The sequence below is a fragment of the Clinocottus analis genome, unplaced genomic scaffold (genome assembly GCF_023055335.1).
Source record: "Clinocottus analis isolate CAN_PGR_092001 unplaced genomic scaffold, fCliAna1.0.p SCAF_10, whole genome shotgun sequence".
Lineage (NCBI taxonomy): Eukaryota > Metazoa > Chordata > Actinopteri > Perciformes > Cottidae > Clinocottus > Clinocottus analis.
Genome location: NW_027175821.1, coordinates 16,564,039 through 16,820,249, shown reverse-complemented (window position 1 = coordinate 16,820,249; position 256,211 = coordinate 16,564,039). Strand labels below are relative to the sequence as shown.

Below are 256,211 nucleotides of genomic sequence, written 5' to 3'. Positions count from 1 at the left end.
TACATGGTATATTTAAATTTCTTAAGATGCCCTTGATATGTCTCCTTTACTCCGACCATTATACCATTACCTCAGGTTGTTTTTAACAGCCAGATGTGAGCCTTATGGCCGAGTCGTACAACCCCCCATTCCTCCACCAGGGTGTCCCATCTGGCTGAAAAGAAAATGCAGAGGAATTGTAATTTGCATTATTGTCAAAAGATTTTCTGCATGGCTTGCTTCCGTAATTGCAACAACTTGTTTGCTCTGCAGTTTCACCATCCAGAAGCCCTTCTGTGGGCCCAGATAAAAATAGATAGACTCCATGTTCTCCAGCCAAGTGTACAGCCATCCCCTCCTTTAAAAATAAGGCAGCACTCAGCAATAACGTGTATTAACATCTGAAGCCTGCTCTCCAACATTGGCTCCAAGGGATGTGGCATACTTGAAGTTGGGTCTCACCCAAGGAATTGTAATGTGATTCAATACAACTGCAATGGATTGTGCCCTCTTGCAGTCGTCAGGACCAAAGCATCCCAGAATAAAAGCAAAAAGGTGTCCCTTCACATCTACACTGTTCCCGCGACAGAAAGAGACACGTTGAAGTTTAAAGGGAAACTACCATGCCATGTCGACTGATTTGAAAATGACCACAATGACCTACAATGTGAGCAGCATCTCTATTAATACTATACTATACTATAGCCCATGTTCATGTCACTTTTCATTGTGTTAGCAGTCTGCAAAGTTCTCCACAGTGCTGGCATCCAAGGGCAGAGGGATATATGGTCAAAAGATGCAGCTGGGCTAAATGTTTATGTTTCATGACAACGCTGAGAAATAATGAATCATAAACAAACACATTACTTAAATAGCTGGAGAAAATTCTTGTGCACTACTCTTTCAATATTGGTCCTGAGCTGGTTTCTTTGTAATAAAGTTGTATGAGCAGCTAAGGCCGGACTGATGATCATGTGCTACATTGCCTCTGATGTGTTTAATCTACTTTATTGGTATCTATTGAGTTTACTGGATTTTACCTATAAAAAGGTGTTTTTCCACTTGCTTTCCAAGCCTATAAATGTGATAAACTGCACTTTAATATTTGCACCCTTCCGTATGTCCTTCACTCTCCCACTGGACGGAGAGTGGTGTTCTCTGCTTTGCTTTGTGCACCAGTTTGCTCCAACACCAACCCTCAGAAGAAAACCTCTTGTTCATTTTATTGTCGCTGACAAGACAGTGTGCATCTGCTTCGCGCCGCCATAAGAAACTGCATACTGTGGGCTCTTAAACATCTTTAAAAGGGATTTTTGCTCAGTGAAACCTCTGGGACTAAACTCGACAACAGACCCAGCGGAGCGAGCGACACAAGGCCTTGCAGTTTGTCAGCTAAAATACAAAAAAAAAAGAGAAAAAAGTGCAGCTACAGAAGTACAGTATGCCGCAAACTAGATGATCACCCAGGCGTGGCCAGCAGACTGATGAGCACTGGGGGGAAAAGTGTCAAGGTGTGTCAAGATGAATGCACCGTGCTCTCAGGTGTGACACACGGGAGGAAGCCAGAGTGGATCCTCAGAATGTGGAATTGGACAACTCCACCTGGTGCGTGTACAAACAGAGGTGTGCGTGCGAGTGCGTGTGCATTTTTCTGGGTTTCATGTACGTGTACACGTGGAAATTCTTCTGCAACAACTCATTCAACTTATTTGGACACAGCTGTGAGTCATAATGACGATATGATGATCATTCTACTTTCAATGACTATTGAAAACAGAATTAGCAGCTATTGATGGTTCATTTCAAGACTTTAAATTTCCATTGACAACAATCAGTTTTAGTTCAATTGTTCTGGTTACAGTTGGACAAAGTAAATAATGGTTTCATTGGAAAAAAAAAAGCCCTGGTTGAGTCCACAGAGTTTCAAATTTGCATGCTAATAATTGACCTTTTATACATGTGAGTACCAATTTCTCTTTAATCAGTGTTCCATCTGACTGTGTTTATACTCAGACAAATCCCATCTGGCAATCATTCAGTGTGCTCAGTGCAACAACACGTTTGAAAATGATCTGCCAAAAGGAAAAGATGTTTTCGTCCAGAAAATATAAAGTTGATATACCTGATGGGAGCTCAGTACCTCGCTTAAAAAGTTAATAAAGAACGACTCTGTCTCGGCTGAACATACTGACAATGCTAATATTTTTGATACAGCTGTCCATCAATAGTTCAAAATAGCTCAATAATAAGTCAAAGGTCACATTCTGACCTCTACTCTGTGGCACATGAGTACACACATATGTAATCTGAAGTATTGTGCAATCTTGCACAGCAACTCTAATCCACAAATTAGATAAATTATGAGACTCCTAATGGATGAAGCAACCTGTCTCAAGACTGTCAGAGATCTTCTGACGTTCTCCTCATTATTAAATTGTGGGGATTACAGTAGATCTGCTACCTCGTCGCCGTTACTCTCTTTTTGGTGTAAATTCATTGATAAGTAATTGTCTTTTTGTGCACATATTTGTGCACATATCTCAAATACATCTACGTGCGTGGCAACATACATGACGCATATGTGTATTTGTACTGAGGATATTAAAACAACTCAATAGGCAAAGTTTAGTGTGGCTGTTTAATGAATACGTCAGAAAGTCTGAAATATGATTTAATTCATTAAACAAGAGTCAAAAGCTCATTTAATTGCTGGGAAGGTGATCGTAAGACATTAACTTGTAGTGCATAATTCATTAGTTTGACACAATAAGAAATGTTGAGTCCACGATGTGATTTTACACATTTCTTCTCCTCCTCGTTCGAGGTTACTGCGAGGTATTTTCTGTAAAAAATAATCCCTTTTCATTTGGGATTCTTCTTGGAGGGTTTTGGCGAATTAAAAGTCCTTCATTTAGAGCAAGTATATTTTATATCAATAGCCAAAAATATTTGCCATGGAGCGTATGAAATCTGTGGTCACTAATTCCTCATAATATTTATATAATAATATACGTCGAGACGAAAGCAGTGTGGAAATGGCACAAATCATTTTAAGAGTGTCGGAAAATAGGCCTCTTTATACAGAATAGTGTTTATGTTTTTCTCTGGAAAAGTTTACTATAGAAACTGCCAGTGAAGCAAAAGTGACAGTTGTTTCTTTGGCGGAGGAAAAGCTTAACTGCAGATGGAGATGCGTTGCTATGCAACTGGGATTTCAAAAGTACTTGCTGCACCGGGGTCACATTTCAACGTCTGTCTCCAGCAGCTTGACAGGAACTGATGACTTCTAATAATGCTATTTTTAAAGCGTCTCATTTGCAAACCTCTACATGTGAATATGCTATGGAATGTGCTGTATAATGTGGAACGATTGTATATCATTCAGGAAAAATATGGGAGAACTTTTCACTCTGGTTCATATCACTTCTAAATCATAAGACGTTATTATTCCAGAGACAAAATGTGGTGGCACTGGACATATTTATACGGCAAATATTAAATGCTTCCAATAATGTTGGCAACCCACGTATTTGAGGTTAATCAAATGTTAAATGAGGTGCATAGAAAAGCCTAAAAAGAATCCTGTAACACCTCCCTGTTTTTTTTATCCTGTTATCTTTACAAATATATCAGTTTCCAAAGTGCGGTCCATTTCTTTCCACAAACTTCTTCACCCCAGCGCCTATATTCCCAAATCTAAAGGGTCTTTTCAATGCACATCATGCACAGTAAGTTCATTGTGTCACCTGGAGGATTTTGTATCATTGCTCCATCAGTATTTCCACTGGTGGAGGGTTTTGACTAGCACACATCGGGTAAAACTTTGCTCCATCCTGAACACACGCACAGTCCCTTAATACCTTCACAAGAAAGTCCCTCTTGTTTGACCCTCTCAGCTGGAAACATCCGAAGAGTGCTATTTTAAAGATGTAAATGACAGGTCACGTTACGACGCTACTCCAAAAACTTTTAAAAAAAACCAAAAAAACCTGACTTGTGAGGATGGAGCAGCGAGCCGCTTCCTCAGCCCAGCTCACCACATCAAACCACATCCCGGCTCCCGGCTTCACACACACGGCCCTTTTCAGAAGCGGAGGCCTGCTGGGAGACGGGCTGAGCGGGGCGGGGCGGGGCGGGTGCAGCCTTCTGAAGTCGTGCACCGAGTCCACCATGGAACCACCTGGAAAACAGGAAACACCTCACACTGTTTCTTTTAACGCGAAGTCAGCCACCGCAACGCAACAACATCACAGGGAGAAGCCAAACGCACGGCCCAGAGGCCGCCGAAGGGCCAAAATAAAGCAGATAAAGGCCAAAATGGCAGCTACAGAAGAGACACCCTGCTGCGGTGTCGATAGCACGGCACAAAAGCCAAGTTAAGGGCTTTTTGCACCATGGTGATGAATTCATTCAGAACAAAATGGCTGCAAGGGGAAGTGACACAGTAAGATATTTATCCTCTAGGTGGCAGTGTTCCCTTCTCCATCAGGAGTGCTCTCTTCCGGAAGGAGAAACACATTCATTTCTTGCTCACGCCAGGCTCCACTTGTCACTGGGAGAACTGGTGCAACATGAGGCATCATCATAAGTGCGTTAGTTTAAATCCAGACGCCCGACTCTTTGAGCTCATGCAACCGCTGCTGACAGGTGGAAAAGGTAACTGTCAGTTTACATCATCAAGAATCTCTATTACCCCCATACAGAGCGTAGCCTACTGTTAGACTAATTAGATGGTGGCACATTTAATCAGATGTAAATGATGGCACTAGTGGTAATCCGCACGAGGCTAGCTCAGTGAGGAAACCTGAAGTGTCCTTGAAGGGGACATGTCATTGCTCATTTTCAACGTCATGCTTACATTGCGGGCTTCTGCTAGAACATGTTTATTTGCTTTAATGTGGCAAAATGTGTTTATGTTTCCTGAGAAAGTCTGAATATGCCTGTATTCACCATACTGTCTGAAATGCTCTGTTTTAGCACCCGCCCCTTAAGTCCCCCCCCCCCAGGTAATTCTCAAGTGGTGGGCGGAGATTCAATCCACCCGTAACCACACCCAACAGGGATTGGGTCACCAGGTCTCGGAGTCCACTTGCACATGACTGCAAAAAGGTGCAACATTTTTTTATAGTCAGTAAACACAACATGTTCAGGGAGTGTTAAGCTGCTCTTTATGCATAAAGCAAAGCCCGATGTCCTGATCTGTGGTTGACATTGACCTCTGATCTGTGAAGGAGCAAGAAGAAAAGAGTGTTTTCGCGTGATATCACCTTTCATTTTCATCAACCTCGCTTGTATATTTGAAATATTGATGATGTAACTGCAAACATTAGTTAGTAACAATTTATGTGTTAACAAATAACTGCAAGGGGAGAGTCACTTTGATGACCTATATGACCTTTCTCTGTGAAATATTAATATGGCTGCTCACAAATAATTGCTACAGTAATTAAGTTAGTGAGAGCCTTCTTTCATCACAAAGTGATTCACAATACATAAAATGCTGCGACGGATGTTGCATATAGAATTAATACGGTGCTTTTTTATACATCTCCAACGTCCAAAAAGGAGAGCAACGTTTGGGAGACACAAGCTCAAAAGAGTTCTGCAGGACACAAGGAACAAGCGACTAACCCTGATCAGAGGACTGTGGCGACTCACTGCAGCCTGCAGCACATCTCTAAGGTAGAGATGCAGAGCGCTGTACAGGATCCCAACGGCCTTGAACTGAAGTCTGAACGTGATGAAGAGGCAGTAGTCTTCTTCTCAGTGTCCCCTCACTCATTGGCCCGGGGTCTTTGGCATTTCACTGGTGTAATGGCCGATTACAACACTGCATCCTTGAGTTTATTTTGTTCCCAAAGGTCAAGAGTGCACTTCCATGCTCCAATATTAGTCTTTGTTTTCATGTTTTTCCCTTAAAAGTGGTCCCATTTGCATTTCATTCTACTTTCCTCCTTGCCTTTTGTGAAACTGAGTCAAGTTAAGGTTATCTATTTATATTTTTACACGCTGTGTCTTCAAGATAAATCCGGTATAGCTATTACACTTGCCCAATAATATTACTGTAATTATGGAGACTTTCAATATAATACGCAGCCGACAATTCTGATAGCCCCTGAATTATCTGAACATTTTCAGCAGAAAAGTCTGCAAAAGAAACCCACTGAAAACGTGCGAAAGGAAAATAGGGAGATGCATGACGTACTTTTTTTTTCTTCCTGCGAGCGACAATTCTGAACATGCCTCCCTCTTGATTTGGGGGAAAATGCCATTGGTAATTACACAGTGCCTCACAGATAATGTTGCAGCGCTCGCTGTTTACTAATTCCAAACAATTCAACCTCTGCCAAATGACACTGAATGGTGAACGCAACATTTCCCGTGAGGCTGCAGATAATTTGGGGATTTGAATACTACAGTCGTGACAGCTCGATGCCATTTCTGATTTAGAGGGCTAATAAATAAAAAAGACTAATAAATAAAAAGACTGTCGGGCTCATCAACAGGTCGCATGTGATAAAACCAGCGCAACCATCGCACACATTTCACAGCAAAAACCCAAACAAAGCAGTGTAGTTTCTGTTGTTAAAAACGCAAGATCACTCAGGCTGCTCTCTGTGTATGGCTCATGTAACAGCTACTTATACTCCATTATGATGGGACTAAATATATCTTAATTGCACTGCAACACAGTATCATTACAGTCAGTCTAACAGCTATCTTCAGTATATTTTTGTAAGGGCAAAATCCAGAACCAACAATTTGAAAAAAAAAAGAAGCTTTTAAACAGACTCAACTTTCTTGTTTGTGGATTTTAAAATCTCTGTGACAAACTCTGTTTACTGTACTCATCAGAATGGAAAGGAATTCCTTTGCAGAGCTCAGCCATGCGTGTACATCTGTCCTGGGATCAACTTCATGTCTTTACTACATACAGAAACAGAACAGAAGCTTTGGTGTAAATCACCTCGCTGACGGATTTCAGCTGTTTCATGATTTTGATGAAACAACACTTTTTTTTTCTTTCTTCTGTGCCGTTGCAGGAGCTCAGGTCAGTGGTTTGGAGCGATTTGTCGACCGCTACGCACTCCGTTTGAAGACATGAACCCTCCCACTCGACGTTCCAGTTCTCAAAAGAGGGAGTGATGTTGCACTTGATATCAATATGTGCATATTTGATGTTTTCCACAGTTATCAGCGTGCACGGTGCTCTGGATCATGACTCTGTGGAGTTTGTGGGACCCACACACTCTTTGAAACAGCTCTTTTGAAGCAGCGACTACAAAAGGAATACAGTTACAGTGCATATTTCCAGGCTCTTTCCCTCAACTCCAACTCCAACTCATTTTGGCTGACATTTTGAATAAGCCGATGTTTCAATTCTCAGCCCTTCATATTTCATTATTAATTTACAAGAAAGTATACGATCGGGGCAAAGTCCATAAGTGCCTTTCTACAGATAAATGTTGTTGTTTACTCTCTATTGCCGGACTCAACGTAATGATCAGTGTTTGGCTTCAGGTCCATCTGAGTTTCGACATCATACAGAAGACTTCAGCTGTCGTTCAAGACCACACGAGTCAGCTGGAAACCTCCCACCCGATGATATTCTTGTACATTTCACGTCATCCTGCCTCACGGTTTAGCACAACGATGACTCCTTGCAGCCTGGAACCTTTGCAAGACCTCCTGAGGCCCAAAACTGCAGAAAACTGCCAATTAAGTTGAAAACTAAAGTCCAGAAACTGCATTATCCTGCCAAAGTGTTGGTGGTCAGCAGGAGAGTTGGGCATTGCAGGTAACCTGTCAGCCCTGCTGTTTCTGTCTTCTTCCAGTGGGTTTCTCTTGTCATGTAAGGTGATAACACACCCTTAGCCTTTGACTTTAGAAAAAGGATGGAGAACTGGTCTGTGTCTATGCAGCTCAAAGTGATGAGGCATATCTGCCGGCTAATTTGAAGTGATGCAACGGCATCCTCACGTGGACCACCACTTTTCCAGCCTTCCCGCAGTCCAAGACTAAAAAAGAGGTGAGGCGGTTTTTGGGGCTGACGGGTTACTACAGACGTTTCCTCCCAAATGTTGCCAAACTCATCACTCCCTTGACCGACCTGACCCAAAAGGTGCCTCAAATCCGGTCCAGTGAATCATGGTCCCACAGAAACAAATACATTGTTGGAGTGGGACCAGGACAAACCTCCTAATAACAAACAAACATGAAGATTAAATCATCAAAAGAGCATTAAAATAAAACACACACTGACGAGAAACACAGTACACGATGTTCACAGCGCTGCGGTCAAACAGCCCTGTTGCTCGGAGCTTATTTAGATAGACTCAGAACTCAGATTTCTCTCCTTCAAAGGTTCATAAGTCTGGAGTTTGGATCTTTTTCATAAGTAGAATAAGATCCAAACTGCTTGACATTTGATTGGAACATTGCCTTGGATTCCTTGAATGAGATCCTATAGGTACATATTATTATTATTATTATTATTATTATTAAGTCTGCAGACTATTTAGAAAGCTATCTTCCGTTAGCAGCATGCTAGTCAGTTAAAACTGCTGATGCTTGATGCTGATGCTCTGGAGCCAACCCTCGGCCAGTGCTGTGCACAAGTCTCACTGCACCTTCTAAACTAACTAACTAACTAACTTCTAAACCAGCCCACCAGCCAAACCCGCGTACCCACACACCAAGTCCACCCAGCCCAGAGTCTCGTGTCCCTGGTTCTCTAAAATAAGAAATAATTCATAATAAAAAAGTCTAAGTTCTCAGCCTGATTTTTGAATATTATTTCAGTTTTTCCTTTTAAGTTTATTCTGGCAGTAATACAACAAGGAAGGATTTAGTTATTTAGTTTTAGATGCCATCTCGATTTAACAGCAAGTAGCCTAAATGTAAATTATCACAATATTATCACAATAGGATCTCGTTATCTAATTTGTTATCTAACGTGCTCAAATGATCCTTAATCCTGTTCCAAAAATCATCGTCTTCATTCTCATGAATTACTCTCTGTAGCAAACTTTAAAAGTGCTTCCACCAAAAAAACGCTGCTGGTTCTAGGGATGACAAACATAATTAGTTTGCATAATCAGAAGTTGCAGCTTTTTTTGACGTCAGTAAAGAAAGTAAGTAGTTGATGTGATGTGGCCTTTCACAGAAAGAAAGCCCAATGTTCCATTCCACGATTGTATGAGGAAGGAAAACCAATTTTGTTAAACAGGCTATCTTTTCAGGAACACAAATCACAGACACATGCATAATTGTATATAAAATGACTATTATCAATATCTTATGGAAGTGTCTACCACAAAAAAGGTAAAAGTCTCCAGGGTTAGGGTTAAGGATCCCTTGACAGACTTTTCCACCAGTATCACCACAGGCACACACAGATTCCTCCTTCCTCGCACGTGGATGACAGTCAAGTCACGCAAGAATATTATCATCCTGCATCGTTTAAATGAAATATGATTACAGGTCACACTCCAAAAAACACAATGAAATCAGACTTAATTAGTGCGACAGGTACACCCAGTATTTGCCATTTTAATTCTGACACACACACACACACACTCACCCGCAGGCACGCACGCACACACACACACACACAGTTCTGGGACAATCGCACGCCCACACGTACACACAGCCGAAGCACACGGTCATTACTTCGCCCGGTGCACACATTTCCACAGCTAATCCTTTGATCTGAGGCCTTGATTTTTCTTTTGGGGAGCGGCTGTGTTCTCCGCTGCCTCAGGCTGCATTTGAGCTCTATTATTCATCACGAGTGTCACAGAGCCCAGAAGGGAAGACGAGGGAAAACAAGTCTTATCTTCTATTATTCTTTGATACACCTCCTCACACTGTGCTTAGTGTCAGCGTGACTTTTAATTGGTCGGTTTCAGAGAGCAGCAATGCTTAGGCAGTAGCGTCTCGCTCCGTCCAGTCTTCTAGCAACAATAATACGTGTTAAGTTTTAAGAGTTCTCGGAGGTTAAACATCTACAAGCATTCTTGGTTAAAGTGTATTTCATGGTGCATTGTGTTACTTTGAAGTGGCTGTAATCAATATTTTGCATTAAACTACAAAGCCAGCTATCTTTGTCTGTATGGTTGTTTGTGTATTGTTCATCTAATCTCCTTCACACTTGGCGGGTGTATTGCTGGACCCGAGGGAGTTCAGATTTGATGCCATTTGGACATGCGACTTGTTTCATGTGAATCAACTTTGAATAGCGAGCGGCGCTCTGTGGTCGCAGTGGGGGCGGGGCTTCAGGGCTCTGCAGACTGAGTCAAGCACGCTGTCCAAAACTCTTCTTCCCTTCGCTGGAGACCATAATAGCATGGCCGGTTCTCGACAACGTTGCTCCAAGCAGCGCCTCGTTGGGGACGAACAATTGGCCCGCTGCACACGGGCCCGCTACTCCTTACGGCCGTGCTCCAAATGGACACTGCACTAGTACTAATACTGTATCACATGTCAATGTGAAAATAATGTGACAGTGTGAGAAAGGCATCCCTCGCAGTGATCAGCCCACGCAGAATAACCCCACGGAGCTCAGTGCTAACTGACCCAAACGATAGCAGGCGGATGCTTTCAGAGAAAAGAAAAACCTCTCCGCTACACCTGCGCAGCACCAAACAGCAGGTAGGAACTATTAGATAGAGAAGCATTTAGCAGCTAAAAAGCAAGATGTTTCCCTCAGGAGTTGGTGGAAATCGGAAACGGAACAAAAACAAAGTGAATTTGACTTTCATGCTCAAGGTGGCCTGAGACACAATTATACATGTAATGCTGCTGCGTAAGAGCAGGATGTGTAGATGAGCAACTGTTTGCAATTGAGTTTATCAACTTAAAAGGTGATGATGTGTTCATGTTGTGTTCACATCTTGTTCCCACTGCCCCTTGGTGCCAAAATATGTTACTGTATGTTTAAATATAATTGTTCTGGCTAATTTTTTCCTTGGATTGGCATTTTTATTTGAGAAAGATGGATCACTGCATGACAAATAATTGATTGAAGACTAACTTGATCCAGCTTTTGATGTTCGGATTGTTGGCTAATAAATAGTTCTGAACAGGTGCACAATTCAAATAAAAACTGTGTAATTAAGATTACTTTTGAAGTTTTCTTTTAACTTTTAGTTGATTTTAGCTTCCAGATTGTGGAGACACCTCTGTCTCATTAAAAGTTGTAGGTTGATGTGTTTTAATTTCAGACAGATAATAATACCCATATTTGACATCTTTCATATTTTAGAAACTAACACTTTAAGGAATAGTTCAACATTTTGGCAAATGCGCCTATTTCCTTTCTGGCTGAGCGTCAGATGACCCCCAATATTTACCCTTCACCTCCCAGCACCCGTACATCTCGCTAATTAAGAGGTTTTATCTTAATTTTTCATCCATGCAACAGTTGAAAAAACAACACTTTGTCTTACCTTAAAGGTAATCAACGTTGACTTCTCGTTCTAGAGAAATATGACAAGATGTTCAAATGTCTCAAGCCGTCCAAACCACTCTGACCACCACACCCAGCTCATTTCCTCCTTTGGCCCTCCATCGAAAACATACTGTAAACATACTGTAACATACATTTAAAGAAGTAGTAGCCTTCTTCTAAACAACAACTCAAATAAAGTAAATAACAGGGAGCTTGTGCTTGAAATTAAAAGTGTAATTTAGTTCCACAAATGTCCAATTTTGAGCGCATGCTGCCACCCCGATGCATCCAGACATAATTATCCTCCGCGGTCTGCAGTGGTAATGACTTGGGTCCAGAGAGTAAACAAGTCCTGTGGCGTGCTGACAAAGACAAATGGCTTACTCCTTCTCTTTTACCCTTAACCTTCGCTTTTTTCCCTGGGCGTCCAGCTGGGCCTACAGCGGAGACAGTTAAGGATTTCATGTTCCAGCTTAAGAATTCCTGTTCGGAGCGAGAGAAAGAGGAGAGGCAGCCGGGAAGACATAGAGGAAAAAGGATGCTCTAATTATCTAATTGGCCACTTGTGGTCTTCCCTCCGTGGAAACGGTCTCGTAACGGCTCTATAATGGGCTCTGGATCACACAGGTGCTTTCCCAGCGCGACTCCAGTCACTAACACAGATGGAGGAACTTCATCTTTCTGCCACAGTCGTTCGCCATTTTTTATTTTGGTGTCTATAATATATTATATCATTTATAATGCTTTCCCTCACTATGTTGCTAGTCTTGGAACTGCATAAGTTACATTTTTCTTGCCTCTTATACAGTAATTTGAATTATATATTGAAATACCTTGTATCTTAAAGTTTTAATTTTTCTATATAGGACCCCAATTATAACCATTAGATAGTATACATTTTATTTGTAAGTAAACACTAAGATGACCACACCCCAAATGTAGCAAATGTAGTGAAAACAGTGGGTCTACATTATTAGGAGATTAGGAATGTTAGAATTGTATAATTGCATTCATTAATTTAGAAATACATGAGCAACAATGTGCAAAGACGTGCTTGACACTGTCTTTTGTCACTCTATCAAATGCCATGAAAATGCAATCTACAACTTTAATTGTGTCATTAGAAATACAAAATGCAAGCGTAGTGTGAGCGTGAGGGATAGAATAAAGACAGATCGCTAATTGAGAGAGCAGAAACAGAAGATACTGTTACTTACGTCACAATCATGAAAAACTCTCACCACCTTTATATTGAAACCTTTGAGACTGATTGCAAAGAGAGAGAAATGAAAAGAAAAGGAAAGTGTGGGTGGAATTTTATCTTCTGACCAGACAGCAGATCATTAACGACGCCTAAAATATCTCATCGGGGCATTTTAATGGGCAGATTTTCCAGGTCTCAGCACTCACCCACAGGCACAATGTAATGTCAGAGCCAGGCAGGAGGGAAAAGCAACAGCGACCACGTATTGTAAACTGAATTTGAAGCACGATGTCATTATCTCCTCGCAATTGCCTCGTATCAAACAGAAAAGTATGGGGTCGTCACAGTAAAAACTTTGAAATAAGACTGTTTTGAGCAAAAAAAAAACAGATCCTCTGTAATAATTCAGACACGTTCCCGGTAGATTTTGGCCTCCGCCAGGACTGCCCTTTATCACCGGTCCTGTTTGTGATTTTCACGGACAGGATATCTAGGCGCAGCCAGAGGGCGGAGGAAATCCAGTTTGGGGGCCTCGGGATCGCCTCTCTGGTGTTTGCAGATGATTTGGTCCTGTTTGACCCGTCGGATCATGACGCCCAGCATTCACTGGGGCATTTTGCAGACGAGTGTAAAGTGGCGGGGATGAGAGATGCCTACCCCAAGCGAAGGAGTTCAAGTATCTCGGGGTGTTGTTCACAAGTGAGAGTAAAGCGGAGCGGGAGACAGACAGGCGGATCGGTGTGGCTGAAGCAGTAAAACGGGGGCTGACCTCAGCTCAACATTAAGCATGAATTGAGAGTACGAATTAAATCTGCAACCCCATTTTAAAAAGATTTGTCGAGGAAAACAGCTCACTGAGCCACTACTTTTGCATTGCTCACATGACTGTAACTCCCTTTGTATCAGGTTGATTACCCACAGAACACAAAGTCATTTTCATTTGACGAACAGGGAATTGCTTCTCGGGGCTTTTAAGGATGCCAGGTGACGTGGATGTGTGAGCACAAATCTCATTTTGTTGTTTTCCTCCAGTTTAATCTTTTGTTTCTCTGTACATTTATTAAGTGGAGTCATTCAGTCTAAGCTTAAGTGCTCTTAAGGGCGAATTAGTTTCTCCTCTTTTCATTGACCTTCTATACCGTTGCGGTACCTAAACACATCTATAAATGTGTGCTGTCATAGACACATTACTCTGATTTACTACTACTGGTGATAATGACATTGTATAATATAAAACAATGCACTGCAAGAGCCTCACATAATCGGCTAAATGTGTGCATCTGTGTGTGTCAATTCTCTAATTGCCGTTTAAAAATCCAGACTGACACCGTCTAAGTTGTTTAAATGAAATGCTTGACTTGTGTTTGGACGGCTTACTGATGAAACCCACCGTGCACGAAGGTTTAACTCGAGAGACTTCACTTCCAGGAGCTGGCAGTGGGGTTGCCTGGCAACCGGTTGTGTGTGGACCGGCGCTGCCGTCTCCAAAATAAAACCCACTCCTTTTAAATGATCAAGAGAGTTTCCTTTCTGCCAATCTGGCATGTAAGTCTCCCGGTTGCTATATTTCCTTTGGCTTGCTTCCATGATTGTCCTTCCTTCTGCTCTTTACGGCTTTTCTCTTAATGACTTAACCGCTCTTTTAATCCCATCACTCGTCCATACAGACACCGGCTGTAAATAAGAATTGGACGTAGCCACTATGATGTCATCCATTGGCTTGTGGACTGACCCGTTTGAATTGAAAATGAAACGCCGACTTCTGAATTCATGTTCATTTTTGCCACGTTAGTCGGACAACCTGTCAGTCGTCGGTCACGTGACTTCTTACCGCGATTTGCCCGTCGCAGGCGTTGTCGCTCGGTGGTCTTGTGAGGCAAGATTGTACCGAAGGTTGAACTGTGCATGGTTTTGCACCTATTTGCGAGTGTCCACTGAATACACAGACGCTGTCATTTGTTTGCATGCATGTATTTCAACCACAGTGGCCCCAACATGTTTTTTACAGGCTCATTTCTGTGTGGCCCGAGGGAGATGTTTGCATGAAGGAACTCTGCTTTTAGAGGAAGTCTCTCCTGTGTGCCAGCCAGGATGCCTATTTCCATAGCAACACTATCTGCAAGAAAGACAGAGGGGCTTTTTTTTACTAGACTACCAAGCTGCTGCACTCTCTTGCTCGTCGTTTGTAACTATGCATATCTCATCAAAGACAAAACGTTATTTTCTGAATTAGCAATTTACTTAAACAAGGGCATGCCATATAGAACGTCTCACTATATTGTATTAAGTGTTGAAATGCCTCGGACAAAAAGAAGTTGCTGTCTTGTCTAGACCCCTTTTTTTCTATTATAGTTACAGGTGTCAGGGCTTGTCAAGTGAATAAAGAAGGGGTTAATAATCTAATCTTTTTCTGAATATAATGGAAATGAAATCTGCCAGAAGAATGAACTGCCAATGTTTTGTGTGCAGATTCGGCGGTTTAAAAATCTGGTTTATATTTTGATATAAACCAGCTTAGCTCATCTCTGAAGTATGTAAAAAATGGCAGTTGATATGCATGAGAGACAAATGTTAGCAACGCTCACTGGAAGAAATTACCTCTCTCATCCTGCCAAATATGCCAATGAGCCGCAGTATTTTATCTAGTGCATTTGAGAAGGGTTGAGAAGTAAAAGGACACTCGAGAATCAAAATATTTGTGCTCATTTTCTCACGATTAGGGAGGCTTCGGATTTTCCCCTCTCAATCCAGCACAGATGTGGACACAGAGTGGTCAGAGCACCAGTGGTCAGGGGTGGGGCCGGCAGCATGGAGGAGTTTGTTTTAATATGTCCACTTTGAAAAATCCTCAGGGGAACTATCATGGATTGCACTGCAGATGTTTCACTGTGTTTGCATGCTCGGAATTGGGGTTGGGCCCTTTGATCTAAATGAAAAAAGCACCGCAGAGGTTTGATGCACGGGCGAGTCGAAGCTCCGCTCCGAGAGCAAATCAGAAACCGTTCCCACCTCCGGATTTTCCCAGGTTCCCCTGCAGAGTCTACCTTCTGTGATCTGAGACATGGGGATACCACGGCCCGTCGCCTTGATCCATCTCTCTCTTGGCACAGCTTGCGTTTGGCATCTCCAGTGGAAACACTCTGACTCGGTGCCAGCAGTGGCAGACCACCAATGCCTGCATGCTTCCTCCCACAGAATTCATTTTTATATCATCTCTGCTCTATCATCAGCCTGTGGTTTCCCTTTTCAATGCAAAGTAGTTAAACGATCGACCAAACAACAGTAGGAAAAAGTGCAACACCACGCCAATGGTGTCGGATGTAACTAAATAAACCTGATAATCTGTAACCATTGTGGGCGTCACCGTATACAATCAAACTGCAATAAAAACGTCAAGGTTTTTAATCAGATTTACACATATGGCTCACAGACTCTCACTCAGATTTATTTAGGATTAGATAAATGCTGACAGTGTAGTGTTGCCAGATACAAAACAAGTGAGAGTAAGCATGTGTATGTGGTTTTGGGTTCATTTAGATTCGTAGAAATATAAAAGAAATGGTTTATGATGCACTATAACATGTGTGCGCAGCGTTAAGGGACATGTTTAAGTGCTTATTAATGTATTTTTTGTAACTTCTCCTATAAAGACATTTCTTATATTTTACAGTTTTTTTTTTACTTTAGTGTCATTCAGAATATGTAAAAAAAAAAACACTTGCATCAGCTTCCAACTACATTATACATTATCTATTAAAGGTTGCTTATATAGATACTAAATAGAAGTGTTAAAGTGCTTGTTTGGCTCCAAAGACTGACCTGAGTGATGCATCAAAAAGACTTGACCTCCAGTAAGTGACTGTTCTGTCTCTGCTCTTTCTGACTCTTCAAACACAGACGTCTCCACCTGGAGGGTCGCAATCTCTTTTATAAGCTTATTGTAGGAAACCATTACTTGCAACAAACTTATTGTCCCCCAGAAGGCAAAGAATGGTCCCGTAATCCCATAGAGGATCGTGATCTTAGGATTTATGTCACCTTCTTTCTCCCTGTTGGAAACTGAAAGTAGCCCTCTTGAAGAAGACGGTGTTGATGGTCTGTCTGCACGAGATATTGATTGGTTTATTCTTTTCTTGCTGGTGGTTGTTGTTTTTTATTCCTGCTTCGAGTTGTAATAGTTGTTTTATTTATCCAAGATGTCTCAATAAATCACAAAATGGGTAAATAGACACATTGTAGGACACATTGTAAGACACACGTTTGATACTAAATAATAACATACAGCTTCGGTCATAAGAAAGTAACTAAAAGTGGTAGCATCTTGGTGTATCTACGAGTAATTCACTCTTCAAGTAGATTTTTGTTTTCTCAATGTTGGTGATGACCATCAGATATTGTCATGCATATTTTCATACCTGACAATTGTGCGTGCAATAGCTTTCCTGATGCTGATCCAGTTCTCTAAAGGCAGTGGCAGCAACATGAGCATACATTGCAGGATATCTCTGTAAACAAAATAATAACACCAGCTCTGCTCTCTTGCAAGAATACAATTTCTAGTTTCCTTTGTGTAACATGATCACAAGATCAAGTAATATATAGAGTACCTGGCAGGGGACCCAACATAGATCCTTGTGCTTTTCAGAGGCTTCATTTGAAATCCTCCACATGTTGACTACCCATGAAGGGAAAACGGGTTAAATCAGCTTTAAGTAGAATGGTTAAAACCTACAAGAGCAACCCGTCTTACTAAAGGGTGGAATTGAGCGTTCCATATTTATTGGACCCGTATCCAAACAGTGGAGCACAATGTTGTATTTGAACTAAATCTGAAGTCTGTTATTGAATAAGGATGTGGTAGTCTTGATTCTTTTCAATTGCTTTGTATAGATTTCCCTAAAGCCCTTTTCTGAGCGTGTGCAGTGTCTGGAGGTTGTTCTACCATAATTTTATGATTATATTACATATTAAGTGTATTTTTCCTTCCCCCACCGATCATATTTTGTGCTGTTTTTAGACATTGGACAATACCGTACCACTCAGACAGTTAATTCCCAAGATTTTCATGAAGAAAACGTTTGGATAACCGTTCCCTCAGGGTGAACTTTTCTGAAAGCAATTCAACATTCCTGTTATTGAGGCTGGATTTTGTTATATTTCAAGGCAGACACTGTTGAAATCATTTAGAAAATATATGGCTTGGCTGGGGTGTGTCCTCGACTTTTGTATGCCAGGCATTTACATTTGAGTCTTAACACAGTTACTATAAATGAATTACTTTATCGATGCACCAATATCACATTAGACCAAAACGTATAACAATAATAGCCTGTGAGCTCATGTAATATTGAAAATTGTTTAAGGGGTATTTAACAACTTTGTTAAAATCCCAAACTGCTCCTGAAGTTGCTTCCCTGGTGGCAGATGAATACATGTGGCGAACGGCAGGTCTGAAACAATTGTCACACAGTAAGCAATATAAATGGACGAAATAGAATATAATCTATTGAAATAGAATAGCTGTCTTTCACACGGCCCTTTCTTCTTCAATACAATTATAATCTACATTAGTAAATATAATATTATTTATTCTTGTATTTCATATTTTTTTTAATGTATTGTATGTCTTCTCCATGTCTATCTTAGTTAAAATAAACCAATTGATTTCACATGGCAAGATGACTGAACTGAATCTATAATAATGATTTTTTTTTTTAAGGCTAAAACAAATGAAGATCAGTAAACAAGTCATGTAGTTTTACGTTGCAAACCTAACTTTGCCAAAAAGCATACTGTGAAATGCTATGAGCACAAATATTATATCTCAGACATGTGCAAAGTCGACAGAGACCTCATCAGCCTGCACCCAGATACTCAGATAGACAGACCCAGGTGTCATGCAGGACGGAGGTGAACATAATCCACGTTCTTTGCCTTTGTGCAACGTCACATTAGAAATGTCGACATTGGGCTTTTCAAAGGGGCTGGTGGGATGCTGCATGGTAAATGCACCGCTCACGTCTTTTACACATAAACAGCATCTGACTCACACTCCCCCAAAGTTATTTTCCCATTAAATACAGGCTCCAACCACAGATGCATTTAGTTGTAAATGAGGTAGCTGAGCCAGGGTCTTGAGTCCCATCCCATTTGCCACAGTAATATTCAGTAAACTATTACGAGGGCTGAGTGGTATGAGCTGGTAGCACCTCGTGCATCATTAAGTGTTGTAAAATCCCCCAAACACATGTGGAGGTGAAGCTTTTATCAATTAGATGGAATGTAAATAATTGTTTCGCGGTTCAAATAATTACAAAGTGACTCGCTCACTCTGGTGAAGTTGAAAGCAAAGTCAGGACCTCACAAGCTATTTAAGACACTGCTGGCTATGCCTGTTCTAAACTCTCCATGAGCCAAGCACCAAGGAGCCAATAAAAACAGCCTCGTTTAAGCTGCAGTTACTTGGCACACTGTACTTTCGGATGAAAACAGCCTTTACGCCCCGTCAACTTCATGTAGTGCTGTGCATGTACATTATGCAAGCTGTGGGGGAAAAAAATCATAGTTAGATGTAAAGTGAAGTCAGTATTTATTCTTTGAACAGTCTATATAAATTACAGAAGGCCAAGACTCAGTTTAAATGTTTTGCCAATGCCAAAGGAGCACTTTTAGGAATCTATTCAACATATCTGCCACTGGAAAAAAAAAGAGGAAAATACAGATTCTGTTGCTAGATAATCCACCTTTTTTTAATTCTGTTGTGCTAATATCTAGAGCTTGATGACAATGTTGATCCTTTGTTGAATGTCTCTGTGGATTGGATGGGTGGCTCAGCACACAGCAGATGTTGTGTTGCTACAGGAATAAAAGCAGAACAATGTGTTTTCTTTTTTCTTCTACATGAACAGATTGCTAGTTTGTTTCGAGTGGCATTCTTTCACCTGAAGTTCTTTTTATTTGTAGAATACATTCACCGCTATTACAGAGAAACTATTTATGTTTGTAAGAAGTTTTCTTGTTGAAGATGCGTGACCTTTGTCAGAAACAAATAGGACATCACTGACACACAAGTCCCATCATGCTACTTTAACCGAACCAAGCCAATACCTGGGGGAGTCAGAGGACTTTGATCCCTTTACAGACAAAGAGAGAACACATTCTTTTAAAATACATTCTGTATTTAATAATCCTGTTACAGTTTTATATAAGAATGTTTGATCTTATCTGACTCTGACTTCAAAGACAATTTTATTAGGAAAACCGCAGCGGTTGAAAAACCAATGCAACCCACTAAATGCCAGATAGTCTCAAGAGAAAAAAAGCAAACTTTTATACTGAGGGCTGCATTTCTGTCATTCTGACATCAAAGGTTCTTTACAACGCATTAAAACCTTGATTGTAAATCTCACAACAGGTTGTGGCAAATGTCTTTGTTGGAAAATGGAAGATCACTGGCAACCAACGATCTCATCAATAAACAGCAATTATCTACTGGATTATTGCCACAGCTGCGCCACACCACCGACAAAAAACTGATGCAATTGTTTAAGTAGTTGCAATATGAATTGCAGTAACTCAGTTTTGGATTTCATTTTATTTCAGCATTGATAAAAGTTTCCAGAGAAACTTGAGGAAGCAAGAGATTCTTACTCAATATTAAATTCAAAATGTCTACTGAAAGCAGCTTGACACGTACTAAAGGACTGCCATATATTTCCCCTGCTAAACTAAGTTACAGCATATTTAGATGTTCACATTACAGTCGACATCAATTTAATTTGATGAAGTATTTTGCTTCTGGACATAGTCTGAACATTAGTTCAGACTATCTGGGGAGTCATTTTGAACCTACTGGGTTTTCTACACCCAGTTTTAGGGAGTGTTTGCAGACATTTCTGAGAACAATCGCAAACATGGAAAGAGTGTTCACTTGTCTCAGACAATAGCTGTGTCCCAGTTCAGGGACAGGATCTTCCAAAGTCTGCATTTCTGGACCGATATCATAATAGCTTGATCATCAATCATAACAGCTTCCACAGCCTGTTTTGGCCTTAGGAGCATACACTCCTAACATAATGGATGTACTCATTTTAGTCCGTCACCGACCTTTCTCTGTATCTTCACCACTGTAAAAAATCTACTGGCGGGCCAAAGTAAATTATATACATTTACGTTTCACCGGCTCCATGTGGATCCGTGGATGCAACTGATTGCAGAAACACAGAACGTTTTAATGATTCATATGTAATGTGGATCAGTTACATCATAGCCAATTACCAGTATGTCAAATAAAGTCAGTGTTGGCAGTCCTCCAGAGATAGCTATGACAAACCATCCACAAACAATTAGAGATCAGCCAAAGAACAACTAAAACGAATCATGTGGCTTTATATAAGAAGACGAATGAAGAGAGCGAGGTGAAGCAGTTCACCCTACAGACTAATCACGACCTTCAAATGATCACAGCTGAAGATACGCAACACGTTCTCTCCCCTGACTCCTGCTTAGAGGAGCACAGCTGGGGATCAAAGTCAAGAGCACCCCTTGGGACCAAATTGGGCATTTGTGGATAGCAATGCACCACGAGAACACGATCTGAATGAGGGAAAAGGGAGCGAGCAAGAAGAAATAAGAGGTGGTAGTGACTGAGTTTAAACATGTACAAACCAGAGTGAGGCTGACTTAGTTTAAGAGATTGGCAGGAGAGCAAAACATTTGGCATCTAATGTTGTCTTTGGTCTCCTTTCAAAGTGCATGTTGCCCATCATTATGTTTCAGAAATGGTGGTATGTTCAAACATTGTTCTTTCTTCCCTAAAAGGAGACTGGCTGCTCTATGTTTATAAGGTTATGTGATGGGAGAGTTTATTTTAGCTTCACTCAGGACTTAATTTGAAATAGATGTCCACATTTTGAACAGAGGGAGGAAACCCAGAGAGACTAGCTTATTCAGAGCTCTCCTTTGGTGTGCGTCTCATTAAATATAACGCGATTTTTAAGGGCTGCCTTTTTAATTTCTAGATCGCACAGTGTGCTCGACTGATTCAACTAAAGACAAACATTTGCTTTAGATTAGCGCTGCGCTGATGCTATCGGCACTGATGTTGGGTGTTCACCGGTACCTCGTATAATCATGAGCGATGTCCTGTTGAGATTTTCCAGAAGCTGAATGACTGGAAAGTCTGCAGGAAAGAAGACGCCCCGTGTCATCAGCCAAACGCTGGTTTCCTAAATGTGTACACCTTCTCGACCGGACGGAGCGTAAACTGACCCCGTCCGTTGTGTTGTTTTTTTTTCTTTCTCGTGACCACATCAGTCGGGTAGATTTTTAGGAACTGGCTCGGCAGTGCCGGGCCATGAATGGGACATTTAGATGACTGCTGACTGGGACCTCTGTTGTGCCTCACATGTGGTCTGTGACCCTCATTTCCAACAGTGTCGAAAAAAGAAAACAGGATGCGTAAACCATTTGACTCGGCCCATTTACGTGTGTGACTAAAAGTAAGGCAATGGGGCAAGTCCAGGCGTGTAGAAAAGAAAACAATTCAGTGACGTTCAGGGTCTTTGGGGCCTTCAGCGCTTGATCCGTGGTCCAACGCTCAGCTCCTGGAATGCAAACTTTAAACTCAAACCTTTTATAAAATCCTAAATGTTTCTTTTGCAACAGAATGTCCATGCCAGTTCCTCTAAGCGCACGGTTATGTCTTAACACTTCTTGTTTGGTTAGAAAAGCCAAAGATATTCAGTTTACTTGGATGAAGGTAATCTCACATTCAGAAGACTTTACACAGCGGTCTCTGCTATTTTTGCATGAGCAATTGGTCAATATGTTAAGATGGTTGCATATGAATTAGGCAACTAATCATTTATGCAACTAACTTTATACTTCTCTTTTGCATAGCGAATGTGCGGCTTAAAAAAAACCAGAAAAATGGTTAATCCCTCCCTTTTAAACGGAAAAGAAAAAGCCCACAACAGGGACAAAGGGACATTTAACTTTTCTTATGAGATATGCAATTAGAAACAGTTCCTCTTCATTTAACTTTGTGCGTCATCTTCATTATTTAATATTTTTTATGCCAAACTTCAGGGCATTTCCTCACTTTCAAAAACGTTGTAGATAACCGTGAAGATTTGTTCTACTCAAGCTTCATTATGTTCGTTTAAAAAATATATATATTGTGCATATTTTTCTTGATTATGTGCTTTTTCGCTCGTATCTGTTTACATGATCAAAATTAAGAGGTCATCCATGCAACGCAGCTGAACATACTCTCACACATCTCTAAAACAACACGCCCTGGTAAAGTCTTGTTTACATACAGTACCATGTCACCCTTTCACCCTCAGAAGGAAACATTAAGTGGCATTAGAGACCATCAATCTCTGTCCAGCGTGTGACAGAGAGCCCTTGTGTTGAGCTGACACTCAGATGTAAAAGCCAACACGTAGAAACTGTCAGCCCTCATGTCCCGACCGGCTGAGGATGCGGTCGCTTGTGCTACCTTTAGAAAGACGTGACACTGTTGGAGCCCAATGACTAGACATGAAACTAATGGTTTTATTTTTTTGGGACTGACTCCATGAAGGAAACTTGTTGGATTAACTTACACATCATACATTGTTTTTGATACTGCGATGGAAAAGACGAATATCTAAATATGCAACCATATAATTAGTAAAGCCTGAACAAACACTTAATTTATCATTTATAAAGCATTGTTCCAACATGAACACTCATTAGTAACTCATTAGTATGTAATTCATAAACACAGTTATACATGTTTCATTCTTGATTAATAAGCTTGACTATTATGTGTTTCATTATTGGGCTTTCATACTTACCCATTTGTAAATGAAGTATTAAGAAATTATAGATGATTATAGAGTGCTACCTTGAAGGTGACTGACAGCAACACCAGTAAAGACATGTATTCAGTACCAGAAACTAAATCCAATTTTACACAATATGAACTGCCTTTATCAATATGAAAAGTTAATTTTAATAACTAATCTAAATCTGCATTTGCGTAATCACAGTATTTCAGATGAGGGAAAACCTCCTCTCTTCATTTCCACTTCCTTTTTGAGGTTGTATCTATGAAACATTATTACTTGAAAATATTGAAAAGCACATTTTAGCCATTTTGGAGAGGTTATGAATAGCTTTATGTCTAAAGAGTTAAACATTTAAAATGTAAGGATACTGACTCTAAACCTACTCAAATGACTGTGTACTTTAATGCAGATTACTAAACTCCGGGTCCGATGCTTATACTTGGTACAAGTCTCCTTTGCCAGTGTCAGGGAGAATTCCCTGTGATATCCGTCAGCGTCACAGGGTTGTTGGGATCCAGGTCTCCTGGCATTCACAGGGAGCTTCAAGTGAGTGATTACCCACAAGCCCCTGGAGATCCCCCGCTCACATCATGTGACCTCCACCACCTCAGGCCATGTTGTATGTGTCTCCTATGTGTCAACAACATATCAGTCAACTGCCATGACACGCTCCACTTCCAAAAAAAGTAATCAGGGAAGGACTCTTATCTGGGCCCGATTCTTTGTACCTGGTTCAACAAAGTCGATCAAATGTCCTATAATCCAGCTTAACCTCCCGAGATGATTGACATCAGGCTGTGGCGGTTTCTCAAACGGTGATGTTCATTCCAACCAGACGTCAGTCCTCTGGATAATTGCGCGTGCCCGTTCCTCTTCAGAAGGGGGAAAAGTGGAGCCCTGAAACCATGATGTTCTGACGCCACAACATGACAAATGAACTCAGAGGAACAGCCTCTTTCTTCTCCGCTGAGGAGCACGAGAGGATGTTCTTTGCTGTGAATGCAGCATAACACCGCCCCGCTGCGAGACATTAGCGTCGCAAAATATCAGACAAGTTAAATGCGTCAGTGTTGGGAAAATGTATTGGATCATTTGAAGTGCCTCATCTTCCAAATCAATTAGATTATATTTATTTAAATGTGCCTGCTGGCAGTACACACATTAATATATACTGTACTGTATGCATGTATCATGTACTATGTGTGTATATTCATGTATGTGTGTAGATCACTAAATTAACACTACGAACAGCGCGGCATGCAGTGCCTTTCACCATGTTCTCCGCATTGCCGACACAAACATTTGCAAAAAAGCGCAAGGCTCGGATCCGGTCTGTGATCCAGTCTGTGATCCAGTCTGATGTCTAGTCTGTGATCCAGTCTGTGATCCAGTCTGATGTCTAGTCTGTGATCCTGTCTGTGATCCAGTATGATATGTAGTCTGTGATCTTGTCTGTGATCCAGTATGATATGTAGTCTGTGATCCGGTCTGTGATCCAGTCTGATGTCTAGTCTGTGATCCAGTCTGTGATCCAGTATGATGTCTAGTATGTGATCCAGTCTGTGATCCAGTATGATATGTAGTCTGTGATCCAGTCTGATGGCTAGTCTGTGATCCAGTATGATATCTAGTCTGTGATCTAGTCTGTGACCCAGTCTGATGTCTTGTCTGTGATCCAGTATGATATCTGGTCTGTGATCCAGTATGATATCTCGTCTGTGGTCTAGTCTGTGACCCAGTCTGTGATCCAGTCTGCACACAGTATGTGAGACGGCCAACGCTCGGCTGCGCCGTGTGGTGTTCAAAGTTAAGTAAATAAATGAGTCTTCTGTCGGCAGAATCGATAGCGCTCGTAGGAAGTCATCATGATGTGAGAACGATCTGGAAGAACTGTATCCCTCTAAAACTAATAAAACTAATATCGCTCTTTCATCAACAAGGAAGGGAGCTGCTTTTTTGTCGGATGGTAGTGGCCAATTTATCCAGTGAACTTTCACTAACTCTGCTCTGGACCAGGTTAAGGCGCAATCACAAGCGGTTTTGAAGCAGTGTTTTTTCTAAACTTGCTTCGAGGAACAGACAAGCCTGATCTAAGTCATCTTATCCTGGAAATTACCCAGCTATATCAGTAAGCCAGGTATGAGGAACGGGGCCCTGATGATTTTTTTTGCAGGCCCCATACATTCAGGCTAGATGAAAACTGTATTTTAACAATAAATAGAATGAGTAGAACTGTATTGCTCAATCTTCAAATATGAGAGTATCTGTATACACTTTTTCCACAGAAGGTTTGACTTAATAGGAAAATGTTGAGTAGTCAATACCCGTAACAATGCTTGTATCCCCAGTAATCCAGCGTGCATATAACTTGAGCCTGTGAACTGGCAGCCATAATAAAGTTATTATTTACACGTGTGCTTTATAAGATAGGACATTTAAAAATGTGTGCTGTGGTTGTGCATAGTTAGTACTGACAATATCACCTTGATTACCATGTGTGAAGCTTTCCACTTCAATGTCAGTGATGCATACTTAACCATGAGCACACCATCGCTGCAAAGCCTGCTGAGGACACCACGATTTCTGAATAGGATAATCTGTGTTTATCCTAATGCGTTCTGCTTGGATGCTCGGGTTTGGAGCTGAAGCATCTTTAGTTTTACTCTGAAAAAAAAACACATACACAATTTATTTAATTTCCTGGAATTTCATTGAATGATTTTTTCCTCCCTGGCTTCAGAATATTAAAATAGCATGCCGAAGACCAAAAACTGTATTGCCCTTAGTTTAATGAATCATCAGAGACCCACAAAGTGTTCCCCCAGGGTTAACAAAACACACTGCCAATTAACTGGATGAAACCAGAGTCTGTGACTTTTGACCTTGCTTTCTATTAAAGATGAATTTCCCTTTTGGCCCTCGGCAGGGTCTGACGTCTGTGAGTAATGGCGTCAGCTGTGAGAGGCTTGTCAGAGCTCGCCGAGCCCGTACCCTCGGCGATCCACAACACTCCCACCATGTCGTGTGCGTGTATTGTTGTAGGAGATACGCGATGACGTAGAAGCAGCTCACACACTATCACTGGCCCACATGTGTTCAGGGATGAAGACTCACTCTGATGGCATTTGCTGAGCGACTTAAGTCAAGAGAGGTGACGCCTTGCTAGAGGCAATCGAATGTACAACTTGTGACTTTGCCTTTCTAAGTTGTTGATTGTTGCAATTTAATCGAAATGTTGAACTTTCTAGTAGCTTCAATACACACAGGCATAGTGCTCTACTTTGCCTGTGGTTTCAATTTTGGTAAAATTGTCGTATACTGTACAGTTACGTCTGTGATTTATTGCAGGATGTTGAGTGCATAGTGCATTATAGAGTTCAGAGTAAAAAGCCTTTCATCTCGGTGTGGTAACATTGGGTGGTTAAACGTTAGACGTAATGAGGAGACGAAAGCTGCAATGAGAGACATCTGTCAAATGATTTAACCTACAGTATATTTACCATGGAGCTCCTCTGCTGGGCTGCGTAAATGATTTCCTGACCCATGATTTATACTCCACTAAAGTCAAAGACCTTACATTCCCAGCAACAACAGCCGGTTCCCCCAAAACCGCTACTGCAGCTCTCTATAATTATCAAAACATAACATGCACTCGTCAATTTGGCCTTTCCCTCCATGTTCGGTGAACCAATTAGGGATGCTGGAGTCGTCATCTGGATGGGGCTGTAATGTTTTCCCCATCTGTCTGCGCTCCAAGACCCGGCACTGTTATAAACAACCTCACATTGCAATCGATTCCCAGACTGCATGTCGAAATTTATAGTCAGTTGCCAGTTACGGGAGATTGATGGTTGCGAATGCGAAGGCTCTGTAAAGGCTGAAGTGAATCTTCCAAGATTTACCTCTTGTAGATACAACAATGTGACTTGAAGGGAAATAGGATGGGACTGTGGCAAATCCTTTTCAGGATCTCAGCTTTTTTTTTAAGGCATAGATGCAGCCCAATTGCCAGGAACAATTTGGGCATTGTACATTTCTGCAAACCATGTATGTCCGAGCAAATGACGTGGTACAGCCAACTATTGTTGAAAACTAGGTGACATTAAAGTTACGAGTACAACACGTAAGAAAGTTCACGCAGGGTGCTGGATGTGTCAAATAAACACAGGACTTTCACCCAGGAGAATGTTCCTTGTGAAACCAAAAGTAAATACTGACTTTACGATTTTTAAACGCAACGTTGTGCTGCGTAATGCTGTGGTACACAACGTACCAAGAAAGTGCACTATGGGAGGTTGTTGTTCATACATGGTACTTAGGTTTTTATGGTAAGTGTTACATTGCATTGTTATGTTATGTCCATGTTGCCCATGATGTTTTTTCTTCCCTTAATCAAACACTTTTGTTGTGTTAAGGGAGATATATACTTCTGCAACTACAACTGCGGCTGGCCACGCAGTTGCATTGACGGACTCGTTTTGGTTTATGGTTTCCGTCTTTTCCATACGCCAAAATAGGAGGTGGCGCAATCGTTCAGAGTCGACCTTCACATCGACGTTCACCGATATCTCCCTCCAGGAATTCACCGCCATCTACGTGTCTTTATACTCCGTCAGACGGGTTTTATAAATGCTCATATTTGCGGACCTCTATAGCCAAACCTTCTTCAACGGGATCCATTGTTCGTGTTTCTGCTATGGCTTTTAAAAACAGCGGTATTATGCTGTGAAACCGGACATGCGAGACTCAGAAAGCATGTTGTTAGCGGACCAATCACAGTCTCGCGGGCTGCGAACGGCTCACGTAACTTTGACGGATAGTCAGAAATTTTGGGGCGACGCACGTAAGCACGCAAGATGGCTGATCGGACTACGCAAAGGGGCCCTTGCGTGTCCTGCATGCTTGCGTCTCTGCGTTAAACCTGAGTATAAATGACCCTTTGTTGTGCGTTTGTTCCAGTGTGATATTCAGCTTGGTTTGCAGAAGTGGAGAATGTTTTGGCAACGGGGGAAAGAAAAGCTTTTTTTTTTTTAATCTTGTTCTTAAAATGTCTTGTTGGCACAGCAAACTATACACTTGCACCAAGGTGTGACCCATGGTTGTATTGGGGACATGCTAACAGCACTTCCACGTCACTTCAGGGACAACGCTTGAAGAATAGAGACAAAGACATTTAAATGTCACAATATCCTTTGAGTGCGAATTGAACATTTGAATTACTATATTTGGAGATATCTATTTAGCAACAGAGTCTAGGAACAGTTTGCAGTGATTGGACATGACAGAGATAAGTGGAAACTGCAAGACCATAACGTTCTGGTGGTTGAGATTGAAGACAGGGCCAGAAGAGTTATAAACTCTTGGGAATAGACAAATATGACAGATGCAGTTTATTCTCGATGTTCTGCAAAACAAGCAGAAAAAAAAGCAAGCGAGCAAACTTGAATCTGAAGGGGATGGTCCCCTTACATCCATTTTAAAGTTCCCTCTATCAGAAATCACAGACTTCTTTTATGACAACAATATTATGTGATGCAATTCCATCACAGCTTCCGTTCTAACTTGAATTTAGCTTCAAATAATACAACTGCAGGATGGTGCAAAAATTGTTGTGACAGAAATCAACTTCATGTATCAACACACTAATTGTAGGTGCAACACTTTTCTATACATATCATTGATTTTGCTTGCAATATGGTCAAACCAATACATGAATATTCTTTGGTTTCCAAATTGAGATCTGTTGGATAGAAGCAGAGCAATATACACTTCTTTTGTGTAAAACCCATCCCTCTCTAGGGGGGAGACTGAGGGATTGTGATATAAAACTTTAAATCATAGCTTGTTTTAGGAAAAAAAGCCCCAAACTGATGTACTTGGATGTATTGAACACCATAAGTAATACACAAGTAAAATATATGGTCTGGTATGAAAAAATGTGCGCAAATGTGCTTCAATGCAAATGTTGGAGACCTCGCCTGAATGTTCTTCTCTGTAACTTTGTTCTTGTTCGCATATTGTGCTGTGATCTGGGTTAGAGGTAAACCTTACAGCTGCATCATTTCAAACAAATAATCATCCTGAAAGCGCTTTCTTTTCTGTGTTTACTCTTAACCAGGAACATATAGACTGATATCTACACATGCGAACAAAATCTCACGCGTCCCTTTAATTGAAAACCAAAACTATTATATTATTATAATAGTGGTTTGCTGAGATACACACTTTTTAGTTTGGGTATGACATTTTGGAGGAAAGCCTAAGCATGGTTGGATGGTTTTTAAAGTGATAAGTTTGTAAAACTCCCAAATGCAGTCTATACATGTTCCTTAAACACACACACATGAATATTGTGTTTAGTTTAAATGATATTTTTATGTCTGTAAGGAACTGTGAATGAGCATAAAAGAAGCATTTAAAAAACGGTGCCATCCTGAACACCTTCCATTGAAAAATAAATGTCATGGACAACTCCTACGCCTATGAAGCCCTGTGTTGAGTGAGCATCTATTATGTTCTGGAGGTGCACAAGGCTCCATCTTTTTAGTTCATTGGATATGCAGAGGAAAGGTCAAACCTGTAATTTATTAAAGGTGAGCCTTGTGATTTGAGTCTTAGTAGGAGGAGACGTTGGAGTTGAGTGTGTTGCGCCCGTTGTCGAGATGATTCATGCGTAGGGGGAGGCAGAAAGAGACTGTCATTGTGCCTCCGGCTATGGTCAGAGCAAGTGTCAAATTGGAAACATCTGCTGTGCTGAACAACCACCAGTGTTGTGTCCAGGCTGTGAGATGGAGAGCAGTGACACTGCAGGTTGCATTTCTAGTGAGAAACCTTCTACTCATACTGCTTTTTCTTTGTCTTTTCAGCCCACACGTTAACCACTTCTATGTTGGGCGCACGTTAAGAGTTTATTTTCCCTCAGAGACAAAAGTAATTAAAATGTAGTTTCTTGTGTTAAGTTAAGGCACTTAAATTACACCATGATGATGCGGTTTAGTCTGAATGAGACTACCTTGGTTTCACAGAGAAGGAGGCAATGAGCAGAGGGCGGGAGGTGGTGGATTGGAATTGCCCACACACACACACACACACGCACACACACACACGCACACACACACACACACACAAGCGCACTATGAACCAGACAAACTGCCGATGCTGTGTCACATCTAGTGCCAAAGCAGTGAGGTTTCCTCTGAAAAGAAACACTGCACCAACTGAGGAAGTCAGTCTGTTTAATATTACAAAAACCACACTGGGAACTGGGAACCGGCGGTTTTATGCAGTAGCATCTGGCGTCACCGCACATGCCTGCCAGGGCGCACATTAGATCAGAATAATTGGCTCGGACAGCAGCGTGAGATGGACAAACGAGGACCTCCTCCTGGGTGACCTGATGGCCGATGGGGAGAATGAACAACGCTGGTCAGTTACTGATAAGGAGCGACAGACCTTTGAATGAAGGAGTGCTGCCTTCAGGTTTTTAAGTTGATGCTTTTAATATTCGGCAGTAATAGCAAGTGGAGTCACTCTCTCAGAATACTGTACCTCTATCTTTCCACACACACAAACACACACACACCACACACACACACTGAAACTTACAGGTTTACTCGGTCATGCACAAAGCCAATAGATGACTTTGTGTGCCAACTACTTCTATAACACTTTGGCAATCTAAAGGTTTCCTGATTCGCTGATGAACACATCCTGGTGGTTACTTTGTATTACTCAGCTCATTGTGACACATGAGCTGAAAGCTTGTGTTTATCTGTGTACCGATATGCAACCTCAGAGTCAAGTGGTTCGACATTGGCATTGGTTATAGAGTTACGGGTTACTTTTACATACATGGTTACACACGGTGGCCACTTGGATTCACTCACTTGACCTTTTGTTGAGGTCACAGTATAAAACTGAAGCTTTGAAGAGGCAGAACAAACCAATCAGAACAAACCTGGAGGGTTAGTCAAGTGGGGTACACTACTTGGAAACATCAACACGTTCTATACAATTCTATGCAGATGATACCCTTTTAAATAATTACCTGGTGGCACACGGCCGATCAATATCCACCTTCAAGCAGTCGTTTTGCATGTTGTGCTTATGCACATACACAAAATAGAAGGTGCGCATGGAGATGCCCCGTACACCTACTACCTAACACTTAGTTATTACTATACAAATATCAACTTGCAAAATGTGAAACCCTTGGGGGAAATGCAATCGTATGTTGTCTTTTTCTTTCCCTGCGTTCTTATATATTAGAATTATTGTTTTGGAAATTGCAAACTCATACACTGTGTGTTACTGGGTAAAGTATTAATATTACAATAAAACAAAACTGCTGATAACACTGTCTCAACCCACAATGTAGTTGAGGAAGCATACCTACCCCTCTCCAGTCATTTTGAACCTTTTAGACATTTTAGTGGATTGTTTTTTCTATGAAGTATCTGTAAACTACATTAAGAAATGCTCTAAAGATGAATACATGTTACTGTTACAATATTCACTGAAAATCTGATTCATGATTCAATGCATACATGCATATAACTGTTTTATGCTCTCCCACCACAACTATATTGTTTTGCTGAGATACACTTTTCAACCTCTCAACCTTCTTAATTTACCAACGGCTAGAACATTTTTTTTCTCTTTAATACAACCATTATTTCTGTCCCTGACGTCTTCAAATACACATCCAGCATTAGGTGTTTTCGCTTTAGGACTCAAAATTTGACCATTTGCAAATTGTTTGCTTTAGTTTTGGATCACCGATATCTTCTTTGCTGAGTTTAAGTACCGTACCTCCAGCTAAAAACGGAAGCATTTATTTTTGATGTTCAGTACAATGATACACACAAACAGTTATTGCAAAGGTAGAGATAAATAACTTTGGCATACAGAAAATTGTAAAACATCCATGACACAATTTCAATGTAAAATAGCTAAAAATGAAAACTGGAGGCTACTACTACTGTACAGTGACACAAACAAACAACACATGTTGGACCTAAACTTCCCTTTCATTAAACAAATAAATATTGACAATGAACAATCTCAAACGTTGCAAGATTTTCTTGGCGCTCGGCAAGCAAATTTGAGACAGAATTAAGAATTGTAATGAACACCACCCAACTGATTCTACATGTGCAACTTTGATCTTCTCTTTGAGAATCTTTGGTAGAAAAGGCATGATAGTACAGAAAGAAAATGTAGATGAAATATTTACACATAATACGGTCTCATTAGCAAGACATTTCAGCATTACCGGGGCTGCAGATTAAATCTGTAATGAAACAAGAGCGGCGCAAAAGGAAAACTGCTGATGAAAAAGCACCTTTCTTGGCCTCGGTGGTAATAATAGAGGAGCAAAATCAGCTGGAGCCAGCTCTCGACATGAAAAAAAAGTACTTGAATAAAGAGGCTCCCATTCTCCATGACACTATCAGCCCTCAAGAGAAAATACCTGTATGTTCAGATCTGTGAGCTGAAGAAAATAGTCTTCAGAGCACATAGGTAATAGTCCAGATGTGCTCCAGTGCATTTATATTGTCTCTCTAAAATGCACTCAGGGCACACTATTGCTATTCCACAGCAGTCAGATCCATTCAGAAGATGTATTAGATTCCAGTCTGTTCTGCTTCATCCAATTAGCGTAAAGACAACAGGATAAAGGGACAATCTAGTTTGCTCCGAAGTGGATGAGATGGAGAACGCTGCAACAGCGGCAGGCGTTCATTTCTAACATCCTGTGTGAATCCAGTGGCAGGTGTTACGCTGGTCTCAGGTCAGTCGACGTCATCTTTACACACACAGGCACACTCCTCATGGTGCTCCAAGGCCACATCAGTCATGGACTTCTGCAGGCCTCTGACGCCGCTTCGGTGTTTCAGCAGCAGAACCTGTCAACGAGAAGGAAGCTTTACTTAACATCTGTACTTCCTTCAAACAGTTCATGTAGAGAAGTGGTCACGTCCCAACAAACTGGTAACTAGATGGTCCAACTTTTCGTGATTCCTTCATCCGTTCTTTTTCAAATAATAGAATTAAGCAAATTGCAATCCCGTTCAAGTAAACCAGATCGCTCCATCAGACAGAACTAATAACATGTGCAATCACTTTGTTAGGACAATAGTATTATCATCAATATTTCCATGAAAGTACAGGCATCTTGCCATGTATTTATTAGTTTATAAGTGAAGTTATCATGTTTATGAGGAGAGTGTTTGCAGCCGGGTACGGGTTACGGGTCTCCCCATAGTTTCATGTTGAAGTGTCCTTGAGCAAAGACTTCATTGACCTGTTGCACAAAAATGTCATTTTTGATAATATCATTGATCTTTTCAAGATTCAATCTCAATGTATAAACTGTACAGTTGACTGTAATTAAATCACCAAATTGAAGTAAAAATGTGCTCAACAAATGTCATGTTTAATATATTATGCTGTAACTAAGAAAATTCAATGTTTTGTCATAATCTCCCCTTTATATAGTATATCATTTGTGTCAGGAGGATTTTCAAGTATAGGATCTTTGCGGCTGGTTCATTTCATGATTTGAACTGCGATGTGACATGCTCCTCGTACTTCACAATCACATCGTTATATTTACCTCGTGGTATTTCTTCGTCGCCCTGGCGGGAACACACTGGCAGTCGTAGCAGCGGTGAGAGCAGCATGCACAGTTTCCACCACAGCGCTTCACCAGGAGGCAGCTTGGCCAGAAAATGGCGTCTGTCCTCTTCAGCTCCTCACGCAAGGACACAGAGAAGTTACGGGGAGTGCAGCTGTACAGTCGAACCTCCTCCCTCAACAGATTGAGATCAACTCCTCCTCAAAAACACACAGAGAAATCACGATCAGAATCACTTCCTATTAAAAAACACACTTTGGCATTTTCTTCATGGCACAAATAATATAGTTTGAGTTCATATTCAATGGCTTATTTCATATTGTACACATTTAGAAGTGTCCTACCTCTGGCCTTCTTGTTAAGGATAAAGGATTTCCCCAGCACATGCCATGTAGGTTTGTACAACTCCTCCATGTCCAGCTGCCATCGCTCCGGCTCCAGGTACTTCATGACCTCCTCCACGGTGCCCAGACCCGCCACCGCCTCCGACAAGTCCTCAATACCCTGCTGGGAAGGGGTCAGCACTGCAGGGACTTCGGTTTCCGAAACACTCTGCGGGAAAACCCGGCGGATGAGATGGAGAGAGACACAAAGGAAAAGGTCAATTATAGGAAATACAGTATTTATTTTATACAGTTACAACAAGGAAATGTATCACATGTATATGCTTCTTTTTTATGTTGACCTGTAGACTGTGAGACAATCTGTTCTGAAATCTGCAAGAGCAACATAATGCATGTGTCACAGACAAATATTGTAGCTTACACACCAAAAACCGCCTCCTTGCATCGACTGCCTTAAACAGGAAAATAACACAGAAGGAAGATGTGCTATATTTCTACTGTGGGAAAAAATAAATGTTGAGGTATGAAAAGAAGGGGAGTTTGACTCTGCAACGGTTCATCGTATGTTATGGTTAAAAGTGGGTTCTAATTGGATCCGGGGTTTTTAAATGTTATCGCGGTTTGAACTCAAGTTAAGTGAAACAGAAACCATGAGCGTGCTGAAAAGCTGAGACACTTTGATTCTGTGAACTGATGGGGAAGTAGAAAACATACACAGACATATATAAACATGCATTTGATGTATATTTATTCTCTAAAAATCGGGTTTATTATTGATATAAGAAGGTCAAATGCAACAAAACACTGTGGGAATGTTGGCTGTGTGCCACCTTTAGCTAAAGTATTGTCTTGCATGAAAGACTGGGACTCCCTTCCTAATCTCTAGTTGACAACATTAGCATCTGAACTCCAACAAGACACCCATGAAAACTGTACACAAACTGTTTAATGCACTTAAGTCGAGACGCAAATGTCAACCGATGGCATCATTTTTTACATTGTCAAATGTGATCACATCTCTGTCACCTCCTCTGCCCACTTTGCATAACAACATTTGTCCTTTTAGCTCCCGTAGGCGGCAGTGTTATTCATTTCGAGTTCGCGGCCCTCCGGGCTCCGGCGTGCAGTCACAGAGAAGATTGATACCCGGGGTGTTGGTCTTCCCACGAGAGAAGAGGCTAATCTGTGGAACCTTTCAGGCCTGTGACGCTACGTTTGTCCAACATGTCAGCTCGTTGGTCTCTCTAATCTTTTGTGACTGACAGGTAGAAGGCAACGTTGTGACACTTCCAAAAAAAAAAAAGGAAAAAAGAAGCCTGTGGAGCATTGAAAACATCGGCTGCTGGCAGCTGCGTCTTTAAGCTTCGAGAGAGGCAGAGATGTTTGAAAAGAAAAAATGATTCCAGGAATCTGTAGCTTCCCTTTGATGATGTGGAGCTGAATAAGGAAGCAACTCAGTGAGAAATGATGGCTCGTGGAGGAAAGGTTTTCTTCTTGTCAGAGACCTTGACACCAACATCGCGAAGATTTTTGGTTTAATTCTTATTTTCTACTTATGTTATATATATATATATATATATATATATATATATATATATATATATATATATATATATATATATATAGAGAGAGAGAGAGAGAGAGAGAGAGAGAGAGAGAGAGAGAGAGAGAGAGAGTAGTCTAGAACGACCTAGACAAAAAAGTAATCCATCCAGAGGCTTATATAATTTTATTCCAAAGGGTGTATATTTATTTCAACCACCAGTAGAACCAACATGGATATTTAAGAGGGATATGTGGTCTTTGTTTTTTGACAATCATACTTAATATGCTTCAAACAATACATTTGCTAAACAGAGCAGCAAGTGTATTGACAGTTTTACACTGAATGAAATGTGTAACACAGTAAAACCCCAGAAGATTTATTAAAAGGGGAAGTCTGTGCAATACACTCAGACTTCCAGTCTGTTTGGCGTAGTTTTGATAATAAGATGCCAGTGGTTTGACATGGCTGCACCACAGGCTTCAAACACACATTGATGATGCCACAGATTAGACTTATTCCAATAAGGCGGTCTTCAATTTATATTTGGTTAATTTGGCATCATACTGAGATGAGCAGACACAATGTGAAAGGAATGCTGGTGGAGAAAGGGCCGGTCGTGTACGGTTAGAATAAGTCAAGCAGGTTTGCTGAGTAGAATTGTATTTCCAGACAATGGTGGGAAGCTGTGATTCTTATTAGTTGAGCCTGAGCAGTGGCGTTCAGCGCGGACTGGAAACCATTAACAGCTTGTGAATGTCGATGGCCAATTAGCGGCGCTCTGCAAACTGGGCTTCAGACAGAGAAGCCAGGCAATCCTTCAGCGACACATCAAGACGGTGTGAATTAAGCTATAAGCAGTAGATGAGAGCTCCCGTTTAAGACGTTCACAAACAAAGCAAAACGGACCACCAAGCACAGTCGCTGGCATTACTTGCATTCACAGTGCCAATGCGTCACGTTTCAAATATTACAACTCATTGCCAGTATTGGAGTAGTAATGGAAAAACTCTAATTAATTAATGAATCAACATAATGGAAACTGAGCGTCATAGTTTGAGTGTTTACGTTTAAGTGTTGTAGATTAAAATCCTGAATTCTACAGGAAAATACAAGATTCTGGTGAAGATTTTTTAACTATTTAGGACAAAATGTAAACCTTTTATTGTATATTTCTGAACAACACAGACTCAAAATTAGCTACAATTGCAATTTTTGTATGTGAGTCGTGGCGCAGTAAGCAGCAAAAGCAGATAGGACCCGAATGCAGATTCAGATGGGCTGCAAAGAAGAACAAATACTTAGTAAAACACAGGCATAAACAGATGAATATAACTCCATACAGAAATGAAGACAAAGAAGACAAGCTGATCAAAGAGAAGTAGAGAACCGAGACTAAACACAGAAGAAAAGGAGGAAGATAACGAGCGACAGGTGACAGCATGGACGACGAGCAACAATTGATATCCAAAAAGGCGGGAAACAAACAAAGGCAGGAAGTAAAACAAAAGGAGAGAACTTTCAAACTAAAACAGGAATCACTTTAACAAACACGAGTGTGTTACCCTCAAAGAAAATGATTGTCCTGTTTGTTGCAGTTCATGTCAATCTTGAAAAGAAATTTGCCGAACCAGCAGACCGAGGCGGGATAAAATTACAGACTCAGGAGCTAACATCCAAAAATGTACAATTGTGAACCTGATAACATAGATAGTCATAGACGCACATGCAGCAGAAGGATATTTAACAAGATTACAATGTACAACCCTATTTACATAATCAGGTGTTCTGAAAAGAGACAAAGAGTCAAAGCTTGAAATGTTCCTCTCATCACCGACACCTTCTCACCTTCTCTAACCTCCGGCCTCTCGAGAAAAAAACCTTGTTTTCAAGCTGTGATTACTTCGTCTCCAGCTCCCGTTGTTCGTGCACTGCACAACCACACGCTCTTATTTCTGGTGACTAAAATGACAGGTTCCCCTAACTATGTTGAGATGAAACCCCTGAAATAGCATCTTGGGAGAGCTCTGGAAAACAATATCTTCTCTTTCGCATGTCGCGACAAACCACTTCCTTGCACAAGAGGGCTTCGAGTAAGCGACGAGGTCCGTCCTCTCACTCGGAGCCACACACTGCAATTGAGGTTGGTGTAAAAACAGACCTCACTTTGTCATGCCAACAGTAAGCCTATACTGCATTGCATGTCATTGCCATTTGCTTTAACAAGCCTTTTATTCCTTACTTATTCTGTCCTATCGCCCTTTATTCATGTCTGTGTGTGTGTGAGGAACTCTCTTCGATCTTAAGATGAATAAAGCTGCCAGAGCGATCTTCAGTGGGGTGATATTCTGGTGTGGGACCTCACAGAGACAATGATGTATGTTTTGCTTGCTCCTTTAACCCACCACTCAACACCCCTCGTGTTCCCTTCAACAGACTCCTTCTCTTCTATGTTTTAACAACCTCTTTGCCTCGGCCTTTTTCGCTTTTCCTAAAAATCTCTTCCTGTGAATTACAGACCGGGTCTTATTTTTCTCCCCCCCCCCCCCCCCCGCCCTACCCCTCCTTTCCATTCCATGGAAGTGGTGGAGAGGAATTATTGCTTGTTTAAATATATACTAAAGTGCCGGCCCCTGCGTGGCACGAGGTTTCAGAAGCTGCTCGTGGACCACAGAGGAAACAGAGTGCTGCTGTTCCAGCGTGCTCCTCGTATGTCGGAGGAAAGTTCAAAGGGAAGCCGGTCTGAACGCGCAGAGGCCAAAGCTTCCTTTTCCCCCTCATGGTTTCCACACCTTCTCCAGTTGGGATGTGAAAGACAAACCAGGTCTCTTATTCCATCATATACTTAGCGACAGACATTTGAGAGTAGTTTAATTCCGATGCCAAATAATCAAGTTTGACTTTTAAATTCCATTGCATAGTTGAGTTGTGCGTGTGTTTCAGAAAGTGTCGTATTTTTTTAAGCTAATGCAGGATAACCGCCGCTCCACTTTATCTTCGCTAAGTTGCTGGAAGTATCAAAACGTCCAAACTGGTATCCGCACACTTAGATCACTGCAGTGCACACTTCATTTGATCTTCCAGCTCTTTTATCAGATTTCTTCAGCTAAAACAAACACAGGGGGGTGTCACACAAAATTGTGAGCCCGATACATACGCAGTCAATTACATGATATGATTATAGTGCATTACACTTTGCTTTTATAACACTTGGTTTTTGAAGATCAAATCTGGTTTTCATAAAGAAAATAATTAAACTTTTATGATACTTTGTACTTCTTCTCAGTGTTTTATTGGATTAATCTCTCTGTATTAGATTGAGCAAGGCCTTTGTGGCATCTCTGACAATCTACTGCAGTCTATTGGTGGTGAATATACTTTTTTGATACAATTTAATGTCAACATTAATCATTACTTGAGATTAACCTGGTTTTCAGTGATTTAGCGATCTGCATTAACTCAACACACTGTATTGGCTCTACCACAGCGAGCTAGAACAAATCATGACTGGCTTTTCCCTCTTAACATCTGTTTATTTCTGAGAAATACAGCTCTAATACTCAGCTTGACACTCAGTGTGTTTTCAGCACGTCAGTTGTTTGGGGTTTCAAAGATGAAGAAAGAATGCAATAAAGACGCGTATGAAGAAAAAGAGAAGAAAACAAAACGCTTTTGAAGCAGATAAAAAAAAAGTTCGACAGAATACAAAGTGCTGTCAGTGACCTCAGCTGCCTATTTGTGCTTGTCAGATTTCCCAGGGTGCTGCAGGCCATTAGGGATTAATGAGGAGTAGAAGTGTTTACTTAAAGAAAGTGAACAGAACTAAAACATGACAGCTTAAATCACGGCAGTCGTCTCTTCAGTTTATCCCCGGGCTTTTGTCGGTGAAGGCTGAAGGGTTGATTCTGTGTGTGTGTGGTCTCAAGACCGGGACTGAGAGAAGTGAGACAGTGGAAGAGAATGAGGCCTGGAGAGAGGATGGATCCAGACGAAGATGGCTAAAAGTGCACTGGCACAGAAGTCTAAACATTTATTTTGTGAAGCAAAGCTGTTCTCATCTCACTGATTAAGTTCAAATTCAAAGATCTTTTTCTGTGTCCGTGACCTCTGAATAACTGCCCGCATGTTCAGTTTGTTGGGCAATTTTACTTGATGTTGCTCACAGACGTTTTCCTTGAAAGAAAAGACAAGATAATAGCAGGGCTTTGTCGACACGAATAAGCCTGATGATGTCTTCTTCCCACAGAGCGATAAACACATTGTTGATTGGTCATGTTTTGTATACTCACAGAAATAACTTCTGAGATGACTTCTGTCTCTGATCATTTGGAGAAACTGGGTGTCGCGATTCCAAGTTGACTGAAAATGAGATCAGCTCGACGGATACATAACTCATGATTGACTAGGTCGGGCAAAACCGAACAAAGCAACGCCCTCCATCCCAAAAAGAAACGAGATAACACAAACACAAAGTTCATCTGAGTCAGACTGGAGCTGAAATGGATCTTGTGACTTTGCGATGTTCAAACGAGGGCCCGGAGGATGCTTTTTGGCGAACATTTCAACGAGTACCGTTTTTGTGGAATAAAGAGAAGCGGCTGACCATCTTCAAGACACTCTAGGAGGTCTTGCTGGCCTCCTCAGTTTGTCGGCCTATAAGTCACCACTGCACTCGAAGAAAAACGAGAATTTGTCCAAACTGCGAGGAGGGAACTGTATCCTCTGTCGATAATGAAAGGATTATATTTGCCCAGTCTGACAAACGGCTTTCCGCTCTGTGCTGAATGCAGCGGCGAGGCCCAGGCGGGCCCATGTCTTGTCTGGGGATCATTCAGGAAGTAGTAACATCATCAATACAAAAAGTAAAAACTCAGCCAGAGTGAATCGGCCGTTCGGGGAGTCTACCCATCTTCTCGATGACCTGTCCTGGCCTGAATGCATGAAGTGAAACAAACTGGCAATTCACTTTCATGATTGAGCAGATGTCTGACTGAAGTGGACGGGAGGTCAGGAGATGTGGGAAGGAAGAAGCTAAGAGTGTCCCCTGTTTGTCTTTCACTTTGTGTTCTCACAGAACGTTTAATGCAAGTTGTTGCTTGAGTCTTGAGCTCTTGGCTCCTCTTTCGCAAAGCTTGTGATGTACTGAATGAGTTCAAACGGTATGTTTATGAAGTGGGGCACTGAACATACACATAAAAGGGGGAGTATTTTTTGATGAAAAACACACAAAGAGAAACCGAGACAGGCAGGCAGACAGCATGACAATTTTCCACACAAAAAGCACTTCTATCTCTTAATTCCTGCTTTCATTTCAGAGGCTTGACTGGACCCCTCCACCAGGGTCAGAGGACCTCTTTGTGCAGCCACTTATTTCCTCCCTCTCAGTAATAAGAAACGTGACATCGAGACACCTCGTCGGTCTGAAGACACAGTGCAGGTTAACAGGGTGTATGGTTTTATATCTGAGGGTGATATGGAACATAACGCTTTGTTGATTTAAAAGTGGAAACAATACTCGCCCCGGAAAAAGAAAAAAAATATAGAGTTTGAAACCATTTGAAGTTCATTTCTTTCCATTTGTTGTGCGATTTCGAACGTTTTAGGACTATACGGGGTCCATCACAGGTAGGTTAGGCTTCATGTTGTTGCTGTACTCTCTCATTGCAGGTACTGTGGACATTTTGTTGGACATCCTAACATAATAAAAACAAAAGATAGCACAGGTGCCAGATGTTCTGAAGTGCTTGAACATAACTCTTCCCCCCACAAGCCTTTTAAACCTTGGCTACACATAAGCAGAAATGGATGATTGCAAATTAAGACACCGTGTTATTTAACAAGCAAATTATCTTAATTGCAAGGAGAGGCGTCGCTTACTGCCATGTGAGTGCAAGTTGGAGCTGGAGGCGGAGAAATGCTGCGGCAGCTCAGCGCACAACAACTCCCGATGCACAACTCCTGACCGTTGACACTGTACGTACCACTGGGAGGACGGAGTAGTGGATGCAGAAGCCCGGCTCGGAGGGGAAGTACTCATCAGAGATGAAGCGGATCCTGATCTGACTGCCTTTAGACGTGTGACTCGCCGGTGCCGACTGTGACCCGCACCAGCGACCCAGGATGGTGTTCTCAGTCGGATCCTCTATCTCCACAAAGTCGTACCTGGTGGAGTGAACGAGAACATAGTGCAGAAACTGTTAATTTGAGTCCAAGTTATGACACAGCTTTCAGGTATTGGCTCTGTGTGAGCGTTCACAGGGGACATTTAGAGCTCCTCACATGCATGTGCTCGTCAGCACCTTTGATGTTGGCCATGGTGCTTTCTCCTCGGCTCTGCCCTGCCCTTCTGAATGTGAGAGTTTTAATATCAATAAAGCTGCCAAGGGAAATAAAGGTTTAACCTCATTTAACAAAATAAAACTATCAGGTCACAATAGCCCAGATGTGAGGGATGAGATTTGTTTCTTATTTATTGCCTGAATTTAAAAAAAAATGTAATGAACAACGCCAGCGAGGACACATCTCAGGTTGGTTGACAGTGCAGCATTAGCAGCTGTTCTCACCATTTAGCTGCTACGGCTGCTGCTGCAGCCTTTTTACAGGCCTATTACAGCGAGGCTACGTGTTGTCAATGAAATATGGTTTTAATTAAACCTCCAGCCTATTATACGGTACTGTGTGTTGATTGTGGAAGACTGCAGGTGTCTTTACTTGGACTTTGAAACTCACTTGTAAATCATCACATTTCCATGATTGCTGGTGTGTGCTGGAATATTCTTTGGGCGAAATTAATATGAAAAAGTACAGGATGCTTAAATATATCTTTCAAAAATAATTCTGCAATAATGTGTATCTACTAACCTTCTATATCTACTATATTGAGTTTTCAGAATCATCGTTAGAAACTCTCACATACCTGGTATATTATTTTATCTGAGGAAACCACATCCATTTTAAATATAGACGTAACATGATGGGTTTTATTGGGTTTAAATTTCAATTTCACAGAAGAAAATTAGGACATCAACTACAATTTAGTGAAACATAAAGAAAAGCAGCTTTTTGCTTGTTGTGGTGATAAACTTTGTGACCTTGTGATTACGTGACAGTCTCTCTCTGCCACCCTGCCAACCCATAATACCAGTAAACATGAAGCGCCGCAGCATATGGCCCTGCTCCAGACTCCTCTCGTGTGCCAAGGCTAACATCGACCAACCTCACCACTTAAGACACGCGGTTCAGCAGTTCAGCCTTTATTATTTATACCTGTGTGTAACCAGTGGCTGCGCTGCATTCAATACAGCCTTGTTTCACCGACTCTTCGCCGTCTGGGATTCATCACTTTGCAATTTGCGTCAACAAGCACGCTAGCCTCTCATTCACTGCTGCCAATTCGGATATTTGGATTCCAAGGACATTGTTTACATTTTGCCCCGGCTTGACAGATTCAGTTCAAGCTGGTTTCAATAAAACAACATAGAGGGACATGAGCAAAACTAAAAAAAAAAAGGATTTTCTGTGATGTTGAATGAACTGAAGGTGAGCAAAGAGGGTTGGTGAATTCACTGACTGCGCTGCCTCTGATTTGGAAAGTCAGACAACAAGTTTGTAATCTGCACAAACAAACATATTGGCTGAGGTGAAACTAAAAGTCTGCGTTTTCAAAACCAGTTATTCAGTTGACGTGGACACGTGTTAGACAACCGCGTGGACTGTGAAACATTCATTTCTATAAGTGCTAATCAAACTGGCGTGAGATGTTTTTTTTGGAAAGGGATAAAATACAAGTTTAGCTCCTCTCTGCCTTCTCGATGGAGGTCAGTGAAGAGAGAAGCCTTCCTCTCTGAAAAAAGCTTTGACAGATGGCTCATCAATAATGCAGAACGCCCTGATCATTACACATCGCCATGTGTTCAGAATCACCATGTCGAACAGCGGTTTCTCCGATTTACAAATGCACTGACATACGTACCAAACTGTACGTACAGTCGCGGTGAACCGGATCACAACGGCAAAGGGGTCTTACACCGGCAGGTAGCGTGGCCTCGCTGCACAGTGCGGGGAAAGCTGTGTTTAATATTCACAAAGCCTTCTCTGACAAAGTGTTTTTCCTTGTGCATTATTAATAGATGCAATATTCGCCACGGCCGTGACGCAGATTAGCAACACAAACACAGTTTTTTAGTCCTCTCCTTTGTAGACTAAAAGGCAGGGAGCAGAAATGCCTTTCTGAGAGCAGTCCTGTCTGTGAGCCGCCGAGCACGACTCTGCTGCCATGCCAACCGGCAGCGAGACCGATCCCTCTCCAACGTGCCTCTCCTCCAGTGGATTTGGTAAGAATGCTTTTCATCGCACCGCAGACAAACAGAATTGCAGACGAGCATCTCGGCTGCACAGCTTCCCTCTCATCTTAGCGAAGGCTCCCCCGCTCCAGGCTCGCGACCAAAGCTGCACACAGCTCCTGCCGTTGTGTGTCGTGTCCCCTGCCATTGCTGTGAATCGCTGGCCAGGAGATTACTCATCCGGTTTATTTGCATCACATTGTGCAGTGACACAAGGGTAAGAGCAGCGTATCAATAACATTAAAACATTTTGATGAAGTGTATATTAGGCCAGAGGCTTGTACATGTCAGTGTGTGGTTGTGTTGTACATGAGTGGGAGAGAGGGGGAGATAAAAGACAAGCACACTTGTCTGGTTCTGCTTGTGATCGCACGCTGCATTCATCTGTCTGCCGGCCCTGCCAAGACTGTGTATCTTGGGATCCGACCAAAACCTGTCGGGCCTCATTCCAGGGGGGTTCGGAGTGAAACATGTGAAAGTGGGAGCGGTAGACGTGGCGATGACTCGCCTGACCCCTTGAAAAGGATGTTGTCATTGTCTCTCCCCCCGAGGACGCAGACTAGTCCAGTCTTGTTCGGGCCGGATGGCACACACGTTGTCAGTCCACACCCTGCCCCGCTCTCGAACTTTCCCTCCCAGGGGGTTTCAACAGAAACACTGACCTCATATGTCTACATGCACAGTAGTGTGCCGAGGGGCTCAGATTACCTGCACTTCGCAGACTGTTTTCTTTTCGTTCTTCTTTTTTTTTTTACAAAAGCAGGATACAGGAAATATATTTCAAATAGAGACATGGACCCTGAATGGCAGTTAGATCCTGAAGCAGTATCACAAACACCTCATTGATCAATGAAAGTCAATTAATTCTGATTCAAATCCTCTTTTAATTTCCTGACATGTCTGGCTGATTCCTCAGAAGATGCACGTTAATCTCCTGCTGTGGTGTCCAACGGAAAACTTTGCACTGTCATTCACCCTGTCATCCATTAGGGGGCTCTCCAGGAATGACTAGCGAGGTCACCCTCCCCCAGCAATTCTCCACATTCGAGTGATTGGACTCCTCCATGCTAACCAGTCAGGCAGAGCACTGCGCATGATGTAGTGGGGGTGAATCGATCGTTTGAGGCTCAGGATCCCTGTTTCAATTGAATGGCAACAGAGGCGACCCCAGACAGTAATTGAAAGTGAACTCCTCCTAAAAGCAGAGGATGTATTGTGTGTGTGTGTGTCTCCGTGTTGCGAGTCAGAAAGAGTGTCGCGTGTTCTTTCGACCGATCACACAAGAAGCCAAAAGTATCGACTACATCAGGTAACGCGTGCCGGTCTGAACCATGTCATCCTGACCATGTCTCGGTCGAAACAAATCACTCCGCTGCTGACTTTTCAATATTCAATATCTGCCACGGCTGACCAAAGGCAATTTCCCAAATGGACACACTCCAAATCTTGAAAGAGGATCGGCAGCGCAGGGAGGAGACGTCTTAACCCCGGCCCAACACATAGCCCGCACGCCACACGGTCAAACCTACATTTGACGAGAGCTGGCCAAGCAGAGGAAATCTTCAAAAGGGGATCTTCCTCCTTATCAAGTGAAATGAAGAACATTTTTATTTAGGACATCTATAAACCGTATAAACAATACATTGAGCGTTTCAAATCAGTGAGAAGGACCCTGGCAGGAAAATGAGCCATGTATTCGGACATATTTAGTCCATGGTGACCCTTTAGCACACAATAGGCCCAAAAAACGAGAAAGAAAGGACAGGAACTTCACTGACAAATAATCAGGATGTTAGCATAGAGATAGTGAGACATAGTCTTACTTGCATATGCCATCTTCTGGGTCCTCCAGACCAAACCTCTCATCAAAGGTGAGCTGGAGCCTCATGTTGTTGGTGGCCACTAGTCTCCAGACCAGCGCAGTATTCCTGGGATACGTGTGTGGGAAGTCTGGGCTGTGGACCATTCCCTCTCCAGACACTGTAATGATCTTCTCCTGATGGGAATCTTGTACTCCTACAACAGAAATCACGTTGTGTTTGTAGCAGTTTTATTGGTTCAGGTTGAATAAGTTAGACACCAGGTGCATTATTTTACTGTGGAGGGCTTGGTTTGGCATTTATCTTGAGATTTGAAAGGTAGACATGTCAAGCACCTAGCCAAAAGATATGATGCAATATGAAATATTGAGCAAGTGTCCAATATGAAAGGTGGGACTTTAAAGAAGAAACACAAGATTGATGCTCCCTTAATGCTTTATTCATCCTTCAACAAGTCTTGTCTGGGAACCCCTCTCAAACATGGTATTATTATTTATACAGACACATTGTTAAATGATGAGCCAATATCATTGTTCCACTGGGGTTTGTCTTTAACCTTAACGTGCGTAAACAATTGCAAGAAAATTTTGAAAACAAAAAAACACTCAGAGGATCTACGATGAAGCTTTAACAGACATCTAAAGGACTGATTTAAGAAACATGAAGGATATGTTTCATTATTGATATTTCAATTTGTATTGATTCTATAGAAATTGCTGGAGCCTGGATTTGAAGCTGGGTCATACTCATGGCTTTGCTCTGATAAACACAAGGGTTCAAGACTAGATATGTGGTGTCTACGCTTGAAGAAAGGTGGAAATGGACAGTCTGACAGCAAGAAATCAAACAGATTGAGGTGAATAGCGAAAATTTGAACTCCAAAAATGTACATCAAAAACTAAGCTAAACTGAATAAGTCCACAATTTATGAAGGGACAGTGTGTGACATGAAGGTGGATTTATTGGCACCAATGGAGTAAAACAGTCACACTGACTCTGGGGATTGCTGTTCACGTCTTACGTTATCTGAAGGTGGAGATGCTTTCGAAACATTAAAAGGACCCCTGTGCTAAATTACCGAAGTACTGATAAGCCCCGACGTTACTGTCTTCCAACTGCACACACACACACACACACACACACACAAACATACACAGGACGAGCAAGCACAGAGGCCGATCGGTGAAGAAAACCAGGTGAAGTGAAGGAAACTGAAATGTTCTGATTTTTTTGTTTTTAAAATCTTAAGTTCTCCAACACACCTGTAGAGGGAGGGGTAAGCAGAGGGGTATTTGGTTGGTTGTAATCTGCCACACACCACTAGATGCCACTAAATCTTACAAATGGGCTTTAAAGTGTATATTACCTTATTATTTGTATGTACAGCGGATTGCGTGTGTTTAATGGGGTGTTGTTAACGCTGCTATACAGATCTAAAACAGTAGCTCAATGCAGGGTACTTCAATTGGAACACTGCCTGATGGGTTTCACCAAGCTCCCGCTCATAAAGCCAGTTAGGCCTACTGGGACCAGTGGCCGCAGGATTAAATCACTGCGACCAATCTTGTCACTGAGCCCCCTGAAGGGTCGCATCAGGATTCCCCACCTGAGTCTCAAAATACCCTAAAGCCTCGCGTGACTGTTTTCAATTCATCGGGTCAAAAAAGATATATCAAATAGAAGTAATATTTCCGTTTTAAAGTTTTAAGCAATCAAAATCAATAGAAATTAGCATCAATGATTTCCATAATAAACAACCTTTTAGCATCATGAACAATCACCTTCATCAGCACTTCAACACAGCCAAGACAATTGCACAAATGCGCTTTTCAATGCAATGCTAAGCCTAGCTTAGCATACGCACTGGGCGCATAGGTGGACGGCTACCGTAAAAGTCAGGTTACAAGTCGTTATTAGCTTCTGTATGCTGTACCTGCTAACTCTCTGTGATAGCCAGGTAGTGCTGCTACTAGTTCTCCGCTAGCTTCCCGCTAACTCTCCACTAGCTCTCCGCTAGCTTCCGGCTAGCTCTTGGTAGTTCCCAACAACCAGCGAAGGTAGCGAGACCAGCCCCGGCTCGACGCGGGCAGTAGCAGCGGGACATCGCAGCAGCGCTAGCTTGATACAGCGGGGACACCCATTGAAGGTAGTAGCGGATTGTAACTTTTAATGTAGTCTTTCGACATATGTGAAACATTATGCCTTTTGTTAACTTTTTAGCCAGCGCTTTGTACATAACTAAGTGTCAGTTGGGTTTTGTCCAGAGTTATGAAAGTCTGCGAATATTTGTTGGACTTAAACAGTTTCCTCATTTCTGTTAAACTATATCATGATTTCTTTGCATACACAGCACTTGAGGCAATGTTCCAGTTGGAAGGTGGAGGCTAAGCTAGTTGTGTTTCTGTTTCATTGTCAGATATTACACTGATAAAGGCATCCGTCCCCAGGGAACTCTAATTTGTGTAAGCAGTATTTATCTTTGTCTCACTGATGATCATTCAGTATGCATAAACCGATCCAATACGTCTCGCTGTCGAAGGAACCAGCATGGGTTTAATGCACTCAGGAGACGGAGCGTGCTGCTGCAAGTTTGTTAGCGCATTAAACGGATGAGTAACCGTTTTCCCAGTGCAAAGTGTTAGACACATTTATATTTGGAACATAGTTTGAGCTTGATTACTCTTTATTTTGTCATACATTTAATTTAAGGTGATTCATACCCTGAGGCTTTTTACTGCATGCAACAGAAACAAAAACAGAGACAGGTTAAGTTTGTGCCATGTTCTCATCCTGTATAACGTCAAGTAACTGTTCCACAGCAACTCTGAGTCTCTCATACGACTCCAAAGACAACACATCTGTCTGAAGGAGTGGTCACTAAAAATAAGTGAGCAAACCACTTTCTCAGGTTTATATAATTTAAAGTCAGTGACAATTTGACAAATGTGGCAGATTTAACACTCAATATATATATATATATATATATATATATATATATATATATATATATATATATATATATATATATATATATAAATGGTGTGCAAAAAGCTTAAAATGCGTAACATGCAAATCCATTAAAGAAATAAGAAAATATTCCTGCTAAAAAGTAAATATCCATATGATGTACTATACGCCTTCACATGTTACTGTTGGTGTGTTACATCACATAAATCTCGCTTCGCCAAAATATGTATGGCATCCACGTACTTTCTGTTTGGATTACCATTTTATTTTGTGCTCTTTTTTTCCTCGTTGACAAAGAGGCGTCCAACCCCTCCCTGATCCGATGAGAAAAAACACATTTTAATCAAGATGTAACTTGATGACATGCGCGCTCACTCTCCTGGCATCCCCACTGATTCTATCCATCACATAGTCCAAATACATAAAACAACAAAGACATTTAACAGAATAATTACTTCAGATTACAGAAATCCCTTTGATGTCTTTATTTTGGTTTGCTGGTGAGCCAGGTGGGAACAGATTGAATGACAGTGTGCCAGCTACAAAGCCAAACAAATCCCAGTGAACAGACTCTTTCACATTTTTAAGAGTTTGGCCTCAAGTGCAAACCAAGTAAGAGCCATCATCTTCGGGCAAATCAAACTCTTTGAAAAATAATATATGCACATGCAAAAATGTTACATGCACTCCTCGAGGGTAGAAAATAGACTGCACTGACGAAACAGATCGCACTGGAAGCTATATTTTTTAATTCAGGGCTAAACCTTCTTAATGGGGGTTAATAACAACATAATCATATCATTCTAATTAATCAACCTAATCTTTTGCTCCTGCAGTCAATATTTATTTGATTTATTTAAAGAAAGTGCAGGATTAAATAGCTGATTGATCTTTTAATCTGTGGTGGAAGGAGCGGCCACACACTAGGTTTGATTGATTGTTTTTATGTCCATTTGCTGGCTCAGGAGGAAACAAACAAATATCTTTCAGGCGATTAAAGACCTCCATCACAATGACATATGTTTTAATTACACCCCCATTACTGTGGGCTCCAACATCCTGAGTGAATAATGTGAAGTCCAGACATACTGCATATACCAGGTACATATGGTAGTAACAGAAGAGGCCAAATAAAAATACAAAAATGATACTTGCACAATTATAAATATGCCTGCTATTAAGGAATCGCCGTCCATAATTCAGTGGGAAAATGTGATGACTGGAATGTGAAAGGAAAATTTGAGGTTGCTGTTGCAGAGCAAAGGGGGGCAGACAAAAATGCCTGGACTTGAAAGCAATCGTTCCTGATGAAAAGGTTTTCCAGAGATCTGCATGGATCAAATCATGCTTAATCCAAAGAGTCTGCAAATATCCTGCTTAATCCTCAACGCACTCATCACAAGTAATTGCAGTAGGTGGAGGGAACAACGTGTTTGCATTCCTCTCCGGTTCAGGTCTTTGTGCATGAAGCTCAAGAATGAACTATCCGTGTGATTCTTCGCAGTGGATCTTTTGTTCACTTGCATCAAAGCAGAAACTCCATCAGAGTGTGCTCCTCCAGAGTACATTGGCTGCCAACTAATCTTTGATCAAGATCCGCAAGGCCACGGACGAGCCTGCTTCCTATTTGTTTTACCCTTAAGCTTTTCTTTATCATAATCATGAACAATAGTCTTTTCATGCCTCTTTCTTTTCAAACTTCCTACGGACATCCTCCCTCTCAGATTTACCCACCGTCTACTGTAAAATGCAAAGACACGCTACCAGTCGGATGCGGGGCGTAACTTTGACTTGAATATGACCTCACTCTGGGGTTAACCAATGTCATCTAAAGATCAGAGCAGCGGTCCCCTGGAGTGAATTACCTCAAACATGACTTTTCCTTGACCTACTTTTTCCCTCTGTGAGGAAAGTAGAGCCGACTATTAAGGGAGGAAGTGACTCTGAATAAATAGGAGCCTATACAGTGCAGCCATTGTGCTTTGTTCACACGTTAGTGGGTGAACCATTCATGCTGTTAAACATTAACCTTTCCCCTGCCAAAACCAAACTAGTGCGCACATGCAGAAAACCATGTTCACTCAGTTTAAATGAGTGCACTCAAGCATTGATCATTATTTAATGAATAAGAATTCTGAATACTACTACTACTAGTGGTGATCAGAGCAAAATTATAGTATAGTATTCAAAGATGAATGCACATATTTTCCACAGAAGACTGCACACACACGCCGCAAATGTACACTCAATCATAACCCCACCCCCTCGCACATACACTCACAAAGCCCATGCACACACAGACACACGTGCATATATACCCAAATGCATTAATAAATGTTAGATGGCCTGAAGCTAGGATTAACTAATGAGAGCCCCTTGTCCAGAATGCTGCATGTTCCTCATAAAAAAAAGTGCGGGAGTAATGCGAACCATTCATTCTGGCTTCTGTTAGGCTCACTAAATTCATCTTTCCACACAGGATATCATTACAGTGTAACCACTACTTAGCTTTGGAGTTTATCTTTTGGTCATACCACATGATATAGTAGACGTAACTATGCCTTTCTTCTGGAAACGTAGGAACATTTCGGCCTGAGAAAGCAATAAATATCTCTGCCTGCCTCAAATATGAGGTCATATGAGACACTTTTAAAGGTGAACAGCTATTATTTACAACTCCAACTGGTACTGATTAAAATGAAAAAAAAACAAGACTACACAAGCCAAATCAAATTGGTATAGCTGACACTGTCATGGGGGTTGGATTTGCCTGGTAAATGAACCAAACTGTTATTCTGCCACATTAAGGGCTAAGGTTTGGTCCAGTACTACATTGTGCTCTCCCGGCAGCCTCATGCATCATGGATAACCATTCACAACAGCCATTTCCTGTCCGGTAATCGACAGCAGAGACACTGCGACACTAAATCCAGTTTGTTTGTAATGTCAGCCCCGTTATCTGCTGATCAAAATTAATGTGAGGCCCTGAGCTACGGAGTTGAAGCAGATTTAGTCAGGTGATCAATCTGTACCGAACAAAGAATTTCATTTTTTTTTTTTTTTTGCATGCCTTTCAAGCTCAATGCAATTACTCCAGCATCTGTTGCTTATTAAGACGGTGCAAAGGTAACTACAGGTGCAGTAAATTCCCCACCCTGCTTTTGATATTTATTGCTTTTGGGTTTACAGTCAGTCGAGCAAAAAAGGGGGCTGAAACACAGCATGGGAATCTTTCATACCATTAAGAAATAATTTGGTGGGACCCTTTTTATTTGCCAGGCACATGCTCCTGTGTGTTGCACTGATGCGGACGCAGGTGTGACAGGTTTGACGGCCAAATTCCCTGCAGAGGTTGCTGAAATAATGGCAGAAACAAAGCAGGATCTCAAAAAAACAGGCACTTGAATGCATGTATGTTGGAGTGCATTAAGTTCAATTCGATACACAAATAAGTCTTCAAGATAAATAATTGGTGTGACGACTGATACGTTGAACGTCGACATTTTTGTATTTGGTCGGATCAAGTGACCAAATATATTGAGCAGCCGGAAGTTATGTTGTATGAAAGTTAAATGGTGTAATAACCAGTATATCAAGCGGGGTGTTGACTAAAGGGGAGTGGGACGTGTGGCGCAGAGGTCAAACCAACACAAAACTTCGGGTCGATACTTTACGTTATTTTTTGGGGAATTTTTAACCAAACCAATCGATCCACAGCAATACAACTTTGCATTTTGTGTTTCTGTAAGCGTTACACAACGCTGATATGAAACGTATTCATAAAACCTTTTTTTAGTTCAGAAACATTGATGTTCAACGTATCCTGTTGTTTGCAGAAACCCACAATGCCGACATTGTTTCTGCCATCTGGGTTGCAACACAGCAAATAGACTTTTTGGTTGGTTGACTTTGTCTTTATCATATGCATGTAGTGTGTACATAATGTATACCATGTACGCACGATGTATCCATTACCATAATAAGTATGAATACAATTCTTTCTCTATAGTATACTTATTTTAATCAATACAGTGTGATTGACAGCAAGGTCAAAGCTTCATAATCTTGCTTATCTCCACACATAAACCATCCAAGGATTAGAGACCATCTCATGGCAGCATGTCACAGATAATATGGATCACAATGTCCACCAAAATCTGCAAATATAAAGTGCCGTTGAGCTAAACAAGCACACCTCACTAATGTAACAAACTTTTAACACACTTTTTGTTCTATCCAGTTCCATACATGATGGCTAATAGTTGTGATACATGATCAACAGTCCTGATTGGCTTAATTGCACAGAAGCATTTCACTGTTTCACGAGTGAATCCGTTATTGTAAAGTAAATATCCATAACCTCTTCTCAGTTTAATTTCAATAATTGAATGATATTATCATGCCACACGTGTCATGAACGCTCCAGTAACACGGCTATAGGTGTGTGCAGATGCAGTTGGGCGCAAAACCTCTAGGGGGCTCACCAATACTAACGGTCCTATCATCTGCAACTCCTCCACGATAAAGAATGTAGTGAAATATCTCCTCAATAAAACTACTTTCAAATGACTTAATGTTTTTGCCAGGATTTACAGCATTCAACGGACAGCAACACAAAAGAACCTTTTAATCTGCCGAGCTTCAAAAGACAGAAACCAAGGTTTGTATCAAGGACGAGAACAGTCTGTGTCTGTGTGTGATGAGACCCATGACAAATATATTACATCACTGGTCACGATGGAAGATAAGAGCATGTCAGAAAGCGTACGAGACCTGTGAAGAGCAATTAAGACAAACAGTAGCCGGGCAAGACGAGCTGCTTCCTCCCCTTTTTACACCAACAGAAAGTATTTAAAATAAATGCAAACTTCAAATTCTGGCGTACAGCTTCCTCTCATGTCGACTTTACTTTTTAAACCTCTTAAAAACGCCAAGTCCTGTCATCAACAGGTGGACGAATATGACCCGTGAAAGCCCTGTAAGTGAGCATGTCAAAGGTCACGAGGAGTGAAATCAGTCCCACCACTGAGCCTCTTGGTTTTGCTGTGCCGTAATGCAATAACGTGACTTTATTGATCCCTGCTTTGAAATGCTCAATTTTTATGCCCCTCCATCAACAGGGAGGTCAGACCAGTGACCCTGAAAGGGGTCAGGATGTTAATGACCCGCTCAGGAGGACTTTTGCAGGGCAGATCATTTCGAGCAGGGGCGTGGCCCCAGAGGTCGCCCGACCGAAGGACGGGCTCTTTTTAACCAAGAAGTCAACCGGGCCAAGTGGGCCGGATGGACATCTGCCGGCACCTGCTGCAGAGGCAGAGCAAAACATCTGCAGATCATATCAGATGGCCTCACCCGATACCACTTGTGTGTGTGTGTGTGTGTGTGTGTGTGTGTGTGTGTGTGTGTGTGTGTGTGTGTGTGTGTGTGTGTGTAAAGACAAGTTATTGGGGATGAACAGCTGAATTTTGGGTCATGTTATAAAGGTTTGAGTTATTTTCAGGTTAGGGCAAGTCTCTAGGAAGGTAATCTAAGTGTGTGTATGTCACATACTGGAGACTGTTAAGACTGTTTTTGTGACACGATAGGAACAACTGGACATCCCCATGATGTAAAGCAAAACAATGTATGAATAACTGTGTTTGAGGTTAGGTTTATGATTACAACACATTGTAAACTGTGTTGTAATATGTGTGGACGGAAGACATATCGTAAAACCCACACCAACATCCATTTAATCATCCCGGTAAAAATAGCCTGAGTTTAATAAAATCAGAAGTCCTGGAGCCCATGAAGGATTTAACTTCCATGACTGTTATGAAATGTACCCTTAATGCAATGCACAATGTGTTATCTGACACTTGATTACAAATTGTGATAAGATTTTGTAAAGTCACAGCTGCAGGCTGTAAATGATAGTGGATGCAAGCACATGGGGCGTTGTGTGAAAAGCAGACACACCGGAGCTAAACTGAAGTCTTTCAACTCCTCAGGCGCGCTCAGCACAGCGACAACAGCTTCTCCTCAGGTTACGATGCGGTCCTGCCCCCGAATCATTTCCCGGAGCCTCCAATTAGTGCCAACACTTGTCTTTGGCATCAAGAGAAAGGAAGATTGGGTGTCAGTCTTTTCACTAGAGCCGTCTATTTGAGTTGACCCTGTGCTATTCTGCGTCTTAGCCCCTGAGCCTGGATTTAGATAACATCAGCACCAAAATCACATTGAGAAATAAACCTATTAAACCTCAGCGTTTACACCTTTTCATTTCGAAAGTACAAGATGAAGTTTAAGATAAAGTACACAAGCAAATGAAGTGTGTCTTATTTGAAGTTAATACCTGCAAATTATCATTTGTTTTTTTTATTAAATACCTCCCTATTTCCCTATTTATGAGGCCGGATTTCAGCTAGCATCAAAATCAATTTGTTTCAAATCAATAATAAAAAATAAAAAATAAAAAATAAAAATATATATATATATATATATATATATATATATATATATATATATATATATATATATATATATATATATATGTAAAAGATGTATCTCACAAACACTGAGACAGGCCCAACTTAACTTCCCCTTCTGGCTGGGAACCAGGCGTTGACAGATGAACCACATCTTTTTTAAACTTCTCTCCACAGCTGTGCACGGAAGCTCCAGGCTGCTTTGTAGTCACATCTGTGAGCTGGACAGCTGGATGTTTGGAGAAAATTACAGTTTGATCTGCGGCGGGCCATATTGGAGGACAGCTTTTGCCGTAGCAGATCCAGACACTGTGATTAAGACTGATCAAAGACACTGGTTGTGCAGTGAACGTAGCAGAGACGATTGATAGCTGATCACCATCCACTTGGTAGCTCGCTGGCTATCAGGCAGACACAATCAAATCTGCAGTGAAGTTTGGAAGAGGTCAATCGGGTTCCCAGCTAATGGTTTCTAACGTAATCTGGGGCTGCACATATCTGAGCTGGAATCTCAATAAAACCTAGGTTGTAACTTGGAGAACTGCCAAATTCACACACTGAGTTAATCTGTTTTCACACATCGTGCTCCATTTATTCCATTACTTTAATCGTATCTTAAATCCTGAAAATCCAAGTAACAGAGAAAAAGCAATGTGCTAAATGTGTTGACTCTTAAGAAATTAGAGCATTGTAGCACCACAGTAATATCCATCCAATCACAACAGCTGTCTGTAATCCCCCCCTCCCCAAAAAATGACACAGCAAACATAACCTCCGAACAACCCTTTAAGAAGCTTGGAGCATTGCAAGCAAATCTTATAAAGCCTTCAAAGGTCTGGGTAGATTTTCAGCTGTAGCAAATTGAATGATTAATCCAAATAACAGTGAAGGAGACAAGGAAAAGAACATTTTAATTGTGGCAGTTTAGGAGTATAAAAGTCTCTGGTCCCTCCAGATACAGATCGATTTCTTTAAGCGGGTTGCCCTGGATCTCTAATTACTGCCACCCCACCAAGCCTTCGTAACCTTTTGGCCCAGCTGTCTAGAGAAGAGTTGCAGTGCAGAACTCTGGGTAATGAACGTATATTCCTTTCAACCTCTATTTACCAAGGGAGGATTTGCTGAGCACCACTGCTCTTTCCCCCCGTAATGTCCCGCTCTCGCTCACACAGACACAGGCCTGTTTGCTCCCCACTACAGTCTTTGGTGTCATACTCTGGTCAAATGCAATGTGACGGCGGTGGTGAGGAGTGTGTCTAATTCATTGCCCCGAAAATTCTCACGGGATTCAAACTGACGAGGCCCCCGGTCAAAAAAGCTTCCTTTGCTAATAATTCAGTCACCGCTGTGCACCCAACCCTCTCCACCGCTTTCCAGCGTCAATGCCAAAACCGAAACCAAAGGCATACCCTCCAAACTCCCGCGAACAATGTCTGCGCACACATCCCAGCGTAACAACTCGCCAAAGGGCTGCTACACCGAGCAAGTTTGTACCTGGATGTTCAGAGTTGACGCGAGTAGCAATTTAAGGATTAGAAAATGAGAAACTTGATGTTTCTGAGGGGAAACGTCTGCAGGCGAGGGCAGTGACTTAGTGTCTGCAGGTTAATTCCCATAGAAGAGGGGGAATACAATTATTGTATAATTGCAATGTCGCTCACAGAGCAGCTCTCTATGGGTCTATTCATCCGAGAGCCTTGAAAGGATTCTTGTTTCAAACACTATAGAAACTGTTTGAATAAAATACGTTGAAGTGTATGCAAGTTTTAGAAAGCAAAGTTACGAACTCTGACATTTTTTTTGTATCTTTCACTGAATTGCCTCATCTCTCCCTCCGTCTCTTTACTCTTACTGATCTTACCAATAGTTGGGCTTTGACGCCAACAGTCCTTAAGTGCCTTTTACAAGGTTTGCACTGCATCGCGATCGTAAAATAAAGGGTTTCAGAGTGCAGTTGTGTGAAAGACCCTTTACAGTTGGTAGCTTTGAGTTTTTTTCAAACGCGAAGTCATTGATCTCTTGGTAAAAGGCAGAGAATGTGTTGAAGCTTACAATGAGAAACCAGAGGAAAACACCACAAATAATGATGGAGTACAAAGCAAACAGGGCTTCTGAAATGTTTTTTTGTCAAATATGATCTAGTTTAAAAGTTGTTTATGAAGTTAGCAGTCATTTAAACCTACTTCATGGCTCGAGAACTCTAAAGTGACATCCAAATGTCCGATTTCTTTTCAAATCTGGAGTTTGAATAGGTTTGGTGTTGATGGCCATTACCCCCGACAAAACTGAAGGAAATAATGGACCAATCAGAGATAAAGTGGGATTAAGAGTGGTGACATCATCTTTTGACATAGCTAGCTTTCATATATAAGCGAAAAAATCAAGTTGTTGTTTCCTTATGAACATGTTTTTTTTTCATCTTGACATGTTTGTGAACAACACAAACAACTTGAACTGCAGTTTAATCCACCCTCTGCTCATTGAATGGTATTAAAGTCTGTCCTCTATTACCCTTGGTATAAAAACAGTTCACCTCACCTCAACAGGATATCTTTTTTCATACTAATTCACTACAAATAATTAAGAAAAATATGACCAATGGAATTAAACAGTAAGTGATTATGATTTACTCACACCGTATAAACACAATGGGATGTGAACAGTTGCTCTAGATGTTATTGCAACTCATCAAACCATTAGTATCTTATTAACCGAGAGAATTGAATCAAGTCACCTGAACTGAAAGTGACCTCCTCGTTTTACCTCCGATCACCTTTACATCTTCCCCCCACACACACACACACACACACACACACACACTCTCGACACCATGACTAATATCTGCTCAGGACTGAGATGATGTCACCAAACTCAGTGGGCCTTATTTGTATGCGTCAGTTTCCGGAGGTGTTTTGAGAAATGACGAATTAATGGAGAGCACTCAGCTCCCAGTTTTCCTTTTTTTAATCGTCTACACACGTCATTAAGCCTCCGACTGTCCACTGTTTCCACAAAGGCCTCCAAGCCATCATAAAGAAAGCCTTTCAGTCATGTGCGTCCATTTGCCTCTCAGCATTACCCCGCTGAATATAGTTATCATGAAAAACTAAGACAAGAAATGTGAGAGCACAGCCAGCCACTGAAAGCATTATAATATCTTTGGAAACAATGAATATTCATGGGGCTGCACTTAAGGAACAATAGTTGTGTAATTATGTCTTTCTCTCCAGTGCTTGTAGAAAGTGGATTTGTACGTCTGATAATATTTGAAGCTGAGGCCAGCAGCAACCAGTAATTAGCATGGATATGAGGAACAGATGAGTTTGTTTCTAATAAATCACAAACGCATTACGGACTTGTGAATTGTTGGTTGCCTGATCAGGAAAGGCTGCTCCATATTAGACCACCAAGACTGAATATTTATTGACTCATTATACAAATAAATAAGTATTATACCCGGGAGGTGCTCCAATCAATATGTTGTCATCAACAATAGATCAAAGTACTGTGTGTGAACGTTGTGAGGATTCAGCGCTTCACTAAACACAGACCGTTAGCAACAGAGCAGCATTTAGCAGCAAAAGAGCCAGATAGTTATCCCAGGAGTGAGTGGAGACCAAAACAGAGATTAAAAGGGTGACTAAGTAGACAGAAACAATGAAAACTATATGAAAATGTTTCTCCATGTTTTACAAATGGCCAACAATGATTATTGCACTTTGTAGTTTTTGTATAATACTTAATATAATATGCCGAACGAGTAGTCAGTAGTGGGCGGCAAGACATCTGTAATGTCATCTGGAGGGTTGTAACCTCAGTTGTGTACATAATATTGTGTTTTTGTTTTTACTGCTAGCTAACCACCCATTATATTACAATGAAGTAATAATTAGTTTTTGGTTCAGTTAGTTTTGACTCGTGGCAGCAGGGACAGCACAGGTGAAACTAATTAAATTAACGATGCCAGTCGGTTTCAAAGTAATCAATTACACCTGTGCTGTTCCAAAAACTATATGTCTGAGTAAAAAAAGCTCAATGGTAAAAATGAATGTTTCTTTTTTCACAACAAGTATTTGTCATAACTGTAATTATGACTATAAGTACAATATTTGCAATGAGAGGCCTGAAAAGAACGGATCAATTATCATCTGGTAGCGACAAAATAGTCGTGTGTCAATTATAAGCACTTTAAGTCGACACATTTTTGTTGTGAATACATAAGATATACATTTTAATCCTCCTAGTGACAACACTGGACGGAGTAAAGGATGTTTTTTAAAGCCACAACCCTGACATAATAACAATAACCGTATTTGGCACTGAATGAGTCATGTCCCCCAAACATTTTCTCTTTCAAATTATATTCATCAAATGGTGGTTTAAATGTATCATCATTTGTTTGAGTGTCTAAACTATCAACAATTTTTCAGAACAGTAGTTATTTCCGTTTTTAATGACCACGTTTTGACGACGTAAGATCACATTATTGTGGATTCAAGTTGTGTTCTCATTGCTCCACATGCTTAGTGTGAGGGAATACCCTGGTACGCTTTGAGGCTTTCTCTGAAAGGTAATGGCATGTGAAACAGTGAATGAGATGTAACCACGGAGCTAATGAGGGTTTCTGTTCTCATCTATATCTGTAAGCGAAACAAGCTTTGTAGGATCAGAGTGATGAAGCGACTCTGCTTGGCGTAACAGGAATACTGGCAGCAAGAGAGTGGTGAAAAACGCACCGTGTCCACAGCACGCAAACATGTCAATGATCTATCCGCCTGATAAAATCCATCACCACGAGCATCCGATGTTGCAAACTGCGCCAGGAACAAAACAACCCGGTGACCCGCTTTCAATCTCGGCTAAGGCCTGTCAACAGGTGCGAAGGCAAAGTGTTGCGCAACCTTTTGTCTGTCAAGGCAGAAAATGAAAGATAGATTTTGACAAACGGAGTGGTGGATGAAAGATCCGCCTTGTCAATGGCGTCTCATTAGTTGGCGAGGTTCTGAGGGCCAGTTTAATGCCATCGTCTGTAAAAGCCCTAATTAGAGGCAGCTGGACAGATGTAAGATATGGTGGGAAAAGAAGAAAGAGAGGGGGGCAGAGAGGGACTTAACACCTTCTCTACAAACTGGCTGGTAACCTCTCGTACCCTTCTGATAGTCTGTCTTTCTCTCAGCGTTACTTATTCAAAAGGTGTCCTTTCAAACTCTTATCATCCAATCTTCCCCCGTGAAAAAGAAAATGGAGTGAAAAAGGTCTCGGAAAGATACGAAGAGAGTCAGTGTTTTAAATTCTGCTCCGGCCCTTTGCAGAGAGCGTTGAGGTGGTCTTCTGAAGAAGAACGTGCATGTCTTTCGATGTGTATTTAATATGAGCAGATACTTGTTTGTATACTTGTACTCAGACAAACTGTTAAGCAGATGGTAGTAACGGGTCTTTTTCTTTTCTTTGTTTCAGGTTTTGGGGTGTGAACATGGCGTTCAAAAAGGTTTGCTGTGTACACTGATGGGTCGCAGCCCTGAATGTTTAGCGTGTGATTTAGGCCCGACAAAGAGGCATATCCATCTGAAACCCAGTGCTGACAGAACAGAAGACAGCAACCGTGTGTGTGCACATTAGCATTCAGCAAATGTGCCATGGCGGGAAACACAATGACAACACTAATGTTTTCCTTTCCCTAAGGCCAACTGCACACTTGAGTGGCGACCTGCCCGGTTTATGTCACGTTAATCATCAGCTGGGCGGGAACATAGACTCACTCATTCCAGACCAAGAACACTGTCTTTGACATTCAAGATTAAAGGCCTTGAATTAACAATTTTTTTTTAGTTTTACATTTTTATGACCTTCTTTTTCGTATTTCACTCCCTGGTTTCTACTTAAGGGTCCAGCTGTAACACTGTTTTATGTCACCCGACAACATTAAATAAACCTTTCTCAGAGTGAAAAGTTCCACTTGTCAATCACATGACCAACTACAAACATTAACGGCTGCGCCACATTTAGTTCTGCCAGTCCTGGGACCCCTGTGTTGTGCCTGCACACCCATTAGCACGGCTCACTGGCACACCGAAATGGAGTTGAGCCAAAGTTATGATAATTAGTTACACCTGTGCTTTTTCCTGTCATGACCAGTCAAAAATGTCTGCTGTGAGAAATTCCTATAGCTAGCCAAACGCCTCTAGGATTAATATTCTCCATCTAATAATATTTGTTTCTGAACAGTGTAGCCAAACTACACCTCAGCGTGCCCAGTATGTCCGAGACTGGCTGAGGTGATGATTTGTGGAGGGCTCTCACGTCAAAAAAAAACAACAACTGGCATTATATATCACATTACTTTCAGCTCGAAGCGCATTTCACGTCCTCTGACTTCACCATCTCGTGTAATTCCGGATCCTCTTTAAACTTGCCAGTGTTTTCACCACTTGACTGGATTTGTCATATGTTGTATTCCTCAACTAGTGTCCTCCCACCACGCAACAACCGGGCACTGAGCCGTTTCCTTCCCACATCTCTGCACCAAGTGGAACCACAACCAGGATCAGTTTCCCTGTTAATCATCAAGTAGGATGCGTTTCAAAAGCGTTTTGCATCGTGTTGCCGGGACACACCAGCTACCCCCTGTACACGCTGGCCCACGAGAAAGAGTGCTGTACTTTAGCGGTCAATTAGATGTCCCAAGAACCAAAATTGAAAAATAACTGGGCATTTCCCATCGACTTACTGGAAGAGTCAACATGGTTCGGCGTAAATCTGTTGAATGAATCAAGTGCATTCTTCCAGTAAATCTGTCAGGGCTGCCAAGTTATTTTTTGACGTCATAAGAGGACAGCAGCTCCTCGCGGTGCAACAAAGTTACAGATTGCACGTTGTATCGCATTCACGCTACAGTTTCCTCAATGAACAATTGGGAGTTGAACAGAAAAGGCAAAGCCAAGTCTCAGGATATTATGTACACCCCTGCCATTAAAAAAGTAATTTTGAAAAATCATTGACTGGTATTAAAGTGTGTCCTGCATTACCCTTGGTATCAATTGCCCCTTTTTTTTTACTAAGTGTTATGATAAAGTTCCAGATCACCAGCAATAGTAGCTATACCAAGATAGTGGCTCCAAGACACAGCCTTTTCCAGCACCAGGGACAATCCTGTATTATTGAGGAGCTGGCTTGAGTAAGAGGCAATTTCCCCCCGTATTTTATTAAATGGAGATTGCTGGAGATCCTGTGCAGACGGCTACACACACATACACACACACACACACACACACACACACACAGAGTTGGTAAAGACCATTCCAGTCACTCAAAAGATGTAATAGCTAGCGTGCATTTTCATTCCATTTGGGCCATGGAAATGGATACCGTCCCATGGGGCTCCGAGTGTTAGCATGTCGCGGCAGAGCGTATCCAGTCTGCACCGAAAACCCACTTGTGCATTGGGGAAAGCCGTACATTCTCAAAATAGGATGTGCGATTGGGTTACCGTCTCTGTATGCCACTGGCATCGTGTCGTATATCACATCTCGCCATGTGCTAGGTGACATAATCCAGCCCGCATGGGAAGGAGCTATGCCGATGATTACTGGGACAGGTGTGCCCCCCACAACCCCTCGTACATGCATTGGAGCTGGGATATTTCACATCTCTATTTAATAGCTTCTGGTACTTTTCTCACTCTCCTCCGATGGCACATAAAGACACAGTGGCGGTTTGATTTCCATGGGCATGCATGTGTTAGTATTGTGAGTATTTAGGCTAACGGAAAGTAAAAGCAAGAAGCACATTTCTCCACAAACGCTGTTTGAGTGATGATGCGCTGCTGAGATGCACCACACTCTACATGAGAAATGCACGGAGAACATTAGGAGATTCGGTTATGTTTTACATTTATTATGAATCCATGGGCGCCAGCAAGCAAACAAGACCGTACTCCCGGTAGTATCTCAAACATACACATAAAAAATACACATTGATTTGCTTTATTAAATCTACAGTTTACTTACAAAAGAGGTTAAAACAATCAAACTGAGTGTCGATCGAAAGGTTATTCATTATTAAAGTAGTCCTCTCTAAATGAGCCTTTGACCTTTTCTGACCCAGTGCGCAATTTTTCTTAAACATATAAGCAAATAACAAACCAGTACTGACTTTAAAAAAAAGGGAGAAAAAAGCTATTGGTTGAGGGTTTATGTACAGTAACGGAAACGACATCCACTGGAAAGATGAGCACACTGGTCGGTTTACAAGTTACTGATTTGCTAGAAATAAATAGCAACCAATCATTTATCAGTACCATGTACCAAATCACACATACGGTGTGCAATTTTAATAAGTGTGCAGATCCTGTACTTAAGGAGAAGAACTATTACAGACTCCAACACAAAGTCCTGCAGTCAAAAACTTTAGTAAAAATAGGTAATTAGAATCACCACAATGCAATCATGTCCTTGTGCTAATTTTAACTAATTGATATACTTTGGGTAGTTTAATCTACAGTCATGCATTATATTATATATATATATTTCTTTTTTTTTCAGACTCGTAAGTCCATATAACAACAAACAGAACAACAACAATGCTACAATTCTATGAGATCATATGTTTGTAGTGTTGCTGTCCTGCAAGAACCACGTCTCTAAAAAAAAGTACTTAAGTACAGTACTTAGTTACATCAAACCACTGAGTGCAGTGAAAACAAGGCCAACATTTGACCAGCAAGTCACCATCTGTACTTCCTTGTGTACCCGTTCTGTGTTAAGATCTGACTGAACACAAACCTGAGCAGTAAATGTGTAAAATACATTGTGGCATTCATTGTGTTATTGATGGAGCGTATTATCTTAGCAGCTTAACTTAGCACATTCCAAGGAGCATTAAATGCAACCTAATGCCGTCTGTAAACACAGCACACGCCTTTTTATTTGGGTAATAATGTTTCGAAGTTCGTAAAAAGCTGTGAAACTAACTACAGTCACATTTTAATTGTATTTTCCTCCCGACTAGACATGCGTATCATATCTGCACTGAGGAGTGGGCTCTCGACTGCGGGAGGCTTCTCAAGCATCAGTAACTCTCATTGCCGCTTTCTAAAATTAGCATCATTAATGATGGTGCTTGATAACCGTGAAATGTCTCCGCTGCATCGGATGGATCTTGTAGCTCGGTTACAGGCGCGGGGAAACGTTTGTGTCATCATGAAGAGGACGGGAGACACAGGGAAGAGAAGTGTTGAGTTTGTTAATGCCATGTTGATGGGTTTGCACACGCTGAGCTCTCAGCCTTCCGCTATCCAGACATGTGGCTGCGTCCTGGAGAACAACTTACTTGAAAGTGTGGGTCTCCATAGGTGGTCACATAATCTGCATGTTAAAGTAATGTTTTATTTGCTAAATGTGTTTCAGAATGAATGAATGTCTTAATAATTATAAGTGATTTTATTCATATAATGATTAAGATGTTTAATTAATGGAGTCATTATGGATTGGACGGTGTAGTGCAGGCCCAAGCGTAGCTATTTGTCACAAATGGGAACAGAATGGACCACAACTAGTGGCTAATATGCACATAATAAGGACGGTGGCTGGTCACGTTTAATTTACCACCTCATTCAGAGCTTATCAGCGACGATGCATTAAGAAAGTGGCCGGTGTGTCGTTGGACGCTGGTCCATTAACAATGTGTCCAGCAGTCGCTTCTCAATTAACTTTTATAGCACTTCATTTGGGAACTCTACCTCGTTATAAAGTGGTCCCAAGAAACTCTCCCTCCATTCGAAAAGACACAGCTGTTGGCTTCTTCAGCACTTGATCTGGGTCAAGCTCCCTGTCAGTCAGTTGCGAGCTGATGCCCACGAAGCCCAGTGAATTGAAGAGTCGAGTCATTACGGGACACTTTGAAATACCTCTGTGATAGGAGGCGATGACGTCTGCCAAGCTACGCAGACGTGCCCTCCAGAGACGATAACCAAGGTCGGCTCATCTCGCTGCCAACATTTGGAGTCCAGAGGAATCCCAGTTGCCAAAAGAGAAGCAGTTCTCACAGGACGACTGAGGTTTGTGTGAACACAGAGCCGTGTGCTGGCAAAGTGTCAAACCCTGCAGCCTCAAGTTCATTCAAATGCTTTATCAAAGGACGCCTCTGTTATAGAGTTTTGTAACAGCAAGAACGATGCTCATTGTTGCCAGTATTTACAGTCGATCAAATGACCTTTCAGATCTGTCTCTTATTTTTCACACTATCATACTTTGTATAGTTGTTGGCTTCAATATAAACAGTTTGCCTGCTTTGACGTGCAGTGTTATCAATGCAAAACGCACCTAATGATAATGATAGTTTGATTTTATATAGCGCTTTTCTGAATACTCAAAGACTTCACATAAGAATCATTCACACAGTGATGAGAGGAGCAACCATGCAAGGTGCCACATCAGGACTAGCTAACTTTCAGACACTGTAGTCACAGCTAATATTTTTTTAGCATTAAGCGTCTTGCTCAAGGACACATTGACGCTGGCTAGCGAGGCCGGAGATCGAACCGCCAATCCTCTGATTGAAGGACGACCCCTGCTCACCACTGCGCCTCGGTCGCCCCAAACCTCCCCATTGTGTTGCTCGTTGTGTTACGCAATTTCTGATGCACCTCTCTTAATGAAGATTATTGATGATTAGCCAAACATGGAAATGTGATACGTTATGCTGAATATATTTTTTAGAGATACGATGGTTGGGTTACAGTGACTCTGTCATTTTTTCATTATTTAATGGAAATGACATCTGTTTTGAGGAAAACGTTCTTGAGCCTAAAGTCCTGAAGAGCTGCTAAAAAAAGTAAACGACGTGTTATTGACCCACAACAGCTCCGAGGCCGGTAAAACACTGGGTCAGGACGACAATCAGCCCAGTAGAAAAAAAGCAAAGGAGCTGAGGAAACAATGTTAACTCGCGGGGATTAACAGGTATTTGTTCTGACAAGTAAGTAATCTTGACTTTAGGCAGACGTACTCCACCCTCGGTGTTTAGACTGCACCAGGCAGACACTTCTCTCTGCCCGCCAGAATCAATGTTAGCATTGGGACTGTTTACAGGGCTTTGTTTATGTGTCTAAATTTATACACTGTACATGTTCTGCTCCGCGAGCTCTAATGGGCATGCACTTGACTCGCAATTGCTCATTTTCTTTTTCGCATTGTTCCGTTCAGTGTGCTTTGCTCGGTGCCAGCTGGTCAGACTGAAGCTACTTGAAGCATTGTGCAGGAGCGCCAGATAACATTCACCAAGTCCTTTCCGCTAAGGAAGCTAAATTGCTTTTCAATTCAAGTAATTTCATTCTGTAGATAAGGGAGAGAAGAAAAAAGACATGATAGAAATGTTATCTGTATTTATGTTGCCGGATAGAGAACGTGGTGATATCAAATCTGTACAAACTGCCAAAGAAATGGTGGCTCTCAGAAGAAGCATTTTGCAGCGAAACATTGACAAAGCCACACATTTGAAATAGCATTGCCGAGCCGATGGTGCAACCCGCCGCTGACAATCCTTATCTGACGACTGGTAATATTTCAGTGTGTGTTTCTTATTGGAGCGCCACTCGATGGCGGCGTGGACAATGAGACCACTACAGGACGGGACCGATAAGGAGCTGAAGGAGGAGAACTCTGAACCGCATCAAAGATTTCATTTTAAGGACATTATTCATCCAGGCAATGTTTGCTGAGCTTGATTGTGTTTTCCCACCAACACCCTGATTTCTATTCAGACTGTTTCAGACACACCTGGGAGCTACAAGTACACCCACTGATACTGGCCACTCAGTAGCTTTCAATTTAAAGAAAGAAAAGAGGAAAAAGAATCTCCAAATGACACACTAAGAGCCAGGATATATTCAGATATTACAGCCACTTCAAGTCTACAGGGAATTAATCTTCCATCCTTGAAAATGGTTGATATGGTTCCAGTACCACTTTAAAGCCGGCCTATATTTTAATATAAACAATGGCTTGAATGTTAAAGTGCTTGCTTGGTGTGACCCACAGACAAGTATCACCCAAATTCCACTCTGCCCCTCAGGTTTATTAATTTTCACCTGCCTCCTCTTTTTTTTTTTTTTGTGCAGCAACAAGCAGCTGTTTTCAGTGAAAACGCTCTCGTGAATCCACTTCAAACTGCCTGCTCTTCACCAGACAGGACCAGACAAAGTTAGTGACGAGCCGGTGAACAGAGTGGAGCGTTAAGCAACTGAAGAGCCAGATATTTCCCTCAGAGACCAAAAACAGATCGAAAGGAAAGCAAATATTGTACCTAAGATTATCAGGTGGTCAGAAATTGAAACATTGGTGCTGGATGTGTAAACCTTTTGCCAACACTTTCCTCAAATCAACTTTATACAGTCATATGATATCACTTGTGTTTATAGCTTGTCCCCAAATGGTCAAAGAAATATGTCATTGCAGATTCAAAGTATCACGCTCATCCACTTTTTTTTAATGGTATTTCTGCTTTTTGGACTCCAGTTGACCGCCAATGACTAAAACATTGACTAAAACATCGACTGTAAGCGAAGACAACCAACACTACCATGCATTCAGTTGGGCACAGACATTCTTTGGGTCCGTGGGGAACTTTTTCTTCTCAAGAAGAGCCTCAACCTGTGACCCAGACCTCCTGAAAAGTCCCTTGGCTGCTTGAGGAGGTGTGTGTGGGGGGTGGGAGGACGTAGACATAGACCTGTCTGTATTCAGTGGTGGAGGGTTTCTACTGCCGCTATCGTAGAAACATCACATAACTGCAGATTTGGGGAATTTCTTTTTCTTCCTTAAGCTTACAACTCTCAGGATGGATGGGCCCAGACCGATAAAAGCCGTTGTTCAAATAAAAAAATGGAGAAAAACATTGGATTTGTTGATAATTCAATTGAACTGTCTTGGCAAACTTCTTTTTATATGATGGTTATATTTCAAAACAGTGACATTCTCAGTGTAGTTTCGAGCTTTGCGTCCTACTGAGCTCATTGTACATTCGACCCGTCTCTTTTCTCTGATGGTTTTAATTCAGCCAAGACTACTGGCTGCTATTGACGTGCGCACTACAATGAGGAAATGCAAAGTGCTGCATTCATTCATTCATTCATTCGGTCATTTATTCAAAGTACAGCCTTTTCAAACTGGAAACCAGCTTTCCCACAAAAGACGGCTCAGAAAAAGCATCTGACCTGTATTAAAGAACGCGTGGAGATTGCAAGACCGGCGAGTTTTCTTTCACTGCTTTAAGAGGCCTATCGTAATTTCAAATTAAAAGTTAGCGTTAAGCATGATGGAAACCACTTAAAATAACAGTGGAAAAAAATGTAATGCCAGCTGGCCAGTACACAGAAGGCTTGCACCACGGTGTTTGGTCTAGTCTGGATAGATTTGGTAACTGAGAAAGAGAGAAACATTTGAATTTCTCTTCACTCTTGCATATATAATTTGAGGCAACACAATGGTGCCTGAAAAAGTGTCAATCAAGTAAAGTGGGACGACCCACTTCATTTTGATCACTGTACATTTCTCCAGACACAAGACAGTCTCCTGAGCAGTTCACTTGTATAATAGGTTCATGGTATGGCGACCAGAATGTTTCATTCTTTCTATTTTGTTTGGCGGAAGACGCCTCTAACAGAGCAATGCTCATGAGCTTCAGCTGCCGTCTCTAAGGGGACGAATTCAGAACGTGTCTTGTTTCTTATGTCTTGCTGCATCTTAAATTGACCCCAAAATCCCCCAAAATAAATGATTTCAAACAGCTGAATGCTTTATCAGGTTTCTACACAGTGGAGCTTGAAGTCAGTGGCACATCCAACTAAACCTTACGCTCTGTGATTAGATGCTTCTCCTCTGCATCTTTGGAAGGAACTTCTGTGTCGTATCTCCTTTCTGACATTTATTAAATATGTATTCCACTTGCTGATCCTCAAGAGAGAGACACAAAAGCCATATAGAAGTGCTTCAACTGTCAATCACGTGAAAAACTGAACGGCACGTTTACTTTACTTCATTACTTAAGTTTGCTATTAACTAACTGTTGTCCGCCATTTGTGAGTGAATGAGTGATGTAGGCTACACTTCACAGCCCACCTGAAAGGCCACCCAGAGTCTTTCCTGCTTTTAAGCCCCGACTTTAGACTTGTTTGTCTGCATCATAATCTAATGAATGCACAATGCACCTCTGTATCTTTAAACCTGCACGAATGTATACGTGGAAAGCTGCACACGTTCCCCACGGGCCTGTGACCTCTGTGACCCCACTGCTCCCCCTAATCTCGTAATCTTTAGCAGAACAGCAGCCTCTGTGATCATTGGCAGGTCTGGCGCGTTGCATACCTTCCCTTCAGTGGCGCTCTGGGGGGATAGGCGGGAATATTTGCAGGTAATCCGCATCTCCTACTAATATTTGCAGCCGGATTTTTCTAATAAGATCCGGGCCTGTGCTTATGGGTGGGCTAGGTGGGGGTGAAAACACGGCCTTCTACAGGGAAGTGAAGCCAGACCACTTAAAGAAGAGATGATATGAAGAGGAGCCTCCTGAGATGACCTGCATCTTCAGCTGGATGTGCAGTGTTATACAACCGTCACCTCTGCCAGAGAATCACACCCTAAGAGCCTAACATTGTGGACTTTGTAGCATGAACAAAGGCCACGTCAGTGCAATGAAACAAGCTTATATACTTTAGTTAATACGCCTGCAGACAAGGTGCAGCTACAGCTTTATTGTGATATGCCTGAGCCTATTTGCATAGACGGGACAACAACATACATTGAATTTATTCTAAGGAATGCAGCTCTGTGAGATACACAGACGATAAATCCTGTAACAAATCAGAAGTATTTCCCCTCCAACATACATTTATATACTAAGATGCTTTGAGAAAAGACTTTTGGAGGAAACACAATGTCGTCTGAGGTTCATGTGCGTCACATGTTCGGCCACTTTCTTTTTTTGGTTGAATTATGAAAAAAGTCAATGCATTTTTGTTGTAATTGACCTTTTCAATATTTAACCCAGACTAAAACTTAAACTAAGCAGAATTATGTTTCTTACAAGACATATTTGTCAGTGTTTTTTAATGAATGTCATTTTTACTGAAGGCTCCATTCACCTTTTACCAGTCAATCATACTCATAATATCCTTGAAATGCAACTAAAACATCCTCTGTAAAATAATTATGAGAGAAAAACACAGACTGCGGTGGTGCATTTGCTTTCAACTCATTTCTGAAACCATACAGAGCATTTTTTTGCATAAAGGGCATTCTTTTAAACTGCGGAAGCCATGTCTGCCAATGTTTTCTCTTAATAACTGTGAAACCTTATAGCCATGTGGCAAACACATAAAAATAACATGTGCCATACATGTTATTGTAACATAATAACCCTCAGTGGTGGAGGAAGGAAGTGTTCACATTATTTATGACCACAACACACGAAAAGTACACTTCAGAGTTCATGCCCATCCCATAAGCCTTTTTGAGACTTTTGTCGGAACCACTTCCAGTGACAGATGATGACGTTACACAGCGCTAGACCTCACCGGGAGGCAGCCCTCTGATATCTTATGGAGTAATCAGCAGCCGCTTGCCAAGTTTAATACGACAGGGGACCATAACTCTCTCTCTGCAACTACCACTAAACATGCCAGACAGGTCTGGCTCCCTCTCTCTCCTCCCTCAGATCGATATCAAATTGTCTCGCAGAGCATCAGCAATCAAGTGCTCCAGAACGGCGAGCGCCTCAGTCAAAGGTTACGGGCGGCCTCGCGGCTTCGCCCCTCGGCCAATGTGTGACCGCTGTTTCAAAGAGTTCTTTGACAGGTTCAACAACTCCTCACCCCGCCTCCCCTCTCCACCTTCACCCCCCCCTCTTTCTCCCTCCTCCTCATCCTCCTCCTCTCCCCCTCACTGTTGTTTTCCTTTCTCGGGCCGTCCTGATTAAACCTGGCGGTCCCGGCGGGAGGCTCTGATTTCCCAGCCCTGACTGTTACTGTAGTGAAGTCAGCGCGGCATGTCCTCTCACACACAAGGCCGCTCGAATCCCACCGGCTCTTGGAAGGCTGAGTAATGAATGAAGTCTGAGCAGTGCAACATCTGCAGGGTGCAGCCGTTACTTTGAACCGGAGCCTGTGAGGTCCGCTCGTCTTTTCATGTTGTCGTGTAAATCTCCGTCGATACGTCAGTCCAATACAAATGTTTGACTATTTACTGCACTTTTCTGGGAGTGAATATATGCCGTACTATTGCTTTATAGATAACCTATAATACATTTATAAGAACAGCGTGTTCGCTTCCAGGATTAGGAGTGTCCTGCTGCATAGCTCATGCTTTTTTATTTTGTGTCTATAAACTGCTACTCCGATAACAGATTTCCCCTCTGGGATTAATTAAGTTGAACTTAATGCACTGACATTCATTCATTCTTTGTCTTTTAGCTGTAGCTCCTAACTCAACCAGGAAGACCTGATGGGTTGAGCTTTGAGAAAACAGTTATAACAACGTAATGATACTTATAATACGACTTATATAACTACTTATAATATTACTTACTACTATATAAAATATACCTCAATATACATGAATGTATAGTGGTTGAATAGTCCACTGGATAGGTCTTACTGATTAATAAAATAGTTTATGAGACAAAGGAAGTGTCTGGAAAAGGATAGCAAATCACTTTTAATCCAGCATATTGACGTAATATTAGTCTGCATTAATATTTCAGTAAAACAATGTATCTGAGTGTGGGTTGTGGGTTGGAATAAATAACTAATCAGCACGAGTCAGTGCATCAAGTGCATCATTGGGATTTGCAACTGCTTTTTTTTAAAGTTTTGAAAGATGGCCCCAAAGCTTTACGCGCACGCGCCCACCCACTAAACGACCACAAAGAACGCGATAGCCAAATTGCAAAGCATGGCAAGACATCATCTGGAGGGGAAACTAGTCCCTGAATGCAACTCAACGTGGACGTCACATGCAGCACAGATAGTGGGATGTGTGCAGCTCTGTGCGGCTCTGAGGTTGGAAGCAAATGGCATCGCCCGGGGCTGCTGCCGCATGAATGGAGCCTTTTTTTTCTGATCACAGGGAAAACTTCCCCCCAGGGGACGTGGAATGTCAGATGGGTTTCCCCCCCTTTAAACATACACGGGTCCACTTTAAAGGTAAAAAGGTAATTTTGCACTTCCTATCCTGGATAATGCAGTTCAAACTGCATGAAACGCCCCCATTCATTGCAGTTTGAACTCAAGCAAGATGTGCAGGGACAAATAATGCTGCCGAGCATTTGGCAAGGTGTGAGAGAAAAGTAAAACAAAAACAATGACAACTCACCGTTTTGCTCCTTTACACTTGGGGGCTGAAACTTGCTGACATGACTTGATTCAGCTTCCGAGCCATATTGAGGGAGAAGCGATGCAAGAAGGAATATGAATGGAAGGATCATTTGGATGAGTGGTGGTGGGCGATCACAAAGCGCTGTTGACGGGACGGTTTGTATCACCACGCACGTGCGTCGTTTACGGGACACCAGTGCTGTTTCGGACACATTTGGAGAGGGTAAAGGCAGAGTAGAATCCACATAATCTTTATCACCAGTCCTTCTGGAAAAAAGTGAGAGTTACATCTCCCTAAATCAAGACAAATCCTCATCCAAAGCTCGCCGCGTCTGCGTAACGCAAGAGCGCACCTGTTGGCTCTGAGAAAAGTTGGTCACCGAGTTGGACAAAGCTCGGCTCTATGTAATTATAATCCTGGAATTAGCACGGAGGCATATCATCTACGGCACGAGATCCTTGGGAAAGCGCAGACGCATCGTGGATAAAGCGCGCGCCCTCGGTGCGTTCTTGAGTCCCTTTGAATAGAAATCCCCGCTGATCTTTACGCATTACAGCCAAAGCTCGCGCGGAGACAGCGAGAGAGCGCAGCAACCCGATACAGTCTGTACCCAAAACGCATCCAACACCGAGGCGGGTTCTGTTGTCCTGCGAGGTCTCCAGTCGGGCTGAGATAAAGTGTCGCTGCTCGGCCGGGGTTGAGTGAGTGGAGACTGCCAACAGTCGGCACAACAGGTGCTGTACATAAAGTACAACTTCCCCAGCCGAGGAAACTCCCCGCGTGTTAACTATTCCGCTGCTGCCGCCTCGTCCAATGAGCTGGTTCTCTCCCACTTTCACTTGAGACTTGTCAAACAGTTCCACGTGTTGCCAACCGATTTACATGTTTTCAGTCCAGGAAAAGTGTCTGCAGATAGATGAGCAGCACAGCGAGGTCTGATGTCAAGTTATGTTCATGATTCCTTTGTATCCACGTCCTTCACAAGTAACTGTAACACTTGCATACCAATAGGAGAGGAGGGGACCTTTTGGAGCAACATTTTAAGAGTCTAATACGTTATTAGTAATTATTGGCTACATGTTACACTAATTCTAATAAAAACATTGTTACATATATGGTTATACTCTCACACAATACAATATATTACGTGATATACATGGTTTTCTGGAGTTTTGTCTAAAGTGAAAAAGAAAGTTTAGTTTTGAAAGTGAGGCCTATTTAATTCAGGAAGGATGGACATGCACACCGTGTGTGTCATGTGTCCCCTTTTGTGTTAGTGCTCATAAATATAGGTTTTTGCTATCTTTCTATTGGGCAATTGCTCTTTAATGTTTGACCCTGTGCATCAGGGTCCGCCAAATGCTTATCATGTACATGTTCAAACAATGAAGTCCGCAGGGCGCACTCCCGTCAGGGAGCTGAGCCAATCAAAAGGAAACTTTCCATGAGAAAATATGCACCAGTGAGCCTGTTGTAACCATCGGAGGGATTGTTTTAAAGCCGCGATTTATTTTCCCCCCCGTATAGAGAGATGAAAGGAAGATGTGTGCCCACACTCTTCAACACTCTGCTGTGCATTCTGCCTAAACGTTGCATGCGGAAGGAAACGTTTAAGAGCTTCTCAATTTGTCATATCAAAGCAGAGACACCGCTTGGAACAATACTCCCTTCTGTTCCCAATTTCCTTTCTCCCCGGCACACTGCTGTACCTCCTCAACTCCGTCTCATGTGGGTCCTCCCGTTCTATTGTATGCCAAAAAAAAAACACAAAAAAAAACAGTATTCCCCCTGCACCCCCTCCAGTGTATAGTGAGTCTGGTGCAGCACAGACACAACAATCAAAGGGGAGGTTGAGACACATTGAACCCATTGAGCCAGACACATGATGCAATGCCGCAGCAATTTATCCCCCCCCCCCCCCTACCGGTCTCACATAGCTCACGAACCTCCACCTCAAAAGAGAGTTGCAGAGCGGCCATCTTGCCAGCATCAAGGTGTATATGCAGGAAAGTTTTGTGGTTTGAATCAGAGTGAATGTCTGGGGGAAAAGATGGCGCGGGGAATCCCTGCAGTCATTCTCAGAGGTGTGTTGCCCCCGTGGAGCGGGGCATTCTGCGGTCTACTTGTGCCTTGCTGCAAGGGCCTAGGCCCTTTTGTGTAAAGGAGAGTATCACATTCCAGCCCTGCAAGGGCCTGCAGCAGATGTCAGCACTTCACAATGTGGAATCCCTCTCCCTCTTTCTCTCTCTCTGTCTCTCTCTCTCTCTCTCGCACACTCATAACACACTCATTCACCCCATGAGGTTTTGTCTGTAAAAAGCACGGGTATTTTGTCTCGTCGTCCACATTCTGATTGCCGCCTCCACGGTGGTCTCGGTGAACGTGGAGGCTTTGGTACAAAAGAAATATAATAAACAGAGGAAATTAGAAACAAGGCCGACCTTTTGGGTCACGGCTAACACACAGAGACGTGCCAGCCAGGAGGGCTCTGCGTCCACCGGGCAGGCCGGGGATGGAAATGTATACAAGAGAGAACTCACAGTCGTCGGCTCCCCCGGCTAAATCCCATTAGACTTGCTCGCCTTTTCGGGACACGTAACTGTCAAACACGCAAATGGCGCTCTCCCCGATCAGGCCGTGTTACGCAACGCATCTGTCACTTTGTCTGTAAAGCACCAGTTTTGTTCCAGGTGATGGGAAGTGGGTGGACACGTTTGCCACGGCCAGATCGCGGCTCATTATTCCATCTCGCAGAAGAAGGAGAAGAAAGAAATGAAAAAAAAAAGAGGGGCTTTGAGATGACTTCATTTATATGGTACAGACCTCCTGTAGCAGCAGCAGGAGGGTTTGCTGTGTGGTCCTGCGCTGGAGGAGTTGAGGGAAACCTGCCAGCAGAGGAATTTACAAAGAAATGACTCACATTTTCTCTGGAACTTTGAACAAATTGAAGTCTTTAACGGTTAACGGTAGTTGTTATGCCCGATGAGTTGTTATCATTGAATCACAGACACAAGGTTGTGCTAATGCTTTAAGGGTGCGCTGTCCTTCAGCGTGCGTGGACACGCTTCTGTATCAGTAGGCCGTTCTGTGAATATTAAAGTGGTCTGCTTAAGTTTGAGATCATGGTGATGGCTGTAATTGCCCCTCAAAGCACTTGGCTTTGAAACCAGAGCCCCCTGGTGGTGCCCCGGAGAGCTACAGGCAGGCAGCCAGTTGCCCCATGAAGCCACTGAGGAAAGTGGAGCAGTTCTGACCAAGAAAACAATTGATTTCACTCTGGTCTCATTTTAAGGAAAGCGCCTCATCATGTGATTGAGCACATTTGACGGTAAAGCGTTAACATGCCGTCTGCTCATTTAAATCATCCGTCCATGCATTCTCTAATCTGCTTATCCTCTTCGGCTTTGGACCTTACCTTATGAGCATTTGGACCTCTAAAAACACCCATCATTATTAGTATATGTACATGTATATGTGTGTATGTATATGTATATGTACAGAGTCTGTGTTATACTGTTGTTTTTCAGTTCCTGGTTTGTAGTTGCCGATGACTCAGACACCCTGGGCCATGTTTGTGATGACCTGCTGCTCCTGAAAGCGCTGGACACCAAGACCTTCATCGCTCATCCTGTTTTCATGGTCTGCTGATAATCTGCACATCGAGATTCATTGCAGTGAACAGTGAGTTGATTTAATTATTCCTGGGTGACGGTCAGTTATGTACATTTAACTGGTCTCAGTTACATAATTACCTGTAGGATGTGTTAACATATTTCATGTTTAAGTATCAGTAGTCAGAGGCTACTGGTGTGGCACCTAGCAAGCGGCCTATAGAGCATTGAATCTCATTTTCTCCATGTAAGGACACCCATTAGTACCCTGCATCTCATTTTATCCACTGGAAGCGCTCCCCTGAGGGCCCTTCATTATGTTTTTAATACCATAAAGGCATCCAAGATGGCACCTTTGCCGCATTTCCTTCTAAATACACCAAAAGGACGATCGCACATTGAGTAAAATCACTCCAAACACAACTACACACAGAGGTGTTATCAGCAAATATACTCAAATATATTTGTATATGTGTATGTATATTATTACCTTTATGTTATTGGAGTATTCGTGCTGATGCATTTAGTTGGAGCCATTTGTAAGTATGTTAAATACCACTGGGGGGTTTAATCAGGCATTGCATCATATCTTACCACCTGATCAAGTGTTTTGCATGTACACTGTGAAACATAGCTGTCAAATTATTATCATAGGGTAAAACAATATTTAGTCAAGCATAAAGTGTGATAAAATAGTGAAAATGAGACGGGAGGAAGTCTGCAGTGTGACAGTAGACACGACATCATGTTTTATTGTGATGATGGAATAATATAACTAGTGAAGAAAGGAACAGTAATCAAGAGGTGTTATAATATTAGTTTCCTGATAACAAGAGAGGAGACATTATGTTGCAAGCAAATTCCTGTCATCTGAATTCCATATTTCAAGATCCTCTTTCTCCTGGAGGATTCCTCTCCTCTACAGTCCAAACATACTCCCACTGAAAAGCTTTCTGGCTCATCATCTTGGCCTCCATCGTCATCTTGGTTAGCGTTGCACTTTCAGAACATCTTCTTCTGATGACTCAGTGTCCATTAAGCCAACCTACTTATTTATGGATCTAAAGGTCAAATCGATAGATCCAAACATCATTAATACAGCATTGTACTGGAGCCCAGCACTGTGTGTTGATGAACTGTCTGAGGTTGATCCACGGGCCTGAAACTACGTGCATGTGTCTGCTTTTACGCTTCATTTACAAAGTATGCATCCTGAGTTTGTGCAGTTTGGATAGAACGCACAAGATAATATTGTATATCTGTCTTATGTTAAAGTGCTTCATTTGCATGTATAATATGGCTTCATGCATTTTGGTTTCCAGGTCAGACAGGAGAGCCTGCACAGGGTCTGATCAATAACTGCAGGCAGAGGGTTAATACGTGATCAATAACTGCGGGAGGATGTCAATACCTGAACACGTCAATGATCTGTGAAACCTCCTGTTCACTGCTGCTGTAATGAGGGAGTTTATCTTCTCAAACCAGCAGATTTTTTTGTCGTTTTACAAATGATCTTTGAATAGAAAACAAATCTCATAAAATTCTAAACCCACCAAATGAACAGTGAGCCTGCCTTGACGAACTATACTTACACTAATATTCACAGCTCAGTGAACTGAACGTGGAGCTGCAGGGTGAAAACTATTCAGTTTGTGACTTCATGACAGCTGTGCGCCGAACAACGCCTCACTTTCCCATCGGTGTAAATCATTATGAGACCCTTGTATCACTGTAACAGCTGCTGTTTGTGTAACATGAGTAAAAAGAAAGCTAAGCAGTGCACCTAAATAAAGCTTCTTTTATATCAAAAGTTCAAGAACATCAACTATTTTATTCTGGGGCATGGAGATGGAGTGCTTGTAGAAAGAAAAATAAACTCATCTATAATTAATTTGATGGATGTGCTGGCAAGGAAAAGCGGCGTATTGTGTAACTTTCCACGAGGATCACATCCCATGATCAACATTTGTACAATTCCTTTTAACAAACATCTCCACCTGCTCTTGAGTGTTTTCTTATTTACTCCTTCACACCGAAACAATGTTCAAATTCATCAAAATCCAAAGTTATCCAAGATATTCGCACCCCATCAGTCCTGCGTCCTCTTGTTCCATCCTCATCCCTCGTGATTTCCATCAACATCTCTTTGACGGCACGTATGACATCTGCTTCTGGGATTTATCTCGTCAGTGATCTGCAATTGTGTTCATAAACCTTCTGACAAAAAAAAAAAGAAGTACCCATCACTTAACAGCACAGAGTGAAGAAGACGTGCAAGTCTCCATCTGTAGAAAGCTTTTTTTTTTCATTTCAATAAGAATGTGACAACACGTATAACTCCCCTGAGCTGCAGCAGTGCTGTAGAAATGTGCTGTGCATGCCAGGTATAATACCACAATAGACTGGTTCAATCCAGCCCGACATATTTCTGGAACGGCACATGGTTGTCCATCAGACGCGTGGCTCGCAGCCAGCCGGCGAACATTTTTTTTTTTTTTGCGAGACAACACAAAAGGATCCTTGTGCTGCATTGCGAGCGTCTTGATTGTAACACCAGAACCATGGCCTGTGACATAAATCATTAATCTCCACGCATGTGGCGCTGATTAATTTGTGTACGCAAATGGAGTGCCTTGTCAGGCAGAATTAGACCACGGGGATCAACGTGGAAACGGCCGCCCAAGTTGTTTGACGTTAAGTGATGGATGAATGAGATACGGGGGGGGGGGGAAAGATTGTTGGGAAACATTCTGCAATGGATTTCATTTTCACTCGGAGAACAAAAGGTCCGGCTTCCTGTTTCAAATCAACTCGCAAATATGAATGAAAAATGATACAAACGTTGGGGGGAAAAAGTGCTTCATGTGGAAAAAGTAAGAACCACAAGCAAATCCAGGTGCATGCTGTGGTTTATATTCACGAATGCCAACATAGTTTGAGGGAATTCTGTTTGGAACATAGAAAATATGACTGTAATTTGTAGCGTCACCAATATAATCAACTCTATTTGTGAACCAATTTATGGAGACTCAGATTTCATTACAACAGTCTACATTTTTATACGAGACATATGGGCAGCCGACGGTAACACTGGACCACTCCGGTCCTATGATGAATAGTAAGCATGCCGATAGCTGTTACTAATAACCATCCATTTCTGTTATTAAATTCCTTAAGGTGCGATAGCAGGCAGAGTAATCCACCTTAATCGACAGTATGCGGCTGCTCAAGGAGAGGGAACTCCATCAAATTAGCAGTTGTCAACATTACTTTAAGCTTATCTAAGCTGTGCACACACACACACACACACACACACACACACACACACACACACACACACACACACACACACAGTTTTGACAAGAATGAGCAGTATTTTACTTTCTTTTGTTCGTGGAGCCTTGAGATTTTACTCACACCAGCAGAAAGCTCAACTCCCTCCAGAATGCTTTACACTTCAGAGGAACATCAATCATGTGTCCCATAAAAAAAAGTCCTTAACATGCTTCATGAACTCCAAGGCTTTATATAAAATCGATGATGGGGCCATATTAAGTGATAATATTTGGTGAGCTTGTAGCCGTTTGGTCCTTTGCCAAATATATTTAAGCCTCTTATGAAAGCCACTCCGTCCTTTATCCCTCACTCTGTTGGTTATCTGCTCTTTTGTTCATTCACAAGCACAAGCCAGATTTTAACAAAAGGGTCTCGCACCACCAAGATCGACAACACATCACACGTCCACCTGCTGTAACTCCTAATACAAAACAACACAGCCGACAGCCGACATTGAGTTATTTTCCTCGGTAGCAGCAGCTCAGCCTCTGCAGCACACTAGCTCCATTTAGTAGCTGTGATGCGGTTCAATCACAGCACATTATCTTTATCAGCAGATGAAGTTTGTCACCTGAAGGACTTTGTTCTCCATCTGCTGATGAAGATCATGTGATTGAAATCTCTGGCAGCAGTGATGGGAGGTTGTGGAGAGATAGTTTTTACGTGAAACATTGTTCGACAAGCTTTGCTTAGAGGGCTTTCTGCATTACAGCAAGAGAAACGTGGAATGGTATCCTATAAGAGAGCGGACATCTTTAGTCAGGTTCAAACTAATATTAATAAATGGTTGAATGACAAACTTGAATGTTGTCATTAAAGTCGATCTGTGTATTGACATTTTGATAGTGTTACATTATTATTCATCAATGATCTATGACTTACAGGTGTATTGATTTATTATAATAATAACTACCTCAATACAAAATGGTCCTTAAATTATTGATTTATTTCACAATTAGATAATCTAATCATCATAAAGTGGTGCAGGGATGACAGTTTCATAAGATGTGACAAACACAAGTTCATAATAGTTACATGATTGAATCAGCAAGATAATATTCACAAATGAAACCCACGTTATGTTTGAGTCTATGTAAAGTCTGCTCTTTAAATACAACGGAAACACGGATTATAGATTTATATTCGTAATTAACCCCAGATCACAATTTAACGCCATAACCAGATACATAATGTGTTATCACAAGGAGCTCCTTTCATCTATGACGTAACAGGTTTGGGTCAAATCCGCTGACGGTAAAAATCATCTTTTGCACGTAAACTCGTGAACATCTTATTTTGAAAACCGGACGTAATCACACGTGTTTCCCTCCGCTAACTTCACCAAGTCAATCACTGTCGACTCGATCAGAGACGAATAAATCTTATAATATTCTGTTTTATGGGTTAAACGGTGACGATGTGAGCCGCACATTGTAAACAACCTTTTGTTCCATCGTGATAATTAAGTGTCTCGCTGAAAAGCTCTTTTTCTCGCGATAACGACATCATTAAGTCGGAATCTTGCAATAACGACATAAAAAAAAAAGAAAAAAAAAGTGTGCGTCGTGTCAGTTTATGGCTTCCCATTTGATTAATTACGACACTGGGCCTGAGCTATATTGCGTCGCTTAATGTGTCGTCAGTTTCTGCTCGATGGTTAAATCAGCCCCTCTGTTCAAGTCCATCTGGCGCTAAATACCACACGGCCATAAATAGTGAGGCGTTTGCACCCATCACGTAAACGAGAGCATTTATCTTCCCCTTTGCCATCACGTCACGTCCCGCAGCGTTTAGCGGCGGCTGTGCATGATGGGGAGGCGGGGAGCTGCTGTCCGTGGTGCTGATGGGGGAGAACTGACGCTCTTCGTGCTCCGCGCAGCCCGCTACTGCGCATGTTGCATGACAGGTACCACGCAAAAAAAAAAAAAAAAAAAAGCCTCCATCTTGGGCTTCCCGAGCTGAGGCGAAAGGGCAGCAGCCATACACACACTGATTCCAAAAACAACAACAAACCGGGCGCGGTGATCAATCAAGACAACAACAAAATTGGCAATTTGCCGAGATGTAACTTTTCCAAGAAATATCAAATCCCGCGAATTGCGTCAGCGGAGAAGAAGCGGAGGACAGGATGGCAGAGAAAGACAGCGACTGGTCTGGAAAGCTCTGTTAACGGCTGTTTGCGCTGTCAGCTTCTCTCGGGGTAGTTTTCTCAGGATCTGACAGGTGACAGATCTAAAACGGTAAGTGTGTGGCATGATTTGTGACGACGGACTTTCGTGTGTTATTTATGCTCCTGACGTGCGCTCATGTGACGCGTAATCGCATGCTCGCCTTCATGTGTATTGGCATCTTCTTCCTGCCTCCCCTCCTCCTCCTCCTCCTCCTCTTCCTCCCCCTCCTCGTTATGGTGGTCGCTGTTGTTCTCTCCTCTTGACGCTCAGGCTGCGAACAAAGTGTGAGCCTCTGCCACTTACTTTCCTCATCTTGTAAAGAGACCCAAACGCGACGAGCATGCCACAGGTTGCGCGTGCCCCGGCAGCCCGCGCGCACACGTTGCATTGTTGTGCGTTATGCATTTTGAAAATGCACAACGCACAGGCCTCCCCTCGCGGGGCTTAAGGCATTTTGCAGTCAAAGAACACCAGGTAGCTCATTGAATAGCATCATATTCTTTCAAGAAATGATGAATCATGAAGATGATGGACACCAAATCCATATAGCTCTATTCTATTGCTGTAGCTTACATAATAATCACTCCTTTACCTACATGTTATCATCTTTTTGCATGGATTAATTTCTATACAACGACATGATTCTAACTTATAATGTACAGCCTGTGTAAATAATGTGGGCGGAGAGGAATGGCCCATTGACCTTGGACCCATGGGACAGGCTATTCAAGCCCGCTTGAGTCACTGTCAGTCACTTTATGACAACGCTTAGCAGTGGGAGCGTCACCAGCAGTAAATCAGAGTAATGGTCGTGCTCTCCAGCGGTGGCACAGTTGACCCGGGCAGTTACGAGTTCAATTCATAGACCGCGTCTTCGTTGGACCCACATTTATCTTGACAGATGTGGAGCACGGTGGCCTGCTTACCTCTCAACATGTATACAATCGCACGCACCCAGCAAAGCGCACAAGATCAACCATTTAAAAACACATCTCTCACATCTGCTCCAATACCATAACATGGATTAGTGTAAAATGAGAACGTGTGATTACTTCTGGAACGCGCATGTGCTTTTTGCTCCGACCGCCTCCACCATACTTTGACGGTATAGCGCCGGCCGAGAGATTCTTTCCATTGGAACGAGCTGACGAAGCATAATTGTGAGACTTCATGCTACCTGCATACGTTGTAAGTACTTGTGTTACTGTATTTCAATGAAGTACACATGAATTCATGCTGCTCACAATGCATGTTTGCTGCTTGGACCGACACTGAACATAAACATGCTGCCAGACTATTTACACTGTGTGTGTGTGTGTGTGATTAATGTTGGCTTGCTAATGAGACTGGCTTTATGGGCTGTCCTGTATGCTATAAAATATATTTTTTTCCTCGCACAAAGCGAGTGGGGCTGCATATGGTTGATAAGAGCGTCACAACATTGTTTGAGTGTGGCGCTGTGTACAATATAGGTTACACTTTAGTTGTGTTATGTCAAATTACAACCACAGAAATTACAGTTGTGTTCACAAATCATGTCAAAGACATTCACACTTCCCTGATGATAATATTTATTTTTAATATTGTTTACAGGTGTCCACTGTATGGCAGATCTTCTGAAGAAGGCAGATGGATGGCTTTGATAAAAACATTTAAATAAGATACAATATTTTATGTCATTGTATTAAAAGAACATTGTTCTTGTGATATTTTAATTGTTGCTCAATAAATACAAATCCATTGTGTCATGTGTTACGCCTGGTGTTCTTTGTCCTTCAAGTGGAAACTGTTGACTATGTCAAATACTTTAACAATCAGCATTTTTAAAAGTAGTTTCATCAAACAGTTAAGGTGAATAGATGTTTAAAGTTTAAAGTTGTTACATGTCATGAAACTTAAAATGAGACGTTTGGATTTTTTCTTTGTCAGGCTTCAAAATGATGATTTGTTAATATTTGGACGATGTCGTGGACGACACATTTCACGATGGCGTCAGTGCACTGGTCAACATGTGAATGCTCATTTAACATCTTCAATGACCAGGCCGACATTTTTTTAAAACAATCAAACCGAAAACTGCCCACCGGCCAGAGCAAACGCACACTATGGCTTGTGAAAGTCAAACTGTCAAACTATGCAGTGCTGATCAAATATGAATCAGCATTATGTCACTGCAACACATAGTTCCCGCACATGAATATATTGTTGAAAAACCTTTCTTATAAAAAATAAATGTCTCTAAACTCTGGTAGTTAGATAGTTTTCAATTTGTTGAATGTATTTCTTCTCAGTAATTACAGAAGAGTGTTGCCTTTTTAGGACTAGAAACGATTATGATGAGAAAATACTAAAAAAGAAGAATAGAAGAAAGTAATGCTGCAGTCTTTTGGTTGATCTGCTCACATGTTAAAGACACATGTAAGTGATTGGAATGAGACATTGCTTTACTTCACGAGGTTCAATGCAAACACAGTGCCACAATGTGTGGTTTGTTCATGCCAGTGGTCATAATATGTTGATGAGAAGAATGGATTTCAAAAATATGGGCCACAGGCACAACAGCATTGTGGGTCACCCAAGAAGTGGCTTACAGGAAATGGGCTCGGTTGCCAAGTTAAACATTCCCCGTCACCCCAGCTGCTGCCATCTGATATGTGGGGGTTTCTCCTCCACGGTGGGACGAACCCCCCACAGTCTGCAGAACTCTTTCAAATGGATTTTAAAAATAAAAGAAAAGGGGAGTTAACTTACAGGCGAAGAAAGGTGTTTGCATGGATACATAGAGCGCTGAATTTCCGCTCGAGAAGATGATCAATGTGCAGACGAGCAGCAGTCAGGGAGTTACTGGGCCATGGCAGCGAGGAAGTGAGGGAGAGCGTCTCTGTCCAGACAATAAACTGCTTGGGTTGATACACAGTCCTGCTGGCAGGACGGGGGAGGAGCCCGTTGGCTTTGCTTGTGGTCTCAGTGGCCGCAATGAAGGTGCTGCGGTCTCCCAGACGGGGGATGAATCACACAGGTACTACGGCTGCTCGCTGATTAATGGCCCCTTATCAAAAAAGGCAAACGTGAACTGCCTGTGCATATAGAAGTGTCCATACACTGTTGTGTTTAGACCTTTTACTCACAAAGAGATTCATGGCAGCACACACGGCCCTGCATTATCCCCTGCAGTTTTAGCATTTGTTGTGTGAGAATGGATTGAACTATAACACCGCTGCGTTCATACATCGAACCAAACGATATAGTTCATAAATATCGTGATAAACGACTGTGGAGACTGAAAAAGAGAATCTACAGCCGCACGAAGAAACAGCATCATTAAGCCTTTCAGACTGAAGCAGAGGGTATTTCAGGGTCACATTCACCTGACGAGTCCTGAATGACCATTGTTATTCAGCTGCATTACTCCCGCTGATTGGATTTATGCTGGAACTGGCACTACTTGAATAAACCATGTTCGACTGATTGATTTACATTTCAGACATTTACTGTAATGTGACATGCATTCTGTGTAAACGGGAATGCATCATGTCAGGAGAGCAAAATAAAAGTCAGTGTTCAGAAAATAGATAAAGCACTTTGAAGTATTATACTCCCGCCGAGGCCAAAGCTTTAGGAGACACTTTCTTCCTTTAAATGTGCAAATAAAGGCTGACGTGATGAATGTTCTGAGAATACACTGCCCCCTTATCTTATCTTTGTTTTGTTCCCCCCCACAGGCTCATCTCACACCAGAATGGGCATTAAGAAGGTCGCCATCTTTCTCCTGGTCCTCGCTCTTTGTCTAGAGGGAGGGTCGGCCAAGGAAAAAGGAACAAAGAAGGGAAAGAAAAAAGGAAAGCAGGTTTACTGTCCATCGTAAGTGTGGGATGAACAACACCATGGGTTGTCAATACTGTTCAGTGGTATTGACAACACGATATGCTTTATGTGGTCATAATAGACAACAACGATCACTGTCTCGGTAGCACCCCCAGCCACTAATAATCTGACCTTCATGTGTGGAATTGGTGGAGTTCACCTTTTATGACCTTTTGAGGTGCCCATAGTGGTCGTTAAGTGACACTGAGACACGGTAGATCATCTGAAATCCTGGCCAACATAACCGTCTTTACATTATCATCATATATCGTATGAACCTCAACAGCCTCGGGCATTAATTGGTTCCCACCATGGCATGCAAGCTTGACAAGAAAGATTTTGGAAAAAAAAGTTTGGCAGAATTTTGGGAAGGAAAGATATGGCATGGACATTTTCAAAGGAGATATTGACTTCAAGATATATTAATGGAAAGTGGTTCTGTGGGTACCAACACCTCTCCTGTTTACAGATAAACTATTTTATCATAATCCCATGTAGTTTGGGGCAGTGTATTTGGCATGCAGCACAAACGTTATTTTCACTTATTGTATCAATTGGCCCTTAAACACTCTAAAGTCTCTAAACTGTCAAAATTTGAACATGTATATTACCAAAACACAGATTTTTGATGAGAAAAACTTGACACAGACCTGCATCTCAAAGTAATCATCAAATTCCCAGCTTTCAGATGATGTGTGACTTCCACTGTGTGGCATACAGTTGACCTCGTATAATAAAGATCCCTCCCCCTCTCTAAAAAAGACAAAACATGGCTCTATATGAACGTCTGGAAGGATTAAAGGATAACTTTGTGTATTCTACACCTGAAGTATCCAATATACTTTCCATCCTTTATCCACCAGACCTCATCTTCTGCTTCACTGCAGAGCTATCCAAGTACGATATGAACCTACACCTGTGCAACACTGATTCGGCCTTGCACTGCTCTAGCATTTTCTTATTTAGTGTTTACCGAGCGTCTGCCATCATCTGTAACACCCTTTGTGTTCTGTGTGTCTCTTTCCAGTGTTTCCTGATTGTTAATTCCCTTCACCTGTTCTGGTTCCAGACTCCTCCCCCCTCTCTGATTGCAAAGCCCCGCCCTCATTGTTTCCACCTGTGCCTCCTTGCCTGTCTTCCCCTGTGTATTCCATCTGTGTCTTTCCTTGGTCAGTCATGAGATTGTCTTCTTTGTCTTCCTGTGTGTTTGTGGTGCCTTTGAGCTGGAGTTGAGTGTTTGTTTCCAGGACTTGTCTTTTCCCTCGTGTTGTAACTTTGTTTAGTAAAAGACTTTTTGATTTCGTCTCACCGTGACTCCTCTGCACCTGAGTCTCGGCCCCACCACACCCGGTCGTGATACTCCCTCGTATCGTATGCCACTGTTTAGGACGGTATCAAATACATAGGGGAGTCGTCAGATAACCTCTCTGTCTAATAACAGAATCAACATGAATATGTCCTAACATGCCTTTTGGACTGTGGTGAGCTGCACTCCCTTAAATGGTAACAAATGGCTCAACAATGAAAAGTTCTTGAAATGAGGGAGAGACCGTTTGATGTAGTCCCAGTATTGGCAAGTGTAAGCTGTATGACATATTTCGAGTTTAGTGCTGCGGATGCCTTTGTGGATCAAGGGAACCACTTGGTTCCAGTTTAGCTGTTGTGCTTGAGGTTGTCAGAGAGGTCTGTTAAAAGAGAGGGAAAAAAGAGGTTTAGTGGATGGGAATTATGTGTTTCACTTTGATCAGAGGAACCGCAGAACATACACACACTGCGCAGCATTCCTGTGGAGCACTTTAACTCATCCTCAGTGCATGATAAGGTTTACATAATGATATGTAAAGTGCTTTGAGAAGGGGGAATTCTTTGGCAGGAAAATCATTGCCACCCACAAGGAGGCTTTCTTTTTCTCCTTTCTCTCCTGCCAGATCCTGTTCTCTCCTTTCGTTCTCTCTGTACCGTAGTTTTTTCATCAGTCAACCACAGACAACAAATGATGTTTAGTTGAATGTCTCTGAAAGTCATCACTGCACGTTATGGCAGTAATTTACAGTTGTTGTGTTGCTACTTTGCATGGTTCTATGGGAAACTTTCACTTTGGTTTCAATGAAAGGGTTAGGGTTAAAACATAAATAAATGCGGTTTGCCTTGAAAAGGCATGTTTACTCTCTGCCACACACGTTGCTGATTCATCGACTGAATTATTTAAAGGATTTCCACAAGGCAACTAAAATGAAGTTGAGCAAAATGGGATGAACGTTTTCTTCACTTGTTGAATTTGCACAGGAAGTTGTTCGAATAAAATTGCCATTTTGTCACTTTTTATTAAATAGATGACAGGGTAGAGGCAAACTGGAAATGTGGAGACAGCGATAGGGTATAACATGCAACACAGGTCCAAAGACCAGCATTAACAAACCAAAAACAATTCCCTTCCACAACCTAACTTCAAGGGTTCTATTCGGTGCTAATTAGCAACGGTTAGCATAGTACACATACATATATACGCATGTGTAAGCACTGTAAATGATAGCGTGCCTATGTTAGCATTTAGCTCAAAGCACCTGGCGGTCGACACATAGCTTTGCCAGAAATATGATGCTAAATGGCTTCATGCAATTGCACACATTCTTCTTGAACGGCGTAATTGTCCTAGACTGTTGAAAAATGTGCTCCATCTGCCTTAAGGATCGCGCCAAGTCGCCCAGTCAACATTGCCTGCAAGGACCAAATAATAAAAGCTAAATTAATCCCATTAACTGGTAGCTCTCTGAAGGTTATAGTTCAATCAGTCTGTGTGTGTGTGTGTGTGTGTGTGTGTGTGCCAGGAATTTGACCCGCTAATGTGATCGTGCCTGCAGTTCCCTCTCTGTCTTATTTGTTTGCAGACAGCTGTCATCTGAGGATCTGGCCCGAGTCCCGGAGAATTCAACCAGTAACATCTTGAACAGGTTACTGATCACCTATGATCCCAGAATAAGGCCCAACTTCAAAGGCAAGTCTCATTTCCTCTTCATCTGTCTCTGTCTATTCTGAATTTACATTTTTTTGCAGCAGTGCTGTCATGCTAATTAAAGAAACGAGAATGCCGTATAAAAGTACACTCCAGTTGTCTTCTATAAACCTGGAGCAGGGACATGCTATCTGCATAAATGGTGTGTGAGGCATTAATGACGTTGTTTTTCTTCCTTTTAATGCATACACTTGCATATTTAACATGTACTTCAACAGCCGGTGTTCTCAGGTTGGCTGTTATTAGTCAAAAACTGTTCAACGTGGTGTTGATTGACACAAGCCAGCTGTTACGGAAAATGGAGATCTGCTGCCTTAAACCTCTAAAAAAAAAAAAGAATATACATTGTGAATTTAGTTTATTTTATTTCACGACTGTTATCTCAAATCTCAAGCCCCTAGAATCCGCCACTGTTTTGTAAGAGTCTGTTGGTTTTTGCGAGGATATAAAATGTGTAGATGCCACACTGTCGCGGCCTTCCGTCTCACAGGGAGACAGCCATAAAAATAACATCAGAGGTGATTGACGACCTCTGCGTCTGACTGATGGTCTTCACCAGTCTTTAGGTAGTTTCCATCCTCTGGCACTTGGCAGCAGAAGCTGTATTTGGGACTCTGTTTGATGCATTGTGAGCAGAATCAGCTCCCGACTGCCTGCGACCGCTGCAGCAGCCAAACATCTGCTCTTGATTTCAGGTTGGGCTGAAAGCTCCCTGTCCATTAACATCCATGTCATAATCTTCCAACCTACATCCTAAACTGCGCCTTGCCTTGCTGCATTGCTTTGCCCAGGCCTATAAAAAAAAAATGGAGAGCCGCTTTTATAGGCCCTGTTGAGAATTAAAAGCTCACAGCAGAAGTGTTTGTGGAATATTTGTTGGTTCGCTGGGTTGCATTAATGCATGGAAGTTGCGAGCTATAAGCCTCCTCCATATTATGCACATTAATTTTGTGAATTGCATGATCAAATTTAGGCTGTGAAACCCCAGAGGCTCCAGTAAACACCTCAAAGGACATCATTTATTCAAAAGGAGTGTAAGCAGTCTGCATTCATCAAGGGTTTTATTAGTTTATGCTAAAGGCGGAGAGCCGAGAGATGCAAGTACATGTGTTTACCGCATTGGCTTAGCAGAGGGAATGAGAGGGGATTTTATGTCGCTTTGCAATGTTGACATAGTCTTTCATAATTTCTGATCAGTAACACAATCAATTGAATTACCAGGTAAAATGTGTTTCGTAGCACACTCACTGAAATGTACTGTAAGCTGCATCCACAGCGGTGCCTTCACTTTCATCGCAAAGCAGCTGTAAAACACAGGACTCAATGCTCCAAACTCTTCTTTCCTCTCTCAAAATGCAGGAATTCCCGTGGAAGACAGAGTGAACATTTTCATCAACAGTTTTGGCTCCATTCAAGAAACGACGATGGTGAGTGGTGGTATTAACTTCAATTCCACTCCAGCCCGACAGTATCGGTCATCAATACATCTGCCAATCACATGCATTGGATCAGAGCTGAAAATATCCTGTCCGACAAGTTTTAAGAGGGATGCATGAGCAGGTTTGCTGGACGATATCAGAGCATTTAGCAGTAAATCAGTATGCAGGCCCGGGGTTTCCATGCTTCATTTATCTGATGGCTTAATTGCTGATAAAGAAGTGCAGTTTGAATTCAAGTGAACAGATTAAACCTCAAGGACATCGCTGGGTCGACTCTTCATCGCTTAGGAAACATTAAAGGGAAGATTCTCGTAGGTTTCTAATGAGCCCGGCTTACCGGCGTATTTTAATTTAAAGCTGCTGGGAGGAGCCAATAAACACTCAGTGTTTATTTCTCAGTAAATATAATGTCAAGTAATTGAAGTCATTGTCAGACAGCGTGACATTATTCACAAATTAGCTTGATTCTGTTTCACCCGACTGTGTCCTTTATGCAACGCAGCTTTACAGATTGCAATCCAGGAGATTTATTCCATTAGAAGACCAACATTTTCACAGATAACCGATAACTTTCACAGAAAAACAAATACATCTTCCCTTTAATGTGTGGTCTCACGTCGGCACTTTAAGTCTCATGAGTGACAAGGTGAACCATCAAGTCAAATCTGACAAAACATCAGTGTGCAACAAACCCGTTTTAAGAATATTTATATGATATTTAGACCCTTAATATAGAAGACAACAACTATTTCCTGTCAGGACATAGAGGCGTCATGCCGTCCTGAGCAGAGAATTAAGTCACACCTTCTGGTACAGGGGCAGCATTGCTGCTTTGACATACTCGATAATAAATGTGAAGCAAATCCCATTTAATTCACAATGCGAACAAACTGACAATGGTTGGTCCATGGCATCCAAGGTTGATAGAGACGACTACAAGTTGTGATGGAGAGCAGCCCTCGTCTACCTAATTTGCAGGCCTCTCAAACAAAAGAGCTAAAGATGAAATCATGGGAAAGCATGCAAGTCTTAAAGACTATACAGGGTCAGCAGGCAGACCTGTGTACGGTGTTGCAGCTCAGTTACAATGTTGTGCGCTTTTGCTTATAAGGCTGCTGCTGTTTCGTATGAGCGATCACTTCTAAGTTATGGAATATACTGCCAGCCTGTCTTCACTGGAAAACAGAGTGGTGGATGTTAGACCTTTGCTCCCAGAGTCCTGTTCTGGACAGTGTCTCAGTCCAAAGCAGTGATCAGTCTTTTCCAACCTCATTTCATCACACTCTGAACGAAGCTTTAGATCGTAGATGCTGGAATTGGATCCGCATGAAAATGCTCTCTGGAGATATTTCTTCTGGCTGTAGATCAGTAGCGTGTGTCCGCTTGTTAAAGCTTCCAAGTAGAGAGTTTCACACTAGGACCAATTACAGGCCGATGCTGAAAATGAGAAATCCTTAAAACTCAAAAGTATTCAGAACTGAACACAAAGGGAGGAACGCAAAAAGGGGGGGAAAAAACAGGAAATCAAGGAGAATTATCAGAAGAAGGAAAGATCAGGAAGAACGCGAGATGAAGACTTAAGGTGGAAACAAGCTGAGGAAGAAAAATGATATGGGGCGGATAGTGAAAGAATGGCAAGGGGAAGACAAAAGGAAAGGGGAACAAAGAAAGAAGAACAATAAGAGACTGAAGATGAAAAATAAGAAAATTAAGTGAATGTGGAGCAGGAGAAATGATATAGAGTGAAAAGGATAAGATAAGGGAAAAGCAGAGAGAAGGACAATTAGAAAGGAACGAAAGCGAAGCCATGATGAAGGAAATAGCTGGGATGGAGAAGGAGCACAAGACTGACACAGAGGAAGAAAGACAAGGGAGTCGCAGATGGCAAACCTCTATTTCCAGAGAGAAAATGAAAGTGAGGAAGGTTCAAAATGAATCCAGGAGGAGAAAGTAAGGACAGCTGGTCACATTTCCCACTCAATTTATCACTCTGTGGGGTATCTGATCTCAGGAAGCCCTCTCTCATCATTTACACCTCCGGAGGCCAAACACCGCCTTGTGTCCACTGTAGTTAAAATATCTATTGTTGCTTTGTGCTTGTATTCATCACGAGATGAAGGTTAGTTTGATGTTGTGAGGTGAAGTAAATTGTGGCTGTGTGCATTTTTCTATACTGCCTCTCAGCTTGAGGTTTCCTCTGTGATTACAGCGAGCGGTTGTGTTAAATCTCTCCGGGATCGAATGCGGTACAAGCAGCTTTACGGTGAGCCAGAGGGAAGATATATCTCCTTGTCTGGTTTTCGGGAAAGCGAAGGTGTGGGAATTGGCATGCATCTCTGTCAGACAGAGAAGAGCCAGCAATAGCTCTTTGTGCTGTCGCTTAAGGACGAGTTGGAGTCTAAAATTAGGTTGTATAGCAATGACAGCCGGCTTTCCAAAATGAGATGTCAACAATCTGACCGCTGCTCTTTCTCCCAAAAATGTTTACTGGCAGGAGAATGATGCAAATTCTGGGTTACGGCTGAATATATAAACCATCCTGAGACCTCTGTGTTTAAACTGGTGTTAGCTGACATTTTGAAATTCTGTCTATTTTTAATCCATATACACGAGACAAGAAGGAAACCTTCATGTGGTTTCTTGTCTCAAAGACATTGGGCATCGGCATGTAACACACCATGTAATCGTGTTGCATGGATCAATCAAACGTTGTATATTTTCAAATTTTTTTACCAGGAAATAATCCGTGTAAACACCATGCATCCTTGATCAACCCCAACTCCTAAAATTGACGTTCCATCCATCTAAACTGGAATCTGTTTACTTGTTTTCTGGATTGTATTTCCTCCCGGATTATTTGGTTAACGTGTCCATTGTTACAAAGCAAAAAAAACACCACAACTACTTGCTTAGGTTTTGAAAAATGTCTTGGTTTGGCTTGAAATGTTTAGCGTTTGTTACGTAACAAGTCATAACGAAAGGAAGAAGTTAACTTTTTGTAACATACAAACGATACGAGCTGGATGACAGTCCCGTGTTTGTAACACAACGGACGATGCAGTTTCATTGAATGGAAAAGGTCATTTCAAGGAGGCCATGCTGTCTAAATCTTTAGTTTTATTTGACAATTGTATTCTCAACCATCCTTCAATCCATTATCCAAACCGCTTATCCTCATTAGGGTCCCAGCTGTCAAGGGGCGAAGGCAGGGTACACCCTGGACAAGTCGCCAGTACAACACCGGGTAGACAGACGACCATTCACACTCACATTCACACCTACGGGCAATTTAAAGTCCAATTGACCTATCATGTAATCATGTACCATCATGTAAACGCACTGACTGCTCGCCACCACACCGCCGTGCAGCCATTCAACTATTGCCATTCAATTCAGTTTTATTTACATAGCCCAAAGTCGAGAATACAATTTTGCCTCAGAGGGCTTTACAACCTGTACACATAAGACATCACTGTCCAGGGACCTCACATTGGATCAGGAAAAACTCCCCCAAATAAAGACAGTGAAAAAAAGAAACGTTCACAGTGAAAAAAGGGAAGAAACCTTCGAGAGAGCAACAGAGGAGGATCTCTCTCCCTGGATGGACAGAAGCAATAGATGTCATGTGACCAGAGTGATCAACGTAACAGAGTTACAGCACATTACATGAATGAGAGAAATTTATATGAGTGGACCAAGATCCAGATAACCATGATCCATGTCAGCAGAAGGAGGTAGAGAGGACGGGCATCAGCAGGACCGGCTGCAGACAGCCACGATCCATGGAAACTTGAGGTGAGGAAGCACAGAAGCTCCCGGAAAGAAGAAGAGTTAGTGTGCATTGAAGAGACAATAATTTATCCAGAAGGAGAGGAGAGGAGCTTAGTGTATCCTAAGATGTCCCCCAGCACTTGAGGCCGAGATTGCACAATGCTAACTTATTGGAGAATACTTCAGGGTGAGACAACAACTTTGATAAAGGGCGAACATTCCCCTGAGAGCGAAAAGAAAGCCCCTGGATGTATTATTTGTATTGGTGTATGTAGATATCACAAACAATATGTTGGGAGTCTGCTGTTTGGGTCTAGAGACATGTTCCATGTGTTGTTGACTCTTTTTGAAGTTACGTTTGTGGCGTTTGTTCGGTGTGTTACGTGTCTCAGTGTGACGTCATTTATGTACGTGGTTTACTTAGTTTACAAGCCCATTTGTGATGTTTTCCAAAAACTAACTCAGTGGTTTTGTTGGCAAAATCTAACTGCAATCGTTACCGTTGTTCTGTTGCCAAAACACAAATGATTAAAATTAACGACGTGGGGACACTTAAAATGCATCACGAAGTGCGAAATGTCCATAAAAGTGGCGTGCTATTCATATGGCTTCCCATGAGGTCATGTTGGTAAATAAACAGTTTAGTTCAGTGTGCAGCAGGACACTTAACATTTTCAAAGTGCTGGAATAGAAAAAGGACCAATGTACTTTCATGAAGAACAGATGCACTATAAAACCACATTCATGTACGCTGGCTCTCTCTCTCACTGTCAGAGAGAGGCTGTAACTACAATTGTTGTATACATATACACAGGCAGGAAACAGTTAACAAACATTTCTATTTACAATAAGCAAGTGAAAATGTTTCAAGATGAGGTACCACAATTTGCTCAGCTCATTCAATCAAAAATATGCTTCAGCGTTGCACATTTTTCACCAGAAAGATAAACATGTGCAATTGCAAAGTGAGAATCACTTTAGCAACTGCGAGCCATGTGTTGTGAATGGTGTTGTGAATATCGCAGAGGTTTCCTCCAAACAAAGGAAAACATGGAAGAACACCTGAAAGACCAAAAATGATGTTTTGTAGAATTAAAGTCAAGATGAACTTAAATCATGGAGAAGCTACAATCCAATGGATGGAGTTAGTTGCGGCCTTGTGTCTCACAAGGACCAAAAGAGATGAAGTGAGTAAGTGAGAGGATCATGGCTAACTTCAGTTAAATAAATAAAACGCCACCGTTATCCGGTTGAGGAAACATCTCTGCAGTCTAGTTGTATGGGAAACTATGCTTCAGAGACAAGTAGATGTATCACATTCAATTCACAACCATGTTAGACCAACGTATCCAATGTTGATTACATGTGCGGTTCAAAGGGGTGAATTTATTTTGCACAGACTAAAACTTGTCTTGAGAATTATTCAACAGAAAACCAACCAAAATATTCTATTGTAGAAGTTAAACACAAGTCTTTATTTGTATCATTTCATCTCCAAGAGACATTTTGGGTGGTGAATAAAATGTATAAATGGTCCTGCTGCTGATTTTATGATGTACTACAAACTGTTTCCATGAATACAATTGCTCCATTAAACATTTGTAAACTCCTGAGTGCCGAGAAATAAAATAATGATAAATATTGCCTTTAGACTCTGCATATGCTGCTGCGTTAAAAAAAAAGGCCTCAAATATGATTAAAAAAAACTGTGAACAATGGAAGGTGGAAGCTAACTTCTCATGCAAGAACACACACACACACACACACACACACACACACGCTCATACAGCTGGTATTATTTGACATGTCATCCGTCTTCACACTCGGCATTAATAGTCCCTTTCCAACACCTGGTCCCAGAGCAGCTTGAGGCACGCCAACAAAGCATGCACGAAAACAAACGTCCAAAAGCCTCGCTGAGTGATACTTTCCCACCAACAAGAATGTGGACATTTCACTAGTGAGCTCTCTAATGAGGCATTTGCTGGATCACATGTTGCTGTATGGATAACCTTTGACCCTCGGATGATGTTTTCTCTATATACTTACCGCTTTAAAAGTAGATGTCATGAGAGTTTTCACTACAGCTGTGAACTATCACTCGGCGCATGCAAGTGCTCTGTTGAAGGTATTGTTGAGATGTTTGCTGTGAGAAAACACTGCATGTCAGGGACTCAAAAGGAAGGAGAAAATGTAAAAGGCCTGTAGGAAAGGTGCTAACGGAGAAATGTCAATCGTTTCGCATTAAAGAAGTGAAACGCTTCTCGGGATACATCTTGCTGTGCCATGGAGATCCCAAAGATCACGCGCTGAAAAAAAATCAAAAACCTTCTGTCCGACAGTACGAACACGATACAGACTTTAACAATGTCTGCTTGTCCGCTGCGCAGGATTACAGGGTCAACATCTTCCTGCGGCAGCGGTGGAACGACCCCCGGCTAAAGCTACCGCAGGACTTCAAGTCCGATTCTCTGACGGTCGATCCAAAGATGTTCAAATGTCTGTGGAAACCGGACCTGTTCTTCGCCAACGAGAAGAGCGCCAACTTTCACGACGTCACCCAGGAGAACATTCTGCTCTTCATTTTCCGTAACGGAGACGTCCTCATCAGTATGAGGTAATGATCTTGGATTTCAAAGAGGACACTGGTCATCTGTCATGCTCTTACGGAACAAGTGGTACGTTTACATTAAAAGACAAATTAAATATGTGTTACTTTGTTGTTCACAAAGAGTCACCTCACTTTTTAGAATGTTAGCGGATTGTGTAAAATCCACTAAACCTTTTAGATTTACAAGTAAATAACTCCGATGGACAGTTTTTCCCGCTGCTCCGCTAAACCTGATCTGACTGGAAATCCCCCACTGGAAGAGAAAACACACCCTGACTCGGTCTTCCATGAACAAATAAATCAAAGTAACGTGTATTGATTCATTGATTGTCTTTTTCCTCCCTCAGAAGCGAGTGAAGGGAATCCGCCTCTAGTGAAGTCTCTCCCCCCCCCCCCCCCCTCTCAACACACACACTTTTTTTACGAGTTAAAAGAAAAGGTCCAAAATGTTGTCGTATAGAAAACAATTTGTGTTCACAAATCCAACCCCTGTCTCCATGTGGCCTTTGTATAAAGAAAAGTTAGCAGTGATCTTCTTGAAACTTTGCAAAATAATGTCCGTCTTTACTGACATAATTCAGGCCTGATGTCTATATACCTGCCAGGAAAGGATGAATAAAGTCGTATGAGTGGTTTTAAACGACTTACAAACAACACCCTAAGCCAAAAATATACTTTCCGGCTTCCACGCAGCTCCACCGGGATCCGCGATGACGTACGTGTCTTAATCAGAGGGTGTAAGTGTCGGCTCTGTACGGACGCATGTGGCCGATTTGTTGTAACAAGACTTGTCCAGACTTGTCCCGCGGCCGCTCTGCCACAAGTGGTAGCGTAGTGATCTACTGCACATGTGTGGAATGCGGCCTCTAAGCGGACTTTATAAACACAACCACTATGCAGCCTTGATGTCCCGGCTGTGTAAGCGAGGCTTAAATGAACTTCATCGATGTTAAAACAAAGAATTACATTACCTCCTCCTGAAAGTCACTATTGTAGACTCTATGATAACTATAAAAGACATGGAATGGATATCGCTGCATTGACTCAATGTCACGTGAAATTATTGAAGTGGAACAAAATTGCAATTCAATCGCATCAGCACACTCTGTGCAAAGCCTAATGTAGCTTTAAATGTGTGTGTACACAAGACTAAAAAAACCGTATGATTTCAGTCCGAGGTGGACTATTACCTGGAGACCCTAATGGGATTATACATTAATTGGGCATTTGTGTTCTTAATGCCCTGCAAATCTGCAATGATTATGTTGTTCTTTTCTGCATATCAATCAATTATAGGGACTTGCTTCCCTTATTTGCTGGGATCCCCCGGGGTTTCTTCATTTACTTTTCTTTCTGTGTTGAGAAACACTGAGGCTGCCGGCCGCGAGAGCAAACTTCAGGAACGATAATGAGACTGCTCACATGCAAAGCATTCGGTAAAAAAAAAACAAAATCTTTCAAGGGGCTCACTGTAAACTCGTTGGGACGACAGTGATTTGGGTTCAGTCGCCTCCAGAGACGAGATAATCCTTGTGAATATGTCTGTAATTCTCTCATGCAAATCCACCACACAGGTCAAGCCTTAAAATCCTTTACAATTTCAAGGTACGAGTGTCGTGCAAACAAGGCTTTTCTGAAAAAGAACAACACAAACTGAATTGTGTTCCTCTCCCTCCAGGTTGTCCGTCACCCTTTCCTGTCCCCTGGACCTCGCATTGTTCCCTATGGACACACAGAGGTGTAAGATGCAACTTGAAAGCTGTGAGTTTGACTGAAATATTAAGTCAAAAACCACATATTTGCCTTTTTAAATGGGATTTCAGTTGGTCTGCTGCTTTGTATTTAGGGTCTACAGTATTTCTGAGGTATGCATATTATTGTTTTTATTAAACAGTTATGTTGGGGCAACTGGAAGCTTTTTGCTTGTGTTTAGCAGCCAATTTCACTGGCAAACATTAAGGGAAGTGGAATAAATCATCATATTTTAGGGTTGTTGTGAAAGTCTCACAGTAAATTGCGCTTGACTGTGGTTATTGCATCTTGTTTACAAAGCAGTATAGACTTGAATTAGCCAAAACAACTTCAAGACATTTTTCTCGAATGGCTTACCCGACTGCTGAGACATATAGTTTTCTGCCAGTCTGTGTGCATGTATATGATATTTTTGTACTCTGATATTATGTTTCCGAGTTGGCTTAACATGCACGCAGATATTGTGGGGACACGTAGTGTATATACAATATGTAGATGTACATAGACATTTATATAACCAATAGTGTGGTTTCAACCATGTGTAAATGTGTACGTGTGTGTTCACATTGTGTATCCCTTTCATCCAGTCGGCTACACAACAGACGACCTGCAGTTTATGTGGCAGACAGGAGACCCAGTGCAAATGGACACCATCGCTCTGCCACAGTTTGATATCAGACAAGAAGATATTGATTATGGGAACTGCACCAAATTCTATTCGGGAACAGGTATTTTCCTTGTTCAATTTCCTTACATATTTTTTGAAACAGGAAGTTTTACAAAGTAGATATTTCATCATTCAAAATGGCACATTTAACTTTTGGCAAGCACCCTGTTGGAGCACAACTGAAGATGCATACAAACATATTTTTTCTCGCATTTCCATCAACCACAATGTCTTGAAGCCAACAGGGTTTAGATTTGAGTGCCGTTCATTTCACCAATTTATGTCTTTTTCTCTCTCCAAATATTTTGTTCTTGGTTTGCTCAAAGCTACCGTCCTTGTTTGATACGGGTTCCTTTCCTCATAAATCTGGGGAGGGTTATGGGTCTTTTTGTCAAGGTAAGATTAGGTGCTTGCTGTCAATTGAAAGATTACATTTTAGCAGCTCTGATCCGGAGCCGCAACGAGCCAGCTTCAATTGAACGCTCTTATCTGACTAAAGGGAACTTCTTTATTTATTTATTTTCTTGTAAAGGCCAAAAGATGATTACACCTCAGTCATCCTGCCTCCGTTTCACAATGGAATTGAATTACTCTACAACAAACAACACTTTTAAGATAAGTCTTGTATTATTTGATCATGTCAAATGAAATTACAGAGTGAAACACGTTGCCAGAATAAAAGCGCAGCTCCGATTTGGAGTCAGACATTTTGACTTGGCGGAGCAGGAAAACCACAAGTGTCACTGGTCATTGGTTGTGTCTCCATTCCATTCAGGTGTATCAGTGAGCCAGCATCTGTTGCACAACTGAACAGGAATAAGTCATTGATAAGGTCATTGGTTTTCCCTCCGTGACAAGTTCAAGCGTTTGCTCTGTGGCCTCTTCAGAGTTAGAACGTTTTATCTTGTGGTTTAAGTTTGGACAAACATACCTCAGTAAACCTGAGGTAGGACACAAGAAAAATGTTGTGACTACATGCGTGGATATTTCCAAGAGGCAGCTATGATCAACTCTCACATAGTCAGACTAATGTACCACATGGCCTTTTCCCCAGGTTACTGTCTGGGTAAAACTAAATCTTGAGTATTCAAACTACTAAAAAAAGGGTCCCGGTATAGCGTGCCGTACGTGTATCCGGACTAATGGGAGTACACCGCGACATTCACAATGAAATGGAAAATCTCTATCAGCCAGAATAGCTGGTATGACCTCAGTGCTCTCGCACACTGCTGGCAATAAGTCAGCCTTTTAACGGGTTGCCACGACAACATGGCCAGACACAAAGATCACCTCTGTGTACGACCGGTTGGAGCCTGCTCTGCGACACAGGCAGCCCCTTATTATGCTGCGTAAAGCTAGCCCAGAGATCCCCGGGCTAGTTAAATATTACTTCAGCCCATCCACTCCACCGTCCCATTGGACCCAGCAACCCGCCTCAAAGAGCAGCAACACAACGCGGCTGGAGGAGGTCTGACAGCAGCATTGACGCCTCGTCCATGCTGCTGTCCGCCCGAATAATGAAGACCACGTTTCCAGGAGAGAGGGATCGGTTTAAATTGATCATGTATGGATGGAAATGTATGCTGCGCTGCTAAGAAGGATGTAACGTTCTGACGACAGGAACTAGTTCCCCATCCACCACGAGCAGGAAATGGCAAAGAACAGAGAGTTCTTCTTCTTAATGGGCTTGTGATGAATTGGAAGCAGAGCTTTTTGGAGCTTTGCCCTGAGAGCTCAAGTGGGTCCAAGCAGGAAGAAAGTTAGATGACTTGATGTTAAATTCCTTATGCCCATTAACTTTTGTTCTTTCCTCCTCTTGTGCTTTCTGCATTACTAATGGTGCAGCTGGGCTTTGTGTTGGAGCTAAAAGAGTCAGATCAGAGGCAGGACTTAACCTGGCTGCTATCTTTCCTCAACATGCCGAGTGCGGATTTAACAAAGTCAATGTTCGGCCATTTCTCTCACCTGCCTGGTTTCAACTGAGAGGAAAGAAGTTCACATGTCTAGACTGAAATGAAGCTTGATGGGCCAACATCTTCGTATTGACAAATGACAATACTAGTCGGATGCTGTGTTCACGTCAGCTGCTTGTGATTATGGTTTTGAACAGTATGAGTTATAAAAGATGTTCACCTTGTGATTCCAAAGAGATGTGGGGAATTAATTACAGTGACAAAAGAAACCAATACCAACACTGATATAATGAATTATGTATTTAAAAAAAAAGAGCTATATGCTGTTTGTATCTAGTTGTAACTCCTTTGCTTTGTGTATGACGTATTCTCTGGACTCTTTCTGCTTCTCATTTTTGAATTGCAAGACAATTTAGTGCTTCTTACTGAAGCTATTTAAATCCTACTTGACCATAATCTCCTTCCTCATGCAGGGTACTACACTTGTGTGGAGGTTATCTTCACCCTGAGGCGACAGGTCGGCTTCTACATGATGGGTGTTTACGCCCCCACGCTGCTCATCGTGGTCCTCTCCTGGCTCTCCTTCTGGATCAACCCTGACGCGAGTGCTGCCAGGGTGCCTTTGGGTACGGATTATTTGATCAATCCCACCACCTTCTGCTAACATTTACCAATGCACATGCTGTGCAAATATTCCCCGTCGCCGTTCAACCAGAGTCGAGTGCATGCTTGGACGTTAGATCAAAAAGAGGGGTGAGCGAGAGAGCGGTCGTCATTGAGGTAATTAAGTGGGAAAAATCCACGGGGATACGATCGCGGCGGATCAAATAAATCGCACTCTGTAGAATTTATACGTTTTTAGGGATCACCGACATCGGGGCCGCAGTCATCTCCATCATGACAACATCAATCACTTTGACACCGCGAAGGACTTCATCTATCAAACATGGCGCCGTGTCCAGTGCTGTGCTATATGTAATACATCACTGACTCGTACTGTAATTGACAGAAAGGACCCACCACAGTGGCGCTTTAGGTTCATTCAGGCTTTTAAGTAGCACTTATTGAATCTACGTCTAAATTAATGGGGGGTCTGCTTAAGTGTACTTACTGCACTTCCTCCTGGAGAAGTTATTCGTTTTAGTCACTGGAAAAGACCTCATGCTCACAGTGTTTGATTTCCACATCCCTCATTGATCCAACGCACTCATTCACATAACATTATCTCATTGTCAAAAAATGTCAAAATGAACCCTTTGGTTTCATTGTGAGCTGTTCTCTCTGTTGATGTGATGATCCCTGTTAGGCCACACGCAATTTAACAACATTTAGTACATTTGGGATTTTGGCTAAGTTTAAAATATGCAAGTACAAAGTTTCGCCGATGGCAGACAACACTTGCAGGCTCTCGTGTTTCTGCCAAACCTTCCCGGTAATCAGAGAGGAGCCAGAGAGCACCAGGAGACTCAGCTGGCCAGCGAGCTCCACCTGATCTCTATTAACCCAAATTAATGGAGGGGGTGTGTGGAGGCGCACCAGGAGCAGTGCTGTTGTTCTTCATGTTGTTGTTTTTCAAACACGAGGAGCACACAATCTTTCTCTCCTGAATACGATCCAGGTAGATTATTAGACCGCTGGCCTCAGCCGAGCGGGGATTTAAAAATGGTTGAGTACAGCCAGTGCTCAATTTAAGTTGTGGTTTTATTTACTCACTGAATACGTCATAGATTACTCGTCTCTATAGTGATGTCCCAGTTTCACCTGCATGATGGAAGAAAACCACTCAAACACTTCACACACGTTGTGTTTGGTCCAAATGGAAGACTGACGTGCATGTGATGACCTCACCTTATCACGTATTACTCATCTCATCTTCATGGTTCACCATTTTTTTCTTCCGGCAGCCCAAAATATTTCCATTTGTAATAAGACACCGAACAAAGTATGACATTATTATTACATTAGGTCTCATAGTATTAGTACTGTGCTACAAATGAATGTATTTCCCATATAAGCAGGCGAAGAGAACACGTTCTCATCATCTCATCATCGACTGACGTTTTGTCACTTTCTGACGTCCTGGGTAGCACCGGTGCTACAAACAACTAAACTATCAAACAACTAAACTATCAATTGTGTTTCTAGCATATTTTCTTCCAGACAAACTCACAGTATTAACCGTTTCAGAACAAACACACAAAACAGCCGCAAAACTCGGCTGACAATTACTTTGAATTTCAAACAAAAAATAACTTGAAAAAAGTAACAAAAAGCATACTTGATTGTGTCTAGACAGCAAAAGTGCTTAGTTCACACAAAGCTGTGTTTTGTGAACCATCAACCACCTCTCTGTATTTATGATCTATTAAAAGCAAACATCCCAAAATGTTTCCCTCTAAACGTAATTCACAATCCAGTCGTGTTGTATGGGAACGAGATTTTTAGGAGACAAGGCTGCACACCTGCAACATTTTCTCTGAGCACATAAGAATGACGCAGCGTGGTCTACATTGTCGTGACTTTGAAACCCCGGTGCGTCTCATGAAGGCGCTAAAAGGGTGCCTTGTGCGTCGGTATCAGACGCCGAGGGGCGGGACAGAACGTCTGTGTTTCACAACTCGCGGATTGAGAACGGGAAACATTCACGCACAATATGAAGAATTCGGAAAGAAATGTGCCTTCCACCATCTTCCCTTCTTATTTTTTACTCCTCCATAATTTAACCTGCGTGTGATGTGTCAGTGTCACCCACAAACAGTATCACAGCGGCACCTCAGTGTCAGCATGGCTGAGATAATCTATTGTTATGCCGCGGCGGTCCTCTGTCGCCTTTTCTCCATCCTCCCTCTAGTTGTTTATCACCACTTTCATCCCATCATCACTCCAACTCCTCCTGGAATCCTCCTCTGACTCCTCTCTAAATGGGATCAGTCCAGGTCAGTCAACATTTAGGTGTGGGACTCCGTTCATTTATTGCTCTTCTGTGTGTGTTAGCCTTTAAGTGTGTGTGTCCATGCGTTTGTGTTCATGGGTTCTATTAAACCCGGCGTTTTTATGTATTTCCATCGATACACGGTGTGTTGTCGTCTTCTCGCTGATGTTACAATAAAAAAGGGGTTTACCGTTGCCTTTCAGATAAAACAAACAAAAAACCTCTGATACAAAGTCCAGGTTTATTTTCGTCGTTGGGGAACAAGTCAAACAAAGCTATTTTCGCATCGCCGCGCACTCTCATGTTTCTCCCTCTTGGTGGATAATAGCCGGGCGTCCAGGATGACAAACGCTCCGTTTAACAGTCGGTCGCAGTGAGGAAAGAGCAGTTTGATTAGAAATCCTGAACCCTGTTCGAACTCCCTCGACGAGTGACCATAATGAGGCCTGGAGGGGAAACTCCACCGGGCAGGCCATTGTATTTATAATCTCTCCAAAGAATTATCACAGGAAGGGGAATCGGGAGTGAAGCCGTTTATTGGTGCTTATAATACCATCTTTAAAGAGCGGTTGTCATTATTTCTGCCGTAGCCTGAAACTGTTGCCACTGTGCACCGGGAATCTCTAACCTGTAATCCCGTTAGCTATTGGAGATAAAAACAATTTAAAATAACTGCTATTACAGGCTGTCTGAGCTCACGGAGACGTCCTAATGAAAGCGGTAAAGGATGAGTTGAGTTTCTAATTGCAGCCATGGCTGTGAGCGTCTCATTGCAGCGTATGTGCATATTAGGAGATTAATTTAGTTCAGTATATTGTGCTTTGAAGAGTAAATGTTTCAGTTGCGTTTCTCTGAGCAGTAGGATGATTAAATGTTTTTTCCTCAGTAGAAACAAGCATTTCGGCGGCACACACAGGCCTGACTTATGTAAGAGGTGTTTGATTACCTTGACATTGTTAAACTCTCACCGTGTGATTAACCGGAGCTGGGTATTGATCCTCAATACTTTCTTGTCTAGAAGTTGACATTAGCTGTGTTTCCATTCAAATGTGTGTATTTATCACAGGAAAAGATTGATCAAACTTCCTAAAAAAAGTTTTAATCCTCACTTAAGGAATTTTTGGCTTTTGTCAAAATAAAGTTGATGCTCTAAATGTATTATGGAAATACCAATTACATTCTGATGGTTTCAACTCAGATTACGGATCATCTTTTTCTGCTATTTCCCCCCAGACATTCTCGTAACACAGGAATGCTTGTCTTCGTCATCAGACAGCATGAGACATTGGCCTATAAAGCTGACATGAATAAATCACCTTAACCAAGTGCCAGAATCCCTCTCTCCATTTCTCTCTTGCAAATGGTTAAAGTAGCCAAGGTGACTAGTCGACGTGTCCTGGCGGATTACAGCCATACGAAGCTAATACATTCAACTTCTGACCAAACTGCACTGTAGCCCAACTTTGACTGCCTATTCAGGGTCATCGACTTGTTTTTCTTATTCTCAGATCACATAATTAGTCTACAGGAAGTGTAGAGGCAAGATGTTTTCGTTGTAGACGGTGAAATAGTTTCAACTTCATGTTTCTTTCATCGAACGTCCTCTCACTTTGCGGGCCGACAAGGTTAATGGTCTTCCCTCTTTGCTTAGGCATCCTCTCGGTGCTCTCGCTGTCCTCCGAGTGCACCTCCCTGGCTTCGGAGCTGCCCAAGGTGTCCTACGTCAAGGCCATCGACATCTGGCTCATCGCTTGCCTGCTGTTTGGTTTCGCCTCGCTGGTGGAGTACGCCGTGGTCCAAGTGATGCTCAACAGCCCGAAGCGCATCGAGGCCGAGAAGGCCAAGATAGCAGCCAAGGAGAAAGCTTTGGGAAAGAGCCCCGTGGCCAAGAACAACACGGTCAACGGGACGGGAGAGACGCCGCTTCACGTCAGCACCTTGCAAGTCAGTGGATATTGCTTGATAGCTTTACTTTGTGTGTGTATGTGTTTGTTTGTGTGTGTGTGTGTGTGTGTTTGTCACCATTCAGGCATTTCAAGAGTTACTTTGTCACACCAAAATGTGCGGACCGTATAATTATACTGCTGACATCAGCTGTCTTTCCAATGATAGTGGTGTATCTGGTATCCTTTAAGTGTAAAAGTACAACTAAGAGGCTTATATACATGCATACCACATAATGGTGACATCCCTGGTGTGATTCTGACCAGGGACCATTGTTGCATATCATACTACTTTCTAGTTTCCCTTGTTTCCTGTCTGTATGAACACCGCCGCAAACTAAGGAAAAAAAGTGAACTGCTTAAAAAATATCATGAATAATACTTTTTTAAAGGCTTTTTCTTCTTAATCAGAAGTCATCTTGACTGTTGTTTGCGCCGCTACAGCGGTTGCAGTGCTGCCGCTAACGCAGCATCACCTGATGCTACTGACGCCATGGCAACATAAGACTCTGTGTGCAGGATTCAAGGCATGATGATGGTAACACGCGTTGCCAACGTGTTAAAACATAATCAACCCAAATGGAAATAGTTTTTGTTGCACAATATTACTGTTTATTTTATGCATGCATTTGCATCACCCTGTATGGTATATTGGCATATTCTGTATTAAAAAATATTCACGTAAAAAGCTAATTATTTAAACCTGCATCAACTTAGAACTAAGCAAAAACTGATGTGGGATCAAAGGCTCGTGGATTCTGTTTTCCACTAACCCCCCCCAGCTCGAGCACGCAGTACACTAACACAATGCATATTCCAAATCAAACACCCTCAGGCCGGTCTGTAACAGTGAGGCATAGAGATCTAATCTAAATGCAAAACCAAGAAATCCAATCATCGAAAATTGGCGAAGTCTCGCACACACTCGTGCTCACAGCTCAGTCCGGACTGAAGTCTGACACCCGCCTGCACGTCAGGCATGCAGCAGGTCGTACGGGTCTCTCAATTGTACGCCTAATTGAAATGAATTTACCTCTGAATCCACGTTAGTCCGCACCACATTTGGTTTTGAGAGGATTACTCTATTCCATTGAGGTCTAATGGGCTTTCTTGTCAAAACCAAAGCAAAATAATGAAGCTCTAATGAGCTTAATGACTTCAGTGGGTAAGCATCCTTCGTCTGATTAGAGCCCGTCCACCCCGCAGGCCTTCAGGGGAGTTGATGAAAGGATTTTTTTTTTGTTGGACGACCCAATAATGAAACTTCGCCCTTTTGCTGATATCTCTCATGCTGGTTTGTCCGCTGTGATAGCACATGGAGGGTGTAAAGGAGTTCAAGACTCGAGATGAGACGGCAACCATATTAGGCAGCATTGCAGAGCACATGGTCGATCTAATCTTGGCTCCAAAAACTCTTTCTTTTCTCTCCTAAAATAACAGTAGTTTTGATTTATCAGAGTGCGTTCTGTCCAAGCCTCAGCATCAAACGGCTCCTTTACTGGGTTTTCAAAGTGTTGTCTGTTTTCAATCCAGTCCAACAGCCCTAAACAGCCTCATTTAAATGCTCCTCACAGTTTAGATGAAACCGGCCTGCTGAGTCGACGTGACTTCTCAGAGACATCGTTGCCACTGTATACGATTACAACAGCTTTTTCTGTTGTTTCTCCGCGTCACACAGTGTCAGATAATGTGCCGTAGTCACTTTCCCAATGTGTGACTGTACAGTCGCAGAGTCAGTTCCTCCGTGATGATTTGTGCAGTTTGATCCTCAATCAAGGAAACAATATAAATATAGTTCTTGCAGCCTGAGTATGATAGAATGTTTTCTTTCTTGTTCAAGAAACTGTGTATTATTGGCAAGAGGGTGTTTTTTTTAAGTATATTAAGCTAACTTTTGAAAAAAGTATTAGAGGTGCAATGTCTAAGATATGGCGACAGCATTTGTTTCGTACATTCACAAACTGAAGTTACTTTATCAATATAATATAACGAGCTTCCAGCGTGGATGTTGTGTCAACATACAGAGGGGACAAAAGGAAAGAGATGTGCTGTGAATTACAGGAATCAGTGCCGACATTTCTGTTCTATTCTGAGATGCAGAACGTTGTCGTTTTCGGCCTTCAAAAGAATTTCAATATTCCAATATCTTTTGCCATGACATGTTTGAAGACAGAGAGAAAAATGAAGATGAGATCAGTCGTATTGCCCTGTTGACTGACATGTTTTATGTTAGCTGTTAAGTGGATATGTTATTACAATGGCACTACACTCCAAAGCAGAAGTCAGACTGAGATCAGGTGAAATGTAACAAAAGAAAACTTTATGCTTCAGGTTTTAGATTACATATTTGTAACAGAAAACCCGACAAGCAGTAGACGGGTGTCCTAAACAGTAATGCAGATAGCTAGAGCTAGACTCGTATGAAGGCCACTGTTCTCCAAATAAAACATATGTAGACAATGCAGTTGAGTTGTTTGGGATTGTTAATTTGAAGGAGATCAATTTGCTGCTGCTGTTCGGTAGAGATGAGTCGCACCGGATCAACGCTGCACTAAAGTTACTCGCCCCGTGTTGAATCAGCGTTTCCGTGTCGTTCTCTTCCACCCAGGTGGCGGAGACTCGCTGTAAGAAGGTGTGCACCTCGAAATCGGACCTGCGGACCAACGACTTCAGCATCGTGGGCTCGCTCCCGCGGGACTTTGAGCTGTCTAACTTTGACTGCTACGGGAAGCCCATCAACAACGCCAGCGCTCACGGCAAATCCCAAGCCAAGCACCACAAGAGACTTCCTCCCCCGAAACCGGTCATCCCCTCCGCGGCCAAACGAGTCGATCTGTACGCCCGGGCCCTCTTCCCTTTCTCCTTCCTCTTCTTCAATGTGGTCTATTGGTCCGTATACTTGTGATTATTGAGAAAGTATCTTGTGTCGTAAAGTCCCCCCACTTCACTCCCACAGGTTCTTTGTTGATTTGATTACCTTCAAAACAATTCCAAAAGTGAGTACGTTTACATGCTATTCTCCTGGTTTCCAGTCTTATCCTGTTATTGATCGTATTCAGGATATAGCGTTTACATGGAACATGAAACACCTGGTTATTCATAACCCTTTCTACGCGGTCACTAGATTATCCAGGTTTCTGATCGTCTGCCTGCAGGTAATCTCACCGTCTCAGCCTCCATGTTCTGTAGAAATAATACGCAGCAACTTGGATATGGCCGAGGGATCCTGTTTTCTATCGGAGTAATCCAGCCAGCATGTTCAGGTTTCTAAAAACCAGAATATAATGTTTACATGACTAACGGATAACAGGGATATGTCAAAAGAAATCACATGGTACCCAGGATGCGCATAAGTGCGCTAATACCTTTTTAATGAATCTCAATCATACGAAATAATTGCAGCGGAGAAAATTAAACGGTGTATTATTACATTTATATTGACATGAAAACAGACAACTATCATGATTTGTGTGGTTAACAAAAATGATAACAACTCAGTATTTCTTTACCTAAAGTGTATAAACAGCATCTTGTATTGGAAAACATACGTTGTTGATAATGGTACTTCAGAGGTTAATACAGGTTTGGCTGATTGCGTAAGAAGCGATCAGAGGATGCACAGATCTATAAAAGAGCATTTGTAAATAATAAATTCAGTTCAGCATCGAGTCACGGGGAGTCTGCCCACACGTTTAATACGTTTACACATTTATTTAAGCTTCAATGCAACGTGTAACATTATCACATTGCATGCTAGAAAGAAAAAGAAGAAAAAAATTGCATGTATATGAAGATTCAATCTAAATATCTGTTTATGAAGTATGTTACATTTGAATACTCTTACGGTTTGCTCTCGAGGAGATACTCGTGAAACACTGTGTTTCTGTTCAGATGGTTTTGTGACACTGCCGCCTTTCCACCAAATGTAACGTTCGACATCGCCCACCTGTAGCGTGTGTGTAAATGGGTCACTCGTGAGCTGTGACCATGTGTTGGTGAACTTTACAAGCAAAGACTAAATATATATATATATGACCAAAACACTTTTCACCATTTGATGTGATTAAAAGGAACTCAGAGATTTCAATTCTCAAACGCCGCACGCTCGTTCTTTTCATTGAGTCTTTTCATCCTGAACGGAGCGAGGCAACATAAAGTCTGTCTGCGTCTCCCTTGTGCTGTGCCGACACGTCTCCTGCACGTCGCGCAACAACACAGCTGTTTCTCCCACCGAGGTTTGACCCATCCTAATCAACCGTCCCCGGCCATCTATTATGCATGCAAACCTGCCTGGAAAATGACCCCTGACTATCATTTGCGAGGCTTCTCGTATGAAATCAGTTTCCAGCTTAACGAAGCGAGATGGACGCGGACCTTATGTCATGACAACAGGGTCACATTAATGGAGTTTGAAGCAAATTGGACTGGAATTGCTCATGTAAAGGAGGGAGGGACGCTGCTGGGGTTTGTTTTTTTAAACGAGAAAACACTTCTTTTTTTTTTTCCTACCGCTCTCTTGTTCTCTTTATGGCTGCCATGGTTACAGACATGGAAGAGGATTTTTGTCTGTCACTACAAAGACAATCCTGCCTGAGTCAGACTGTAACTACATGCACACTCAAGTGGAAAAAAAAAGCCTCTTAAATCACAGATGAATCTTGAATCACGAAGAGACGCATCTGTTTTCACAGACTGATGGAATACTTTAGTTGCATTTAGTTTTGACTCATCTGAGGACTAATTTCAGCTCTGACAGCATCTCAAATGAGAAAGATTCTGCATTGCAGTGCCCTCCAATGGCCACATCTATATTGGTTTAAATGGAATAAGGAGATTGAATGCTCTCCTGGGAGAAAACAGATGTAGTGCCAGGTTGTGTGTGGAGTATAATAATGGCACTGCCAGAAAAAAAGGTTGATTTTCGTTTGATGCTAAAATACTGGTGAAGGGTTTTCAGCAATAATAGTTCATCTTCAGTGGTAAAACTACACTCAATTATTAATGTAAACCTCTAGAAGAGCTGAAATGAGATTCTGCATGTTCACAGTTGCTTTTCTTAAAACTTGTGTAACATCTTATAATCACCATCATCAGCTCAGACTGTGACCTGCAACAAACACAACCCTTATTTCAATAAACCAGATGAGATGGCAGATCCCCAGTGGTGCAAGGACACTATGTTAAGGGGGTTTACAGATGAAATCCTCGACACCAGGACACAGTGGAGGTATCCAAGCGTCCTTGTGACTCATGTGCCTCTTTGTGTGTGTGTGTGTGTGTGTGTGTGTGTGTCTGTGCATGAACACCCCCGCAGCCCAGCACCCTGCTAGCAGCACAGTGCGGTAACCTATATCACACAGGGTGCTTTCTAATCCAACCTGACCTCTCACCAGGCTGCCACCCGGGCCACCGAGAAACCCACCATGACAGTCAGGCAATGATTAGTGGAGGAACCGTGGGGGAGGAGAGGCCACGGGGCTTATTGGAAGCTCATTTACTGTGAACAAGGCTCTCACACATCAGTGGTGCGCTTTTGCAACATTCTCCTAGCCCTAAAAATGCACACAGAGGAAGCGTTGGATTTCTATTGAGCAGCATCTGATGTGATAGAATATTCAACGTAGTTTTCTAACACTATCATAGAATCAATGGTATATTATTCTGGTGACACCCATCACTTCTGTTAGTGTGGTCCATTGTTCATTTATTGCCATGGTGTTGTGAGGGAACGGCCGTGGTTTTATCTGAAACCTGAGACGTGATAGGCTGTTTTCCAAATGCCACAGTGGATTTCAAGTCAGCCACGGGTTCCCCATTCTGCAGTCTTTTTGGCAGAGCTCGAAAAGTGGAGGTGTAGAAAGTGTGGAGGGTGCCATTTGCTGTCAGAGGTCAACGTGGCGCGGAGCTCAGTTCCAGCCAGACTCGACCAATCTGTAAAATAGCTGTGACTGTGGGTCCTGTCATCACAGTTAGTTCTGCCCAAAGCAGAGAAAGGACAGCGTGAGCTCTGACAAGCCTGGTAGTGGAGGGAGTAGACGATCACTACAGACAACGTGCCACTCTCAAATCAGACTAGTGTGTCTTTGAATTACATTGGCAAATATTGAAAACAATGTTTTGTATATGTTTTAACATTTTGAAATTGGGTGTTCATGACCATCGGCCAGAGGTGTCGAACATACGGCCCGCCATGGGGTCCAGCCGGGCCCGCCGGATAACTGTTCAAATACTGTGACGGAGAGCATTTCTAATCTTTCAGCAGATTTGGAGAGCCAAAAGAAGCATCAAGTCAAGTCATTTGTAGCATTTTCAGTTGCAATCGATGGGAGCACTGACATTACTAAAGATGCTGCTCAACTGGCCGTCTTCAATCGTGGTATTGATGAGATTTTGGCGGTCCCCGAGGAGTTCCTTGAGTTCATACCTATGACAGATACCACCACAGCCAATGGCATTGTTAACGCTCTGGTAGAAGCGCTGGACCGGGTCAGAGTGGACCGGGTCCTAGTGGGCTGGACCCGTGCTGTCCGTAGGGCTGCAAACGCTGCACCATCAATGAGCGGGAGAAAAACATACGCCGTGGGCTGAATTTTGGTCTCTAACTACATATACCTTGAAATAGGGTTTATCATCCAAAAACCTTCACCAATGATTTCAACATAGAGAAATACTGTCGTTATGTATGCAATATCATGTTATGATTTTACTGGTCTGGCCCACTTGAGATTAAAATGGGCAGCATGTGGCCGCTTAACTAACATGAGTTTGACACCCCGTTTTGCCATAGTGTCATTACACAACAATTTCTCCACTGGACACATGAAAACATCAAGCAGGAAGAGGTTCAGGAGGATGCATCATTAGTAAAAGGCAAAGAGACATAAAACAAATGGATGCAAGAGATGAAATACACAGTGCAGACAGCTGGAAACGCTGAGTATTGTTGATGAGCCAAAGGATGCTGTTCAACAGCACCGCACCTCCACACACGTTGTTTTCATAACTAAGAGCCCAGTTTGAGCTCAAAGTTATAAACCTGTGTTTTGTTTGTGAGTAAATATGACTGAGGACTGAAACAACAGCATATTCACTTTCATAACACTCTTTAAATGTATAACTTTTATATAGATTAGATGGGCTTGAGTTGTAAACCTCTCATCTGGTGCGAGGCTGAAGCAATGTTTTCGAGGTCAACTTATAAGAGGAGCTCAGAGCAACATTGCTACCAATTGAATGGTATTGACGTAAGCTGATGCAGTCAAAGTGTCCAGTCTCAGCACTCTTCCTGACCTTGGAGCCCATCCCGGCAGGTTTAACTCCCCAGAACTGTCTTATGGCAGTAAATGCTTGGCTTAGCAACTTCTGTGTGTCCAGAGTCACGTCAGCAGCGACTGTACTCACTGTACTGGTTTCAAGTCCCTGGTTCATTTACACGACATAGAGAATAACGCCATGTCGTAAGTAGAAGGATTGGTTTAAATGTTTTTTTGGAGTCATAACTTCCAGTTGCAGTTCAGATGTGCTACTATAATGTGAACAAATCACGATGGTTGTCATAAAACATCACACGGATATATCATGCCCCTATGGACGTATTGTTTGTACTGTTGGTTTCTTTTGTCTGACCAGAATGCATGTTGCTAATGTACATTTCTGCAACCCATTATACGTTGGATAGGATGGGTTGCATACGTTGGATACGCTGAATGGTTAAGTTTCTGAATCAAACATATCTTCCATACATTTCTTATCCTTTTTCACACTGTCAGAAATGTACAATATCACACGCTTCACGTTGTGAGACTATTATGGTTGGAAAAATATCCAACGGCAACAACCTAAGTAGTTTAATCTCTGCCCTGGACTCTATTTGTGGACTCCATTGCACTTAAAACACTTTTCTATACCAGATGAGCCAATCCAGATACTGTCACATGCTCAAGATTCTTTTAACTTGCAGTTCAGCTGGGTGGGAAACCTTCGTAGTCATGAATGTGAGTTTCTGTGTTCGTGCAGTCTGAAACACAGAAGCTTCCTGTTCAGTCAACGCAATGACAGATTCCACTTGTATGAAATCTGTCATTGCCGGCAGTATGAGATACAACCAACTAATTCATACTTCAAGCTGTCTAGTGTCTTGGCGTTCTCTTTTCTTAGATAGAGTATTCAACTCATTTGAAAAAAGGACAAATCGCTTGAGATTCTCTTTCCTCAACTCATTTGTGAAGGTCTGAACATCATTTAAAAAAATGTAAAACAACAACATAGGAGAGAAGAAAGCCAGGAGTCCTTTTAGGCTCCAAATGGACTTCCAGAGAATAACCGCTCAAACGCTTATCCATCGTTTCTGCGTACTGCAGCTAATGACGGCAAGGGTTTCATTAAAAATCATTAAACTCTGTTATACCAAAAGGTCACGAGTCAGATCCCCACAGGAACAGCCGGCGTGTGTCCATCACAAGCTGAGTGTCTTGTTGCACAGCCCTTGAGTGAGACACTAAAATGTTACCCATTGTAAGCCTCTCTAGATAGGAGCAACAACTAAATGCCAGAATTGTAAATGAGAGAAGTCGCTGCAGAGGATTTCCGGGACACAGAAGACAATGGTTAAACATTTCTCAAAAAGGTCACTGACTTGGTTTGAGCAGCTCCAGAGTGCTGGATTCTCCAGGAGGTCCACATGTTTTCATTAGCGCCTCCTTATAATGGCCCATCTCACTCTCGAGGTTTATTCGCGTAAATTCACTCGAAGGTAAACATTCTCACGCAGCCAGCGGGCTCATGATTTGATTATGAGTTACTCTCATTTCATTCCCAAAAACTCATTAGAACGCTCCGCAGCTGTGCAACAGTTACATTATCTCGCAGGCTGCATATTCAGTGAATTGCGGAAAGTGCTGGAAGATAATCAAACTGGAATTGCATATCAGGCGAGCAGCCGCAGAGAGAATCCATGCATGACGGAGCCTCAAGGTCAAACAGATGAGCATATGTGGGTATGTGAAACACAAGCGGCTGAGCGTGCAATGTATTCTGCCATGAGTGGGATTGTACAGTGAGAACGACACCTGAGAGCCAATGTTTGCACGTCCAGTGCATGCACAGTGCAACAGGTCTGACACATAAGGGCCCCTCTCTTGTTCCGTTCAACTTTAGTCTCGTAGTTTTGGTCATGGTCCCTATTGCACATATACATCTTGTACTGAAAAGTGATTTGCTGAAATCCATAATCTCTTTATAAGAAGTGGATTCAGTCTCCGGGATGTCTCCCATCTGCTCCTGGACGAAGATTTTGATGTCTTGAAATTGACATTTTGGCCGTTGCCATCTTGGTTTCCTGCAACTAACAGGGGAGGGTGGAGGTAAGTACAATCAAATGCTAAATAAAACATTTATATTGAACCAAAATGTTCCAATTAGCTTTCACACAGTGAAAACAATCTGTTAAAAGGGTAAAGTTGTGAGACAAAAACAGCGACAACTCCCAGACAGACAACACTGTACCGGTAATCACAAGGTAGCCGTGTCCTAAAGAATAGCCTTTGTATAAAACATTATCATTTTCCTCTCATTTCCAGGACCTTCAACATTACGTTACGCTCACAACAATACATATATGACCCACAATATCGATGTAAAAGTGTCTCAATCAGCCGCTTACAATAAGCGAAGGACAACAACCTCTTCCAGAAATCACAAACATATTACTATTATTGTGTTTTTGTTTGAGGTGGCCGGGGACACAAAGTGATGTCACATTGTTACACGGAAATACAAAAACTTTCAGGGGTCTTTAAATAGAACGTCTCTGACGTTAATAAAAAGAATATTTGGAAACTATGATTTTAACCTAACACACCTACTGGTTCCTAGACTATTTTCATGTGCAACAGTTAAATAATTCAGATGCTCTCACTTTGATTTTATACAGTTTGACTTGTATTAGTTATAGGAGAACTATTAGTCTTCTATAACTTGTTTTTCTTGCATTCTATCCAAAATAAATTACGGCCAAAACCAAGAAAATAGGACTCAAGTTATGACATGTCCTCCCCTACATTTCCTCATGGAGCTAAATGAAGACGTGGTCTGTGGGATGTGCTGTCCATGGTGCTGAAATATGATACACACTGTTGCTTCGAACTGCCACCACCCGTAGCTTCCACCTCATTAGTCTGGTCCCACACTCCCGACCAATGATTAATATACATCTGTCTGTGCGGGCTGAGATATGCATATCATAAAACAAGGGGACAGGGATCTATTTCCTGTTAGCTGTGAAGCAGCTCTCCTCCATTTAACGCTGCTCTAAATGGCAGTTACAGCCAGCCACAGATTTACATTGCATTGATTTGTATGCAGATGGTGGAAATAAACGCTGGATCAAAGTTGGAGAGGAGTTTCACTCCTGGAGGGCATGAGTGATGGCGTCCAGCTGATGCACTTGATGAGTTTTCTCAGTTTGAAATGTTGGCCTTTAATGTGCCATAGAGGAGACTTGTGGTCCTACAATCTGCAACTATAGGGGAGAAAAGCAATTAAAATCTGTAGGCCAAAGACATTCAGCCCATTGAGTGACAGTATAACTGTGGAGATGATACTTCTAGGGTCATGAGTCTGAGAGTGAAGTGATCTCCAGCAACCTTTATCAGACAGGTCTCTCCTCTCTCCCAACACCTTGTGCTCTGACTTGTGCCAACACCAAGATACTCCGCTGTGCTGCTGATGTGTAACGGTCCAACACTGATACTACAAACACATGCAAGTCATTTAATTGGTCTTTTCACTTTTACATCAAATTGAACGGGTCAGTAAAGAAGGGAGGTTCAGTTAACACATGCTCAGTGAGGAAAAAGCCCTTTTGACATACAAGTGGAACAACCTGTTTAACAAACTGTGCCTAACTGCACATGTAGTGGCCCTGCAGGGGTGTTATGAAATGACCAATGTGGCATGTGTGCATGCCCAGTGCTTCTGACTAAAGGTGGCCATGTGCAAAACAAACCAGAGATGTATTCCCCATTGCATAGCCGAAGGTATAGCGTTCACTCTTGGCACAAAGTGCTCGCCGCTCGGCTCTTTCCGTCTCCGTCCGCCTTCTCATTAGCGTCCCTCACTTGTGGGTGTGATGCTGAAAGGATCTCCGGCGCGCCGAGCGGAGACGCGCAGTGTCCCTGTTGCGCTTAGAGGAGGCATCAGCTGCCGGCAGGAGGGGAGCGACGAGGAGGAGCGGAAGAAGAGACAGCAGACCTTACATTGCATGCGACCATTCCTTCACTGCTGGCGTCCCTTTTCACAGCTAGCGACCTGCAGAAGCAAAAGAAGAAGAAGAAGGAAAAAAACGCTCCTTTTGCTGCAGATTTGAATTGTTTTCTCCCAAAGGCTGAAGGTCTCCAACATGTGTGGGATCTAAACAGCGCCGGAGACATCGAGGAATATCAAAAGTCCCCTCCGTGGTGGACGTGGACACCTAAACTGTGGACATGGAAACGATAGTGAATTTATCCGTGTCAGTTCTGCTGGTTTTATGGGGGTGCGCGCTCGGAGGCTCGCCCAGTGTTCAAATCGGTACGTATCCATTAGTTCCAACATAACAAGCACTTGGGTTAAAGCGACGGGTTTTCCTTGTTTGTTTTTTTGTGTGTGTGCGTAAAATGCTGAGAAAATGTTAAATGACCAGAGAACAATGTGCGAGTGTAGCTCATGTTTGTATTTGGGTTTCAGGGGGACTCTTTCCAAGGGGCGCGGATCAAGAGTACAGCGCATTTCGGATAGGGATGGTTCAGTTTGGCACCTCGGAATTCAGATTGACGCCCCACATTGACAATCTGGAAGTGGCGAACAGTTTTGCTGTCACCAACTGCTGTAAGTGACAAAATCCCCCCCCCCCCCCTCTCCTCACACACCCTCCCCTCCATCCGCCCTTTGTTTTATTGAAACACATCCTTCTTGCAAGTGTGCACGTCATCCATATGTCCAACGCTTGTATGGTGCGTTTGTATGGGATGAGTTTTGGGTTGAATGCATCGGCTTTAATGATGGTGATGGGAACCATGTGTGCTGTCAGCAAACACGTCGAGACTGTCGGGAGGACGAGCGAGCATCGTGTAGGCAGGGGGAAAGTTGGTTTCCACAGTAACAGTCAGTCACATCCATCCCATTTCCATTCCTTCAGACTCACAGATGGACTCAAAGCTGCAGAAATATCGATCCCGCTGCTTCTTTTCGTCCAGCGTGCCTTCTAAAGACTAACGTGAGTTTAGCGGGACTTGATTTCAATGAACATCACATGGATGGAACCACATGTAATGCACATTGGCTCTACTACCAACGACGAGATATACTTGATTTGGTATTCCTTGGTATATGAAAAAAAGAAAACCCACTTGCAATTAAATAGATTAAGATTCTCGCTCTCGCTCTCTCTCTCTCTCTCTCTCTCTCTCTCTCTCTCTCTCTCTCTCTCTCTCTCTCTCTCTCTCTCTCTCTCTCTCATATGTCTTGAGGCAAAACGCGAGCTGTGACATGTTGAGGTGGACATTTCTTCTCGCAGCGTGTCGCGATGCCACTTCTTTTCCCCGCTCAGGAGCAGCGGGGCTCATCCATTATTGTCTCTTTATGACGCCGCACACACAGATGTACAGTGGACATAATATCGAAGATGAATATGACGAGTTGAATTCACAGCCGAGGCCCTTTATGAGCGTCAGTTCCTCGGGGAAATGCAGAGGATAATTGACAAAGTCGCGACTCAAAAGACAGCTTACGTCCAACTCCGTCACATTTCTCTTTGTCGACATCGAAGAGTTTTTCTTCTTCTTCATAATCTATTTTTTTTTCGCGCCCCTCTTGCTAAAAGAACCAAGATGCTGAGTATTTTTTTCTTTGAAATAGCGGCAAGAAAAAGCAGCAAATTGGTTTTAAGGTCGCAATTTATTTATTGTTTTAATAGGCAGACCTCGTACATTTCATTAGACGGTTGCCAAGCGACTACTCCTCTCCACATCCCCCCCCTAAACATAAATCACACGCTTCTGATTGGTGCGCGCATCGGTCCAATCGATTTCATTACCATATAAAAGCTTCCTGCTTGGAGAGCCTCGTTGCATCCGACAGATCACAGCGAGAGCCATGTCGATGTCCAACATGCAAATATCTATTTGAAAACATGTTCGCCCTTCTGAAAGAGACACACACTCACAGCCTGAGGATTTGTTGGGGGGGTTCCCGAAAATATTCTTTACTTATTTACTCTTGACAGCGAGCTACATTCATATTTATTATAGCAGTACTTATTAACTCTTGTACAAATTTATTTTAAATTTATTTCACATTTTCAAAACCAGATGTGTTTCCTTGTGTGTGTGCGTGTGTGTGTGTGTGTGTGTGTGTGTGTGTGTGTGTGTGTGTGTGTGTGTGTGTGTGTGTGTGTGTGTGTGTGTGTGGTGTTGCATTGAGCTACATTAGCAAACAGTTGCTTCTGAACAGCTAACTTGGTCTAAATCCATTGTGATCTGTATCAATTTCAGCTACTGAGGGTATTAAGTCAGTCTGGCGGTATATCATGAATTAACTCTGATTTTTAAACATGTTTTTATTGGACAGTACATCCTCTCTAGACCGGTCAGGGTGTGAACTGGATGCAACATTTCCGGAGAGTAAACACAAACGATACAGCACGAAGCAGTTCCGGAAGAAAACACAAATCAACACCAGCAAAGTCGTTTTTATTATCGTTCTTGATTTATGGCGCATGAAGACCGCTGGTATCCAGATAGCTCTCTACAAGTCAAATCAGAGTTTTGCTTGTACTTGCAAATTGGGTTTTATATTGGCATATCGAGTATTTATTGTGCCTGCATGATGGTGCATCCTGTAAGCAGCTGACACTGGTGATACGTCAATGCCAATTTAACAACACAGCTCCAATTCAGTCTTCATGGGCTAACATTTAAACAAGCAAATACTAAAACATGCACACAGTCACGGGTGACCCTCAATGGGCAACTGCAGGCTATAGAAAAGGGACAAATGAGCGTCTGGATTTGGATTTGGTGAGTGTTGCCGTGCTGAGGAAATGGCTGTCGCATTTCAGTTTAAAAAGGCTGCTAATAGTTTGAGTATGTTTTTCTCTCTCAACACAGCACCCAGGCTGAAAGTCTGACACATGCACTTGGTTTTCCTCTAAGTGTGTGTGCATGAACACTATCTACCTCCTCTAATTGACTTCTTGAGTGGGAGTTGGTGGGCTGGAGGGAAGAGGGGGGGGTTAGGCCAGTAGATGGCAGTCTGCCTCACACTCTACCTGCATGTGTAATTACAGTGTATTAACGCCGCCGCTTTGCCTTTTGGTAAAATGTACTTCATGAGTGGAGACTAAAGGAAATTGCAACTGACGTGGCATATTGAGAGCTAAAAAAAGGCGTTGTAAGCTTGTTGTTGGGCGCCTCACACACTGCATTACCAAGGAGCTGCTGCATACTGTGTGTGTCAGCTGTGATCTTTCATTTGGGATCCAAACAAAAGCACTTCTGTCTTTAATGAAGAGAGACATGAGGGGAAATGTGGAGCTACATGGCATGTCAGCAGAGTGGACTACAATAATGCCATCTTAATATGTTTGAGTCCTGCATTTTGAAATGATCTGAGGAGCAAATGGTTGGTTCAGACCTTCTTTTTTCTAAATTTCTTTTCACAGATATGTCCTGAATCGGGTCATAATGTAATTCATTGTATGCTTTATCGTTCCTATATATGTATATATATATATATATATATATATATATATATATATATATATATATATATATATATATATATATATATAATACAATAAAGACATTAAATGGGATCATTAAATGAGATTTTGACCAAATGGAGGAGTATCCCACAGACACATCACACTCAGGTTGCACTTGGCCTGCGCAGCAGCATACTCCATCAGTGCAGTGTGTCAGAGACAGTAGGAGGGAGGATGATACATTCCTCCATCAATAACAGTTCATCTGGACAGGCGTGCATCTGCTGCCAAGACCAGGGGAATCATCGGGACTGAGTGAGTGCATGTAAAGCGCGTGTGTGCAGTGGTGTGCCGTCCACCCAGAGCAAGCAATGAATTGGAAATATTCTTCTTCGCACTTCCTAGAATAGATCACCTCTGTGACTCCACGTGGTTAAATGACGAATGCACTGTAAAACACGCCACTGTTGTGAACTATATATATATATATATATATATATATATATATATATATATATATATATATATATATATATATATATATATTTTTATATATATATATGGTGAATGTGGAGATTCTGGGGTCACAGTACTGTTTGAAGTTGTGTTTTTCAACTAATGCTTTATAGGTCAGCAGTAATCTGTTAACAAGGACAACATTTTGGTTGCCAAGTTGTGATATATAATACATTGATGCATTATTTCCTAGCATTAATAAATGCATTAGATACGCGTTGCCTCTTTCATAGAACTCCATGTTCGAAAGTGGTACTTTCTTATTTTTTCCCTGCACAAACTGTCAAAGCAGACATTATGGATCACCCTGGAACATTCCCTGCACGGTTGCACTGGAGAGTAAAGCGGAGCTGCACCAATTTACACATGAGGGTCAATGTACTCGCCACGAAGAATCCAATTCAGCCTGTGATAAGTGGCACGGCGTCTTCCGTGGCTCTGGAGAGAAGAATGAGGAAATAACCCTCAATGATGTCACCTGGGTTACACTTAAATTAACGCTTAGCCGGCCTTTTTTTAGCTGGAGACGTTTAGTTTGAAACATGGCAGCATTTGCTATGAAAGTCTCGTGAAAGACGCTATACAATTGCGTTATGGGAAATGTAGGAATGTGTTTTTAAAAGCTTGACTCATACTATCAGTCTGGATATACTTGTTTTTGATGTGTTTTTTCAAGCCCCTCAGCTATATAGAGCAGCAACATCAAATAGGAGAAGAGCTCTAATGGGATTACATATCGGAGATGTGATAAAACATCAATGAACAAACAGGGTTTGGATTCAGGGGGTTTTGCTCACGAGGGGTCACAAGGAGGGGTATAGTGATGAATTTATAGGCGCTGATAATATGTTCAAACATTCTGCTACACAACATGTTTGTCTTGTCTCTGATCTTTGCATTGTTTTAGTGAAATGTAATCCACACATTATTATTCAACTTGCGCTTTTGTCAGCGGCGGTGCAAAGTACTATACGACACCTTTTCTGACAGATTGTGCGACTAAATCTCAGCAATGTGCTCACACTTTGTTTCCTTCTAATTGGGCAAACCACCTACAGAACTGTAGCGCAGCGTCATTGAAAGGCATTCTGGGTATCACGGCAAACCGGGAAAAAGGATCTCCACCAAACATGGACGTCCCCAATTAATGATAATTAGCAGCGTACGCTTCGGGATGACCCGTTCCTGTGCGATGGAGATCATTTCCATATCTCGGTCCACCTGGCTGTGTGCACACGTCTTCGCCTGCCAAATGAAATGTTTTATCACGCTATAGCATGCTCCGGTGCTTTTATTTCTCACTTCCGCCACTTTCAAAGCAAACGACTCCGAGCAGTTTGAGGTCACTGACGGCCGGCCAGCGATTTAACACTTCAAAGTTCGAGTTTGTCACAGTTGAATCGCGTCGTACTGTGATTTCATGCATCTACATGCGCACGGCATCTCAGAGACGGAGGCTTTCAGGAACCTTGCTGTATGCTCAAAAAGCTCAAAGCGACTGGAGATGTGCAGCGCGGCATTGGTTATAGGCAAGTTATTGTTCACACTTAATTAAGTGCATTCTCCTCCATTTGAGAGGAAGCTGTGAAATATTAAATAGGCCTGGGAGCTGTGGCTGGTCAGAAAATGAGGCTAAAGAACCCTCTGTGGATCTTTGCTTGCCCTGAATATAGCCCTGAACCGAGCCCTTATCACTCTGTCCTCATAAAACACAAGACTGAGATAGCATCACTTACAGCCAGATTCAAAGGCTCCCAGCTGGACGTCGCCTCCTGTCTCCTAGCCAATGTCTTACTTGTGCCTTAGAGCAAGGTGGCTCAACTGCAGCTTGTGCCCTAAGCTAGGCAGGAAACAAAACAATATGTCTGTCCTCCAGCGACAGTGGCTCGTGCGTCGCACATTTCACTCGACACACAGGCGACATGTTCTCCTCTTGTCACCAGAGGTTCACTTGAAAAACATGTTTCAAGACAGTAATGAGCTAAACGCACCATACATGTCAATGACACGATCGAAAAGAGAACTATTGGATTTAAAATATAAAATACATACATATTTGATACAATAATCTATATCAGTGGTCCTCAAATGGGAACTTGAGGCACCCCCCATACCCCATATATATATATATATATATATATATATATATATATATATATATATATATATATATATATATATATATATATATATTAAATCAGCCTACATTCAAAAATCCTTTAAAAATTGTTATTTAATAAATATTCAATAATAGAAGTGTACATTATTGTATATATTCTATATTGAATCAGACACAGCGCTGTGTATTACATTGTTTTTTTTCAACCAAAAATGCTTTGCACACAACACATGACCTCTCAGTCCAATTCAATGACTGATGAAGACCATGAAACAAATATCAAAGCCATGGGGCTTAAGTGAAAATGATTTAAAAAATGACATTTTATGCTCAATTTCATCATTTTTTTCTCCATTTTGGTTGTTGTCGTTGGCATTTTAAAATTGATGCATACCAGTTGCCAGTTACTATTCATCCTGTGTTTAGTCACGACGAACCTCAGACACTTAAACATGAACACCAGTTCAGTTTATGATGCACAACTAATCCAATACACAGTCACCTAATAGGCTTTCATTGCCAGGCGGAGGGTCTCATCCTTTAGCTGAGCAAGCATGCAGCAGAGTAACTGAGTTCAGCCACTTGGACTTTGGTTTTAATTCATTCATTCACAACGTTTGGCGTAAACACATTCCTCTCCTGTGGACCGGCACTGCGTGTCTCTGCGCCAGTGCGACGCAACTTATTTCTTTGCCTTTCTTAAGACGACATAAAAGAGATCCACAGATTGCTCCCCTCAGAACAGAGATGCTTATCCTGAAAAAAAGATGTAACCGTGGTGTTATCCTTGGCTCTCTATCTTGATGTCCCCTCCCATATCTTTCATTTTGAAAAAAATAAATAAAAACAACTCATTCTTCCGCAGCTTTTTATCAAACCCTAACAGCTTGTACGACGACAACGGCATCGACAGCAAACAACCATTTACTCTCCCTGCTTCAGTGTGTGAAGAAGTGAGGTTTCAGAGTGGGGCCGGCGGTGCGGCAGAAGCCGAATCCATCATAAGAGCCGGGCACTGAGTCGCGGAGAGGAATGATTAGAGATCAGCTGTCATCTCCAACTCATCACTGATATGATGAAGAGCATCGTTTCACAACGGCATCCATAAGTCTGCGGTTGAATGAAGATTTAGTAGCAGCTGAGAGACACACACAAATATAAGCAGCTGGTGAAATTTAAGTCTTTTAGGCATCGATTTAGCAAATATGAATTATTATTATTATTATTTAACAGCAAACCGTGGTTATACGACAGATACACATACTCAAACTCATTCAAACACATTTCCTTAACAAAAAGAGAACACAATCAAACTGAATTACTGAATCTAAATTACCTTTTTGTTGCCACAAACCTCATATGCACTGTTCACTGGACATTTTCCAGAGCTTTTTGCCACATCTCATGGTCATGGTCAAGACCGTTTTAGGGATTTGATAAACAGTTTGTCTTTGGACGTTAAAATTAAACAGTAGCTCAAATGGGATCACATGATTCCCAAAGCGGTTCTACGGAGCGAAGTATACGAATCAGACTCAAATATTTTGTCATCAAGTTGAGTTTCAGGCAAATAACACATTTACTTTAATTCACCGAATGACCTTTTCTGCTCATCAGCATGCACAGAAGGGAAGCTGTCCTCCCCGTCATCCAGGTGATTACGATTTGATCCGGTTGCCTTGTCTTGTCTTACGAGGTGTTCTTGTGAAACTTATTAAGATGTGTGTGTGTGTGTGTGTGTGTGTGTGTGTGTGTGTGTGTGTGTGTGTGTGTGTGTGTGTGTGTAGAGAGAGAGAGAGTGAGAGAGAGAGAGAGAGATAGATAAAGAAATTGGAAATACTTAATGAAAAGGGCAGGCTAGAATGACTTTAAAGTGTGATAAGCGTTGCAGGAGGGCAGTGAGCAGACGCTCATGTCCCTGTGCTCTGTGTGGTTCTGATGTCTCGCTGAGGACAACCTTAATGTTTTATAAAGGAGTGAATGTCTTCAGCTGTGTCCTTTTAAACAAACAAAAGAAGAGGATAACTCAGTCTGAAGGTGGATACGATCACGGAAAAACTTCCAGAGTGTCTGTTTTTGTTGTCAGCAGAAGTGTTACTAAGGATAATAACATAATCACATTTGACTTAATTGACAAAAAGCAAACGTATGCCCACTGACATAAATAATAATTCCACATCTTCTAATTGCAAAATGCATCCTTGATCTGCGGGATGTCGACTCACTGCAGCTGTTTTCTCACCTTTCTCTTAAGAGAGTGTCTCTGAAACACCCACAGTGCCATGCCTCCAAACAGCCCGATGAATCAAGGTGGAGGGCTGCAGAGTACACTTCCTTGAAGGCGTGCTCTTTTCTTTGTCTTTGTCCACTTGATTTAGAGCTTTGGTTCACTTGCAACCTTTCTTTATGTTGTCGGCGGGGCCGCTAAGCACTGTCTGCTTTTCAGACAGTGCTTAGCGGGAAAGAACTTGTCCCCTGATGGTCCGACTGCCAGAACAAAAAGTCTCCTCCAGACTCCTCCGGATATACAGTACATCTCAGCAGCTGTCGGCCTGTCAGTTGCATTTCATTCGATCGTGAAGAATCGTTCTCACACATCAGAAAAGTGCGAGCTGTGAAACTGATGTACCGTCTCTACGTTCCCTGCGCTTACAGAACATTTAAAAAAAACAAAACAAGATTCAAATTAACGTTTTGCGGCGTTGCTTTCTCGGGGTTATTTTGTTACAACGTTTCGTAATCTGTGTATGTACTGGTCTCCCATTGTCTTCGTCCACCTTGTCAACGTATAGCGCTAATAATTTTCTTACATACCCCAGAATTACTTTGGGCATTCGCCAGAAGACGGACCTGCCATGTTTGAATTCAGCCGTTCGGTATGCATCGTGGTGGAAGAAGTGATGACAATTCCAAAAGCAAAAGAAATGAAGTGAAATGCTGCAACTTTAACTACAGGTCTATTTAGCTAAGCTCATGTCTAAGTCTTTTACAATCTAACAATGTTCTTAGTTTTTAAATTTTAGGGACCTGATAAAAACGAAGCCAATGAACTGTTTTCAAATGCAGGAAACAGTTCATTACCATCACAACGTTTTGTTTGTGTGGACTCACATCGGATTGGTTTTCAGCCTAGCATCCTCCTCTCCTGTCTGGCTCTGACTTGATATGTGTCCCCATTGAAGGACCGTGGATGTTTCACCATTTGACGGCCTGTGAGGCCACACAGTCTGTGGCAGTGTCTTTGATCGGGGATCAGTTCATTGGGTGTTCGTGGATTTGGAAACAGAAGAGTTTTCTGTGATCAGGCTGGACATGCAGGAGATGTTACATCGTGTCTTTATGTCTTGTGTGTGTTTTTTTTTGTGTAGTTTGGGTTTATTACCCTGCTGCTCTCAGAGATGAAAGGGAAAGAGAACGCTCTGTCCTCAACTCGCAGGATTATTATTCCAAAAATTTCAAATCAGACAAAGCATAAATTGTATCAGGTGGCAGAAAGGAGTCCAAAAAGAGAAGACATTATTTTGGTTATGTATGTACAGTATGTTCATTTCATAGAGTCGGTTTCATCTTGGCGAATCCTTCATGTGGATTAGAGTAACTGAGTTAGAAGTTATTGAAAAAAAATCCGGTTTGATGGACAGATGGCTTCTTTTTAATCATGCCAAATAAATACAAATAATGTGCTCGAAAATATAAGTTACTATTCTTATATTGATTAACGTCAAACAAAGACAAACTTGCTTCACTGAAAAAATATAAATTGTAGTCAGTATAAATTGCAGCAATACTACATTAATCACAAACATTATATTCCTTTTGGAAAAGTTAAATATTACAAAAAAGTATGTATTGAAAACCATCATTTCTAAGTGAATGTTGTGTACTCAACAGTCACCCTCAAACACTCGGATGAGGTTAAATTCCCAACAGTAAAATCAATTGAAAGAGCTATAAACCCCCAAGGACAGACAATAAAGTAAAGGTACAAAACCTTTAAATGGACAACGGCATGGAGAGTTAAGAGATAAGAAAACAAATGCAAGTGAAATATGACAGTGACGGACAGGAATACGGCCGGCGGCCGGCCCACAAAAAGCGAGGTCGGCATCAGCGTCCGCTGGCAGGTGAGATCATCGTGTGCAGCAGGTGTCTGAAAGAGAGGGCAAACAAACAGACACGTACGGACACAATCTCAGAGCAGGTATATTCAGCCACACACACACACACACACACACACACACACACACACACACACACACACACACACACTCAGGCAGCAGACAGGCAGAGAGGGTTATGCTGCAGCAGGCAAGAGGCGACTCCGGTCTGACTCCCAACTGTCGTCTCCTATTTCAACACAGTGAAACTGGAGTAAGAGGAAAGTCGCTCGTGGCTCTGAGTTTGGAACATGATGGGTTTGGACCTACAGTAGGATGTAGCAGTCAAATCCAAACAAACATTTAGAGATTACACATGCTAAAAAAAAACAAAAAAAACAGCCCTCACAGCACTTAGCAGCTCCGCATCCCACCTGCTGTGATGAAACAGCAGGAGGAACACTGGGAAAAGAGGGCAGCTGCATAAATTATATGACATTTTATGGTTTCCACATTTTACGGCCAGAGAGAAAACAAACTAATAGCATTATATGCAATCAAATGTATTCAGATGATGACCTTTTATCGTCTCTCAGGCCTACGGGCTTTCAGGTGAAAACAAAACCCAGCAGGGATTTTCAGATTTGTATATTGCTTCGACTTGTATCCTGGTTAAATGAATGCCGCCTTTACAGAGGCAGTTTACCATCATTGTTAGAAAAAAACAAAAGCAGGACAACTTGTCAAAAGCAGGTAAATAACGTCTGACTCCCTTTAACGTTCTGCCTTCAAACTATTAGCAGCCAGAATGACACAGCTCCTTTGCTTTGTTTGTTAGGTTTGATTAAGCCCAATGTGAATATGGAGAGTATTTGCACTGTATTTGCATTGTATATTTTGGGAACATTTAATGGTAGATAATACTGTTCACCATGAACTCTTTTACTCCAAAAAATGTGGAACGAAATATCGATTCAGGCGCGTCTCTATTCTGAACCAGATGTCACGACGTGGCAGCCTTATCAAAAGTTGTCGAGACATTTTAACCAGGTGTCATTAAAATTGATCATCTGGGAATTATGAATGTCTGTACCTCATGTTATGTCAATCAATTTGGTATAGATGTTGCAGTATTTCAAAGGATAAGTGACACATGTGAACCGTGGCTCAAAAAGTCAGAGCATCACCAAAGAAAGCAGACTTCATCTGTGGGGGACATGTCAATGTGATGATAATCCATGTAGTTACATACTGGACCAAAGTGTTTAGCCATCTAACAGAGAGTGCTGTCCCCATGTTGATAACCAAGTATATACAGTATGATATATGCTCCAGTCCAATACCATGTCGGGAATGAATTGAAAGATATTTCTTCCAAAGATCTAGTCAACGGAACAGGATGAATGTAATAAAGCCTCCCGCTGCCAGTGAATTGCCAATTCATTATCCAGACTTCATTTCAGATACTTTGCTCAGTTTATCATCAACTTACCCACATTAAGCTGCTCAATCAAGGAAAGTTTGATTAAAAAAGCGTAAGGGAACAAGTTCCACCTATTTTCTATCCTAATCACATTTAATACCTCAATACACCGCTACACTGTATACATGCTATTAACTTTTTAACCATGCATAAATGTTACTGCTGAGGAAATATACGTCATGGTGCACTGTTCTCTTAACATACCGACTTCTGTGCCGGTGCCACAAAGCAGTCTTCTGCACAACACAGTTGTTTGTCAAAAACAGTTGGATTTGAATGAAAATCCCTCACAGTGTGGAAGATATCAAATCCCATGAAAGGGCCACAGCTGCAACTACAAGCTTACTTCTCAATGCCCACTTTATGTTTGAAAACCGAAGCCTCCCGAAATTTGTTTCCTTTTGAAGTACTAGTGGATTCTTCATATTTTTCGTCGAAGCTTTTCACCGGCATGATGCAATGTGTTGTGTTTTAAGCAGCATGAGAGCAACAACACAGTCCCAACTCGTCAAATACAGAGGCCTGATCAGTGGCTCCGAGTTTCAAACTATGATGCTCTTGGTACCCAATTACTATCAAATGTTGTAGCCGCCTGTTTCCACTACCGTAAAAGTCATGTTGGGAGCCGCTCATACCTCCGGTGGGTGTCACCACTGTAGCAAGCTAGCGCTGCCCGAGTCAGGCGTCGAGCCGGGGCTGGTCCCACTACCTTCGGTGGTTGTCGGGAGCTAGCAGGGAGCTAGCAGGGAGCTATCGGTCAGCTAGCAGCTGCGCTAGCTGGCGACAGCTAGCGAGGACACCCACCAAAGGTAGTAGCGGCTTGTAACCCGACTTTTACTGTAGTTGCATGTGCATAGTGTAATTTTAGTAATAAACGGCCATCATCATAGGAAGTTATGATGATTAAGTTACAATTCAGGAATGATCATGATAATAGTTAAATTGACCGACTATCAACTAACTATCAACTCCCTTTCCATTTCCTCGTCTCCTTTTATACATTTTGAAATGGTATTCTGTCATATTCCCTGTTAGCACACATGACAGTATAGTATAGCATACATTTTTAAATATTGGCCAAGAGTTTACAGAACCTTGTGTTTTATTTTCCTGCTCGTATTTAAAAAAGGAGGCTAACATTAGATACAGGCCTATATTTCGACTGTATCCTGTTTTGTGTTTACATCCCATAATATTTTAGTAAGAAGTGTTTTCTGATTTGTTCCTGTTGTAGTTGCAGTTGCAGTTGATGCTGTGCTGTAAATGCAAACTGAAAACATTGTACATGTTAACCTGTTTCCTTCGTACTAATGACATCTGTACATTAACAGCTTTTTCAACAAACTGTTGATGAGTTTTTTTTCTATTATATAAATATTATGCATTATTTATTTAAATAATGATTAATAGTCAACATTTGTTGCAGCTAAAAGGAAGTTGATTTAGTTCCTTTTAGGTTTTAATTTGAAATAAAAAAGGACTAGAGAGGTGTACTCACTCATGACAATCCTAACCTCTACAGGAATGTTGACTTCATAAATTCAACCTCGCTATAAACAACAACAATCAATTTGTTTATGCTGATAGGTTAATTGTTGCTTTCCTCATAATGTGAGCTAATAAGTGATCAAGAGTACAAGTAATTTGAGGCGACAACCGTGCCTCTCTGGCTAGCATGCCTGTCTTTCAATCAGAGGATTTGTGGTTTGAGACCCGGCTCTGCTAGTCCACGTTGATGTGCCCTTGAGCACTTAACCCTGAATTGCTCCCTGTTGCTGTGTCTATAGAAAAAATGTAAGTCTCTTTGAATAAAAGTGTCAGCTAAATGTAATGTAATTCCATAATTGTTGTACCTGCCTCAATTAGATAGGTTTGCGCGGGCCACATCCCTGGCTAGTATTCATATATTAAACAAATCATTGTATTTGAGAATGATAGCAGGCCACACAGCCTCATTGTGGGAGGTAATGTGTATTCCAAGGCTGACTCAACCACGTCACACTGAATGTATTCATTCACGTGTTGAAATAAATACATGCTTGATAGTTGTGTAAAGGTCAGGGACAGAGGGCAGAGCTAAAGGCCATGAAGGAGGCTGAAGAGTCAGAGGTCAAAAGAAGATGATGAGCTGATGAGAAGAAGCCTCAGGTCATTTTTGGGTGAGGTGATGATCCCCCCGCAGAAGGGAAATGAGAGACAAATAACAGATTTCCTGAATGCTCCTGAAAACATTAAGATTCAGCTTACCTGTGATGTACAAACACCAGCAGCCATCAAAGACAGGATCGAGTGCACGGCCTCTTTGCTTTGCTCCATCTTGCTGATTCTGTCCTTATTCATCTTCAGCAAACACTCAGTGTCGGGTTTCTATGGCAGCTGCTCCCTCAGATGCCAGATGACGCCGTGGTTTTATAGATGTAACTACTTTGGCTCGGACAGGTTTTCCAAGATCCAAGAACATAGTACGGCAGATCTCAAGTCCGCCTTGGTATTTCCGCGAAAGGTCAGTGGACGTACAATATGTTTTATTACACGAGGCAGGTGGAATGCGAACAAAGTAGCTGCGTGTGATGTATGGGCCGACTTCGCCAAATCAATACGACTGCAGAATTCTGTATTGTGCTTCGAGGGATGGACTGGAGGGCATTGTGCTTAGTGGGATGGATGGGTGTGCGTGTGCGTGTGCACTTCAACGCACTGCTTCTCTTTCTTCAAATCCAAGACTTGTCTGTGTTTCTGATAGGTAATACTCAAAAAGATATAGTCAGAGCACTGCATATTTTTAGTGTGCAAGATTAGTTATTAAAGGCGGTTGCTAGTTGGGATTTTGTTTAAACCTTTTGTGTAAGATAAGGTGTCACTTAATCAGATTTTTGATAATCTCCATCGGACTATTGTGTCTTTTGAAATATGCAGTGTTTAAAAGCTCCAATACAGATCCGTGTTTAAAGCAGGCCTTGCATGGCGAAACAGGAAATTACTATAACAGTGTTTCTGTGAGTAGATTACACACACTCACACACCTTTAGTCACTGGATCTCATCATTTTGCTGATGCACGAGGCCTCTGGTATATATATACACACACACACACACACACACACACACACACACACACATCAAAAACCATACTTGTGTTACGTTAAAAGTCTCTTCCATGTGTTCAGGGAGCTCGCGAGAGACCGATTAGGTGTCGGTTACAATTGCTCAGAGGACATTTTCATCAAGCTCTAAACCGCATCACACCAATGCGACTTGATGGCATCTCTTTGTTTGATTTTATTGCAGCTGATGTTTTAAAAAGATTCTTCTAAGCTGACCCTGGTGGCGTCGCTTGGATTATTTGAGAAATGTGAGGAAGCCCCTGACAGAGCCACAGATTGCTATTCATAGGCTGAGTTAAACTGACTTTTATGTACAACATCAGCGGAGCTGTTTTGATGTTGTTAATTATATTGACTTTGAATTCACAGGAGAAATGCTGGCAACCGCGGTACGTTGTTAGTTGATGCTAAGTGACGCAGCTTCTCGATGTATGCCAATAACTGGCACAAATGAGCGGTTCAGGCAGCTTCCAAGCCTCACACTGTCGCTGCTTACCCCGTCAGCGACGGGTGAAGCACTCAAAAAAGTGCTGAGATACCAACAAAAGCCAGAGCTGAAAGGACAATTGAGACTTTGGGGAAGCTGTTCAACGACAGCATATTGGGCCCATAGTATGGAAAACATTCATCAGACCGTTCTTGTGAAACCTACATCCTCTATCCACAGCCTCAGTCAGAAAGCCTCCAGGAAACAGGTCAGTGAACAAAGCGAGAACGGGAGAAAGGGAGGGGAGAGAGAGAGAAAAACGATGGGAGATGGGGAGGAGGGGGCGTCAGAAGTTGATAAGAACGGAGCTGTAATGTTCTTCTCGATACCAGCTGCCGGAAGAGCTGCTCCAAGGCAGACAAAAACACCTCCCAGTGCGCCTCGCTGGCCCACAGTGACACCTCCCAGAAGTCTTCCCGTCGGCCTCTCGAGAGCGTGACTGAGAGCTGTCACCCAAGGGCGACATACAGCCTGCAGTGCTGCGGCGCGTGTACGCCGGCCTCCGCAGAGACAGACTTTCACAACGGAGAGATGCTCAGAAGCGGAGCTGTGGAGCAGGAATCCAACCCATTTGGCTGGTTTCTTCAGTCGCTTTGAGAAAAGATGACATTTAAAGCCTCAACACGACACGAAATGACGTGCCGAGGTGAATATTTTCAGCAGAGTAGCGGGGGAACATGGCTGAAATATGTTACCCTGGCAACAGTCGAATGAAACCAGAGCATGTTGTTACGGGCTGCAGACAAAGCGCCGCCAAGTTATAAAACACTGCCTGCGCTCCGATAATCCGGTTATTAATAGATATTTACTTTTGCTCGAGAGTTGCAGGTTCCAATTTGGTGAAGCGTACACACAGTGTTTTACAAACCAATCCAACCAAAGATCCTTTAACCTGAGGAAGTCCTTGGGATTGGTGCGCAGCGGCTATCAGCTGAGAGCTGTACGGTTTATTTTGTGGCGTATACAAAGTCAAAATCTAGCCGCGCAGCAACTATATCGGTGACAAATGTGCTCAGGTTGCTCTGACAGAAGGAGTGGTGGCTCTGAGCCGCCTCGCCAACTGGTGACAGATCAGTTTTACATAAAAGTCCCACAGCCCAGAGGCCTTTTCTCTGTGGCGAGAACAGGAGTGTTGAAGAGGGTGAGATATCTAACAGTCAGTTCTGTTCGCTGTGACTGGACTGCTGATGATCATCACCACATGATGGGGTCTGTGTCTGTGTGTGTGTGTGTGTGTGTGTGTGTGTGTGTGTGTGTGTGTGTGTGTGTGTGTGTGTGTGAGTGTTAAACTGATTCATCATTTTGCTGATGCACTGGGCCTCTGGTAGTCTTCCATTGAATAGCAGATAGTGTGTCCACTGCTAATCCAATGAATGCCCGCTCGGATAATTAGAGCTGAAAAAAAAATCAGTAAAGCCTTCAACTAAATTGTATTGCTCATTCTATTTGATTTTTTTTTTTTTGACAGTTATTTTTCAAACTAGCTCTTTACTAAAAGGCCTGGTGTATGCCAACACTCTCTATACCATTGAGTTGTAGGTCTAAATGTTGTTTCAGATATTTTACAGAATTAAAAAAAATGCATAATCGCATTTAAACATGTAGAACATATTAATACAATGGTGGCTTTATAATAGTTGTCATTGTTATCCAACCTTGGTGTACTCAGCTCTACCGTCTGTTTTGGGGTCTCATCTGAGATGATCACTAACTAAATTCATTTGCAAATAAGTGAACATTACCAGTTTCACTCTGATACAGCTGAGCTTGGTTGTTTTATGAGCAGTTGATTTATGCGAGTTCAATCTCTGATCAGTGACCCAGCCGTGATGTAAACAGCGGCGGAGCAGTGGAGATGCCTTCAGTGGCATGATGGTGAAAAGGAGGTCAGCTAATTGGGACGGCTAAATATATTTCCTTCTCCTTTGAAGGTGAAACTCGGATCCAGAGTCACAGCTGGTGATAATGAGGTGGTTAGCACCTTTTGATGACCACAGATTGTCTGACAAGCGCTTACACATCTAATAGACTCCAGCTACAAGTAACGCACAGGAGGTTCTGCAGGAACAACGTGTGTAGTTGTTGCAGAGATCTTTTTTTTTTTTTTTTTACAGTTCAGCCCAAACTTCCGACAATACAACACAATACAAACTAACATAACTACAAATGATACATGTTGTTTTCTGTTAAATGCAGCGATAATGTCTACACTGAGCATATAGTGCACACCCATGGAAAATATCAGGGAGTCAGTGATTAAAATAATATTTATATTGCAGTGTTGTTTTGGATAGTGACTGCATTTTTTCGCCATGATCTCATTTACCAATTTCAACATAATAACTTCATTAATAATGTGTTTTACTCAAATGAATAAACCATTCTCCTACATTAATAATCATTAATTAGGAAAATATATGAACCAATAGATATTTAAGTAAAATGTCCAATTATTTTTATAGATAAATCATATTTGACTCTCAAATGCAACCAGGTCTTAAACATATGTGATACATATGTTCATTATGCATTTTGAAAGTTTAAATTTGCCTTTTAAAGCTGCCTCTGATAACCAAATCAACTAAACAAGTCTTTTAGGAAGCAAATCCCAAAACCCCAAAACACTAAATTGGGTCCTTAACATCACACAAACGGTTCCCCCTGTGGTCTGTGTGTCTGTACCTTTGTGTTTTGCTACATAATGGGGACCGCTTAGTTTTTACCAACTGAGCGAGGACGTCCTTAGGGAGGACACGTGGCCAGTCCGCACTTTTTCAAAGTTAAGACATGGTTTTAAGGACCAGGCTCGATTTAGGTAAGGGTACGAGTAAACAATTCCACGTGTAGGCAGGGTGGTGATATAGATATACATTTGCAAGCATCAGCATGTGTCAAATCCAGTCAAAAAAAGACATTAGAATGTCAAATCAACCATAAATGTATGTCTTGACCTTTAAAATGCAGCTCAAAGCCTGCATCCTCCAATGTGTAAGGCTGTTTGTTTCAAGCATTTTGGTCAAAGGCTTTGAGAAAACAAAAGCTCTTACTGAAGCGCTTTATACTTACAGTTCCTTTATTGTAATTCTGAACGTAGTTTTGAAGATAAAGCCTTTTTTTCACATGGCTATCATCTACTCCATGCGTTTAGAGAGCGATGTTAAATCATCACTTTTAAAGACGTTTCTGATGCAGCTGAATGCATCACATGCCGTAATAAAAGTACCTTCTACATTAACCTCATCAAAAGGCTCATGTCCTTTGTCATTACTGATGCACTGATGAAAGAATTAACAACCTTTCAAATGAATTTTTAGATCAACCAGCTCCAACAGCAACACCCAAACATCACGCAGTGTGCTGTGCTCTATGCTCTATTGTCTGGAACTACAACGTCAGTATTAGAAGTCCCCAAGTCGACATTGTCTTTATCTTACTTAAACATTCCCAGATTAAGTGAGAACTGCATTTAGTTGTTTTCATTTGATCTTTTCGAACAGAGTGATGGAGGACAAACTGGGTGCATACCACAGCTCACAGACCCTGCAGTGAGCACTAATAAGATTTGTTTCAACATTTTGCTCTTGGTGACTAATTAGGGTGACCTCATCAACACTGTAGGGAAGAAAATGAATTACCCTCTAACTTCATTTTTTCCTGTGTTCGGAGGGGGATTTCTGTGAGCAAACCTCCCTGGTTTCATAGAAACGTGGTCAGATGTGAAAGAGGCTTAATGGCTCTTTTTCTTTTGTTTTACAATCCTCACTGTTTCTAAACGTTGCTGTTTGTGCCGAGCTCTTCTTCCTTAATTAAACATTTCTAAATTCCCTATCGAAGAGGCACGCGTAGACGTCTCGCCCATTAAAAACCTCTTGCTCCTCATTCTTTTGCCGTCACGTTCCAATGCCACGCAGACAAATCCCCTCTGAACAGCCGCTCCACGGAGAAATGGGTAGTTCTGGATGTGAATTACCATATTTGGTAATAAAGTAACATGTTGTCAAACTGTTCGCTCTGGCATAAGCTGCAGCCCAGTCATGGAGGATATCCAGTCTCTAAGCATGAGCTCAGAGACTTTTAATCCTGGGCAAACTCAGCAAGCTCGCGAGGAGCGTGCCAGGAAAGAATGCCTGAGAAACATGACAATGGATGGACGTGACATGAGGACTGGAGGAAACTCTGCAGCTGTATTAGGTTCAGCGGGTGGCAAAGAGGGCCGCTAGAATACATTATTTCTGTTCTGTGATGCTATAATATGAAAGGATTTTTTTTTTTGTACTCCTAAGACCATATGTGAGCTTTGCCAGGCATACAAGTCCCATCTTTCTTATGTTTTGTAACACAAAATAAGATGTTTTTATCTCCTCCAGTAGAAATAATAGAGGATGTAATGCTGGAGAATGAAGTGGGATGAGAAGTCTATTGCGAAAACAAAGGATATGCATAGTATTTTATAAATAGAGCTTGGTATACAGTAGCATCAGTATTTCCATGTTGTAATATCTCTGAATATATGGGTTAGAAACAAAAATAATTTAGTATTTATCACTGTGGCTTCTTTTTTTCAGCCGAAAACAACATTTGAGCTCACAAAGACATAACATATGTACATCTAATTAATCTAACGGTGCTAAATTGAAAATGAAGTCTTACGCAGTCAGTGGTGGAGGAAATATTTATATAATATACTTCATGTAACACTAACAATTGCACTCTTTTTCTCACAACATTTGGAGGCAAATCTTTCTAAAAAAATATATAAAAATACAACTTTAACCAAATGAACATTGTTCACATTTGTAACCCATGAACAGAGTGCCATGCTTGTTTAACATGTAGCCCAACCTGCCCTCTGAGGAACGTTTCATCGCCTTCACTGAATTGTGCAGAATCATTTCCGATTAGATTGCGACAGTTAAACAGACGACACACTTTGTGTTCTATTAGCTCCCAGTTAGACAAAAGTGCAATTAGATTAGTGAGGTCTGATCTCTCTGTGGCCACGCTGGCGACTGCTAAAAAGATTAGGAACTGTGCCACAGATTGATGGAGGTGGTTGGATTGTCATGAGCTGTTTGTCCCGGATGACAGTGATGAACATTTTATTGCTTGAGTCGATAGATCGGTAAAGATTTGGGCAGCATATGGACACTGGCAGTGGATGAAAGCTGGCCTTGCCCCCGTTTGTTTTGGCCCATTCTTGATGAGCTCGGCATGTTTTGGGACTTGGGAATTTGAACTGTATCAGTAACACCCTTACTGCCTCACAACGTATTGCTTGTTAGGTGAAGCTCTGTGCTCTGTCAGTCACCTGCCATTGTCAATGACCTACCTTCTCCAACTTTGACTTCGACCTCACAGAAAGTACAAATTTGATCCAAGTGAGTCTGTCTTGTTCAGCAGAATATACAAAGACCGTATCCTCGGGCTGCTTGATTCATTCGCCAGAGACACTTTTTAATGAGCTGCTGTTCATTTTGACCCAAAACTTCCCTAATGAAGCTGCTCAGCGTTTATAAGTACAAGCAAATGGCTGTAAAGAGCACTCGCTGTGTGTATGTATGAAACATTAAAGCAGGGAATTGAATAAACCTTTCCTAAACATCCCGTCTTAACTTAAAGAGGCAAGAGCGAAGCTTCTATGAGAGTCTGTTGATAACGTTCCCTCATTCCCGTGTTGCTAAGCCCACAGCACATACTCTTTATGCTACGCAGCATGTTTCAATTCATCAACGATAGCTGCCACAGCCAGTGCAGAAGTAGCAGGAAGCCTACGGTATTTAAAGCAAGCCAGCTAATATATAATATATGGACTCCACATTCCTTTGTCAGCAAGTCATCCCAATTATATTGTGGCGAGGGAAACGACTCATTAGATTTATTACATTGGAAGACACATATGTACAAATCAATACGCCTGATTAACTTACATTTGATCAATGCCCTTTTACAAGCAACATGCCAATCTGCTGATCCTGGTAAAATGTTTGAGAAACAGCCCGCAATCTCAGGATTACTTTGACACTCAGCGTTCACGTTTATCTTCAGTGCACAGTGGCCTTTTCCAGTCTGCATAATGGATGTTGGAGGCCAACAAAGGTACTGTGCTGTATGTACCTGAGCATGGGTTATGAATTATTGAACAAAGGTGATTTTGCAGAGTCGACAAGAGGAGGTCCCAATACAAATATTCAGACGCAAACACACAGTCATCATAAATGCTGGTAGCGTACCTTAAGAGGATCTCAACAAAGGGGATCATTCAGGTGTAATGGGCTCTAAAGAAGGCGCATGAACACATACATTGCTAATAAGTGGTGCTGAAGCTGTGCACAGTCGCATATCGGCCCTGCAACATATTCTCATGGGAGCAGCCTGAAATGTTTTTCTTTCCGAGCAGAAATCAAACGGGAGACAGGACCATTACAGCAGATCATGGTACAGCACAGATGGATATCTCATATGAAGAATTAATGTACAGTTTTTGGTGAATGCCTGACATTCACATTGCTTACTCCCACTGTATCAAAAAGTCATAGGGCAACTCATAAAACTTTCACACAGTGACTGGTGAAAAGTGAATCTTTTACTGTGGAATACAAGCACTCCCCTGGCAAAGCTTACAGAAAGCAATCTATAAATCAGCAAAAAGAGAAGCGCTTAATAGATGTGTGTGGCCCTAATGTGCTCTCAGGGATTGTGATAACGGTTTTGGATATATACAATCTTGTGAATTATGGCAGGGAGCTTTGAAAGCATCCCAAATAAATGTCTGCAATTTGTTTCACAGCGGGAAAAATGTCATTGTTCCAATTCAGGTGGTTTGTGTGTGGGGGTAAACATCACGCAACACCCACCTTCAACAAAGCTCTTTCCTCTGCTTCAGTCTGTTCACAGTTCTCAAGAGGAGTGTACGCCATTTTCGGATTCTACGACAAGAAGTCTGTGAACACCATCACGTCATTTTGTGGGACGCTGCACGTCTCCTTCATTACGCCCAGCTTCCCCCTGGATGGGAATCAACAGTTCATCATCCAGATGAGACCCGACATCAAAGGGCCCCTGCTCAGCCTCATCGAGTACTACAAGTGGGACAAGTTCGCCTACCTGTACGACAGTGACCGAGGTAAGTCATGGACGCCGTTTTTGAAAGGATCTTTGAAATCTGATTCCACAAAAGGGACCAGTAATGTTGGCATCATATAATTATCATAATCATGACAGTGTCTAACGAAAAAACATATGCGACTATAGCGACGCGAGACAACTTGCAATGCTAACGCTTGTTCAGTGGCTCTGCTCCAAACTATGACTCGAGGTTCACCTGTAGTGTCGGTTTTAGACGTGTGAAGGACCGCGTGTCAGTTTACGCTCAACACAACCACACATTACAGTGTCTTTCCAACATTGACTTCCAAAATAGGTTTACTTATTTTCTAGGTTTGATTACGCCACACAACAACTTGATTAGGTAAGTTGTACAAGTAAATTGGTAAGGCTTAGGCAGAGATCATCATTTAGGTTCGAATGATGCTGTTTATTATGTTTTATTGTACACAAGACATGAACAGCAGTCTCCTGAATGAAAGTCCTGTTTGGCCAAAGGCAGACTGTTAAGCTCTGTATTTTATGCTCTGACTATTTAACAGCGGCGCAGAAGGGTCTACGATGGAGTTAGTTAGTTAGTTGGTTAGTTAGTTAGATAGTTAGCCTCGTGCATCTCACACAGACACTAAAGGGTTCCCACAGCACCGCTGAGTCGTATCAGCCGCTAAACAGCGCTGACGAAGCTGCTGTGTTTAAATTGTTGCGAGTCACGACAGGTTGAGCTACATATTTAGGCAACACAATTGTTACTACCTTGATTTAAAACCTGCATTGACATTTGGAAAAGACATTGCCCTTTGCTTAAACAATGTGATTATGTCTTCTTTTTTTTTTTTTTTTTTGATGGTTTCAACGGTTTGACCTCATGTAATCCAACGATTGTATTTAAACTCCTTCTTTTAGCAAAAACACCAGTTATATGCAAAACACACGGTCTGTAACATGCAGCACAGGTAAATCCAGGTAAAGGGCATTTTGGTTTCTGACAAAGAGCTTGTCACATACAATCAACGATAGCACGTCCTGTGTTTATGTAATATAAAGGGCAGGGGAGGCGGTCAGGGTCATGACGTACAGTAAAGGTGATGTGCCCTGCAGGTGTGGACTTCCACACTCATTCTACAGAGAGACGGGATTTGTTTGCATTTTGTGTTTATGCTGTGAACACTGACGACTGAAAAACGTCATAATTGCCTTCACAGTTAAAACTGTGTGCTCATTATAGTGGGAGACAGAGAAGAATCTTCATGAGGACAGTTAGTTGTTCAATGTTATTGAAGAGTACCAAAAAGAAAATATTCAAAACCAAAACAGGACCTGTGACTGCTTTACTTTGATCGTTTTTCTTTATGATTTAAGTATGTTGCATAAATATATATTTCTGGATTTTGTTTTGGCAGTCAGTAGCAACAACAGAAAATGCCCAGAAAATAAAATAAAAAGAAGAAGTTTCATGGCGGGAGCAGAATATAACATTTTGAAGTAAGGGTAAATCACAAAAGTAGAAGATTTTATTCTAATTTGCGAAAACCAATCGCAGTATTATGTGGGATTTGAAGAGTTGTAGTTTTCCAATAACATTATGTGCAATTTCCAAAAAATATTGTTTAAGTATTAAGTGTTACCACATATATTTTTCATTAGATAATTTAAATATTTAAAGATAAGTTGATTATTGCTGTTTACTTTTGCATATTAGCTGAGTGCATTACTGTATTAGTCACCAAAGATATACAGGAATTGGTACCGGTGCCAGGTTTTACTTACAGCTATGTGTTTTTCACACACACACACACACACACACACACACACACACACACACACACACACACACACACACACACACACACACTGGTTGGTAGATGGTGAATATGCGTCCACAAGCTCTAACTCAACATTAAGCATTACCAACCTCCAGGCGAATCAGTTGATTAGTATCTTTAATACACTAATTATTCATCGGTGTGCACATGGAGGTCAACATTTGAAGACAAATCATTACTTGTGCAGTGTCCTTCTGTGCTCCGCCGTGAGTGCACCTGTGATAGCGATCCCAGATTAGATCATGGACACTGAGTTTGAAAATGGTCCACCCTCAAACCGTAATATCCAGACTTACTTCTTATTCAAATCTATTCCATCTCTTTTCTTTCATCTCTTTCATCTGTGATTATTTTTTTTTAAAATTGGAGATTGATGTCTGTCTGGAAATGTTAATTTAGCAGCTGTTTGGCCGTCTGAATGGTTCTCCCCATGCTTTATCAGTCTGTTTCCACTCACATCTGGTGTCATCACACAACACGATGTGTGAAGTGTAAAGACAATAACAGGCAAAAGTGGCTAAATAACACACAATTGCTCTTTGTGCGTTATCTGTCTTTGCTGTGTCGTGTCACTCATTTCGTTGTGTGTCATCTGCTAATTGTGATTCTGTGACTTGTACCCTTGGAGAACAATGCAACCTCCTGCAGCACAGAGGGACCGTCCAGCACCGAAAAGGAAACGTCTCCCAGAGATAGTGTCCCATTGTATTTAAATAGCTACTTCACTGAGAGGACAGAATTAAAGGCTCAATCATATCCAGTTACTTTAGAATTACACTATCAAGGCTTTTGTTCTCCTTTCATTCTAATAAGGATATCCGGCTTTCAGGTTTCACTTCTTAATCCCCTTTTTTTCTTTTGTCATTTTAGAATGACAATCATTAACTGTTTTTATTTCCTGCACACTCAAAATAAGTAGTTGTGCTATCACTTTCAAAAAAGCCCTTTGCAGACATGGCTGACTAGAAATTTAACTAATGCACATACTGGTTTAAAGTATCGGGAAGTGTGAGCTCTTTCTTTATGTTGGTATTCAGGATAAATACAGTGTAGTGCCAATGGCCTCAAAAGGATTTAGTGTATTTCTGCTCTGTGTTCATTTTAACTTATTGTTTGACGTCCCTTAAAGTCTCCCAACACGCTCCGTCTTCACTTGATCTTCCTACAGCCTCTTTCTTACACTACACCTTTGTTCTCAACTTTTTCAACATTATTTTCTTCCTCTTTCCATCCATTGCTAATCTTCCAAGTCATCCTTTTACCCCAACTCACGGCAAACCCGAATACTGTCCCTCTCCGAAGTCCGAGGGCAGGTTCCAACCAGCTCATGCTAATGCTAATGCTAGCTCTGACCCGCTGTCTCTACTGTACGTCCGCTGGGGCACCAAAGGGCCTGTTGTGCATATTTCATCATTGCATGGCTGTCTAATTAGGTCAGTGTGATCCACTCATTCCCATGGCAACAGAAGTGTGGAGAGAGATACAGAGAGAGAGAGAGAGAGAGAGAGAGAGAGAGAGAGAGAGAGAGAGAGAGAGAGAGAGAGCTTGTAAGTGACTGAGCGAGTCAAAGACGGAGATGAGGCAATGGAGTTGCCACTGTTTATGATGAATTCTATTAGCACATTAAGACTGATGGCTGAACCAACACTGCCTTTGTCAGCTGTTGTCACTAAGTCAGTTTAGATAATGGATGTCCTGTCTGTGGGCATTTAGGCAATCTGGGCGTCGTGTTTTGCATTCCTTTGGCTCACTGAAAGCGACAGGTTCTCTTTGATAATTTAGCACTGCCACTTAGAATAATAGCTATGAACAAAGAAAGGATTTTTCTTTTCTGCAATCTGGGTCTTTGGTCAACATTGCTATAAGGAATTGTGTTTGATCCAGCACTTGACAATTAACATCCAATTTCATTGTGTTTAATGCCCTTCTACTACTAAGTGTGAGACCCCCTCAATGTTATCTTTGAAACAATAATCGTTATCTTTTCCTCACTTTAACTACGTGTTTGGTTGCTTAGTCAGGCTCTAAATGTAAAGCTGCTTTAATCAAATGCAGTCTCACCACGGTTTGTGAGATTGCACGATCGTTTACAATTGTCTTTTGTGTGCAGTGACACAAATTGTCTTTTTTCAACTACTTTTCCTGCCAACATTGTTACAAAACAAAAGTCATAACTAGGCCACAATATTACTTTGTAAAGTTTCAGGAACATCATCATGGTGGGGCCTCAAACTATTATGTACAGCTAGGTTATGAAACAATACCACTTAGTTCTGTTCAGAAGAATCGTCACGAACATTTAAGCAACAATACAACAATCACATTTCCTCCAGGTCCTGTGTCTTGAAATAACAATATCAGCTGCTTGCCCTGTGATTGCAGCCAGTAGATACAGTTGTCTAAGAGGCTTTTGACCAAAGTGTAACATTTATTGTAACCACTAACTCTATTTTTTTTTAGAGGTTGTGTATATTGTTATTGCCCTGATTTTTTTAATGTTTAATTTGATACTTTAATTACCATTAGCAGATTCAAGTTCCTACTTTAAGACACTACATAAATCCACTTACCAATTGATCATTTTTGTGGTGCTTTAAAAATTGATATTATGCAGAAAATGGAACTGTACTGAGGGAAAGATGATCAACCTTTACTGTGGATGAGTGAGGAAACAATAGCTTGAAGCAAAGAGATTGTAGCTCATATGAAGCTGGTATTGAAATGCTTCCCTAAATGCATTATTTATGAGCTTTTCTTGCTTCATTTGAATAGTCTTCCATCATATTTTGCATATAATACAGTCACATACATCAACTCATTGCGATGTTGTTGATGAATGAGTATGAAGCTAAGCCTTTACAGTTGAGGATGCATGTGGGATCATAGAAACAATAAATAATCTTCTTTCTTTGAAAAGGGAAGTTATAGTTTACTGTTACTCCACCTTCACAGCTGTGATTATCTATATGCTTTATCAAATGTTGCATCCTAGTTCATGTCTCTGATTTCTCCACTTGCCTGTGAAATTCAATGCAACTTAGTGGCACATGTGAGGTCACACCAGTACAATGGTAGCGCTGTGCCTGTTCAAATGGATGGCATGATGTTGGCTGCAAGCCAAAACACAACATATGTCTCATTCTAGAAAGGAGCAATAACAAACCGTTCTAATCCGAGGGGGGATATGCTGTATACAGCAGTCTTTGAACTGCAGAGGAAACCAGCAAAGCCAAGTCTCCGCTTGAGTTCCGTATTTAGAGGAGCAACAATGTGTTTTATTATATATCATTATATCACAAGATTCATTGTACCCTACAGATGGACTGGTACTATTTAGAATAAACTGAGCTGCAGCATATTGCAGAAAATATTTGAATTGTATAAGGAATGGTTGAGTGGGTGAGTGGCCTTTGATTGTTTTGGGGCTATTAGCTTAAAGCTAAAGACCATTGTTGTTGGATATTAAACTGATAATACAACTCACTCCCCTATACTTTCATTTGAAAGCGTGGCCAGTAAAGTAGTTGTATCAGTCACTAATCCTATGTATCATTTTATTATGAAGGGCAACCTGTCCACAATCATCATATCTTAGCTACCCGACACACATGATATGCTATGCTACGTGTGTTCTTAGCTAGCTAGCTTGCCTCTAGCAAAATTTAAGGAAATACTGTTCTCGTGTTAAGTTCAGAGTTCAAGGCTGTGTGAACCATGAAGATTCACTGAAGCTCCACTGTGAGGAAAAGACTCCTGGAGGGCTGTCCAGTGCTAAGCTAACATTAGCTTGTGATGTTCAGTGAATCCCTTCTAATTATAGTCCCTTGTTGCATATGTTAAGTACAGTAGTTGTGGCGTGTAGGTCTGAAGGCTTTGGAAGCTCTTGGAAATCCCATTCGACATAGCTGGACTTAGTAACGCAAGTAATGTAACACATGATGGATACAAACCATATTGCTAATGACTTATTCATATAATAATGACTTATCCAGATACAAAACAAGTAAGTTGCCCTATCGGCCTCTTCCCACAGGTAAAATGACAGATCTGTTCAAATCTTCATTTAGCTTTTTTAGATCGCTTGTGGTATTTTAACTGCTGTTTAAATCCATTTTACCACCGGGAATTGACTGAAGAAAAAACTGTATTGCTACAGATACCTTGTGCCCTTAATTAGAATATGGTTTGTATATGTCTAGTTATCCAGTTTTAAGGAACACCTGCCAGACAAACAGATTAACATTTTCTGTGACGCTTATATAAGTGAGGTGGTTATCAAATAATAATGCATGCAACGCAAGACACAAAGACTGTGGCTGCACTGATGTGAAGCTCTTGGGAATTTCTCTCTGCAGCATGCATTTTGAATAATCTTTTTAGATAATGTTTTAGACCTCACGATGTAAACGTAATATACAAATCTATGACTGCATATACATTATGCCAATACACAGTTTACCTTGAATCAAACTGTGTTGGCACTATGTTTTCAATATTTTCAACATTACTCTCTTACTGTGAGCAGAAGGGGCTGTAGCTCTGTGACAGCTAAAATTAGTAGACTTTCAGTTATGAGTATTCATTTACAACAGTGATGAGGCTGCTACATAAGAGCAAATCAAGTATAATAAGCAATTTAAAATATTTAGACATACTTACAATATATATAGAGGCACATTTTACACAGATATGCATGATTTAAGGATGACCCTACAATCTCATCTCAATGCACTGGTCCAATATGGCAATCAAGCAAATTATCCTTCAACCATAACCAATATCAATGTAGAATCAACCTTTACGCTTACATTTTGCTCATGTCATTGATGTATCTTCTCTGTAAATTGCTCAAAATTCAAATTATCTCATTTAATAAGCATTGCTGAAACAAATTGAACCACATCATAATGACCTAACTGTATTTATGATGTATAGTTCATTCAGATAAAACTGCAAGCCACAATTTTTCTCCCCACCATCATAAAACCATTGCTGCATTGCATGAAATTGATTACATCTGTAATTCACCTCACTGTAGCAAGGAAACGCTCAAACGGCCCTCAAACGGCCCTCTGCAGACCAGGGATCAATAGCAGGGAGATATTCAGCTGTGAAGTAGAGAGGCTGATACGAATATAAGTTCAAATGGAGACTGTAGTATTTGCTTCAGATTCATGGACATTTCCTACATGTAATTGAAATGAAAACTACCGCAGGTTCTTTAATGTAGCATTTTTGTTTTATTGGTTTTGGAGTAAAGAATGAAACAGGCAAACGCATAAAATGGTATTGATGTAAAGATTGTTTAATCAACACTCACCCACTTCAAGTTGCCCCAGGCTCTCTCAGTACTTATACACATTCAGTATTTTTTAGTGGTGGGAAGCCAGTGAGGAATGAGCTAAAGGCCAAGAGAGGGGTGAGGAAAGGGAATGGACAGATGGCAGTCAATTGTTGACTTAAGAAACAGCAGTTCTCAAGAAAATCTCCATTCAAGGTCTGTTTACTCGCTTGGACTAAAGCGTTTTGCCATAGTATACACTCTATATCTGCAAAGGATGTTTGCTCGGTTGTTATGGAAATATATGTTCAAACTCTCTATCGTTCTGACACCCATTTATTGGTATATGATCATGACCGCTGATAACGCAATTCAAGTCGGCCGATAACATTCAGAGCAGGTGATCATGAGCAAGTTTCGGACTTCGCTTCTATTGTTTTAAACATTGAGCTAGACAGTTCATACTTGACCTGGTGAACAGGGAACGTCTTAACAATAAGGAGACGTGATGAAAGCAATGAAAGGATTATGGAAGGATGGAAGATTGACAGCTCAACTGAGGCCTTGAGTAGAGATTGTGTTATCTACGTCATTCAAGTACTGTATATAGAAAAATGTGCAACAATTTTATTCAAACATGAATCAGCAATATATAACTTGTGGTATTGGTGCCTTCTAGTGTATTGTATTATCCACTTTCCTCCCACATGTTCGTCAGGTTCATGCCAAAACACCTTTGAGTCATCCTGATGAGCTCTTTACATAAGGCATTCAGTCTCTGTTAAACGTCCGGAGGGTTTGAATGAGCAGACAGTCAATAGTCTGAAATGAAAGAACTTTGCTTAGCCATGATTTTCAATAAGTCTTGTCTGACACATCATTTGTATTGAGTTTATTTCAATGTCTTTTCTGCTTCTGCCAATGGTGTTTGTGCGCCATTGCTGCAACTTTCCTTCTTTGTGAACACTTCTAAATTTTGTATGACTGTAATCCAAGGTGACAGCTTTTGGTTTCATTTGTAAAGCGATGTCTCTAAAACCAGGAGTTCTCCAATAGTCTTCAATGCCAAAGAATTCAACAGATAAATCTGTCAGACGGAGAGTATGAATAATGTTATAACGCCACTGTCCATCCTCAGGTCTGACAACGCTGCAGGTTGTTCTGGACACAGCAGCAGAGAGGAAGTGGCAAGTGACAGCAATCAACGTGGGAAACCTGAAAGACGAGAAGAAGGACGAGGCCTACCGCTCTCTGTTCCAAGATTTGGAAAACAAAAAAGAGAGGAGGGTGATCCTGGACTGTGAACAGGACAAAGTCAAAGACATTATGGAGCAGGTAAAGAAAATACTTTTGTTTTTTGGTTCTTTTTTTCTATTTACATTCATTGATAAACTCGAGATGGAGAGTTTTAACAATGTTAGTATGGAATTTAAGGATACAGTGAACTCGGTGAGGCAGACATTTGTTTTGATCGCAACTCCAGGAAGCTAGTATTTTAATGTTATAAACAGTCAAGAAGAAGAGAAAAATCACAATATCTTATTATGCGAGAATATGTTAAATAATCTGCATTATTTTCTCATTTGTTTAATGCAGTAAAAGACTAACAATCCTATTGTTCTTTATTTCTCCTGGGAGACAAAAATGTTTTTCAGCCAATATTTGTGCATTTGATACAGCCTTTAGAAAATCAACATAGTCACATGGACCCAGCAGGCCAGCAGATGTGGAAATGCACCATAACAATCGCACTAATTGTTCATTTAGGCTGTAAACCAAACTGCAATTAAAGGCAAAACAGATGCACATCAACAAGTTATATTTACTTTACTTTTTTTCCCAGAAGAGAGGCTTATCGATTAGCATTTAAAGCATGCCAACGTCTGTTTAACCAAATGCTGAATTAAATCAATGCCCGCAGCCTCGGTGCCTGTTTATCTTGGAAAAACAGAATCCGTTCAGGTGGAAGTTTTTTGCTTCATGTCAAAGACATTTACGTGGGAGATACAAGACATTATTATTCAAATCTGCTTCAAGTAGCGGCCCTGACAAACGGAGGTGCCAGTCAAGCAGTGGGATTAGCTTTAGGTGTGTCATTTATAAGAGATACAAAATGCTACATGGCTGAGATATTTCTGTTATTTTCTGCTTTTCTGCTCCACTGATAAAGAAGGACTATTTGAAATTGGATATCTCTGTCTAGCAGTGTTTGTGACTGTGAACCCCACAGTTTTTTTTTTCCTTCAGTGATAATAGCCAGGACAGTCAGCCTTGTTAGGGTTGCTAGTGACAAATTACAATGTCTGAATATAATGCTAGATTTGTATTCATTACATTCATGATTGCCTTATCTCTGGTTATCAGACTCCTGGTCCATTAAGTAATTGCAATAAAACCTTTCCAAAATACTAATGATAACAGATACAGCTGTGAAATGGCTATTAATCATATAGTGAGTCATTAAAAAAAAGCCCAAACTGTCTTTTAGACTTAAAAAACCTTTTAAAATGCTACCTTGTTTAGCCGAGACTTGATTCATTATTTCAGTGGGAGTTTATACCTTGTGTGTGTCATAACCCTACAGGTCATTACAATTGGCGGACATGTTAAAGGCTACCACTACATCATAGCAAATCTGGTAAGTTGACACAACGTCTACTTTTGTTCACTTTTCATGTTTCCAAAAATGCTTCTTATAGAAAAAAAAAACATGCCTCGATTTACTTTTTTCAGGGATTCATTGATGGGGACCTGACTAAAATCCAGTATGGCGGTGCCAATGTGTCAGGATTTCAGATTGTTGATTTTGATGATCCTTTGGTGTCCAAGTTTGACCAGCGATGGGAGGCCTTAGAAGAAAAGGAGTATCCTGGTGCCGACAGCAAAATAAAAGTGAGCTTTTTTTTCTATTCTTCTATTTATTTGGGGGCTAAGATTGTTGAGTAAAAGTAGGCCGTTTCCATCAGCATCACCCAACTATACAGCCTATAAAGCTCTAAAGCTATAAAGATGATTATGCATTGTTAAACTTACACACTTGCCATGAGCTGAGTGTTGGCATGTATAATACATTTTCTATAATTTAATTTGCATGCAATGTAAATGAAATCAGGATGTTGTGATAGTTACCTCCTATCCTAGTCCTTTGATATCACTAATATAGTAGCAGCTCTCTCTCTCGCCTCCCACTCTTTGTCTCTAAACTACTCACTATAAACTTCTCACATTGAAACATGAGCCATCGCCAACAATATTCTCGTAACGTCTGTCTGCAAAATTGTCAAAGTTGGAGATCTGTTAGCTAGACTGCTGCAAGTGGTTCAAAATCCCTCTGACTTTTACAACACAGAACATACTATGGCAAGGACCGTAAATACATCAGGAAGAAAATATAAAAGGCAACCAGACATAGGCTTTAATATGCACTCTAATTAGGACAATACGCCTAAATACCAATGAGGACGAACAGATAGTGTGTTGTGTGTGTTTACAACTTCAGAGGAGGACTTTATTTTCAAAGGGGTTCATGTTGGTCCTCACTGGTTGGCAAGTTGAATTTAATGACAGAACTTAGAATCAAAGACTTGTTTGTCAACTAATTATTCAAACCCTAAAAAATTGATGACGCAAGTTTGTGTTCAAGATCCATGGTTTGACGTGAGACTCAGACTTAACATGTCCTATGTAGTTTGCCTCAAAACATTGAAGGATAACATTTAGATGCATAGATGTGGTTGAAATAAGTCACAAAGCCTTAAAGTGTCTGATTCCTGCTAATTGAGACCCCAAAGATTTGGTCTTTTTGCACAAATGGAATGAAGTAGTTGGGGAATCTGCCCAGCGATAACAAATGGCAAAAAAATAACTATGTCCTGTAGGCTCTCACCCAACACCAGTGTTAGATCTTTTGCCTCTCATCTAGCGTGTGTCCTTTGGTATGCAGCAATCTTTGACCAGCTGCACTGGAAAACATGAGCATGCCTGCTCAGCCTGCTGCTCACTGACATCCATTTGTGATTTCTTGGTCTAAATTCTCCAATATTTAACTGTGTCACTGCTTTAAAAAATAAAACAAATAGTTCCATTTTGAAAGGATAACACTGGAAATAAATCCCAGAAGGCCAAAACCAATTAAATTTGCTTTAAATTTGTGTTTTTTGTTATGGACTATTCCAGTTATTAATTTGGAACTACAAACTAAACAAACTACCAGTGCCCAAGAATATTATGTAATTAAAGAACAAGTTATCTGTTGCGACTGAATGGCTGATTGAACAATGCAGGAATAAGCTCCATCACGGATTGGAGAGAGTCCTTGAGTTAGGGCCAGACTCAGGGACTCTTCTCTGACAACCTCATCCCCAACTCCTTTTCCCATTGCTCTGCTCTAGTACACGTCAGCGCTGACCTACGACGCCGTACAGGTGATGACGGAGGCCTTCCGCTACCTGCACAAGCAGCGCATCGAGTTCACCAGGAGAGCCAACAACGGTGACTGCCTGGCCAATCCTGCTGTTCCGTGGGCTCAGGGAGTGGAGATCGAACGTGCGCTGAAACAGGTAACACGTTGCACATATGCACACATCCTTTTGTTGGTGAAGCCTCGTTGCCGTGGTAACAGCAGATCTCGCTCTCTCTCTCTCTCGGCAAATGCACAAAACACCCACAGAAAGTACTTCAGATGTGCTGACGGTTATTCTTCAGAAGAGACACAGAGGTCTACCCACAGACTCTCCTCTGAGCGATGAATCAAGATTAGCTTCTCTCCTGCTGAGAAATCTTGAATTACAACATTCAGGGGGAAAAGGGACCAGTCAAAGAGAAAGATCATTAAAGACAAAATGCCTATGATGTTGTGTTGGTTGACTGGTTGAAAGCATCAACCAACCAAATGACTTTCCCATAGAACTAAACTGTGCTCTCAAATACAATTCAAGGGAAACTGTTTAGTTAGGTGTTAGCAACATATCTACTTTGTTTGATGTTGTAAAAGCATGATGGTTTCTCTCAAAATGACCCAAAAAAATGAAACAAACAAAAATGCAACTAAAGTATGAGATTCGGTTTTGGCACCAAAACTGCTGCTTGGTTAGGTGTGTGCAATGCAAGTATACGGTTCTTCTGGGGTCGCCTTGTTTTTTTTTATTCGTCCACCAACCCGATCGTCTACCTATGCTGGCTTCTGCAGACTCATTGAAATATATTCGAGTTACACAGTTTTGTTGTATGGGAAAGTCATTTTGAGGAGACATGGCCGGACTGACCAGATGCTCAAAGGGTTTTTATTGTATTTGTACCTCTATCAATACGACTTAGGGAAAGTCCCTGGTGTCTCTTTATTGGCCATGTGGCACCGTTGAGATGACCGCCCTCAACCAAATTGTATCTCGGGTGAGATTTTTGCCAGAAATGATCAGATACCTTCGCCTGCTACATAGGAAGTCTGCATATGCATTTAAAAGTTTAGGAACCCACCCGATTGGTACAAGACAAGTGGCACAGAGTTGGGTGTTTTTGAATTGGTTGCCAATAAGTGATGAGTGTTTCAACACACTCATGTCTTTCTACTGCTTTGTAGCTAGGCATGAAGCACCATTTGAAGTCATTTGGATCTTGGCACGAAGGCTGCATTCACATCAAATCAGGTGTTGTGGCAAAGTATAGCGCCGGATTGTGTGGAAGTCTCACTCAGTGGCCCATTAACACCAATCTACTGCACAACAATTAACGTCTTCTGTTTCCCCATGGCTGGGTTGTACAGATTTGGATTGCCGGTTACACAGCCAACTCGGCATGACGTAGGGTTGCATTTCTCCTAAAAGTTGATTCTGTTTCAACTTTTTGCTGCAGGCCACAGCATATTTTTTTAAACACTCTCTTATTAAGATTATTGGCAGGACTGGCATTTTTAATGCCATACCAGATTTGGTGTCGCCTACATTTTTGAAGAGAATAACCAATCCCACTTTTCCTCTTGGACAATAGGACAAAGATTTCTCCTACACCTTTATGTCTCCTTCCACTTAACTTACATCGAACTCACTGTTTCAAAAAGAATGCAGTATGATAAATTATGCAAAGCACAAAACTGTTTTCGTGCAACAGAGCAATCGTTGTGTACATGTCGTGTCAGCCAGGTTGCAGATGTCATGTTGTAAAAGTTTTGAACATCTGTCTCTAAGGTTCGTGTGGAAGGCCTGACGGGAAACATCCAGTTTGATCAGCATGGCAAGCGAGTCAACTACTCAGTAAACATCATGGAATTAAAGAAAGACGGTCCTGTAAAGGTCGGCATCTGGATGGTTAAATACGTATCTAATTGAATTGAATTGATTTTGTTTATACTCTTACAGTAGCACATAATCAAACACATGTTTTATGGATTTTATTGTTCTTCCTCCCAACAGATTGGATACTGGAATGAAGTTGACAAAATGGCTGTCACCAAATTGGATGTCTTTGCAAATGACTCAACAGGAATGGAAAACAAAACAGTTATTGTCACCACCATCTTGGTAAATTTTAGACTATATAATTGCAGAACTTAATTTAAGTTGATTTAATTGTCTTTCCAGTGTCTCCCCCTTCTGATGTGAAGTAGCTGGGGAAACAGTTGGAAACTGTATTTGATTTAGACTGAATTTAGCTATAGGTTATAGTTTAGGTGTTTTAAAACCTCACATTTCCCAATGTTTATTGGGAAATAGTTTGCTTTTCTTTAATAGAACACCTTGTCTGTCTGAATAATGTCCTTATAACACCTGAACAACACTAGGCTACGAAACTCTTGCGACAAGTATGAGGTTGGTGTTAGACTAGCGCCCTCTGTTATATGTTCTCATAATTACGTGTCTGCCTGATTCGACACCCTTGTTTTTGAAGCCGCTTTTAACGTTGCAATTTCAAACCTCTTTGCTGAACGCTGTTTTCTGTTTGTGTGTCCCTCCTCCAGGAAGCTCCCTATGTAATGCTGAAAAAGAACTCTGACCTTTTTGTAGACAATGAGCGTTACGAGGGTTACTGTGTAGATCTGGCTGCGGAGATAGCGAAGCACTGTGGCTTCAAATATCAACTTAAAATAGTGGGGGATGGGAAATATGGAGCCAGAGATGCAGAGACCAAAATCTGGAATGGGATGGTTGGAGAGTTGGTGTATGGGGTAAGTTGTCTTTATCCAGAGGTTGTTTAATACATATTTATTTAATTAATACCACATGCGACTTATTCTGGTTATTTTGTCCTTTGGTTTAATAGAAAGCAGACATTGCAGTGGCTCCTCTGACCATCACATTGGTCCGAGAGGAGGTGATTGACTTCTCCAAACCCTTCATGTCTCTGGGGATCTCTATCATGATAAAGAAGCCTCAGAAATCCAAACCGGGAGTCTTCTCTTTCCTGGACCCTCTGGCCTACGAGATCTGGATGTGTATAGTTTTTGCCTACATCGGTGTCAGCGTGGTGCTGTTCCTCGTCAGCCGCTTCAGCCCGTATGAGTGGCACACTGAAGAATATGAGGACGGCCAAATCCAGACCAATGAGTCGACTAACGAGTTTGGCATATTCAACAGTCTCTGGTTCTCCCTTGGAGCCTTCATGCGCCAAGGCTGTGACATCTCACCTAGGTAGGTCACAAACATCACTGACTGCCATGTGGTTCTCTGTTTAATTAACCAAACATAACTTGTGAATTCAGGTATGTATAGGTTGGAATCTTAAGTGGGCTTTATCATGTTTCACAGCTACTGTTACGTTGAACATCTCCACGGTGACACCCAGTAGTTTTTAGCACATGTGTTGACAATCGAGCTGTAAGTTAGCGAGGTACTATGAACACATTTTCATGTAGCTTTGCTAATGCACATCAAATAAACTCATTTGATTCAGCTGACAATTACATGTTTTCTGCTGTTCCACAAAAGACAAACCTAATTCTCATTTCTGGCAAATTTCTTTTCAGTATTTAGCCATTCATGTTACTTCTTAGTAATCACCTTTACAACCTTTTAGGGCCACTGGCAGTACTGAAGATATTTAAACATATGTTCAGTGTTCGAAGGAAAAGTCCTGCTTTGTTATAATTTATTTTACATACCTTCTCTTTAGATTGACTCTTTTCATTCTTTAATTTAGTATTTTCTTCATACACATCCTGTAGGTTGTGTGAGTACAAAACTTACATACATTAAGGGAGTTGGGGTTATGGTGCTTCTACGTGAATTTAGTGTCAGATAAACTTTAGTACATGGATATTTAATAACTTGTGAGAACAGGCTCTTGTATAAGGTTTGAGTCATGTATTCCACAGAGATGAAAGATGATTCACCGTGTCTTCCACATCTTATCCCGGTCATATGAGAGATGTCAGCGTGACTCTGAAACAGGAGACAGTAGTGCTATATACTGTTAGTTTATTCCTTCAGCTGAAGCAAGGCTGTCCTCCTTTGTTTAATATACTTGTTGATCTTAGAGGCATGTTATTAAACCCTAGACAGAACTTCAACGTATTGTAGTATGTAGCATTGTTATTGCACATGGCAAAGGTTGAATCATCTTCACAAGTCTTTGTCCTGTATAATGACACCAGGGCTGAATAAAACCTTTTCAGGAGGTTGGTGTGTTTGTGAATGCGTTCTTTACAATTGGCAGGAATATGAGAAATCAAGCATCTGACCACTATTATGAAATGTTTTGATTTTGCCCATGAAATGTTCATTGAAGTGTATCTTAATTATGTCCTATCAAAATAACATTTATTGTTGATTTTGTTGATTTCTTTTTCACCAATAGATCTCTCTCTGGACGCATTGTTGGTGGCGTTTGGTGGTTTTTCACTTTAATCATCATCTCCTCCTACACCGCTAACCTGGCTGCTTTCCTAACTGTGGAGAGGATGGTCTCTCCCATTGAAAGTGCAGAAGACCTGGCAAAACAGACTGAGATAGCCTATGGGACTCTGGATTCTGGCTCCACTAAAGAGTTTTTCAGGGTAAAAGATACTATCTTTGTATGCTATACCTCTGGAAACAATGAATCATGCTCCTTGGTGTACGCAAATGTATTCTTCCTTGATGGAGTAACTTGAAATTCCAGTAGGGGGTAACATTTTTTCCTGAGAATTACATATTATAATAATAATTTAGCAGTACATTTGGAGGATGACATGATGACACTCTTAACAACTTGCATTAAATTGGATTAATGTATTGGAAGCTCTCATAACCTGATCGTGCTAACAGCAGGTCTTTCTACCATTGTCTCTTTTTTTTTATTTCCCAAAACAGCGCTCAAAAATTGCCCTCTTTGACAAAATGTGGACATACATGCGCAGTGCGGAGCCCTCTGTGTTTGTGAAAACCACAGCCGAGGGGGTTGTGAGGGTCCGCAAGTCCAAGGGGAAGTACGCCTACCTGCTGGAGTCCACCATGAACGAGTATATCGAGCAGCGAAAACCCTGCGACACCATGAAGGTGGGAGGCAACCTGGACTCCAAAGGCTACGGGATCGCCACGCCGAAAGGATCCTCATTAAGGTGGGTGGAATAGTATAACAATGTGTCCAATGTTGTTATAGTATCCCACCTACCCTGATGTAGCTTTGCTTATTTGTCTCTGGTTTGTATCAGGAGATGAGGTAAAGCCCATTCCCCTTCAAATTCTTTAAAAACCATTGCAATTTATTGTAAGTCGATAAATTGCAAAATAAATGTTTTTTTTAATATATATATATCTATATATACATATAAAGATATATAGATATATATAGGTATATATGTCTATATTTAAATAATTGCCAAATTTGTTGCAATAGTTTCCCGAATTATTATTGTTAATGACTCATTCCTCTTATCCAGGCTGGATTTCAGCTGGTTATTTGAACCTATTCTAAATAAATACTCATGTTAATGAGATTTTGAATCTTGATTTGATCTAAATTTAGATTTCTCTCCTCTAGTCTTTCTGTCTACTACTGTGCTAGCGTACGTCTCTTTCTATGTTTCTATATGCTTAACATGTTGCCTTGTTGTTCTGCCCGTTTTCTCACGTGATTGACTTTGAATGATTGAGTAGTTTGTATATTTCTGATAAGATATTATAGGCATGTATATGATGTATTATTGCTTACTGTGTTTTGCTAAACCCTTGCAGTACACTTATTTTATTTAATGACTTAATGAACATTTCCTTTGTGGAAAGAAATTGGAAGCTACAAAAATGTTATACCACCCGTTAATTGTGGCACTGCTCGGGTTTCAATATGTATTAATATGCATTTTCTAATGTTAAATATTGACGCCATTTCGATATGTATTAAGATAGCAATAGTATTTTTCAAAGTGTGCCCCTCAATTGGATCAGTTGCACTAAAATCTCCCTCCATCCTTAAACAAAGTATAGATAAATATATTTTAATGGGTTAGTTGGGTTAGATGGTGATTTCTTTGCGAAATGTTGCATGTTTTTGACATATTTCCATGAGGTCTAACCATTTCTTTCCCCATTACTGCTGTTTTGCTGTCTCTCTTTTAGTGGAGTCACTTGCCAGACACTGTTATATGTATGTTGTGGATGTGAGTACGTTGCTGTAGCCACTAGTCCCCCTAGTCTTAGCACTCTGTCCTCACTGTTGTGTTACGGCTAAGCTCTGCCACCTTTGACAAATATTCATGTTGCACTCACATTTTAACCTGATGACATGAGAAAAGCTATTTTGTGATAGAACTATCCAAATACCATGAGAGGGGAGGGGGGGTTAGTAGACGTAAATCAAATTGTTTTAAACTCTAAAATGAGGGAGTGATAGACAGACAATTGATAAGTGGCTCACCCTGTCTTACAAGTATGTTTTATCGTTTCAAGAAATGCGGTTAACCTCGCAGTACTAAAACTGAATGAGCAAGGCCTGTTGGACAAATTGAAAAACAAATGGTGGTACGACAAAGGAGAGTGCGGCAGCGGGGGAGGTGATTCCAAGGTCAGCCCCAGTGAGCAAAGTGATGGGTAACTCAATGCAACTCCCAAAAGTAAGCAGCAAACCAGCACAGGGTCCCGATTCACACTGACAGCAGGCCAGTCACCTGCTGAATCAGCTGCACAGCTAGCAAAGACTCAGCAACGTGAACCATCAGCACACATACACATGCCGTAGCTGACAACCAGCTTCTCTAAAGACAGTGCAAGACACGTACCAAGAGTTCAGTAGTTTGACCTGTTCCCATTGGCTCACTGTACCTGGACATACGGTGTATCTGTTGCCCTTGCTGCTTACTTCAGGCGATACGTTAATGCACATTTGGCTCTGCAAAACTCGCTTTTGCTTAGGCCAAATGGCGCATCAACGTCTATCGCCACTGCAACGGAAAGAAGAGAAAGAAATGTAAGAAAGAGAATCAAAGACAGAAAAAAAGTTTAATCAGTGTAAATGTAATAATAACATAAAATAACATTGATAATGTTATTTATGTTATTTTCCACGTGAAGAACGCCAGTAAACCTTGCGGTATTGAAACTCAGTGAGCAAGGAGTCTTAGACAAGCTGAAAAACAAATGGTGGTACGATAAGGGTGAATGTGGAGCCAAGGACTCTGGAAGTAAGGTTAGTCGCTGCAGGTTCTATGTGATTCAAGCACACTCATAATTATTAGTGGGAATGACCCCATTTAAAGTAATGATAAATCATTTCAAGCAAATGCACAAACAAAGCATGAGATGCCTTGGTAATATGTAATTTACTAATGCCTGCAGACCTACTAATGATTAATACCATTTATATTATTTTATAATACAGTAATGCATGCAATGTCATTCTTGAAATGTGCACTCCTTTATCAAAATGACCCGTTAAATCCTCTTTTTCCAGCCCTCCCCCTAAATTTCCAAAGACAGATGAAGTTTTTTTCTTACAAAAAAGCTTTTAAGAGATATTTATGAATGATTACATTTGGACACAGCTACACAAAGGAAACGCTCACAGCACAGAATACTGAAATCTGACAGTGATTGGCTAATCTCTGGACCATCTATTAAGGGTGTCCAATGGTGTTAAATGTCCTCTCTGTTGTATTTGTATCACTGTCCTCCACTGTGTGGTACTGTGTGAGTCTTGTGTTTTCTTTTTTTATGTTTTTCTTTTGCGTGGCCTCGTGTTGATCTTAGTGTGTTATCTATGGAGTTTCACAGACAACAGTTGCCTCTCACTCCTGTCCCTTATAGCTCACAAACGATGACAAATCCACCATTGTTTGAAAGTCAAATCGATAGCAAACCGTTCCTTCACCTACCCTTTTTTCCAGTGTTAAGCTTCATGAAATCAAGGACATCAATTATTAATGAAATGATCCGTGTAAAAGAAAAGAAGAAGAAAAAAAAAAAGAAGAACTTTGTTCTGAGTGATTCTCTTTCCTCAGTCGGCACTTGTTTCTTTTCCTTGATAATTGATACTCACCTCTGTCTTGTCACTTAAATACTCCCAACTTTAAAACATGTAACTGTAACTGTGTTGTCTATGGCTGTCATGTTGTCACTTTTCCACACACAGATATATTGTGCACCACTTTGACAAGGTAGAGCCCTATGTATCCATTTGGCGTCCACCTTAAATGAATACATGGGTGTTTTTATAAGTTAAAGAAAACCCACCGTACTGTATGTGTCAGACCCCAATTGGTTTATTACTAAGCTGTCTTCCTTCTTGTCTCTGTCTATAAGTAAAGGTCGTTGAGCACGTTTGTAACAGCTTAGCCCTTTGTAACGGGCAGCCCATGTAAATGGTCCTTGTACAGTACAAATTTCGGATGTAGATCCACGACACATAGACTTTAAATGCACTGCATACAAACTGCTGCTGCATCCCATGATAATTACAGTACTAACCTTTTACCCACTACATTGCCTCAAATTTACCCAAAATGAAAAAGCACCTGTGTGTTATGTCTTGTTATTTACTGTGCTTTATAGATATTATTGGCTGTCAAAAACTGTATTACCATTATTAAATATAGTGGTGCATTTTTGTGCATTTTTTAGTTTTTCGTCGTGGTTGTGACTGTTCTATTCATGTGCATTTTTCAAATCTTTCAACCTCGTCGCCGCTGTCGTGCCGCTGACCTCTGTCTCGTGTGCGCTTCGCAGGAGAAGACGAGCGCCCTCAGCCTGAGCAACGTGGCTGGGGTCTTCTACATTCTGGTCGGAGGACTCGGTTTGGCCATGCTGGTGGCCTTGATTGAGTTCTGTTACAAGTCCCGAGCCGAGGCGAAACGAATGAAGGTGGCAAAGAATGCACAGACTATTAACCCAACTTCCTCGCAGAATTCACAGAATTTTGCAACTTATAAGGAAGGTTACAACGTATATGGGATCGAAAGTGTAAAAATTTAGGGGGTAGGGAACGAGGTTTTCATAAATTCCCCCCAAATGCACGCTTTTTTGGCTCCATCCGTTCCATCCTTCAGTGTTAGTGAATGAAGAGGTTGGCCAAAGGATCGTATGTACTGGTGATTTATGATTTAATGAGAGAGAAAGAGATATTCCCCTTTTTACAGATTAAAACTGTGTTTGTCCATTTAAGTTTCCTTGCTATTTGAAACCATTTTCATGTATGAGTGTTGATGGCCATGCTTGTTAATACCTCTGTCCTCGTAACACATGTCAACAATAATGCTTGCAATGACCATGCTTAAAAGCCTCTACATGATCATTTGAACCGTGCATTGTGTTACCCATTGAGATCACGTTAAGTTCTCATCTACATTCTCATGTTTTGAACATTTATAATCTTTTAAGTTTACAGATGTGGACATGCCCTGACCTAACATGTTGCCTCCTTCTTTGTGTATGGGATTCTTGTGTGCGTGAATGTTTGTGATTGCTTGTGTCTGTGCGTACACGTGACCTTTGTGTGTTTAGATGACCTTTGGGGACGCCATGAGGAACAAAGCAAGACTTTCCGTCACTGGGAGTACTGGGGAGAATGGTCGGGTGATGACTCCAGAGTTTCCTAAAGCTGTCCACGCTGTCCCGTACGCGAGACCTGACATGGGACTAAACGTCAGCCTGACAGATCTGTCCTGATCAATGAGAAACTTCTGAGTGCCTTACAATGGTTTCAATAGAGCGTTTTTTGTTTTTTTTCTTCTGTCCTTCCCTCCTTCCTGCTGTTCTGGCTTTTTTTTCTTCCTTCTTCTTCTGTTTCTGTCTGGTGAAAAAGGAAAAGTAGGAGATGGAGGCTTCATTTTGTGTCTCACAAAGACTTGTATTGTTGCTCTCTGTCTCTATTTCTCACCGTATCAAACACCTCTCTCTCTCTCTCTCTCTCTCGCGGGGTGGAATTACATCTCGGAATTTAAAAGGGAGGCTCTTTTTTTCTAAACTGATGACACCACGCTTTTCCTATCTAACGGCCTGGACTGGACTGAGATGGAAACGAGGGCTTGATTGACGGCAACGGTTGCTTCTGGGAGTCAGAGTTACAGTCATCTCAAATGTGTGATTGGGTGCGTGCGTGCGTGTGTGTGTGCGTGTGCGTGTGTGTGTGTGTGTGTGTGTGGTGAGTGTAGGGTTGTGTGCATCAGGGTAAGATGTCGTCAAAAACACACCGTTTCCGTAGCCACCACCGCCAAACAGGATTTTCAAGCACACTTGATATCATCTGCATTAAGATGTGAAATTGTTCTTTTTTTTCTAAGAAAATCTAGAAAAAGGTTTATTGGGAAAAAAAAATATTTTTATGTATTTTCACAAAATAGCTTTTAAATAAACTTGCTTACATACTGGTTGGATATAAACATCTTAATGTGTGAGTATTAAGACAGAAAAAAAAATACTAAACAGCTTCTAGTTCCATATTTTTAAAGCCAAATACATTGCATATGGGGCTGAGATGTTAAAACCATGTAATGAATTCCTACTCTAAACTTTCCTGTATATTTTATTCTTTAACATTTGGTGTTGATATGAAATATATGTCAATGCTTGACATTTGGAATCAATCCTTCTATGTTTTTCTTGTTGGAGTTGGTGCAGCGGTTTTGCTTTATTCCGTCTCTTCGTTTGCTTCAGTGCTTTTGTTGTTTTGTGTTTTTTTCTGATGAGAACCAGACTTGTTTTAGTTTAAAGAGGAAATGAACCTGTTTACATGCCATCAATGCAAAATGGACAAAAAAATAAATAAATAAATACATATATATAGTATGGTCTGGTATTATCGCATCTCATTTGGAAGTGACTTTAAAAAGAGGCATCGACATCCATCTGGTTTAAGTGGTGGTTAAAAATGCCAAATAAGTAAGAGTGCCAAAATTCTAGTGCCAGTAGACATGAATATAGTCTTAATATAACCGATCACTGTCATCTCAGTGAATGTAAATGATACATCCTGTAACTTTTGTAACTAGGTGTACAGTTGGTGGCAATGACAGCGCTAATACAATAGCCTTTACGCTTTGTTTTCCAGTCACCATGTATTTTGCATTGATCTGACAATAAAGTAGCACCAGTTGCATGTTGTTGCCGCAAATATTACATACGTTTGATTTCATTACTGCCAAACATGCGTTTTCATTTTAATGTTGAAGTTGTGAGGTTAATTGTTTGAAATCGGAAATACAATGTTAGACATATATATACAATATATACATATATACATATATTTTAAATAAAATGGTTGAATATGAAAAAGTATAGCCCGTTGTCATTATGGCCTCAATGCTTCTCTGCTTCCATCCAATACATTTGGTTACTTATTCAGAAAATACAGGATTTTTTTCTTTCAGTGGTTATTGTTTTTCGGTCTTACTTACAAAACCTTTACAGACAAACACCTCTAATTAGAAGACACATTTTCATTTACCTTCTTTTCTGAAACTGACCTACGAAGACTCCTCCACTGCAGCACAAAGGGAGGTCAATTGTATTATTATATTGACTGTTGTTTTTGTAATCAACAATAGAAACATATACCGTAGTCGCTTATCAATTCCATCGCATCTTCAGGCTATTCTCACTGACATTTTGTATATGGAATGTGTGCTAACTTGTTTATTTTTTGGGACTCTTTCTAAATAAAAGTGGCTGATCTCTTGTTATCTCAGTGTGTTATTTATTCAGGGAGAGCGGCTGTTAATCCTGAGGAAGGATTAACAGTGATGTACTGTTGTTGCTGGCAATTAAATGTCTTAAATGAGATGGAACATGATGAGTAAACTTACTGAAATACACACAGAGGTTAGGTTCTGTCTGTCTTTTGGACAATTTGCAGCTCATATAAATGATTAATAATTACTTTTAATCATTTTCCAATAGATGTCAGCGTCATATTGTCTATTGTTTACGGAAAAGGTGACCCTTAAGGGAAAGTCCATCCGAAAAATGAAGCTAAATGTTATATTGTTTTGTAATTTTTAATTATATAAACATCATAATTGTATTTTTTTTTAAACAGAGCATTATCTGGCTGATTGAATTGTTTCAGCACACACAAAACCATGTTCCAATTACAAAGTGTGTCACTTATTTTCCCTGATTAGACCTCCTCGGATGTGCTTGACTGACATCCCTCTGACTCACTGCTTCCCTATTAAAAGCTCTCTTCAGCCACATGTTTCCCATTTCTCCAGCTGATTAGGCCTGCGCTCAGGTTGAGGCTGAGGGTTATGTGATATGTCACATCACTAAACTGTGTGACGTAAGGCGGCAGTCACTCCACTAAGTGACATCCATCAATTTCTTCAATGCCACAAATCTGTGGGCCAAAGTTAGCGGGAGTTGAACCCCATGTTTATTATTTGCGTGGATTTATTTTGCTTTCTTGATGAAATCCCGTGATGGGATTTGTCATTTTAAATCCCGGCATGAATGAAAACACCTGAGTTACACTATGTCAAGAGGCTTAGATGCCTCCTGATGGTTTAGGGTTAGCAAACGGTGACTTCAACCGTCAACGGTCTGAGATACAAGGACCACCAATAGCTCATTTGAGGCAATCAAGACTGAAATAATCTGAATTCAAGATAGTATAATTGCTACTGTTAAAGGCACATTATACATACATAAAGCTTGTTTTTTCTCGATAAATAAATATCAGCCTGTTTTTTTTGTTGCTATATTTTAAAAACACGAGTGCAGATGGATTAGCTTTAGCAACATTTCCACATCATGAAGATAATGTTATTTATTTAAGTAAAAAGGTTTACAGAATATTAGCATGTTTATTTTGATGTTTAATAATTGACCTAATCATTAAAGTAATATCATTATGATAAAACAAATGTGAATCAGAAACACTACTTTATAGTATTTCACTAGGTTAATGTAAATGTTTTTTTTCCCACTTATTCTATAATTAATGATACGTAATTTACTGCAGCGGTCCCGGCTCTCGTGACCTTTAAAAAGACACAATAATTGATATTTCTAGTTTTGTATCTTTGTAAATGAAGGATTCTGTCCATTCACAGCAGTGTGGTAACTCAAGACAAAGCTTTTGTAGAATCGCAGTCCATAGAGGAGAATTAACCTCCTTTCATGAGTTTTAAAGCAGTTTAAAGCAGCGAGTGATTAGTCCCCCCTCCTTCTGCTGCGTGGTAATGAATGTCACACATCTCCATGAAGATGGTTGACTCCTCTCTGCTCCTGAAAGATAATCCCTCTTGTTTTCCCCCAATCCCCCTCTCCAGTTCTTTGGATTCATTTTCCATCACACCTCAAAGTTAATTACATTAAAATCATGTTCGTCCACATGAACCTCACAGTAATTGGACTGTCGCCCAGGGACTGCAGATCGAGAAATTGTTTTACTGGATGTTGCATCGACTGTTTCTTCAGCGCTCATCAATGTTCCTTGAACAACAAACAAAGGCCCCTCCCTGAGCATTTCCATTTGTGTTATTTCGAATAAGAGGTGGTTAAGTGCTCAATGATTTGACATTTGTATGAGTGAATAGGTTGATAATGTGACATGATTTATAGGCCACAGTAACTGTTATCAAGAAGTCACCCTCTCAGGGCATACAGCATGACAAATGTGGCACATGTAGACTTAATGTTTAAATTATACCGGTATTCTCTGAGCGTGAAGAACAAACATGTCTTATCTCAATATGATTGGCATTGTAATATGCTCGTCCAGGGAGTGATATATTGTGACTACAACTAAATATAATGTATAGAATAATGCAGAGTAAAACGCTGCTGGTCCTGGAAATACATTTACCACTTTTAAATGATCAGTTACTTTAAATCGTAATTCCTGAACACAGCAGCATAGGAGTTCAAATGCTGCATGTTATATGTTTTTAAAACTTGTTTTTGACGGGTCAACCTGTCATCGGTACGTTCTGTAGGGAGCGGTGAATCAGAGGTGGAGCAAATTCTGAATACATTGTTTTGCAATTGTGACTTCCCTAAATGAAACATTTCCCCCAAATCTAGACGTGAACTAAGTGAACTGCTGTGTTAGGTTTCCCCAAAGTGATGAATAGCTCCCTCTTGCTGTTAGTGGTGCACAAAACAAAATGTGTCTTACCAATTATTATATATTTTTTAAAAAGAACCACATATTTTTTCAAAGGCAGCATCTCGTGGATTCAACCTTGAGTGTTGTACAGTATCTCCATCCAAGCCTTGAGTGTTCCTCGCCAATGGTATTATTGTCTTTAATGAACCAGGCTTAAACCTTATTACCCCTGGCTGCCCAACATAAGTCTCACTTCCTTCCTGTGCAATTTTATTGACGATGTGACTATGTATAATTGCTGCTGCCCAGATCCGGCATGCATGTCCTGCTACTGTCAACACCCAGGAGGATACCTACCCATGTCTGTTCACTCACATGTGATAGAAGCCGTGGCTGCCAGATAAAACACTTTGCTTTGCTTCAGAAGGTTGCTTTGTAAAGGTGCCTCGATGCCTCGTTTCATATGTCCTTTAGCTTCAGGAACACTGGACCCTCCTTTACTAAAGGAAAGGAGATCATTTCGTCCCATAATTATTTGAGTCAGAAACAAACAGCAACAGTGGAAGCTATTGATGGCCAAAATGGTGCTTGGTTTGAATTGTACATTCTCAGAAAACCTGAAATAAATCCTTCTTAGAAGGAGTCTGTTTTGGACAGAAATCCTTCAGATTCGGACGCACTGATATGAGCTGATATGGAATCATGACTGACAAGCGTTTGGATCTTTTATACTCTGTGTGGGTTCGCCCCCATGTCACTCTCAAATCAATGAAAAAATGGTCATTTTCTTCACCCATTCGTGTTCACATAGTCAGAAAAGGTTGGATGTGCATGGAAAATGGGTCAAATCGGACGCACAGACCCCCCTGTGAAGGGCTGTGTCATTTCCGCCTTGCCGATGCTCATGACCATTGTGGATGTGGCTTTACTTGGATTGTTCAGCTTTAAATGTCCCACCTTGGCCTAATAATCTTCTTTGTGTTACACATAAAGTTGCAAAAAAACAAAAACAAAACCATCTGATTTGGTTTATTTTAGCAGTGAGGTTGTCATTTATGAAGACATTTATGCTAATGTATCCAAAATATCTTTTTTACTTTTCAACCTAAACCCAAGTCTTCCTATGATTTGAAACGTGACTTCCCTTTGGGAAGATAAATAGAGGTTCACTGCCACTGTTGGAGTTCATCCCAGATTATCAAACTTTGATGTTCCCACATTGCACAGCAGAATGTGCACATGTGAGGCTTTGGACTCTTGGTGTCTAGAAAAGCGAGAGGAGACAAACTCTTTCTCTGTCTAAGATGCTGCTTTCCGCTCCAGGCAGAAGTCACACTCCACACAAACTCCACCTCCACTCCACTCACATCCTGATCGAAACACTTGTGCAGGGAAGAGGGGTTGTTCCCCATCTGGTGTTGAGTCGGCTTAGACGGCGCCCAGTGAGTAGACACATCTGGCCAGCTCAAACACACTGTATGGCGATGGTTTTACCAGGTGGACAACTCTTTGAATTACGGTCTTACCTCCAATGGTCCTTTTGTGTTTGAAGCCATGCATTTGTGATGAAACTTGTTCACTTGTTGTTGTTTTTTTTCCATGAACGAGCTGTGAGAAGCTGTTTGACCTTTTAAAAACCCATCTCCTCCTCGTGGGGGTAAGACTGAGCGACTTGTGATAGAAAACTGTATGCATAGCTTGATTCATGAAAAAAAAAAGTCCCAAACTGCTGTATTTCGATGTATTGAACACCATAAATAATATACAAGTGAAATATATGGTTTGATACATCAAAAAATAAAAATGTCACAACTGTGCTTCATCTGGAACTTTGTGTGCAACTTTGTTGCTCACCATGTGAGCATGAAAACAGATCCAGTATATTTAGAGATTATAATGATATGTTTCTACATTTAGGCTACATCCAAAGATTAACATAATTGTATCGGCCCTTGGGAGTTTTTTTGTGGACAAGAAAAAGGCGAGAAGATGATTAGCTTGAGTTTGAAACCATCTCATAAAATGAAATGAAATCAGAAAAGTAGGAAACGTCTTTGGAAGATAAAGTGTGTGAGAGTTACTGTCCCTCCACAGCTTAAAGGTGTTGAAGAATTAAGCCTTCCTATTGTATGTCTTCTTGATCCTCATTCCTTTAAAGACGGAAGGATTTAGTAGCGAAATTAGACATATCAAGTTTGAAAGAAAGACATACTCTCTTCAAAAAAATATTCTGCCTATAAAACTGAGTAGAAACTAGAAAGTTGAGTACAAACACAAGCAAATCCTGTTATTTCCCTTTTAGACTATCTTGTAATCTGCATTTCTTTTGAGTCATTTACAAGTTTTCTTGCTATTCAAGCACCATAATGCTGCTTGACTTTTAACCAAAATAAAGAGATTTGCATAACCTTAATCAGTCCAGCATTTTGTAGTTTTAGCCTTTTCTCAAAGACCAGTGACTTCATAAAGGTTACCACTGTCCCGTGGCCACATTGTCTCTATCAGAGTAGCAGCAGCCTGAGGTTTCTTGCCATTTATTGCTTTTGAACTTTGTATGTCGCAAGATTGAGCCTTATTATCAGTACTAACTAGTTCTGCAACTATTAGGAACATCTTGTTGATGGCTGACTTCAGAAAGTCAACCCCCCTTTGATACTATTTAGTTTATTCTCCGCTGTGGAAATGACTTATTGAAGTTACATTACCCATGAGCGATGCTATCATTCCACCAATCAGTCGCACCACCTTCGCGCAAGCAAGTGTGCTTATGGGCCATTAGTTCAGCCAATCATGGCAGGGAGGGATGGTTAACCAAAATGAATCTTCACCCTTGTGAGCAATCAGCCTGAGAGGCACGAGCTCTCTCTCTCTCTCTCTCTCTCTCTCTCTCTCTCTCTCTCTCTCTCTCTCTCTCTCTCTCTCTCTCTCTCTCCTCCTCCTGCTTTTTACCATCGCTGGTTGTCCATGGTGGCTCTGATAGGATCCTCCCTGGGCTGAAGCTAATGATGACAGAAGGTACACAGGGAATGGCCTGAATCTGCCACCTCATATAGGAGACATCAATAGCACAGCCAGGGCAATGCTTCATCTTCAGGTTTATTAGCTAAGGCCTGACTTGCTGCCATGGCCTCATTAAAATGCACCAATGGCACAGAAATGCTCACACAGCAAGGATGGTGCAGATTTAAGATGGAAGAGGGATTTGCAACTAGAAGTCTTTTTTTCGATTTAGTTCAAAATAAAGAATATATCTGGTGTCATTAATTTTCATATTGATCTATTGTTCACCACGTTTCCAGTGACGTGTGTGGTTTGTCTCGCTGTCCGTCCGCCAGCAAAACTTAAGGCACGCCTCACCTAAATGTAACCAGGATACAATCAAGGTGACAATGAGCGTTAATATCTGCTGGTTTAAGAAGCCAATGGAATATGGATTCAAGGTTCAATCTTTTCATTTGTCATTCGTGCACAGACCAACAGTCCAGACACATTGGACTTCTTGTGCCGGGCTCTCTCAGAGTCAACAGTTTAGGAAATATAAACACACTTTCATGAGAAAGAAAAGAATATAACATATAAGAACACTATACATAAGGTGGATTATTCAAGATTCAAGATGTTTTTACTGTCATATGCACAAATAACAGACAGTTATTCTATACAATGAAAAGCTTATTTTGCTCGGTCCTCTCACAGAATTAGAAGAAACTCAAGGTAAAAAATAAATGAATAACAATAAGGCGCAACATATAAAAGATATAACAGTTTTGCACAGAAATATGATAATAGTATTGTTATAATAAAATATGGTAATAGTCTTGTTATGATAAATATGATGAAATATGATAGTAGTATTGTTCATTGTATCGTTATACACTATGCATTGCTACAACATTGCAATTTGTGGGAAAGTTTCCGCGCTGGTGGTATTTCAGGAGGACTCTTGAGGTTGCGATGGTTGAAATCGTTGAAATCTTGTTTTGTAATCGCCGGCTAGCAAACACAGCGTCACAGATTACCGATATGACAGGACAGGTTTCAACTGAAAAACACCTGCAATTGAAATGACAGCAGCAGCTCTGCCGTCTAACAGCAGCTCAGGTTTACTTCCATACGGGATGAAAGGCAGAGGACGGCGGTGACCAGGCCTCCGAGAACCTGAGCATGTGAGACAGGAATGCTAATTCAGGATCAGATTAATTTACATCACAATGATTCAGAAGGCCATGGACAGGGATTTGTTTGTGCTTCGCAAACCCCCAACAGCAATGTGTTGGTTACAACAAAGCGAGATTACAAAATGCATTGCCCAATGTTTGCTTTGGTGGAATTAATTATTTTCGATGAGTAGGTCACACATAATTGTTTAACATAATTCATTGGAAGCTTGTTTCACTTCAGGCATCAATCGAATTGATTAATTAATGTATCACACGAGAAGAAGCCTCGAGATTGTTACTTTTTTCTCAAATTAAGATCTTGTCAGAGTAAATGTTTTGATTGTGATTTCATTCTCAAGCCGTGAGATAATACGAGCTGCGGTCTTTGAACCACACAGCAGGTTAACTTCTGTTGGTGTGATACTGATGCATTAGCAATTCCTGATTTGGTGGATTATTAATTGGTTAAGATGGATGAAAATGTATTTAGCCCTTGGATTCACTTAACCCAAAATGTCTCCTCCCACAAGAGCAATTAATTGCCTTGTTATCAAGGAAAATATGAACACTAATTAGTGTGTTGACAAGAAGAAGGATGATACCAAAACCTGCAAATGGACACAGAAAAAACGAGGAAAAACTGTCAACTTTCATTTACACTTCATTTATGTCATAATAATAAATACTACCATGACCAATAATCTATGACAAAGAAGAGAAATATTTGTTTTAAATGTCTATAAAATTAGTAGTATAAACTATACAAGCAAGTTAAACTCCATTAGCCCCCTCACAGTGTAGCCCAAATAAAAAAAACACTCTTACTACGGTGCTCTTTCCAGAAATAATGACCGCGTTACTCAAGATAACCCAAAGACCTTGTTGTGAGCGGTTTCATATCGGAACTATAGTCAAAAGAAAATACTTCCTATAAAATAGTTCCTTAATGATTTTATGGAAGAAACATTACTGTTGACTTTTTCACGTGTTTTTCTGTTGGTGCTTCGAGCAGAACGAGTCGAGTGTGCCACATAGTCTACTTGAGAGCAGGCAGACGTCTCTTCAGCCGATATCTCCAACACTCTGCAGAGATTAAGATAGATAACGAGCACTGCAGGTAAGTGTTAGAATGTGTATTTTTAATGTTGAAGTGAGCGGTCCGTTAAGCAGTTTATAAGCGAGAAATTACTTATTATATTCATACTGTTTATGTAAAAAAAAAACAACCTCCTTCTGATTGTCCAGGAGCTCAGAGGACAATGTGTCTGATACAATATTGACATCATAAGTGATATCCATGTTCTATAAGTGCTACCAAAGTCCCACAGAGACGACACAAATGATGATGATAAGAGTCGGGGTACACCTTGTGGAAACCAAGGCCGCTGCCAACGTAGATGTGACATTTTCAATAAATGTCTCCTTGAATAAAGCACGGCAAACAGCGGTCCTGGTCTTGTCCATGACTGTAACCTGGGGAAGAAAACATTCCTTCTACCAATCCCCGCAGTGAGTGATTAGAAACCCTGAGTGACTACCGAAGCGTCTCGCATCCACACAGAAAGAAGAGCAACAGATTCCTGAAGCGGCCGAGGTGGTGGGCGGTGTTGTGTGCTGCAAAACAGTTATCCTCTGGCTGGGTTGTCATAGCAACAGTGTTAGCTGTTCCAGGACAGCGTGTCATCCCTGTAAGCCGCACGCCGGCGTGCGATGGTGGGCGGAGGAGGAGGAGGAGGAGGAGGGGAGGGGGGGGGGGCTGCCCCTCCGTGCATACCACCATTTAAACTCAGCCATGAGGGTAAAACAAACAGCCGTGAGGTTTTATCTGTGCGGCGGGGGGTCTATAATCATGTGCGATTCGGGGACCGAGTGACAGCGAGGAGCGATTCAAAATGAACCGAGCGCGTCCTCTCTCGAACGAGGTCGGAGGCATTGCCATGGTAACGGAATCGCGGAAGGCCGCGGTTCCGTTGTTTTCCATCGCTCCGAGCGCGTGGAAAAAAAAGGTGTGCGAGCTGCTTTTGGAGGTGGCATTTCTTCCGCAAATGTCACGGATGCAACTTCGCAGACGCAGCAGCTGTGTTTAATAGCAGTGGCATTCAAAAAAAAATGAAGCGAAACCATGAAGATGTGCACTTTGATCACATTTGTTTAATGTATGACTTTCCTCTGCGGTGGGACAGGTTAGGTATTATATGTGCTGCCATCAATCAGAGGTCGGCATGTGCGTCCAAGGCTCCATCTTCATTTCCGTTCCCCACACTGAGAGTAATATGAAACATTCATGTCAGCAGCCCAAACCAAACAAAAGCCCCAGCCAGAAACAAACAAATATATCTTTTATCGCAATTTATCGGCGGATCATTTTTGCCTCTCCTCTTACATTTTTTTTTTTTACATTGTTCACGCTCACTTGCTTGACATTGCTGGCTGAGCAATAAACTAATGGTCTGTCTCACAGCATTGTGGGATACGCCGATGTACAGACGGAGGCCAGCCATAGATGCTGCTGCCAGCGCTCAAGAAAATGGATAATCCAACAGATTAGAGAAATGTGAGAGAAACATGAGCTCATCCTGAGTCTTTTTTCTCAAACCACACTGATCATACGATCTGTTTTCCTCACAAACTTTTTTTTCTGCCTACCTCAAAAGCCAGAGAAAAATAATACAAACATTGTTTATTTGCACATACCACCTATTTGCAGTGGTACCAGGCTACTTTGGGTAAATATTGATGTCCACTCTTTATAGGATTACACTACCAGACACAGGCTAAATTGTCTAAATAGTCATTGTTGGTCAAACTTTGTCCTTATTCGCTAATGGCCAAAACATTTAACATTCCCTCGTGTACAATAGACATCTAGAGGAATATATATATATATATATATATATATATATATATATATATATATATATATATATATATATATATATATATATATATATATATATATATATATATATATATATATATATATGCTTATTCCATACAGGAGGCATTTAAACATTAAACTGCATGTGTCAAAACAGACTCCTAATCCAGCAAAATGAAACCATGATTTGATCCACGAGGAATGAATGACGAAGGAAGCTTAAAGATAATGATGACTGCGATAGGAAATTGGTAAACAACATTGCAAGCGCATCTGACTAAGGACAAAATTATGCAGCAGCTGTATGGGGTGTGTCTAAGTGAGTTGCCATCTGTTCAAAGAAAGTCTTGAGCTGTAAAACTCTGTCCCTTGCTGTTCTTTATTAAAAAAAAAACACTGAGTTCCACTGATAATGACCTGCGATTATGATTTATTCATTTTTTTCAAAGACTTTTTTTTTTCATGTTCATCTGTAACTTATGTTTTGTTCATGTCATGGCTTGTCCCATAAAAATAAAAAAAAGAAAATCACAAAACTTAATTTCAATTTGAACAAAAATAAATGGTAACTAGAGATCTGAGGCCTTGGCTTCAGTGAACATTTAGACATGTGACACATTTGGTTTTCAAAGGAAGATTCCACTCTCAGAAAGACGCCATCTGACTCCGAATGTCTCGGTGGCCGATGCAGCTGCATTGTCACAGATGTTAGGGGAAATGGACCTCTCGCCTGGGAAGATGGATCTTCCATGTCCACGGAAGACCACCGAGATTACATTTTTCATCACACTGGCTTGCCCTGATTTATGTTGCCTATGTAGATTGCAGCGCCATTCCCATGAGCAAACTGCTTTTTAGCTATGCATGAGCGGCGGCTCATTCTGCTGTTGATCGGCAGTTGAGTGTGAGTGAGAATCAGGGTGAGGGATTGGGAATGTGCATGTGTGTGTTTGCTGGAGTACCTGCATCTTTGCGTGCACCATTTTGAGTTTCAGACCGTAAGCGTGGGGACGTTTTCAGAAGGCTAAAGCACTCAAGACTGAGTGATTCTTTACTCACAACTTCAAAAGGCTGTTTAGGGGTCAAGGTCAGAATTAGGTTTACATTGTATTTAGATTAGGATTAAAATAAGGTGATATAGATGCTCAACCCGGCCTCACCTTCAACTTGTCAAATACCAGAGCATGGTCATGGCCAAGCCACCCAACCCGCCCTTTCTCATTCCCAAGGCATCAAAAACTGACGTATGTCAAGGCCAGGACATCCTTTAGTATCTGCAATGTAAACCCATCCATATCATTATGAGACATACAGAGGAAACGCTTCAGGGGGGTGATGATGTACTAATAAGATTTTTAAAAAAACATTGGGTGTGAGAGTAAGGTGAATGGGGAAAAAAAAATAAAAAAGAAGATGAATTTTCAATCAAGAGACAGCTGTTTGTGTTTAACATTTTTTTCACAATGTAAAAATGTAATGAGAAAGTGGTTTGGGCCACGTTAGCCGTTGTTGGCAATGCTAGTTGATAACAGGACATTACTTTATGTTTTTCAATGCTAACGTGCCGAGCAGCCGTCTTGGGTTTTGAGGTTGGGGTTTGGGTTCATCCGCCTGTCTGAGAAATAGTGAGAACTTCCAACCCATTTAATAAAATGGAACGCAGCACAAGCCTCAACTGGGGAGTTGGGAGTGAGCATTGGCATGGTGGTTGAGGTTAGAAGTAGGACTGTCTCCAGAAAGTGGCAGAGTTGAAAACATGTGGTTCTAGGACCTTTGTGGTGTAGTGAATACTACTATGGCTAGTTGGTAATCTACTGTAGTTAGGGAGCTTACCCATGGCACATATCCTTGCACATTTTTTTTTCATAAATGAAGAGAGAATTAAAGCTCTTCAAGCTAGGAAGCAAACCAGGAGAGGTTTCTATACCCAAAGGCAGGAGGGTTACATAAGCTAGTACAACACGGCTCATAGGAAATACTTACTTCCTCTATCTGAGACACTTTGGTTCTCTGTTCCATCAAATGTGAGCACTGTCAAGGCAGCTTGCAAATAGTTAACAACACGAATTTGCATGACAAAGTTCACAGATTTCACACAGGCTAATGAATACATTATGTCAATGATGTTTTTTCCGAAGTTTGGATACATATAATACAGTGGTTTTCTTTATTTTATATAATCCTTTTTTTAATTTTCCATCAGCCTGTGACAGCATATGGTCCAGAAGAGCTTTTGACATAAGGGCTGGTTTGGCTATGGGAGCCAAGGTAGTGGGTAGAACAGAAGGCCAACATTTGGCAAGGGAGGAGAGGATGACACTGTTTCCATGGATGAAGACCAGGTATACAGTCTCCTCTCCAGGATTCCATCTTTGTTTTCACTCTCATAAACACCTCCTCAGGAGGAGGCCCATTGATTTTCCTTTACGAGGATCTAATTCATTCAGGGGAGAAGCCAGCATGCAACCCTGAAGTATTTTCAGAGAACATACCACCAGTTGGATGCTCTTTGATGAATTGGTTAGATGGAATCCGTATCTAGTATTGCTGCGTTCGACCGGTGGCAATTTCTTCTTTAAATGTTGTGTTCAGTTAATTGGAGTCATTGGCTGGGCTAAATGGGTCGGACTGAAAAAGGAAATTCTGAAGGCATGAAACTGCGATTTCCTAATAAATTGGGGTATAAACATGAAAGAAAATTAAGTAAGGACACTGTTGCAGCAAATTATGTTTTCATAATAATTTACAAATACCATCCAGTCCTGCAGAGATAAAACAAATATTATTTTGACTTTGTCCATAAAGCCTGTTGGACATGGTGCAACTCAACAGCTGATGTTGCTAGGAGGTCTGTCAGCAGGGCCAAGTTTTGGCACCAATACTGATTGGGAAGCCAGAGGGAATATCCCGCCAAAGAAGTCCACAGAGGGTAGGTGGAAGCACAAACACACGGGCGTGCCTGTGTAACCTACTCGCTTTTGTAATTGTGGGTAACGACCAGCAGCAGGAGAACCCTGGCGCGTATTGGCCACAGTAGGGAAGAGAGGCCGGAAACATGAATATTTGTTCAGCGTGATCTGTGCCAAGTAGTGAGCATAAAACCCAGGACAGGAGTAAAGGTGTATCACTTTGCTGATTCAAATCACTCTGTCCGACTGGAAGATTCACAGTCACTGTGTGTTTGGTCACATGGGTGGAAGTACAGAGCATAAAGGTGGTTTTGACATGCAGGATTTATTTTTGGCTTTTAAATGAACGATTTTTTTGGCCTGAGGAACAGACGTCCGGTGCTTTCACACCTGACTTCTTTTGGCTCTGTTGGAAGACACTCTGGTGGGTGGACCTGTCTCGTCTGCTTCATTTGGGCTGTCAAACGCATTCTGGAGCCGCCCAAACAGCTGCAGCGCGACTGCAAAGGTGGAGCGGCTCTCAGGCAACCTGTTCCAATAGGTGTGATTCATCTAATGCATGAAGCCGACTGGAGGTGCAGGACGATTTTTAAAAAGCGGCTTTCTTTTTTGGCATGAATTGAAATGCTAATCTACATTTCCATTCATCTGTTTATCTGAAGCAATCTCTGTAGGCAATCTGCAAAAGTATGCAAGATCATTTGGTCGCCATGGTAACATAAAGGCACATCAGCAAGTCACATCACACAGTGAATAGCCGGGTTAAATTAAAAGTGTGTCGTACTTGTGGACTGCTCTGTTATGAGGTTGAGATTGCAATTATTTCAAAATAATTCATTCTTTCTTTAGAGCTCATTATGGCCAAAATGAAGGCAAAATAACAGATATTGTTGGACTATTTAGTTTTGATGTGAGGGCACTTGGTTGTAAAAGTTGCAGTAAAGATTCTTGATTGTTTAGGAATTTTAGCCTGATTTATTTCTGTTTTCATAAGATCACCAGGTTGGCCACCTGGGCCTGATTAAAAATATTGCATCTTTCACTTTCGCTGGTTTACAACACACACCCAAATGTATTTCCAGTCCACCAGACAACATTGAAAAACCTATGGGCCGTGTCCGTGAAGGTTCAACACACACACACACACACACACACACACACACACACACACACACACACACACACACACACACGCACACACACTGACACACATGCAGGGTAGTCCAGTCCAGACGGCAAGACCGCCCCACCTTGTGTGAAGTCTGGCACTCAGCAGATTTCTGTTTGCCAGTGATGTCCCCCTCACACACCACCCTCTCTAAATCTACAGACACACACATGCACACGCAGTTCCCCAGAGGGTGATGGATCTCAGCAGCTACTCTCCACTGTCAGGCTGTAATAAGGCTCCCCATGCCTGCAGCCTTCGTCTATTTGGCCCCCTGATCTATCAAGCCCATGCCGAGGTGTCAGAAGCTATTAACCAGGGGACCCTGCGGCCACGCCCATCAATATTATGTTTACGCTCGTTGCTCCAGAAAAACTTCATCCATCAAAAATGTTTCAAAGACAAAGCGGAAAGACACACATGCACAGGATAACAGAGGTATGACAAAAAGGGGGGATGGATGACCTCGTACAACGCTACCAGACCCGTCCTTGAAACAGGCACATGCGAGTCCCTCGTTAGTGTCATCGCATTGATTATGAAGAAAAAGTGATCCGTGAACATAGTCGTGTTGTGCCACATAAGACGATAAAGAATCTCTAGATGCTCCAGAGAGAAAGACGGAGGGTGAGATGCTCGGATGAGAAGGCGTTGCAGTTGTAATGACACACACAGGAGCAGAGATACGGATCGACATCAGACATTTCAAGCGGATGCCGCGACCACAGGTTTGAAGCGGCCGCTGTCTGTGCAGACTTGCAGAGCAACACTGTGGAGGTGGACAGATTGTGACGACAGGTGCTCCTCAGCGGTTATCTGTTTCTAAATGGGAACCCACGCCAACCCCCACCCCCTCGGTTTTATCCTGATCTAGCCTTGCATTTAGACTGAGACCTCGCTCTTTGTGTCTGCTGATATCGCTCTGTGCTCGACCAAAAGAAAACAACAACATGCAGACATAAAATGTTCTTTCCTCCTTAATTTGGACCGACAATTCAAGACTTTTTAAAACACGAATTCCTCTGTTCAAGTTGACAAATAAGTAAATCAACCCAGACTCGAAAGATAACCCACATGCAACAAAAAAGACATTAAAAATGTGGATTATTGCCGCAACTTATGTAGGATGTGATTTAAAGTTGAACGCTGCAAGTATTTATGTTCTTTCATCCACTTGGTGATAAAAAGCAGCAATTTCCGCAAGCAGAAGGTTCAGGATCAGAAGTTTTCCTTAAAGGTGTAGTGTATAGGATTTGGGGATGTATGCAGAAATGGAATATTATGAGCACATATGTTTTCATTAGGTCACATGTTACTCAGAATTGTTGTGTTTTTGATTCCTTCAACTCTGCGTTTCATCTCTACATACGGAGCAGATCCTCTTCCAGAGTCCGCCATGTTGTATAGCCCCGAACAGACAAACCAAAACAATGGCTCTTGAGAGGACGTTTCAGGTTTCCATGTTACCTGAAGGCCACCGTAGCTCACCAACACGCTTGGAAAGAGACGGGTGAGCACAGTTGGTTGCAATCTGCCAACTTACCACTAGATGCCACTAAATCACTGGACCTTTACGTATGGCTAAGGATTTGAAAGGAGCAGGTTTACTGTGTCATATAGCCGAATATCACAGATGTAAGAGCGCTAAAATGCATTGACCAGCATTGGAGCCATTTTAACCCAGTGGTCAACTGTACAACCAATAAAAAAAAGTTAAAATCCTTTGCTGCCAAAACATGTATTTCCCTCACAAACCACCATTACAAAAGGGACGTCTGTACAATTGCTGACAGTCTTTCTATTTCTTTTCTTTTTCATTTTAAGGTATGAATTTTTAAACCATGAGGGCTTAAAACTTTCCCAGAGTCTATAACAAGAGTTATTTTCATGCATATGAGGTCATACCAGTGTTAAGTGCGTGAGTTCATCAAGACCAAGCAAGCAGGCACAGGGAGAGAGGTGCACACCCGAAACCAATTCACACTGCCAAATCAAACTAACATTATTCAAATGATTACTAAGTTATTAGCGGTGACTACAAACTAACCATTGGCTAACCCACAACCAACCCATCGATCTCCAATAAACGTTTGCCATAGTGTCTTACATCCGGCAGCGCATATCTCTCTCTCTGTCAACAACTCATTATTTAATTGTTGTGTTGTTTTCCCTATTGTCATAAATCCATGAGCTATTTTGCAATTACCTCTGATAAAACAAAGTTTGACCACAGCGTTTAGGCCCTCACATGGAACCCCAACGGAGACGCACGGCATGTCCTTCTGGGATTCACTCTCATGCATTATTTAATTGGTGAAATTGAAAAATTCCAAAAGATGTTTGTCATTCATAGGATTAATACAACTGTGCGAGGGCAATTTATCTCATTTGATAGTTTTTAAGTGCTGCTCAGCAAGTGGTAAATTAATGAGTAAATTAATAATGTTTAAGCTTTAGAAGAATGAAACACAAAACAAATATATTATGCTATTATAGTGATATAATTACATTGATTCTAATTGTTTTCAATAATAACTTCATCTCTGTGATTAACAATCAAAGAAGAAAAATTGTAATATTATAATACGCTATGGGATTTTGAAACAGTTATTGTGGGCACATGAGGATATAAACGCTGCCATCTTATTTCACATTCACAGCTTCCTTTGCTTCAGCGTCACATTGTAAGACTCCAGGAGTTGTTGTCGCTTTGTTGGAAAATTTGCTTAATGGTGCAATATTCATGTTTTCAATTAAAGGTTTGCGGATTCGGAGATGATGGGCAGGTTTGGTTAATGGCATTAATATTGTAAAAGTGTGGACCAAACTAAAAATACCCATTGTAGTTACGTGTTAATAATTTAGCCCAAAAGAACAGAATCATTCTCCCGCTGCAAATATGTTTTCCACAGCGCTTGTATTAAAACACAATGTTTGTGAGGTGCATCAAAACAAGCATTTGAGAATGTTGATATCTAAAGTGGCTGAAACAAAAGTTTTGTCCAGCTGATAAAAATACTATATACACTAAATTATGATTGTGAATAATTTGCATTAAAGACCTAACAGTCAATATCCAACCAAAGCAATTGTGTTGCCTCAGGAAATGATTCAAACTATTTCATGATGGAAACATAGCAAAAGGAAAGAACACTCATGATATTAAATGCACCAGGGTTGAAGATAGTACATTTTTCACTCTGCTTTCAGGAATAAACTATGAGATGTATCATTTCAAACTAATCCGGGGGCTTCTATTGACAGCCAGCCAATAAGTAGACGTCTGTCTTCAAGTTTGAACATGAAGGAGGACACTGGTAATTAAAGATACATTCTGCTTTTCCAATATTAAAAGATATTCATTTTCAGAATTGGCAGTCGTCTTTGACAGTAACTTACATTTCAAACGCATCTGCGATTATTACATTTGGCCTGTCTGGACCTCTGGAATATTGCCTATAGCAACTCTCACTTTCATTATTGGAACTACGGCATAGTGGAGCTAATAACGTTAATATATAAAACGTTGGAAATTATGAAGCAGATAACAAATAAATATATATATATATATATATATATATATATATATATATATATATATATATATATATATGTATGTGTGTGTGTATATATATATATATAATTATGTGTGTATTTAAAAAATCCAACATTTGTTTGCCTACTATATTTAAGCAAGCATAAGTTATACTCTCTGGTATTTGCTTTTAAATAATAAATAAGGATCATATAAAAATAAAGATTATATATATATATATATATATATATATATATATATATATATATATATATATATATATATATATATATATATATCATCCGGGTTTCATAGAAAAAAATGTCTTTTCAATTTGAAAATCAAAAAGACGACTGTGGGTTTTGCAGTGTATTATACAGCAACCCTGAGCACTTGAACATAAATGCCATTCAGTTTGTTCCCTCTACTTCAGAATTTGATGGACATAAAAGAATCCTGATGGCAAATCCTTCCTCCCCGACTCTCGGGATTGATGCAAATAAACACTTGTAAGGATTTCCTTCAACAATTGCTTCTCTCCTCCCCAATACTCCCACACACAAACATCCACTCCATGTAATGGCTGGATTATAATTTGAATCCCCATCTTTCTGTAAGATGAAAAAATAAACACTTCCGTTGGTTTTTATTTCGTACTGACTCTAAATCTCTATCTCCGTTCAACCTCCATTACGGAGGACCACACCTCCTCACATGGACTGCTGAAGCCCTGCTTCCTACCCATGCATTGGCTGATTGCTTGCAGTGTGTGTGACATAGGACATGCATTGATGCACTTAATGTGGTCACTCTGGATGCGAGTGTCAGCTGAACAATGTCCTGCGAACAGCTGCTCTTAGTGCAATTACTACACGAGTGCTGTAAACAGTGCTTTCCAGAATCAACATATTATTCAATGGAAAGGCTGAGTAGTGTACATTCAGGATATGGCACATATAAGATGCTGAAAAGAAGGGGGGATGGTCTGCGAACAGTCTGCCGATACAGCCCGAAGCTGTTGGAGATGGAATCTGGAAATCTTGATCACTGCATAGTTAGTTACTTAGCTTACTTTCTCTCAGTTCACACATATATAGGAAGGGGGATGATGTGGGACAAATATATTATAATATATGTTTTAAAATAAAAAAGAGACATTTCATGGTTTCTTATATTGGAATGACTATCATGTAGGGTTTCCTTTGAATGACTATAGCTTGTTACGCAACACATCCAGTCATTATTTTTGACAACAGGAACATATTTGCTTTAAATAGAAGACTACATAAAGCTTTATGACCAACTATACCAATAAGAGCAGCAATCCATAGCAACGTGGACATTTTTTTCAAACCCATTTGTTTTGTGGTACTGAGTATGACATCAATGTCAGCAAGGAGTAGCCTCTCTCTGCAGGGGGAATCAGAATAATTGCATTCAAAGTACATCATGTGACACAATGTCCCAGAGGGAAAGTACACAACCGTCCGTGATATGTCTGTTTATGTACTCTGGAAATGCCTGCTGACGTATGCCACAGAATTGGGTTATAATAAGAACATTGTTACCATTAATGATCTGGTGACTCCAACCATGAGGAAAAATGAGTTTGAATGTAATACGTAATCTGTTGGATCCATTGTTATAGTGTGTTTCATTATTTATTTAACAAAGAACATTCACCCTATACATATATAATAAGGAGAGATGTAATGTAGCACGTTTTAGCTCATAGGTAGAAATATAAAATAATAATTACATTACAACAAGATTAGAGCACAACCCCGCTCTACCTTAAACACACAAATTAAAACATTAAAGGATTGCTCAATTGGTTATAAGACTGATTTCCCAGCCAGTCATACATTATGTGAAATGATGAATACTCATTGCTTTTAAATAGGTATTAGATATTATAACTTGAAGGGAGTTCCTTGCATGTCTAAATCCCAGAGGTTCATTTTTACGTGTCACGCAGCTTTTATCATGCTTTTTGAAATCTGCCTTTGGATCAAGAGTTACACCCAACAAGTATGTCAATTATTCCACATTTTAAATTCTTTGCCCATTACCTAACATGTCAAGACAGCTTTCAAGCTCGTATTCATTGTAAAAGTACATACAGTAAGGAGTAAGGAATGTGTCAATTAGAAATATTTTCCATTTCCTCAGTTTATGTCACAGCAACTTCTAATGCGTTTTTCTCACGGGTGTATAGCACTTCCATGGTACAGGTTTTAAGAGGTCATATTTTATTGTTTTTCCACACACACTGTTGTTGGCCACTTTGGTGTGATTAAATCAAGTGTTGATTACTTAAGAAAATCTCGTAGTTAGCCAGTTTGTGATTAGTACTTGAAGATTGTCAGTCATAAGCTGACGATGACGTTCCCTGTTCTTCGTGCAGTACGGTTTGCAGGCTCCTGTATGCGCATTGCAATAATATGAATACACATTACTGTCAGGTGATCTCAGTGGAATATTTAATTTAATCCTCACGCTGTGCTTCAATGGTCTCTTTTGTCAATCCGTCTATTGCATATTTTTTCATTTCCCTTGGGAAGGCATCGGAGCTGCTCCGGTGAAGGTAGGAAGTCCCGACGACCCTATTGCAGCAATACAATCTTTGATAATGGCCCTTATGAAACTCTTAGTTCGGTCCTTGACACAGGAAATATAATACAATGTATTAGGAAACTGCGACTCCAGGTGCCAATCAAATTGAGTCTTAAATGAGGCGTGAGTCACGTGTGAGGCCAAAAACAACCACGAATAGACGGAAAGAAGCACTTGTGTTCACTCAATTAAATTTAAACCAATACAATGAGGGTGCTTTGTGAAGCGCAGCAATGAATGGTGCCCTCTGTGGCCTTGCAAGTTCAGCACAACTGATATAGCTTCATGATTATTGGCATTACTTCCTGGTCGTTGTTTTTTTTTCTTCCTCATACTTTAGAGAAGAGACGACATGTCCCTGGTTGGACTAAAACCAAGGTTGATCTGATCCATCGCAGACCTCGAGGTCACCAAGATACTCCCCAACTGATGCAATGTGATGTAATCTGCAAGAGACTTTGCAGTATGTGTGCAGCTTCAATCACTCACTGCAATTTTAATAAATCATATATGATATGCGCTAACACACGGTCCTGCTTTATCAAAAACAAAATATGTTGCTTTTCTTTATGATGTGTTTCATCCAAATGTTACTATTTCGTCAATATATCGTATATGGCAGTGCTATTATTGGACATTTGACCTTTGTTTGGATTATAAAATGTATAAATGTGGCCATCACTCAGGTGGCTATTTTTTTCTCAACTGGAGGAATATCATCTGGCAATCAGACTCCCGGGCTGACTTTTCATGTCCTTTACCTTGAGAGTTATGTGCCGGTATACTGATTCCCAGCTCGCTCCATCCCTCTGGATGGACAGAAGTGTGGTCATTAAAAAAGCATGAGCAACAAAACACCCACAGGGGCCACAATATGGGACTGAATCACTCTGATTTCCAGCCGGCGGATTAAAAATAAATTGTGTCTAAAATATTCAGGGGGACGTTATTAGTGCAGCTTTGCAGTTTCTTGCCTCCACCGAGTGGCTCCACGGTCGAGCTGCTTTGCCTGCCCGGGGTTTTGGGTGCATCCAGGCGTCTATAAACTCTTTGAAAAAAATATATATATATATATATATATATATATATATATATATGGGGAAGCATTGGGAAAAGGGGATAATGGAAAAAAGGAGCGCGCAGAGAGAACGGAGGTGTTGAAAGAAAGAGAGAGCATTATGGTGAAAGAGAGAGGATGGGAGGCACAGGACGTTACGACATCATCACGTTGTGTGGTGCTTCTCATTTGCTTGTCAAGGTGGAGATGATAAAAGGTATGAGGTATATCATCCTGTACAAGGCCGGACAACTTTTTAGAATTTCAAAATCAAAGCACCGGCGCAGACAGGTAGAGAAGTGCACACAGTTTACATTCATAGTGATAATTAATGAACGTCATGTAAGGTGATGGGGAGGCAGATGAAGACAACGAGCGCAACAAAGAAAGCAGCAGAGACTCAGAAGGCAGATGTCTCTGCTGTTAGCTGTTATAGTGCTGTTCGCTCGGATTTGCTTCAAAACATGAAAGTACGTTTCCACGCTTCCAGCTGTCTGGGATTCCTTCGCCGACTGTACTCTGCATGGCACGGAGCAAAAGCTGCTCGGGTAATTGGACAAGAGTAACCGTGAAGGGGTTTTATCTCGAGCATGCCACTTGAATCACGAGCAACAGCACAATTGTGCGGACCGGCTGGAGAACTGTCCATTTAGAGAAATAAAGTGAGCTAATTTTGAAATATTCTGGAAAAGCTCTGATCATTTAGAAATCTTTATTTTTATATGATCCTTATTTATTATTTAGAGACAAATACCAAAGATTATAACTTATGCTTGCTTAAATATAGCAGGAAAACAAATATTGGAGTTTATATATATATATATATATATATATATATATATATATATATATATATATATATATATATATATATATATATATATATATATACATATATATATATATATACATATATATATATATATATATATATATATATATATATATATATATATATATATATATATATATATATATATATATATATATAACATTTATGTCAATTAACTAGCTATGAACTTAAAAATATAAACTTAAACTTATTAATTGGCACCTTGTGATTTACATCCTGTTCCATCGATCGGAGCAGTGCACCAGAAGGCAAGGCGAGTTATTCTACATAACACATTTTCAAGGACATTCAGTGCTTTACATAAAACATCAAAAGACAAAAGTGCAAAGGAAACACATCATACCTTATTCCTTTTGAGCTAGTTTTTTTATTTTTTATAATTTTCTAAAACAGAAAGATATTTAGGCCTGACTCAAAAAATGTAAAAGTTGCAGCTGTCCTGCAGTTTCCTGTGAGTTTGTAAATGATCCAGTGTGCTGCATGAGAACTGGGCGTCATGTGGAGGTTGTGGGTGGAGGATGATTGTGTGTTGCATCTGACTGGAGTTTGCGTCCCATTGCAGATCTGCTACTCACGTTTGTCTTTCTATCCTCGGTAACAAAGATGTTCCCCTTCATTTTTCTCAACTATAAAGTATTGCAGATGTGTCATGCATGGTTGGAATTAGACGGAAAAGTTGTGCCTCTGCAGGTTTAACCGAATCATTCAGTATTGATGCGGAATGACATCACCAAAATTACAAAAATGTAAGAACATTTTAGGGGGCTTCAGCCTCCCGAAAACAGGCCTAACGACTCCCCCTGGTAAGACTAAGTTCATTAAGAACATGTGAAGCGACTTCTTTGACAAAAAAAAAAAAAAAAAACGCAATTTAGAACCAAAAAGAGTGCGTCTCCTTTTTTTTCTGCGTATGATCAGCACAGATCCTATTGAACAAAATTAAACATATCCATCATGCCTGTATTTATGTTAGGGAATGCACATCTGCACTACACGTTTTATAGAGCTTTTTACCACAAACTCGACCACTTGCTTGCAATGTATGCAAAAAATAAAAAAGCTAAAATAATTATAGTATGACTATTGGAACAATAATCTTGATTTCAAAGTGTTCCAGACTACTTTACTGAAGCTACAATATTCACATCACATTGTAGACAGATTACCTTGTGCCCACTTATGATTCACACCCACCCACACACACACACAAACACACAATAAATGGATTGCAATCATGCTGTGATGTATATTTCAGCATCTGTTTTGCCATTCAACATTAATGCATTGCTTTAGCAAAGCCGCTCAACTGTTCCCTGTAGCACCGAAGTTTGTGCTTTGCGCGACAAACCCATTGCAACCATCCCACCCACCACGTCGCTTCACAATAAATCACTCTCCACCCACTCTCCATCTGCACGCACCACCAGCAGCAGCCCCATTCAGTCACTTACCTCCCTGACCAGGAAGGAGTCTCGTTGCGTTGCATATGTTTATTGCTTTAAGTGTCCACGCAGACAACTTTTTTTTGGAGAAAATGAGTGTGTGCATTATGTCTCTACTGTGCTAGACCAGCTAGCAGCTGTCCTGCTCTATGCTCGGTATTATTTTGAAACTGTTGTTTTCTTATTTAAGCAATCGGAGATAGCGACACGCACGTGATTAATTGTGATCAAAATGACAAATTAATAAAGGTGTACTTGTTTGTTTGTAATCTCTTCAAAATGTTTATCAATCATCAGTATTTGTCGAGACTGAGAACGGAAAGTCCTCGCATACACATTTCCCACAAAAAAACTCGAGCACCACCAATCATAAGTCATGTATTGAACTACAGCTGTTGACATATTTCAATTAGCCAATACTATATTTCCTACATACATTTTTTTTAAAGGTCAAGACCATCAAATATGGTGCGGCCAGTGACTTTTTCTGAAAAGTTGCACAACGTCTGAGCGATGTTTGCAACACAGTTTGGCTCACGTGTAGAAAAAGATGGCGGCAAACATCCAGACACAAGAAAGTGAGCTGTCTGTTGCGTCCGATTAAAATCCAAACTGCTAATGTGAAAGACAAGCCTGCATGATGCACCTTTGCTTCGTCATCTCCTCAGCACCCACGCAGACAAATCCATCCATCTCCCCAGTTTCCCGCCTTGCAAGCGCCGCATTCGTCATTGTCCTTGAACCGTTGTTGCTGCCTTGTAGGCCGAACTTCTAATGGAACGAGACGGCCAAGCGGAGCCATCACTTTGCACATCAAATCTAATCAGGCATTCAAAATGGCCTCATACTCGTGTGCAACCTGTGTAACCTGCAGCCTAACAATGTGTACTGATTAATCTCACCCCGCAACACTATTTGTCCAGTTCACCGTCCTCCAGCTCCATCTCAGCCGACTTCCACTCCTTTAAAAGAGAAAACAAACAAGGGCCTGTCTGTACAAAGTGCGCGTGCGTGTGCATCCATAGCTAGGTGTGTGTGTGTGTGTGTGTGTGTTTGTGTGTGTGTGAGTGTGTACACGCCATCTGCTCTAGCCATGCAACATCAGCGGTGGATATTACAGGGTGAGACGAGAGGTCCGGGAGCAGATGTGCCAGAGGAGGGGGTTGACATTGACTGAAATGGGAGCAGAGGTGAGATAGCCACAGGACTTCATCAGAGTTTCACTGGGCTCATTAACAAAATGCATTATTTGTATGTAGAATTTGTTTTCTTTTTTTCTTTTTTTTTTCTCATATCCCAAAAATATCCCATATCAAGGTTTGACCCCTGTCCTCAGGTTGTGTATCACACATTTGGAAAGGCAGGACACACAAGAAAAACTGAAACCAAACCAAAGACATGTTTTGGTGTGTTCAAAAGATGTGTTTGCAAAACATTCTGATCATAATCTTAAAGATCTCCGTCATGATTGTTAATGATACCCATGGTTATCAGCGCTATTAAAATTGGACAAAAAACATGCAAGTATTTGTCCGTAAAAACAAACAAATAAAGTATTAGTATTTTGTGTCTTTGTTTTGTGTCTTTGACTCTGTCCTTAATAATTGTGAATATTATGGATGTTTTGATCTTGGTGGACGCCGTGTTTCTATTTATTCTTTTCATTCGCTTTGAAAGCCTGCAACGTACGCAGAACGGCTGATTTGTAAGGCTGAAATGAGGAGGAAGTACACAAACCTGAGTAAGAAGGCAGCAGACTTGAGGGATATAGCATGAACATGTCCTACTTCTTATTTGCTGTATTACTGTATGTCATTTACAGTAAATATCACAATATTAAGTGTCAACCCCCTGGTCTTTGAAATAGTTCTCTGGTCTAATCTGGGACACAGCTGATAGGTACGTGGTTTGTTTACAAGATGTAATGCTTGTTGCAAGGACACAGAGACAATTAATGAAAATGAAGCTGTGAGACTCCCTGCCGTCGGTGTGCACGGGCCATACTGCTTTATTTTCCTCAATTGAATATTAATTTTCCTATTTTGATACCTGTTTGTTTTCTACTTTTTCAAATTGATATTAAAATGTTGAATATTTGTTGACAGCCCTTGAGGTTAATGGTGGAAACAGATGACAGATGACTTGATCACGAGTACAACCGAGGAGCAATCTTGTCTGTTTACAACGCAAACACACAAAGACAGATGTTCTTCCACACAACAGCAGGTGACAGTAAAATGAGAGTGACGCCTTGCTGAGAGGCAGGAGGTGTGCAGCATGCAGCACATTCGTATTCAGCCAACCGTGGCTCTCCAACACAGAGAAAACAACGAATAAAAAATGCAGAAAATGACTATTGTCTTTCCGACGACCTCTTTGACTGGTTGAATGCTTTTCACGGGAGGCGGCAGCAGTATGCAGTTTAGTCTGCAGCTGAGAGTTAACAGTAAACAAGAGGGTCACATTATCGAGAGCTGATTCAAAACAGTAATGTTGGAACACATGCATCATTTCCTGTGAATCCTTTGTGCCAGTGAAGGCATTTTGAATGACGAACCTTGCCAATAGCCATAAAAAAAATGACTTTATACGTCGGTTTGATTTACACAATATGTAAAGCTTGAAAGCCAGTGAAAGTATTTTAACCCTTCCGGGTCTGACGATGTTTACGTTTTGTAAATATTCATAGCTCCGCCAAAAAAAACGGCACAGAAATGTGATTCAGCTGTTGCTGGAGGCTCACGCTCCTTTGCTCTGTGTGCTCCGACGTGACTCTGTGGCGTTTGTGTCGACCTCCGCCTTTCACCGTGATTTGACGATTTAGGTGTCCGTCTATATTTTGTGTGAAACTAACCAATGAACACTTAGAAAATCCCAGGGATCTACACCCACCTACACTACAAAAATACTCTGGCTTTCAGTAAGAAACAACAACCCTACCAAACCACATTACACTGCAAAAAAAGGGGAGAGAGAGATGAGCAGAAAGGACGAAGCCGAAACAACGAGGTCCACTGGTAGAATTCTCTATGGCCGGCCCAGCTCTGGTCCACATCATCAAGGACCAGTCACATTTAGTTGTATCATAACAAAACAAAACAATCCAAAACTGCAGCACAAAAACACTGCACCCCCACGATCACAATACAAATTATAGACAATGCATGTTGTCCAAATCAGTCACATTTAGTTATAACAAAACAATCCAACAAAACTGCTTCGCAGGCCTTGGCGGCCCACCGCTGCGCTGCGTGATGCAACACACGACCATGCGCTGGTAAAGAGTACACAGTACGTACATACACATTAGTACGTATGTTGTTGTTTTGAAAACTGTTCTTGAAAAAAACGCTTCTACTCAAAAAACGAGAAGAGAAAATGTGGTATCAGAGATTTATTTATATGTATCTACCAATGTATGGTGCCTCATTATATAGAAAGCTGAGATTGCAACTTTTGATGCAACACATGGGTAGCTTTAAAAGGTGAATTTAAGAAATTGAAACACTTTACTCAAAACCCATTTCTGTAAAATACATTGCGAGCTCTGCGCAGGCAACGTCAACAATAAACAACCTCATAAATGTCACATTTTGATTTAAATGTGCTTCAAACGTGATTAAAATCACCTTTTTCCAATCGTATGCCGTCCCACCAACATCAAACCAATGAGGAAAGCCACGCCCAAGGCACAAATATAGAAGTTGCTCATGTGAAATAAGTTACGGTTGTAACTCTTCCAGCAAATTGTGTGTTATTGGTGGAGCCCATTGCCCAGAGAAAGAATCAGATTAAGAAAAACGATTTTTGTCAGGGTCTTATAGAAACGGTGGATGCTGGTCAGATCCGTGACCTCTGAAACAAGGTGTCAACCTGCTTTTGTCCCCCTGCTGTAAAAGGTACGATCTCATCTCAGCCAATACCGGCAGATAAATGAAGAGGTTTTGGATTAGTTCAGCCATTTTGTGGCCATTTTTCTGGGTCACTGTGTGCATCAATGCACAGCCCAGTACCCGTGTTTCCAGTTCAATCAGCATTCACGACACATCTAATAAGCGTTTTAGACGCATCAAAGCCAACTTCTGCTTCACACTGTGCAACAGAAACTAAATACAAAGTCAAACCTAAAAAAAGAAACTCTGTTGTTTGGATTATTTGAAGTGCATCGTTCTTTGTGATCAAAAACACAAATTTCAATTAGACTTTTAACTGTAAAGTTAAAGATGTTACACTCGGCGACAGGATTTGTGCATTAATGAATATGAGCTCATTACTGTAGGGTTCACTTTTTAATGGACTTAAAGTACACAGAGTCGGCCATAAGCCCAACCGTTTTAATAGCTTTCAAACTATTTAGCAGGGAAAATACCCACCTGACGTATATTTAACATGGTTACCAAATGATGTGCAATGCTAGGGTATACGCATGGCCTTTTAATACGCAAAAGGGAAAGAAATAGGGAGGATTTTTTGGGGGGAATTTAGCATTTGGAGATTTAACTATTTACTAGATAACGCAAGTTATCTAACTAAATCTCAAAAGTCTCATCTTTGATCATAAAATGTTGTGGTAGGTTTGTTTGCTTTCGCACCACAAAGTAACATCGCTCGGCAGTTGAGCTGTCAATCATGGTTTGATCGACAGCTTTCACACTAGCCCAAATAAATTGTACTAAGCAGACAATCTTACCTTTGCTATAACCAAACCCAACAGGTTAGGGATGAATGCACCCTGTAACCACAGGGGCACTGACAGAAATGGCATATTTTGTTGAGAGGACATGCCTCTATAGCAGAATGGTCTCAGGTTCAAATTGTAATCCCCATTTTAACAAGTGTCTGCCCGTTGAAAAAGTGTGAAAGAACCTCTTTCCTTCTCTGATGAACAGCTTTCACACTTTAACAAGACTTCTCTTCTGAGGATTGAACAAAGCAACACATCATAATCTTCATCACATCATCATATTTTATAGTATCAGAAGTCAACACTGTCGGTCAAAAAAGTGAAAATGCAAGCAGTCAAGGACAGTGACCTTCTATTTCCAGTATACCCACAGTGGAAGACACTAGGGTGAAACTCCAATTACCCTCCTGTCTGCTGAGATGAGACTTCTTTTTTTTTTTTTGCAGGGGAAGAGGGCTGAGCCGCAGGTGAAAATGTTTAATCAGCTTTGGCACTGACCAGGAGATAAAGTTGTTCATCAAACACGGTGGATGTCGGGGCAGCCTGGGCTTTATGCGGTTGCTATCACAAATCAACGTCGCCTCGGAGTCTCGGAGCCGACAACGAGGCCTTTCAGCAGGCCCATTTGAACGGGGAGCAGCGGGTTCCCCTTGTCGAACTCTTTCTGGAGCTTTGGCAGCAACTGCACAGCTTCCTTGCATGTATCCTGTAAGGGATATTGTTCTGATAAGCTTCTGTTAAAGTGTAGCTACAACACGTTTGACATGTAGATGGATGTATAAATAGCCATTTGGAGTGGAACAAAGCAACATTTAATAAAATCTTTAAAGGTTTTTAATTTTAAAAAAGCAATACAAAATGACATCGTCACTCATTTTCAGAGCATCTCCTGCAGAGTTTATAAGTTCTCGCTGACAGGGAGATGGCGTAGATACTTTCTTTCAACATACAACAACAGTACGGTGAGAAATCCATCATGAAGAAAGTGAGATATTAATTTCCCCACTGACAGCCGACTCAATATACCAGAACCCAATGCAGCTATAATATCTTTGAAAGGAAACCTCTGACTCCACTGTTGATATTGTTATCACGGTTGCTCTCTTTGCGTAAAACCCAACGCTCACTGTAAATCCATCAAACATACTCTCTCTCAACAAAGCTAATCCCGCTAACCGTAGGAGGTAAATGAATGCAAGATGAAGAAAGAAAGTTACAATAAAAAATATCTTTATATTATCCAGCTAGTCTCATTTCAAGGGTGTCAAATACTGATGTTGTATCTTTGCTTCCTGTATTTGCTACCGCAGCACAAGACACAGGCTTTCAGGTAAATACAATGTGAAGCCATTCATAGCAATATAGAGCATCTGAAGTATAAAGAGCAACAATAACTCAAACAAACACAGGACTTTCACCCAGGAGACCGCTGCTCATGCCCAGTGTGAAACCAACACTCAATGTTGCCTTATAAACCTAAGTTATAAGAATAAGTAGTAATTATTTATTGTGTTTCGCATCTTAGGGATTAGCGTACGATTTTCTTAATAAACTAATTAATATTTTTGAGACTTATACTGAATAAATTATTGTATTGATGGAAATGCATTACAAACAATGATACATCCCACAATGTTCACATCACATTGATTCACTTCCATCATATTTACATGTAATGTAAAAAATGTGTTGTTTTGGAAGCTTAATCCCTTTCACTCTTATGTTAGTGTACTTTATAGATGTTCTAGATGTTATAGATGTTCTATCTCGACTATTTTAAGGAGAAAAGAGAGGCAGACTGGACGTCTTTTCTAGAGAACGCTTCTGGCAAGGATTCAGCAGATCAACCCATTTGTAAAAGAAAAAAAAAAGATAAAGTTAAATATAGGCGGGATGTCCTAGTTTCTCAAAAATATAGTCAGGCATCAAATTATAAAAGGCTGTTTTGTATTGAACATTCTACATTGACATCGTTACATAAATACTACGGTTGTTACTGAGACGTAATGATGAATCACCAGAAGATGAATTGTCTTTTCGCTGTCTGAATTGACTCAGAGGAACAGATGCCTCCCTCCAGCTAAACCACAACTTGCAGCTGCCACCTGTGGTGCAAAGAATAAGAAGCCATGAAAACAGGATTAATCATACATGCGTTGCTCTTAATCTCACTTGATGTTTAGGGAAGACACAGGTATGTTTCATATTTTTCACGAATAAACTAAAAATCATGTACCATCTGAGTGGTTTCACTATGAAAACACAATTATCTGTGTAGTAATTATTTGTGTGTTGTGTGTACAATTATTTGTGTGTACGTGTTGGTTGGTGTTTACTCCGTGTTTTCCTCTGAGACCACACCGTGGATTTAATACATGATTAAGCGATGATGACGTCCACCTTTGACCCGTGTTTACTCGAGAACAGATGTTCGTCCTTGGTGGAAGATTAAGTTTTCAAGGGATAGAGATTAAAAATCCTTTGACATGGCTCAGATCTATTGGGTTTTCTCTTAATATTCAAACCTGTTCTGAAATCTTCCCAGGCTTCAGAGTATGCTACCTTTTAAGAATATTAAGCTGACATTATGCCTCCGTGCATAACTTTCCATGTTCATCTTAAACTCTTCAAGAATCTGGATGACTGTGCCTAAAAGTACACGGCTGAATAAGTTCAGCATTTGGGCATTAAGAACACATCTCGTGGAAGTCGTCATTTCACGGGAGTCACATTTTTCATCCAGGAATCGTTTCAACGTCCACCTTCAGTATTATCTTCCCCTTTTCTCTCCATCTCTTTCAAAATGCACCAACAACTTTGTGCCCCCTCATGTCATCGGGCTGTAAATCCTCAACGTGAAGCCTAATTCCTCCTCAATAGCAGCTGTGTGTTGCGTTCACCTCAGGAGCGGCAAAGGGGATTATGGTTAATGGAGTTGTCCAATACAGAGGCAGAATTAGCCCTCGCTGATCTTCCTGTGTGGTTTCAGCTCATGTTCATTGTGTTACGAAAGGAGGAAGCAATGAATAGAAATTACATTTTTGGAAAGGAAATGATTTTTCTAGCCTGGTACCTGAAGGTAAAGGCCTGTTTTATGCTTTGGCTAATTGTGCGAACAATGACCCCTCCAGATGTTGTGTTCCTGGGGGGGGGAATCAACATAATATGTGTGTATTTGATTCTGGCAGACATAAAGGTGTTCAAAGGTGTGTTGGTGCAAATGTATCCTCAAAGACTGGTTTGTATACTGTTTCAACTTACTCCTCGTTTTTCTACAAAAGCCAGCAATCTTTTTAAAATAAACTTTCACATTTTAAGCAACATAAAATCACTCAAATGTTCTTCTTTCCAGTTCTGGATTAGGTAGAAAAAATACATCAGTACTGTTGATGAATATGATGTAATTTCCATGTGCACAAAGTCTGTTCCTCACCTTTTAAAATAGCCGTTATGAAACATGTGACTCCAGTGACACCTACATTTATTAAAATAAGTAAAGGTCTTGATTTGTTGATACATGTTATTAGTTGCCTCTTCAATAGAAAACAGTTACAAAATATATCAAAGTTAAGACAATATCCATTATGTCACTCATACCTTTTGATATTTTTCATGTATTTTCTTATTTCGGATTCTTAAACCTTGGCAGAATTAACAAATGTTTTTTTTTTCCACATCATCTTCCAGATCTTGTATAGCCTGGCAGGAAGTTATGCCTTTGGTGCCCAATGCAATCAAATCTCCTGAGTCTGTGTGTGTGCGCGTGTGTGTGTGTGTGTGTGTGTGTGTGTGTGTGTGTGTGTGTGTGTGTGTGTGTGTGTGTGTGTGCGTGTGCAATTGGATTCAAGCAGACATTAGCAGGACATCTGACTTCAGCCGGACAGGACCGGTGTCCTGCTAATTCGAGCAGTGCAGAAAAGCTTTTAAGGGTGTATAAAGCTTAAATACACAAAGTCTCCAAAAGTCTTTTTACTTCACATTTATCAGATTCGGTGTAAAATCTGAACAGTGCCCCTGCTTCTGTTTTACGGGACTGCACCCACTCGTGAATATATTCACACGTACCCGATACACACACGCAACACACACTATTCAGATAGTGTGTGTGTTTGTGCGTAGGTGTGTGTGTCTCTGTGTGTTAAAGCATTAAGTTCAGATCAGTGTTCCAATAAATCTGTTCATCTCTTTCATCAGGTTATACAAATAAAAGAGCGTTAATTTGTGTGGTTTTATTTGTGCTATGTCCTAATAAAAGGTGTCAGACTCACTGTATGTGTGTTGTTGTTTTGTTGGTAGATAGATAGAAAACGTAATCAATCCCCAGTAGAGAAACTCATTCGGATGTGTGGTGATGGAGGTGTGGATCATCAGAGATATTGGAAACAGATATGCATCATTAGGTCACCTAAGTAGTGACTGATTTGGTATTCTCTGGAAAGAAGGGCACTCATGGGTGTGCATGTGTGTCTCTAGGTAAACAGTGATTTTAGCACTAACTGAGGAGTTTTGTATAAATGCTTTTTGTGTGTTATTTGGCGTTCTCAGCTTGTGGTTTGCCATGTGCTTACCTGGGCAGACGGGAGGTTTCTAGTGTAGCTGAGAAGGTACAAAGTCATGTCTGTGCTCCTTTGTTCTCTTGGTCTGTTACCTTGAAATAATTGTATTGTAATAACTTGTGTTTCATTACAGAAGGAAAATCGTGTATCAAAAAGTAAGCTGGTCTTCAGCATCAACAAGAAGAACGCTACATTATATAATTTGTATTTATGAAGGTCTCCTACAAACACTGTTTCAGTATCACTTGTCTTCTCTAATTTAAAATCACTATCTCAGCGATGTTTAACTCCCCCTTTGGCTAAATCCTGAACTTGCAAAGACTTATACTACTTTAGACTATGTGAGTGCAATTAATTACAAAGGATTTTAAAAATGTAATGTCTCATCCCACAGGCTGATTTTAAAATGTTAACATTAGTTTTGGCTTTGTTTGTTTTTCTTTCTCTCTGCTGTGCTGCAGTGTCTTTCATTAAAGTGATCTTGATTTCATTGAGATTACCTGATTAAAAAAAGGTTTTATATTACAGTAGGAGCTTGCAGCTTGCTCTAAGACTGCATGGAGGTGTTATGTTATATACTTTGATATGAAATTCATTTTGGTGCTTGACATGTTTTACTTTAACATTTTACATGTTTTCTAATAAGAATAATGAATATGCTGGACATGAGCTTTTAAAAAGATGTTTGGCATCGTTGAGGCTTTCCGATAATCTCAAGTGTCAATTAATTGTATTTCACAGTTGATGAGGCCATTACGCTTAAGCATCCTCAGGCGAAGTCCAAGCAGAAGGGCCCGCTTTGGGAAAAGCCTGACCTCAGCGGCCATATAGCTGCCAATACTGTAAACTATAGGCCTCACTGCTGTTGTCTGTCATTGAATGTTCTTACTTTTTGTGCTGTTGGATGTATTATTGTCCGACATGTTGGGTGCTGTGGAGAGGAGTTTTCGCTCGGGGACAGTCTAGTCTAAATTTATCTGTTAAATCTACATTGGTCAGGACACAGCATATCTGTATCTTTTGTATACAACACAACGCCCCGCAGTGTGTCCTGTTGCCATTCAACAAAAAGGGCACAAAGGTGTTGATCCAAACTGACATTTAAAGTTGTTCCAGTATGCGGTCATGCGTTCCATTCATAATCTGCCACTGTCTCCTTTTGTTGCACTTAAAAGAGAGAAAGAGACAAGACCTCCGTGACTCCAAACGACTCCCAGAAACACGGTTTACTGTCTGCGAGGGTCAACTTTGTATACGACTGGCTTTGGTTCAAGCGTTACCCAAAGAGGCGAGATAATCTCTATGCCAGCCTTCTTTTTCTTTTTTTGTCTCAGAACAGATTGTCAATTTCTTTTTTAAACTCGGTTATTTCCGAAGCCATTACTTTGCACCAGCAAACTTTGATTTTAAAACCCATTACTTTTAATTTTGGCGCGACACAGAGGATAAATGTGTCTGTGTCTGTGTGTGTGTGTGTGTGTGTGTGTGTGATACATTAAGAAGCTCATGCACTCATTTGCTGTGCACACCTGCTAGGAGTTCCTCAGTGGGCCGATATTAAGCTTTAATTGAATCTCATTCTCTCATGGAAGTGCCGGTGCACAGTAGAAATCTGATCGTTGACTTGGCGTCACTCCATAGCAGGTGGGACGCACCAGCTGTCATAAAGTCAGTGCTGACATTTACGTATGTTGCTGGCTTAAAGCGTTACCCGACACTGTCATGCCATGATTATTAAAAATGTTTAACGTATTTACAGGATGTCTCCAATGAAGACGAGGCATAGGCAACAGGTAAACTTCTGAGGCGCGCCAACAGCATATGGATACACATTACAAAATACTACCCTGAGTCAACAGTTTCTCATGAATGAGTGAAAAATCAAAGTGCTTGTGATTCAAGTCCAGATTTCCTTTTTTATTTGAAGTATTTCACAAAACAAAGGAGAGCAATGTGGTTTCAAGGCTACAGAAGGTTCAAGAAAAGATAAAGAAAAGAGAAGACATTGAAGGTTATGAGGCTGAAGGCAGCCTTTGTTGTAGGAAGACATATTTTAAAGGCTGATGAAGCCTTAGTTTACAACAGAGGAGCCAGCGAGCAGGGACATTTACTATTTACAATGTGCAGAGTGGGTGGTGGAGCCTAATGGCATTGCATTAAAGGCCTCCTGTAAAAAGGGACTTGTTAAATGAACAGCATCACTTTTAATTATGGAGGATTCACTCAGAAAGCCTTGGCAGAGCAGTAGCATCACCACCGCACAGATAAAGAAAGGATCTGAACAAAGCCACTGTTTGAATCCGTTGACCTCTTTTGATATTCTTTTGGTTTTCAAAGTGCAAAATACATCAGAAGCAATAACTTTCTTACAGTTTCATTGTTCATACAGTTTGGGACGTGTCAAGGAGGACTGCGTGTCAAGTTTCTGCTTTTCAAAAAAAAATTCCAATTTTGTTAACTTAAGGGTGAAATACACTTGCAACTAAAACTGACCTCTCCAACCTTCTACACCACTCGCCTAACAAGGACTTTGATGCAATTAGAAAAGCATTGTTTGATTTGACAAATAATGTTTCATTAGAGATGTTGAAAGCCTAGTGTGTCCCATACAGAACCTTTCAGGATGCCTAGGTGCAATACTTGACACGTTGAGTGTGAGGATGCATTGGTTTTATAATCCTGTAATTCTGATTGATTTGGACAAAGGACATTGTTCAGCTTTTGATAAATACTTAACATCGAGACTTTACAAGTTTCAGTTCTGCGTACAGTAACAATAATTGGCCTGTGAAATGTTTCTTTGAGAATATATAACCAGTGAGAATAACAAATTAGCTCTGCAATGGAAAACTGTGTCGCATCCCTTCCAATTAAAACTTTAATTCATCAAGTGCAGACTGTTCCCGACAATGAAGGTCACATTAACACAGAAGAAAACTGTCTTCTAAACATGCAGCCATCAGAGAAGTCTCAACTCAACCTTGTTAGATCTTTTACCTCTTTTATCCCTTTTGGTGTGGAAACATCACAGACGAGCTGGTGAACATGAGCGACCTGCGCACATCTGATTGATGTTGGGTGTTTCTGAATATTGAAGTTCAGATTCTTCAAACCTCTAGAGTCGCCAGCTGCCAACGTTTTCTCGAGCAACTCCAATATTTTGCCGCGTCTGTATTCAAACCACTTTAGGAACAGATTCGGTCCAACGACTCCCTTCAGTAATGTCAAATTATTGTGTACTCATTGGCCGTTTCCACTGACAGTGGGTCAGCTCTCTGAAGCTGCAGAGAACGTGGCTCAAACTGCTTATCTTTAAAATGATTAAGCTTCCCTCTGTCTCCATCGCCATCTCTCTTGTCACTTTCTGTTCCACAGTTCTGCCTCCTTCTCTGGTCTAATTCCCGCTCCAGTGGGAGTGACATGTCTTGTGGGAGGGAGTGTGTAACAGTGGGAGTTAATTTAATCAACATCATGCCTGAGCAAGGCAACCATTTCTCAGCCAGTCCACTCACTGACCTCCAGAGTGTGCAGTGTGTGCGTGCGTGTGCGTGCATGTGTGTGTGTGTGTGTGTGTAAGTGACAGGAAGAGTGAATTGTATCTGCTCACTGTCCCTTGAGAGCATGACTCTGTACTCCCTGTGCACCTTCATTCACCTGCCCGTGTCTTCATCCTGAGCCGTGGGAGAGATGGGTGGTTGGGGGGTCTCCAAGCATCCAGCAGAGGTAATGTTATGGGATGGCAGCAAGTACAGCTGTCAACCCAGCAGAACAGTGTGTGTTCTTTCTTGTCTCGTGTGTGTGCTTTTGACATGTTTGTGTGTGCGCCAGAGGGAGGGCTCAGCGTGGTGGCTGTGGTTGTGTAGCGGCCTCTCCACCTCTCTGCGTGAGTCCGCAGGTAGCTAGCCGGGCTCTTTCGAGGTTTATCTGCGATGTAGAGCCCATAGGGGGTTTTGGTTTACCCTTAAATCAGCTTTCCGATGGGCTGAATGAATTAGTTTGCGCTGCATGTAACATTCTAATCAGCGTTAAGTGGTAGCGCAGCATGAAATAGTGTAAATTAGGGATGCACAGTATTGAAATAAATTCTGAGACGCAATAATTTATCTGGTCATTTCAGCTGGTATTTTTAAATTATCTATGCCATGCACAGTTTCTTTATTTCTCCATTGTCTGCCTGGGGAGGTGACTTATAACACTTTAACTGTGTGGTGCAGATGCAAACATCCAGAACATGAAGCCAAGCATTGTAAACACAACACACATTCAAAATGTCTTCAATCTTGAAGCAGAGCAGAATTATTACCACGAAATAGTAGATATAGATAGAAACATGTCGCCTGTCAGAATGACTTCATATCAATGGGTTTTATCATGATTTCTAAGGGGGGTACCATTTTTGATGCAAATCGCTGCAAATGGGGCGCTAACGGTTTTCAAGTAGCGGACCAAATCAGAGAGACAAGTTATTTCACTAAGTTCCCATTTTTTTCAGAACTGCAAGATGCATTTGTCCCTTTCACATTACTGGAACCAGTTCAGTAGTTTGCCCTTTAAGAGGCTCTGTTGTTTCCTCCATGCTAGTTCTTTCCCCCTGTTACCAGTTCTTCTAGATTATCGAGCTGCCGCACAAACCTGAAAGTAATATCACTCTTTTCACCTTTGCTCAGAGGTTAAACAAAAAATACATATTGTAGCTAAAGTAAACAAAACGATACCAACAGGGATTTGTAGAAGTTCCATATATCCTCATATAAATTGTCTAATTAATCTCCTAATACAAAGGCACAATACATAAAGATCTGTATGAGTCTGATGAGAAAAAAAACAGTAGCATCCCAGGTAGGTTTCTTGATGCAATTATCATGTATAGCCACATTCTCTCAACCTGTCTCGTCTACTAATTTCCTACATCTCCCACAATGCTGTTCAGCCACCCCCAGAGAACATGCCAGACTTGTGTTTTAATAGCTGCAGGATCCATGAGTAGGCGGAGAGGGAAGAAATACGAGCAAGAGGTGCAGTTTGAGAGCACATGCTCGCGACTGATGGTGGAGGAACGTTGTTTTCTGACTATTTCCTGTGTGACTGTCAAACGTCAGCGCAGATGATTAATCTGAACACAAGCTTTTTTCACATCAGAGTCTCAGGGACCAAAACCATCAGCATTTATTGTAGCTGCCATAGATAGGTGAACAAAATGCACTGTAGCTGCATTAGGAATACTGTGGCCAGGGAAATGAGAAAAGAAAATCACTAACCATAAAAATGGAGACATTAATGCATCACAAGAAGCATTCTGTCGACACATTATTACCATTATCAGAGGGGATACACTTTGCTATTCGAGGACTTTGTTCTTTTGACATTCTGTAAGGGTGACATTCAGCAAAAAGCGCAACTTAGAAGCACCTTATGTAATGTGCTGGCCTGGGTTTATCCTGGACTTGTGGAAAAGATGTTTTACACGCCTCCTAAAATCACTGTTTTCAATTCAAGAATTAATTTGCGGTCCTTTTAATAATTTATGGTTGATATACTGTATTAGACTCTCAGTGGTTGTAAACAAACAGAGTTTTAGTTTTGACCCACCAAAGCTCCTGTTCTGGGAGTGGCAGTTCTGTGTAATAAATTAGTAATCTGGGTAGGATTGTCAAATCAGGCTTGTTGTTCTATTAGACAGATTAATTTTTTATGAAACGCACAGTTTTTTTTAATAGCACACTATCATGTATTCTCCTTCCACCAATGCTTTCTTGAGAGAATTGTGTTTTCAAACATGCCGGAAATCTATTCCAGCGCACGTTTTGTGTTATTTCAGGACTGCTGCATGTAATTATAGCGCCATCCTAAATCCACAAAATGCAATCACTCTCTGTTACATTCTTCTTCGTGCATCCACTGCTTCATCAGCACTTGCCCATGCTAATATATTGTCCCGGTGACCTGTTGATTCAGATCTATTGCCGTCTTCAGCTGGGTGCTGTCTGGTTTTAATTGCAGCCGTGTCCTGTAACCTCCACTCTTACATGTCTTTTTTTTTTCAGATTCACTGCCTGTGTAAATCTTGTGAACATTGCTGCGTGAACTCCCACTCTTCCACCCGCCTCCTCCTCTTCCTCACATAAATCCAAGACTGTTTCCTCACTGACTGAGATTGAAGTGCAACAGCACAACCTGCTGGACTCAAGTGTATCAGGTATGGATTGAAGAGTAACTCAATCGTTCTGGTGCGTCTTCCTGTTTGCTGATGACTGTCTTCAGCATCATGTTGTTTTACATATTCCCCTTTGAATTTGCTTCGTCTTTGAAATTGTCTCTTTTGTTTTTATTCCTATTCTCATCCGCTTCCTGCCTGTCTTTGTCTCCACACCCTCCGATCTCCACCCACCTCCTCGTTCTTTCTCTCTCTCTTTTTAATCTCAGATAGTCTGTCTGTCCACCTGCCCCTTCAGCCTTCTCTCCTTTCTTTTTCATCAGCTCCTTTCACACACTTTATATATAGACTTTTTGAGTGGGTGATATTTAATGCATTAACATCTGGTGCTTGCCACGGTGTGCTTCACGGAGCACAAACTGTTCCTCAGCAGTACATATTTGGCAGATGACTCACTCATTATATCCGGATCTTTTTTTCTTCCCCCCCCGAACAGCTAACTGATGATGTGATGCAGTAATGGAGCATCAATAAAATTGCAGATGGAGGAACAATAAAGCGTGGGAGTGTTACACTTTGATGTTTATGACATGAACGCAGGAGGAAAATAAATACAGACGTAAAAGCATTTGTCTGAGCTGTAAAGCGATCGCCATCAAACATTAAAAATATGTCTAATAACCTCACGACGCAGGTGCCGTCTGTTATGTGTGATGTGGAGATGACACTGAATGTTGTATTCTGATACGTTGTTTGACCATAGTTTGCACCAGATGTGGATGTCTGTGTTACTTATTTTGATTGATCAATCTTTAATTTGTTTTTTGAGGTCAAAGGAACAGATCACCTCTCACTTACATGTAGAGTTCAGGTGTTGCACTTGACTCAATATGTGTATACCGATACATTTCATATCACAATTTCTATTTGTAATATTGTATTTAAATGTCGCTATATATTTTCTAATAACTGCCCTGTACAAGCCTCCATTGTGGGAATCCCTAGAATAAGCTCAGCAAGGCTTTCTTTGGCTACGCAGGCCACCATTTGCATATATAGTAAAATATTAAGTAAAAACCTATCTTTTAATGTAGCTGTTGTTTTTCCTTCAACATGGTTCTAAGAGATCCAGTTAAATAAGGAAATACGATAAGATATTTTGAGGGTGGATTGTTTAATTACTGTTTTTGGAAGATTACATAAAATTGCCCTTCATTAATTGTGAAAGAGACATTAGATGTTGTTAGAAAACAACACAACTGTGTATGGGCATGCAACGTCACAAGCTGTATGGCATGTAAATGAAAACATGGTATCATGTTTGTGGTGCTGCAGGTGGGAGGAAGCAATCTCTTTCTGACTGGTGCATGATGGATGTTCCCCCCAGAAATCCAAGGATTCAGCCCTGCCCTGTGTCAAGTCCAATCCCCAAAGGGGCGACATCTCTTTCTTTCTCTCGGCTGCCTTTCTTCTCTCTGGCTGTTGTGTCTTCACATGTCTTTGTCTTTCTTTCTTTTTCTTTGACTTTCTGAGTGAAATATTGATATCTAAGACTGTTTTAATAATAATAGCGGCGTCATTCCATTATTAATCATTTTAAAGGTTCAACTGAATTTAGCACGTTTGGTATCTTTGAGAACTGCATTGGAATTTAACATAAGTGGGTTGTGGGTTGAACATGTTGTGGCAAAGCTGTTTAGTCCACTAGGCAGTTAGAAGCTAGTTAACTTAGCACAAAGACTGGAAAAAGGAAGAAACTGCTAGTTTAGCACCTCTGAAGCTCACTGATTAACATATTATATCTAATTTGTGAAACCCGTACTAAAAACAGAGTGAAGAAATACAAAATGTATATAATGTATGCAGTATACTGTTCATACATTATAGATATTTCTAACTACGTTAAGAAGATTTAATTTTGGACAGAGTCAGGCTTTTTTCCTCCCCCCGCTGTTAGTTTCTATGCTAAGCTTTTTATGCTAAGCTAAGCGAACACTGGCCGTGGTCAGATATGAGACTGATCTCAATCTTCTTATAAATGTTTCAGCAAGAACGAGAGAATTATGTTTCCAAAAATATTGAGCTATTCCTTTTATGATGTTGAAAATGTTAAAAGACGTCAGAAAAAGCTTTCATTATGTGTAATTGTATATTTCATATTCTGCCTGTGGTCACTTTGTATTTCTCTCTTTGTCCTCTCCTCTGAAGGATTAACATAGTAACACAATGCCTTCCTTTTCCTTTCTTTCTCTCTCTTTCTCACTCTATCCAGCTCTGTTAATATTCTCTCCGGTCCCCAGAGGAGGAGAGTGGAGAGGGGAGGCCCTGCTGCCGACTTTGTACTGTCCAAATGTTATTTCATCTCATTCATCAGTGCCAGCTTCTCCCCTCAGCGGAGAGACAGGATGCTGGTGTGAGGGAGGTGATGAAAGCGCTTTGATAGACAAGCTAAATTACCGACAGTCCCAGCTCCCCCCGGACCTGTTTCTCTTGGATGCCGTGCAATCCGCAGTGCCATAATTCAGCTGTTAATCGGGGTTTCTTGAGGTGTCACATTAAAAAGCGGTGCTCAAAAGGATTTTTTTTTTTAAATCACACTTCACAACAAGTATTATGTTAAATGGAAAATGCATCCCTGTATGAAGGATATTTTGACATGTTCACATTGCAAGCTCCAAATCTCAAATCTGTATTCATTGAATGATTTTATTATCTATTGATGAAAATGAGCGGTCAGTAATGTCAGAACACATGCAATGGCACAGCTGTTTCTCTACCATTGCCTCAAGTGCTTTCAAAAGGTGCCCTCGAAGCATCTGAGGGCATCACGTCATGCCAGGTTTTCTTTTTGTATTGTTGCAGACAATAATGTTGTATCTCATTGACATGTGTTAGTGCATGAAGACAGATGTTCATCTTGAAAATACTGCATGTAATGAGTTGAAATTGACATGAGTTGCTGGACTTTCAGAGGAAAACACATACAAAATGAGGAGTCATTTTTATGTAAGAATCAAAAAAAAACATTGTATGAGGATGCATTGTGTGGAGATAAGAGTCTTCCATTGTGGCACCAGTATTTGTCACCAAAATAAGCTCATGAGAATAAAACAAGATGTATGTACTTTATGATAGCTCCAACAATGATTTATGCCTAAATATCAGATTTTGGAGTATGTACCAAATGTTCAGATTTAGTTATGATTAAAAAAGTGTTGCCCACATTCCCAGCTGTCATTTTTCCAACGTTACCCCAGACTAAAACTAAAGCATTGTGACATTTTAGCAGCAGTTTAGAAGTAACTGTACTGGTATCATCCTGTCCTCCAGCATCTGCACAATGACAAACTGTCCTTTGGGCCACAGACATAAACATGCGTGTGTGCTGTATAAATCGTCAAACAGGTCATTTTGACACATCTCAAGCCCGATACCAAGCAATTAATTTCCTGAGATCAAAACTGCTATTCCTGGGTGCATATTTAGCATTTTCCTGCTGTTCTTGGAATGAGGCATTTATGTCAAACCATCTGTGTAAAGTGGTGACAGCAGCCTGCCAACTGGTGTCCTGTCTCATTATCTCACACCTATCATGAACTCGTGCAGCTGAAAGAAAAGTACCTGACATCCCCAAAGTCAGATGAAGAGGCATTACTGTCATATTTATAATAGTCAACTTGAAAACATACAAGGTTTAAAAAGTCTATAAAGAACTGCAAGACTTCAAAGATGTTGAGTGCAATCGTTAAAACTGGTGTTTCTAAACAGGCAGACCAACATTGCCAGTCCAGCCTCCAGGGGGAATCAATTACTGGCATCGTACATCTATGCAAACCGTGGAAACGTTTCTATATCAAAGTATTTTGATGTCCCACACAAGCATCAGGTTATAGAGCGGGTAACGTAATTTACGGTTTCCTGATATAATATGCAGTGTAACGTGGATGGCACAAGCACAGGACTTTCACCCTGTAGTCCGCTGTTTGTGTGAACGGTGAGAGACCAAAAGTAAACTTCAAGATACAATTGTTATAGCTAATTGTTACGTAACGTTACTTATTTACGCCAGATACATTTGAATTCTCGTTACATTGTTATTTGAACACAAACCGTTCTATTTTATATAGAGAGAGAGATACATATATCTAGCTGTAGCCAGCTAGCGCTGCTGTAGCCAGCTAGCGCTGCTGCTAGCGTTCCACTAGCTCCATGCTAGCTCTCCGCCAGCTCCCCGACAACCACCGAAGGTAGCGGGACCAGCACGCCGCTTGACACCTGACTCGGGCAGCGGGGACGTGGGCATTATCAGCAGCAGCAGCGGGGAGCTAGCAGCAGCGCTAGCTTGCTACAGCAGGGACACCCACCGAAGGTGGGAGCGGCTTGTAACCCGACTTTTACGGGAGATCGTTTCACAGTATTAACCACATGGCATAGTTTGTTTCTGCAAGCGTGAAGCATCAAATCAATGTTCATGTTTTTGGATAGCTTTGGGGGCTCTGGGGAGCCGAGTGAACCCTGTTTCAGCATTTGTCCCTGAGCAACTTGCTGCTCTGTACCTGTGACATGTCCCCGGTATTAACCCATAAGTCTTCATGTAAAAAAGTCCTTGGAGGGCCAAAAGTTATTTTTCTCAGTCAACCTCTGCCCTCTGTTTCCGCTGCGCTTTCCCAGAAAAAAAAGGTCAGAGAAGTGAAGTGGAGCGTTCAGCCGTTTTTAGTTTGTCACTGTCAGCTGGGCCACCGGAGAGCTTCGGCCTGTGAGGCGGGAAGCGGTTTGACACAAGGAGGTCGAAGTATTTCTGGTTTCTGGTCTCCCGAAGGGGAAGGCTTCATGTCAGAAAACCGCATGAACAGAGAGTCGAGAGAGAAGACACTCTGTGGGTGTAAATGATGCATTTTTTATCACACATTGTCCTTGTGGTCCTGTTCAGCTGTGTAGGTAGAAGATGGCACTGCAAGCTTTTGAGACAGTGTTTGCTCCCTAGTTCCAGCTATGCTTTAACCATTTGGAAGCATCAGGACATTTTGAATAAGAGCTTTCACCAGCTATTAATATTGAGTTGTAAAGATTGATTTTAATTCAGTGAAATACAAGCACTTGTAGCCTGGTGGCCATTTTTCTTAGATATCTTATTTTCAGGCTGCAAAGACAGAATTGGTGACATGTATTTTAAGCAAATGTATTCATCTACTGGGAGATTTTCTGTTATTGTTTTGTACAGCAGGAACAAACGTTATATCAATACTTTGAGGGTTCATACAGTTAAAAATTGACATCAAAACACACACAGACGCACAGTAACTGCACAAATATTGTTCATTCATTATTTACTCCTGTCCCACATCTCATTCTCTTTTCCACATTATGTTTGTGCAGTATTGTTGAAGAAATGCCCTGTGCAAATATTACTTTAATGTATATATTGTATTCAATTGTATTTTCATTTTCTCTTATAATAATGCTATTTCATTAGTTTCATTTCATCTTTTTTTATCTTTGATATTACTCGTGCTCTTATTGTGACTGGTACTTGTAATGCGTTTTGGTCTTATCTCTTCTCACATAACATTTCATTGTATTTCTGTTAACCTCAGATTAATAAAAACGAAACTTGACAGTATTTTATCGGATAACGACCGACAAGCAAAATGATTACTTACTGAGTAACACCTGATATCTATAATGCCTCTTTATATTAGTAATATGAGCTTTAAGGTCTCTCTGTATTGGTAATATGAGCTATAATGTCTCTTTATATTGGTAATATGAACAACAAGGTCTCTTTATTTTAGTAATATGAGCTATAATGTCTCTTTATATTGGTGATTTGAGCTTTAAGGTCTCTTTATATTAGTAATTTGAGCTATAAGGTATCTTTATATTGGTAAGCTGAGCTATAAGGTATCTTTATATTAGTAATATGAGCTATAAGGTCTCCCTAAATTGGTAATTTGAGCTATAAGGCCTCTTTATATTGGTAATATGTGTTGGTGGTTCTCTGTCGATTAAAATCCTAGTTTTACCTTTTGAACCAGCGTCTTTGTTCAAGTAAAGCTGATATTTCTGCAACATCTTGTACAGTTTCCGTTTTCGGCCATGTGCCGATAGAAATCCACTGTCGTTTGAGACAGTTGAGTCAGACGTGCACACAGGAGACAGATCTCGAGCATACTGCTCACATTTGGCATGAGATGTGAAGGCAGTTGAGAGTGAGCATGTGCGAGTCTGAGACATGACTTCCCACATCTAGGTGGTTGCTGTGGAAACAATCCCACAAGCGCAAGAAACACTCCACTACAAAGTGACTTGGTGCGGAGAGACGGAGCTGATGACGAACACACGGCAGTGGTTTTTACAGTCTTGCATTTCACCAGACGCACTCAGGAAGCAGCAGCTCATCAGTTGGGTCTGAACATAGACAGAAGGGAAGTAGGAATGAATGTTTCATGCAAGGCTAAAAAAGCAAGCAATGCAACATGTGGCACAGTTACTAAACCCGACAAAGATATCGCTTAAATTATTCAGAGATGTATTCACCTCTAGAAACGAGATTTTGTACATTTAGGGTACAGAAAATGTATTTATAAGTTGTATGTTTAAGTCTATTTGCCATGTGTTCAGGCACAGACAGCCCTGCTAGATCAACAAAGCCCACCATCAATAAAGCAATATGTATGTTCTTCATCTGATGAGAACAGTCTCAAAACTGGTATCGTGAACTCAATATAAACTCTAAAGAGCCCCGAAAGACCTGTGTGAATTAATAAAAGCTCTTTATTTGCACATCATATCAGAGGCACGGCACACATGTTCATATATTGAAGAGAACTTATATTCTCACATCCATCTGTTTTCCTGAAATCTGGACTCTGTGTCTTCACGGTGCTTCTATAAAAGAGCCACATGATGGCGGAAGAGCAGCACTTTTAAAAATGATCCAACGCCTCAGGATTCCAGTGCTGCAAACTCAAGCTGCTACTGAAGCAGCTACAGTGAGCCGCTTGAGCTTCAACAGACTCCCGTAATGACTTTCCTCTGCCACATACCAACACTGAGCTCCTCTAGTCTCAACGCTCTGTGGCATGCAGCAACATCGGAGGCATGTCGATATATTTAATGTGCCCCGAGGACGTATTTAGATTAACTACCAGTGTTATCTGCAGCTCTAAATGCAATGAAAAGAATCAAAAGAAAACGGCTTTGAAGACGGAAAACCTCTGCTGAGGCTTCAGGCAGTTCAACAGTTGTGTGTGGCTGTGAAGTGGTTTTTGATAGATCTTCTGTTTGAAATGCTGCAGGTGGTATTGTTTTCCTGGGTTTACGAGAGTGTGTGCTCACACTTTAGAAGAGTGTTTGCTGTCGATAGAACAACATTGCCATTCATGAATTGACTATTCTTCAATCAGGTCAATTTTTTTATTTTTTTTATTTAACCTTTATTTAACCAGGTCGCTCCCGTTGAGATACAATGACCTCTTTTCCGAGGGAAGCCCGGCCAAGACAGCAGCACAGAAAAGTTTTAACAGTCACAAGACACACAGAAAACACAGAACACAAGTAAAATAAAAGATAAGGCAACAGGACCAAAGCCCCGGATTCACACCCAAACTAGAACAAAATCAATCAATGTACAACATACATACAAACTGGTTTGCAGCAGTTGAAAGGTGTATTTGTACACTTCTGTTACTCATTGATACATCAGCTGACCAACAATCAGTTGACTCAAGTAACAACCGCTCATATGCATTTGGTTGTTTAATACAAATGCAGTTCTTGTCTATGTCACTCTGCTGATGCCGATATGTCAAGTCAGCACCTGGTACTACTGTCAACCAACCCAGGCTCCTATTTGTGTTGAAGCACTTTGGCAATGTTGAGATAAATGGTGCGATACACCAATTAGAGATAAATAAAAGACAGCGCTTCATTCAATTACAATATGGGAGATCTAATCAGAGAGCATAAAAACAGTTGTGAGATAGACGGACAATTCATTATCCAAACCGCTTATCTGGTTTAGGGTTGCTGGAGCCAATCCCAGCTGACCCTCACATTCACACCTACGGGTCATTTAGAGCATCCGATTAACCTAAGCTGCATGTCTTTGGACTGTGGGAGGAAGCCGGGTTCCCACACTGCGGAGAACGTGCAGACTAAACACAGACTGCCAGGGATCAGCAATCGAACCCCCGGCCCCTCTTGCAGGGAGGCCACAGTGCTACACCGCCGTGCAGTCTTTGTAAAAAAAAAGATGTATTGTCGATAAATACAAACAAGATGATGTAAGATATGCAGTAGAGACTCAGTCAGTCAGTCAATCATTCATGACATTTTATTTGTTTAGCAGCTTTTATTCGGGTTGTTGCTGTCCAAAGTTTCACAAATGAATGATGAGCCGAAAATAAGATGGAGTTTGGACCGTGAAAAGAACAGAAAAGACAACAGCGTGCCAGCAGTGGGACAATTTGAGAACAATGAACTGGGAAAAACAAATAGAAAATGAATAGCCACAATAACAGTAATCACTGGAAAAAAAATGGTGAAAAAAAAGCAAGATACAATTTGAATATAATTATAAAACTAGAAAACAGTAATATTTCTGATTGAAAAATAACAATACAAAACAAGGCAATTTTCAACTAAAGTGAAAGATAAGTGAATCAAATAACGTGAAAAATATCCACTCGCAGCATCTCTGATTTCCTCAGAGAGACTATTCCAGTGGCTCAAAGCGTAACAGATAAAAGCTGATCCCTGAAAGGTTTCAGTCAAACACTTTTGAATAACTAAAAGCCTGGTGATACAGGGCGTGGGAGGCCATACAGGGTCACAGGCGTGGGAGACAAGAATCAATACAGAAACCATTATAGGGTCTTTAAAGCCGGTGGGCTTCCTGTGGCTTCTAAAGAACAGAGCAATGCTGCACCGACTGAAACAAACTAATGACTGACTTGGCCAGCAACTGAAGGCAGGTGAACTTAAACATCAACTCAGAAGGCATGCAAAAGTACAAAAAAAACCGTGTATTTCCCTTTACAGTGAGTGTTAAAGAAGCCCGGTCTAACACTGGACGCTAGTGAAGTGTTTTTTCCTCTTAGTGACCTGGTTGTAACACAAAGATACCGTATGTGAGTTGTTATATGCGTTGCATTGGGTACATCTTTCTCAGGCATGTGTTGTTGCATGAGAGTCTGTTTGTTGTCTTTGGCGTGGAACAACATAAATCAAGTCCTTTTCCTTCCACAGACAATTCAACGCACCATTTGCAAGAAAACTAACACATCTGTGACAGCGAAGGTGGTCAAACCCCTTTAGCCCTTTCCGGGGTCAAACACCTGATAACAACAGTGATTTAATGTCCTATTTCCCTGAGCCCTGGACATCAGTACAGCGCCACGTAGACACAGAGTTACATTTGTATTTCCAGCACCATATTTGGCTCTTGCATGTTAGTTTCGGTCAGCCGCCGTGTATGAGTCAACACTTTTGAAACACAAACTAAGAATCTTCTTGTTCAGCATTTCATTTGCCTGGCGGTGCCAGTTAGACGGGAGACGACTGGGCACCGCTCGACCCACGAGACTGAACGGGCCGCACCCCGAGGCTGGGCTCAGTCATTTCCTCTCGGGCCCGCTCCGTGTGTGTCTGCCCGGCCCGGGCCAGGCGGTTCCTGTTTGGATTTCTGCAGGAACGGTTAACATTCACCATGGAAGATTTGTTTTTGGAGCGCTGCCTCAGCCACAGTGGTGACACATTCTTTCCTCTTCCTCCTTCACACGGGCTGAGGAGGCGAAGCCCCATCTGAAGAATCATGTGAGTGCAAGATGTAAAAAAGTCAAACATCATGCTGGAAATGTATTCCATCAAATTTCTAAAGCTATTTCTCTGCTTTGTGAAGCAGAAATGCACTTCCTGGAAAAATACAAAAAGATAATGTTTTCATAAGAGTCTTAAAAAGACATTTATATTGCCTGCTCCAGATCCAGATCATCAGTATTTTTATTGTTTTGTTTCATGTAGTATATAAATGCTTTTTTTATTTGTCATTGTTCATAAGTGCTATTTAAATGAGATTGTTTAAGGAAGGCCTCAAGATGGGGCAGACAGTTTGGAAAAAATAAACCTTTTAAAACAAGTTTTCTGTCATTTATATTCTCAAGCACGAACATTCAAGCTTAACATATTCCTTATTAACATTTCCCTAAAAATCATATGATTTAAACCATTTGAATGTAATGAAGGCGATTTCACAGACCAAACAAAAAATAATCACATTTTGAATAAAGTGTTCCACCCACTGACTTTATATAACAGCTTGCTTTAATCCAATGATAAGCAGTACAGTCATTTTCCTGGCAGAGTAACAGCTCTCATCCAGTTGGAGGTCTCAAAGTCACAGTGACCCAGAGAAGTAATAATGTTTAGTGTCTTCCTCTCAAACCACTCTTGATTCATTTCTTAGAAAACAGCCCAAACGGTGAGAAATACAGTCTGAACTCTGTCCCTTTCTTTTCATAACTTCTTTGTATCTCCACCACAAACTGTTTACAGTCATCACATTCCTCATTTCCTTGGAAAGTCATTGTTGTTTGCAAAATTAATAAAGTCTTGCAAGTTTAGATTTTTTACCTTTTTTTTTTACCAAGGCCAAGGTTTTCCTGTGCTCATTGTATGCACATAGCTTTTCGTGTAGCCTGAATAGCACCTGCATCGAACAGACTAAATGGACTACGCTTGTCTTGCGCTTTTCTCGTCTTCCGACTCACAGCACTTTAGCCGTACTTATCGACATTCACTGACACTAGGTATCACCTGCCCATCAGGAGTATTTGTATCCATTCACACAGCACAGGAGCAGCCTGCTGGGGCACGTTGTGGTTAAGTGTCTCGGCCAAGGACACATCGCCATGGACTGGCTGAGCCGGGGATCAAACCGTCGTTTTTTGTATTGAACGACGACCATGCTCTATGTTTGTTTCTTACATTAGTATGAATAATTTACTTCCCAAAAGATGCCCAAAAGCATTACGCATGATGTAATCTACACCATGTTTACACTATGTTTGTCACCTCCAGACAATTTCTTTCCGATCATATATTTAAATATGAGGTATTTATATTCAAATATGTCGCTTTTAACATTACACTTGTCACATTCATGTTACACTTACATTCATCTTTAAAGTACTGTTATCTGTGCTCTTTATTGTACTTTCATTTTATATTCCACTGTAGATTTAATTGTAAATATTCATGCTCCTATTTATTGCATTCTGTGTATTTCACTCTGTTTATTGTTCAATGTGTGTTGTTAAATAGTAAATGTTCTGCACCTCCTGCCAGAACAGGATCCAATAAATGCTTCTGATTCTGATGTTTACTGAAGCAACACTGTACTTATTGACAAAAATATATACAGTCGAGAAAAGATTTTTCTGCAATTTAACTACATTTCATTTTTAATAGACACCTGCTGTGTATAATTGGACAATTTGGGAGCCAATTTGCATGAACGGCCACAGTCAACAGGTTTCTGATGGAAAAGCCAGAGGGAGGAGAATGTCCTCCTTGATATTTCCTGCTGTGATCTTCACTCCTCTGCCTCTAAGGCACGTCTTTATTTCCCGTCCCATGGTGTAGAATATATTGTAAATGCCTCCTCTGTGACCTCAGATCTTTCTATAGCTCATGAGTGAGGCCCAGCCAAGTCGAAAGTACTGCTGCTGCTGCTGCTGCTGCTGCTTGGACAGTTTTGACCTCAGATAGACGAGCCAGGAATGGGGTAGGTGAGGAATGTTTGGCCTCTCTCTCTTTAGGCCGTTCGCACCTTCAGTCCGTGACCGCGCACGCTTGTGTCATTTAAACAGAAGAGTATACTGCCAGTGTGACAAAGTGGCTTGTGTTGGACCAGTTTACCCTGTAATGGTTGTTTCTTGTCTTCTTTTCCTCCCCTCCTCTGGCTCCTCATTTCTTGGACGAGATGCTTTCCACTAGCGATGAGTTATGGGTGGTTGGTAAGTGGGGAAAGGCACCAGCTGAGTCTACACGGTCCAAAATGGGACTCTATTCAAGCTATAAACCGAACAGCACGTGTCCAGAAGCTCTTTGGCACTATTTAGCATTATTCTATTCTTATTGTAGGTTTTTTTTATTCCAACCAACAGGAATTGACTCATATTCTCTGATTTTGAACAGGGAGCCCATCAGCACATAATCACTCTATACGTGTCTGATTAACTGCTGATGGCTTTTTGTGAGAAGTGATATTTGACTTATTATATTCTGACCTGGTATTTTGGTTTGAGAGGAAGGCTTTGCCTGCCAATTGCAGATTTGAATTGCTTGTGAAATGCTGCCGAGAAGGGCAGAGCTCTTCACCGCAGAAGAAAGTATGGCAGCATTGGAACGGCAATCATCGTTCTTTACATGCAGTCATTCAAACTCATTTACCGCGCGCCGGAAATCAGTGCGTTCGTACCTCATTGTGTCTCTCTCCTAATCAGGTTACTAAAAAAAAAGAAAAATAATTTCCCTGCCATTACCAATTGAGACCTTGAATTATTTCAGCACTCATCCTGAATGCTCTCATTCAGAGTCTGTTTCATTCTCCACATGCCACCTCCCTCTCTCTCTCCCTCCCTCTCTCTCTCTCTCTCTCTCTCTCTCCCTCCCTCCCTCTCTCTCTTCACAGGATCTCTAAATATAGAATGTGACATATTCAGCCCACAACTGTTTGATTGCCCCATATATCTCCGGGAGCAGATGTTTGAGATGCCAGTCCACAGAGATGCCTCACCCCGACTTTCGGCTTAAGCTCACATACCTTTAGCCCCGCCCCTTCGATGACTCACCTTGGGTTTAGAAGGTCAACCTGTGAAACCCTCACATACGATGTGGTCTGTTACCTCAACACGAAGAGGAGTGAACCATATGAGAATGTCATCAATATGAGTTTTAGTCATGCCTCTGGGTTGGTTTGGAGTTTAGAGTATTATTTAGTGGGATCATGAAATTTGTGTGGAATTTATTATGTTAATTTTAGAGATGCCGAAGGCAGAAAATTAAAAAAATATGAATCTTCTCTGTCAGGAAATATTTTATGGTTCTTCATATAATTGTAAACTAATGAACATTTTAGTTAAACATTAGGGACGACTGTGGCTCAGTCTTTCATGCCCGTCTTTCAATCAGAAGATTGGTGGTTCGGGTCGGCGGTTCGATCCCCAGCTCCGCTATATGTCGACGTGTCCTTGAGCAACACTGTAACCCAAATTGCTCCCCGTTGCTGTGTCAACGGTGTGTAGAAGAAATGTAAGTCGCTTTGGAGAAAGGTGTCAGCTCAATGAAATGTAATTAGTCCTTCAGACTGCAATGCACATCCCGTAACAGCTTCAAACCTATGAAGGTAGTTCAGGTAGAATTAGTTTGTGGTCACTTTTCCTTGAACTCTGTGGAAAACAGGAGGAGAATTCATGAGGAGTTAGGAAAAGGCAACTCTGGTGTTTATCAAATCCGACTCCATTTTCATTAACTATAGTTATGATGCGACAGCAAGCAGATGTTTTGTCTTTCTTTACTGTATTTACTGTATTTCTTTATTAACGACTTTGAAATGAAAGAAGACTGTACAAGTGAAGCCAAGTCATTTTTCACAGAGACTACAAAGCTACTAAACCATCTCATTGTTCAGTTTCAAAAATGCTGAATCAAATACATTCTCAAACTAACAATGTCTCATATCCCTTTATGGCTTATATGCAGAATAATACTTGATCATAAGAATACGCAGACAATATTTTATAAATCACCTTATTTACATAATCTGCGTTTGTCCGTCATGATCGTTTGTTCTCGTGAACAACCGTATGGTGCGTCACTTAAATGTTACCACCGCAAGGGATTGTGGGGCAGCATCATCTCCTTTCCTTTCGTAAAGGAAGGTCCAGTGTTTCCTATGCTAAAGGAGCTAAGTAAGGAAGCATTGAAGCTTCTTTCCTTTGAGAATTTGACCATCTTGGCAACCACTTAGATACTTCCGGGTCCTTTCACTCAGCAACCTTCCTAACCAAAAAGGACTATTCGACCGCAGCCTGTGCCTTCACTGACAAGATGGCGACGGCTGGCTCCACCCACCCAGCCAATGGGTAAAGTCCTGGTGACTACATCCATTGTTTTCTAAAGTCCACGGTTGCCACATACTAATTCCCGCGAGAGTAAACTCTATTTCACCTGTTGCCGGCAGACACACTTCTTGCAGAAGTACAGATCACAGTCTACATTGAGCCTTCAGTTGATGTATGCGTCTGAACCAATATTCAATGATACACTTCACATACACACATAAAACTGCTTCCGTCTCAGCTGTAACTGATAAACTGACGAAATTGTGCGATTGGTGCCGTAAAAAGGGGAAAAACAAGCCAGGGATGGCCAAAAAAGATGAACTCGAAGCTTCGGAACCGTAGTACACAGTATACGTCCATTTCTGAAATACAGTTGATGCTTATTAAAAAAAACACTTTGATTCATCCCCTTTGACTTTCAATGTCCAGATCACATGTCCTTGAGCATCACACTGATGGATTGATCAGCTGCTTGTGACCTCACTCCTCAACATTCAGACGTCCTCCAGGAGTCAGAAAAATTAAAAGAAATTACAGGTGGGGAACATTGAGCTAAATGTGCATGGATGGGATCAAACATGCAGCTCACTGCTCGCTCTCCTTTATCTTGGGCTGTCTCAGTTGGGCCTGGAGCTATCAACCTTCACCTCTATGCATATATCTAAGTCCACATACTTTAAAAATCTAAATCTTCCAAACGGAATCTGAGTGTCAGTGCTTGGGTAAAGTTATTCTCGACCCACTGCTTTCATTAAATTGACATTTAAAGATTATTAAGTGTCCGTATACGTTACCTTTGGCAAGACTGTTTCGTGTGGCTGCATTCTTACCTGACAGAGAGCCTTCCACTCCCACAGGCTTTGATCCGCGGCACATTTTTGGGTTGGATAATGTAAAGTGCAGCATATTTGCTCTTGACATGTATTTCTAAAGAATCAGCTGACCAGAAAAACAAAAGCTGCCCCAGGAGGAGGATTACGTTTTTCAATATCCAGTATTTTACAATTTAATGAGGCTGTACGGTATGAAACTATAAAAGTGAACAGTCAACCACTCTGGCCTAAATTGTGTTTGTGCTTTAAGAATAGAGTGGAACCCAGAGAAACAAGAGTGTTGTCTTTTAGTTATGTTGTGTTTGAAAAAATAAGAAGTAAAACATTGGCCTGTTTTGGAGAGTTAATAGAGCGCAAAGAGTAGGTGCATTTTCATCTGACAGATGATTGAAACCTGAGGGGTATGCATTTAAGTCAGGACAGCTGAGTTAAATCCTATTAAAACTTGCTCTCTTTCACAAAGAGGGGATGAGATGACAAACACTGGTGGTGTGCCAGGCCTGCGAGGCAAATCTCTCTCCAAAGTCATCAAAAACGTTACTCCTCGTTGTGGACCCTGCTTCCATAAATCTTCAAAGTAAGAATTGCGTGGCCAGTTAGTGAAACAAGCAAGCTTTGACATGACTTCTTCGTGTGCCGTGTTGACATTCTTTCAATATCTCGTCAACAGTCCTATCGGCGCAAAGAGAACTTCGCTCCGGCAGCGTTAGAGGCCACGTGGCAGGACAAAATACAGTCATTTTTGGATTGCATGTAATGTATCTCCAGAGTGTTCAGACAGTGACCACCCAGGTGCTGCTGAAACACTCACAGAGTGTAATGTTCCAGATGCTTCAAAGACTTCACGGTCCAACAAACCTGTAATCTCCTAAAAGAAATGAAGGCCGCTCTGGGTGAAATGTCAAAGCAAACATTTCATATCAGACATTTTTTCGTTTCAAGACAGATAATTCTAAGGTTGTGTGTGTGTGTGTGTGTGTGTGTGTGTGTGTGTGTGTGTGTGTGTGTGTGTGTGTGTTTACACAGGTGACACATTAAAAGAGTAGTTTGATATTTAGGAAACTATTTTGTTATCTTACTGAGCGTCAGATGAGAAGGTTACTATCACTCTGATGTCTGTCTGTTCATACTTAGCTGCATTTTAGCTTAGCTTGGTGAAAATAGCTAGCCATGCAAGAAAGCCCCACATTAAACCACAATGTTTTGTTTTTTACATGATATAGGCCGTGTCAACACTTTACGAAGTACACTGCAATACAGTGCACTATAACACAGTGCACTAACATGTGTAGTGCACTGTGTCTCTGATAAGCGCTGTATCAAATGAAACACTTACGTTAACCAATTGGCGGAAGTGACGGACGCAAATCTGTTCGCGGCACCCGCGAAAATTAAGCCGGAAGTGACCTCCATAAATCTGCTCGCGATACCCGCGAAACTAAAACCGACAAAATGAACGCACTTCTTACTCTATTTTTGTCCCTTGTGTTCCTCTTTCTCCAACCTGTGTGGAAACTGCGACACCTCCACAATCGCGGCAGGAGGATATAAATAAATGAATAAAAAGCTGGCGAAATGGCTCCTCCTCTTCCGCCACGTAGCCAAGATGGCGCCGGCTCAGTGCGAGTAGTGTCCATCGCTCTACACTACATTTTTTGACCGTTTGCAGTGCGCCATCCGGGTACTTTCAGGGCACTGAAGCACTGAAAGTCAGTGCTTAGTGTGCAAGTGCGCGTTAGTAGACACGGCCATAGTCTGTAATTAGTTAGCTTTAGCTTTTCTTACCTTTGGACAGAGCAATTCTATAGCTCTTTCCCCATGTTTGCATGGTCAAACAAGCTAAAGTATCTCCAAAAGAGCAGCAAGCAGCTACCTGCAAGTGTCCTGAAAAAGCACTTTACTGACATTCTGTTAAAGGTCATCTGGATACTGCAGTTCATACCTGAGTGTGATAATGTGTATAAAGTAGAACAGACAATACAGAAAACAAAGTCAAAGCATAATTGAATGAATGTCATAATACATAAGTTTATCTGAACATAGCCAGCAGGCACATGGTTTGCTTGTTTGCGAGTTCGCTGAAGGTCAGTGGCAAACGCTGAAGGGCAGGGAATGGGAAAAGTGACATCATGTCAGACCAGAGTGTTAATCAGCGCTCAGCGGAGGTTACAAGAACAAAGAGCTCCTCTGTTTGGCTGTTGTTTGAGTCTGATCAGGCAGCAGCCAGCTGGGCACAGCTGAGAGGAACCGTCTCAAATTATTGTCAGAAACTCAATTTATTGACTCCCTTGGAAACAGGAAGTGCAAAAATGTGAAACTTACATCATCCGCATAAACAAGAGTGAAAATGTCAGGCTTGTCACAAAGAAAAAATAAGCTGTAATTATATAAATGTCGCATATGCCCACGGCTAAACCGTGTGAAGTTTCTTAAGAACTTTTGCAAAAGAGATATTCCAATTTACCATCTTATTTCACAGCGCTGCAGCCAAAACCTGCTTCACAAGACTGAAGTACAAAGCCCACTGCTTTTAAAGATATTTAAATTCAAACATCTGGCCTGAAGAAATATGATGTGCAAACCCTGTATTTTCCCTTGAGGCAGAAACTTTGGAGGAATACATTTTATTTTTTTCATTTTGAACGCTCGCTATATATTTAACTAACCCGTTTGTTTGTTCAGGATCAAATGAAGCTCCAGCAAGACTTCAGTCAGGACTCTACTCTCGTATGCTTAGGCTTGGAGTTTATTCCTCACACATCTGCCATTTACTGCTCAGCATGATCGCCCATAATTCCCTTGCTGTCATTGTTTGGAGCTGTCAATCCTGACTTCAGCTGTTCAAACCAGCTGGTCTCCTCTCGCAGCAAGAAGATAAGTTTGTGTTGACGGTGTTTTGTTGCTGCTGTCTCTATTCAAATATAATTGTCTCTCTACATTCAATTCATTCATGCTGCTCTTACACGCTCCTCCATCTCCACATCTCCGCCCATCAATTCATCATCCTCTCAGCCTCCACCACCATGTCTATAACGCCTCGGGGGGGGGGATTTATCTCGCTGCTGCTCGATTACAACTCTCCCTATAGTCCAAGCACCAAAGACTCAAAGAGTATTGTTTCTTCATCTGACTTGTCTCTCCTGATTGAAACGCAGTTCATGTGTTTGGCTAAACAGGGATGGAATCAGTGGTGGCAATCTGAAGTGTGGAGCAAATGGAGCTGTGATGGCGATCATAGCACAGTGTTAGTATATATATATATATATATATATATATATATATATATATATATATATATATATATATACTTCATTTGGTGCATAGTCTCTATAGTACAAAGGCCAGTTATTCCACTGGTTGATAACTGCTCCCAGACAAGAAAGAGTCTGACACACAACCTCACAACAAATGGGGAATTGTAGTGTTCACACATGTTTTTTTATACAGATGAAACCAAATATATTTCATACAGTGCCAAAGGCAAAATAATAACATTGTCGCATGAACACAGCATTCACGCCTTAAGCAGCGGCGGTTGTGATAGCACATCATTTTTAGATTTTCTGACACCTCGCCACGAATTTTGCAGGAAGGTGGCAAGTTGTGAAGGAATACAGGCCGAGGCACGCGTGTTCTTGCTGCGGCTTGTCTGCTCCCTGGAGCCGCAGCACATTGAGAGACATGGCAAGGCGGCGGAGATAGACGTGGGAATCGGTACGGGCTGCACACTCTGCTTATTGCTGGGGGTGACACCTGCACATCAGGGCCAAACGCTCTGGGCTGAGAAAAACAAGAAGAACAGAGAGAGAAAATATAGGTTGAAAAAAAAGCAGGTGTTGATTAATAAAGGAAATCAATTCAACTTTTAACCTTCTGAAGTTTCTCTTTTACACTGAACTAAGACAGGCTTACTTTCCGTGTTTACTCATTGCAAGACTTTATTGAGATAAACTCTCTCTCTCTCTCTCTCTCTCTCTCTCTCTCTCTCTCTCTCTCTCTCTCTCTCTCTCTCTCTCTTTCTGGTTGAAGACTCTAATTATTTTACAGGCACACCTTTAAAATAGCAATATAACAATAACAAAAATCCCCTTGCTGCTTTTGGTTGTCTTTTCCAGTTTCCCATGGAGATCCTGAGGAGGGTCCGCAGCGGTGTCCCAGATAGGACATAAAAGAGGTTCGTCCATGCGAGCGTTAACAAACACAATTCTCATTCTCTCTGGGTTGTCATTGGCAACAGCATCCAACAAAGAAATGCCCGCGCTGACGTGCATTACAAAGCCATTATTTTCTGTTTCCTCTCAGTGGACTTTGAGCAGCCACATCCTCCCATCGGAAGTTGCAGTCTCAAGCAGAATCTCTCCTGCTGAATATTAGACTCAGCAAAAACACTCCGCATCTATATTTTGGGACGCCATTCTGTCTGTTTGACATTTTTTAATGACATTGCGACAGATTGTGTCCCACAGCGAGCAAAGCTGAAGCACTCGATAGTTCTTTCTCGCCACCAGCGACGTCACTGGGATGTCACTGGTTGAAGGAATAGATCCTGCCGTTGTGCCCCAGAGAAGCAGAGAACAGCAGCAGCCATGATGTCCACACGGTTCGCCTTTAGGAGAGATAGATAAGGTTGAAAACCTTTTTTTTTTTTTCATCGAGCTTCCCCTCTTGCGGACAATGTCAATATAGCTTGTTCAAATGTCAACTTAAATTTCACTTTATTCATTGGCAATATGGTAGAATAATATTTGTCATGAGTGCAAACTAACCCTTTGCAGAGTGTGTCCAAGTTGAGCTGCTTTTACAGGCGTGTTTGTCAGTTTGCCACGCAGCACTTGACCCGCAGAACTTCACACACTGGTTTTCCAGTGGTCTAATGTCACTGAGTGGGACTGAATGGGAGGAGACAGACGGGGGCTGTCAGGAAAGGTCCAGGTCATAATGCTTGCCTATGTGTCTTCGGTGTGTGTCTTTACATGTACTGTTGCATACCAGTCAAATGACAAAAGTCACCTTTTGTCCGTGTGTGTTACTGTGTGAGAATATGTAAGTAGGTTCCGCTGCAGAGCACTCTGGGAACTGAGCAGGGTTTTCTAACACAAACACACACAGGCATGGACCACACTGACACACTAATGCGGGTGCAGAGGGGTTAAAGCAACAGCCAAGTGAATACCCGGCATGGACACGATAAAAAAAAAGGAGAAAAAAAGCCTCGTCGACTCTAACTCTCCGAGTCGAGAGCACGCCGTTTACAGCGTGAGAAGTAGACCCTATGGCTCAGATGTCAGCGGCATACGTAGACTATTTCTGTACACGCTTTGACAGACACTGACTTGAGAAACTGCATGCTTTTGTAATGATTGTATTGCTGATGGCTTTGTCATTTTTGACAATTTAAGTGCCAAACATTTTATACAATTACAGTGAAGTAGGGACTGACAAATTACCTGGCATCAACGGTCATGTCTCGATATATATTATTATTCTACAAATAAATGCAATTATTGACCTTCTGATGCTCGAACAGCTTCAATACTTAAAGAAAGTAAATAAATAAATAAATAATACAGGGGAAATAGGAGAGCATATTAAACAGAATAACACCATCTGACTTCTCATCTTCAAGTTATTCAGTTTATAAAGTACAGACACAATGCAAAGCTGTTCCCGTAATGACATACTTGAAGAATCAGATATGTTAAAAAAAAACTTCTTGACTTCTTGAGAGTTTGGTGAAAAAAAAAAGAAATGTTTAAGACGGTATACAAGATATCGGAGTTGTGGCTTGTTCGCCATGTTAAACACCTTCATGAAGATCTTACTGTCATTGCTGCTACACACTTGATGAGTGTGTTCACTGAGGGCCCGCCAGGCACACACAAAGCAAAAGTACACTTAATGCAAGGCCTCGGGAAGGAGCGAAGGTATAACTGCAGCATATTCTGTACACATTGATGGCAGCGTATTCGCCTCCAGGGAAAACATTTTTTTTAAATACCTTGATGAGTTCATTTAAACTTTAAAGTGTCTCTCAGGATTTTATGCAAATGGTTGGTTTCCATGACTGAAAATGAAGCTTCCTAATATTAACAATAGAACAACTTTTTTGTTTTAAAGGATAGTGAGCAATTTATAATAAGTCCTTCATTAGTCATGTGATCACTTTTATTTTTACAAATATAAAAATGTTTATTCATCTTATTTTTCACAATGTTTCACGGTAAAATAATATGGTCCGGAAGATGAGGACCAGTTTTGCTTTAACACCATTGTGCTCTTGTTAGAGTTGATATTAAAGAGATGTCAAACAGCATTACAGTATGACATCAGCGGATGAGTTGCTGGTTCTTTTCTTCCCGAGCCACTTCGAAAATGTAAGTGGCTAATGTTCCAGTGTCTCGTTAAACGGCCTCCAGGGACGTCGCACAGATCCGTTAATCTACTTCATCTGTGTCCCATTATGAAGGCCACTTGTCGGGCGTGACTCTCGTCACGCATTCATCGCGATGACTTTGATCCCGTGAGCGTTGATGTAGGTGAGGAGCACCGCGGCGCGCCTCTCGATGACGTCGATGAGCTTGTCGATGCCCTGCCGGCCGCCCTGGCTCTCCCAGTACGTCTGGTCCAGGAACAGGGACTGGAGGAGCTTCTCCCTCAGCCTCTTGTTCTTCAGCACCAACACCGCCTGCTCCGGGAGCCTGGAGACACAGACGGTGAGTCAGGAAGAGCAAGTTAAATCAAACTGGAGTTTTCGTTTCAGACGCATGTCTCAGAGGCAGAGCTGCTGTTGGCTGGGAGTAGAATTATTTTAATGATTCTCAATGGGTCGAAGCTACCCTGTTATTATGGGAAAAAGGTGGTGTACCAACGTGCAAATAGTAGAAACAGCCAAACATGGTGAGGTAACTGAACCCAAAGACACAAGGGCAGCAAACAACACAAACTGTGGTGATAGAATAACTAAGGGGGAAAACAACCTCACAACTTCAAACTACATTTTCTGCCCTTTATGCAAAATGTTATGCAGTTGGCCTTCGAAGTTTCTGGAAAGCAGTTGTAAAACTGTGAAATAAATCACAACCAGTCCCAGTGATTGTGGTTACAATCTGAAAAAGATGTCGTGTAAGCATTGTTACTAATACTGGCAGCAGTTTTCTCTCTGAAAATCCATTCCAAAGTCGTGTTAAGTTTTTTTTTTTCAGTCAACAAATGGCTACCAAATGGGTAGTGAGTATAACGGATAAGCATCCGCATGAAGCAACAGAAGGGTTTTGCTAAAACCAACGCCTACCCATACCGTCTGAAATAGCATTACGGTCATTTCACATCCTTGAAAAATGTCTTTGCACGATCATGTCAGCGAGTTAGTCAACATGGGACTTTGTGTGACGTCGTTATAGCTTATAAGTGGGTAAAGGCTCCACTCATAGGATGTAATCATATATAATGTGAAGCTGTGGCACATTGACTTGGAGCGAGCGAATGTACTTAGTAGGCTGGTAGACTTGACTCGCAGATCATTTTGTGCCTTTCCTCACTGAGGTTTGAATGGATTGTATTATTCCCTGCAAGACGAGTTCTGCCTCAGATAAATGTTTGTATAACTAAAATGAAAAACCACAAGAGAGAGAGAGAGAGAGAGACAGAGAGGACATGACCACGACTTTGAAGACTCCTGGAGCAGTGCCATGGAGAGACTGCTAAGTGGTTGTTGTTTAGGTTTTTCAAGCTGTTCAGATCGTCCAATAAACTGCGATACTGCATGTTTACATGTCAATTTGGAACGTGCCTGGAATAAAAAGTCAAATCAGGGTTTTTTCTTTCGCTTTGATGAAAGTCAAAGGGATGAAACCCTTTCAGTTCTACAAAGAAATCCACGTGAGATCAAAAAAGATCAAGTATTAAATGACGTTATGTCATCTTGCAGCTGGGTGTCATCTGATAGCAGCTAAATTTAGACTCATGTTAGCTTTGTATCCCATTGGGCAGAAAAGAAGATACAGAATTGATGTGGATCACACAGATCCATGTTTGAAGAGAGACACAAACAACACTCGCCAAACAACAGCTTCTCTTCTGTCTCTTCTTCTGGAACGAGTGATTTATTGGTCAAAAGACGGATGTTTCACACAGATTGGCAGGGAAGTGTTTTCACATTGGGATAAACAGAAAGAGCACACAATTAAGGCCCAGAGAATAAAATCTCAAAAGACAAGATTACTCTGTTAAGACAGATCTAAATATGTTTTGTAAGACTATGAGGTTTGAAATGATTAAAACATTTAAAAGATGTTTTTTTCAAGGAGGAAGGGTGTCGGGGGGATTTAAAACTCTACTAAAAGAACAAGAGAAACACCGATAACTTGTGCTGCTGTGGACAGGTTCAATCATTTCATTAATAGTCAAAAATGATTGTTTCCTCTGAAAGCCATCCACTACAATGTGTTTTAAAAGGACTCAGAGGTTCATTCATTGAGCGATTCAGGATGAAGTGTTCATCGAACGACAGGGAAGGTCTTTTGTTCTGGCAGCTGTTCAATTTTTTAATGAACACCATTAGTTGTGGTTTAAAAATGTGTCTTGTTTTGTTTCATATGGCATTTTTCTGCTGTTTGATCTTGTAATATGTTTGTCTGTTGTGCACTCTGAACCTTGTCTGTTATTATCCATATGAGTCTGTTGTTGTCTCCCCACGGGGATTAATAAAGTTTTCTATCCGTCATTCTATCTAAATTCTTATTTTGATCAAAGTTGTGTGTCCAAACGGTCATGAATGAGGTCCCTTGTTAATGAAAACCAACATTAATTAGCCACACGTCAGTGTTTGATGTTCTAAGCGCAACAAACTAAATCTGAGTGAAATGTTTTACGATCCAAACTTACTCTCTGATTCCTTCCAGGAGCCTGTAGTCCAGGTTGTCCTCATTGCGGTCGAAGAAGCCCTTGTTGTTGGTGAAGACCAGGTGTCTGGGGTCGTGACCCCTGTGGAGGATGTTTGTCAGTTGGATGTGGTTTTGGTCCCCACATTCAGCGTTGTGGCCGAGCTCCACGCACACATCCTCCTGCCGGGGCCTGAACCCACAGCAGCTCTGATCCAGACGGTTGTGAATCTGGAAGAGACGGTTCACGTTTCTTCAGATCGCTCGTAGTCAATGTGTTTAGAATACAGTCACCGGTGTGATTGATTTATGAGTTTTCACATTGGTATTCGTGGCGTTTTTCTCTTTTTTGAAATGTTGGATGACAGGTTATTTTGCCCCGAGCAAGCTTATCTTGCAATATGGACTGGGACCCCTTGTATATTATCTCGCAGACAACATAAGGATTTTATTATGAGATTAAATAATTGCAAATCCACGGTAGAGACAAACTAAACACATCCAGCAGGCTGGCTTTCGCAGGGCCTCTGAGACATGGTCACTGTTTAATTGATGTCAATATCGGTCCACATGCTAAACCATTAAATAGGCGGAGGTTTCAGATAATGCTCCCAAAGACTCATTAAAAACAAGGAAAATGTATCACTCATAGATTTCAGAAGCCACTCGCGGGCACAACTTTGATTGACGAGCATCCACAGAGGCATCGCTGAGCCGAAATCCCTTCATACCTGTCAATCAAGTCGACAAGTCCCGAAACATACAGTCTTTAATAAAACCCATAACCTTTAAATACATTTGTATACACGTTGTCTATTGCAATGCACTTCAAAGCCCTGACCGACTTTTGTCTTTTATAAATTGACATTGTTGTTTCGGACATAAAAAGTTATTTGAGATTATAATTTGAATGTAATTTGAATGCATCATTCCTTAACATACTTTCAGTGTATGCATATGCAAAGGTTATTGATCTTCCAATAAATAAAGAATGTGTATTTGTTTACAAGTAAAAAAAGGGATTTGGGAGATGAGAAAATATTTCTTAAATCCAGAAAAAGCTGTAATGTCACAAACCAATTAGGAAAAATAGGATTTGATGATTTTGCCCTAATTATGGAAGATTAACCTCTAACGACTAACGGGATTATGATCACCGAGGCACTCAGACACAGAAGTTAAGTTATCCATTGAGGCCAACTTATAAAAATATACATTAATTTGTATTTGTTGTTTCTCAACAGAGCAGCGCATCATTGGCTTCTGTATTCAGAGATGGTTATTGTTATAAACAATATTCAGCCAGCGTTTATATGAATAGCTGAGATTGGTTAATGTATTATTCATGTTCAATGTATTATTCATGTTCAATATAATAACATCAATATATCCAGGTATGTAAGAAATCTGTTTCTCTTAACTACACAATATGAATGTATCTTTACTTGGTTATGAATCTATTCGTAGGGAACTTGAAATAAAGATGCATAATGAAAGCTGTGAGCTCCATGGCGGATTTATTAGTTTCCAAACTATTGGAATAAAAGTGCATAGTGTCCCTTTTCTAACTGTTACATTTGTTCTTTCTTGAGCATGGATATGAATTTTAAAGAATGCTTAGGAGATGTGTCATCAAAGCCAAAATCTGATGAGAGATCTGGGCCTTCCACACAGGAAACAAGACATCTGTTCGGCCAAAACGGGATGTTTGCAAAAGTAATTTATGAGGCATTTTCGGAATTTGAGAAAGCGACGCCGTGGCTGTACAAAAGCAAACTGAAGGACGGGAAAGATGCAGTTGTGCGTTTTGTTCACATTCATAGAGATGTGGAATTAATAAATCAGTTTTTCGAGTTGTAATGTTCAAGCAGCTTCTGTTACCTGCAACAAGAAGTCAAACAGAGCCAGTTGACCCCACTCATAGTGATGGACTGAGGAGCAGCCGGAGTCGGGCTTGGGGCTGATGTTTTTATGCCAACACCTCTGTTTCAGGGAGCTCTGGTACTCCCCCCACGTTAACCTCACGGTGGACCCGCCTGCAGCAGGGCCTTCTGGGTAGAGAGAAGCGTCCCATGACACCACTGGACAGGGCTGGACATCTAAAGAGGGAGGACACAAGAAAATGGCGAAGTTTGAGCAACTGTTCAGTCTCAGTGACTATTTTAACCTTTTTGTTGTTTGTCCAGGAAAAGCTTACTGAGCAATGCATACCGCACACGTCATCAGTGGTTCAAATATACACCTGCATGGCATGACCTCATCATTTTTATCTTGGTTACTTCAGCAGATCAAAGCTGGACTACGGTTTAAGGCGCTAAACATGTTTTAGATGTATGTCAGAGACGGAGCGGCGGTGGTGTGGAGAAGAAAGTAAAGAATGCTTCTCTGTCTCCTGCTGTGTAACCTGTACTTGTATAGCACTTTTTTAGTCTTGCGACAACTCAAAGCACTTTAACACGACATCATTCACCCATTCACACACTGATGAGAGGAGCCACCATGCGAGGTGCCACATCAGGATTATCAACCCTTTATACTCCGTAGGCACAGCTATGGGAGCACTGCAGGGTTAAGTGTCCTGCTCAAGGACACATCAACATGGGCTAGCGGAGCCAGGGATCAAACCACCGATCCTCTTGATTGACAACGCTGCTCTCCACTGAGCCACAGTCACTCTATGTGCCCCCCAAAAATCCTAAATGCACACCTTGGAAGAGTGCAATGACATCCTGAAGTTTGAATGTATACCTAAAACAACCTGTTTGTATAACACATGCTGCCGTGAATATTGTTTATTGCTCAGTTTGGCCTTGAATATTTCTGGACTGGCCTTGTTCTCAAAATAGTCCTGACTCATCCTGACCAGCGTCCTGCTGACACAATGTGTAGAGTGTCAGTGTGTTTGTTGCTCAGAAACACTGTTGAATCTTCAGCCCCCTTCTCTCTCACTGCGGAGCACGTGATTTCATGCATCCTTCATGTAATGTGTGCAGCACATCAGTGACTCTGTACTGTGCAGTGTGCATTTTAATGAGGTTGCCTTTAAAATACCCCCAAAAGAAACCAACCAATCAAGTTAGAACATCATATGTAACTTCCTCAGATATGCTGTATCCATCCCACCTGCCTCTTGCTCTGCGTCCGTCAGGTGATACCAGATTGTGTCCTGGTGTCTGTGAACGTACCGTGGAGGAAGCTGAACCTTCTGCTCACGGCTGGTAACGTCCTATTGAGCCCCAGCACCCGGTCCAGATGGAAAGCAAAGACCTCGGTGGTGTCCACGGGGCTGCTGATCACTCCACACTGGCCCCCACATGCATTGCCGCGCTGTGTGCGTTTTGGGTCGGTGGGTGAAACGCTTGTCTGGCCCTCAAACACCAGCAGTGGCGGAGAGTCCCCACGGGAAACTTCTGCGACGCGCAAGACTTTGGCATCCGCCAGAAAGCGCATGACTTTCACGTCCTGTGGGCTAAGCCACGGCGGTGCCTTCTGGCTGTATATTCGTATGGAGCTTATGTGAGAGTCAGCCTGTGCGTCCGTGCGAGGTGTGTGGAGTATATCCAAAGATTTGTAATACACATCCCTGGTTCCTCCCCGTGAAGTATTGGACGCAAAGTCGCGCTTAGTTTGGCCCGCGTGCCGCTCCATAGTGCCAAGTTTGCCCTGCGTAAAAGTTTTATGAGCCTCATCATTTTTCCTCCTCACTTTTCTCCTCAGTTTTGGTCTGATTGTACCCCGGATATGTGCCGGTTTCAGGCGCTTAGACTTGAGCGTGATGTACACCACGTTGGACCGCGTCGGGAGCACAAAGCTCGCGCCGGTCTGCACATCCACAGAGTCTGCATCCGAGTGATCCAAATGATACAATCCACGGCTGTGCCGGTACTTGTCTCTCTCGATCCTTCTGTCCCGGTGCTGCTGCGAGTATCCGACTTGTGAAACCACCACCAACAAATACACGACGCACGCGCTCGCAATGATCAAACTCCGGTTTGAAAGAGGGCACCTCCGAAAGCTGCTGGTCAGTTTTAGGCGAGGGAAGAACAGCCAGGGAAAGCGAGACCTCCCCATTAGAAGCTATGTTCTTGTCATGGCTGACTGTCTTTTGGGAGCCAAACTCACAGCAAGGAGGACGGCACAACTCCAGAAAGTCATGTTGGAAGAAAGGAGGATATGTGGCCACTAGTGCGCGAAGACAACTGCGTGTATTTAGGGGATGGACAGGCTGGGAAAACACCCTTTTCTTCTTCCCATGTCTTTTTGTAGTAGTAGCTATAATCCTCTATATGGTAACATATGCAGCATGATAAACACAACTTCAGCATTAGTTTACAATCTTCATCAAATGGTCTGCAAAAGTAATACAAAGCAGTGAATAAAGTTGCCATGTACCCGAATATTGTAGATGTCCTGTGACTCGAATATTGTGAATGCAATTTAAAAAATGATAACTTAGTTGAATTATAGGTTGACGTGCATTACATATACTGTATGGTGATATTGTTTGATCAAATGAATAGACAGAGGTTTGAGGTGAAGGTCAATAATCAAGCATTTTGGTTCATAATGCATCGACATGTTTTAGGCGACCTCTGCTGGTTTTAAATTATTAATTGTCTTTCAGACTAAAACACAATAGAGGAGAATAGAATAGAATCAATACAATGTTTGAAAAATTGCCTAAAAAGAAAGTTTAATTGCTGTTTTGTAAGAGTTGTTTTTGTATTTATGTTTTTCTTGTTTGAGCTGTTGTGTCAACATAGTTGTTTCACACGTTACCATTGTGGGTTTAAGAATCCAACATCCTAGAAAAAACACAATTATTTCTCTCTCTCTCTCTCTCTCTCTCTCTCTCTCTCTCTCTCTCTCTCTCTCTCTCTCTCTCTCTCTCTCTCTCTCTCTCTCTCTCTCTCTCTCTCTCTCTCTCTCTCTCTCTCTCTCTCTCTCTCTCTCACAAACACACACACACACACACAATGACATTATTTTCTTTCTTTCCCTTTCTTTTCCTGGGTTGTCTGTCTTATCCATATTTCCTTTTATGTTTGTCATTTTGTAAAATTGTAATATGATATAAGTGGAAAGTTCAAATACGCCCCTGTTGGCGTTTTGCCTCTTCCTGCACTATGATATTAAATAAATGTGTTTTATGTTTGTAAATTTTTTTGCAAAATAAAACAATAAAATACATACGCAATGTGAAAAGGGAAAGAGTTAACGGCAGGAAACTAATATTGCGTCCTGTGTGAGGGGAATGCAGGCTGGAGGCAGCAGCCCACGTCCAGGATGTCCTCACCCGAATAACAACGTGTTTAAAAATAGAACTATTGTGTTGTGATGTCCAGATGAGTGACGTCCTGATGGTTGTTCTTTAGACCTGAGAGCTGGCAGAAGCACGCAGACCTGGTGAAAGCAACTTCTTTCCTCAAGCGTTGACATTTTATTTTAAAAGTAGCTGAGCAAAAGTAAACTCATTATGCAGGAAGACCAATTTCCAAATATTTATGTTATTCAGACATAATGAGTCAATCGTATTATTGGATTACTTATTGATGTATTAAAATTGGTTGATGTAGAACTAATAATAATAAGTCAAACTTTTATAGGGCTTTTCTAAATACAACTAGACGCTTTACATTGGGGATGAGAGACAGAGAGAAACGGAACAAAACAAAAAGGGAACGACAAAGCAAACAAAAACAAACAAACATTGCTGGGAACCCAAAAATAAAAATGTTGAAGCTGTGTGTGATGAGTGGTAGAGGAGGAGAGGAGCAGGGCTTCAGGAACTCATTCATACCGTGTATACTGTGTGCTGGGTGGCTTAAAGTTTGATTTTATCTGTACTTTTTTTTATCTAAATATCATATTTTGTAAATAATCTGACACCATAAAGCATCTAACTAAGGTCGTCAAATTGTAGTGTGCATGCGTATAGTATTTGCTTCTGAACTGTGTTGAGGTCAAACTATAAAGTAGAAAATCTAAATTCGACAAATAATATAATCAATACATAACATAGTATATAATTACCTTCAAGTTGTTCTTGATTGCAACACTTCAGCAAATGTACTTTTTTCCCCCCTCCACATCTCTGAACCTAAACTAGAAATATTGAGATGCATTTGTTTACCTGTCATTTGTGTGTCACTCTTGTTTGAATGCGCCAGCTGTCATGCGTTAGAGTGAGTGATTACATAACCGGCAGCACCTGGCTGAGCCTCTCTCCTCACTACTGATGACACGCGGGGCCTCGAGCTGTTTTTAACACCGTGCACCAGCGACGCCGAAGCAATCCAGTCTGTGTATTTTAACATGCGTGAAGCAACATACCCGCCTCTGCTTTTATTTGTGACCACATTATTGATAGTGAGCTGTCATAGCACTGACAATGCTGCTGAACAAGGTACGGGAACGACAGTTTGTGTGTGACGAGGAAGCCCAACACGTGTGTCTATGTGTCGTCTGTATTCAACTCTTTAATCGGTTTTCTTTTTTTCTTTTTTTTAAAGTTCATCCAGATGTGAAACGTGTCGCTAAAGCTGGCAACTTGGATATGTTGGTGTTCACCTTCAACTCCACCAATATGACTAATTTGGCTTATGGAGTTGCTGCCAATGTGTTTGCCGCGCTGTTGTATGGAAGCAACTTTGTTCCTGTGAAAAGAATCGAGACCGGCGACGGTAAACATGCAGCACTTGCTTTACTTAAAATACATGTGTGTCAAGAAGTTGACTGTTATGGTAACTCCAAGTGTTGTTTTTGTCGCCTTTTTATGATAATTTGTCTGTTCTGCTTCCAGGTATGTTCTTCCAGTGGGTCTACTGTGCATCGATCTGGGGTGTATCTATGCTTGGAGACTTGATACTTCAGTCGCCCAAATTTTACCCTTTTGCGATGCTTGGCGGTGCCCTCTGGGCTACAGGTATTTTCTCATGAAGCACAACGCATTGCCCAACTCGTTGGTGCTGTATTTCGTGTGGTGCCATGCCAGCTGCTCTCATTGGCGCCAGCATGGATCGGCTGGCCGATGGACTTTAAAAACTGCCTCAAGGCACTAAAACACTCCGTCTTCTCTTGAACTGATGGTGTTGATACTGTTCCTGTGAGGCATAACAAACTTTGAGGATACGTGTCCCAATTTCATACTACTCTTGCCAGTTTATTAGGTACACCTAGCTGACTCGGCATTTGTCGACAACTTGTGCACTGCATGTGTTTGCCGTGCACTGCTGACGCCATTGTTGACAATCAAGGGGGCGCATAGTTAAATCTTTCAGATATGCATGATGCCAACCTTTTTTCCCCATGTGATCTACAGGGAATATGGCGTCTGTTCCCATTGTTAAAGCAATTGGCCTCAGTCTTGGGACTGTCATTTGGGGCTCTTCATGTCTGTTGATGGGCTGGGCCAGCACAAGGTGAGTCGCACAATGTGTGCTCCTCCAGCCAGACTGGAGAATATGTTTCCTTTCTTTTCATAGATGAAGTTAACTAACTTTAAAATGGCATTTTAGTACACTTAAAGCTACGGTTTATAACTATTTAAATGTTTTTTTATTTTTATAAACCTGCTGAAACTGTCACTGTATCCTGACTAATGCATCAGACGGGTGAACCGTGAGAAAAGTTCTACCTTTTTAGTGCTTTAAAATGACATTTGCAAGAGTTCCCTGCATCTGAAGAAAAACCACAATTTGAGATGAGGAGTCTGTTAACGCAGCTGTCGAACAGCTCCAGGAGCTTCTACACTGCGCTCAAAGTAGTTGTGACGAGCCCTGGATGATCCTTGATGCGTACGTATAGTGCTCTGTGACGCTGTAAAATGAGTCTGCTTTGGGCGGTGCTTCGTTGTAGAAACAGAATATTGATTAATATTTGATCAACACTGACTAGTTTGATCAGTTTGTCTAGGTTAGACTGTTTTTTCTTTCTTCAAGTGCAGTGGACTTTTGAAGGTGCTAATTGTTGCAATAAAAGGTGTGTTGTATTAATTGCCAGGTCCTTTTTTAAATAGAGTTGTCAACCCAAGGTTTTTTAATTTTTCAAAATATTCATAAGAAACTGAGGTGTGACTCTTTCACAGGTTTGGCTGGTTTGGGAATGCTCAGGAAATTCCCAAGCCGATGTTAAACTACTGTGGAGCTGGCTTGTGTCTGCTCAGGTGAACTTCCTCCTTGTCAGTGCAAATGTTTATTAGCTGCAATACTATAAACAAAACTATCAGTATCATTGTGAGGTCTGTGTTGGACACCAGTTGACAGATGTGACCTGTTTGTTGGTTCCAGTGGTATCATTTTTTTCTTTGTGAAAACTGACGTGGAACTGCATCACAGCTCTGAATCGATTCCATTACTCCTCGACAGAGTGAGTACATTGCTTTTGATTTCTCGCCTTATGTCGTTTCTGACTAGTTGACCCAATATAAATTCAGAGTCCTCTGAAGGACAATCAAACGGTGTCTCTTTTTCAAAGTGATGACTTTGTGGTGTCAGAGTTCTGATGGCGCCGTCGCATTAATGGTTAACATGTCGTCGTGTAATTTTCTGCAGAGATCAAACTCGTGCAGCTACGGTCCAGGTTACTCCGAGTTCTGGATGGATTCAATCGGACCAAAGACCAGGCGGTTCATGTGAGCTCAACTTGTTAGCAGTCAGCGGGCTGCAAGCACAGACGAGGGAAGGTTCTTTAAGTCGTGACTAACTATTTGCCAATTATGAAATGAAGCACTCAAAAAGCAGAAATCATTAAAGGAAGGCAAAAAAAAATAACATTACAAACACAGTGATTGATTGACTTCTAAAAGTGCATGTGAATACAACATCAGTAGTGCAAGTGCAAGTTTCCATTTTTCACTTTGAAATGATTACAATCTGGATATATGATGCTGTGCTCATTACGTGAAGCAATGTAGTCTGCAGTGGGGACATTTTTATTGAATAAAACAATCCTATAATGCCATTGGAGTATTAAAATCCATCCATCATGTCACTTCTTCACTAGAGGCTGCCTGCTTGCTGTGGTGTCAGGCGTGCTGTATGGGTTCTCCTTTGCACCCGTCCTGTACATCAAGAACCAGTCATCGTGCCATGACAGCATCTTCCATGGAGCCAGTGACTATGGTCTGCTTTTTAGTGTTGGACTGACTTCACTTTCTATTTTTTAAACCTGCTGTCGCTGCATCTTGACTTTTTAAAAAAAAAAAAAAGTGCCGTCTGAGGCTTAATACTGTATCGCACAGGTCTTTAAATAGGTTTATTATCCAGTTTCCGGAGATACTCTCTGAAGCTTAAGGTTTCTAAAAGTACTTCTTTAAATATCGCTTTGCTATTGGCTGTAATGGCTGATCTCTTAAAAGGATGACATTTGTTTTTGTGTTATTGCAATCCTGGAGGGATAAACACACCTACAAATGATATCGTTTCTTCACAGATCTGGACTATGTTCATGCGCAGTGCTCTGGCATTTTTGTCGCGAGCACAGTGTACTTTGCCATCTACTGTGCTGTCATGAATAACAGGCCCAGAGTGTACTCCCGAGCCATCCTCCCAGGTAAGCCACACTTAATCATGATATTAATACTCCTTTACACTGAGTTACCACTTCATAAGATGCACCTGTGCACTCCGACCCATTGTAATGGGATTTGTCGACAAAAGAAAACATATCGCCTGATCCATTAAAGTCCTTCCTTATAATACGGGTGTTAAATGTTTTTTTAAATTATTAAAAATGTTTTGCCATTTCACCTATTTGTTAAGCTGTTGATGGCACCCTGAGCCCATGTGCTCTAGTGAGTCATGCTTACTGCAAAGATTTCCCTCTTTCAAGAAGCATTTTGACTAACCATATAAAATGTGTGAGTGCAGTGATGATATCTGGTCTCTTTGCCAAGCTGCATGTGCAAACCCATCCGCTCAGGAGACGGTTAGTTGTGTTGGTTCAGGGAAGGCGTCTGTAGAAAACATGTCCACTCTGGCCCAAAAGCTGGCATGCAGATGATGGATTGCCTACATTTAGTTCTTTGCCTTTTTTATTGTTTTGTTCCTTTTGACTTGACTACACCGATCTGCATTTTTGAACTATAGCCTATTGTTCTCAAGTACTCTGTTCTCTCCCCTGTCTTCGGTTCTTCAGGTCTGTTGTCTGGCTTGATGTGGGCGTGTGGCACATACTGCTGGTTCCTGGCCAATAACTACCTGAGTGCAGTCATTTCCTTTCCTATTATCACTGCAGTAAGTACATCATGCCCTGAAGGCTCAAATGGAAGTGCTCTACATTTACCACCACAATAGAAACTCTTAAAGATAAATTCCCCAGAGGAGCATCACTGCTGATGCAGATTGTCACAGCATGTACTATTATGTTGAGACTTTTCTTGCCTTTTTCCCCCCGATGGTGGTAGAGCACAAAATGACAAGGGGACCCCAAAAAAAAACTTCAGGATATTAGTTTTCAGTATAAATAGCATGGGGAAAGGTGTTGGTCATGGATGAAGTTTGACCTAAATGAAAGCTGACGGGGTCCAATCATGACTGTTTCTTTATTTGGCGTTATTTCAATCTGGCATGCCGGGTGAGTTCAAATAACCACCTGAGAATTCATCATTGCTAACCATTTGGAAACAGGCAGGCACTTTGAAAATACATGGCAGGTAATGAACCACCTGTCATTTCTTAAGGCAGCCTTGTGATGAGCAACAATCTATCTGCAGTACCATTTAAATACTTTTCAGTTCTGATATAATTGATTCTTTTGTAGCATTTACATAACGCCTCTTTAAAAGACATCATTGCCCTTGTTGATCAGTTGCCTCTGCATGTTCGCACGCACGCACTCTTTAGCGCCTCACAGGACACAGATTGGTCTGTGCTCTGACTTGCGGATCATAAAAGCATCATCTGAAGCCTGTCAAGATGGATTTTGTGCGACTCTGATGCCATGATAATCCAGCTGTCATGCAAGATAATATTTGAATTGCGTTGGACTTTAAATGGGTGAACTTGCTGCTCTCGGGTCCTGATGAGTTAAAACGAACACTGTCTTGCAACTCGTATTCCCTGTCACATTTACATAAACACATTTCTATGTATAGAAAAGCCCATACTGTAAACTAAAACTTGTCAGCAGGATAGCTCGGCATACTACGGCACACAAGGTGTCAAATGATTGAGGAGAACGTGTTGATGTCTCTCAGTTTTGTGCTCAATAAACAGGTTGTTTGGTGTCTTCACTCTGTAGGGATACAGTCTGGTTGCAGCTCTGTGGGGAACCATGGTGTTCAAAGAGATTAAGGTAAGTGCAACAGCACTGATCATGTTGAATAATCTAGATCTTGTCATGCATTGTAAATTAGCTCTCATGGCTCGACTTGTTAAAGTGTACCGCCACAGTTAACCAATGAGAACAGGACTTTAGTGAAAGCTGCCAGCTGAAATTGGAAAGGAGATGCTTTGCTTGGTTACCCAGTAGAAACCCCAAAATGATTAGAAGTGATGTGAAACCCGTGTTTTCCCCCTCAGGGTTTGCTCAACTGCTTCGTCTTCACCTTGGCCACCTGTGTGGTGCTGACCGGCTGCTTGCTGACCATCCTCTCAAAGCTCTAGCGCAGAAGACTGCCCAGTGGTGAAACCAGCTGCTGTGACTGTAATATTTCCAATGTGCACATTGACTCTGAAAATATTGTCCTTAATTTTATAAAACTCTTTGAATTGTTGCTTAAGATTTGGGAAGTTATTTTGAACTCTAAAGATTTGGTGACCTGCAGGCTTCCTGGTTGGTTCCAAGGGGAAGTTTGGGCATTTTGAGTGTAGCAACTCAAACAAAAAAAACTGTTTACCAGATGGATCACATGCTAAACGTTGTGTTTAGGAGGGACTGTCGTGCGACAATGCAGCACATTTCTATTCATCGCTGGCGTGGTGGTTGTTTGCGTCCCTGTTTTGCTTTTCTAAACTGCATTACAAAACGAGTCCCTTTTTTGTCTAACGAAACAAGCGTGTTCTATTTTACTTTGTGTAGAAATTTGGCAAACCATATTTCTATTTCTGTCGACCCTCCTGTGGTTTCCTCGCAGCATCTGCCTCGCTCTTGTCTTCTCCCCATACGGCTCGGTGTGTGCGCTCTTAATTGGTTTAGGTGGCGCATATAGGAGAACTTGGATGATGCCACTGAGTTCATCCTCTCAATGCATAGATGGGGCTAATTAAATCTGATAATATAGTGTTACTGAGGTTAATTTACACAAGCAACGATTTAAGTGGCATATTACAGACATGTAAATGTTATATTAATCAATGCTGAATTTAAAATGTATTCCTGTTAAATCAATGGTCTGATCAATTTTTTTTTTTTTTTAAGATTTTAAAATATACAAACTTAATGCCACTACGTAGAATTTGAAATGTCAAATGTTGGTGCTTCATAGTGGCAATCTTGGAAAAGACACCTTGGGTACATTTTTGAACATTGCTTGTTTCTCCATAATGCCCAACGATTGCGCTTTAACAGCGCTAAAATGACAGACGGCAACGAAAGTTTACTTGTACAGCACATTTCAACCAAGAGATTCAAAGTGCTTCATGAGAAACCATTAAAAACATGTTGTAGAAAACCAGATTTAAAAAGAACATTCATTAAAACAAATAGTCAAGAAGCAAAAAATAGAATAAAAGCTGCACTGCAGTTTAAGAAATATAAATGTAGTGAGATGCAGAAATGTGCTAATATGCTTTAATCTGATTTATTAGAATTTGAATTCTGGTTAAATAAAAAGCAAGCTTTAATAACTCAGACAATGTGTTTTGTAAAAACACTAACATGCGTGTATTTAAAGTAAATGAAGACTGAAGTATTTTGCACTATGCCCTCATGAGATTCCCCTGGGCTTTGAGGAAGTGTTTTTGGTCGACTTTTGTTTTGACATTTACGCTTCAGTAACCGGGTCCCAGTGACAAGAGACGGACGCAACACAAATATGAGTTGATGCCAGATTTTCCTGGCTTGGACGCGTTTTCAAAAGGTGACATTTAGCTGGAAGAACCCAAACACTATGCCTTGGTTTGTGTTTCTAACTTTTTAGTTTTCCTCCCCTTTAGATCTGATTCACCATGGCAGCAATATTGCATGTAGCATGATTGATGGATTTATAGACAAGGTTGTTTTTGTTTTTTTTAAACCTTGTTTAAATGTCTTGTTTCATTTTGTAAAAAATGTCCAGTTTAGTGTTAGTCTAGTGTAGCATTTTATGCTACCTTGATATTGCATTTTTCAATAATGCACTAATACAGCAAGTTAGATAAAAACACATTTAGTTTATATTATCCTACATAAACATAGTTTAGGATCAGCTACTTTTAGGACAGGAAACGCTTGGATTTGTTTAGTCGCTTGCCATGTGCATTCAAAACCAAATTCCTCTCCACATACCATAAAATTTAAACTGACTTCCGTTAAAACTAGAGCAGTATTTGTCAAGCTTTGTGAATTCATTGTGAAGAGCTTTAGGTTGAAAAGAGAACGTATAATGTGTTCCTCTCCTAAACAGGATTAACAGAGCGTTCTTTCCTGCAAGTGGCATCCATGTTGGATAATGCAGTGGCAGTAAAAGATTTTGTCAGATTGTTAAGGCATTGTATTGGACTGCAGCTTGTGTACGTATGACTTAACAAGGACAAAATGTTTCTAAAGTAGTACATTGCACACCATCATTCAGCCCTTTTGTAAATAGTTATTGGATGAAGAAATATGTACCTTTCATAGTGGACATAAAGCAGTAGGCTGGTGTAAATTGTGGTTTTAGAGGATAATGTGACATGCTGTTTTATAGCTCGGTGCAGACTTCCTCTTGTACTGTTTTTACACTTTTGTTTTTAGCAGTTCAACCAAGTTGCTTTGTGAGTTTTAAAGGTGTGTGTGTATAGGTGGATTTAAAGACAGACTTGCTGTTTTCCTAATTTTCTGTGTTAATGCTAAGCTAACTGTCTGCTAGCTGTGGCTTAGAACCAACTCACAGATTTAGGTCTCAATCTTCTCATCTCTCATCATGAAAAGGTATAAGCATACTCTATCTTCTTAAATGTGTAACTATTCCTTTTAACACACACCATCTGACTGTACTTTTTCCGCCTGAATTTGAATGTAATTTTATCGCCAATCAAATAAATGTTGGCACAACAGAACAAATTAAAAGAAAGGAATTAAAGGATGCAGTAATATTTCATTTAAAAGGCTTTTGAAGAAGAACCTGAGCCGTGTGCGCTGACCTTTGGAATCTAGAAAATGTAATTCAATGTAAGCCAATGTTAAGGAAACCTAGGTTAAAGCCACAATTATAAAGACTACATGTAGCAGGTGTATACAAATGGTTTCTTTGTAAAATTATAACTGGAGACCAAAAGTAGATCATTTTGATGTTTTCAGCCAACAATATGCCATACACCTAATTGATTAAAATCTAAGACTTGCTTACAACGAAATAGATGTAGTACAAATTGATTGATTGATTATAGAAAGGGCAGTTTGTTCTTATAGTTTGCATTGAGTCAACAGGCACACAATGCAACCAAATCCAAAGGACAGCCAGTTGTCAAAAGAAAGACGGGGTACAAAAGTGAGTGACGGCTGTCCTCGCAGAAGCCCGACAGAAATGTGGAGAATCTGGCTGGCCAAATGACAGAGAGCGGTTTTTATTTCCTGAAGAATCACAGATCAATCAGAGGAAGGAGGAGGAAGATACAGCAGTTGTCACCATGACACAAGGAATGATGATCTTGTGTTTGGATTAGCAAACCAAAACATGAATGCTTAATGGGAGTATTAGGCACACTGGCTTCAGCATGTGTTTGAACATTTAAACACGAACTGTCACGCTCAGTCAGCTGGTACTTAGTTTATAACTCATTTGAATGTTTGGATGTTACGCTCCAGCCTCTGCCATTCTGTCAAACGGATGCTTGGCAAGCAGAGTGCAGCGCAGGTTCACATATGACATGAATCCATCCTGGTGACAGGCAGGTTAATGCATGAGGAACTGAGCCCAGGTAGATGCCATTTAGTAAAACTGCATGGTCCTCAAATTCCATATAAACCTGTCTACCTGTCTACAAAATGTCTTCAGAGGCAGATTAAAGTTGCATCGGACCAAAGGTTGTATTTAGATGTAGTTTTGAAGGGTGAATGGATGTCATTCATAAAAAGTGCCACACAGAGTCTTCTATCAATCAATCCCCTTATGACAACATCACATGACTCATGCAATCAAACCTAAGGTGAACACCTGTCATTTCAAAGGGATTATTATAAATTGCCAGGCAGCGCAACTTTGAAGGGCCACAATTCCTTTGTATCTGAGTGTATTGAATCTGAATTGGATGGTGTTAAATATAACTTCCATTTGACATGATTGCTGCTCCACGACCAGAGACACAGTGGAGAGACTCTTTTATTGTTGGTTTTGACTTTGTATTTGTCTACATCCCTTTTTTTTCTTTTTTGTATTTTACAATGTTTTATAGGCCTTTGTTGTCTGAACCGGGGGTAAGCCACTTGTGGGTTATACTCATTTAATCACATAAAGTGGTTTAGTTGTTCCCTCTACTGAGTGTATTTCTTGTAGTATTGTGTATGTTTTGGACTGAAAACCAAAGCACATGACAGACCGGACTTGATCAAATACACTGTGAACATCTGCATGTTTTATTTAAACTAGGGTTATTTGAAGGACAATGTAATAAGAAAATCGGTGTATTGAGAAAAAGTGTTACTCGACACCGGTTGTAATATCATTTATCAGGTCATTTATTTCTTTGCGAAGAAGGAGCAGAGTCAGTGACACAACGCGATGGACAAATTATATATTTGACTCTGCTTCCCGCACGAGTGGAGAGTTACCGCTAAAATACATAAAACACACAGTCAGCAGAAGCCCTCGTGCCGTCTGGCACTTATTGTGAACCTTCCTCCCGTGGTCCCATAGATATGTTTTAAGCCATAACAACAACAATAATGTGTATTGTCTTCAGTCCAGAACATCCAGATATAACAGATTGACTCGACTCCTTAACTGAACTCACGTTGTGTAAGGGAACGTTCACCCATACGTCACAAGCCATGAAACATCATATATAAAGAGGAAATCAGCTTTCCTCTAACAGTGTATTTGCAATGTGTCCATCTCCGATAGCTCTGGCTTCTTGTTTGCAACTGCAAACACTGTTGTTGACATTCTCCCATCATGCATTTCTTCTCCCTCCCGCCCTCGCACTCGCAGCCTATGAGGTAGAAATGTTTTGCAGTATGGATTTGTGTAAATTCAGTTCTACGCTACACTGTGTGAATACCACTTCAGTGTGGAGGGCACGCTTCGAAAAGGTCGAGGAACAATTGATGTGTGTGTCTGATGTGTTCAGAGTCTTGTTTAAAGAGGACATTTCCTGCTCTCGTATACCTCTATTAAGACTTCCATCAATTATTTGACAGCCCTTTTAGTACATTCCCAGCAGTTCCTTTTACCCACAGAGAGGGCCTGCTTTGTTCTCCACCATTTATTCTAAGGGGAAGAATGGCCCTTATTTTCAGGTCACCGCTGGACATCAAACTCTTGTCGAATTAGCTGCTGGGGGTGTCTCAGTGGAAACAGCTAGTGTACCCAGGGTTTCATTAAAATTCTCATGTTTTATTTCCCTCCCCTCGTCTCATTCTCTCTTCCTTAATTTCTTTAATAACACAAGACCCTAGTTGCCCCCCTGAGCGCCCACAGAAGCTCTTAACAGGACTTAAATTAGGCCCCTCGGGATAACATAGCATGTCTAGAGCTGGAGTTGCAGTTTGTGAATCCACGTAGACTCATATTTGCAGGACTAATGCTCATTTCAGTCAGTTTTAGTAATCAGAATGATTAATTGCAGTGTTTGTGTGGAGTAAAAGCTTTCAGTGGCCTCAGTTTCCTGATTGCACCAATTGTCTAAAGTGTGCTATTAGATGTGTTATTGCAAAAAAAAAGTGCAGTTAGGCTGTCACTCAAATAAGATTAAGGACGTTATTTAACTGTATTCTAACATTTGGAGCTGATGTAAGTGCCAAAAAACAATGTGTTCATTGATTATTATTATTAATAATAATAATAATAATAATAACAATTTCAACTTACATAGCACTTTTCAAGATACACAAAGACGCTTATTTCTGCTTTATATTGGTGTATTACTAAGGTGTGCATTATTTAGGCCAGGCAGGAAAGGTGGAAGTCACATGAGTATGAAACTACTCTAAATATGTGTGATGAACATTCTGTGAAATTGTGATTCAATTGTAGTGGAATCAAATATTTTGGGGATATTTTTCTGTTTTTGTTTGTGAAATGTCTGCGTATGTTTTTGCCTCTTATGTTGACTCTGTATTGCTCAGAAGTTTTAATGATGTTGAAAAAACCTCAAGCATTACGTCAATTGCTTCGTAATGTTTAATAGTAATGATACTTTTTTATCATTGGGATTTTTCAAATTTTTTGTAGATTAACTTCACAGGTGTATGTTAAATTTGCAAAAAATAATTGTTCACAAAAGTTACTCAAGCATCAGCCCCTGCAAATATTCACTCTATCTCTCATTCATTCTTTCACATGCAGCTCACCATCAAAGCAATTCAATACACAAACAGTATACACATGTTTAGTCCAACATCACAAATTTGAGTCAAAGTTTTACAAATAATTTTAAATATGACATAATATGGGTAGATCAAATCAAGCATTCTGATTGGTTGAGAGTGAGTCACGGGGCGTAGTTTATTCAGACAATAAAGTACTGTGCAGCCTGTTTACATTAACCAGCGTTCCATATCAGTGCGCACTCAAAATAACAGGTAGATTTAAATTGTGCGACCGTTAGTTGTCATTTCCAGCTTGATATTTACTAAACATGTGTAGCGAGGGTTTCTCTTGAGTCTATACTTTTATAATAATAAAATAACAACACGCTGCTCCGTTCGGTAAGACAAGACGGCAACCACTTTATTCTTGTCTCCCTTTTCACTCGAACCAATCCTCCTCTCTTTCCGTTTCCCCTCCACAATAAAAGCGCTAGCTGTTTACGTACACATTATAATAGCTTACACATGTTTCGTGTAAACTTTGATATTTTGGGGGGAATGACTTTTGATGAGAATGTCAGCAGCGAATAATGTGTTTGTGGTCCCTGTTTCTGCTGTACAGTCATATGTTAATACGGCTTACGATCAGGAGCGCAGACTAGTTAACGCCCTGAGAGACTAGTTAACGCTTTGAGAGACTAGTTAACGCTTCGAGAGACTAGTTAACGCCCTGAGAGACTAGTTAACGCCCTGAGAGACTAGTTAACGCTTTGAGAGACTAGTTAACGCTCTGAGAGACTAGTTAACGCTCTGAGAGCAGACTAATTAGCGGGGAGCGAGCACGTAAAACAAGAAACGCAGGAACGAAAATGGTTTGATCACAAAATAGTGCTGATTTCCAATGAAAGATAATCACCGTCGGAAATTTCCCGATGTGAGGACAAATCTCTCAACATCATAGAGGGGGGAAATAATGGAGAAAAGACAGACAGAAGCAGCGAGAGCACTTATTTTCATAGGTGGCTGGGTGTCATCCTCCACCCTGCTTTCAGTTTTATAGTCCCGTATGTGTTTCAAGTGTTGATTGTTAAAAAAAAAAAAAAAGAAGTTATTTCTGTGTTTCAGCGTTTACTTTTTTCCGTTTCCACTCATACGGGACTGTTTTCTCTACGCTACTGAAATGCGATACACAACTTTTGGTGTCTACAACTATGTTGGGTTGAAAGGCAGCTTACTAATACTGGTTATAATGTCGCTGGTAACCGTATTATAAAAGCAATAAGGTACTCGAGTAAGTACTGTATCTACAATAATGTACTGTTCAAGGTGCGCGTCGGGCCTAACAACACCCTTGAACAGTACACTATTCTAGATACAGTACTGCCTCTTGAACCTTATTGCTTAAATAAGCACCTATTTACTAAAAGATAAATGCCGCTAGAAAAAATATTGCAATGCTGAGTTTCCTGTTTTGAAAGAGAACATCAGCAGAATGCTTTAATGGATGGTAAGTGTGTAAGCATTTATCAAGACACATTTTGGTTGAATAAAACTAGTAATTATGTTACATCATCTTTGGCTTCCGGAAATTGTGGTAGCAGTCTTCCCACTTACCAAGATGACCCTCGCTGAAACTACACGCAACGGTACTCTAATTTCCATGGATAGTTGGACAACGGCAGAACTGAAATGCTTTCAGCAACAATGTCTAGGCAACAGAAGGAACGTTGGGTTCAGGCTAAAAAACAAAATTGGGTCAAGTCAACAACACCACTCAGTTAGCACGATGGTCTCGTGCGTTGAACGTTTATTTCCATCCGCCCACCGCATCGCCAGGTTGGTGCGTTTGAAAATGATCCAAATGAACTTTCCATTGGCATTGTTTCTGCGGGTGCCGACAAGTGGTGGATTGTTAACAGGTCAAGGGGGCGTGTCGTGCATTTGTCGTGACACTGTGCTCCCGCCACAGTATTCATTTGGTTCTTGTCCTTTCGCTTTTGATGATGAAAAAGTGTGTCGCAAACGAAAAGGAGCAGATAGTGAATGTGAGGATCTTCACTTTAATGCTGCTTTGTATGACTATAAGCAGTGACATGTTCTTTTGTTTCTCACATCTTGCCACCATCCTTGTTGCCATGGTGTCACAGTATATTTAATTTGGTTATTTCAATTGAAACGAACCAATGCATTTTAGCTTTAAAGCTCATCTGGGAGATTTCATGTCTGTGGCTATAAAAGGCAGAAAGTATGAATGTTGACTTACTGCATTCCCTAGAAATCCTGCTGGATCTGTAACTTTTTTAACTGGAAAAGTCTCAATTTTTTCCCCATCAACAACCACAACCAACACACAAACTCAAAAATAACTATATTTTTAGTTTGATTTAACATTTGTGGTTAACATCTATACAATCATTAGGGCTGCACGATGTGGGCTAGCACTGCCTCACAGCAAGAGGGTCTGGGGTTCAGATCCCGGTCTGGGGTTCAGATCCCGGTCTGGGGTTCAGATCCCGGTCTGGGGTTCAGATCCCGGTCTGGGTGAGCCGTCTGTGTGGAGTTTGAACGTTCTCCCCGTGTCAGTGGGGGTTCCCTCCAGGTTTTCTGGCTTCCTCCCACAGACCAAAGACATGCAGCGCAGGGTAATTGGACTCTAAATTTCCTTTGCATGTGAGTGTGAATGGCTGTCTGTCTCTATTTGTTCCACTGGCGACTTGTCCAGGGTGAACCCTGCCTTCGCCCAATGTCAGCTGGGATCAACTCCCGCGCCCCTAAACTGGATAAGTGGTTCGGAGGATGGATGAAATGTGTTTGAACAAGTGTTTTGTTCAGCAGCCTCAGTGAAAAGCATTGCATCTGTACTTGTCTTCTGTACTGTCCATCAAAGAGCTCTGAGACAGAAAATGCAATTTTCTCTTCAACGTGAGGAACAGAAGATGACCTTTTGCACACATTTAAACGAGGTCTGGCTTTGACAATCTTCAATCATTCCTCTGAGTTCTGGTGAAGGACATGATGAAATAAATTGTATTCAGCCTGTAATGTACAAGACAATGTACATACTGTATAGTGGATGAACCGCAGGCTTTAAAAGCCCAGCAGGCAGATGATGAGCTTGATTCAGTCTGCAGAGCCCCGAAGCCCCGGCTCGCTTCCTGCACAGAGCGCTCCCGCTCGTTTATTTAAAGTTGAGCAATATTGAATACCCAAATTAGGCTTCTAAATTATTTGTTGATCATCATAAATAAACACTGTTTCAATGTCTCTATGTTTGAGTTTACATATTGCCACTCGCTAGTGACAACAGCAACAACAATTACAACACACATTTTCAAATGAATAATTGACCGAGTTTCGTTCAATTATAATACTTCAGTTTTACACCCAATGTTTTCTCAGAGATTCAACTCAGGGAAAAGGAAAGGCAACGGAAAGCTGAAAAACATTCTTCCTACCAATATACTTCAAATGTTTATGTGTCATATTTCTGCTTTATGTTTTCTCAACAGGCAACAAATGAACAGACAACACACAGCTAAAAGAGAGAGAGAAAACATATATTTTGAGAAGACACAAAGAAACAGACCTTGACATGAGTTTGGGGAGATAAATGAGACACAACTGTGAGCAAAAGCTGCAAATAGGCAAACAAAAAGACGGGTGAGAGTCGCTGAACGAGAAGAGAACTACAGGTTTTATCTGACGTTTCTGCACATTTTCGCTCAAAAGAAGCAGTGACGTACATGAAAGTAGAGAAGCTTCAAGAAACGACTTGATACCCTCGATATCCTCGACTTCCCCGCGAGACAGTGTTGCTAGAAGTGTGATGATTCCTCGAGCAGGAGGATGAATACTGTTCCACTACTTCTTTGACCTGCTCAGATGTAGCTGTGGACTTACGCAGCGTGTTAGCATCAGTCTTCGACTCTCCAGGCTCCCTCGTATTGTCCCGCCTCTGGTCAATGTGCTCGTCCCACCATGCTCATTACCATATTACACACACTTGATATGATCTCACGATGCTAATACTTTTACCGTAACACCATCCCCACTTTTTCAACCAGCCGCCTGCCTCAGCCTTCGGGGGCCGGCCGAAGCGACTGTTTATCCGGCACATTTCTCACCACAAATTTGAGTCCTTGAAGTTGATCCTGAACAAAGAGGAAGATTCAGCTCAGAGCTCCCAGGGGTGAAACAATCTTCAAGGTTTTCTCCTCTGGAGCGGACACGGACGGAGACGATGAGGGAGCGGACGGGGAGAGCGGGAGAGAGATGTACGGCCTGTCTGCAGCTAAATCACACACATGGATGGAAAATCTTGAAAGGATGTGCTTTGATTCCAGTTGGATGAAGATCTGTCCTCTTCAGCTTTCATGAATTTAACTCTCTCCGGACATGAAATAACCCCCAACTGCAGCCAGCGCCTTGAAGGCTCCGAAGGAGTATCATTTGCATATTCGCTTCCACGGTACCACCGTTGATAGAAAAACATAATCAATAAGAGAAGGAGGCAACATATGCAGAAAGATGATGAGATACTTCACACATGTTTGTGCTGCACCGACGGTTCACCCATTTGGCCTCTTTTTGACTGTTCCGCCCACTGAGCTTCACAAAGGCTCTTCAGAAACCCACGGGGACGTCACAAAGGCGACGCCCATATTGTATAGCTACAGTCATTGATGCAGTCATGCGGACAAATTTTGATTTGCCCTCCCTTTTTCATTCCCTAGAACTGAGATGTGAAGTCTTGGGGTCATTATTGTTTGGGAAACACTTTAAAGCACTGTAGCTCACTGGTATTCCAGGTCCAGGTTTACAATAGTAAGTGTGTCTTTTTACATTTGTTTCCATTCAGTTCAATGTCTCCTTCAGATTTTGATTCGTTTCGACAGACGCAAAGTTCAACACATTCAAGCCTTTGCTGGGTGATGGAGATGACACCAGCAGCTCGGAGCTATGCCGTTCTTTTATTTCATTTATTTGAAAGCTTGAAACAGACAATACAGCAAACACCAGCATCACAGAGAGAGACGATAGAAGAAAGCATGACTACTCCAATTTTATAAAACATGCCTGAAAAGGAAATCGAAACATGTTCCAGAAGGTAACCTGGTGGTTTTGATTTCGTAGCAAACAACTACGTATTGCTATATCAAGATATTGTAGAGCAATTGCTATAATATGTTTGAATTTTAGCGGGGGGGTAGGTTTGCAAAGGGTCCATTGGGACTAGTTGCAACCAAAGTTTGGAAAAGACACAATTGTCCCCACCAATACAGAAAAATCATTTTGCACAATATCAAGGGCGTAGGTTTGTAGGGACAGCCTATGAAGTTGTATGTAAAGGTTTCCAATTTAAAACTCATATCTTTTGCTCCGTTTACAGTGAGCGTCACTACGCCGGACTTTTAGATCACCGCAAACGGAGGATGGATCTGTTTTTACTAGCGGACACTTCACTGTCTCCCGAGCTGCCACAGAAGCGGCAGCAGTAGTTGAGTTTGGAGACTTGATCCACTTGCTGAAAGTATATCTACTTCACTCAGTTTGCTGCAGCAGTTGAGGAATCGCTCATCTGCAGATACTTTTTTTTAGCAGATACTGTGTGTTTTGGAAGAGTCTTTCAACATTATATGTTTTGTTTTCTAATTTATCAGTCACACATTCTATCGTGTGTCAAGTCCAACGGTGACTTCATTTTTGTTCCTGTAAAAAATGTCATGCCTAGAGCATTTCTTGGTCTTATTGTAAAACAATTGAAAACAGTTCATTGGACTTTGGCTTCAAAAACATAGTCAGTGAAACTATAATCTTGATAAATACTCTCCAGGGTTTTCCACAGTGTTATATATCGGGGGCGAGTCGCTTTGCCTGAAACAAAGACCAGCTTTGTGACATGTCCATTCATTGTTCCTCACTCTACCGCCATCTACTGCATCTATCACTGAGAATATCACTCAAGTGTCCAGCGTCCCATCCTGAAGTCCTCCTCCTTCACTCGAGTGAGTAAATCTTCTCTTTGACCTTTACCGTCTTAAAAGCTTCATATGTGTTTTAATGAGACGTTGACCACATGACTATGTAAATACTGACCTGGGGACACATTGCTCCACTTTTGTTATGGCAAAGCCCCACTAAGACCTAGTTTGGTAAATGTAAGATGCAGCGCTAGATGTTTTGCTCCAAGTGGTAGAAAAGTATTGTAACTAAATATAAGAAGCTGGATTTTTTTGGAGGGTTTGATAAAGTAACAAATAGGCAATTGTTTAAAAAAATATAATCATCACAAAGTCTTTCACACTGTTTTTGACTCAAATCTAGAAAACATATATAGTTTTCCCTATTTTCCTTATTTCACAGTCTGTTTTATTGCATCCAACTGCAGATGTGTGAGTGCATTTCTGGTAAATCTATGCCCTTATTGTGCAGATTGAAGTTTAATTAAAAAGCATTCAGCAGGCAAAACAACACAGAGCCTAAACATACGAGCAGTACAAAAGGCATGAGTGTACAATAGCGTCATTGTTATTTTTCTCTTGAACCTCCTTCTACACTCTCAGCGCCGACATAGCTTGTGCTATTATAAAGGGGAAATCCTTTTCTAAGCATGCACAAACAATGACAGAGAATATGCATGCAAATAGATGCTCAGACACATATTAAACAAAGTTGCTCTTTAATTAAAAAATACCTATTTCCATCCTTATTAAATGCGATGCTCTATTTATGAGTGAAGCATTCAGCTGTTCATGTTGCTCTTAAATTCGTCTTTGTTCGTGGGCCTTGACCTTGTCTAAATACATAGATGTGGATAGAGAGGACACTATGTGAACATCACTGCCAATAAAAGTTATTTTACTCCTCATTGCTTTTTATTTTCTATTTCATATCAGTATTTGGATTTCATTTAACATGTATGTTTTTCATTTCCATTTAATTTGATGATGTTTTTATGTTTTATATATTTCAGTTGTATACAGGTTTCTACTTCCATCCCCAAAAAAACCTTGACTAGGGGGACATAAACCATTTACAAACATCACCTGGTATTTTGGCTCTTTGTGTCCAGTACGTCCCAGTGTCTTTCAAAAGTAGCGTGTATTTCAATAAATCAATTCATTATGCCACCAGTCCTCCTTGACTGGCTCTTCAGCAGCTTTTGTTCAGGGCAACATTAGTCTCCTCAGTGACAGACATCTTCCACTCATGCAGGCTCTTATTGTTCGCTATCCTCTGGGATGCCTTTTATTATCTTCGAACAAACCCTCGTGAAAGCAGTCGAGGTGCATTTAGAGATTTCTTGGGTTTTCACCTCCTATGAAAGTGTGCTTCCAGACAGGACCCAGCAGTGTTTTGTTAAAACTCAACAACAACAAACACTCCCTGAAAATACCTTGTCAAGTCATCGATTGCAAACATGCGCTCCTTTGTATCTGTTGTGCATATCTTTGCTTTCATGTGCGCTCCTTTTTGTGTTTTGTGTTGCTCGTTTTCTTCTCACTTTGTGCTGTAGCTGAGCTACCACACATGTCCATAACAGTTAGCCCCGACACGGTTGTATTGCCATGCGTATTGCATTAGCTCAAGCGAACCGCCGCTCTCAATGTTTGATTATTTCTGCAACCCAAAATGAAACACTTCAAAAGGACTGGCTTTGGATGGATGCACATTAGTGGTGTGGCTCCTTTGGATGCTGTACTAGTATCGGTTAATCTTTTAATATGTGTGTTTAATAGTGGCTCTTTTATTTTTCTCACAGAACCTATATGGACAATGAAAGGAAGATGAATGTAAATAGATTGTATAAGCAGAGATCGCAATAAGAATTTAATTTGCTTTAAAAGTTCTTCCAGACGACATAAAGACAAAAGTTATTTCTACCTCTGAAACCGTAGTGGTTAGTTAGGGCTGGCATAGTTGAAAAAACTTAACTGATTAATCGCATTATCTTTCTGCGATCAATCATATTATGCGTCAAATTCAATAATGAAGTAAAGACTTATGTATTGCACGCCTTTATTTTAAAGTATTGTTATCTGAACAATATAACAGGCACTCTGGAGCTACAGCAAGTTGACCTACATACATTTATAGTTTATAAATCTTTTTTTTTCTGAAGAGGTATCAGTAGAAACATTTGTATTTTATCAGAGAACAACATGAACAATGTGTTCAGGAGTAAGGGTCCCTGTTAGGGACAAGCCACTCATTTTGTCCATGTTCAGTTTGTTGCTTACCTTGAAGATGTATGTTAAAGACCGGCAATTGATTCACTTTAAACAAAAGCAATAAATGCTTTTTGATGTTTTCTGATTGACGTCAATGCTTTTTGACGTTTTTTAAGATGCTCAAAGACATTTTACTCAGGACAGAGACAAACAGAACAAAACAAAAACAAACAAGAAAGACAATGGAGCAAACAAAACAAACAATCCCAAGAGATTAGCAGGTGAAGGGTAGGGAGCAGGGATTAGCTGGGGTTAGCAGGTGAAGGGAGGCGAGTTTGAAGAGGTGTGTTTTGAGGGCTAGCTTAAAGGACGCTAGGGTGGGAGCCTGACCAATGTGGATGGGGAGGGCGGCCCAGTCACCCCAGGTCCGGCCCTTTGTCCTGATGGTCTTCAGAGTATTCACATTGGCGGACCTAAGGCGACTGGTTGGGGCGTGAAGGGGAAGGAGGTCTGAAAGTTGTGGAGGGGCCAGATTGTTTATGGCGTTGTAGGCGGTGAGTAATAGTTTCGAGTCAATCCTGTATTTGACTGGGAGCCAGTGGAGGTTGCGTAGGACCAGGGTGATGTGGTCATAGTGGCAGCTGGAGGTGAGCAGCCGAGCGGCAGAGTTCAGAACATACTGAAGTGTGTTGATAATTGTGTTTGTAGAACCGTATAGGATGCTGTTGCAACGATCCAGTCTAGATGTTATGAGGGCATGGATGAAGATGTTGGTGGTGGCAGAGGACAAGGAGGGCTTGACGTGTGCAATGTTCTTGAGGTGAAAGAAGGCAGTTTTGGTGATGTGGTTGGCGTGGGCCGGGAAAGAGAGGGTCGAGGATGATGCAGAGGCTGAGGACCTGGCTGGAGGGTGTGATGATGCAGCCAGTAATGCTCAGAGATTAATGTTCTGGGCTGAGCAGGTGAGGGAGTAAGGGCTGATGATGAGTACTTCAGATTTATTGCAGTTGAGTTTAATGAAATTATGCTGCATCCAGGATTTTATATCAGTGGGCCAGGAGGTGAGAGGGGTGATGGTCTTGGAGGAGAAGTAGAGTTGGGTGTCGTCAGCGTAACAGTGGAAATCAAGACCATGGCGACGAATGATTTGTCCAACGTGAAGGATGTAAATGACGAAGAGGAGGGGACCAAGCGTGGAACCTTGGGGGACACCGTGGGCTACTGAGGAGGTGGAGGATTTACAGTTATTTATGCAATGAATTGATGTCGGTCTGAGAGATATGAGGTGAACCAAAAGAGGGCAAGTGCCAGTTGTACCAAGGGAGTGCTGGAGGTGTGTGAGGAGGATGGAGTGGTTGATAGTGTCGAAGGCTGCGCTGAGATCTAGGAGGATGAGGATGGTGAGGAAGGAAGCCAGAGTCAGCAGGGAGAAGTATGTCATTTGTTATTTTCAGTAGAGCAGTTTCAGTGCTGTGTTTTGAACGGAAGCCGGATTGGATGGGTTCATAGAGGTTGTGGAGTTTGAGGCGGGACTTGAGTTGAGATGCAACAGCTCTCTCAAGGACTTTGGTCAGGTGGGGAAGAGAGGGGAGGAAGTCAAGGGCACAGATGGCGGTCTTCATGCTGGAGACTACAGAGAAGAGGTCCTCTTCAGTGATTGAACTGAAGGGTGAGAGTGAGTAGCTTTGAAGTGAGGGAGGGTCATGTTGAAGACTGGGGGGGGATGTAGTGGAGTGGGAGGGAGCAGCCAGCAGCTTCTGATTGCAATGATTTTGTCGTTGAAGAAAGATAGGAATGAGTTGCATTTGCTGGTGGTGAAAGAGGTGGAGATAGTGTCCATGGGCTTGAGGAGTTTGTTGATGGTGGAGAAAAGCGTTTTTTAAGCGGTGACTTCAGCTTTTTATTGGTTGCAATTTTTGCTAGTGGAGTGGATAAAAATGCTACAATTTATTCATCACATTTATCCTCAACATAAAGCTGACGCGAGCCCTGTATATCCTCCTCATAGTCATTAGCTATGTTCCAGATCCATACGAATATAGTCAATACTACATGTGCTGTAATTGTATGGCTATTGTGTTGTGTCTAAGACATATTGTCTGCAATAGCCAACGTCTAAAAAGTAGCAGCAAAGTTTGTAGCAGATTTTTTTTCAGTTTCTTACCAGATCCCCAAAATAAGTCCAGCTGTCCTGTTCATAGGGAAGATTCTGTCGTAACCTTTATGACCTTTTATTATCAGAGAGCGTCATTATATTTATATTCATGCAATTACTCCAAAGATCACTGCCTAATGATAACGCACGACTAAAAAGGTCACTGACGACGGCCCCGGTGCCTAGCAAAATCTCATTTTCTTTCAATTTCAGTCTGTTGTCCAGCATCTCTGCAGCATTTGCTAATTTACTACTAAACAATGCAGGTACATAAGGCAGTTTCTAATTTGTTTTATCGAGTATTGAGAATGCGTTTTCATTAGGGCTGTCGAGATTAACACGTTCATGCAAATCTGTTTAAATGAAGATGAGATGGCATCCAGCCAGGATAGAATACAAAACGTGACTGATTGTCTGTTCTGGTTGAAGTCATGGAGTAAAAACATGGTGGTCTCCGTGAAGAGGAACTGCTTGCTATGTAGATATAAACGTCTCATTAATAGCTAACAACACAACAGCAACACAGCAATTCTTAGTTTCTGGTGATTATACACTAATGAAAATTAGTGTAAAATCACCAATTTTTTTCAAATTATTTTGTATCTGTTTTTTTTTTTAAAACAGAACTGTATATAGCAGCCTGCTCTTGCCAGCTGGCGTATTTCTAAGTCACGCCTTTCTTGCTTTTTGAAGTCATTTGTTCGCCATGTAGTCTGTGACAAGGACGGTTCATGTTGGGCAGGATGTAGGCAAGCAATACAGGATTATCACACAGCTCAACTGATGTTGTTTGAACCTTTAAGCACTGCTGCATTATTCTATTGTCTTTACTATGCTATGCAACATTTAAAAGAGGACATACATCCTGGAAGTTTGAATTGTTTTTGTGTTCTATCATCAACTTTTGAGATCATTCAAATAGCCCTTGTGGTGGAGGAGAGCTCAACAGGAGCTAAACGAGTTAAATCCATCCTTCATTGTGACTGAAATGAGAAATAAACATGCATTTATTATTATATTATTCATTATTATGATCCATCCAGTTACATTTCAAAATATAGATATTGTTGAGATATTATTCAATTGAGCTTTCTTTATTTGACAGTTATTTGTCAGTAGTTGACTACATACAGAGGTTAATAGGACTGCTAGGCTACTTCAATGATTATGGGACTGAATCATATTGCAAGTAGAACATTATTGTGATGTTCTCGACCTTCGCTTCATGAAAATATCTCTAACTGGACCTTGTTGAACATTTAAATTGAATTCATTGAATACCCCCTGACCTGATGTATAGCTGCAATGGTGAGAGCAACACATTTGTAAAAGTACTATTTCTGTAACTCAAATGAATTTAATAACAGAAAGGATGACATTTGAGCTATGAGACTTTCTGTACAATAGTCTTTTAAGACTGTACTTGTTTCCCTCAAGGTCTCTGCGCAAAGTAACCGCAATAATATAATTCGACAATTTTGAGCCTCACGTCGCAGCTTTCATTCACACTCATTTGAGCCTTTCTATTATTCTGAAGACTACCTTCTTATTTACCTTGCCGCGTGATTTAAGAATCTGTAAAAAAGAAAAAAAAAAGAAAATCTGAGAGAAATAAGTCTGCAGTCGGCAGACAAGCATAGGTTTGGAGAACATCAACACTGCAGCTCTATCTTAATATTCATAAACACACTAGCAGGTGGCAGAAACTCCTCTTCCTTACCAATGATTGTACAGTTTTCTTATAAAACAGATACAGACACATGTTCTTTTCTTTGCTGATTTTCTATCTTGTATTACATATTATACTGTATATCCTAGTTATGATTTTTCTTGATGTTTCACTTTTCCATACAGATCTTTTTCCTCCGAGGCAATACTATCTCCGTTTATCTTTGGAGGCGAGTCAAATCCAGAAATGTTGTCCAGGGATTTGTGTTTATTTCTACAGGATGCCTCTACTGCACTCATGGATCTGCTGATCCAAGTTGATGCTTTAGTATAGATGAATTGTTATGTGATTCCACAACGTTCCACATAATAGGACCAGGTCAGATTCATGATCAGGTTGTAAGCTGTGGTTCATTCTGCGATGACATTGACTGACAGTACACTGAGAAAGCCGGCCCATGAAGAGAGAGCTTTTCAGTACGCTCTGCCCTCATGTCCACGTCCATTCCCTTTATTGCACCTAGAGGAGAAGCCCTATGTATATATATGTATATGTATATGTATATATATATATATATATATATATATATATATATATATATATATATATATATATACACACACACACCCGTAATGTCGAGATGTGAAGATTATAGTCATTCCAGTACAATCAATCGGTGAAAACCAACCAATCACACAATATTTGATAAGCATGGTCAGCATGTGGGTGGGGGGGTTTCCTTGTTCAATCAGAGCGCAACAAGCAGTTTATAGATCGAGTGAAACAACAATAACAATATTTCTTTTCTTGGGCTCATCTGTGAAGATCAATAACGATAAAGCAGCTTGCGACTGTCTTTGGTGCAAAAGCAGGTAATAAATGTTCCCTTTAGTTTTGGTAGAGGAAATGTACATTAATGAATGGCGTGAGCATTTTGCAAATGCACAATCACGCTCTTCTCATGCGGATAATCCTGCACAGCTATATCATCAGGCTTATGCTACTCGAGTGGATGAAGTTCTGTTTACACCAGGCTGATTGTCTGGTAGAATAATCTCCGGATGATTAGTACTTGTGCTGATAATACTTCCGTTGTGAAAAGGAAGTGATCAGCAGGCGTTCTTTCCTCATGCGGCCGTGCAAACAGGTTAATCAGACTGATGATTCAAAAGCAATACAGCCAATTGTTACATTATTGTGAGCATGTAAAACATCACATGCTCATTCAAAGCATTCAGTTAGTTTGCATTAATAGTGCAATGTTTGTACCGTGGATCAGAAACAATTCAGTTTGAGAGATTCTTATTTCATTATTGATAAAACTGCAGGGGAAATTCCCTCTCACTGCTTGTGGCAGAAGATGTTTTCCCTTTTCCTTTTCTCTTCTCTCTGAATTGTACACGCTTGCTCCAGTTATGCTGTGCTTACTGTTTCAGATGAAGGGGGCCCGATTTGCTTTTGTAAATCACGCGATTGATCTGGTTCACTTGCGTCTATTTTTGCACGCCAACGTTTCCATTCCTCAATTTCTATGAGTGAGGCAAAGGTTTCCACAATGTATCCTGCCAAGAATCTCTTCCATATACAGCACAA

General features: G+C 41.2%; 5 protein-coding genes across 10 annotated transcripts; 3 read left to right on the top strand and 2 right to left on the bottom strand.

The window, feature by feature from the left end:
* Positions 1-32,330: 32,330 nt before the first annotated feature.
* On the bottom strand, positions 32,331-73,652 carry pdgfc (platelet derived growth factor c). 2 transcript variants are annotated; one of them, XM_068588895.1, is made up of 6 exons: positions 72,959-73,652; positions 46,165-46,357; positions 41,981-42,161; positions 34,457-34,664; positions 34,092-34,312; positions 32,331-33,381 (listed from the first exon to the last, which is right to left on the bottom strand). In XM_068588895.1, the coding sequence occupies exons 1-6, from the start codon at positions 73,068-73,070 to the stop codon at positions 33,268-33,270; spliced, it is 1,029 nt and encodes a 342-aa protein (XP_068444996.1). In that variant the 5' UTR covers positions 73,071-73,652; the 3' UTR covers positions 32,331-33,267. The 2 variants fall into 2 exon arrangements, with proteins under 2 accessions (XP_068444996.1, XP_068445004.1); XM_068588903.1 differs by having other exon boundaries at positions 34,092-34,309.
* Positions 73,653-81,771: 8,119 nt separating this feature from the next.
* On the top strand, positions 81,772-110,079 carry glrbb (glycine receptor, beta b). The gene is made up of 10 exons (XM_068593334.1): positions 81,772-82,148; positions 85,802-85,940; positions 88,832-88,938; positions 90,316-90,383; positions 96,557-96,783; positions 98,456-98,538; positions 99,117-99,257; positions 101,583-101,735; positions 105,693-105,985; positions 108,593-110,079. Exons 2-10 carry the CDS (start codon positions 85,819-85,821, stop codon positions 108,887-108,889), a joined length of 1,491 nt encoding a protein of 496 aa, XP_068449435.1. The 5' UTR covers positions 81,772-82,148; positions 85,802-85,818; the 3' UTR covers positions 108,890-110,079.
* A 7,027-nt stretch (positions 110,080-117,106) lies between these two features.
* gria2b (glutamate receptor, ionotropic, AMPA 2b) lies at positions 117,107-162,815 on the top strand. 5 transcript variants are annotated; one of them, XM_068593322.1, is made up of 16 exons: positions 117,107-117,552; positions 117,709-117,849; positions 139,413-139,652; positions 147,876-148,072; positions 149,322-149,375; positions 149,471-149,629; positions 151,129-151,296; positions 152,920-153,024; positions 153,145-153,252; positions 153,690-153,896; positions 153,992-154,359; positions 155,525-155,723; positions 156,019-156,266; positions 157,594-157,708; positions 159,865-160,113; positions 160,639-160,726. In XM_068593322.1, the coding sequence occupies exons 1-15, from the start codon at positions 117,468-117,470 to the stop codon at positions 160,108-160,110; spliced, it is 2,640 nt and encodes an 879-aa protein (XP_068449423.1). In that variant the 5' UTR covers positions 117,107-117,467; the 3' UTR covers positions 160,111-160,113; positions 160,639-160,726. The 5 variants fall into 5 exon arrangements, with proteins under 5 accessions (XP_068449423.1, XP_068449424.1, XP_068449425.1 ...); XM_068593323.1 differs by lacking the exon at positions 157,594-157,708 and adding an exon at positions 158,215-158,329 and having other exon boundaries at positions 117,108-117,552; XM_068593321.1 differs by lacking the exon at positions 157,594-157,708 and adding an exon at positions 158,215-158,329 and having other exon boundaries at positions 117,112-117,552; positions 159,865-159,999; positions 160,639-162,815.
* A 59,012-nt stretch (positions 162,816-221,827) lies between these two features.
* Positions 221,828-229,121, bottom strand: gask1b (golgi associated kinase 1B). Its single transcript, XM_068593325.1, has 4 exons — positions 228,220-229,121; positions 226,916-227,133; positions 225,039-225,265; positions 221,828-222,853 (listed from the first exon to the last, which is right to left on the bottom strand). The coding sequence occupies exons 1-4, from the start codon at positions 229,103-229,105 to the stop codon at positions 222,646-222,648; spliced, it is 1,539 nt and encodes a 512-aa protein (XP_068449426.1). The 5' UTR covers positions 229,106-229,121; the 3' UTR covers positions 221,828-222,645.
* Positions 229,122-231,349: 2,228 nt separating this feature from the next.
* tmem144b (transmembrane protein 144b) lies at positions 231,350-236,675 on the top strand. The gene is made up of 12 exons (XM_068595282.1): positions 231,350-231,440; positions 231,556-231,717; positions 231,837-231,959; positions 232,356-232,455; positions 233,121-233,198; positions 233,323-233,401; positions 233,587-233,666; positions 234,038-234,156; positions 234,467-234,586; positions 235,172-235,269; positions 236,276-236,329; positions 236,557-236,675. Exons 1-12 carry the CDS (start codon positions 231,350-231,352, stop codon positions 236,638-236,640), a joined length of 1,188 nt encoding a protein of 395 aa, XP_068451383.1. The 3' UTR covers positions 236,641-236,675.
* The last annotated feature ends 19,536 nt before the right edge of the window (positions 236,676-256,211 follow it).

Bases quoted from the DNA above. Each gene is read 5' to 3' on its own strand.
- pdgfc (XM_068588895.1), bottom strand. From the start codon at position 73,070: ATGATCCTTCCATTCATATTCCTTCTTGCATCGCTTCTCCCTCAATAT. The intron at 46,358-72,958 runs GTGAGTTGTCAT...TTTCTGTTGTAG, and splicing joins AAGTGTAAAGGAGCAAAACG to GAGTACAAGATTCCCATCAG. The intron at 34,665-41,980 runs GTACGTACAGTG...GTTTTCCCGCAG, and splicing joins ACTACTCCGTCCTCCCAGTG to AGTGTTTCGGAAACCGAAGT.
- glrbb (XM_068593334.1), top strand. From the start codon at position 85,819: ATGGGCATTAAGAAGGTCGCCATCTTTCTCCTGGTCCTCGCTCTTTGT. The intron at 98,539-99,116 runs GTGAGTTTGACT...CCTTTCATCCAG, and splicing joins TAAGATGCAACTTGAAAGCT to TCGGCTACACAACAGACGAC. The intron at 99,258-101,582 runs GTATTTTCCTTG...TTCCTCATGCAG, and splicing joins CAAATTCTATTCGGGAACAG to GGTACTACACTTGTGTGGAG.
- gria2b (XM_068593321.1), top strand. From the start codon at position 117,468: ATGGAAACGATAGTGAATTTATCCGTGTCAGTTCTGCTGGTTTTATGG. The intron at 139,653-147,875 runs GTAAGTCATGGA...GTCCATCCTCAG, and splicing joins CCTGTACGACAGTGACCGAG to GTCTGACAACGCTGCAGGTT. The intron at 156,267-158,214 runs GTGGGTGGAATA...TTCCACGTGAAG, and splicing joins CCGAAAGGATCCTCATTAAG to AACGCCAGTAAACCTTGCGG.
- gask1b (XM_068593325.1), bottom strand. From the start codon at position 229,105: ATGGGGAGGTCTCGCTTTCCCTGGCTGTTCTTCCCTCGCCTAAAACTG. The intron at 227,134-228,219 runs GTACGTTCACAG...CTCCCTCTTTAG, and splicing joins AAGGTTCAGCTTCCTCCACG to ATGTCCAGCCCTGTCCAGTG. The intron at 222,854-225,038 runs GTAAGTTTGGAT...CTGTGTCTCCAG, and splicing joins CTCCTGGAAGGAATCAGAGA to GCTCCCGGAGCAGGCGGTGT.
- tmem144b (XM_068595282.1), top strand. From the start codon at position 231,350: ATGCGTGAAGCAACATACCCGCCTCTGCTTTTATTTGTGACCACATTA. The intron at 232,456-233,120 runs GTGAGTCGCACA...ACTCTTTCACAG, and splicing joins ATGGGCTGGGCCAGCACAAG to GTTTGGCTGGTTTGGGAATG. The intron at 234,587-235,171 runs GTAAGCCACACT...TCGGTTCTTCAG, and splicing joins CTCCCGAGCCATCCTCCCAG to GTCTGTTGTCTGGCTTGATG.